The sequence below is a fragment of the Peromyscus maniculatus genome, chromosome 5 (assembly GCF_049852395.1).
Source record: "Peromyscus maniculatus bairdii isolate BWxNUB_F1_BW_parent chromosome 5, HU_Pman_BW_mat_3.1, whole genome shotgun sequence".
NCBI classification, from domain to species: Eukaryota; Metazoa; Chordata; class Mammalia; order Rodentia; family Cricetidae; genus Peromyscus; species Peromyscus maniculatus.
Window position 1 is genome coordinate 33256763 of NC_134856.1, and position 288358 is coordinate 33545120.

At 39.1% G+C, this 288358-nt stretch overlaps 1 long non-coding RNA gene and 3 pseudogenes across 4 annotated transcripts; 2 read left to right on the forward strand and 2 right to left on the reverse strand.

Moving 5' to 3' along the window:
• Positions 1-39569: 39569 nt before the first annotated feature.
• LOC102927410 (nexilin pseudogene) lies at positions 39570-41607 on the reverse strand (annotated as a pseudogene).
• A 74021-nt stretch (positions 41608-115628) lies between these two features.
• LOC143273301 (uncharacterized) lies at positions 115629-221280 on the reverse strand. Of its 4 annotated transcripts, none has more exons than XR_013051261.1 (4): positions 220838-221280; positions 194050-194175; positions 129985-130152; positions 115629-116552 (listed from the first exon to the last, which is right to left on the reverse strand). It is a non-coding gene; the product is annotated as an uncharacterized LOC143273301 (long non-coding RNA). The 4 variants fall into 4 exon arrangements; XR_013051262.1 differs by having other exon boundaries at positions 129980-130152; XR_013051263.1 differs by lacking the exon at positions 220838-221280 and adding an exon at positions 204980-205083.
• On the forward strand, positions 153950-154572 carry LOC102927110 (small ribosomal subunit protein eS8 pseudogene; annotated as a pseudogene).
• LOC102926500 (rab15 effector protein-like) lies at positions 180540-182224 on the forward strand (annotated as a pseudogene).
• Positions 221281-288358: the final 67078 nt, after the last annotated feature.

Sequence of the window (288358 nt, forward strand, 5' to 3'; positions counted from 1 at the left end):
TGACTGCCTCTCATTGGTCCAGGTTATCTCCAGATCATGTCTCAGATGCTGTTGCTAAGGCCCTTAGGCTGACCCAGGTTGGCTCTCAGAAAGTATCTTTTTTACTGGTTTGGGCTCCCACATATCCACCCCTTTTAATGATTTTATAGGACATGCTTGGTGGGAGCTAGGGTGCATTTCCTTCACCTTGTTGACCCCATCTCAGGAGAGATCAGCAAAATGGACTGTGCCTGCCTTAGGTTGGCTTGCCAAACAAGCTCATACCCATCATTGACTACCAGCCCTGAAAGAGCATCAATCCTGGAGAGCTGTCTGTAAGGTGGGCTTTAGGCAGTAGCCTTCTGTATCTCAGTGAACCATGCATGCATTATCTCTCTAGGAGAAATTTGATCTAGGTGTCTCAGAGCCAATAAAACCTGCAGGGTTATCTTTGTGGCTGCCTTCTGTTTGTGAACCTGTTGCAGAAGATATTTGAACAAGAGAAGGATTACTCAAAAATTCAGTCTCAATGACATTTGGTGGGACCCTAGTCATATTTATATGAAATGTGCCAAAGTCTTTCTGGTGATGCATTAACAAGCTTGTAGGGGGTGCATGCCAGTAATGACATGACCTTTATTAATGTCACAGTAGTGGGGCAAATCATACATTACCCTTTGAAGCTTCTTCTTTAGCCAAAGTCTCTTGGTCTATTGCCAGATCACATCTCTGGAGGGTATCTATTTTGATGTGGTGGTGTTCTGGGGAAAAAATGCAAGCATACCTTCACCCTTAGGTTAATAGGGAAACAGAGTATTGCCACTGAAGGGTGATGGGATCCCTCTAATGCACCAACAGCAATGGTGTCTCCTGAGGCAAGTAAATAAGTGTGTTGCCCAATTTGGGCTTGTGTGACAGAGTTAACATATGGTCCTCAGCCCATGAGCATCTCAAGAGAAACAGCAATGTTGTACTGTGTATTAAAACAAGCCTGAGCCTGGGCCTTGTAATCATAGACAGCTCACTGGTTAAAGAAGACTATAGGCTCCAACACAGCCTTCATCAAATAGTACCAATCATAATGTCTGTAAATGCATTGCCCATTGCCATAGGACTTGCTCAACATATTGTGAGTCAGGACTCAATTCATTAGCAGCCTTATGGACCAAAGACAGGTAGCAATAGGGGTAGGTATCCATGGCTTGTTGGCCACGTTGGGACCCACATCAACTGGAAATGCCATGGTGGGCATGTATAACACCATAGGTGGAATAGGCTGGGAGGTATGCAGAGCAGCTGGATGAGCAGGCAGATATCCATGCAAATCAGAAGTTACTGAGTCAGGGGGGTTAGCCACTCAAGGTATGGGGGAGCAGAGAGAGGAGCTGCTGGTGTAAGCTTGGGTGCTGCCATAATCATTTCCTCTCTCTTTCCATGCCTTTACTTGTCAGCAGAGGCAGAAGAAATATCAGTCATGGACAGAATGAAGGTGACAGATAAGTTGATGTTACATGGTTCCTGGCAGGGCTCATCATGGGCCTTAATGACCTCCTCAGTAGAGGAAGACTACACCAGTGATTATAGCTAACAAAATGGGCATAACAAACAATTGGAAGGTTACTCTGAGACCACTTCCCTTTTTCTGGACAGGAACAGAAGTCTCTTCCAAAGATAAGGTTTCCACATGTTCTCTGGAGGAGCAGCAAGCACTCTTAACTGCTGAGCCATCTCTCCAGGCATCATAACCCACAAGCACATGCATGCATGTACAATCACACATACATACACTTACACATACACATACATACAACTAAAAATAGTCAGACTGTGGCTCCATTTCCTGAGGGACCAACTCTTGCATGAAAATGCCAGGTGAGCCTGAACAAAAGTATGTGCCACCCTACTGTGGAGACAAACTCAAAAACATGACAAACAAAAAGAAGAAAGTGGGGGTCCCACCATTTACCTGCAGAAGGGACTGAAAGCATGCAACATAGAGGGGCCTACTCACCAAAATACACCACTCAAGGGGGCTGCTCAACCAGTGCTGTGTGTGAGGAAAGAGAGACAAACAGTCCCTGTTGCCAAGCATCAGATATCCCAGGTTTCAGCACCAGATGTAGCAGGGTCCTGTGCTGTTATTCTCTTTGGGGAAGGGAGACAAATAGGCACAGAGTCAATGACACAGACTCTGAAATAATATCAAAACAACAAGCTCAGTTTTCTTTCTCTGAAAGAGGTAAGCCTTATATACCCTCCACCCCACCCTGGGGGAAGGTCTGATGAATATGTATCTGCTGGTGTGACATGGCTGCCTCTCATTGGTCCAGGTCATTTCCAGATCATGTCTCAGCTGTTGTTGCTAAGGTCCTTAGGCAGACCCAGGTTGGCTCTCAGTAAGTATCTTTTTCATTGGTTTGAGCCTGCTGGCCCTCAAACTTATTAGGGATGAGTCATCCCACATACTACATGACAGATTAAGAGAATGTATTGCTCTTACAGAGGCCCCAAGTTCAATCCCAGCACTCATATAGGGCAACTCACAACCCCCTGTAACTCCAGGGATTCTGAATCCTTCTTCTGGATTCCTGCATGTATGTTCACATAAAAATTGACCCTCAAACATGTAAATAAAAAATAAAATCTAAAAATAAAAATTACTACATGACTAAGAAACCACACTATGTATATTTATCAAGAAGTGAAAGCATGTTCCTGTCCTATACATGAATGTGGCTAGTGGGTCTATTTAAGATTGCTCCAAATTAGAATAAAAGTGATCTCCTTCAGCAGGCAAATTAATAAACCAACAAGTACTACACGTATCACATCAGTTTGTGAACAGGAGCAAGTGTTTAGAGTCACAACTTGAATGAATCTCAAAGGCATTGTATATAAAGTGAATGATGCCAATCTAGAAAGGTCACAGACTGGGTGATTGATTCCACTCATTCTGAAAATGACTAAATGATAGTGACTGTCAAGGGATCAGGAAGAGGGGTTGATTACAAAGCATCATGAGAGAAATGTGAGAAGATGGAGCCATCTGTTGATATTGAGAACCAGTAACACAAATCCATATATGTGTTAAAACTCAGAATCATACACTTTAAAAAGAGGGGTTTAATGTACACAAAACAAAAAGCAAACCAGTAAAATGTGGGTCTTTGCCTATATTCGGTTCCCAGATATAGCTCTTACTGACTGAAACTTTGAGAAAGTTACACACACACACACACACACACACACACACACACACACACACAAAAGAAAACAAACTCTTGTTGACTCAGTTTGCCAATACATAAAACAGCAATCTTTACTACTCATTCTTAAAATTTTTAGAAAACTTAGTTGACAATATCTAAGTAAATCTTGACATGTAAAGTAAATATAGCAAGAAATGTATGTTATTCAATTTAACTCGGTTGTTGCACTGAATGGATTTTCTTTTGGTCTTTGAAGCCTCCTCTCAGGGGTTGGGGATGAGTCATTTTCAATTGATTCAGAACATTGTGTTTCTCATAGCATCTACCTCACCTGCATCAGAGTCAGAGGGCTTTATGAATTTTGTAATTTATCTCACGTGCCCTTCAAATCCTCTGTTCATATCCCAAGTTTCCAAGATTTTTGCCATCTAGTAGTTTAAAATAGTTTATGGTATGACATGAGTGTGCAAAACCAGAGTGCAGCAGTGCAATAAGACTATGTGCTCTAACCCTGCAGAGTTTGAGTTCTTCTCATCTTGTCTTCAATAAAATCATTTTGATGGAGTGAATTGAAATTCTTGACACACAACAACAAAGAGTGTGCAGATTTTTCCTCCCTGGAATTTTCTCAGTGGTTCTTTTTCTTTCCTTTCCTGTGATTCTTGAAATAATCCCTCCTTCATATTAATTCCATGCCCCTGCCTGCAACTTCCCTGCAACCCTGCCATGCTGCACAGCCTCCCAACAACTATGCCATGCTGCACAGCCTCCCCACAATGCTGCCATGCTGCAAAGTGAGACTATGGTCTCTGGTGTGCCATTGGAGTCTCTCCATTTTCCTTCAGAAGCCATCAGTAGCTTTCTTGAGCACATTTCTCACTGGAGATAATTGTAGTGACATGTCCTTGATTCCTTCCTATGGAAAGTGGAGTGCCACCCTATGCTTCTTGAATCTGAACAAAAGGATTTCCTTTCCACTACAGATAGCACAGCCATAGCCATCTGTCTGTTCAATAGTTTGATAACTGTAGCATGAACATTGCTTGTGCCATGCATGATGGGCACAAGCCTGAGTGAGACATGGCTCCAGGGAGTCTGGCAATCCTCAGGTACTACTTGTGGGAGTGTAAATTGAAACAGGCTTGAAAAAGGGTCTGTCCATTAAGATCAAAGTGGAAGATATACCTATGATTCAGCAACTCACTTGTGGATGTATTTCTAAAGAAATTCAGGCTCATATACCCTAAGAACACACATGAAAACATTACCAAAGCACTGTTCAGCAAAGTCTAGCCTTTCAACAACTCAATTGCTCCTCAACCTATGCACAGATGGATACAGGGATATAAATTAACACAGTGGAACAAAAATGAAGATTAATTAAAGAAGCAGCATTGTCTTGCACAGCATTAATGAATTTCAGTGTTGATAAGAAGCTTGACATTGAAGAATATAAAGTACATGCAATATGCAAAGCTCAGAGAGACATAAATGATGCATATTTTTCCATGAGAAAGATCAAGGCTTCTTAAAATTTGTATAGTTGTGACCCCTCTGCCTTGACATATTCTTACATAACTTCAGGTGTATAGGTATTTAAAATAAGTATATATATATATATATATATATATATATATATAGAGAGAGAGAGAGAGAGAGAGAGAGAGAGAGAGAGACACAGAGACAGAGACAGAGAGAGACAGAGAGAGATATAGATATAGATTAGATAGATAGATAGATAGACAGATAGATATAGATATAGATATAAAAATAGGTCAAATAGGTCGACAAAATGAATATTTACAGATAATAATCATAAATGATTTTAAAACATTTTTCTTATATACATATAATTTTATCATTTGTTAATAATGAAGGCAAATATATGTGCCGAGATGGATGTGTTTGTTTATATAGGAGTTAAATCTTTGCTGCATAGTTCACACTGCAGGATGTAAAGTATCCTCAACAATTTTCTGAGCTGATTGCTGTGAGATGTCTTTCTGTATTCTGTGAATATGTGTTTCTCTGATTGGTTGATAAATAAAGCTGCATTGGCCAATGGCAGGGCAGAATGGAGCCAGGCAGAGAAATCCAAGGAAGATAGAGAAAGGAGAAAGGAGAGGCAGGGGAGATGCCATGAAGGCAAATCTTTCTTTGTCTTTTTCTTGTAAGGGGATTTAAAAAAAAGTCTTTTAAATTGATAACTATAAGAGGCCATACCTTAGGTAACAGAGTAGGCAAAGGAATTCTAGATTGTAGAGAGTCCATTGGCTGAATTACTTTGTTAATTACTGTTACCATTGTCCACTTATCAGATTTCTTTTTAATAACAATTATAGGAGAATTCCAAGGGCTGGTTGATTCTTCAATATGCTGAGCATTTAATTGCTCTTGTACCAGCTCTTCTAAAGCCTGGAGTTTCTCTGTTGTTAAAGGCCATTGCTGAACCCATATAGGCTTGTCTGTTAGCCATTTTAAAGGTAGAGCTGTTGGTATCTTTGGAAGATCATCAGTTGTTGTTCCCTGTTCTTGTACAATCTGAATGGCTGGTGACCGCTCATTAGAATAATACCTTCTAATATTTCTCTCAGAAACATGTGTTAGTTTATGATTTGTTTCTGAGGTTAGAGGAATGGTAATTGGAGTATTCCATTGTTTTAATAGATCAGGGCCTCATAAGTTCATAGCTGTATTAGCCACATATGGCTTTAATTTTCCTCTCTGTCCTTCTGGACCTATACATTCAAGCCATCTTGCACTCTGTTTCATTTGAGATAATGTTCCAATCCCTAACAGATAAACATTACCTCCTGAAGAGGCCAATTAGGATGCCAAAATTCTGGTGCAATTATTGTCACATCTGCACCTGTGTCTACTAACTGTCCAAGAAAACATAATTATTCATATTTTTAATTTTAGTCTTTGTTCATTTATAGAAGTTTGCCAAGAAATTTGCTTCATGGTTTCTCCTAAATTTCCTGTTCTCTCTGCTATGGCTGTTCTATCACCCCTAGCAGACTGGTTTATTCTAATAGGCATTTGTTTATTTAATTGCTCTGAGTAGGGGTTTCTTCTATGATGGCAGGAAAAGTTTGAACTGGATTTGCTGTGGGGGCCTGCATGAGCACCTCTGGGAGTTTTCCAAGGACAGAGGCAAAGGATTACCTTGTTTGTCTCTTGTTGATCTACATTCATTGGTCCAATGTTTACCATTACCTTACCTTCTCCATAATCCAGAAGGGAAGGGCATTCTGTTGCCATTGTTCCTTGAATAAACATTCTTTCTAGGAGTGCCCTTTTTACACTCCCCTTTCAAATGACTTTGTTTTCCACACCCAAAACATATGATATTTTCCCTCAAACATTTTGAAATTGCTTCTCCTATCCACATATTATCATGGTCATGAGACACATTAATTGTGTCCCTGATCCAATCCTCCAAGGGTGCAGATCTTGCCTTTAACAGCCTGATTATTCTTTTGCATGCTGAATTTGTGTTCTCAAATCCAAAGATTAAATTTTTATCTGTCTAGCTTCTGAAATTGGTACCATTCTGTTTACTGCTGAAGACAACATTTGTAAGAAATCTGTGAAGGGTTCTATGGGGCCCTGTATGACTTTTGTGAATGATTCAATTTTCTTTCCTGCTTCCTCAATTCTGTCCCATGCATTCATGGCTGCCATGTGGCATAGAATTAAAGTTTAGTTATCATATAAACATTGTCCTTTCATTTCAGCATATTGGCCTTCTCCAAGAAGCTGATCCTGGGAAATTTCCACATCTCTAGCTTTACACTGATTTTCTATTGTCTTAGCCTCATCCTTAGACCAGGTGTACCACTGTAATTGTGCTACAGGTTCCAGGACAGCTGTAACCAATTCTTTCCAGTCCTGAGAAATAATCCTATTACAAGTTGACCACGAGTTTAACATTTGCTTTACAAATGGAGAATGCATGCCATAAGATAATATAAGCTTCTTTAACTTTCCTCAAATCTAACATTTCCACTGGAGTCCAATTAGCTTGTATATCATACCCTTGAGCAGGTAGTTCCTGTATGGCTACTGAATAAATTAAGTTTGACAGTTTGAAAACAGCCTGTCTCTCTGTAACGGTATAAATCAATCCTGAAATAATTTTGCCTTTAAATTTTTCTGTCTGAGTCTGAATTTCTCTATAATTCATTTTAACAGATTTTTTTTAAGCTTTTATCTTGGCACTTAAATTGACCAACATTTTTGTAGTAAAATAAGGATAATTAAACAAATATGTACAATTGATGTTACATACATCCCATTAATTATCCTCTCATGTAATTGTTCCATTTTCAGACTGCCTAATGTGTTATCAAACAAAGACCAATGTCCTTCCATTATAAAGCTATTTCCCTTTTTTAATATGGGAAAAAGTTTTCTCTTTTAACTAATTCTCCCTTTAAGATATCTGATATCTTAATTGACTTACCAAGTCTGTGTAAAACAGTAGAAGTCTGAGGGAATTTCAAAGCAGCTATCTAGTGTGGTTGCAGTCTGAGATGGGAATCGAGAGAGAGAGAGAGAGAGAGAGAGAGAGAGAGAGAGAGAGAGAGAACCTACTACCTATCAGGAGAAGGAAAAAAGCTAAAAGCTAAAGTCCAACCACTTACTCTGGCCTGAGCTGTATTGGGCCTGAGCCAAAGGACTGTAAACCCACAAGCAGTCTGCCCCTTGTAGCTCTGACCATGTGAGTTGGAGATCTGGCTGCAAGCAGTTCCAGCCACATGTAGCCAGATGGCTTGTAGCTCCAACTGGTCTATAACCCCTGGCCTATAAGGCCACCAACAGTTTTTTAATGAATTCTTGCCATGTGGGTGCCAATTGTAGGTGAATTTCTAAACAGTCTTATTAAATAGGAATCACAGAGCCAAATACAGGTGTGAAAGCTGTAGAGATCAGAGAAATAGAAATAGTCACCAGCTAACCTTAGCTCACCACACCACCATAGTTTCCCAGGAGAACCTACATCTTCCTGTCTAACCTGTGCATTAATTGCCTTGCTGTTCTGATTTCTCATTGGCTCTTAGCCCAGCCACATCAGTTCCTCACCACTGCCTATCTACACAGACCTCCAGGTCTCTATGGTTGATACTGGGATTAAACGCATGTGTCACCATGCTTGGCTGTGTCCTTGACCACACAGAGACTCTGCCTGCCATGTGATCAGATTAAGGGCATGTGCTGCCACCACCTGACTTTTGTTTATGGCTGGCTATCTATGTCCTCTGATCTCCAGGCAAACTTTATTTATTAACATACAAATAAAATATCATTACATATAAAATATTACCACATACAGAGGTAGTTCTGAGATGACCAGGGCTACATGGAGAAATCCTCTCTTGGAGAGATCAGGAATGTAAGTAACATACCTAAACATAATAAAGACAATTTATACAAACTGGCAGCCAATATAAAATTTAATAGAGAGAAACTCAAATTGACTACACTAAAATTAGGAACAAGACAAGGTTCTACTCTCTCCAGATTTATTCAATATAGTACTCAAAGTTCTAGCTAGAGCAGTAAGACAACAAAAGAAGATCAAGGGGATACACATTGGAAAGGAAGAAGTCAAACTTTCACTATTTGCAGATGATATGATAGTATACGTAAGTGACACCAAAATTCCGCCAGGGAACTCCTACAGCTGACAAATACTTTCAGTAATGTGGCAAGATACAAGATTAACTAAAAAAAAAATCAGTAGCCATCAAGTCCCACCAGTCCCGGAGCCCACTTATAAAATAAACACACAGACTCTTACATTATTTAAACTGCTTGGCCATTAGCTCAGGCCTATTATTGTCTAGCTCTTACTCTCATATTTAGCCCATTTCTATTAATCTATACTTTGCCACGTGGCTCATGGCTTATCGGTACCTTACATCTTCCTTGTCCTGGCAGAGGCTCTAGCAGTCTGTCCCTCTGCCTTCCTGTTCCCTCAATTCTCCTCTCTGTTAGTCCTGCCTGTACTTCCTGTCTGGCTACTGGCCAATCAGTGTTTATTTATACAGAGCAATATCCACAGCATATACAAATGATAAATGAATTGAAAAAGAAATCAGAGAAACATCACCCTTAACAATAGCCACAAATAATATAAAATACCTTGGGGTAACTCTAACTAAGCAAATGAAGGACCTGTATGACAAGACCGTTAAGTCCTTGAAGAAAGAAACTGAAGAAGATGTCAGAAAATGAAAAGATCTCCCATGCTCATGGATAGGTAGGATTAACATAGTAAAAATGACAATCTTACCAAAAGCAGTCTACAGATTCAATGCAATCCCCATCAAAATCCCAACACAATTTTCCACAGACTACCAAAGAACAATACTCAGCTTTATATGGAAAAACAAAAACCTAGGATAGCTAAAACAATCCTTTATAATAAAGCAATTTCTGGAGGTATCACCTTCCCTGAACTCAAGCTCTACTATAGAGCTATAAAAATAGCTTGGTATTGGCATAAAAACTGACATGTAGACCAATGGAATTGAATTGAAGACCCTGACATTAATCCACATACCTATGAACACTTGATTTTTGACAAAGAAGCAAAAACTATACAATGGGAAAAAAGTATCTTCAACAAATGGTGCTGGCATAACTGGATATCAACATGTAGAAGATTGCAAATAGACCGATATCTATCTTCATGCACAAAACTCAAGTCCAAGTGGATCAAAGTCCTCAACATAAATTCAGCTACACTGAGCCTGTTAAAGGAGAAAGTAGGAAATAGCCTAGAAAGCATTGTCACAGGAGACTACTTCCTAAATATAACACCAGTAGCACAGACACTGAGAGCAACAAATAATAAATGGGACCTCCTGAAATGGAGAAGCTTCTGTAAGGCAAAGGACACAGTAAATATGACAAAACGGCAGTCTACAGAATGGGAAAAAATCTTCACCAACTCTACATCTGACAGAGGGCTTATCTCCAAAATATATAAAGAATTAAAAAAATTAGACATCAAAATACTAAATAATCCAATAAAAATGGGGTACAGATCTAAACAGAGAATTCTTAACAGAAGAATCTCAAAAGACCAAAAGACATTTAAAGAATTGCACAACATCCTTAGTTATCTGGGAAATGCAAATCAAAATGATGCTAACATACCATCTTATACCTGTCAGAATGGCTAAGATCAAAAACACTGATGACAGCTTATGTTAGAAAGGATGTGGAACAAGAGGAACACTCCTTTACTATTGGTAGGAATGCAAATTTGTACAGCACTTTTGAAATCAGTATGGTGGCTTCTCAGAAAATTGCTAATCAATCTACCTCAAGACCCAATAATATCACCCTTGGGCATATAACCAAGGGATGCTCAATCATACCACAAGGACACTTGCTCAACTATGTTCACAGCAGCATTATTCATAATAGCCCTAACCTAGAGACAACAAAAAAAATGGATAAAGAAAATGTGGTACATATACACAGTAAAAAACAATGACATCATTAAATTTGTAAGCAAATGGATGGAACTAGAAAATATCATCCTGTGTGAGGTAACCCAGACTCAGAAAGACAAACCTGGTATATATTCACTCATAAGTGGATACTAGATGTAAAGCAAAGAATAATCAGACTACAACCCACAGCTCCAGAGAAGCTAGGAAACAAGGAGGAACCAAAGAGGGACAAAAACAGATGAGATCTCCATGAGTAAACTGGGGTGGGGAGGAGCAATAGAAAGGAGGGGATGGAGGATGAGATCATAAGGGAACTGGGGGAGATCATAAGTTGAACTGGGGGAGGGACTGAGTGGGAGAGCAATGAAAGAGGTATCTTGATAGAGGGAGACATTATGAGGTAGGGAGAAACTTGGTGCTAGGGAAGTTCCCAAGAGTCCACAAGGATGACCCCAGGTTAGACTACTAGAGATGGTCGAGAGGGTACCTAAACTGGACTACCCCAGTAATCAAATTGGTGAATACCCTAACAGTCATCATAGAACCTTCATCCAGTAACTGATGGAAGCAGATGCAGAGATTCACAGCCAAGCACCAGGCTGAGCTCTAGGAGTCCAGTTGAAGAGAGGGAAGAAGGATTAAATGAGCAAGGGGGGTCAAGATGATGATGAGGAAATCTACAGAGACAACTGAACTAAGCTCATAGGAACTCACAAACTTTAGACCAACAGCTGTGGAACCTGCATGGGACCAGACTAGGCCCTCTGCTTGTCAGAGACAGTTGTGTAGCTTGGTCTATTTGAGGAGTCCCTGGCTGTGTAATTAGGATCTATCTATCCCTGGTACATGAGCTGGCTTTCTTACTCACCCTTGATGCAGGCAAGTGGAGCTTGGACCTGCCTCACCTAAATGCACTAGGCTTTGCTGATGCCCCATGGGAGGCCTTACCCTTTTAGAGGAGGGGATGTGGAGTGGGTCAGTGGGCAAGACTGGGGGGAGAAGGAAGAGGGATAAGAGGGGGATCTGAGGTTCATATATTAAAATGAATAAAAAATTTTAAATAAAAAAACACAGATCCTCCCCCCCAAAAGAAAAACCAAATACAAAATGGCAAAAAAAAAGTAAAAAGAAAAACAAAATAAATAAATAGAAAAAAGAAAAAAATTAAATAGGAGGTGCATAAAAGAATTGAAAGTAAGATGAAGAAAGCAATGACTGAATTTCAAAAGAATCACAAGATGGTATCAATTGGTGAACTCTGAGATGCATTTATAGAAAATAAAACAATCTGAAAACCAGGGAGATAAAAATATTGGAGGAAAATAACCAGGCCCTAAAAGATGTATGGAACTATATAAAACATTTTATATCCATGTCCTTGGAGTCTAAAATCCCAAAGAGAAAGCGTGCACCAGATGGAAATAATTGGAAAATTTGAAATCATCCTTGGTTGAAAAAACAGTTTAAACCTACGAACTGAAGAAGATAAGTGGAGTTCAAACAGAATCCTCACAGACTCCACATACATAATCTCCTCAGGCTGCATACACAGAACCCCTCAGACTGTATACACAGAACCCTTCAGACTTCATACACAGAACCCCTCAGACTGCATACACAGAACCCTTCTGACTGCATATACAGAACCCCTCAGACTGAATACACAGAACCTCTCAGACTGCATACACAGAACCCCTCAGACTGAATACACAGAACCCCTCAGAATGAATACACAGAACCCCTCAGACTGCATACACAGAACCCTTCAGACTTCATACACAGAACCCTGAAAACTGCATTCACAGAACCCCTCAGACTGCATACACAGAACCCCTCAGACTGCATACACAGAACTCCCTCTGACTGCATACATAGAACCCCCTCAGACTGTATACACACAATCTTCTCAGACTCTAACTTCTCAGACTGCATACACAGATTCCTTCAAACTCCATATACAGAATCCCTTCAAACTCAAATAAAGAAACATCATATTCACACTGTAATACATATGACAAAAGAAAAAAAGAAAAGGTGGCCAAGAGAAAAACACTTCCAACAGGGAAATAATAGTTCAAATGATTGTTCTCTTCAGATATCATGGAAACAGAGGTCACAAGAGTAATGTAATATCAGGCCAATAAAAGTTATTGCTTTGTTAGGAATATAGTATAATCATGCATATTTCTATTATATTTATCACTGAAGGAGAATTAATGGTCTTGAGCCCTATAAGCAATGGTCTGTGAATATGATCTACATTTTAAATTACATTTATTTTATTACTTTTTGTTGTTATATTTTGAGACAGGGTTTCTCTGTGGAGCCCTGGCTGTCCTGGAACTCAATCTGTAGACCAGACTTGCCTCGAACTCATAGAGGTCCTTCTGCCTCTGCCTCCCAAGTAATGAGACTAAAGGTATGCACCACCATCACCCAGCATTTAAACACTACATTTTTAAATGAAAAAAATAATTAATCATCTAGAGTGCCAAGTTAAGAGATTCATATCCAGTAATGGATGTGAGAATTAAAGCTAAAATAGCCATTCTTGATGAAGACAAAGAAAATTCCTTTACAGTATATTTGTAAGCAACCCCCTTTAATGAAACTGCTAAGAGAAGCTTCCAAACTTGTAACATAAATAATAAAGAAAGGAGGAAGGCTGGGGGTCGGGGAGAGAGGACAGGGAAATCCGTGGCTGATATGTAAAATTAAATTAATTATAAAATTTTTTAGAAAGAAAAAAAAAGAATAAAGAAAGGGAAGGGAGGCCCAAGTTTAGTCCAGAACTTACACAAAACTCTCCAGGTAAGGTGGTATGCACTTGTAATTTCAGTGCTGGGTAAGTGGAGACAGCCAGATCCCTGGGGCTCACTGGCCAGCAAGTATAGACTAATTAGTAGAATTTAGGCTCATGAGAATCCCTCTCTCAAAGGAAGGCTATGTCACATAAAGAGTGGTACCATTTCTCTCTCTTCTCACTCTCTTCCTCTCTTTCTCTCTCTCTCTCTCTCTCTCTCTCTCTCTCTCTCTCTCTCTCTCTCTTACACACACACACATGTATTTGTTTTTAAAATAGATTGACAAAGATCTGTTGAAGAAATAATGAACAGGATAATTAGTTTGATTTACTCTTACACCAAGGTATATGTGGATCAAAATATTTCATCCTACCTCACAAATATATATGATTCTTTTTTAAATTTTTTTAAATTTTTATTTTTTAAATTACACTCATGATATTCATTAATTACACTCATGATATTAATCACATTTGTGGTATTCATAGATTATATTCGCAGTATTCGTTCAAATATATATATATATAAAATGCCGAATGTCATTTATTGAAGGAGGGAGGAGGTCTTAAATACAGGCTTGCAGCACAATGGGAGAACCTGGGAGGGCAGAAGTTCGCTACTAATGTTTTACAATCTTGCATCTAAGCTCTTAACACACATTATTCAGGATACACAGACAAGGAACTTCCCTTAAGCATTCAGGAGGGTGTAACTTGGCAGGGAATTAGCATAGGGAGGATATCAAGGTCAAGGTCCACAAGCAAGGCAACAGTTACCCAAAATGGGGGCCAGGACCCTACAGGTCCCCGTTTTATTAAAAAAAAATGAGCTTCTGATTTGGGTTGCGTGGGATGTCAGCAGGTCACCTTACCTGTCATGGAGATGCCTGCCCAGGCCACGCAGGTGCTCTGTCTTAGGTTGGTGAGTGCCCCCCAGGCATTACCCATCTCTGAATACTCATTATCACACAGGCTCAATCGTATGTGAGCTGCAGAGCTAACTGCTGCCAAAGATCTCAGAGTGGCACTGGGCTTGCAATCTGTGTGTTCGACACAGAAAAGACCAACAGAGGTCCTATCTCACCCATAGCCAGTAGGCTAAAGGCAACTGAGCCATTTCCTTCCTTAATGAGCTGTACTGCACATTGGAGTACTTGTAAGATAGTATCCCAAAAGCAACTGGAACTTGAGTTTATAAATTTATAATTTTCAAAGCCAATCGAGATGTATATAACTACTGAATTAAATTTATCATGCCCAATAGAATAGAAGATTAACTAACTGTGGTAGCTACTTTTGTTGCCAGAGTCTCCACTGTGCTAGCTATAGTAAGCAATTATGAAATGGTAATCCAAGAAACAGCAGCGGTGGCAGCCATTGCTATAACAGCAACAGCAGCAGCAAGCAGCAATGTCAAATTCTCTTCTGGAGTGTGTGGACATGCACTGGCATGGATACAACTCCAGTAACAGGAACCACCAAGGCCCATTTTTCTTGATCCCAGCATGACTTTAGCTGGCAGCTCTTCTGGAGAATCCAATCTCATGGCTACAGTTCCTAGGCTTACATTAATGCTTGCCAAAGCTGGCAATATTGGGCTCTGAATCTCCATTGGCATCAGAAGAGTAGATTTTTTTCATGAAGACCCATTAGGTCTCTGTCATGTTGGGCTTCAGAAGCAGTCACAGGGCATGTTCAGTGCTCAGGAATCCAAAGAGGAACCTCATTGTCCTGAGGAAAAACATAAACAGAACCCCGGGGCCACACCAACACTAGATCGGGTCTCCTCCACATGCTAGTAGAAAGATCCTTCCATCGCTCCAGAGGGTGATTTGCAACAGGAGCCCTCCAGTGCTTATCTGCATCAAATACTCCAGCAGAATCCACCAATAAAAAATTTAAAATATATAAAACAAGGGAAAGAATAGAAAGTGGAGAGAAATGATGAGTCCCTAGTTCTTCCTTTTTTTACTTTAGTAAAATGTTTGTTTGTTTAGTATTTTAAATTTTTATTTTTATTTTTTATTGTTTAAAATTAATTAATTAATTAATTTTTCTATTATCAGTTTGACACAGTATGTATTCTTATCTTAACAGATGTTTCATTGAGGCTTGCTCAGTAATTGAGTAAAACTGAAATTTATTATAAGCCACAGTTGTCCTAGGGACCTCCATGTTATATATATATATAGCCTCCATGGTTATGTGGGTTGTAGTCTGATTGTTCTTTATTTTATATCTAGAATCCACTTATGAGTGAGAACATACCATGTTTGTCTTTCTGGGTTTGGGTTACCTCACTCAGGATGATTTTTTCTAGTTCCATCCATTTGCCTGCAAATTTCATGCTTTCATTGTTTTTCTCTGCTGAGTAGTACTCCATTGTGTATATGTACCACATTTTCTTCATCCATTCTTCAGTTGACAGGCATCTAAGTTGTTTCCAGGCTCTGGCTATCACAAATAGTGTTGCTATGAACACAGTTGAGCATGTATCTTTATGGTATGAATCAGCATTCCTTGGGTATATGCCCAAGAGTGGTATGGTTGGGTCTTGAGGTAGTTCGATTCCTAATTTTCTGAGAAACCACCATACTGATTTCCACAGTGGTTGTACAAGCTTGCATTCCCACCAACAGTGGAGGAGTGTTCGTTTGTTCCACATCCTCTCCAACATTGACTGTCATTGGTGTTTTTGATCATAGCCATTCTGACAGGTGTTATGATTGTTTCCTGTCAATTAAAAATACAAAATATTTTTAAAAGATAACAAAATAAATAGAAGATATTCCAATAATACAATGGACAATTCTTTCCTACTGAGTTTTGTAGAATATATTTGACAGTTGATAGTAAAAGCATTACATTTTCTGCTGCTATGTTTAATGAACTCAATTCAATATATTAGACAATATAAAGATGAGAAGTTGAAGGGTTACTATGACAGTAAGGCTTCTACATTCTGTGTGACATGATGGAAACCAACCATGAGTGAACAGTGAAAGGTGAGGTACATTCAGCATAATCCCTTTGCTGAAAACTGAAGTTACTGTGAAGGATGTAGTCAAAATCTAAACACATAAATTAAAGCAGAATACTAAGAACATTCAGACAACTCCAAAAGGAGATAAGTGAACAAAAACAAAACAAAAAAAAAAAAAAACAGAAAATGAAAGGTGAAATGGCAAACCTAAATTAAAGGATATCAATAATTAAAATCAATATAAATGGTTCAAAGACAGTAAGTAGGAGAAAGAGATATACAAAATGGATACAAACATATTAGCTGACATCATGTTATATAGAAGAAGCTAACTTTAAGTATAATGATATAAAAGGTTGAAAGAATGGCTCAGTGATTAAGTGGACCCAGCATCCATTTCCTGTAACTCTAGCTCCAAAATATTTGATACCTTCTTCTGGCCTCTGTGTGCACTGCACAGCTGTGCAAAAGTGCACATTCAGATACACACCCATATGCACACCCATATAAATTATATATATTGAGAGGGGGGAGAGAGTTAGAAGGAGTCAGCGGGAGAGAGAGAGAAAGAGTAAAACCAAAGAAAAATTAAAAGTGATTCACTAAGCAAACACTAATAAAAGTAATCTAGAGAGGGTGTATTAGTGGACTTTGGAGCAAAGAAAGCCACCAAAAATAAAGATATATACACAATGATAACACACAATGACAAAGTGATCAATTCAAGAAAGTTATAGTCAAAAATGTATATAGAAGTGGGTTACAAAAGACAGGAAACTGAGAGAATAAAAGAGAGAAAGAGACAAATCTACAACTGTAGTCTGACATTATCAAACTCCACTTGGCAATAAACAGAATGATAAATAGAAATGAACAGTATCAGAGAACTGAACAGACATGCCAGGAACTGCATCTAATGGATATTATAGAACAGTCCATCTAATATCAGAATACAGATGCTTTTCTATGCAAATGAAATGTTAAAATAAGATTCCATTCTCAACCATAAGGCAAACTTTTAACAGGCTAACAAGGATTGAAATCATATGTAGTACAATCTGTGACTATAATGAAAATATACTTCTATGTAGCTATCATGATTCTAAATAATCAACAGATGAAAGATAAAATCTTAAGAGAAGAATACCATGAACTGAATAAGAATATACCAAATTTGTGAGCTGCTGCTAAAATTGTACTTAGAGGAGAAATTTTTGTTTTAAAGGCTGGAAGAGGTGGTTCACTGGTTAAGAGTACTTCCTGCTCTTGTAGCATACCTAAGTTTGATTTCCAGCACCCTTATTAAGTAGTCCACAAACTTCAGCTCCAGAGGTTCTGATTCCCTCTTCTGGCCCTCATGGGTACTTGAATGCATAAGCACACACCCACACATAGATATGCATAAACATAAATCAATAATAAAATAAACCCTTCAAATAAAAGTTAGGAGACTGACAAGATGCCTCAATGTTTAAGGGTACTGGCTACTCTTGTAGAAGATGTGGGTTCCATTCCAAGCTCTCACATGGTGACTCACAACCATCTGTAACTCCATTTTCAGGGGATCTGATGCCCTTTTCTGAGCTTTGGGGGCATCATGCATAGACATAACACACAAACACATAGGCAGGCAACACCCATACACATAAAATAAAAATTATAAGTCTCTTTTAAACTAGAAAATGTTTATTTCAATCAGAGTTTGATATTCCATTTAGTGATAGAGTGTAATTTTCTCCTTCCTTCTCCTTCCTCCCTCCCCATGTTCCTCCTTCCTTTCTTTCCTTCCTTCCTTCTCTTTCAGCGAGAAAGCCTACATAGATTAGGAATTTAGAAATGAGCTGTTTATTTGGCAATTGTAATGAGCTGTTAAAAATAGAGACCATGCAGTGCTGGCATGCATGATGTTGCATGGAGATGCAGGCCACTCTTTAGTACAGGTGTGTTTTTGGATCTGGACCAGGATGCATGCTTTAAGAAACTAGAAAAAATAACAAATAACAAAACAAAACAAAAAACCCTCAAGGCAAGAAGAAGAAACAAAATTAAAGTAGAAACTAGTGAAATTCAAAAGAGAAAAATCAATGAAAACAAAAATACCAATTACAAAAAGAAGACACAAATTATCAACATAAATATAATAGACTATACCACTTCAGACCTTACAGACAGTAAAAGGATAAAATGGGGATATCATAAACACCTTTCTTCACATGAATTTGACTAAGTGGAAGAAATGAACCAGTTCTTTGCAAAACCACAAACTATTCAAATAACTAGCCAGAACAGAAGCATAACTATGAAATTGGTGACTTCAGAGTTTAAGCCTATCAAGGAAGGGAATGTCCACAGATGTGCTTTCACTCACAAGTCTACCCAACCATGTAAGAAATAACTATCGCTGATGCTACCAAATCTCTTACAGAAAATACAGGCAGAGGGGGGACTCTCCAGCTTGTTTTCTGAGCTCAGCATCACTCTGACATAATAAAGAATTGGGAACAGGTGATACAGAAGCAGAACCACACAGTGTACCAATAGTCATGCATGAGCTGAGATGGCCCAAAAAGAGTGTGTCAAATATGAAGAACTGGAAGCCTTTGCTAAGGAGATGGCTCAGTAGCTAGATAATTTATTGTGAAAGCATGAGGACCTGAGTTTAAATCCCATCCCCAGAACTTACATAAAACTAGATGTGGTAATGGATATCTATAATCCTAGCACTCCTATAGTGAGATGGAAGCTGGAGACAGGAGAAGGAATCCTTAGAGGTTTGCAGGACACTGAGGAAAAGAAGAACCTCAAACAAGATGAGAATTGAAATTCAGAATTATCCTCTTGTCTCCACATGCATGTTGTAGTATGTGTGCACCTTAGGGTGTATGTACACACACACATGCACACTCATGTACATACATATTGCATGCACACACATATACACAGAGAGGTTTTTTTTGTTTTTGTTTTTGTTTTTAGACAACTCTGGTGTCTTCATTTATTTTGTGCTTCTAGTAAAAAAAAACATGCTGGATAATTACAACGAATGGAAATTTATATTTCTGGAGCCTGAGTAGTCCACAATTGAGGGGCTGCATGTGATGAGGGCCCCACAAGGCAATAGAAGATGTCAGAGGACAAGAATGGGGAATAACTCTTATAGTGATATGAGCCCATTTATGGCATGGACTCTTCATGATCTGAATACTTCCTATGGGATTTCATCTCTTAGTGCTATTTCATTGGAAATGAAACTTCCAGAACATGAGTTTGAAAGGACACATTCAAATAAACAGCTGGAAACCCACAAAAGGCTGGCAGCCAGGATGGAGTCTGTGAAAGAGATCAGGAAATGGTCAGAGATGAGACTCAAAGAGTAATAGTTCCAAGAAACAACAGAATCTACACTGTCACATGAAGCAGTATGATGCAAGACCAAAAAAGTGCCCAAAACTAATGCTTGATAGGAGTAAAGTTTCCCAAGCTGATCTTGTTGGATTCAAGTCCTGACTTAGCTATCCAATTCAGTTAGACGGTGCTTCCACAATGTGGAAATGATATTTTCCATTTCAAACGTTTCTGTGTATTAAATGAGTGCATGGAGTAAAACAGGTAGATTGGTTACCTGGTACCAGGAAGTTTCCCATAAGTATTAACTGTAAATAGTCTAGTGTCCTTCCTGACAACTTCCCTGGAAAGAATCAGACAGAACAGGCATGAAAGCTAAGTGAGGCAAGAAACTACCTTCACCCCAGCTTACCTTAGTGTTAATGCATGATTCTTGCTCTGACATTGAGCTCTTCCAAATAGAATTAAAAGAAACCTGGTGTTGGTGCAGGAACAATAATCAAATCCCCCTAAAATGATAGGTCTGTCTCTTGATTCTGCCACCAGGAGGTTATGGGAACATGGGTAATTTCACTGACTTCCCTGAGTCTAGGTCCCTCATCAACACCTAAGCTTGTATTTCTTGTATCATGGAGTGGCTATAAGGACTTTATCAGTGAGAGTAGGAATATCTTCCCTGGCTTAACATTGCAAGAAGTACAGTGGCATGCTAGCCTGCATTCTGCCTGGGTGATATTGAAGGTCAGTGGACCGTGAATGACAGACAGACTCTACTAAGTTTCAGACCCCTTTTAAAAACATCTCCAGGGCTAGGTAGAGGGGTAACCGGGTAATGTGCTTGGTAATGTAAGCACAAGGACCTGAATTCAATCTTCAGAAGCCACACAAAAAATCCAGGTATGGTAGTGTACAGTTGTAACCCAGCACTGGGGAAGTAGAGAAAAATGAGTCCCCAGAGTTCCCTAGCCAGCCAGCCTGGCCTAATCACTAGTTTCCAGGCCAGTGTCAATATAAAATAGACATTGACTAAAAAGTAAAATCTGAGGTTGTCCTATGGCCTGCAAACACACTCACACACACAAATGTGAACAAACATGTGCATACAAATGTGCACACACAGAGACAAAAATTACACATACACATTCATACACAAATGTGTACACAGTCACACAAACATACACACAGAAATGTGCACACACAGAGAAATGTACACATACACAAATGTGCACACAATCACACAAAAAATGTGCATACACACATGCAAATGTGCACCCACCTTCACAAAAACAGATACACACACATTCACACATATACAAATATGCATAGATAGTAACACACATAAATATGCACTCAGTCACACACATATACACACACAAATATTCACACACTCACACAAACTACAATGCACATATGTATATTTGTATATATATACATTGTTGCACACACAAATGTCCAGATATATGTGCGTGCATGCACACACACTCACACACACATACACACACACAGACACACACACACAGACACACCCCTTTCAACAGATCCAGAAACCACCCAGCTTCTGTGTTGTTCACAAAGGCTATATGTCCAAAGCCTACTCTACAACTCTTACCATGAAAGAGTTTCCTTCAAGGGCCAGTAAGACAGCTCAGTTGGTTAAAGCACTTGCCACCAACCCTGATGGATGGCCTGAGTAAGACCTACTTGGTAGAAAGAGAGAAGAAACTTCTCAAGTCATTCTCTGAATAGTACATGCTGCCAGCTTCCTCTGACAGCAAATAAACATAATTTTAAAAAACAGCTTCATCTGAGACATGAAAGTAGAGTCACCAGGCCAAGAGTCTGAACCTGGATGTCAATGAATCTTTAAAGCTATCCATTGTGAAATCTTGAAATAACAACTTCCTCTCTATGAGCCTCAGTTTCCTACCCATAAATGAGAGTTTACAAAAAAGTCACTTTCTGTTGTTAGAGCCTTCAGCCTAAAATAAAGGGAAGAGAAGACCAAGTGTTCCTGAATTTCGAAGAGAGCTCCATGATGGGAAGATCACCTCCAAATAAAAAGAGCTACACAGTTAGCCACTTGCTTTCCAGAGTCTATAGGAGCCATGTGGGAAGTGATATAAAAACAAGCCAAGTCTTGCTGTTTTTGAGAGTCCTGTCCCCATCTCCATCTCTCTTGGGATGGCTTTTAATGTTCAAGGGAGGATAGATGTTCAACATCATCTGGCTCAAATGCAGAACAACATGAACCAACCACCCCAAGAGGGATGTATTCACACAACTGCCTCTGGATCAGACCACAGAAGGAATCAGCCTACCATCATTGAGCAATTATTCCTTCTCCTGAAGCTCACTATTTGTGAATTCATAATCAATACATTAAAGTCTGTCAGTTTTATAAAATAACATCAATATTTGTTTTAATAATTCATGTTTTATTACAGAAACAGATACATTCTACAGAAACCTGGTTCTCTAGAGACAACAAAGAAGAGAAAATCTGAGTTGTAGATTCTGGACTTAAAACATCACATGCTCTGGCTCCTGCCTCCAGTTTGTATATTTGAGGGGAATATTGGTGACTGAAGGATGACCCATTTGATTATATCCTTCATGGTGTGTTTGTGGGGGGGACCTGTTCAATTACTCCATAAGCATCCATAATAGATACTTCACAGACACTGCATCATCTAATCCACCTAAGAGCCATAGGCATAAGGCGTCACTTACCCCAGTATACAGATTCAGAAACTGACCCAGAGTCAACAAACACTATGACCAAGTTTTACAGTCAGAAAATACCAGAGCTGGAATTCTGGTTGGGTCATCTGATATTATGCATCTATGCTGTCAATGTATCTTCTATAGCAATGGTCATTATTGTTTATTTGGAAATTTACTGAACACAAGCTTTTCTTAAACATCAGGGATACAGAGGTGAACTAAACAAACAGGAACTCAACCTAGTATTGCCAACATTTAAATGGATTAGATTGTAAACAGGTGAAGATTTCTGAAGAAAAAGAGAAGTCAGAATGTCCACCTGATGCCATCCAATTTGGCCTTGCAACCAGGTTCCTACAGTTCATTTCAGTGGCCAGATTACTGCATGACTTGGCTACCTCTTAGAGCTCATGTGGTCAAGACTGAAAACCTATATAGAGGTCTTGCCTACTAGACTAGACTCCAGGCAAGCTCCTAAACAAGCAAGCAGATGTTTTTGTATTTCCCCTTTGGGATTGGTTCCCAATGCACAGGTGATCGTTCTCATAGGTATTCATGATTTCCCAGTGGGTGTCATCTCCCAGAGGAACTGTTGCTTGCTGTAGGCCTACAACAAGAACTCCCTTGCTATGTACCAAAATTGACTTGAAGCAGGTAAAAACATTTCCTTTGATTCCCACTGTAGAAATAGTAAAAAATATTTTACACACACACACACACACACACACACACACACACACAAAAAAAACCAGGGCTTATTTACCCAGACTTCATTGCCTATTTAGGAAACTGCTACTCCCATGAGTTCATAATTTATCTGGTATTAGATTTCCTTGCCTAGCCCAGTTCTAGGTGCATAGGGAGACACCAAATATTCAATAACTACTAAATGACTACATTTAAAGTTCAAAGCTAGGGTAATTCACTTCCTGTGAAGCCTTGGGCAATGTTCCAAAGCCTGTGTTTCAGTTTCCCATTGTGTAAAATGGAGTACATACTAGTATCCACTAGTATCCACTAGCACATGGAACACTTATAAGAATGCATGGCTCTCCACATACCTAGAATAAATACTACTGCCCTGCCTTTCATTGTGGGAATCTAGTCAGGGACTATTTTCCTGATAAGTGCCAGTTTACCTTGCATTTCCACCCAATGGTTATTTATCCCATCCAATAGGTGTTTCTGTGGATTGTTTTTACTCTAGGTGTGCCTGCCCCCTGCCCCCTGGCATCCAGTAGACATGCTCTCTAGGCATATTTGTGAGTGTTTCTTTTTCTCAAAGTTTCCCTCAGAAACATTTTCTTGAGAGGATATTCCTCTAGAGGATTACACACACTCATATATACACACACTCTCTCTTACACAACACACACAAACACACTCACACACATATACTTTTTCATGGTTACCCAATGGATACTTCTCCCAGTAAATATCTTCACAATGGATGCATGCTTTTTTCCAGAGGATGTTTCTCCATGATGTTTGTCTCCACTAGTTGTTTATTCAAGCAGGCATTATTCTTGTTATATATCTTTCCTTCCAAGGAGCACAGCCACTGTAATTGGCTGAATTCTCTCCCCCAAATTCACATGTTGATGTCCTAATTCCCAATGTGATGCTTGGAAAGAGAGATTTCATAAATTGTTAAGACTGAATCATAAGGATGGGGCTCTGACAAGCTGGCATTTGTCTTTTAAGAAAATATTTGGCTGTGCTTGAAATGCTCACCTTGTGCTCCTTTTATTAAGGACAGAGAGGCTGGAGAGTTGTGAGTTTGAGGTCAACATGTGGTATATCGCAAGGAGAGAGAGAAAGAAAAGGGAAGAGGAGAGGGGAAGAGGAAGAGGGGACAGAGAAGAACACAGAAAATGGCCATCTGCCAGATACATTGAAGGACTTCAGGAGAAAGCACCTGCCAGCACCCTGATCTTGGACTTCTAGCCTCTCAAACTTGGAGATAACAGATTGTTGTTACTTGCACCAGGCAGTCTGGTATTTTGCAATGGAAGCTGAACAAGCAGACTGTTTTGTTCTGGAGCTGCAACAGTGATATCTCTGTCAGACTTCTTTCCACTGGAGACCCACAGGTATCCCCTACTCATCCTATGTAGAACACCAAGGTCTAACTCAACAGACACAGAAAGTCCACACTAACCTATGACTCCTTTTTGTGCTGATAAATGTCCTTGATCCAATTTGTTTCTTAGCCTGCAGCTCTCCATAACTCCAGCCCTTCATGACCAGCTCAATAATGTATGCTATTTCTATTGAAGCAGCCCCAAGGTTGTGCCACAAACAATGGCAGGCATATAAAGACGAGTGCCAGAAAGATGGTGTGAGTCCCTTTGCATGTATTCACACTAGCATGAAGAGGGATATTTCCAGTGTCCTCTATTTCACACTCTTTCCAACATGGTTATTGTGAAGACACACCATGTGTTTGTATTTGTTCAGCTCTATCCACAATGTGGCCTCTAATGTCAGTAAGTATGGTTGCTGAACCACCACATACATAAATATTAGAATCTGGAGAGATTCATTCATCCATGCTATATGAGCATAGAGAGAAGTTGGTCCTCATAGCCTAAAAAAGCCCGAGATCCAGACTGACAATATTAAAAAGAGATACTTCAGGCCCTAGCTTCACTTCTAAGTACCCTCCTCCAACTCCTTCTACCCTAAGGTTTCCTCACTGATGGAATCACTTCTGCACAATTAAGCATTAAGCATCCTTATCCCGATTATATATTTTTCTTCAACAACCAAAATAACCAGAAATTTACTATGAAATTCAAACAAATAAAAGCAACCCTCATTGCTATTGCTTTCCCCCTCCCCATTTTTTCCATTGCACATTCTTTTAAATATCAAAAGCTTAGCTCAATGAAGAACTTCCATATAGAATTTCCAGGATGAGCTGTCTGGAGAGGGATGAGTGACAGGAATTGAGAAAACAGCTATGCCTCTTCCTGTACCTGGGAACTTAGAAGAACAAAACTGCCTTGCATGGCTTTGGACTGGTAACCAGTAAAGATTCTGCAAAGACCAAATAAGATACAAGACATTCTTCCTTCTACCCAGTTTATTGCAAGGTAGTTGTTAGAGAGGCAGCTTCACACACACACACACACACACACACACACACACACACATACACACACACACCACTGCAACACACACATCACAACACACATGCATCCGTGCATGCACAAAATTGATTTTTCCATGTGTAGTAGATAAAATAATATCCCTACCAAGGTGTCCAGTCTGAGAAAATTACTTTGCTAGTAGACATTGTAGGGTTGTTATTTCTCTTTGTGACTTAGGTAAGTCCAACAGAATTGTGGGAGTCTATATAAGAATAAGGCAGATCAGAGTCAGGCAAGAAGCTACAGTGTAAAACTGCTGGTATAGAAGTTGAATCATGATTCCCCAAAATGCATGTAGTTCCATTGGCTGGAAAAGGGAAGGGGCTATATTCTCTATAGGAACTCCCAAAAGGAACACAGCCCTGCCAGTGCTTTCAATTTGCACAGTTAAATTTACTTCAGTTTTCTGACTTCTCCAGCATCTTCTATTGTGTAAGCCAGTTTGTGACTGAGTTAAAACAAGAATTGGAAATGAGTACGCTATTGGCACTGCCCTAAAGCTGCAGGTGCATTTTCAGTTAGTCCAGAATGGCCCTCACACAGCTTATTACATTACAGTGAAAAATTAGTCCTACAAGATCCCTGCCTGGTACTGCCTACACATTCAGCCTCCTCTGCTTCTCTAGGATGAAGGCTCCCAGGCAAAGAGTCTGACATTCACCAAAGTCCCTCTTGCAAAATGCTCTTCCCACCCTACTGCCACTTACTACAAGGTCTCATTGTCATGATTTTAGAGGTATGTAAATAAACTCCAGTGGTGTAGCAGGCCCATGTCCCACAGATGGTACACACTACTTTTATAATCCAACCCATCCTCTCCAGATCTTCACTGCATGTCTGTAGACAAATTTCTAAATGGTCTTATTAAATAAAAAGCACGGAGCCAGATATAGAGGTTAAAGATTGAAAGATCAGATGAATAGGAACAGCCACAAGCTAACCTCACCTCACCGATACCTCAGCTTCCAAATGCAAGTGACTTCCTGTTTACCCGCACCTATATGTCTTGCTGTTCTGCCATCTGATTTGCTCTCTCTGTCCAGCTACATCACTTCTTCTTTCTGTCCAGCTGTCACTTCCTGTCTGTCTGCACAGACCTCCAGACCTCCATGGTTAACTAGTGTTAGAATTTAAAGCACACCTGGCTATTTCCAGTGTGGCCTTGAACTTACAGAGATCCAGACAGATCCCTGTCTGCCAAGTGATAGGATTTAAAGGTGTGTGCTAACATTGCATAACTTTTGTATTTACCTATAATGGCTTGGTTTTTCCTCTGATCTCCAGGCAAGCTTTATTTATTAGAGCACAAATAAAATATCATCACATTTCAGCACAAGTAAAATATCACCACATTTTCCATTTTTGTCTAATAACAAATAAAAATACAATAAAAATTATAACTAATATAAGAAAAACTATATACAATAAGTACAATAACTATATACAATATATACAAGCAATAAATACATAAACAAAGTCTAGTCCATTTGCATTTGACAAATTCAGAGAAAATATTCCATTATCTATCCTATCATGCTGAGTCCAAAATGTACCTAATTCACTTTCTATCCTATCTTGTGTTACCAACAGAAAACTATCTTATGCTGCCTTTCAAACTTACACACTTAACACCTCTTTGGGAGTTTCTTTTCTGAATTTCTTAGTAAGGAAAACTATAACTATAACTGTCTAATCTTCAACTCCCTCAGAGACCCAAGAAGGAAATAATATTACCTAGTAAAACAGGAATTGCAAACAAGTGGCTTCCAAAAAAAAAGTGAGTTATGGACAGAAACAGCAAGCTTCCTGAACAATCACCTGAGGTTTCTCTGCAATGTTGGAGCATCATCTTCAGCCTATAGGCTTAGTGTGTCTGACAGACTCATTTGTGAAGTAGGATATACTCAAGGCCTACAGCTCGACCCCACATTTGGTGTGAGTATTCCATGTACCAGTTAAACTTGAATTCCATCAGAATCATGTCATGATTCAGGAATTTAAATTCTGGAAATTGCTGATGTTTTTGGTATTCGGCTTCCCATTCTTCTTAGCTTATGGGTGGCTTTATCTCCTTTATTAAATGCCAGTCTATCATTGAGAGGCCAGACTCGATCAGCCTAATTACTCTTCCAAGAATGACTGTTCCAGCTACTGTTCCACTGCACACCAGGAGCCATTGGTCCACTTCCTGTTCAGCTGCCTTCGAAGGAAGGGGCACTGTACCTTTTCCAGATTGCCAAGCCACTTCAGTGATGGTGTCATATTGTCCTGGCCTCAGAAGATGCTGTTGCCAAAGCTGGAACCACTTGTCTTGGTAAGGATTGGTAGTCCTTTGTTTTGTGTCCTGTTTGTCCATTTCAGACAGCATACTGTCAGCAGTTGATGCATGGGCACTTTCTTGCCCAGTGGCTAACTTTTGCCACAATGAAAGTTAACTCCTATAGGCTGAAGATGGATGCCCCAACATTGCAGACAAACTTTAGGTGACTATCCAGGCAGCTAGCTGTGTCTGTCACTCTAAATTTTTGGAAGTTGCTTACAACGCTCTTCTTGTTTACTTAGATAATATTGTATCCTTCTGAGGTCTTTGATGTAGTTGAAGACTAGATAGTTGCAATTATAATTTTCTTTGGTTATGATAAAAGATAAATTAGATATGAAATTTTAGATTCACAAATATAGGATAGATAGAATATTTCCTTTAATTTTGCCAAATACAAATAGACTAGATATTATAACTGTAATTCTCACTTGATAACTTTTGTTTTATGTAATTTTACTATGTTAAAGTTAAAACCTTCCTCTTTGATTAGACAGAAATGGGGAAATGCTGTGAGATAATGCTTTTGTAGACTGGTTTAATGAAACACAGATTGGCCAATAGCCAGGCAGGATGTATAGGTGGGACAAGCAGATGAGGAGAATTCTAGGAAGAGGAAGGACAGAGTCAGGAGTTGCCAGCCAGACACAGAGAAAGCAAGATGACAAGGCAGAACTGAGAAAAGGTACCAAGCCACATGGCTAAACATAGATAAGAATTATGGATTACTTTAAGTGTAAGAGCTAGTCACTAATAAGCCTGAGTTAATGGCCAAGCAGTCATAATTAACATAAGCTTCTGAGTGATTACTTTATAAGTGGGCTGTGGGCCTGTGGGCTGGCAGGACCAGAGAAACTTCCAACTACACAAGTCCAGGGCACTTTACCCACACAGGTGTCACTTCTGCTTTGATATTCAGTTTTTATGTCAATTTAAACTGTGCCAAAAAGAGCATGGAATTGGTGCTAGCTGCAACTTAATGTTCCCCACATTTCTCTGGTTTCTAGATGTACAATACATATTGGTTGTTATGTGATATTTTGTTTGTGTTCTGACAAATAAAGCTTGCTTGGAGTTAGAGGGTGGATCTAGCCACTAGTTAACCATAGAGGTATGGAGGTCAGTACAGACAGGAGACAGGAATAATAAGAATGGGCAGAGAGAGGATGTAGCTTTTTTGGTTGGAGGAACCAGAGAGGTAGGACATTATTGTGGCTGCTCCCCTGCTTCTCTAATCTTTCAGGTTTTTACCCTGATATCTGACTCCTGGTTTTTAATTGATAAGATTAAATAGATTTACACATCATCTGGCACCCCACAATGGGCACCATATGTAAATATACATTTCTTTCCTGACTGCCTGGTCCCAAATAACTGACTCAGAGGCTGAATGTGAATTATAAATGCTTGGCTGCTAGCTCAGGCTTGCTACTAGCTAACTCTTACATTTAAATTAACCCATATTTCCATTTATGCTTTTCTTCATGACTCATGGCTTGTTACCTCATTTTTTACATGTCCTGCTCACTCAGAGGCTGGCTAGAGTTTTCTGATTCCTCCCTTCCCCTTCCCATCATCCTTAGTTTGGTTTCCCCACCTATACTTCCTGCCCAGCTACTGGCCAATTAGCACTTATTAAACCAATTCAAGTGACAAATCTTTATAGTATATAAGAGAGTTATTCCATAACAATTGGTAAAGGACGGAGGTGTGAAAATCTCAGGGAAAAGGGAGGGAAAAAAAGATAAGATGGAGAGACACAGGAAGAAAGAAGGAAGAAGGAAAGGAAGAGGGGAGAAAATAGAAGAGAATATACTAAAATGAGATCCTAGAACAAAAGAGATGGGACATTTTCCTCATGTGCTTTCTGTTGCTGTGCCAGAATACTGGCCAAAATCAACCTGGGAAGGAAAGGGTATGTTTCAGCTAACTGGTTATAGACCATCATCTGGTGAAGCCAGGCCATGAGCTTAAGGAAGAAAGCAGGAGGCTAGTTTTCTTATACAGGCCAGGCTCAACTGCCCAGGGATGGCTTTCCCCATAGTGGGCTAGGCCTTCCCACTCAATCAAGAAAATGCCCCACAGATGTACACACAGGACAGGCTAAGGTAGGCAACTTCTCAACTGAGGTTCCCTCTTGGAAGTGTGTCATATTGATAACCAAATTACCCATCAGGATGTGTTATACATTCCCCTCTTTTCTGTGGCAGGATTTCTCTTTCCCAGCTCATCTTATTTCTACTTAGCAGCCCCAGTGCTCTATAATTCACATAGCTAGATATGCTTTTCCCATTTGTGTCCATGGTACAAAGTCCTGGACAGTAGATATGAACAGAAATGACAGAGACTCCCTTAGCCCAGTCTTCTTCATTGTTCCTCTGCTAAACCAAGAGATCTCTGAAGGCTTGTAGAAGAGGGGCAAAAGGGATCTTACTTACTGAGGGATTCCATGGGAGATAGGCCCTCCCCAAATCTATGACAGAAAACATTTCAGTATAATAACCTCCCGGATTAGAAGGGGCAGGGTTTCACAAACCATATTGGGAAATCTGGCCCACTATAATCCTCAATTTTCTGCATTAGTTTAATAAAGTTATTGTGCAATATATACAATGCTATGTCATTAAGATCCTGCAAAGTTCTGATTCTCTTCAGAAGTTATTCGGGGTCTTGGGTGATTTTTTTTAAGGGTAGGAGGTATAGGTATAGTTTATTTGGTAAGGTGCTTTCTGTACAAGCATGAAAATTTGAGCTCAATCCTCCAGAACCCATATAAAAAAGTCAGGTATGGTGATACTCACTTGTAATCCCAGGGCTGGAAAGGTATATCTTTGGGGCTCACTGCCAGCCAGACTAGCCTTATAGATGAACTCAAGGCCAATGAGTGATCCTATCTCAGAAAACAAGCTGGATGATGCTTGAGGAAGTACATCCAAGGTGAGCCTCTGGCCTCCACACACATGCACCCACATGTAAACATGCACACACACACCCACACCAACACACACATACTCACACAAGAATACACACAAAAATGCATTTATCCACCAAGGGGCTCTAAGTTTTATATATGCTACTCTCTGAATAGATTCCCTTCTGATAACAGAAACACAGAGCCATCTGTAACTTGCTCATTCCTGAAACTGGGTTTCAACTGGCTGGTTCCCATAACATTCAGGCCCCATAACATAAAACCAGTCAGTAACAGGCTGAATTTAACTAATTTCCACTTGCCAGGTGGCTCCTAATTTAAACACCTTTTCTGGCACTTTTTTCTCTATCGCCTGGCTCCTTGCCAGATGTACACCAACAGAAAAATGAGTCTCCAACCTCTAGCCCAGCTAGCTCTCTGAGGGACTTTGTGATTTCCTTTACTGGGAAGTTGGAGCTACCCTAGAGAAAACAGCTTTGTGAAGTGATTCTGAGTTTCCATGATGCTGGCTGTAGGGGAGGGGTTCCCCAGGAAGATGGAGGTAAAATGTGGACTCCCTTTGATTGATGAGGATGATTGATCTTCCTGCTGCTTTCCTGCTTGCTCCTCATTGTTTGTTCTCAACAGGAGTCAGGATGAAGAGTCTGCTAAAATACAAGTGAGATCCTGTTCTTGTATGCAACACTGCAAACATTTCTTTCACTTCCAGTAAAAGCTAAAGCTATTACATTTTCTGGTTGAAGCTTTCTCGTATCTTATTACCCTGTCTGTCTCAGGCAGGCATACCACCAAGGCATGGCTAATCAGACTCCTTCCTGCCTCAGGGCTTTTGCATTTGTTAATTCTCTTCTTAGAATACTCTTCCTCAAATATCTTTATCCTTTCATACTTTTTTCAACTTTGTAGCAAGAGTCATACCTAAAATTCTCACTTATAATTACAACTCTCCTCATCAATGACACTACCTATTCTTCCTCAATTTTGTTTTTTTCTCTATAGGCCACTTTATCATATAATAGAAGAATAGAGCCAATACAACCTGTTTATTTTCATGCCTGCTCAGCCCCTCCTGAACATAAGCCACAGGAACATGTGCTATTGATCTGTGTTGTCATATCATCATCACCCCACAGATTTATTGGAAGACAGTACACTCAAAAAAAAGTTTTTAATTGACTTAATAATGTACTTGGTCCTTGTAGTTATCAAATGATCTTGTTAGTTCCTGATATTAAACATAATACATTTTGTACCCTAAACAGGTGCATCATTTCAAACCCCACTCAAGACCTACAGGTTTTGAAGCATGATTGTCCTTGGCATCTTAGTCCATTAAAGTGGATATGACAAAAAGACCATGGGGTGAGTAATTTAAACAATGTTTATCTCTTATAGCTTCACAGAACTAGTAGATTTGGTATTGAATGAAAGATTGAAAGATTGTTTTCTGGTTTATAAACAGAGTCCTGCCAAGTTGTCCTCATATAGTAGAAAATACAAGCAGGCTCCCCTTTTCTGGACCTCTTTTACAAAGGCACTAATCTTATTTATGCAGGCTCCTCTCTCATAACCTAATTACCTCCTAAAAACTCCACCTCCTAATATATCACATTAGGGCTTCAGGACTTCAATGAATAAGTGGATTGCACAAATATTTAATCCATAATACCAATAATCCAAATACTTTACCAACTCAAATTTCAGAACCATTCTTTTAGAGTCAGTGTGATGGACCAACCAACAAAGTACTACCAGAAGAGAATTTTGGAAACTTAGGTCCTATAGTGAGTTCTTTCCTTTGTTTTGTGACACTATTCCTTGGGAGATGTAAACAAATGTCTTCTCAGGCCAGATAGAGAATAAAAAACAGACCAAGTAACAATACCACCAAAGTCCAACTTGGTGAAGCATTGAGTTTATTGGGATTACTTAAAAGAGTATAAATAAGGGATTCTTTACAGTATTATTGTTGTGCCCAGATTTCGAGCCCCAGAGAGACCACTGAAGATGAGCATTCCGGAATGCAAAAGCAAGGCTTTATTCGGGAGCAATACAAACCTAGGCAGGGACCTCATCAAGCACACCTGATGCGGAGGCTGGAGGGGGTGCTCAGCCTGAATTGAACACAGTTTTTAAAGGCAAAAACCACAGGATTACTACAGCAAAGAATTTCAGTATGAGTACATTTCTGATTGACTTGTTTCTAGGGACTTTCCAGAAACTTTATCTTCATCTAGTCAGGGGGGTGGTTGTTTGTCAGCATTTCTTATTGGCTGCCCACATTGGGGACATTCTGTGGTTAAACAGTCACTACCAGATGGTTAACTTGATATCCTGTACTTTGTACTTTCTAGTTCCTGGAATTTGGGTCAACTGTTCCAGGAACTTACACCTAGAATGAAGAGGCTTACAAAATGGAGGCATTATTCTTAAGATGGAGGTGCTTTGGTCTCACATCATGGGTGACTCAAAGACAGCTGCATCACAAAAGCCCACACCGATGTGAATGAGAGCTCATGGAAGCTGGAACCCTGGAGTTCTCTGCAGGACTTACAGGCAGCTCAACAGGTCAAAGAGTCTTCTCCTTATCAGTCCTTATTGCTTTTATTATCTTGAGGAGGGAAGGGCCTTGTACATCTGGTAAGATTTAGAAATTTCCTGAAACAGTTAAGTTGTTTACTTCCTAAGTCTTAAAGAGCTTCCTCCCAGCTAGAATGTCTAGTTCAGAGCAAAGTGTAACACAACATTTCTGAATAACCATATTTTTAATTTTCTTCCTTCTTACAAAACAGTAAGTGAGGAGGGTTGTGAACCAGCATCTGCTCCAACATTCTATACATTACCCATATGTTAGCATGTGCCTGAAACAGCATCATCATAAACATGTATATCCCTCAGAAGCCTAGAGCAGGGAACAGTTTCTTTCATTCACAGATAAATAATCTTTGCTGAGACTCCTTTGTGTGACAAGCACTGTTCATTGATCTGGAATGATCATCTGTGTCTGCCCCAGCTCTGCATTAATGTTCAGTAAGTGTTTCTGAACAAATGATTTAATTCCAAGATTCCTTTAGAGACTAATTAATTCATTGAATACACAGAGGAAGGTGATTTGAAATTATTATTATTATGAGGATTATCACTTTCCAGATTCCTCTTGAGTTCCAGCAGTGTCTGATCTGTGCAGTGAGTCAATTATCATTTGAAGAGTTAGCCTGGATGGACCACATCTGCTGTTCACCTGATGCTTTCTTACAGAGATGTCAGCCACAGGTTATTCTGACCCACTCACGGAAACTGTCTTAAAAATCAAGGTTACTAGATAATTCACCTGCCTGAAAGAACATGAGATAACTTCTATTTTATGGCTAAACTAGGGGATATGGGGGGAGGGTAGCAGAAATAAAAAGCAGCCGTTTCCATAACAACAGAAAAGCACAATTTAAAGAACATAGTGTCTTGCTTAAAATCTATTTATAAAGAATGTGTAGGAAATACAATTAAGGAAACTAACAGCAGATGAAGTACTTTGGTTCTGCCTTCATTTTCTGTGTTCCAACATGTAGCACTCAAGAAAAAATGGGTTGTTAGAGGGTCAAAGGGTCACAAGCAGAGAAGGTCAAATAAAGAGAAGAACACGCATTCTGCTTCACTGAAGAGAGTCTCATTCCTTTGGGGCCCTGTATCCTAGACCCACAGTCCCATCACCAGATATCCAAAGCCACATATAAAATTCTCTATTTGTTTCCAAATCTCTTTACCCTAGCTGGTTCCCTGGGGCCCCAAACTGCATCCACACATAGCTAGAATCTCCTCCTGAAAAACTAATTCTCTCCTATTCCATGTTAGCATCCAGGGTAGACCACATCTTTAAAGCTTACCCACAAATTTTTCCTTTATTGTCTCTTGCATTCTGCCACCCACAAATACCCAGAATAACACAGCATACAAAAAAGCTGGTTGGGCTCCTCATCTGCACAGGTGAGCTTCCTTCCTGGTTTCCATTGCCTCTACTACCACTCTAGTCCTGGGCTCTGGATCATGGGAGGGCCCAAGAGTATACGTCTGTTCAGCTGAAGCTAAACTGTGACCTCATATTTGCTATTCTTCTAGGCCCATATCACATCTGTCCTGATGCTAGAATAGCTATGGGCTGGTACTGGACTTGGGTAGACTCCTTCCCTGGCCACCACACCTCCATCGTGCACTGAGCAGTGCATTCAGTTGTCAATGATGACTGCTGAACTCTAGCTTCTATTTTTACATGTTCACAACCACCAAGAACATTTATTCAATCTGTAGTAAGAAAAAGACTACCCCAAACATTTATGCCTCCCTCCCACAGGAACACATGCAATCAAATTGACTCTTAAATAGAGTAAAATCTGACTTTCCATGTCAGAGTACTAAGCCTTGACCCTCACCTCCAAAACTGTGTTGAAATTTAATTATCATCATGAGGCTGACACTTTTAAGTGGAGCTGCTCTGGCCGATGGGTTGGTAATATTATCACGGGGATAGGCTGGTTATAACAGAAAGGGATTTTGATAGAATAAATTTAGTCTTCTCTCTTGTCCACTCTCCTATTCATCCTCTACTTCTTTCTCTCATTGTGGGATGCTTTCAACAGTAATATGGTGTATTATGAGAGTACTCACCAGATCCAGCCTCTGGATCCAAATATATTTCAGAAAGATAGACAAATAGCTAAATACACATATATTAATATTTTTACCCAGTGTGTGCTTAGCAGCAGAAAGTAGATATGTGGGTTGACAATATCCCACTGAACCCACTGACCTACTAATCCACTGAACCACAAGGAGAAAGTTATACAAAAACACTGAAGTTAACAGTACCTTGCTCATTTTACTCTGTGAACATCTCTGCTTCATTTTTGCAGAACCTACCTTCCTCTCAAAAAGACTGATTCTTTTATTGGAATGACAAAAGCTTGTGGCCACAGGTGCTTCCAGGGAGCCTCACTTTCAGCTCTTGTTCCCTAACTGCATCCTAGCTGTTTCTAGCTCCAGCCTACTCTTTCTCTTCCTCTAACAAACCAGGCAATTCTCTTTGGACTTGCTATTCCCTGTGACTGAGCATTTCTGCGTATACCTCAGCTTATTGGCTTCTGGCTATGCTATGCCTAACTGACGGCAGCCGCACAACCCGCCTTATCTAGATAAGCCCCTTCTTCACAGACAAATCTCAGTATTCCTTTTTTTTCTGGCATTCATCTCAGTTATTTTGTTTACTTTTGTGACCACTCACTTCATTGTTAATTTCTTCCCCAGCATGTGAATTATTTAAATAGTCTGCCTGCATTCTTCTTTTCTATGTTCCCAGGCTCCAAAACAGTACCAGTGCAAAATAGAAGTTCAATAGCTACTCATGGTAGGAATGAATGAATGTTTGATAATACAGCCAGCCCATTGGTAAGAACCATGGACTTCAAAGCCTACCATCATTGAACGCAGATCCTGGGTTGAATGTTTAGTAGTTACCTGCCCTCGGGCAAGTCAGTTAATTCCTCCAGGTCCTTGACCTTTGTAAAATAGGACAAAATATAGCATTTATATTTGAAAATAATTGTAAAAATTCAATGAGATTGTACAGGCTGAGCACTAAACACAGCAGCATATAACCTCTACAGGCAGAAAGTCTAACAATCAATTTTCCCCCATTCTGTAATACTCTTTCTATTGCTGTCAATTAACAAAAGTTAAGTTTATTTTTCTACTTTCCCTAGAAAAGGAAGTCCTCTTGAGAGAACTCTGGTCTGATGGAATTCTCCTTTACTTCCATATTGACATCCCTTCATCTTACAAATTACTGCAGAGTATTTTGTATATATACTCTCAGAATATAATAGGTATGTACTATGCACAGCATTTGATATGAATGATCTCTTCAGCCACATGGGTGGAAAGGAGAAGAGTTACAGATATAAACAACTGTGCCTCTTTAGAGATAGATCTTTACTTGTTTGGGAAAGAGAAGCAAATGGCAGTGGGACTAGGTTGTGCCCAGCTGATAAAAACAAGAAAACAGAAGTTCAGCAGGGATACAGACCTGCATTGAGCCTCTGCATCCTCCATGTGGGAATAGTGTCCAGCTTGACCTACAAGGGTATCTGAAGCCCATATTATTGTGAATAACATGTCCAAGATCACCCATACGGCTGACAAGATACCATCTGGTGTTTGAGTGTAGATATCCTTTTCTCCAGGATATAAGTCTGCCCCATTGATTTGCAGGCTTTCCTCAACTCGGGGCAAAACACATCTCAGAGGGGCTCTTCTCAAACTGTAGGTCGGTAGGAAATTTTCAAGGGTGTCCCTGCAGAAAGACCACCCAGTCTCAGACTTGGGTACCATGAGAGATGTCAAACTGATGGCCCACCGTTCAATTTTTTGTTTCTGCTATTAAAAATGTCTTTTTGGCTCAACCACAAGATACACCCTCCAGAAGACCAGGTAGGCTACCCTTTGACCTTCTCTGTTCTCTTTGCTCCCCTAGACTCAATTCTCAGCATCACCCCTAGTGCTACAACAGAACATCAGCTGCAGCCCTCCCATCCCACCCCACCTCCATGCCATTATACCCTACCCCTACCTCCACCCCTACCCAGTCCAAGCCTCCTGTGGATTCCACAGATCATCCACCCCTTGTCTAACCTCCACTATATCACTGTGACCCAGCTGCTCAACCACACAGGTCATTCCTGCCAATAGACCAGGAAACTCCAACAACTGATAAACACTTTCAGCAAAGTGGCTAGATAGAAGATTAACTTTTAAAAATCAGCAAAAAACTGACTGAAAAAGAAATCAGGGAAACAACACCCTTCACAATAGGCTCAAATAACATAAAATATCTTGGGGTAACTCTAACCAAGCAAATGAAAGATTTATATGACAAAACTTCAAGTCTTTGAAGAAAGAAATTGAAGAAGAGATATCAGAAGATGCAAAGATCTCCCATCCTCATGGATCCTAAGATTAACAAAGTAAAAATGATCATCCTACCAAAAGTAATCTATATATTCAACACAATCCCCATCAAAATTCCAACATAATTCTTTATAGAACTTGAAAGGACAATTCTCAATTTCATATAAAGAAATTCAGGATAGCTAAAAAATAATCCTTAACAATAAAAGAACTATTGGAGGTTTACCATCCCTGATTTTAACCTGTAGAGCTATAGTAATAAAAACTGCATGATATTGGCATTAAAAACAGACACATTGATCAACAGAATTGAATTAAAGATTCAGACATAAATCCACACACATATGGACACCTGATTTTTTTATAAAGAAGCCAGAAATACACAGTGGGGGAAAAAAGCATCTTCAACAAATGGTGCTGGTTAAACTGGATGTCGGCATGTAGAATGCAAATAGATTCATATATATCACCCTGCACAAATCTCAAGTCCAAGTATATCAAAGACTTCACCATAAAACCAGAGACACTGAATGTGATAGTGGAGAAAGTGGGAAATGGTCTTGGATACATTGGCACAGGAGACCACTTCCTGAACAGAACACCAACAACACAGGCACTAAGATTAACAATTAATAAATGGAATGTCATAGAACTGGAAAGCTTCTGTAAGACAAAGGATACCTTCAATTAGACAAAAAGGAAGCCTACTACATGGGGAGTAGGCTTTTACCAACTCCACGTCTTACAGAAGGCTAATATCCAAAATATAATAATAACTCAAGAAATTAGGTATCAGAAAAACCAAGTAATCGAATTAAAGAATAGAGTAATATCTAAATATAATTCTTTTTTTTTTTTTTTTTTTGGTTTTTTGAGACAGGGTTTCTCTGTGTAGCTTTGCGCCTTTCCTGGAACTCACTTGGTAGCCCAGGCTGGCCTCGAACTCACAGAGATCCGCCTGGCTCTGCCTCCCGAGTGCTGGGATTAAAGGCGTGCGCCACCACCGCCTGGCCTAAATATAATTCTTAAAAGAGGAAACTCAAATGGCAGAAAAACGTTTAAAGAAATATTCAATATACTTAGGTATCAGAGAAATGCAAATCAAAACTTCTTTGAAATTCTATTTTACACCTGTCAGAATGGCTAATATGAATAACACAAGTGACAGCTATTGCTGGTGAGGATGGGGAGCAAGAAGAATACTCCTCCATTGCTGATAGGAGTGCAAAATCTTAAAAGCCACTTTGGAAATTAACATGGTGGTTCCTCAAAAATTGGGAATTTATCTACCTCAAGACTCACCTGTACCACTGGGGCATATACACTAAGAATGCTTGATCCTACCACAAGGACACTTGCTCAACTATGTTCATAGCAGCTTTATTCATAATAGCAAGAAACTGGAAACAACCTAGATGTCCCTTAACTGAAGAATGGATAATAAAAATGTGGTACATTTACACAATGGGGTATTACTCAGCTGTTAAGAAAATGACATCATTAATTTTTTAGGCAAATGGATGGAATCAGAAAAAAAAATCATACTGAATGAGGTAACCCAGACACAGAAAGACAAATATGGTATGTATTCACTTTTAAGTGGGTATTAGCTATTAAATAAGTGATAATCTGTAGTAAGCTTTCTTGTTGAACTATCTTTGGATTGCTGGCTCCCAAATAATGACATGGAGACTTCTTTTTTTTTTTTCTTTGCTATTTATTTCCTTAATGAAAGAAAGGGTCAAAAGCCAATTAATTCTTACTTTCAATGGTAAGAATGCAGGTACTTGCTGCAGAGCCTTTATTGTTGACTGCTTTACACATATATTCTCCTCCATCTTCTGGGAAAGTTTCTGGTAAATAGAGGCAGTAAGTTTCACCTCTTTCAATGTACTGGTAGTCTTCTCCGTCCTGCAGCATTTCTCCTTCAAACCACCATGTGATTTCTGGTTTGGGTTCTCCTGTTACTTTAACAGTGAATCTGACTGGCTCACTGTCTACAACTGAGGTATTTCTTAGAGGCTTTTTGAACCATGGAGTTCCTGATCTTGTTTGCTCTTCATCTTCAGTAGTGGAGCTATTAATGATGCTACCTTCTTCTTCTTCCTCATCTTCTCTTTTCTTCTGTAGTGCTGCATCAATTTCTTTCTGTTCAAACTGCATTCGTAGTAACTTCTGTTCTTCTATTCTCCGTTGTTCTTCCTCTTTTCTTGCCTTAGCCATTTGTTCAAATCTGGCTTTCATGTTCACTTTATGAGTAAAGGGGGATTCACTTTTTTTTTTGCAGGCTTTACATCAACATCATCTTCCTCGTGGAAGTTTTCTGCTTCTCGCTATTTAATTTCAAGGTCAATTGCTCTCCTCTTTGCTCGTTCTTCTATCTTTTTCTGTATTTCTTTTTCAGACAACTGTCCAATTTTTTCAAACTTGCTTTTTAGACTTTTAGCTTGAATAGAACCACTTCTTTTTAATTTGATTAATTCTTCGTATTCTCTACTCAATCCAAAAGTTTCATTTTCTTCTTCTTCCTCTCCCATTTCTTGTCTCAGTTGCTCAAATCCCTGTTTCTCCATTTCTAGTTTATGCCTCCGTTCCTCCTCCGTTCGTCGTCTTTCTTCTTCCATTTTTTGTTTTAATAATTCTTCAAAATTAATCTCCAGTTTTCCAGGCATCAAAGATTCTTGAGAAACTGTTTTATATATCTCTGGAGAATCATCATCTAATACCATGCTTCTTGCTTCAGCAAATGCTGCCTTCTCTTCCTCGATTCTCCTTCGGGCCTCCTCCTCTGCTTTTCTTTTTTCATCTTCTCTCCTTTGCCTTTCTATTTCTTCAAAACTCAGTTTGAGTTTTCCAGGGCGATATTCTTTAAAAACTTTTTCTGCATCTTGGTTTTCATCCTCCTCATTTACCATGTGCCTCCTGGCTTCCTCAAAGGCACGCCTCTCTTCCTCTAAGCGCCTTCTCGCTTCTTCTTCAGCTTGCTTCTTGCGATTTTCTTGTCTTTGTCGCTCCAGTTCTTCAAAAGTTAATTTCAATTTTCCAGGAAAATGCGATTCTTTTTTGGCCTCAGTTTCATCATCCATGACTAATGAAAGACACTTTGCTTCCTTGAGAGATCGGCACTCTTCTTCATATCTTCTTTTATCTTCTTCATAATTAAGCCTCTCATTCCCTTGTTCTTTCTCCAGGTCCTCAGGATTCTTTATTTTTCCAGATTTTTTGTATGATTTTGCAGGCACCACTGTTATAAGCAGTGAGTCATCACCTTCCTCTGATGCAGATTCGGTTCCCGTATTGTTTATGTCCTCAATCTGCTCAGCTCTTTTTGCTAATTCACGCTGTATTTTCCTCTTTTCCAACAGATCCTGCTCAAGTCTGCGTTTTCTTTCCTCTTCTGTTCTCTTCCTTTGTTCTTCCTGTCTGTGTTTCTCCATTTCATCAAATTTACCTTTAACTGTCCCTGTTAGCTTTGGGACATAAGCCTTTTCTATTTTAGCAGAAATCTCTTCCTCATCATCAGAAGCAAGCATTTCTTTAATCTCTGCCTTTTGTGAAACGTCATTCATGTTTGCTCTATGTGGTTTGGGGCTGAAGCTTTGTATTTATTTGTACCTCACTGCTATAGGGCTCCTGTTCTAATATAGCTTCTGTAAAATGGTTAACTAATAGGAAGTCCAGCATAACAATTACAAGTATACATTCTTGGTAATAGAGTGTAGAAGTTCCACAGTAATGCTTAGCAATGGTTCTTCTGATCTGTCTCTAGAGTCAGATTCTGTGTCCAGCAGTTGAAACTAGTTAAGTTTAACTAGCCTAGGTGCCTTCAGAAGTCAGTTTTGGAAAAGTTTTTTATTATTAATAGAAATGAGTCATATCCCTAGACATGGAGACTTCTTAATTATAAAATCTTGGCCTTTAGCTTGGGTGTCTCTCAACTAGCTCTTATAACTTAAATTAGCCAATTTATATTAATCTACATTCTGTTACATGGCTTTACCTCTCTTCCATCTTGAACTTCCTGTTTCCTCTCTGTGTCTGTCGGGTGACTCCACCTTTCTTCTTCCCAGAGTCCTCTCTGTCCCTGGAAGTCCCACTTATACCTCCTGACTAGCTAGTGGCCATTCAGCTCTGTATTAAACCAGTCACAGCAGTATATCTTCACATAGTGTACAAATATCCAACAATATTTCTCCCTTTTGTCTAAATAAAAAGGAAAGGTTTTAATTCTAACATAGTAAAACTATATACAAGAAGAATATTTTTCAGGTAAGAATTATATTTACTATGTCCAGTCCATTGGTTTTGACAAATTCAAAGAAAATATTCCATTATCTATCCTATCTCGGTGAGTCCAAAGTTTTGTACCTAATTTAATTTCTGTTCTAACTTCTATTACCAACCCCAAACTACCATTTTAGACCTCAAAATATTTTCTTAGATAAACAACTTAAGCTTTTATGTTTCTCAACCTTATATACTTTATATCTCTTATGTAATTTTATTTTCTAAATTTGGTAACAACAAAAACTGCAACTATAACTATGAGATCAACTTCAACTCCATCAGAGACCTAAGAAAAATATAATATGACCTGAGTAAGCAGGAAGTACAGAGCAAAAACTTTCCAAACTATAGATAGGACCAAAACATCTGGCTACCTGGACAGTCACCTAAGATTCCTCTGCAATGTTGGGGTAGCAATCTTCAGCCTACAGGCCTAGAATATCTGGCAGACTTTTTTTTTGTGAAGCAGGGATTGTCCTACCTGTCTTGGCAAAGTTTAGCAGTCACTTTCTTTTGTGTCCTGCTTGTCCAGATTGGAAAGCACACTGTCAGCAGTTGAGGCAAGGGCAGTTTCTTTGCCCAGTGGCTAACTTTGCCACAAAGAAAGCAAATTCCATGGAGGTTCTTCAATGCCCATGATCCTTCTTTGAAGGAGATTGGTGTTGCCAGGAGCAGATGTGTGTCACTGTCATGAAAAGTCTTATATTATTAAAATATTTTAAATTCCATATTCTGTAGGTCTTTGAAGTATTTTAAGATCATCTATTTAAAATATATTTCTGTTTGACCTTGAAAACATACCTAACATGATTTATAAGCTTGATTGTTACAGATGACTAACTACTAACCTGTCTTTCCTTATTATCCTAAATAGCTTTTAAGGACTGAAACTTCACATTTTTAAATGAGCTGCATAGCTACAATATCTTAAACAAAAGTAGAAATGTATATACACTATAACAAAAATAACCTTGAATTTGTATCAATATACAAAAACTCATACCATTGTAAAATATTTGAGACTAATGGTTGTTCAAAAACAGATTCAAGAATCCACCCTTTTATCCCATCTTTTTATACTATATCCTGCCTTTTCCCTTTCACAAAGAGATCCGTAAATCTAATCTTTTGTTCAGCCTTTTCCCTGACAATGACCAATAATAATTTGTAATCAACTGCACTAAATAATGATAAACATCCATAATCCATTGAATAACCAAAACCCACCATACTACCTCTTGGGAATGTAGATCTTGTAATCTCTATACTGCTTATTACTGTCTGGGGATGACAGCATCTTTAGAGGACCCTGAGAAAATTGGGATAGTGATCCAGCCCTGGGAGAACTAGCTGCATCATTTATTGTTCAGCCTCTGTATAATGGGAAAATGTAAGCCTTATCTGAAGTCTTGGCTGGAGTAGTCTGTGAGGCTGGGCTATCTCAGCTAGCAACTTTAAAATAATTTTGGAAACAGAATTTTGAGTAAACTGCAACAGAAGCATTCTGAGAGGCTGGGTCATCTGGTCTACTTGTCTTCATTGGTGTCTGGACTTTTTTTTTCTTTCTGAAAACACAAATTTAAAATATATATATATATATATATATATATATATATATATATATATATGCATTAACAAAAGTATGGAATGTGTAGTGTGCACAAGTCAGTTAAAAATGATTGTTTTGTTCTATGTTTGAGCAGGTAAAAGGTATCTGCTAACTTTATAAGTCCATTTGGACTGTATAACCAAACCTCTATCCGTGCCATATGAAAGGACAGCATCTAATAATAAGTCATGAGGATTCTCTAGCCAACAAGATTTATCATGCCTCATCAAGTCTCAGAGCTTTTCACATGTCTAGGGATCAGCATAAATACATCACCTGTCGTGTAGTCTTTCTTGGCTTTTTCCCTCACATCTGTAGCCAGGATCCTCAGTTCTCCCTCAATCAAATCTGGTCTTTATTAATTTTGAAGAGAACCATAACATTTTGCTTCCTGTGGAAACAAAGGCATAGCCCCTCCCCCAAAACAATGTATTTTCTGACTTTCATTTTGAAGTTAAGGCATTTTTAAATACATATGTTGATTTAATTTAGCAGTTTCCATAAGCCAATATCTCTCAGCAGCTATTGTTTTTTGTAATAGCATTTAAAATTTTGAAGTTAAAATAAAACTCCATACAAGATCCAGATACACTGTGTATTTCCCATCTTTATGTGGCTTTTTTTAATATTACTTTGCCCTCTCTTTAAAGACTTCATTATTTTTTAAACTATTTTTCTATGATTGTCTATACCCATTTTCTTTTTTTGTTTTCTTTAGCATCTAAGCACATTTTTAAGCATACTATATATGTTTAGAGGTTTTCTTTGGTCTGGACTTGAATTTATTGCATGACGGCAGCATTCTCTGACCATGGTAGACAAACCTTAAACTGCTAGGCTACCATCCCATGGCTCTGGCACCTGGCTCTACCTCTGTCAGTTCCCTGAAAGCCTACCTCATGAGGGAACTGTTGGGAGCCACATTTACTATTCCAGCTCTGGGAAGTTGCTGAATCCAATCAGCAGGCATTTTTACCTAGCACACCAGCTGCTCAAGTGCTCAGCTGCATAGCAGAGCCTCTTAACAGAGCTGTGTCTGTGTATGCAGAGCCTACCCAAGACCATGGTCACCAGAAAGGCACTTTGATAGAACTTTTTTTTAGCTTTCTGGGGCCATATGTGGATATATGTGGTCAGACGTTGGGCGTCATATGTAGCAAACTTTCTTGTTGGACTATCTTTGGATTGCCAGCCTCCAAATAATGGCATGGAGACTTCTTATTAACTATGAAAGCATGGCCTTTAGCCTAGGCTTCTCTCCACTAGCTCTTATAACTTAAATTAACCCATTTATATTAATCTACAGTTTGCCACATGGCATTACCTCTCTTCTATCTTGTACCTTCTGTTTCATCTCCATGTTTGTCTGGCAACCTACCTTTCTTTGTCCCATAATGCTCTCTGTCCCTAGAAGTTCTGTCTATACCTCCTGCCTGGCTAGTGACCATTTATCTCTTTATTAAACCAATCACAGCAATATATCTTCACACAGTGTTCAAATATCCCACAATAATAATCAAGCTACCATCTGCAGACACAGAGGGCACAATGAGGTATAGGGGGAGGTATGTATCTCCCTGGGAAGGGGAGATAGAATAGATTTTGAAGATGGACCCAGGGCAGTGGGGTTAAAAAGGGAGGGATCAGGTAAGGGGAAAGAGTATGGGGAGAGACAGCTGGAATTACAGGGCATTTCTGGGGTGGTATGGAAGCCTAGTGCTGTGGAAACTTCCTGTAATCTATGAGAATGACCCTAGTGAGGACTCCTAATAATGGAGGATATAGAGTCTGAACTGCCCATCTTTTGTAGCCAGGCAAGGCTTCCAGTGGTAGAACTAAATTGCATTCTGTTGAGATGTTGGCTGAGGAGTTCCTTGGAAATCCCTCAACAACCCAGGCTAATGTTCAGACAGAGGTCATTTCTCTGAAAACTCACATCAGGACCTTGTTGCCTAGGATAACATCCACTCAGTTCATTGAATATAGAGAGATTGAGTTGGTGCCTGCATCAAGGTTTCACCCCCAAGTTCTAATCTCTTTGTCATGAGAAGGTACTTTGCAGGCTACAGAAAGAGAAACCTGGATGCCAACTCAGGGACAAAATCTTTGTCCTATAATCTGTCCTGTCTGCAAGATGTGCTGGGGCAATGTTGGTGTAGAACTTGTAGGAGTGGCCAATCCACGCTTGGTTTAACTTGAGGCCCACACCAGGAGAAGGAGCCCATGCTCTCCACTGTCTGGATGGCCAGAAACTAGAAACTGGATAGTCCAGAGACCTAGGGTAGAACCAAACACAATCAGCAAAAGTAAAGTAAAATAAAATAAGTAAAATGACATGATTCCTAATATATTCTACTGTACTCACAGTCATCATTCCAGAGGCTTCCTCCAGAAGCATATGGAAGTGGGTACAGAGACCCACAGCCAGACACTGAGTGGAGAGAAGTCTAAATTGGAGGTCACCATTGGGTCCCTCCCCTTGTAGCTCAGGAAACCCAAGGAAGAATGGGAAGAAAAATTGTAGGAGTCAGAGGGGATGGAGGACACGAGGAGAACATGGTCCATTAAATCAACTAAGCATGGCTCATGTGGGCTCACAGAGACTGAAGCAGCAAGCATGGGCCTGCATGGGTCTGCATGTGTCTGCACCCAGTTCTCTGTATGTATGTTATGCTATTACTTTTTGTTTCTGTGGGACACCTAACAGTGGGATAGGGTGTATCTCTGACTTTTTTGTCTGTTCATGGGACTCTTTTCTTCCTCTTCCTATTGGAGGCCTGCTCTTTTCTAAAGAGGAAACAGAGTAGGGTTGGATCCAGGGGGGAGGGGAGGTAGTGGTTGGGAGAGAAAACTGTGCTCAGGATGTACTTACTATATGAAAGAATATTCTATTTTCATTAAAATTAACTAATTAATTAAAAATATTTTTGATATGACAGCTAAAATTTATCTCTATCATTTTCATGTCATTAATGTGATTGACACCACAGCTCAACCAAGTCCACTCAACCTTTCAAACTTTTGCAGACAGCCCTCAAGATTCCCTAGATCCCCTGTTCTTCCCTTTATTTATAACACAGACAAGGGGATGTACTTGTACCTTCCATGTATTGTGCTAGGCAATGAGACAAATGTGACAGCTGCCATCATGTACCCTGTAATCTGTCTAACAAGGCTCCAAAAAGAAGATATTCATTGGTCACATTCAAATAATTTTTCAAACGTTGTTTTAATTAGCATGCAAAATGGGTTTAAGTATTCTATTTTTTATATTTATTTATTATTATTCTTTGACAGTTTTGTGCAACTAGATGAGTTTTAGTGATTTTCAACCCTGTTACTCTCTCTTATTTGGTATCTATCGCTTATTTTTTTCCCAATAATTTTGCCTCCAACTTTCATTCCTATTTGTGGTGAAAGTAGAGTTGGGGTTGCTTGAGTAGGCATGAAGGAGTGGGTTTTTTGCACATGTGTATCATTATACTTCACTCATATTCATACCTTTTATGCCTTCTCTTGTCTCCCCATTCCTTCTCCTTAGTAATACCCTTTAGGCTTGTATGTATGTATTTCTCATGAATATAATATACACAGTAAATCTAGATTTTACCTTATTCTTGTTTTCTACTTCCTTTTCTCCCCCTAAACAAAACTTTCCACTTTTATGTTATATATTTTAACAACTAGATGCCAAATATCAGAAAAAATAAATAATGTTTATCTCTATGTGTCTGTCTTGTTTGGTTTAACCTGATGACCTCCATATGTATCCAGTTCTCCATTTTGGTCCTCTGTACACTGAGGAAAATTTTCATTGTGCATATACTTTGTTTGTTCTGTCATCTGGTTTTTAATCTCTCTCTCGTCTCTCTCTGTCTCTGTCTCTGTCTCTCTCTCTCTCATGTGTGTGTGTGTGTGTGTGTGTGTGTGTGTGTGTGTGTGTGTGTGTGTACATCAGAGGACAACTTAGGTATCAGTCTTTACTTCCCACCTTGTTTTGAGTCAGAGTCTCTTGTTTGCCAATCTATAGACCAAGCAAGCTGACCAACCAGTTTCTGGTGATTCTCCTGTCTTCACTTCCTATCTTGCCATAGGTACAGTGGTATTAGAGACATGTTAATATAATAACCATGTTTTAGCTATTATAATTAATGTAGCAATAAACATGGATGTGCAAACATCTCTGCTGTATGTTTAGAATTCTTCATGGTTTTACCTAGGTGTGATGGATATACAGTTTTAATTTTCCAAGCACTATTTGTTAAAAATGCTCTTTTTGCATGGATTTATTTCTGGGTCCCCTATTTTGTTCCACTAGTATTCAAAAGTGTTTCTGTGCCTGTACCATACTGTTTGTTTGTTTGTTTGTTTTACTATGGCTCTATAATATAATTTGAAATCAAGTATGATTTTACCTCTAACATTACTCAAGATTGCTGTGGCTATTTTGTGCTGCCAGGTGATTTAAGAAATTGTTTTCTATTTGTATGAAAAATGTTATTAGAATTTTGATAGGGATTGCACTGAACCTTTAGACTACTTTCAGTAGCATAGCTATTTCCACAATATTAATCCTGCCAATCCATGAACATGAGAGCTCATATATATAATCTTCCTGGGTCATCTTCAATTTATTTCTTCAGTTTTTAAAGTTTTCATTCATTGTAGAGGTCTTTTGCCTTTTTGACTAGGTTTGTTCTTCTTGAGGCAAATGTGAGTTGGATATATTTTCTAATTTTCTTCTCAGTCTATTTCAGTATTGATGTGAAGACAAGCTACTAATTTCTGTATATTGGTTTTTATATTCTGGTACTTCGCTAAATATGTTTATAAAATCTAAGAGTTTTTTTTAATATTATGAGACTTTTAAATATAAGATCATAAGAACCACAATTGGGGATAATTTGAGTTCTTTCATGCCTATTCATAGGATTTTTCTTTTCTTTCTTTCTTTCTTTCTTTCTTTCTTTCTTTCTTTCTTTCTTTCTTTCTTTCTTTCTTTCTTTCTTTCTTTCTTTCTTTCTTTTGACTTTTAGCTCTGACTAAGACTCCCAGCACTCTACTGAATGAAATTAGAGAAAGTAGACAGTTTTATTCCTTATTTAAGAGGAAATGTTTTCTATTTTAAGCTATTTGTTCTGATACTGGTCATAGGTTCACTGTAGGTAAATTTTTATGTAAAGTTATGTTTCCTGTATTTCTAGTTTCTTCTGGCTTTTATCATGAAGGGCTGAATGTTGCCAAAGGCCTTTTCTGCATCTAATGAGATGATCATGTGATCTATGTCCTTGGGTCTATTGATGTTCCATATTACATTTACAGTTTTAATCTATTGAACCATCCCTGCATCATCACTAAATGAATGATTGTTGTCTGTCTGTCTGTCTCTTTGCTTGGGACAGGGTTTCCCTCTGTAGCCCAAACTGGCCTAGAATTATGGAACTCAGGCTGGCCTTGAACTCACAACAATCCTTCTACTTCAGATTCTCTAGTCCTGGATTACAAGTGTGAGCCACCACATCTGCATATGGCATATGATCTCTTTAATGTGATGTGAAGGTTGATTTGCAAGCAATTGATGAAGGGTTTTGTAATAATATTCTTTTAATGTTATGTTCTTATCTGGTTTAGGTCTCAGGATAAATTGAATTTATAGACTGACTGTGGTCATTTCCTTCCTCCTATTTTTTATGGATTATTTCTAGGGTTGTTGACATTAGTTCTTTAAAAGTCTCTTAAAATTCATCAGTGAGTCCATCTGGCTGGCCTTGGCCTTTACAACCCTGGCCTTTACTTTTTTGGGAGATTATTTCAGCTTTAATCTCATTACTGGATATAGATAAGTCAGATGTGTCTAGGAACAAATTCATTTGTTCTAGATTTTCTACTTATTAGAATATATTTTGAGGGATTTTCACTTAGAGTTTCATTTTATTTTATGGGTGATTTCCTTAAAAAAAAATTATGTCTGTGTGTCACATGAGTGCCTGTTGCCCATGGAGACCAAAAGAGGGTATAAAATTTCCTGGCTACCATGTGGGTGCTAGAAATCAAACTCTGGTACCCTATAAGACAATAAATGCTCTTGACTGATGAACTATCTCTCCAACCCCTAGAAGTTTTTTTTTTTTTTTTTTAAATATCCCCTAATGATCCTCTTGAGTTCATTGGTGTCTATTTTAAAATCCCCCTTGTAATTTCTAATTTATTAACTCAGTTCATTTCTGCCTTTCTTCTCAGTACTTTGATTAATAGTTTGTTAATGTTGTTAATCATCCCCCCCAAAAAAACAATCTTTCATTTCTACCACAAGGATTCTTACAGTATTCTTATATTTGATTTCCTGATCTTGCTCTGTTATACCCAGATTGTAGGAACCCCAAAAGACTACCATGGAGACAAAATCCCATATCTAAAATTAGAGAGCCTTTATTTTCAAGTTTGGACTCTGTCCAATGCAGCAGTGAGAGCAGAGAACCCTGAGCCCAAGCAGGGTGGGTTTTTTTTTTTAATCATAGCAGAGGTAGGGGTGGGGTGAGGTGATTTCCAAAGTTCAGGGCCCTGATTGGCTGACATTTGTCTAGGGGCATAGGGAATGTTTGGAATGTCAGATATTTCCTCTTAGATCAGGCCTCCATGTGTAGGGTCAACTTAGGGCTTTTCCTGGGTCCAGGTTGCCTGCCAGAAGCTGTGTCTGGCCTTCTAAGTCTGTCATGACAGCTATGTGGTCAAGCTGTTTGCCAACCCCACCACCACCACCACCACCACCACTCTAGAATTCTTGAAAGTGGTGGTAATGTGTATTTTGTGATGTGATGTGATGTGATGTGATGTGATGTGATGTGATGTGATGTGATGTGATGTGATATGTCTCATTGTTCAATTTCTTTCATCCATATTGCTGCTTTCTTAATGAGGTCCTAAATTGATTTTCATTTATCTGCTTAAGTGTATACTTTAAATCATTGATAGTTTTTGCAAGATGCTGTTGTGTCCCTTGTTCAGAATTTTTAAAGGGTATCTTAAGATTTTTGTTGTTGTTTTATATGTAGTTGTGAGTGTCTATATGTCTGTATGTAAAACCACGTGTATAACTGATGACCATGGAAGTCAGAAGAGAGTGTAAAATCCCTGCAACTGGAGTGACAGGCTGCTGTGAGCCACCTTGGAAGTGCTGGGAACACACTCATGCTCTCTGCAAGAGTAGAAAGTGATCTTAACTGTTGAGTCATCCCTCCACCATTTCCCCTCCCACCCTCACAATCCCACACCAAATGGCTGCATTTGAACTGCTTTTGGTTCAGTAATTGAGCTATAGTTTGAGGTGTTCATCTTGCTTTGCCTTTTCTGGTTTTTTTTAAATTTCCACATTGAACTTCGAAGTTCTGTTGGTGAATATCACTTTCACTTTTATTTAAGGATCCTCTTAGTATTCTCTTGGGCACTCAATTAGCTATACCACTTATAGAGGAGGAAACTAACTGCTCTAACAGCTACAATACCAAAACAAACCAGGTAGAGATACATTTGAAATAGAGTAAAGGCAATTACTATGGCACCATTCACCACAGAACAGAAAATAGTAAAATTAATGTGGTATAAGCTATGAAGTTTGAAAGGGTCAAGCCAAAAATAGTCCATGACTCACATAAAGAGGCCAGAAAATGGGGAAAGGAAAAGAGAAGAAAGGTCAGACAGAACAAAGGAAAAAGGACAAATGAAGAAAATGTTAGAAAGAGGGAAAGAAAAGAGCAAGAGATAAAAGTCTGATTGAAAATTAAAGAATAAATACAGAAATAAAATTATACACCCATAAAAAGAGGAATGAAAAGTAAAAACATAAAACTTTTTTAAAAAGTAGTATGAAATGAAAGCAATGCTAAAACTGCAAGATGCTCCAAAAGGAAGTCAGATCCTTAGTGAGCTAATCAAATAATTACAAGAAAAGAAAAAGAAAGAGGTGGGGAGGGGAGTGTAAGAAGAATTGCTAAATGCACTTATTAATAAAAAAAAAACCCAGAGCCAGATATTGGGGTAAAAACTGAGAGATCAGAAAAGCAGAAAGAAGCCAGCCATGTTCTTATCACTTGGAAATCCTCAGCCAAAGAGACCTACTTCCTGTATACCCATGCCTATATGCCTTTCTAGCCCTGCCATCTCATTTCTTTTCCCTTCCCAGCTACAACACTTCTTCTTTCTGCCCAGCTCTGTCACTTCCTGCCTGTCTGTACAAACCTCCAGACCTTTATGGTTAACTAGTGTTGGAATTCAGGGCATGTGCCACCACACCCGGCTCTTTTCCCAGTTGGCCTTGAACTCACAGAGATCCAGATGAATCTTTGCCTCCTGAATGCTAGGATAAAAGGCATGTGCTACCATTGCCTGACTTCTATGTTTAATATAGTGGCTGGCTTTTTCCTCTGATCCTCAGGTAAGCTTTATTAGGGTGCACAATATATTGAGGGACACAATATATCACCACATTTTCCCTTTTTATCTAAAATAAAAAATAAAAAAATTATAACTAATATAAGAAAAACTATATACAATAAGTACAATAACTATATACAATATATACAAACAATAAATAGATCAACAATGTCTAGTCCATTTGCATTTGACAAATTCAGAGAAAATATTTCATTATCTATCCTATTTTTGTGAATCCAAAGATTGCATATAATTTAACTTCTATCCTAATTTGCATAACCAAAACTATCTTTTGATGTCTTTCAAACTTATACACTTTATACCTCTTTAGTGAGTTTCTTTTCTGAATTTCTTAACAAAAAAAACTATAACTATCTAACCTTCAACTTCCTCAGAGACCCAAGAAGGAAGTAATATTACCTAGTAAAACAGAAAGTACAAATAAATGATTTCCAAAAAATATGAGTTATGACAGAAACAGCCAGCTGCCTGGATAGTCACCTGAGGTTTCTCTGCAATATTGGGGTATCATCTTTGGTCTACAGGCTTAGCATATCTGACAGACTCATCTGTGAAGGAGGATTTTCTAAAGAGCCTTCCTACCTTGTCTTGGTAAGGATCAGCAGTCCTTTGTTTTGTGTCCTGTTTGCCCATTTTGGACAACATATTGTCAGCGGTCGATGAGAGGGCACTTTTTTGCCCAGTGGCTAAATTTTGCCACAATTAAACTAAACTCCATAAGGAGTTTCTTTAATGCCCATCATCTTCTCTGAAGTAGATTGGTGCTGCCAGGAACAGACATGTCTCATAGTCATTAAAAAAAGAAAAGAAAAAGAGAAAGAAAAAAATCTGTTACTAAAACATCGTAAATGTCATATTCTGTAGATCTCTGAAGTGTTTTAAGATGAACTGTCTTTCTAAAATATATCTCTGCTTGACCTTGAAAACATACTTAATATAACCACAAGTTCAATTGTAATGACTAACTACTAACTTTCATTTCTTTATATCCTAATTAGTTGGTAATAATAACTTTCAAGGATTAGCAAATTGCATTACATTGTTAAATGAACTGTATAGGTACAATACCTTGAACAAGATTAGAAATATATGTACAACATATTATAACAAAATCAATCTCAAATTTGTATCAATATACATAATTTGTTTACAATATACAAAAATCTAATCCAATGTAAAATATTTAAAACTAGTAGTTGCCCTCTAAAAGTAGATTCAACAATCTACCTTTTTATCTTATCATATCTACATCCTCTTTTTTCTTTTTGTTTTTCTTTTTCTTTTTCAAACAAGAACCTTAAATATAATTTCCTTTGTTTAGCCTTTTTCCTAGCCATTAACAATAATAATTTGTAACCAACCAGGCTAACCAATGAAAATTATCCAAAACCTATTGAAAGACTAAAAACCACCCACCCCACCTCCTGGGAATGTGGGTGTCATGTTCTTAAAATTACTTTCTGCTGTCTGGGGATAAAAGCGTCTTTAGGGGATCCTGAAAAGAAATTTTTGGGGTTAATTGTCAAGTCCTGGGAGAGGTAGCTGTATTGTTTGTTGTCCAGTCTCTGCATAATGCAAAATTGCATGGCTTGTCTCAAGTCCTTACTCCAGTAGTCTGTGAGGCTGGATCACTCAGCTAGCCATCTCAAAATTGTCCTGAGCAGTTTGTAGTCCAAAACCAGTCTTTGGGTGGTGTTTGTCAGCTTAGTGGTATTATTATTATCCATGTAAAATTGTCATTGTGGGGCCCCATTATCTTTTTGGAGACTTCAAAGTTGCTGTTAGGCCTGGTTATGACTCCCTGCAGAAAACTGATAAGGATTCAAACATGAAAACACGTGCAGGCAGCTAGATGAAGCCTTTTTCCTAGAATTAGTTGGTACTCTATGTGACCATTAATATCATGACAAAACTTTAATATATATAAATCTTATAAATTTTGATGTAAATTCATACCTTAAGAAAAGTTTAAAGAATCAAAATAGAACCAAAGACTTGAGATTAGTGGCAATAGAATAGTTCCTTAATTTTGGTTTTTCTTCTGTCCCATATCAGATGGCTCTTCTGACATGATACAGAGATTTTGCATTTTCTTTTTAACAAACATGCTTGGGTTTGGAGAAGGACAGCCACACTCCAACTCCAAAGCCAGCTTTAATTTTTAATTGAACTGAGACTACATAAAGACCATTTGTGTTAAATGTCTGTAGAGAACAGCAGAAACAAACATTTAGGAAGACTTATGAAATTTTACAGGTGATATACCAATAGGCCAATTTAATCCTTTTCTTGGGACATTTTTTCTGAATGATTTGTCTTTTTACTTCAGATATCTCATTTGTCCAGTGTTCTTCAGATTCCTTAGCCTTCATTCTCCTGAAAGACACAAACAAAAGCCCTTCCTTAATCCTAACTTTGGAGAGGTTCCCTTCTGGCAATCATAGCTGACAAAATGAAAAACAATTGCTAGTTGTATAAATTAATTTAAATTAGATAATCTTTATTAGGGTGCACAATATATTGGGGGACACAATATATCACCATAGGAGGGAGAGAGAGAAAGAGAGAGAGAGAGAGAGAGAGAGAGAGAGAAAGAAGAGAGAGAAAGAAAGAGAGAGAGAGAGAGAAAGAAAGAAAGAAAGAAAGAAAGAAAGAAAGAAAGAAAGAAAGAAAGAAAGAGAGAAAGAGAGAAAGAGAGAAAGAGAGAAGAGAGAGAAAGAGAGAAAGAGAGAAAGAAAAAGTTTGAATGGAGATGCCATGGGTGGGTAAATAAAGCTGTTCCCAGAAGCCATAGATTATTAATTGAAAATCCCAGGTGTACCCAGGGTAGGAGGTAATCAGAAAGGCCATTATGACCCCCAAAATAATACAAGTGATTGCTACTGCTATTGGTTATCTACCACAACTAGATGACAGGACCCTATTGGTGAAGATACTACATGTCTTGGTTACAGAACATAGAGAAATCAAGTTGGAACTTGAAGCTTCCTGTCTGCTAGCTAGACTTCCCAGTATGAGAAGGTGCAGGACAGACTGAGGTAGAAGAATTGTCATCAAATATCTTACTCATTTGTGGGTCCTGTGTATAATCTGAAATAACCAGAAAGATGTACCCACTGATACAATAGTAGCAAGTCTGTTGTAGAAATAACCAACTACTTCCTGACCAAATTTGAGGCCAACTCTGCTGGAGGGAATTCATACTACAAACCCAATCAAAAGCCCATGGTGCTGGGGGTCATGGACCTTAGAGGAGGTGCTGCTACAGTTGTTTTTCTCAGTGGATGTGATGCCCCCACCAAATGCCTTCTAAATAATTATGCTTATACCCATAGATGAGTGCTGCTGTCAGCTTTGTCTAAGAAACCTTCTCTTTGCAATAAGTAATGGCAACCATAGAGACTCATAACTGGTCAAAGCAATGAGGCAAAATGGTTGTTGAATATTTGGCCACGAAATGGGCTGAGTTTAAATGTAAGAGTTACTTAATGGAAACCCTGAGCTAATGGTGGAACAGTTTTAATTAATATAAGCCTCTGTGTGTTTACTTGGGTCTGAGTGGCTGCGGGACCATGAGGACATGGAAGCCAGGTGAGTACAGGAAAACTTTCAGCTACAATTGAGCACTTATTGTATGCTGGTGTCAGAGAAAAAAACACTACCAAATCAAGCTAAACATGCAAATAAGCCTTTTCTCAGGAGTATATCAAAGAGTGTGTGAGAGAGTACACTCAGTCTAAGGTCTACATTACAACACAGGATCTTTCAGTCTTAAGAGCTAGGGGGAACACTGGTTACATGTGCTCACTAATTGGCCTTACCATAGAAAAAGTAGACTTCTTTATATCTTGGTGCAGCATTAACGCAAACAATAATAGGTCCAGCCTATATTGTTTGCTTCCAGGGTCTGTGGAAGAGTCTACCAACCAGCTGAGGATTCTAATCTGAGGGATATTCAATGAATCTAAGCACACAGAGTTCGTTAGTCCATTCACTTTATTCTTCTATGGTGATTCTATCTGCACAGTGTCTTTTCTGATCTCTTAGCCCTCTCGGTCCCTCCTGCTCTCAGTCCCTTCTGCTGTTCTCTCATCATTCTACCTAGTTCTTTCCATCTCCATCCTCATCTTTGTTCTTCTCCATCAATCCTCTCAGTTCTCTCAGAGAACCAGTATATACACCCACACAGTAATTCTTTGGCAAAGCAATTCGAGGCTTGAAGTTTTCAGGGTCTCAGAGAGAGGTGATAAGGACCCACACATAAAGCAATTAATTGTCAGCTTCCAATTACAACCCAAAAGGGGAATGACTAAAGGAGAGTTCTCTGGTAGGGTCAACTAAAGGCTAAGATCAATTAGGGAATTTATGTGCTCAAACTATAAGCTAGAAATGGCTAGGTAGAAATGTTAGGGGCCAGTAAGTCACAAGAAAGTAAACTGTCATTGGTGCTGCTTTTCCCACTTGTCCTGACTGCAGCTGCTTTCTGATAGGGAGGGGGACATATGCTAGGTGGCTAAGCAACCTATGTCAAAGCATGTAGTATTTGGTTAGTAAAAGCACTTTCACTCAGAGTAGTTGCTGAGGAGAAAATCTAGGAATAGCACCTGGCTGAGGAGGAATAAAAACTTAATTTGCATGAGAAAGAAGCTTGTCACCTATCACCTGTCTGGCCTTGTAGGAAATCTCCGTGAGTCAGTGAGTCAGTGGGAAGTAACTGCCTTAACTCAGTAACTAGCAAATGGCTAAAACATCATCCCAGGAATGTGAGCAGTAAATCTCTTAAATTAGGGTCTTGTGTAAATAACCCGGGGTGAAGGTAAGGGGTTGAGGATTTAATTGTTAGTGGTTCTTTTCTCTATCTGTGGGTGAGATGAGCTAATGTTTATTTCTCTGCATTTGTCCTTGGAAAAAGGTATCTTTGCTGAAATACTTTTGTCCAGAGAGTGGCCCTGGCCAGATGTATGTTAATGAAAAATAAACACAGCTGGGGACAGTTGTCCAGTTACCCCAAATGTATAGGGAAAGTTGTGCCCAAGATTGAGATACAATTGTGAGATTACATGTACACGTAACATGGAGATGCACGGTAAGTGGGGAGACTCATAGCTGTCATTGCACAAGAAGTTTACAACAAGAGACAGCCAGTTCATTCAAAAGGCAGTAATTCCATAATGCCTTGTGAGATGGTTTCCTCTAACAGAACCCTTAGTTCTGATAGGTTGACCTTCTGAACACTAGTTGTCACCTGCTGTATACTCTCATGGATTTTCGCTACCAGCAGCTCTCAATACGGAATGTTCTATAACATGGAGCAATGTATCTATCAGAAAGGCTCCCACCCTTCCAGAGATCATGACCTGGGTGCAACCTTTTATGATAGGTGTACTTCAAAGGAATTAGTCCCATGTCCTTGGGAGGAGCATTATTGAGCTTCAAGCTGGCAAAAGTTTTCTTAAAAGATTTACATATCAAAGTGTCACAGGAGGAATCTGCAGTTACAACTTGTCTAAAGCTAAAAAAAAAAAAAAAAAAAAAAAAAAAAAAAAAAAAAAAAAGAGACCTAGAGCCAAGAAGAAGCCTGTCAAAAGTCTTTAGTGGAACCAAGGAGAAAGTTAAGATCCTGTCATCCACTGACATGGCCACCATCTCATTTCATAAGCTCTCCTCCTCCAACTCCCCTGAAGAAGACAGTAATACCACTTTCTTTACAGAACAAGGAGACCCTGTTGCCCACAGCTCACCCATTAAGCTACAGCAGCTTTCACATTTCTATTACTTCAGTCATTCATAGTAGGAGCCCAGTGAGTTTATTAAATGAACAGATAATCTTTGCTTTACATCACTCTGGTATATCATTGACCAAATGATGACACTAAGTAAAAGAAGATGCTAAGGTTTCATGAGCTTTTATAAGACCCTGATTAGCATCTTATGGAGCTCTCCTGGAATGCCAAGTATCCAGACAAGCTTCCTGAAGCTGGGAAGAAAAAAATTAATTGCAGCAAGATGTGGAAGAGTAAATACTAAATGTGAGTACAAAATGCTGGAGGAATGTAAAATGACAGAAGGCACCATTAATGTTTTGTGTTTTAGGCAGCCATCTTGCCCATGAGCACCTGTCGGTTAAGCAAGCTGTTACTGTTATATAGCCTGGTCCAATGTAATGGACAGGAAGAAGAACCCTGGATTCAGGCTACCTGATGGTTTCAAAAGGGCCCTGAAGTGGAGTGTATGATTTAGACAAGAAATTTTAATTTCTTACAATGCTGGAAGTCTGGGGTTGTAGTGTCAATATATTTGAGTTCCTCAAATGCCCCTCACCTTGTCTTGCCCTGTGTGGTCACATGGTCTCCCTCTGTGTCTGCATCCCAATCTTTTATAAAGACACCTGCCAGACTAGACTAGGGCTCACCACAATTTCCTCATTTTACCTTAATTATCTCTTTAAAGTTTTCCATATCTACATATTGTCACATTCTAAGATATTAGAGTTCAGGATTCAATGACATATGAAGTTTAACACAGCTCAGCCCATAGGTTTAGCATTGTGAACAAAGATAATAGTGTTAAATATGTTTGTGTGATGCTAGGCACAGTTTGCTTCAAAAGTATTGTTACCAATATCTTTAACTGTGATCAGTTTTATCTCCACATTTTTGTCTGACACAGTGTTCAATATATATTAGCAATTAATTCATTCAAGGACTATGTATTGATCACCCATTATATGTCAGCCACTGTTTTTAAGTCCAGAGAAACCATTATAAATCAGATAGATAGGGCCTGTCCTCATGAGTTTCACTAGTATTATTATTACAGTGGTTGTTATATCTAAAGCATTTTGTTATCTGCCAATCACACAAACTTAATTTTAAAAGAAAGGCTATAAATGCATGTTATCAACAAGTTATTGGGAGTTCATATTATCTACAAGTGATTTGTTTTTTCCAAGTGCCCTTAAGCCATCTGTTTGTTATTCATACTGGGACCTGATGAAGCTAAAGTCAGATTTACTGATTTATCATGTCAAGGGTCCACTTTGTTATAAACTAGAACAGAATATGCCCATATCTGCTCTTCCATTCCTTTGTGACTTTTGATCCTTTCTATAGATGACCAACTTCAGCTCTAAAACGGAGTGGCACTCCCTGTGTCACCCTGGGAATGCAGCGCAGCCCATGAGGATGTAAATGTCAGGTCATCTGCGGCAACAACCAATCTTCTTTGTCAGTAGCACCTACACACTTGCTTGCATTGGACTCAAGTTCCATCTTCCTGCTAAATAGTCACTTAATATGTCCCTATCATAAATTAGGCAAACAGTCTTTTATTTGAGAGCTAAAGAATGCAAATCTAAAATCCAAATTGTAGGAAACACAGCTTAGAATAAGCATTGGAGAAACCAGGGTTGTCAATCATGCAGGCCTATTTTCTACAACAAAAGGAAATGAATGATACCTACTCACCTGGAATGCCAGAGTGAAAGTGGTGAAACAACCTGGTGATCCTTTGCTATTCCACTAGGAGCCAGCCTCTACCTGAATCCCCCCAATATCCTGAGCTTTGTTTAGGCCCTAATCCTGCAGTAAATAGAACACATCCCTATGAATGGGGTCCCATATACTTTGCATCCTCCACCAATAAATCTATCCTTATGCTTATCACAGATCCTTTCTTTAGGCCCTAGCCCCAGAGGTCTGTTTATCACATTACAATAAGAATTCATTATTACTGAAAAGGTCACAGGTCACAAGTTCTACTCTGTTTAAATGTGTAAGAAAAGTAAACCATGAGGTCAGTCTTTGGAAGATTTTTCCCCAGTGCTTGCAAAGGTGGCATTATCTCGAGTCTTATTCTATACTTCTCACAAGAATCATGCCCCAATGGCTGTGAGGCCTGCAGGGGTCCCCAACACCAAACTATCAGGAAAACAAAGCAGATTTGTTGACTAGTTTCCAAGGAACTTGGAAAGATCTGTCAGACATCTGTCTTTAACTCTGTATGTGATTTCTGCTGCATAGTCTTTTGCCTCACCTGAGCTTGCTTGCGATGCTTCCCAGTCTGTCCAGTCTTTCTCCTATGCGCCTGTAACTCCAGCAACTTTCTTCCAAAGTCTCCACTGACTCTGATTCTAATTAGCATTCCAAAACAACTGGATTTTGTAAAATTGTGTTCAAGACTTTGTGAGCTTTAAAGCTGAAAGTAAGTGGTTGCCTGGGAGAAGGGCTAAATTAGGAGATGTTTGTAACTTCACCTTTGGAGCAATGACATTTCTAGTGTGAGACAAGAGGATTAAGTAAAGCCTTCAGGGAGGTGAAAGAAAAAGCAGGAGAAACTAGGCCTCAAGAGCCAAAGGAAGAGGAAGATCTTGCTGAAAACTGCTGTGAGACAAAGCAACATAAGCATTGTCGGATCATTGGATGCAGCAATGTGCAGATCTCTGGAGACCTGCTCATGAGATATTTCAGTAGAGTGCTGGAGATAGATAAGAACAAGAAGAGGACTGTGTGGGAGGTGAGAAAGCAAATGGATATATCTCCTTTAAGGAGTGTGATGGAGTGGAGGAAAAATGTAGTGGGAGCTGCTATTCTAGCCTTCAGCTCAGTGACATAGTCAAGAAACATAGAAACAACATTCAAATATGGCCATGGGGGTGGATAGATGGGTGGAAGAGGACCAGTACTCCAGACCCTTATGAGCCAACTAGTAATGGAAGAACCAGGAAAACCAGCATGGTGTTCATTAGATGAAAAGAATTGCCAAGGGACCTAAAAGAACATCAGAAGTGTAGGTATAGAGTTGAGCAATTCAGAAGCAAATCATGAAAATTATAAAGTTGTGCACTGATAACAATCCACACAAAAATAGATGGCTCCCAAATGAAAACCCCAGCAACAGCAATGGGGATTTATTCAAAGGGATGGAGCAACCAAGTTGAAAAGCCTCTAGTGGCTGAAGCAACATTTATAAACTAAGATTAAATTATGCATCAAAGTATAAAATCTATTTCTTCGATTCCATACTTATATGAAAAAAAAAATGACTGAATGAAATAAATAAGCCAGGGTGGTAGTGGGGAGGCAAATGTACCATGTAGGAAGCTTTGAAGCAATGTGTGGAGATGCTTCACTTTCAAGATAAAATGTACCTTCCCACTAGGTAAGGGTAAGCTCTGAAGAATAACCCTTTTTCAAAGCACATAATATGAAAGCAAGAATAATGTGACAGTGGAAGAATCTGACAAGCACCCAGGTCACCAAGGCAATATTAGTAGATCACACTGATAATATGAACCCTTTTGATGCCATATGATAAAATGGTGCAACTTTCTTATCTTCTCCCAAACCCATAACCCCAGACTTACCATGAAATAAACATCAAAAATAGTAGTTGAGTAATTGTATTGGTCGGGGTCCTCCAAAGGAATAGAGCCATGGAAATAATATATATTTAAATGGGATTTATTACATTGCAAGCCAATCTAATACAGTCTGGGTAGTCCAACAATGGCTGTATTGACACTGGAAAAGTTGATAACCTAGTAGTTTTTCGGTCCATATGGCTCGATATCTTACAATCCAAATTGGATGCTGAAGACCTAAAGGAGAGACACTGGTCTGCAGTCCTCTTTGGAAGCCACAATAAGCTGAGTTCTTGCATCAGCAAAGGAATGCTGTGAATGAACTCACCAAGGAAAGTGAAGAGAAGCAACTAAAAGCAAAGCCCTTCCTTCTACCTCGCTTTATCTGGGCCACACCAGAAAATACCACCCATATCCAGGGTAGATCTTTTCAGTTTGAATAACACAATAATGAACACCCCTTTCAGGTGTGCCCAGTGGTTTGTCTTTAACTGGTTCTAGATCTAGGCAAGTTGATGGCGAAAATTAATCATCACAGCAATATTTAGCCAGTACTTCTCCAAACTGTTGAAGTCATCAAAAATTGGAGAATCTGGAGAAAATATCACGATCAAAAAGTGCCTAAGGAAACAGGATAACTAAATATAATGTGGTATCCCGGATGGGATCCTGAACAGAAACAAGAAATTGGGGAGAAACTCAGAAAATCTATTAACACATGGGCATTAGCTAATAATAGTAACGTTTTATTATGGCTCATTAATTATGACAAATGTTCCAGAATAGCATAAGTTATTAATAATAGGAGAAGCACAATGGGTCATTTATGGGAACTCTGTGTTCTAGCCCCATCATGATTCTGGAGAAGAAAAACTGCTCTAAAATGAAATATTCAGAAAAACCACAAAACAGATGGTCCTCTGTGAAGGGTACTGCAGGGGTCTACATATCCATCTAGACATTCTCTATAGCCACTGAACAGAGTAGTCATAATGCATGTGTTACAAAGGACTACAATGTTTCCTCCTTTATATTTATTTAGAACGTATTATGATTCAACCTTTATATTGATTCTCTAGAAATGTACTTCAAAGATATTTTATTTTCAAGACTCTAAGTTAGACTACCTCTTTCAAGGGCAGGACAGCAATATAGAGTGAACATTCTTATAAATCAATCAATTTGTAATATGATCTTCAGTGATGCTCATAAGAAAGCAGCCAGGGCATTCTCACTAGAGAGCTCTTAATTCTGCTGGGAAAATTATGTGACAGCTACCCTTTCCATGATAATTAATGTCATTATATAGTATAGCATGGTACCAAATAGGTGAAGAAAAATGAACTTTAAAGTTAGATCAACATAGGTTCAAATTCCAGTTTAAAAATTCTAGTTCTATGTGCTTAAACATATGATTCCATCTTTCTTTACTCACCCAAAAAGAAAAAAAAATGTCCATCTGAATAGGCAATATGAAATAATGGATGTCAAGTGCCAGACACACACAACTCTGAAGTTAAATGCTTCCTTTTTCCTTTCATGTCCTTCGTAGGACTCTTTGTACTCATAAAACACAAAGAAGCCCTATAATCCCAGTAAGAAACATCAAAGGTAGAAAGGTATGCCTTATCATGTCTTGACCTCTTGAATTAATAAGACGAAGAATCTGGTCACTTAAAAGAAAGCTAATAGAGGACAGCAATTGGAGTAGAATACTAAGGGAGACTACCCAAATCCTGAGCCTTCTCAGGGTGTTTTAGTGTCTTCCTTGAACCTTCAATGAAGAGACCATGTATTAGTTATTTTTCTGTTGCTGTGATTATTTTAGATCACATTACAGAGAGAGAATCTAATATAGTAGGGAAGGCTTGGTAAAAATATTATGGTAAAGAAAGCATGGTGGCAGAAGCAGGAAGCTGGCTGATTACACTTTTATCCATACACAGAAAACATAAAAAACAAGAAGAAAGGCCAGGTCATACACACTCAAAAGCCATTCCCAGTGGCGTACTTCTACCACCACATTCCCACCACCTACAGATTCTACAATCTTCACCAGTGCTATCAACTGGAGACAAATGTTCAAATTCATGAGCCTTTGGGGAAATTTTCAAGCACACCACCACAGATCCTCATGGGATGTGTTTCTTAGAGTGCTTGCTTCAGTCTCCAGCAAAGTCTACATGAAACATACATGTATACTTGACATTGTTTCAGAGTAAGCCAAGATCTCAATGCTGATTTGGAAATGTTCCAGACCTTCAGGATTAAATGTCATTTAAAAGATGAAAGCACTACTACATATAGAACACAGAGAACAATGCCTCACATATAGTCAATACCTCATGAATCCAGTAAATCATGTTCAACCACAAATGTCAATAGAGTTCTTAATATCAGAGTAGTGTGAGGATGACTGATTCTCATCGCTGTATATTATCCTATAACTTATGAATCTATTACATCCACATATTAACTTGTTAATCTATATTAATTATGTATTAATGATGTTGATGTTTCAACATGTCAATGGGTTGTTATTATTGTAGTAAGAAGATTTCAATTCAAAGGAGTGGGAAAGAGATAGAGACTTGTTTAACTAATGAGTAGAATCTGAAAAGGACCAACAACTAAGGACTTGGAAATGCTGTCTAGAGCAACCTTGTGAAAATTCAGCAACAAAGGCTTTCTAATGGGAGTCCTAGACCACAGGCCAAGGGACTGAAAAACCTGTAAAGCAGGAGTCCAAACTCAGCAGTTTCTCTGGGTAACAATAAAATGAATTAAGCCAAAAAGGCATAAGCAGCAGAGAAACCCTGCAACCAAGTAATACATACCCCATCTAAAAGGTATACCACAAGCAGCTCTTTCTGGTTGTGATGACTCAGTGTTTCTAGACATTGTAATATTTCTAGAGAACTCAGAAATCTAGAATTTCATGTGAAATATTCTACATGTTAAGTGCTGAAGATTAATAAAAATAAAATGTCATGGAGCTATCTTAATATACCTTAATATATATCTTAATATACCATGACAAACATGGAGCTGTTTGTCATGGTATATTAAGAGCTCATCTCTAGCCAGGTATAGTGTCATACACCTACAATTCCAGTACTAGGGAGGCAGAGTAGCAGGATTACCACAAGTAGAAGGTCAGCCTGGTCTACATAGAGAGTTTTAAGTCAACTAGAATTTTAAGTCAACCAGGGTTATATTGTAAGAACTTAGAATAAAATATGAAAAATTACCTCATCTCTATCTTAAAAATAAAGTTTTGTAAGAATTATATTTATGTATCTAGGAGTGTGTGTGTGTGTGTGTGTGTGTGTGTGTGTGTGTGTGTGTGTGTAAAACAACAGTCAATAAAAGAAGAGTCGACAAATTTGAAAGAGAGCAAGGAGGGGTATGTGGTATGTGGGTGGTGTTAGAGGGAGGAAAAGGAAGAGGGAAATAATGTAATTAATTATATTATAATCTCAAGAAATAATTTAAAAATAAAAAGAATCAAAGAAAGTTCATATAAAACTCCAAAGTCAAAAGAAAGATTGATTGAAGAGATGAGCAAATAGAAGCATGGGAAGGGCAAGGGGTTCTGGGTGGCCGTATTATTGCTCTTTTTTTTTTTTTTTTTTTTTTTTTGGAAAGGTTTAATGGTTTATCCACCATCAATCTGATCTTCCTTATTTTGCAGGCATATGCATAATTTTCATGCTTCTGTGAAAAAAGCAGGAAAAATCTGGAGAAGAAGACAGTAGCAGGGACAAGTAACTGCCTAAAGCATGTTTGTGTGTCTCCTCACCTGTTTAATAAGTTTTGATTGATGTCTCCCTTGCTACGCCAACATGAACTGGATAAAGAAGCTTCCAAGGATATATCAGACTGTCTTTCATGGAAATCACAAACTGGGTGGCACCTTCTTTACCAACTGTACCTTCTTTTAGGATGCTTAGAATTCTAGCCTGGGTGACTGGAACAAGATATGGATTTAGAGTTGGTGAAATCCAAGATCAAGATGCCACCATATTCTCTCTTCTTGGTGTTTTCTTATATGATAGATAGGGAGAGAGATAGAGATAGAGAGACAGGGAAAGGGTTTATTTGGCTTACATGTCCATTTCCCTGTTAATCATCGAGGGAAGTTAGGGCAGGAACTCAAAACAGGCAGGAACTTGGAGAGGAAACAATTAAAGACTAGGTATGGAGAACAGGTGATTGACAGGTACAAGCCAGGGGACAGCGTCATGTTGAGCAAAGTGGAGAAATAAATCTGTAGGCAAGTTTTGGTTGACTCCCAAGATGTGGAATCTGCATACAGATGTCAAGGACAGAACATTCCAGTGGTGGTGCCCGAGTCTTATTTAGAACATATCTTCTCCTGCTGCTGTCTGGGAGTGCTCTGCCTCTCACCTCCTTACCATTTCCTTGTACCACTTAATTAACAGGATAATTTATGACTCTTTCATCTGAGGTCCTCCCTCTACCTGAGGAAGCACAGTGGCTGAGTAGTGGAGTGGATTTCTAGAGAGAGAACCCTAAGGAGTCTGGGACATCGAGAAGAGATGGATTTATAGAGATGAGTAGGAAGTCATTCTTCAACCCTGTGTGACTTCCTTCCCTTGAATCTCTCCCACCGTGTTCTCTCTACAGAGACAGCAACACCATCTGTGGGGAAAGACTGGAGGTAGTTCAATAGCCTCACAACGTTGAGTACATTAAAAGAAGCTCAGATGTGTTGAATAGTAAAGGGCCTCCCCACCTCCTATTTCACAGATGAGGAGGTGGAGCATTCCACACTTCCAAAAAGAACCATTTTTCCTTCTCCAAAGCCTTGCTACAGTTAGCTGACTAAAAGTTATATTCTTCACCTTTCTCTTTCAGACTGTGTTGCCTGAAATGGCTAATTCTTAGATGGTTTGATTCATTAAAGTACAAAGAATACTGTCAAGTTCAAGGACACATCAATTTCAGAACTGGAAATAAATTTAAAATCCAGTCAATACATCCCACCCCTGACCCTAAGCAACTACTTGTGTGTCACACACTGAAAAGAGAGCAACAAAGAAGGCAAAAAACCCATGCTTGAACTCCTAGTGGTTATCCTACCTTGGTGTACGCAAGCAAATGAGATCAGAGCCAGAGACCTCTTGCTGGGGCAAGTTTGATTCTTGACAAGGTTCTTTCTGCAAATGAGCATAGCTATGTCTGTGGCCTCTCCCTCCCTCTCTTCCCTGAACTGCTAGTACCCTGAGTTTGGGCATCATAGCATCCCAAAGAGTGAGAAATTCGTTTCTACTTATAATGCTTAGATTTTATTTTAGAGAGGGCTCAACAGATAAGGACCATATTTGGACCAATAGCAGACAGGTCCTGAGCATCTGCCGTCTGCTACAAGAATGTTCTCCAATTACAGTCATTATTTCAGTTCATCCCTGTGAGTCAGGAAGATTAGTTCCTTCACCTTATGTCTTGACCTGAATGAAAATAGACTAACTCCAGGCTTGTCTAGGAGGAAACATCCCCCATTCCATTAGTGTCAGAGGTTACATGCAGGTCTAGGTCCAGTCAAATTCCTAAGCCTTTGCACTGAGCCATTGGAATCTGATGCTACAAAGGGGTTTATCTTAGGATTTCTATTGCTGTATGGAAACACCATGACCAAAAAGCAAGTTGGGGAAGAAAGGGTTTATTTGGCTTACATGTCCATTTCTCTGTTCATCATCAAAGGAAGTTAGGACAAGAACTCAAAATAGGCAGGAACCTGGAGGCAGGAGGTGAAGCAGAGGCCAGGAAAGGGTGCTGCTTACTGGTTTGCATCCCATGGCTTGCTCAGTCTGCTTTCTTATAGAGCCCAGGACCACTAGCTCAGGAATGGGCCGGGCCATCCCCTATCAATAACTAAGAAAATGTCTTATAGCTGAATCTTACAGAGGCATTTTCTCAATTAATGTTCTATCCATTCAGACAACTCTAGTTTGTGTGTCAAGTTGACATAGCCTGGCCAGCACAGAGCTCAATTTCTAGATAAACAAGAATGAGGTACACCTCAACCACACTGAGCTTGCTGTACACAAATGTTTCTTCCTTTGACTATGAGTTTCCAGGAGTCAGTGATGGCCCATTTTGTTTACCACTGTTCTTCTAGTATCTGGACACATCTAACATCAGAACACTCAGTGTTTATAGATGACCAATTAAAAAAAGCACCACCTAGAAGAGATTAAAGGTTCTGCATTCATATCTTCTCTCCCTTCATAGAACTTCCTTCTCTGTCTTTCCACATTTTGACTACTGGGCAGACCACAGAACCTATATATGTATATGTGTATGTGTATGTGTATGTGTATGTGTATGTGTATGTGTATGTGTATGTGTATGTGTATGTGTATGTGTATATGATGTATATGTAGATATAGATGTATATGTAGATGATGTATATGTATATGATATATGTATGTGTATATGTATATGATGTATATATATATATATATCTTTCTGTATCATTTTTACTTCAGCTAAATTGATTTTTACACTTGATATCCTATCTCTCCAAGCCCCTTTTATAGTAACTGTATCATAAGTATCCTTTAAAATCCCACTCAAAGACTCCATCTTTTGAGAAATGACTACTTCATCATGTAATATAAAGACCTACTTCCTTCCTCATTATTCTTCAGGACTTCATTGTTGCTCACAGCTCTGCTCTGGAATTTTTTTGCCTGAATGAAATGAAACCTTTGCCTAATCAGGGGAAATCTGTCTGCTTCTTCAAAGTTCAAGTGACCTAAAGGCAGGAGTACAACTTCCTGTCTCTACCTGAAGTGTCTAGCACAGTGACTGGCAGTGAGGCATACTGAATAAGCAAATGAATGAATAACCAACATATGCATAGGTATTTGATAAATTTACCATTTTGAGTAAGTAGTATTCAGACCTTCAATAGCTATTTCTTAAGTGTCTACATTACACTGGATGGATTTTAAGACCATTGGAGCTAAAGTGTTGGATAAGGCAAAATACACAAGAAGAAACTTTAGAAATAATGAAATAGGATATTTTAGAGAGATAAGTGTGGTGAAGAAAATAATGCAAAAAAAGAGAGAGAGAGAAAGCAGTTGAGTGGGAGCTCTTGTGGATAAGCAGTCAGATTATCTCTCTGAGAAGGGGATAGGTGAGCAGAATCCAAAGTGACCAGAAGCACCAAAAGCAGGAAAGACTTACAAAAATGATCCAGGAAAAATGAATTACCATAAGGACTCTTAGGAGGGACACATTCTGTTGGTTGAAGATACCGCAAGGAACTTAATGAGCCTAGAGTAAAACAGTTGAGATGAGCTCTATAGATGGAGAGTTTTCTCTCTGGGTCCCACCAAGCCCTCGCAGTCTGACAACCCACTTATAAAATAAACACACAGATGCTTATATTATTTAAACTGCTTGGCCTAGTGGCTCAGGCTTCTAGCTATCTAGTTCTTACATCTTAAATTAATCCATTTATATAAATCTATACCTTGCCATGTGGCTCATGGCTTACCAGCATCTTCACATGCTGCTTGTCATGGTGGTGGCTAGCAGGGTCTCCCTCTGCCTTCCTGTTCTCTCAATTCTCCTCTCTGTTAGTCCTGCCTATACTTCCTGCCTGGCTACTGGCCAATCAGTGTTTTATTTATTGACCAATCAGAGCAACACATTTGACATACAGACCATCCCACAGCAGAGCTCAGAGACTATGCCAGTTATCTCAGTTCATCCCTGTGACTGTAGACAGATACCTTAGAATCAGTAAAGTATAAGCAGCAGAGACATATTGCTCATAATTTTGTAGGCTGACTAGTTCAAAATCAAGGTGTCAGTCCATGTAATGTGTGATGAGGACCTTCTCTCTGTTTTGCTGATGGTACCTCTCATGTCCCTTTTATAAGGCATGGATCCCAATCCTGAATGTGGAGCCCTTATGACTTAATCATCTCACAAAGACCTCACCTCTTGGTAGGTTTGCACTGGGGGATAAGTTTCAGCATATGAGTCTGGGTGGGGTAGACATCAAAGTGCAAAACATAACACAAGGGTTCACTGCCTCTGTCGCAACCAGTCACTCATAGACATATATTATTTGGGCCTCATGGGTCTTGGCAAGAATATCAGAAGGTTTTAGGCAGAATGGTGGAATTGTTGCCTTTTTGTTTAAGGAGTTCACTCTAGCTGAGGTTAGAACAGTGAATTTTTGAAACTACTATATCAAGAACAGACACAGGAAAAACAATGAGAGAGCAAATACATTAGTCAAAGTGTGAGTTGGTGGTGGCACATCCAGGAGGTGCTACAGTGATGCTGGGATAGAGATGGGATGAAGAAGGAATTTCAGAAGTGACACCTGCAAAACATACTGGAGTGCTGGGTGCAGACAGTGAATAAAAGCAGGACTCAATGGTAGCAATTGTTTGCCCAGAGTTTCTTTGTAGCACATTTCATTACTGGGAGCCCTGTAGAGAGGCCCTATTTCTACTGCTCTTCTCCACATCCAGAAAGTAGTTAAAACCCAAAACAACCCATTTGCTTTCTTTCTACTCCCCAACCAACCTTCACTCACCTCCTGCATCTTCTCTCTTCAAAATCATTGCTTGACCCTGGAAGCTGAAATTATTGATTTACTCAGAAAAATACAATTTGAGGAAAACTGGTTTACATTTTTTTTTTTTTAGAAAACACCATTTGCACAGATAAACACTACATGAGTGTTTGAGGCTTCCAGCCAAAGCAGTCATCTCTCAGGGAGGGTAGAGCTTTACATTAGCTGACAATGTCAATTATGCAAGAGGAAGGTGTGGGGCAGCAATTTTCCATAAAGCACTTATTTTGGAATAATTTGGTCACTTAGATCAATGTGGCCTGAGTCAGTTCAATTTATTGCTTTGGGTATTTTATATCTATTTTTATTTTATTTTATGTATAAGTGTTTGACTAGATGTATGTCTTTGCAATATGTGCATACAGTGCCTATAGGGTCCAGAAGAGGGTGTTGGATCCACTGGGACTGGAGTTACAGATGGTTGTGGGCCACTCTGTGGGTGCTGGGAGTTGAACCAAAGTTTGCTGGAAGAATAGCAAGTGCTCTTAACAACCAAGCCATCTCTCCAGCAATTCAATTCCTTTTTGCCTTGTAATTGTGGAGCTACTATGGAAGGTTGAGATCCTTATTATTACAAGTCTGCTGCCAGTAGCAGGCTACTAAATCCTAGGCCAGGGTATTTGGCTGATTTCTTGTACTTTAATTTTACTGGTGTGCTGTGCTTTGAATGTATGAAAAATGATCCCTAATGCATCAGTATTTGTGAGGTAGCCTAGTGAAAGTTGATGAAGGGGAAGTAAATGAATTATTTGATTATGGTGTACATGAGTTAACTATCTCAGGAGAGATTTATCTATAAAACAATGAATTCATTCTCATGGGCTCTCTCTCTCACTCACTCACTCACTTACTTCTTTCTTGGCTCTTTTGCTGAGAGAAACAGCATTCCTCTGGGTTCAAGACAACATCATAGAAGTGGATCCTGGTCCCTCAGTAGCTGGAAACTTGATCTTGAACTTCCTAGTCTCCAAAACAGTAAAAAAAAAAATGCACCTCTGTTCTTTTTAGATTATCCAGTCTTTGCTTTTTCTGTTATAGTCCAAAGCAGACCAAGACATGTTTTAGTTGACAGAGAAGTAGCTATTCATTCTGAGCAATTGAACCTAAAGGTGATGTCTTAATTACTTGTCTGTTGCTGTAATAAAATACCTTTAGAAAAGCAACTTAAAGGAGAAAGTGTTTATTTTGGCTTATAAAGAGATACAGACTTTTATGGTAGGAAGGATATGTCTGTAGGCAGAGAAGATGGAACAAGAGGCTGTTTGGGCACTTTGAATCTTCCCTCCAGAAGCAGAGCATGAACAGGAAATGGGGCTGAGCTATAATTCCTAAAGGCCTACCACAAGTGACCCATTTCTTCTAGCAAGGCTCCACCTTGTGAAGACTAAATGTTTAAACATATCAGGTTATGGTTGGGAATTTCACATTCCAAACACAATGATGGATAAAACACCCACCTATGACCCTCATTCTTTCCTCCTCACACTAGTGTGCACTAGGCAGGCTGTTTGGCTCAGCAGGTTATTCAATCAAATTTGCTCACACTGTGTATACAACATCTACTCATTTAATAATTCAAACAAAATTATTGAATGTCTCTAAATGCTCTGGTTATATCTGTGAGCTGGGCAGGAGCAAGGAGCCAGATCCCTTCTGATAGGGACATTTCAGTGGGGAAGGAGAGATGGAAGTATCAATTATACATCAATAACACAGCCAGAGAACAGTGTCATGAATAAAACCTGTCACTATTTATACTGGGTGTCCCCAGAACAGGGTCCAGCAAACATTTACTGTGGGAAGCTAGAATAAACTCTTTTGTTTTGTGAGCAATATGGCATCTGGCACAATAATACAGCCTCCCAGACCTGGTGTAAAAGTACCCATAGATGGATAAGGAGTAAGTCTGGATTTATAGAGAGAAGTGTCAGGCCTATGGACAACAGTCTGACAATTTCTTGCCCTAGGAAATATGGAAAAAAATGCCAAATGGGAAGAATTAAAAAGATGGTAATATTTAAGCTAGGGTCCTAATGCTGAAAAAGGGTAGCCTCATAGACACTGAAGAAAAGGCATTCTAGACAAGGAAGACTATGTGCAAAAAAATTCTTTAAGTCATAAGAACTTCAGCACAGAAATGTAGCCAGATGATTTCTCTGGTCCCACCCGCACCCCCTTCCCCCACCACCACAGTCCAGACAAATCTCTCTCGCCTTCAGTCCTGCAGCCACTCAGACCCAAGTAAACACACAGAGGCTTGTATTATAATAAATTTTATAGCCTATGGCAGGCTTCTTGCTACCTAGCTCTTATAACGTAACCCATTTCTATTTATCTATAAGTTGCCATGAGTTTCATGGCTTACTGGTCTGCTGGTGTGTTGTTCCTTGGACAACAGGTTGGTGTCTCCTCAACTCCACCCTTCTTCCTCTCATCTCCAGTTTGAATGTACCACCTAACCTTATCCTGCCCTGCCATAGGCCAATGCATCTTTATTTATCAACCAATCAGAGCCTCACATATTCACAGTGTGCAGAAAGACATCTCACAGCATAGAAACATCTACCTGTGCCGTGAGACACAGGCTAGAGGAGAGAGGTAGATAGGGATCAGATTGTTTTATGTTCGAGAGCCTTTGACATGGTAGGTGTTCAGAAAGCATTCATTTCAGTAGCTCTAAGTTACTATTCAAATAAATTAAACTCTCCATAATCTTTGCTCAAACCTATGTGAGCCAATTCAAGTCATTCATGCCCGCAATTAACCTTCTGCCTTGATCCATGAATTACATTTCAGCTTTATCTTACATGAAGGGAACTAATCATACCTAAACCCAGCCTCTAGAATGTAGCTTGAAGAATCAGATCTTGTATAAGCAAGCCCTCTCTGATATAAGATAAGGAGCTAAGGGAATCTTGCCTGTGGTCCCTAAAAGGGGAGCTTTAACATTCATGCCCAGCTGATAAAAGGAGGATGCTTGTTACATATAGCATTAGGTATATTGACAAATATTCTAGTGTACTTTTTCCCAAATATATTCCCATATCCCAAAAGTTATGTCAAGTCCATGGCATGTTCTAGTCAAATAATGGCAATCAGATGTAGTGTGTCACCTATGTATAGAGTTGTAAGAGCCACTGTTCTAATCACCAAGTATTTCTTTCTGCCTCCATGAGTGTAAAAGTATTTGTCCAGAGGGAGCCTCCTTATAACCATGTGGGACAGATGACAGTTGCTAAAGTGGTGCAGAGTTGCATTGCATTAGGATTTTGCAGTTATGATTTCCCTGTAACTTACTCTATCCAATGCAGAAACTGCCACTGAAAACCAACTTGCTGTTATGAAATCTATATCATGTTGACCTAACAGTTGACAGGGGTGATTCAGGGTATCCAGGCTGATACTTTGGCAGATTATGTAGGTTCTGTGAAGCTAAAGATTTTTCTGTCTGTTCTCTACTATAGAATAAAACTTCAGCTTTAGGTTCTGTGGATATTTGTTGAATGAATGAATGAATGAATGAATGAGTATTAATGTCCAGAAATTGGGGGATTTTATTTCTAGGAATAAAGGGGATTTTAGGCAAGGCAAAAACTTGACTTCACAATACAAGGATTTGCATTTACCTGGATAATATGGTTATGTCTTGGGTAAGAAGAAGGCTAAGGGAACAAAAGGAGAGGGGTAGAGATCATCCAGGAGAATTCTGGGATGTGCTTTATGAAGACATGCATGTCACATTATGTATAACTATTAGCTTAGAGACCAAGCTATTCAAGGTCAAATACCCAGGATAAGAAAAGAAATGTAAATTGTGAATTAATATGTTAAAACAAAATAATGAGCAGCAAAAATCTGTGCAAGTCAGATTATCCTACTTTGAATGTTAAAAAAATATTGTGATAGGCATGCATATGTCTGAAGGTCACAAGTCAGTTGTAAGGAACAAATTTTTAAAATCCAATGGGTGAGACAATCAGGAACCAGTAAAAATCTCCACAAAGAATATACAAGTCTAGAAGCCATCATTTACCCTTTTGCAACTCTAAAACCTGACAACTGAAGGTTTCCTCATGAGTTGGCACAAGCTAATTTGGTGGTGAACACAGCTGAACCTATAAGTGTCTCTTCACAATCTTTATCCCTCTTCGTGTGAATATTCATGCATGTCACTCCTCCATGTCTGAAATGAGGGTGTTGTCCCGGAGTGCACTACTAAACTACAGAACATGCTGTGTCTGGCATTTCTTAAATCCAAAAGATTCTGAGATTTTCATAAAACTCAAATTTTAGATGAGGAAATACAGACCTCTCCAATGATCAGATTCAAGCTTTAGGAGGAAAACTCTGCTAACAGTTCTAATAATAAACTGGAGAAGTCAGAGAAAGAAGCTCATGAAGAAATCGTGGACAAGCTGGGAATGAAAAATATTGAGTTCTGTAACAAGCTGGAAATGCTGGCAGTGAAGGAGTTTGGGGGATATTTTCCAGCTATATCCACACAAGTCTGTGCCTGATTGAAGGTGGGAGGCAAGAAAGGAAGAAATCTAGGATGCGCTTCATGCTGCTAGCTCAGAAGAATGGACAGATGGTGAAGAGAATCAAGAATAATCATAGTTTAGGAAATCAATTCTAAATGTTGGTTTGACTGTGTACATATGAGGTTCCTCTGAGTATTTTAGTTGAAAACATGGAGAAGGAGTTGGAAATATGGTTTGAAAAGCCCAGAAGAAAATCTGGTGAAGGGGTTACAAATTTGGAAGGTGTAGTGTATTGAGTAGTGTTCCACCAAAATGCATGTCAAGGCTCTATTCCTCAGTCTGAATGTAACCACAATAAAAAGAGATCTTTGAAGATATGTTTACATAGAAGTCTTCACATGAGATAGTCTTAGAGTTAAAGTTGGCTATGAAACCACTGGTTGTTAATTTCACAGGAGAAAGAAGAACACAGAAAAAAAAAGCCAGATGAAGAGATAGATCAAATTCTATTTACAAGTCAGGAATTCCAAGAAGTGCTGGAGCCACACGATCTGGGAGGGTAGCATTAGACAGACTCTCCTGAAAATCTCTAATGGAATCACATACATGAACAACTTGACTTTGGAATTTCTGGACACTACAAAGATGAAATAATAAACCTTTGATAGTATAAGCCATGTAGTAGGTGACAATTTGTTATGGTGATATAGGAGACTAATACAGAATGCTTCAGTCATGGAAGGAATTCTCAGTAGAAAATATTGTGAATGAGGAGAGAGGAACTCAAATGACACTAACATTGAGTAGAAAGTAAAGGACAGAGAAAGGATGGTCAGAGGGGTAAGATGGAAACAGAAAATGGAGAGCTCAGAAAATCATGATCTCCAGGCAGGGAGATATGCTCCTTGGTGTCAAATTTTGCAGAGAAGGCATTTAGAATGTAGTCTTCAGAAAGAATATCAGATTCACAAGGTCATCGGTGGCTTTAGATAGAAGCAGTTTCAGGAATCTAATGAATCAGTAATGCATGGAAAAAGTCAGCAGAATATTCTTTCAGAGATGTTTGACTCACTAGTGACCAGCTAGTTTCCTGGGATCACCAGGATGGCTACCTTGGGAATAGTGATAAAAGGAAAGTAGGCATGTTTTTTGGGTAGGAAGGGCTTTGAATATAGGGTAAATATTTATAGGCTGAGAAGTTTAAGGATCTCTACTGGCTATTTGTAGGTGTTTGTGTTGTGCAAAGTTGTCATCATAGGAGAAATAAAATAAAATGTAAGGACTAGTCCATTTAATAAAGACAGTAAAATATCTATCAGCAGTTGGAGTGGAAAACACAGAGTGTTTCTTTATACAAGACTGTTTCTGTAAAGCAGGGGGAGGTGGAGCTTCTGAGTCTCCCTTGCAGTTAGGTTAAGACATGATCTGTTCACACCAATGGAAGAGATATGGAAGACAGTAGAAATAGGGAAGAGAATCCTCTGAGCCTTGGTGTGGTGGTATTGTGTTCCCCCAAATATTGTGTACTCTAATAAATTTATCTGGGGTCAGAGAACAGACAGCCACTAGATACAAAGGCTAGAAAATGGTGGCACTCACACCTTTAATCCTAGTATTCCAGAGATAGAAATCCCTCTGGATCTCTGTGAGTTCAAGGCCACATTGGAAATAGCCAAGCATGGTGACATGCCTTTAATCCCAGAAAGCCAGCCTTTAATCCCAGGGAGTGGTGGTAGAAAGCAAAAAGATATATAAGGTGTGAGGACCAGAAACTAGAAGATTTTGGCTGGTGAAGCATTCAGGCTTTTGAGCAGTAATTCAGCTGAGACCCATTCCGGATGAGGACTCAGAGGCCTCCAGTCTGAGGAGAAAAGACCAGCTGAGGATCCGGCGAGGTGAGATAGCTGTGGCTTGTTCTGTCTCTCTGATCTACCAGCATGGACCCCAATAACTCGCCTCGGGTTTGAATTTGTTAATAAGAACTTTTAAGATTCCTGCTACACCTTGGGGTATGGCAAATGGGCTTGCCTTCTCCAGTTTTTCTCTCTCCAATGTAAACTGGAAGCAGAGAAGTCATGGTTCTTAGTGATGACAGAAGCACAAAGCTGAAGGAGCCTGGGTTCCTCCCATTAATAAGAACAAATCCACAATGTATTGTTATATTACTGAAAAATAAAAATTATCTTAGTCACTAAAATATGGGTGTTCATTTGTTTTAGCAGCAAGTTTTACTCTCAGATAGTCTGCACATTTTACAGAGCCAAGATTTCAAGCTGATGGGTTCCTGTAACCTGTCATAGAGGTCAACTGGTATCAGTCATGTCACAAATGACCAGCTGACTGTGAGGACCTAGCATCTGTTCCATTCTCATTAAAGGCTTCTTGTTCTTTTAGGACAGCTATTTTAATGCCAGCAATACAAGGGCAGGACTCAGAGAAACAGCCATGCATGTGATGGATCTCTTGTGAAGTTGCTAGATAATCAAAGAAAAAAGTGGAGTGAGGTAACTGTAAAGCTTGTAAACAAGCCTTCTGAGGAAATATGTGCCTGGTGTTTGGGGCACACACTGTGACCAGAAAAAGAGGATGTGCCATCCTAAGAGCAGAGGGAGAGATATAATGTTGAGCTAGATCCTGGAGCACCATGGGAAGGAGTTGGAGCACTGCCCTAAGATATAGAAAGCCAAGAAGCACAACCTGTATCAATTGGAAGAAGAGATGAGTAACTGGTCTCCAAGCTAAGCTGTCCAGTCTCTTGGCCTTAAACCCCAAGGCACATCCTGTGCCTCTCTCCCTCCCATCTCCAGGCCAGCAGCCAGCCAGGAGGTAAGAGTCCTGCATGAAGGCTGTATACCACTTATGCAACCCATTGTACATTGTAACCTACAAGGGTTACTCTGCTTCCCAAACCCACTAAGCCTATCATGCTCCCCATAGACAACCATTTCCCCCCAACATAGCAGCCCCTAGAGATACAAGCACCACCTGTACCAATTGAAAGAAGAGCAGCCTCCTTGAAAACAGTGCTCTGCAGAAACATCAGCAGATCCTATAGGCACAAGGGCCAGCCAAAACATTTAGAAGAACAGACACAGGCAAAACCTATACCAGTTGGAAGAACAGACTCCATAGATACAGGTACAACCCACACTAGTTGGATGAATAGACGCTAAAGGCATAAGTAAAGCCCACACCAGCCAGAATAACTGGACAATATACTAGATCTAGGCACCCAACCCCCCCCCCCCAAAAAAAAAACCTCAGCTGAGACAACCCTACTTGACCTGACAACCAGCCAATCACCAGAACCCTTCACTATCCAGGCTAAAAGACAATAAAGGAAACAGACAATAAAGGAACAAAAGACCTATCCAACAAAGACACCACAAGAATGTGGTGATATTTTATTTGTGCTTTAATAAATAAAGCTTGCCTGGATATCAGAGGAAAAAGCCAATCACAACACAGAAGTCATGCAACATTAGCACATGCCTTTAGTCGTATCACTTGGCAGGCAGGATCTTTGTGTGTTCAAGTCACACTGGAAACAGAGCCAGGTGTGGTGGCACATGCCTTAAATTCCAACACTAGTTAGCCAGGGAGGTCTGGGGGTCTATACAGACAGAGAGGAAGTGACAGAGCTGGGCAGGAAGAGGAAGCAATGGAGCTGAACAGAGAGCAAAGCAGATGTAAGAGCAACAAGGCATATAGGCATGGGTAGACAGGAAGTAAGTCACATTTGGAAGCTGCCAAGTTGGTGAGGTAAGGTTAGCTGTGGCTTTCCCTATTTTCCTGATCTCTCACAGACTTTCACCTCTATATCTGGCTCCATGTCTTTTTATTTAATAAGACCATTTAGAAATTCATCTACACAAGAATCAACAACTGTACCTATAATTATACCAAACCCAAATGGGTAAAAGGCAGTGTAAGAATACACTCAACAACATAACAAGCAATGAGTTCTGGTGGTCCTGGCACTACCAGAACCTCATTGTTCTACAACAGCAAGACCTGAACATCCCAATGCAGATGAAGCAGATGAAAATGACCTTAAAAATAACTTTATAAAGATGATAGAGGCCCTGAAAGAGGAAATTAAAAATTCTCTTAAAAAAATCAAAGAAAACACACACAAGAAATTGGAGGAAATCAATAAATTCCTCAAAGAAAACCAAGAAAAGGCAACCAAACAGGTGAAGGAAACAGTTTAAGACCTGAAAATTGAAATAGAAGCAATAAAGAAAACACAAACCAAGGAAATTCCAGAAATGAAAAATGTCAGAATATAAACAAGAACTCCGTATGTAAGCATAAACAACAGAATACAATAAATGAAAAGAGAATCTCAGGCATTAAAGATATGATAGAGGAGATAGATTCATCAGTCAAAGAAAAGGTTAAATTCAACAAATTCTTACACAAAACATTTAGGAAATCTGGGACACCATGAAAAAAAAAACAAACCTAAGAATAATAGGGATAGAAGAAAGAGAACTCCAGCTCAAAGGCACAGATAATATATTCAACAAGATCATAGACAAAAACTTTCCCAACCTAAAGAAGGATATGTCTAAGAAGATACAAGACACTTAGAGAACACTAAATAGAGTGGACCATAAGAAGAAGAAGAGGAGGAGGAGGAGAAGGAGGAAGTCGCTTAGTTACCTAATAATCAAAACACTTAAAGACACAGAATAACGAAGGAATATTGACAGCTGCAAAGGAAAATGGCCAAGTAATATATAAAGGGAGGCCTATTAGAATTACACCCAACTTTGCAATGGAGACACTGAAAGCTAAAAGGTCCTGGACAGATGTTTTGCAGACATTAAAAGACCATGGATGCCAGCCCAGACGACTATACACAGCAAAACTTTCAATCACGATAGATGGAAAAAACAAGAAATGACATAACAAAACCAGATTTAAACAATACCTATCCATAAATTCAGCCCTACAAAAAGTACTAGAAGGAAAAATCTAACGCAAGGAAGTTAGCTGCAACCACCAAAACACAGGCAATAGATAATCTCACACCAGAAAATCCCAAGGAAGGGAAACACACACACTACCACCACAACCAACAAAACCAAAAAAATAACAAGAATTAACAATGACTGATGATTAATATTTCTTAATATCAATGGACTCAATTCACTTATGAATAGACACAGACTAACAGAAAGGATATGGAAACAGGATCCATTCTTCTGCTGCATACAAGAAACACATCTCAACTTCAAAGACAGACATTACCTTAGAGTAATGAGTCGAGAAAAGATTTTCCAATCAAATAGACCTAAGAAACAAGATGTCATAACTATACTAATATCTAAGAAAATAGACTTTGAACTAAAATTAATCAAAAGAGATGGAGAAGGACATTTCATATTCATTACAAGAAAAAGTCCATCAAGATGAAGTCTCAATTCTGAACATTTATGCCCCAAATAAAAGGGCACCAACATTTGTAAAAGAAACATTATTAAAGCTTAAATCACACATCAAGACTCACACATTAATACTGGGAGACTTTGACATCCCATTTTCACCAATGGACAGGTCTGCAAGGCAGAAACTAAACAGAGAAATAAGGGAACTAACATGTTATGTCTCCAATGGACTGAACAGACATCTATAGGACATTTTACCCAAACACAAAAGAATATACCTTCTTCTCAGGACCTCATGAAATCTTTTATAAATATGATAACATACTCCATCATGAAGAAAATCTCAACAGATACAAAACAAATGGAATAACCCCCTGTATCTTATGGGATCGCCATGACTTAAAGTTAGAATTTAACAACAACACAAATTAGAGACAGTCTACAAACTCATGGAAACTGAACAACACTCAACAGAATCACTACTAAGTCAAGGTAAAAATAAAAAAAGAAATTAAAGATTTTCTAGAATTCAATGAAAATAAATGCACAAAATATTCAAACTTATGGGACACTATGAAAGCAACGCTAAAAGGAAAGTTCATAGCACTAAGTGCCTACATAAAGAATTTGGAGAAATCTCACACTAGTGACTTAACAGCACACCTGAAAGCTCTAGAATAAAAACAAGCAAGATCACCCAGGAGGAGTAGACCACAGGAAGTAATCAAATTGAAGACTGAAATCAATTAAATAGAAACAAAACAAATAATACAAAGAATCAATAAAACAAAGAGTTGGTTCTTTGAGAAATTCAACAAGATACAAAAACCCTTATCCAAACTAACCAAAAAGTAGAGAAAGACTATCCAAATTAACAAAATGAGAAACACCAGACATAACAGACACTGAGAAAATCCAGAGAATCATCAGGTCATACTTCAAAAATCTGTACTCCACAAAATTGGAAAATCTAAAAGAAATGAACAATTTCTGGATAGGTATCACATACCAAAATTAAATCAAGACCAGATAGATAATTTAAATAGACCTATAACACTCAAGGAAATAGAAGCAGTCATTAAAATTCTCCCAACCAAAAAAGTCCAAGTCTAGATGGTTTCAGCACAGAATTCTACCAGAATTTCAAAGAAAAACTAATACCAATACTCCTCAAATTGTTTTTACACAATAGAAACAGAAGGAGCATTGCCAAACTCTTTTTATGAGGCTAAAGTTACCCTAATAACCAAGCCACACAAAGATATGACAAAGAAAGAAAATTACAGACCAATCTCCCTCATGAATACTGATGCAAAAATACTCTATAAAATATGGGAAAACTGAATCTAAGAACACATCAAAAAGTCATCTACCATGATCAAGTAGGCTTCATCTCAGAGATGGAGGGATGGCCCCAAATAGGAAAACCTGTCAATGTAATCTACCATATAAACAAACTGAAAGAAAAGTCCATATGATTATCTCATTAGATACTGAAAAAGCCTTCAACAAAATCCAGCAACTCTTCATGATAAAGGTCTTGGAGAGATCAGGGATACAAAGAACATACTAAGAACAATATACAGCAAGCTGACAGCATACATCAAATTAAATGGAGAGAAATTCAAAGTGATTCCACTAAAATGAGGAACAGAACAAGGCTTTCCACTCTCTCCATGTCTATTCAATATAGTACTCGAAGTTCTAGCTAGAACAATAAGACAACAAAAGGAGATCAAGGGATACAAATTGGAAAGGAAGAAGTAAAATTTTCATTATTTGCAGATGATAAGATAGCATACAAAATGACCCCAAATATTCTATGAGGGAACTCCTACAGCTTATGAACACTTTCAGTAATGTGGCAGCATACAAGACTAACTAAAAAAAAAGTAGCCCTCCTATATACAAATGATAAACAGGCTGAGAAAAAACTCAGGGAAATAACACCCTTTACAATAGTCACAAATAATATAAAATATCTTGGTTTAACTATAACCAAGAAAATGAAAGACCTGTAAGTCTTTGATGAAAGAAATTGGAGAGAATATTAGAAAACAGAAAGATCTCCCATGCTCTTGGATACATAGGATTAATATAGTAAAAATAGCAATCTTACCAAGAGCAATCAACTGCTTCAATAAAATCCCCATCAAAATCTCAATACAATCCTTTACAGACCTCAGAAGAACAATACTCAATTTCATATGGAAAAACAAAAATTGCAGGATAGCTAAAACAATTCTGTACAATAAAGGAACTTTTTGGCCATATTACCATCCCTGACTTCAAGCTCTACTATAGAGGTACAGTATTAAAAACAGGTTGGTATTAGCATAAAAACAGACATGTTGATCAGTGGAACTGAAGACCCTGATGTAAATCTACACAGTTATGAACATCTGATTTTTGACAAAGAAGCCAGAATTGTACAATGGAAATAAGAAAGCAAAAAATGGTGCTGGCACAACTGGATGCCAACATGCACAAAAATGCAAGTAGATCCATATCTATCTCCATGCACAAAACTCAAGTCCAAGTGGGTCAAAGACCTCAACATAAATCCAGCTACACTGAACCTATAGAAGAGAAAGTGGGAAGCAGCCTTGAGTACATTGGCACAGGAGACCATTTCCTAAATATAAAACCAGTAGCAAGACACTGAGAGCAAAAACTAATGAATGAGACTTCCTGAAACTAGAGAGCATCTGTAAGAAAATGACATAATCAATAAGACAAAATGGCCTCCTACAGAATGGGAAATGATCTTCACCAACCCCACATCTGAAAGAAGGCTGATGTCTAAAATACATAAAGAACTCAAGAAACTAGACACCAAAATACCAAATAACTCAATTAAAAAGTGGGGTACAGATCTAAACAGAGAAATTTTAATACAAGAATCTCAAATAACCAAAGACATTTAAGGAATTCTTCAGCACCCTTCGTCATCAGGGAAATACACCTTGCACCTGCCAGAATAGCTAAGATCAAAATCACTAGTAACAGCTTATGTTGGAGAGGATGTTGAGTAAGGGGAACACTCCTCCACTGCTGGTAGAGTGCAAACTTGTACAGCCACTTTGGAAATCAGAAAGTTAGGAATCAATCTAACTCAAGTCCCAGAAATACTACTCTTGTGGATATGCCCAAAGAATGCTCAATCACACCACAAGGACACTTGCTCAACTATGTTCATAGCACCATTATTTGTAATAGCCATAACCTGGAAACAACCTAGACACCCCTCAACCGAAGAATGGATAAAGAAAATTTGGTACATTTATGCAATAAAGTATTACTCAGTGGTTAAAAAAAATCCCATCATCCAATTTGCAGGAAAATGGATGGAGCTAGGAAAAATCATCCTGAGTGAGATAATCCAGATCCATAACAACAAACACAATATGTACTCACTCATAAGTGGATATTAGATGTTGAGCAAAGGATAACCACACTACAATCCACAGCCCCAGAGAAGCTAGGTAACAAGGAGAACCCTAAGAGGGATGCATGAATCACCTGGAGAAGGAGAAATAGATGAGATCTCCTGTGTAAACTGAGGGTTGGTGGGGGGAGATAGAGGGGGATTGGAACATGAAGGATCAGGATGACTGAGTTGGGGGAGGGACAGTAAGGGAGAGAAATGGAAGAGATATCTTGATAGAGGGGGCCATTATGATGTTAGGGAGAAACTCCCAGGAATCCAAAAGAACAAACCCAGCTAATACTCCTAGCAATAAAAGAGAGGGTGCCTGAACTAGTTTTCTCCTGTAATCAGGTTGATAACTATCTTAACTGTCATCCATAGGACCTTCATCCAGTAACTGATGGAAGCAGATGCAAAGATTCACAGCCAAGCACTCTGCTGAGCACAGGAAGTCCAGTTTAGTCAAGGGAGGAGGGCTTATATGAGCAAGGAGGGGTCAGGATCATGATTGGGAAACCCACAGAGACTGCTGACCTGGGCTCTTGGGAGCTTATGGACTCTAGACCAACAACTAGGAAGCCTGCCTGGGACTGACCTAGGCCGTCTGGCATGTGGGTGACAGTTGTGTAGCTCAGTCTATTTGTGTAGCCCTTAGCAGTGGGACCAGATCTGTCCCTGGTGTGTGAGCTGGCTTTTTGGAATCTATTCCCTATGGTGGGATGCCTTGTTCAGTCTTGACGCAGAGGGGAGGAGCTTGGTCCTGCTTCAACCTGATATTTTATACTTTGTTGACTTCAGTGGGAGGCCTTACCCTTTTTGAGGAGTGGATGTGGGGGTGGGAGGTGTAGAAAGGAGGTGGGCAGAGGGAAGGAGTGGAGAGGAGGGAGGAGAAACTGAAGTTGGTATATAAAATAAATTTTAAAAATTAATTTAAAAAAAAAGAAAAGAAAAAGAAGTAGGAAACCCCTGACCTGGCCTAGCCTCTCATGTAGGAAGAACTTTCCAAAGCACCTGTTCCTTTCTTGAAGACCTGCCACCTGCTGGCCTAGGACCCTGCACAAGTCTTTTCATTGTCCCTTTAACTTACTCTGATCTTCCTCTGGACACTTCCCAGGCCAGATGCTTATCCAATTTGCCAAGGAAAAGCAAGGCAAAGAAAATGGCTTTGCTCATGGAGAAGTGAGTCCTCTGCAGAGAAAATAAAGATTGTGGGCTTATCATGGGAGAAGCAGCCCCCATGAGGCACTGAGCACGAAGTCTATATTTGAGCTGAAAACATGCAGGCAGGCGGGCGGGCGGGAACCCAAACACAACTGCTTTTCCTTATGTGATGGCAAGTGAATGATTTTGCCTCCTGAGTTTGAGGAAGTGCCTGCTGCTGTGAATCTGCACCATCCTTGTACTGGAAGGCTGATGAGATACATGGGAGAGCTCCGGGCCTCCGCAGATGGGAACACTTTGAACAGTCACGATAACTCACATTTGCAAACTATACTTCGCTAGCTCCATCTGTGTCGCCCCAGCCTAACATCAATCTAGGGAGGACCGGCCAATTCTATTTTAAACACCAGGAAATTCTGGACCAGAGAAATGAAGTGAGCCTAAGGCCACCAAGATAGTTGCTGCATTATTCTTGTGAAGGAAAGTCCAAAATGTCATTACTAATTGCCCTGTTTAAAATTGTCCATAAGCACTTAAAATTCAAATATTTTCTCATATCCTACAGGGTCTTATACCAAACATCAGAGAAATAGCCCAACTTTATAAAACATTTTATTGGAGACCATCTAGGCCCACTTGTCCACATATCATGTATGACTTTTTTTTTTTTTTTTTGTCAAGACAATGGGAGAATTAAATGGTTGAGAAAGACCTGTATGGGCCACAAAGCTGAAAATATTTACCATCTGGCCTTTTCCAAAACAGGTTTGCCAACTGCTGTGCTCTGAATCAGGCCAGGTACCTTCTCTCCTGCTGTCTCTCCTACTCATTCTTTCCAGGTATTTTGGTTCCTCCCAACACACACACACACACACACACACACACACACACACACACACACCCCACACATTTCAGTTCTCAGAGCATATGCTGACTCTCAGGGAGACCTCCTGTGACCTCCTAGTTAACATGGCCCAAGTCCTAGCATAAACTCAATCTTTTTTTAATTTTTGTATTTGTGGCAATATTACTTTCTTAGTGGTCATATATATATATATGTGTGTGTGTGTGTGTGTGTGTGTGTGTGTGTGTGTGTGTGTGTACTTATTGTTGATGTTACCCATCAGACTATCATCTCCATGGGAACAGGTATCTAGACTGCATTGCTCAGTTCATACTTGCTGGTAGAATGCTGACTGATACATACTGGTCTCTTCATAGTCAAGTGCGAAGCAAATATGCAGATCAAAGAATTATGAGACAACCACAACCCATTCTTGTCAAAGTCAGATCGCTCAACCTTAATGTTATTGACCTTTGGAAATGGAAAATCTGCTGTTTTGTGGGAGTGTTCTGTGTATTATAGTTTTTGTTACACCACCCTTGACCTGCTAGTAGATATCAATAGCTCACCAGCTATGCTATATGAATTGTGACAACCAGAAATATTTTCACACTTTGTAAAATGTCCTCTTTGTCGAGAGATGTGCCCCAGCTGGGAAACACTGGGTTATATGGTTTTAAGATCACCATGGGGGTTGGGGTTTGGGGTGGGGTTGAGAGATGGCTCACTGAGTACATAGTGTTTTATAGTGCTTGCTGTGCAAGTAAGAGAACCTGAGTTCAGATCCCCAGCAGCAGTAGAAAAAGCCACATCTGTACCTGTAGCACTGGGGCTGTGGAGACACACAGGTCAATGGCTTGCTGGCCAGCTAGTTTACCAAGATGATAAACTCCAGGTTCAGGAAGAGATCCTGCTTCAAAATGTAAGGTGAAAGAGACAGAGGCACTTAATGGCAATCTCTGATCTCCACACACATTCCTGAGCTAGTGAGCATCCTTGTGCACACACATTGCCTTAGGCCTTAAAATGTAAGAGCAAGCTTTTACCCAGGACTGCAGGCATTTCAAATTGAGGTTGTACCTATGCATTAGCTTTGCTTTAAGGCCAGCTCCTTGGTAAGCTGATGTAATTGCTCCTTTAAGGAAGCATCCATACTGTTCCGGAAACACAAAGTCCCAAGTTAGAAACCACCTAATCATCTTCAGTGGGGAACGATTAACAACAGGGAGCCAGAATGTATGAAGCTACATGTTATTTCCACTTTCTGCACTGATATAAAGTACAAGTGGTGGGGTGCACTTGAACAGAGAGGCTGAGGGTTCTCTGGGGCATTTGGCCATTTGCAGGGATGAGAAATATTAATGTGAGTTGTTTGGTTAAGTCTTTTTCCATGACAAGAAGAAAAATGGATGGAGCAGAGATGAAGCAAATGCATCGACTGGCAAAGGCTGCATGATCTCTGGGGTAAGCCGATGAAGGCAGGATGCGGGAAGTCACTTAGTGATCTTGTTTTCTATGAGGAAAGTGCTGAGTGCAGGAAACCTGCTGCTGCTGCTGCCTGGACCCTGTGCTGCTCTGATGGAGAGGTGGAGCAATGGATTCTGCTCACTTCCTCGGGATGGATTCTATTTTCATAGCTGCCTTTCCTCCATGGGGTATAGCTCAATGTGCCACCCAGCAGATGCAGCCACATCTTAGAGAAGGATGATTTTCAACAACAGATGACCCACAGAAAAAGACTCTGCTAGGGACAGACTATCCTGACTATAAAGAACATTTTCTGATGACAGTGGGAACTGGGGCGGGGGCAGAGAAACTGGGTAGCATAGCCATCTCAGGGAACTATGTCTGAGCAAGTAAGTAAATTTCCCCCAGGTTCACTCTTCATGGTCCCTGTCCCCTCTGTTACCCTCCAAGGACTAAGTCTGCTTTTTATTCCTCATTACAGCTACCAGGACTTCCTCCATTTCTCAGACTGTACCTACTACTAAAGTGGGGTTTAGATTAGGATGCAGCCCTGATTCTCAACTTCCATTGCAGAGAAGAAACAAATTATTCCTAGGGTTTAAGGGCCAAAAATAGACAGGTTAAGTGAAAACAGTGCAGGAAGGAAAATGAATATACTATAACCAGTTGTTTCCAATTGTCCTGTACTCTTTCTCCCTTCTGATTATGACACTTACATGCTAGGGATATCTTGGAACATTTAGTTCCTTGAATATGAGTTATCCTAACTTTCTCCATGCCAGATTTAGGGAAGACCATAGCACAGGTCTTTGCCAATCGTGTCCCCTCCTCCTTCTCATGAATACAAGTCGAAAACTTAAAGGTGACCCTCACCAATTCTGTCATCATTAGTTAGCAGTTTAGGATGAAGAGTTTGGGATAAGGTATGCTACTGCTACTTGGACTGAAGAGAGAACAAGATGAAGTCACTGCCAGCAGATTCAACAAGGAAAGCAGAACCATTAGCAGCCCAGTATAGCTGCTCCATGGTGACCAGTTGTACTGGGTGGTTTTGTGTGTCAAGTTGACACAAGCTATAGAGTCATCAGAGGAAGGAGCCTCAGCTGAGGAAATGCCTCCTCGAGACCCAGCTGTAAGACATTTTCTCATTTAGTGATCAGTGGAGGAGGGCCCAGCCCATAGTGAGTGGTGCCATACCTAGGCAGCGAATTCTGGGTTCTATAAGAAGGTAGTCTGAGAAAACCATGAGAAGCAAGCCAGCAAGCAGCTCCACTGTTTGGCTTCGACATCAACTTGTGTTTCTGGGATCCTGCCCTGTTTGAGTTCCTGTCCTGAATTCCTCAGTATGAACAGCAATGCTGAAGTGTAAGCCTAACAAAACTTTTCCTCTCTAACTTGCTTTTTGGTCATGGTGTTTCATTACAATAGAAATCCTAACTAAGAAACCAGATAAGCCTTGGTGTACCACCATACCTGAAGTCATGCCTGCTTCTGAGTGTTGACAATGTGTGATATAAATAATGTCAAATAGTTCTTTCAATTTTTTCTCAAGCAACAACAAGATCTTATATTTTAACTGAAAAAGGTCTCAGGGTCTCATAAAGGTCTCAAAGGGAAGGTATATGCCCTTATTTTCTTTTGTTATCTGGGGATCCTAAGCCCCTTTATTAGACAATAGATAGGTAACTGTACCTGATAGTTTTCTTTTTATAATTACAATGCTGAAAGCTACTAAGTATGCATGTATTAAGGACCCAAGCATATTCAAGTCACCACACTCGGCTCTTTTTCTAGGAGTATACCTCTTGTCATAAGGATCTATAGTAATTTTGCCTCCAATTTAAAGACGAATAGACTGAGAATCAGATAACAAAGTAAATTCTGTAATTCACATAGCAGATAAATGGCAGAATGGGCAATCAAACCCTGCTTTCCTTTCTGGGCAGAGAAGCTTTTCTCCCACTGAAGCTTGGAGCTACAATTAGGCAGAGCAACACTCATATCCAGCTTGGCCACTCCATACAACTGCCTACAAGTTATTTTATGTTTTTTTTTTCCAAATCTAGTATACTAATTCATATAATGGAGTTGGTGTTATGAGAAAAATATTGAAGGCAATGAACTTAGCCTGGACTTGTGGGGTGTGTTCAAATGATAGGCATTAATATTGCTGAGGAAGGTGGAATTAGTTACCCAATGCAAGCTACAAAATAGGTGAGAATGCCACACAAAATAGTGACATCAGGGCAGATGATAAGCGGTGGCGGACTGGGGAGGGAGGGTGAGCCAGCATAACTTCCTCCTCAGAGGGCTAAGCTCCCTTAAACTGATAATAAAGAAGCTGAGAATGACTTCTAGCTGTTTTGACTTGAGCTTGAGTGGTTTACAATGACATCTGTTGAGAACAAGATGTCTGAGAGAATGACAGAGTTGGAGGATAAAACTGATAAGTGCCCATATTACACTTGAAAAGTCCACAAGGTGCTGATTTGGACATGAAAGATAGACAGCTTGCCATAGCAGTCTGAAGCAAAGGAAGTCAGGATCAGAAATAGTCATTCTGGAATTTATCACCAAATATATTGTTGGCAAAGGCTTGGGATAGGTGAGATCCCTCAAGGCAAAAAGGAGAAGGGAAAAAAAGCTAGAAAAAAAGCTTGGAGTGAGCCCAGGGGCAGTCAGCTATTTTGAAATCAAGCAAATGAAAAGAAGTTGGCAAAGTACGATGACAGAACTGGGAAGAAAGAAGTCAGACAGGAAGAGCATGGCATTGAGAAGCCAGGAGAAGCTGGCACCTGAATAATGAAGTTAGCCAAGCTTGTCAATCACCCCCTCTAAAAGGACATTAACATTGCAGAGAAAGAGACACACTGATAAAAGGATGCCAAGTTACTAACTATATTATATCAATAACTATATCAGCCACTGAAAAATTTGGTTCATGCAGTAATTTAAGCTATAATTACAGATCATACCTGAGTTAATTTTGAGAGTTTAGTCTGGGAAGCCTTAATCCCAAGAACAGTATAAGAAACCATAAATACTTTATATTATCCCAGAGTCATTAAAGAAAGCTGGAAATAATGCTTGCACTCAGCACTACACAGGAAATGTGCTGCAGGTTCTTACTGAGAAATGTGTAAAGAAACTTACACATCATAGGTTAGGTTTGTTTGTCTTCTAAATGTTTTGGTGACTAAATTTCTCTATGAGTCTTTAGTATTCATTTGGGTTTATTTCATGTTTTTGGGAGGTGTCAGTAGGCTCTACCACTATGTTTGGGGGAAAACAATGAAGAAACAAGGTCTGGAAAAAAGATGGGGGATTTGGAGAGTCAGTTCAATGGTTAAGAACACCTGTTGCTCTTGTAGAGGAGTCAGATTCCAGCACCCACATGGCAGCTCATAAGTATAACTCAAGATCTAGGAGATCTAACTCACTCTTCTGGCCTCCCTGAGCACAAGGCACATTCACAATGTACATATATATGGATATAAATACTCATACACATGAAAAATTGAAAGTTAAAAAAAAACTTTTTCTAAAAGGTGGAACTCAGAAAACCTAGAGAAGATGATGTCACTAGACACAAATCCAAAACTCATGAAAATATCACACAGGAAAGCAGGGTGAAGAGAAAATTGTTCCTCAGGAAGTCAAGAAAATAGTAAGCTTGGAATGGAGCAAATAAATGAATGTCAGGCCACCAAAACTGTTTAGCAGGTAAAGAAGGTTCTTGCCACCAAAGCCTAATGACCTGAGTTCAATTCCTGAAATCTACATGGTAGAAGAAGAGGTCCAAATTTTGCAAGATTTCCTCTGTCCACAATTCATGTGACATGGCACACTTGTGCACACAACTACAAAAGGCTAAATAAATAAATAAATGAATGAATGAATGAATGAATGAATGAATAAATAAATAATACAAGAAGAAAAATATCTACTTTTCTTTGGAGTGGGGATGAGTCAGGAAATAAGAACAGGCAGCAATTTATAGTAGAAGCAGTGAAAGACAATGGTGCAAATGAGAGATTATTAATGATTTCAGATATGAGGGAGGCAAATTTAGCCAACAAAACTATTAAGGTGACTATTCAGTTGACTTCAGATAAACAAAATATGGTTTAGTATAAACATGTCCCAAGTATCACATGAGACATACTTACTCCAAAATTAACAAAGAGGAATTTTTTGAGTAACCATTTCCTAAATTCTGTGTGGGACATGCTTGCTTATCTTGCAAATACATATTTTTAACTTTCAAGAAATTCAAATTTAGTTTTCTGCTGTGCTTCATGTGGCAAACATACCCTATCTCCAATGACTACTTTTTCATGGTCTCTTTTCCTATTGCCTTTTAACATGACTTACTTGGCCAATGAGAAAGAAAAAAAATGGACAGAAATTTGACAAAAGCTTGTGCATAAAACATGGAATGATGCTGACTCTACACAAGGATGCATGGTTTAGCCACTATGAGCATGAAAGGCATCATGGAAAGAGTAAGGGCCCATGAAACCCAGCCAACTGAGGCCAACAGAAACCCTGGTGAGCACAATACAGCCACTCTAATTGCCAGTGGTTCACAGAAATGGGGGGGGGGATGTCACTGTTGTTTTAAGTCATTTCCACTGCTATCTCTGTGGAGGTTCCTGCACTTCTCCCAGAGCTTCTTACATGGCTGGTTGCAATTCCCCAAGGTGGATAGGATCCTCCTCTTGCTCCCATTTTTCTTCAGATAGCAGCCAAAGTGACCTTTGATGAGCACATATAGTCTTTGTGCTTAAAAATCCACAACTGAGTTTTAATGGTGTTCCTTAATATGCTGCATGATATAGTTTACCTTACCTCACTGTTATTCATTTAATGAAGAGTTCTGTAGCACCTACTATGTGCAGGCCCCTGAAAAAGTAGCTGAGCTATAATTTCTAGAGCTCTGTAATCCATCTACATTTGAATCATATAGACCAGTTACTAAAAATCCATACTAATAAACCAGTCCAATGATGTCAGATTCTTTAGTTGATAAGTCAGTAATTTGCATTTGAAACAAGGCTTTCTGGTTATGCTTAATCCTCTCTAGGCTTTGAGGATTACTGGATAAAATGGGCACAAAATCTGTAGACACTGCTGAGCCTACAAGCTATGCAAGCTAGTAGATTGAGGAGTTCACATAGAAATTTGATAGAGTGATTCCACAGTGCCTCAAAGTGGAAGCAGGCTGAACAGGGAACTGGAATTTCTGGGTCTAGGTCTCAGTTAATAACAGCCACCATGTGTTGAACACAACTATTTTTAAGAAAATAAGGTAGAATCTTCTCAGTGAATCTTCAAAGTGGGTATTATAATCACATTTTTATTTTTTATTTTGGTATTACTCATTCAATTTAAATCTTTCCATTGATACCAGGTATTTTCTAAGATATAGATAAACAATACTTTTTTGGTAAAATCTAGAAAAGTCAGTAAAGGAAAATTATGAAGCATAAACCTATATTTAAAGGAAGGGTTATACTCTGACATCCAAAATAGAATAAGAATTAAATGATTTTCTCTGGCTGTCAATTTCTTTTGGAATAAAAATTTCCATAATCCATCATCCCGAAAATTCTTTAAATAACATCACCGATTGTCTGTTAGCCAGTAAAGGAGGCCACGTTGTCATTTCTGTTTTCTTGTATTTTCAAGAGAGAATCTGAGTATTTTATGTTGATTGCTTGGTTGGCTGCAGAGGGACTCTTTAAAAATGCTAAAAGAAAAAAATCAGGAATCCAGTACAAATCGAACATAAGCTGTTATCTACCATGTGCTCGGAGCATTATATGAAGTTTTTTATTTTTTATTTTTATTATTAAGAAATTTTCTATTCATTTTTACATACCAACCACAGATCCCCGTCTCCTCCCTCCTCCCGCTTCCTAGCATTCCCCCCTACCCACAAGCCACCCCACACTCCCACCTCCTCCAAGGCAAGGTCTCCCATGGGGAGTCAGCAGAGCCTGGTACATTCAGTTGAGACATGTCCAAGTCCCTCCCTACTGTACCAAGGCTACACAAGGTGTCCCACCCTAGGCACCGGGCTCCAAAAAGCCTGCTCATGCACCAGGGACAGATCCCAATCCCACTGTTTGTTGCCCCCTGAATAGTTCAAGCTACCACTGTCTTGCTTATCCAGAGGGCCTAGTCCAATCCCAGTGGGCTACACAGCTATTGTTCCACAGTTCATGAATTTCCACTAGTTTGGCTGGCTGGCTGTGTATGTTTTTCCATCATGATCTTGATGTCCCTTACTCATAGAATCCCTCCTCTCTCTCGTTGAGTGGACTCCTGGAGCTCAGCCTGGCCTGGCTGTGGATCTCTGCACCTGCTTCCATCAGTTACTAGATGAAGGCTCGATGATGACAGTTAGGGTATTCACTAATCTGATTATTGGAATAGGCCAGTTTAGGCAGCCTCTTGTCGATTGCTAATAGTCTAAGGCAGGGACATCCTTATGGATTCTTGGGAACTTCCCAGGTACCCTGTTACTCCCTATTCCCATGATGTTTTTATAATCACATTTTTTTTAAAGGGAAAAGAGGTTTAGAGAGGAAAGAGATTTAGAGAGTGGCTGTTGTTTGCCCAAGCACACATAGCTAGGAGTTGCAGAGTAAAGATTTGGCACCCAATTGACTATAGTGTAGGGAGTTTTCATTGCACTGTGGATCCAGCTTGCCCTTCTTGGCTGTCTCTGAGATGGCATAGAGTGCACAGATCATTTCTGTGGCCTGGGGTCAGATCCTCTCCAAGCCTACTCTAGATAATGACTGCACTGGTTAGGGGGGGCTGTGGGGAGTGGTTTGGGGAGAAGGCATCCACCATCTGGAACTGGTTACTAGGCAATCAATCCAGGAGACACCAATTATAAGTCATCTGTCTGTCACCTTCAATAAGTATGGCTCCAAAGACCTTGCTTAGGGGCTGAGGAATGGCTGAGTTGGAAAAGGGCTTTCAGAAGATTCCCAGCACTTGCATTTTAAAAATCTTAGTGTTCTATTTGTAACTCAACACTGGAAAGACAGACAGGCACATTACTGAGGCCCACTGGCCAGTCAGCCTAGCTGAATTGGTGGACAGTGAGAGACCAGTCTCTAAAATAATAATAATAATAATAATAATAATAATAATAAGAAGAAGAAGAAGAAGAAGAAGAAGACACCCAAGGTTGACCTCTGACCTCCACATGCAAGTACAAATTCATGTGCATGTGCATACACGCACACGCACACGCACATGCATATACACATACACATACACACACACAACCTGCTTGTCTCTTGCAAGAGGAATAGGTGGAAGAAGGCAAGCCAGTGCATAGTTGAATGATAGAAGAAGTAGCAAAAAGAATTAAGGAATGAATGATGAAGAAGCAGATGATGGAGGAACTCTGATCACATGACTGCCAGTTCTTCAGTGAAATTAGGAGGAAAATTACCTGCTTGTGAATGTTGATGGTGATCTGAAAAGGGCACCAGAAACCCTGGAGCAGTGACCAGTCTCTATGCGGGGATCGAATACAATAGCTAACCCAAAGTAGTAGATGAGCCACTAATTGATGATGAAATGAACAGGGAGAGATCAGTGCTGAAGGTCAGTGATGACAGTAAGATGCCTGGGTAGTGAAGGGCTGGGAGCATTGGATTCAAAGGCACCACAGGTTAATGTGACGGTCAAAGATATCAGCCCATGCTGAGAGCCCTTAATTCTGCACTAAATTAAGTCAATTCAGATCATTTAATTAACTGTGTTCTGAAGTTTTCTCACTTTGAAGAGGAAAAAAACTTGCATTTCATTTTGATTTCTGAGAAAATGAGACTTCATATGAGCACTTCAAAATTTGTTTTAAAAATACAAGAGGTTGCCATTGGTAACTAAGGAAATCCAGATGGGCAGAAAAGAATCAACATTATTTTTATTTTTTTTCTGTGTATGTATACATGTTCATGCATGTGCACATGTGTGTGGGCATGTACATGTACATGTGAGCTCATGTGTGGAGGTCAGAGGTCAGCATCAGATGTCTTCTTTAGTCACTCTCTGACTCATTTTCTGAGACTGGGTCTCTCTTCATCTGGCAATCATATATTTAGTTAGAATGTCTAGCCAGCAACCCCCAAGCATCCTCCCTAGTGCTGAGGCAGCCACAACACCAGACCTTTTTACAGGAGTTTGGGAGGTGTTTTTCTTTTCTTTTCTTTTCTTTTCTTTCTTTCTTTCTTTTTTTTTTTTTTTTTGGTTTTTTTGAGACAGGGTTTCTCTGTGTAGCTTTGCGCCTTTCCTGGGACTCACTTAGTAGCCCAGGCTGGCCTCGAACCCACAGAGATCCGCCTGGCTCTGCCTCCTGAGTGCTGGGATTAAAGGCGTGCACCACTTAGGTCCTCATGGTTGTGCAGTAAGCATTTTATCAACTGAGCCAACCCCCCAGCCCAAGAATCAACATTTTTATATAATGAAACAAACCCTTTAAGCATATTACACAATGCAATCAGAGATCATCACCCAGGCTGTGCTGGGCTCTTAGTAATGCAGCTGCACTTGAATCACCTGTAGTCCTGTAAGTAACAACTAAACCATATTTATGATGTAATCCCAACAAACTCTAACCCACACATATGGCATAACCCCAACAAACACACTGGTTGTCTAATGTAGACTTGGATGAACTTGTTTTATTGATCTGCCATTGGGGCCCTGTTCTATCTCTTCTGGAAAATCACACAACACTCTCCCTCTCTGTAGACAGTGTATAACTATTCCATGTGCTCACCTCATTCCTGTCTCATGTACCCAACTGTGTTCTCATGAGAATAGAGATTTGACCTACCTGTCTTCTCATCTTACCTCATGGCTTCTCCCCTCTGCATCATCTCACAATACAATACAATTCCCAGAGAAGTATTTGGCATCTGTAATATATTTAAAGCCTTGAAAGCTTTAAATAGTCATCACCTCCAGATCAATGTTTTGGCATTTATATGTCTTCCCATCTTCCATATTTGAGTTCAGTGGGTCAGGAAAATATTGAAATTATAAAGATTCAAAACATCACCTGTAAGAAGGAGACAGCTTTCAAAACAAATGGCACATAACTTTCTGTTTATTGAATAAAATATTGTGATGCAAATAGCTGCCACTTATACCACACTTTACAGCATGCTGGCACTGAATGAACATCTGCTTTATGTTAGCTCATTGATTCTTCACGTTGTCTTCTCCAGGGATGTCACCCAAATGCTGAGGACAGACATATTACAATTGTTCCATAAATATTTACCTGTTCATAAAGGATCATTCCTCTAACAGAATTATTTTTTATATCTCTCTTTTATAGATGTGAATCTAATATCTTAGAAAAACTAAGGAATTTTTGCAGCATGTCCAAACAGGACTCCAGACTGGTACATGCCTACCCCACACCTACTTTCCAGCTGTAATCTGTTCTAGTTCCCAACCTCATTTTGGATCCAAGTCCACTACATTCTCTAATCCTGAAGCATAAAAGCTTAACACGCATCCAATCCTAAGGACTTTCATCTTTATACCTAATACTTCCCTATTCACTTTCCAGATGATTGGATCAGCATGCTGTTCCAGATGGGAGAACAACCTCATAAAGAGACCTTCCTTCAAAATGGCATTTGCCCTTTAAATTTGAAAGTCATATGGCACTGTATTTCTTATATTAGTTCAGGGTTGCTGAGTTTCTAGTTATTTTTTCAGTCAGTAAATGTACAGGGAATACGCATGGGTTAGAAAGTCCAAATTAGTTTTGCAGAGGAATCCAAGGGTGGAAACACTACTTGGTTGGCCTTTTCACCAGATACAGAAGAGTCTCTCAAAAGGCTCAAGCAGTTCAGTAGGCTTCCAGCCTTCACATAAGAACAAGAAGGGTGGGGTAGGGAGAAATCTTGGCAAAGAGTTAAGGGAGAGTCTGAAGCATCCTGTGGAAATAAGCAAATGATAAAAAGCACTCTTTATTGCACAGGGCTGTCATGTAAGCTATGGTGGGAACAGTGTCCCTAGGATTATATGACACAATAGGCTCTAATGCCAAATGCCTTACATAGATTCTCTTAATCCTACCAGCAAACTTTTGTATGAATAGTAGTGCTATATGCAATTTCCAATGAACAATATGAGGCTTGGAGAGTTAAAGTATCTTATCCAAGCCGCACAGCTACTAAAATGAATTTTATCAACATTTACAAAAGTCATGAAACTATAGCAAAATGTTGTGCTCAGGTAAAATGGACTGGACTTCAGGGGACCTCTGTTTTTGTCATGAATTACTCATTTGATACATGTTTATGGGCATGATCAAATCCCTACCCTGCTTTGATACTCACTTTCCTTATCTTTATAGTGAATGTTTGGACTGTATTAGTCAATTTTGTGAAAGTAATTGCGTGTGGATAGTTAGCATTTGGAAGACATGAAACTACAGAAGAAGACATATGTAGCTAGTCACTAGAGATAATGCTTGACTGGAATTTTAGAGGTAAGCAAGAATTTGCTGAATGAAGTGGTGGGTCTGGTAAGTGTCTTGTAAGTATGAACTCATGAACATAGTCCTTAAGACATTGGTGCTTCTAAAGTTAGGAAGACTGAGCATACATTGCAGCTAGGTACTTGTCTAAATAGCTAGTTTAGTTAACTAGTTGTCTTGCTTCACTTATATGTATAAAGTAAAATTGTTTTGTGTTATTGAAAAGACTGAGATGATCCTTGTAGTTCCTGGCCAATATAAGCTTTCAATATTAGTGAGCTGCCCTCTCCATTACTTCTATTATTGTTATTAAATTCTCAAGAAAATGGCAATTTCAGCATTAAATTGTGGATTTATTTACCCATTTAGCAAACATTTATTGACAGCCCAGGTGTAATAGATACACTGTGAACTGATAAAAAAAGGGGGGGTGAGGGTAGAGCAAAGGTAATGAGAGGAAATAAAAATCTAGGTAAAGGAAATAGATCATGGAGAACTAACTTAGCCAAGAAGAGGAAATTAGTATCATCTTGAAACTGCAGCGACTCAAAAAACAAACCAAAACAAAACAAAGCAACAACAAAACAAAAACAGCCAGGCAGTAGTGGCTCACACCTTTAATCCCAGCACTCAGGAGGCAGAGAAAGGTGGATCTCTGTGAATTTGAGGCCAGCCTGCTCTACAGAGCTAGTTCCAGGGTAGCTTGGGCTGTTACATAGAGAAATCCTGTCTGGAAAAACAAAAAAAGAAAGAATGGATGAAAGGAAGGAAGGAAGGAAGGAAGGAAGGAAGGAAGGAAGGAAGGAAGGAAGGAAGGAAGGAAGGAAAAGAAAGAAAGAAACTGCAGAGAAGTCTAGATGGATTTTTTTTTTTAAGCAATGGAACTACATGACCACAATTACACGGTGGTCAAACAAAGGACAGAGGAAGTGATTTTTGATGAAAAGAAAGAAGATCCTACCCTGACCAGGAACAGGATTGAAAGCTCCACATGGAGTCATTGATGATGGCAAGAAAGTAGATATAAAAGATGCTAATGTGATGAAAACTATAATATAAAATTTGATGACTAGTTAGATGTAGATGGAAGGAATTCAGGAAATAAATGGAAGGATGGGCAAGTGGATGGATAGGTACCTGAGGTTAGATGAATGGATTGATGAATGGGTAGATGTGTGGAAGACTGATGAATGGCTCCATACATGAATGGATAGATGCATGGATACAATGATAGATGGTGAAAACAAGCTTAGATATAAAGCTCTTGTAGACATGTATAATTCATGCTTTCTCCTCAGATTCTATGATTATTTATATAACAGCTCATCAATATTCTCCTGAGTTAATGATTCCAATTTTATATAAAAAAATGTTCATAGTATGTATTTTAAAATTATTTATGCTTCATAAATATGTTTATATTATTGTATTTCTGGCCTCTGGGAACCCTTGTGGGATATTGCCAGGAGCCATCCCCGGTGGTGAATGGGTCCTGCAGAGGATGTAAGGAGTCGGCAGGAGAAGGAAGTGAGCCAGGCCATGATGGTCAGGAGAATCTTGCAGCCTGACTGACTAGCAGAGTGTTTCTTTATTTATACAGAATTTAGTTAGCAGGGATACATCCATGATGTTCCAAAACATAGATCATATCATTTTTGGTTTTGGACATGTGTGTCACTTTCTTTTGCTCATCTTTTAGTCATCATTAATAAACTATGACAGAACAGAGTTATCATTTCCAATAATTTCCCCTCAAGTTTTGATATCATTAATAAACAGAGTTATCATTATTACTCATTAACCCCCAAAACCAATTTTTGAAAATCTAGATGCATATGACAGCCTGTGCTTAGGCTGGTTGCATTGGTTGCTTCAAGGACACTAGACCTAAAAAAAAAAATCTTCAAACACCCTGGGCATTTTACCATGTCTCAAGCAATGTATTATTAACTCTTAGTGGTCAGAGTGCCCAGGAAAAATTCTAAGGCTAATACTGCTGTAGTTATTATTCAAATTCTGCCATAATACAATCAATGTTCAAATTTATATCCCTATAGAATTTGTCTATATGTCTAATCCTGGCATTCTGTTGTTCCTTGGTCATATGACATTATAGTGGCTCTACATGAGCTAACTTCTAAGAGAGGGAGGTCTTAACACCTCATACTTTCCTCATCTTTCCACTCCATACTTTGCTCACCAATATGTCTCTATGTAGGGCAGAGTTATATGCCACGTAATTGTCTGAGTGTACAGTGGGAAGATGCTTGTAATCTGAACTGTGGCCAACTCCTCTAGCCCACCAGATCTTGTTGACCTTTTTGAATTTACTTTGTTTTGAATATCTTGTTCCAGTGTAAGTAGAGGAACAGATGTTTCAAGAATGTGTCGTAGCCTCATAAAGAGACCTCTGGCTTCTTCTTCATGTGTTACAACCTCCATGGCATAAGAAAGAGCTCAACTAGATAAGGATATCTCCCTTAAAGTGGGAGGGATAGTATGTTCAGGACTTTCCTGGATAAGCTTAGAAGCAGCATTCCTGGGAGAAGGCATAAATGATTTATAAGGAATTTTTCATCAACCCAATATCCTCAGGTTGTACAAATATTAAAAGTGCCTAAGTATGTAACAAGTGGAAATGAAAACCAAAGGTGACATGGCAGCCATCATGTGGCTCAGCTTTGCTGGATCTTTGTCAAGCAGCTATGCTAGCTTTATGACTTCTGCCATTCTTTCAGATATGGCTGTGCCAGGATACCACTGCTGTTTTTTGTTTTTGTTTTTAAATCTTTGAAATGAGATCATTGAGACAGATTCTCTGAGAATTTCTATCTAGCTCTACTTTTTGGTGGAATTAAATGTCTCCATGATATCATTGAGAACATAAGAAAGAATATTTTATTAAATTTATTTACAGTAAAGACTATGTTGGCCATTAACAAATATGTCTTATTTAATTGGATAACTACCCTTTAAACTTAATGCCTGATTTAAATTATGAGGTTGCCTAGATTTGAGCCCAATCCTACCATTCATAGTTTTGGAGCACTGGACCTTATAACATAGCTTCATTTTGCAATTCTATTATTTGATGATAAAACAGGAAAGCTATTAGGTTGAACTTCATCGTTTTGTAATACTCTCTTCAACCTGCTTTTATGCTCCTAGAAAGATGTCTAGCAAAATAAAAGGATTGTCCTCTCTTTACTAACCTAACTCTCCACCTGGGAACTTTGGATCTGGTAGATACTCAAGACCCAGCAGGCAATCTCTCTTTTAATTGCATGCCACCCATTCATTACAGGTACAGCTGTAACCTACCATAACCTACATGGCATTTTTCATCATTTGTTTTACAAACAGCCTAATTACATCTCAAGATTGAGTCACTATGACAACGTTCAGTCACCATAGGTGGCAAAATTTTAGTCTTTTCTAAAGAAGTTGACTAATTGTAATATCTTATTGCTAGTATACCATAACACCTAAAAGTCTGCTGTAATCATCCACTCTAAGCCTTACTGTAGAGCTAAATACAAAATGTTTTAACAGCTATTGCTCTATCAGTTTCTAGGTTAGAAAGAATAAGCATAAGAGTGAACTTGAGTACAAATGGATCAAGTACAGGAAGGAGATTCAATGAACAATAATTTCTCCTGTGCTACAGTTTTTTTCCCCTGGATCCAGATCGGGCTTAGAAAAGCAGAAAGTTGTGTGTATAGCCTTGAACATCCATCTTGGAATTCTGCTCTTCATAACTTATATGGCTGTAGAAATACAATGTCAAATGGACACAACAATCAATACCTTCATAGAAGAATGTAGCACCAATCATGTGAATAAAAGTCCTTTCTAGTATGTTTCCTATTTCTAGTAGTTTCCAATTTCTGTGGCAATGTAGTAACCAAAATAATCCCCTTAATATAGTGTGAAGCAGGTATCAGATATTTACATTGAACACAGGGAAAAAAAAAGGCTGCGTCTAGAAATGTTTCTTTATCACCTGCTCCAACAGACTGCAAAAGAAAGAAGAATTTTCTGTACAAACCCAACTTGCGCTGTGGCATTCACCCTTCAGATTCTGGAAGCTAAAGATATACTCAGTGTTTTTTCCATGCACAGAAAAGGTGAGCCAGTTAAACATCAACTTGGCTAGGGATAATCCTGAACATTGGAAATAATATTTTTCTCCCAATGTGTTTCAAATTAAAATTGAAATGTGTTTGGGGGCATTCTTTCTTCAAAAGGTCCCACATGCATGCTTCCTTCACAAAGCAATATTCTGCCTCATGCCTTGAAGAACACTGAGGTTCATTTTAATAGTTAATTACTTTGGAGTTAGGCAGATAGAGTTTGGATAATATATGATGCTCATTGATTAGAATTTGATTCTGTCTGTATGAGTTGGCAACATATGAGACATTTTCTGAGTTCTTTCTCTGTGGCAGACACCTCCTCAGCCTCACACTTTCCTCCCACACCTGACTTTATGAGAAACCCAGAAACAAATCCACTTGGAGCTGGTGCTGGAGAATGTGCTGCAAAGGTATATTTTGAGAGGGAAAGTCATGTGGTCATTAAGAACTTCTGATTTGAGAGTTCTGTCAACTTGACCAAATTACTTGACATTTCAGAGACTTATTTTCTTCTCTTATGAAATAGAAATCAGAGAGCTGGTCCAGACTGGCAAACAAATTCTCCCATGCCATCATGCCTCAAAATCACTGACATGGGACCTGGCATGTGTTAAATATAGTATCAGTGCAAGAAACTATGACAAGTGAACTGCAAGGCAGATAAACAGGATAAAGAAGTACTTAGATAAAGGGAGAAGGGGAAGGCTCAGTGGCTGATCATCTCCCTAGTATGTGCATGTTCCTAGGCCCCATCACCAGAATGAGATATACAAAAAAGCAAGGGAGGAGAGAAGAGGAGAAAGAAGAGAAAAGAAGAAAATTGACTCCTGGAATCCCTATGGTAGAAAGAGAGAAATAATACTTGCAAGCTATTCTCTGAACTCTATATGTGCACTGTGGCATGCATTATGCCCCCCTCGCAAATAAATAAATGTAAAACAATATTAAAGTAAAGGAAAAATGGTGCCAGAAGAATGGTGACTGGAGAGAGTCCTTAAGGTTAACATAAGAAAGAAGCCAGTTGACAGAGAAACACTGGAAGCCCATCCCTACTTGTGCTACATACAATAGATGGAACATGCTCCAGAAAGACCCTTCTGGCATATAAATGTTGGAGTGTTGCTGGAGAGCTTCTCTTCAGGTTCCACCAAGCCCCGCAGTCCCACAATCCACGTATAAAATAATCACTCAGACGCTTATATTACTTATAAACTGTATGGCCATGGCAGACTTCTTGCTAACTGTTCTTTTATCTTAAATTAACCCATTTTTATAAATCTATACCTTGCCACGTAGCTGGTGGCTTACCGGCGTCTTTACATGCTGCTTGTCCTGGCAGTGGCTGCAGTGTCTCTCTACCCTTCTTCCTGTTTCCCCAATTCTCCTCTCTCCTTGTCCCACCTATACTTCCTGTCTGGTCACTGGCCATCAGTGTTTTATTTATATAGAGTGTTATCCACAGCATTGGAGAAGTGGGTGTTATGCAAAATAACCCATAAAAGATTGGGGCTGTCTGACCAGGTGTCTTTTGGGTTTTTCTGCCTTAGCTTACTGTCCACTCCCATTCTTTTCCTTTCTTAATAAACTGTCTATGTTTCTATCTCTAACCATGTGTCTCCTGGTCCAGTGTTTTGTCCTGAGACACAAGAGCCTAGAAACTGCAGCAATTGCCCGCTGAACTCAGATCCATGTCAACAACAGCAAAGAAAAGAGAAAAGGAGGAAAGGGGAAGAGAGAAGAGAAGGCATGCCTCCAGCTCTTGGGCCCACTACATGTAGCATACCTGGAGGTTGTGGACACCCTACCCAACACACACACACACACACACACACACACACACACACACACCAAAATACATGGGAATACACATATACGATGCACACACATACACATTAAAAATAAAAATAAATAAAAGAAAAAAATTGCTACTTTTTGAAGCAGTTCATATTGACCAAGGAGAAGTTATAATGTTCAGAATGTTCAATTTTGGATTTGCTTTTTTTTGCTTCTTTATGTTTATTTAAGGAAGTATTACCACTGCTTTCATGTAAATTTATGGTTACATAATTTACTCAGCTGTAAATCCTTTTATAGAGATCATTTGACAAAGAAGATAAAAATATACGCATATCTCTTGCTGTTAAAATTCTCAAACCAGAACCTGGGGTCTTTGGGCTTGTTGATCTGGAGAGCTGAAAGAGCATTGCTTCTAGATTTTAAAACTAGAAGTTGGTAAATAATGTCTAACTTGTACCTACATCTGGATTTTACATGCTCAAACATCCCATTGTTACTGGACCTTCATAACTGACCTTCCACAATCCACCTGATACCTTCTTCCTCTGTCTTCCCTATCTCAGGCAGGGGTCTATCTGAACAATTGCTATTGAGCACAGCAGGTGATGGCACATATATGTTTCTTCCTTTGAGATTTTGTAAGTTTATTCCTCTAGGTCTTGTGAGTTACAATGTATGAAGAAAAGAGTCTGTGCTGAGATTTGCTAGAGCAGCTCGTAAAATATAAATAAGGGCTGAACTTGAACATCCTCTGCCTGCTACTGATATCCAAACACAGCATGTATTACACTTGCCTAAACTCTGTGTGTGTGTGTGTTTGGGAATCTCTCCAGATGTGGGGGGCCTCTACAAATGGGGGGGCTCTCCAGATGTGTGTGGAGGGCCTCTGTAGATGTGTAGGGGGAACCTCTCCAGATGTGGGAGTCAGAGGCTTTGTTTGTTCCCTGATTTTGACAAGCAATGTCCAAGTAAGACCCCTATTCTTTTTGTGTGTATATAAACAACTGAAGCATTTAATTAAACAAATAAAATGTATGAAAAGACAACTCAGTTTCCATTTGGAAAAGAACAATACAGGTGTTGATTTGCCCAGTTTAGTTTATTCTCTCTCTCTCTCTCTCTCTCTCTCTCCCTCCCTCCCTCCCTCCCTCCCTCCCTCCCTCCCTCTCTCTCTCTCTCTCTCTCTCTCTCTCTCTCTCTCTCTCTCTCTCTGTTTTAGACAGTCTTGTGCAACACAAACTTGCCTTGAACTCATGATAAACCAGCCTCAGTCTCTCCAGTATGGGATTATAGGCATGTACTACCACATCCAGTTAAACTGCATACTCTTTTTTTTTTTTTCGAGACAGGGTTTCTCTGCATAGCTTTGCGCCTTTCCTGGAGCTCACTTGGTAGCCCAGGCTGGCCTCGAACTCACAGAGATCCTCCTGGCTCTGCCTCCCGAGTGCTGGGATTAAAGGCGTGCGCCACCACCGCCCGGCTTAAACTGCATACTCTTAAAACACATCTTTAGTCATAAAGTTTCAGATTTTGTTTTGGTTTCTGTTCCTGACTGCTTTGAACTACCCAGATGCACATAAAGTTTCTGTTTTAGAGGGATGTTACGAATATAATAGTAGAGGTAGATTAGAGTAACATAGTTCTTTTTTATTATCAATTAAATTTTTTCATTGATTTTACATCCCTATTGCTGTTTTTCCTTCCTCTTCTCCTCCCATTCCCTCCACACACACCCAGCAACCTCCCCTCTGCCATCCCACATCCACTCCTCCTTTGTTTCTCTTCAGAAATGACAGGCCTCCCACGAGTGTCAACAAGGCATGGCATATAAAATTGAGGTAAGACTAAGCTCCTCCCTTTGTATTGAGGCTGGGTGAGGCAGCCCACTATGAGGAATGGGTTCCCTGTTGGAGCCCACCTAGATTTCCTAGTGGCTTTGCCCAGCAGGTCTGCATAAGAGGATCATTGAACCATGGGCCTGAGTACCAGGTGTCTGAGATGTTCTGCACTTGTCTGTGCTGGGGGGAGGTCTTTTGCTCCACCCCATGGCATTCCTTTAAAAGCCCATTGAAAGAGACAGTCCGGGCTGGTGGAGAAGGATCCAGGTCCACCTGAGGCTATCCTGTTTTTGTATCTGTTTCTCTCCCCTCTGTTTCTATCTAAATCTCTTATTCCTCATTCCTCAAGAGTCCCTGGGGTAAATAAATATGGAATCTGGTCTCCCACAGATGGCACCAGTGAACAGGGACAAAGACAAAAACAGACAAACAAAAAAACCCAAAGACTTGATAAAATGAATGAGGGGGTGTTGCAAGTGTAGGCATACTGATAATAAATTGAAAAGGCAACAGTATTTTATTTTCAGGTGTGTAGGTTAGGCTGTAAAATGCCACATGGCTGCAGCATAGATTTCTATCTAGGTTTTTTTTTCTCTCTCTATCTCTCTTTCTCTCTCTTATTTTCTATCTATAAAAATTAAGGAAAAATTAAGGAAAAAATATAAGGTAGAATATAGGAAAATAGTGTAGAAAGAAATTTCAAGTAAGGTAGAGTAGGAATGTTGTTAAGAAAACTTAGAATAAGATAAGCAGCAAGACATGAACCTATGTCCTTGATTTTACAATTTGGGGCTAGGAATGCAAGCTGGGAAAATTCAGAGGAAAAGAAAAAATGGGCACAAAAAAAGACTTCTATGGGAGCTTTTGGCCTGTGAATGGTTTAATTCAAAGTCCAAAGCAGCAAGGAAATAATTTTCCCTGAGGCAAATTCAGATGAAATAAAACATTTTTGCTTTTGCAAACACTGCCACTGTATGGAAACACCATATGGAATCACCATGACATCAGAATTAGTATCCTCTTGGCCATAAAGTCAAAGTTTAGAGAACAGAAGTCTTGGGGAAACTTGGTGGTCTTTCTCTCTCAAAAATTGAAAGTTTTCTTGGGAAAACTTAATCTCTCTCTAAAAAACTAAAAAGCTTTTCAGGCATTTGCTTCTCAGAGATTCTCTTTCTGTAAAGGCATAATTAGATTCATCTAGTGAATCAGTATGGAACAATCACTTTGTAATGGCTTTAGAAACAACAAATCTCTTGGAATATGGCAAATAATCTCTGTCTAAGTCCTGTCTCTCTAAGCTAGAGAAAAACAATAGCCAGAAGTTCCCTGCAGTTAGAGCCTAGTGAAAAAGTGTAAGCAGAAAGCTAAAGTAGGGACAGCCTCCCCCAAGGTGAAGCTGCAACAGAGGTGGTACTTGGGACCTGGGGAAGGGTCTACTGGCAAGGAGAAGGCAGTAAAACTGAGACTCACCTGCAGCTACACTGCCATGTCAGAGACACTATCTGGGAGAGGAACCAAGCCAGGGCAAAATGGAGAACTATACAGGAGAAAAGCTCACTTTTCTATCAGGGAAAGGGCCTTTCTGAAAACGCTTTGTTTCCAGTGATTTTGTTTTTCCTTCACTGACACAGCAAGGAAAGGGAATGAAGCCCTGAAGGGTTTTTTCCTCTGGCAATAAGCCAAGGTCTGAGTGCAGGTGAACAGATGGACACAACTCACTTGGGGACAGGTGAGGTGAAAGTTCTAATTAGGGAAGTATACCTGTCCTAATGTGAGCTTTGGAAAGACAAAAACCTCCCTTGATAAAAAAGCAGAAGGTTAATTTCAGCATGAACACAAACCACATAGACCCTGTAAACAGAAAAGGAAATGGCATGATCAAAAGGCATTATGGGAAATGTAATCTATAAGGTCATTTGTAACAGCAGGCTGATTTAGAGAAGTGCACTGTGGGAAATGTAGTTTTGCAGCTAAAAATGGTGGTATTGCCCAGAAACTCTATTTTTTTTAACTCAGAATGCAGTTTCTTTTCAAAGCAATGTTAGATTCTTTCTAATATGTTAGTTCTGTTATACAGTAGTCCTAAGAAGATTACAAATCTTTTCTAAGAGATATGGGAAGTAATAACTGTTCAGAGATCTCTTTTAGATGTTAAGGTTTATAAAGTAGTCCTATAGAACATAAAGTTAAATAAGTATAAATACATATAGTAAAGTAAGTCATAAGTTTAGTTTGAAAAATGTAGGTTTGTATATTAGGGTAGGATATAGGTTTTAGGTCTAGGGACACGGTGAGGTTTTAATAAAGGGATTATGTGGTGAAAGTTTAATAAAAAAGTAATTTAGGGTAGTTCCCCCGCCCAGTACAAGTGGAACATGGGATGCAGAAAACAGCGTTCATAGCAGACTACAAACTTGGCAGTCTGAGCGGCTTCAGAAAACAGCAGCAGAGCATGAGCAGCTGCCATAGCCAGGTGTCTGCAACCGAAACCCATGGAGAATCATGGCTTCTCAAGCAGCAGATGCCAAAAGCCAATACAAGCAGCAGCAGCAGCCAGACATCAGCAGCTGAGACCTGTGAGGCATCAGTGCAGTGCAGGTGGCAAATGCCTGAGACAGAGCCTGCAAGCTTTCTTTTGGAATGAAGCCCCAGTGAGGAGCGGAGTGGAAACACAATGCCACAAGAGAGGTAAACAGCAGGTAGCAGCTTAGAAAGCCCAGCAGAGATGCCGCAACCTCAGTAAAGGTGAACAGTAGAGACTGCAGAGACCAGACTGTTTCCAGGGGTGTAGAAGCAGTATCAGTGCCGAATGAGCAGCTGAGATGCATTGGAATCCAGGGAGCTATGGAGGTGAGAGCCATGCTCCAGGCAGAACAGCCAGACCAGGACTGTGTGGGAATTGCTGAGACTGAAGCAGCCTGAGCTCCCAGCAGCAGGGTATGGTCAGAACCATGGAGTTTTCCTGGGGCTACATGTGGCTGTGTAAGGAGGACAGTAGACAAAGGTTTCTGGCAGGACTGCTGGTGAAGCAGGAACAGGACCCAAGGAAGCCACAGCTCATAGTGTATGGGTTTCCTCCTGGACCCTAGGTGCTGAGAGTGAGGGCAGCCTCTTGAGCCCATGTGGCATAGGTGACTGAGAGCCCTCTAGCCTCCAGGCACAAGGGTCCTGAGAACGACCCCATTATGGGAGGCACAGACAGATTGAGACTGTAAACGCTGTAAAAGCCTGAACAGAGCTGGTAGCAAAAGCTTTGCAGTTTCTGTTTGCTGGCTGCACAAAGAGCTTTTTGGAAGACCTCATAGCAGCTCACTTAATATGGCAGTTACTTCACCCTGAGGATAAGTTTCCTGGGAAATACTGCCATAAAATGCTGTTGTAACTGAAAGCGGCTCTGTGCCTGAGAATGAAAGTTGCAGAGATGCTTGTTTGAACTAGAATTGTTAGCTGCAAAAAGTGAGAAATGATTCTTTGTATTTGGAAGACTTGGTACCAGAATTTATTCTTTTGAACTTTTCAGATTTCAAAAAGTGGAATGGACAGTAGTGATTTCATTGCAATGAGACAATTTTAAATTTACTTACTCATGTAGACTCTATCAACTCTGATGAATTATGGAACTGTTTATTTAAAAATGGAACTGCTTATGGAACTAGTTTTGTGTTAAAATTTGAGCTGCTTAAATGAAGAAGTGTGGGGTTTTTTCTAACTAGGCTCAGAATTTAGTTTAAAAAATTATAAAGAAAAGGAAGAGTTAATATTCCTCAGTCTATCTAATTTTAAAATATCTTGTTACATGAATGCGTTAGTGTTATATTTGTATAGTTCTATTAAGAAATTGCTTTTGGATGTTTTACTAAAGTTTTGAAAGTGTTAATGGCTATATTGAGAGTATTGATTTTGAATGTAGGTTTGTAGGAACTATAATTGTGTATCGTAATATTTATGAGTTATTATATTAACCTATTGATATTGATGCACCATGGTTTAGTGGAGCTAAGGAAATATTTAAGTTTGATATTAATGTATCAGAAGTTTATACTATGTTTTGTTAGCAAGAAGTTCAAGTGCTTGTATTAAGAGTTTGCTTTTGGATGTAAGTTTGAGAGAACTGTAATTATGTATAGCAATATTTATGTTCAAATTATGTTAACCAATTAATGATGAAGGTAAGGGAGTCTTTAAGTCTGATGTGGTTGCCTCAAGAGGTTTTTGATTTAGAAAGGGCTTGATGCAGCTAAGACTGCTATAGTCATCTTAGACGAGTTCCAAAAAACGATATTCCATCTATATCACCCTCTACTCCTTCACTGGGAGGTGTGACAGCTATGGATATTGCTGTGAGCTCTTAGTGGGGAGTTGTTATTTATATATATTAAGAAGGAGGAACCTGTTGGAGCACACCTATGTTTTCTAGTAGCTTACCTAGCAAGTCTGCATAAGAGAATCATTGAAACAAAGGCCTGAGTACCAAGTGTCTGAGATGGTCTGCACTTGGCTGTGCTTGGGGGAGGTCCTTGGCATTCTTTAAAAGCCCTTTGGCAGAGACACTTGGGGCTGCTTGATTAGGATCCAGGTCCACCCAAGGATATTCTGTTTTTCTATCTGTTTCTCTCCTCTTTATTTCTATCTAAATCTCTTATCCTTCATTCTTCAAGAGTCCTTGGGGTAAATAAATGTGGAAGCTGGTCTCGCATAGTGTAGCAGGAATACTTTTTTAAAGGCAATTTTGGCTTTATTGGTTGTGTTAAAGTTTATCCTTCAGCAGGAAAGGCAAACTGCATCCTGGGCCAGATGACTTTCTTCCTTCTCACATCTGCAATTTTACAAATTTTACATATAATTTAATTCTACATATCAGCCACAGATTCCGGTTTTCTCCCCCCTTTCGCCCCCTCCTCTTCCTCCCAGCCAACCCCCCAGTCTCATCTCCTCCAGGGCAAAGACTCCCCGGAGGTTTGAGATCAACCTGGTAGACTCAGTCCAGGCAGATCCAGTCCCCTTCTCCCAGGCTGAGCCAAGCGTCCCTGCATAAGCCTCAGGTTTCAAACAGCCAACTCATGCAATGAGCACAGGACCCGGTCCCACTGCCCGGATGCCTCCCAAACAGATCAAGCCAATCAATCAGCTGTCTCACCTATTCAGAGGGCCTGATCCAGCTGGGGGCCCCTCAACCATTGGTTCATAGTTCATGTGTTTCCATTCATTTGGCTATTTGTCCCTGTGCTTTATCCAACCTTGGTCTCAACAATTCTTGCTCATATAAACCCTCCTCTTTCTCGTCAACTGGACTCCCGGAGCTCCACCCAGGAGCCTAGTCTAGCCTAGCCTTGCCGTGGATCTCTGCATCCAGTTCCCTCAGTCATTGGATGGGGTTTCTAGCACGACAATTAGGGTGTTTGGCCATCCTATCACCAGAGTAGGTCAGTCCGGGCTGTCTCTCAACCATTGCCAGTAGTCTATTGTGGGGGCATCTTTGTGGATTTCTGTGGGCCTCTCTAGCACTTTGCTTCTTCCTATTCTCATGAGGTCTTCATTTACCATGGTCCCCTATTCCTTGTTCTCCCTCTCTATTCTTGATCCAGCTGGGATCCCCCGCTCCACCAAGCTCTCTTTCCCTCAACCCTCGCCCTTCATTACCCCCACTCACGTCCAGGCCGTTCATATAGATCTCATCCATTTCTCCGTCATTGGGTGATTCCCGTGTCTTTCTTGGGGTCCTGTTTTCCAAGTAGCCTCCCTGGTGTTGTGAGTAGCAGTCCAGTCATCCTTGTTCCACACCTAGTATTCTCCTATGAGTGAGTACATACCATGTTTGTCTTTCTGAGTTTGGGTTACCTCACTCAGGATTTTTCTAGATCCATCCATTTGCCTGAAAACCTCAGGATGTCATTATTTTTCTCTGCTTAGTAGTATTCCATTGTGTATATGTACCACATTTTATTTATCCATTCTTCAGTTGAAGGGCATCTAGGTTGTTTCCAGGTTCTGGCTATTACAAACAATGCTGATATGAACATAGTTGAACAAGTGCCCTTGTGGTATGATTGAGCATTCTTGGGTATATGACCAAGAGTGGTATAGCTGGATCTTGGGGGAGATTAGTTCCCAATTTTCTAAGAAAGTGCCATATTGATTTCCAAAGTGGTTGTACAAGCTTGCATTCCCACCAGCAGTGGAGGAGAGTTCCCCTAGCTCCACATCCTCTCCAGCATAAGGTATCTTCAGTGTTTTTGATCTTAGCCATTCTGACAGGCATAAGGTGATATCTCAGAGTTGTTTTGATTTGCATTTCCCTGATGATTAGGGATGTTGAGCAATTCCTTAAATGTCTTTCAGCCATTTGAGTTTCCTCTGTTGAGAAGTCTGTGTTTAGTTCTATAGCCCATTTCTTAATTGGACTGTTGGGCATTTTGATGTCTAATTTCTTGAGTTCCTTATATATTCTGGATATCAGTCCTCTGTCAGATGTGGAGTTGGTGAAGACCTTTTCCCATTCTGTAGACTGTTGCTTTGCCTTGTTGACCATATCCTTTGCTCTACAAAAGCTTCTCAGTTTCAAAAGGTCCCATTGATTTATTGTTTCTCTCAGTGTCTGTGCTACTGGTTTTATATTTAGGAAGTGATCTCCTATGCCAGTGCATTCAAGACTACTTCCTACTTTCTCTTCTAGCAGGTTCAGAGTAGCTGGATTTATGTTGAGGTCCTTGATCCACTTGGACTTAAGTTTTGTGCATGGTGACAGATATGGATCTATTTGCAGCCTTCTACATGTTGATATCCAGTTATGCCAGCACCATTTGTTGAAGATGCTTTCTTTTTTCCATTGTACCCTTTTGGCTTCTTTGTCAAAAATTATATGTTCATAGGTGTGCGGGTTAATGTCAGGATCTTCAATTCAATTCCATTGGTCCACATGTCAGCTTTTATGCCAATACCAAGCTGTTTTTATTACTGTAGCGCTATAGTAGAGCTAGAAGTCAGGGATTGTGATGCCTCCAGAGGTTGTTTTATTATACAGGATTCTTTTGGCTATCCTGGTTTTTTGTTTTGTTTTGTTTTTCTATATGAAGTTGAGTATTATTCTTTCCAGGTCTGTGAAGAATTGTGTTGGTATTTTGATGGGGATTGCATTGAATCTGTAGATTGCCTTTGGTAAAATTGCCATTTTTACTATGTTAGTCCTGCCTATCAATGAGCATGGGAGATCTTTCCATTTTCTGACATCTTCTTCAATTTCTTTTCTCAGGGACTGAAAGTTCTTGTCATATAGGTCCTTCCCTTGCGTGGTTAGTGTTACCCCAAGGTATTTTATATCATTTGTGGCTATTGTAAAGGGTGATGTATCACTGATTTCCTTCTCAGCCTGTTTGTCAATTGTATATGGGAGGGATACTGACTTTATTTTTGAGTTGATCTCGTATCCTGCTTTGTTGCTGAAGGTGTATCAGTTCCTTGGTTGAATCTTTGGGGTCACTCAAGTATACTATCATGTCATCTGCGAATAGGGAAAGCTTGACTTCTTTCATTCCAATTTGTATCCCCTTAATCTCCTTATGCTGTCTTATTGCTCTGGCTAGAACTTCAAGTACTATATTGAATAAGTATGGGGAGAGCAGACAGCCTTGCCTCATTCCTGATTTCAGTGGAATCACTTTGAGTTTCTCACCATTTAATTTGATGTTGGCTGTTGGCTTGCTATAAATTGCCTTTATTATGTTTAGGTATGTCCCTGTATTCCTGATTGCTCCAAGACCTTTATCATGAAGGGGTGTTGGATTTTGTCAAAAGCTTTTTCAGCATCTAATGAGATGATCATGTTGGGTTTTTTTCCTTTTAGTTTGTTTATATGGTATATTATTTTGACAGATTTTCATATGTTGAACTACCCCTTCATCTCTAGGATGAAGTCTACTTGATCATGGTGGATGTTCTTTTTGATGTATTCTTAGATTCAGTTTGCCAGTATTTTATTGAGTATTTTTGTATCAATTCTTATGAGGAAAATTGGTCAGTAGTTCTCTTTCTTTATTGAGTCTCTGTGTGGTGTGGCCATCAGGGTAACTGTAGCCTCAAAAAGAGAAACTGGCAGTGTTCCATCTGTTTCTATCATGTGAAATAATTTGAGGAGTATTGATATTAACTCTTCTTTGGAATTATGGTAGAATTCTGCACTGAAACCACTGGACCTGGCTGTTTTTTGCTTGGGAGAATTTTAATGATCACTTCTATTTCCTTAGGGGTTATGGGTATTTTTAAATTGTTTATCTGGTTCTGATTTAATTTTGGTACATGGTACCTATTCAGATTATTTTTCATTTCATTTAGATTTTCCAGTTTTGTGGAGTACAGGTTTGTGAAGTATGACCTAATGATTCTCTGGATTTCCTCAGTGTCTATTGTTATGTCCCGCTTTTCATTTCTGACTTTGTTAATTTGGATATTCTCTCTCTCTCTCTCTCTCTCTCTCTCTCTCTCTGTCTCTCTCTCTCTCTCTCTCTCTCTCTCTCTCTGTCTCTCTCTCTCTCTGCTTTTTGATTAGTTTCGATAAGGTTTTGTTTATCTTGTTGATTTTCTGAAAGAACCAATTCTTGGTTTCATTGATTCTTTGTATTGTTCTTTTTGTTTCTATTTTATTGATCTCATTCCTGTATTTGATAAATCCCTGCCATCAACACCTCATGGGTGAGCTTGCTTGTTCTTGTTCTAGAGCTTTCAAGAGTGCTGTTAAGTCACTAGTGTGAGATTTCTCTAAATTCCTTATGTAGGCACTTAGTACTATGAACTTTCCTCTTTGCACTACTTTTATTGTGTCCCATAAGTTTGGGTATGTTTGTGCATTCATTTTCATTGAATTCTAGGAAATCTTTTTTTGTTTATTTCTTCCTTGAGCCATTGATAACTCGATGGAGAATTGTTCAGTTTCCATGAGTTTGTAGACTCTCTGTCATTTGTGTTGTTGTTGAACTCTAACTTTCAGCCATGGTGCTCTGATAACATACAGGGGCTTATTCTCTTTTGTTGTTGTTGTTGAGATTTCTTTTGTGACCAAGTATGTTATCAATTTTAGAAAGGTTCCATGAGGTGCTAAGAAGAAGGTATATGCTTTTGTGTTTGGGTGAAATGTTCTAAAGATGTCTGTTAAGCCCATTTGAGCCTTAACATGTTAGTTCCCTTATTTCCCTGTTTACTTTCTCTTTGGCAGACGTGTCCACTGTTGATAGTGTGGTATTGAAGTCTCCCACTGTTACTGGTTGGGGTTTGATGTGTGTTTTATGCTTTAGTAATGTTTCTTTTACAAATGTAGGTGCCCTTGTATTTTGGCACAAATGTTCAGAATCAAGACTTCATCTTGATGGATTTTTCATTTGATGAATAATATGAAATATCCTTCTCCATCTCTTTTGATTAATTTTAGTTTGAAGTTTATTTTCTTACATATTAGTATGGCTACACCAGCTTGCTTCTTAGGTCCATTTGATTGGAAATCTTTTCCCAACTGTTGTTCAAAACTTAGATGGTCTTTTAATTTAAAAAAAAAAAGTAACCCAGAGCCAGATATCAGGGTGAAAGCTGAAAGGTCAGAGAAGCAAACAGCCAGCAACTTGTTCTTACCTCTAAAAAATCTTCAGCCTAAAGAGAGTGAGTTCCTCTTTCCTCATGCCATATATGCCTTTCTCTGCACTGCCTTATTACTTCCTGGGATTAGAGCCATGTGTGCTCACCAAGCAAAGGCCTGAGATCTCAAGTGCTGGGATTAAAGGTTGTGCCACCACTACCTAACCTCTGTGTCTAATTTAGTGGCTTGCTCTGTCCTCTGGTCCTCAGGCAAGTTTATTAGGATATACAATAGACCACCACATTTCCCCCTTTTTGTCTAAAATAATAAAATAAGTTTATGACTAATATAAGAAAAACTATATACAGCAAATACAATAAGTGTATTCAATATATGCAGTCAATAATTACATTAACAATATACAGTCCATTAACATTTGACAAATTCAGACAAAAAACTCAATTATTTATCCTATTTTGGTGAGTCCAAAATGTTTTACCTAATTCACTTTCTAGCCTAATTTATATTACCAACCAAAAACTATCTTTTAATGTCTTTGAAACTTATACACATTACACCTATTTAGTGAGTTTCTTTTCTGAATTTGTTAACAAGAAAAACTGTAACTACCTAAGTTGTAATTCCACTCCCTCAAAGACCCAAGAAGGAAATAGTACTACCTAAATAAACAGGAAGTACAAACAAGTAAGTTCCAAAAAATGTGAGAAATGACAGAAACAGCTGGCTGCCTGGACCAAGATTTCTCTGCAATGTTGGGACATCCATGTTCTGCCTAGCATATCTGACAGACTCATCTGTGAAGCAGGATTTCTAAAGGGCCTTACTACCTTGTCTTGGCAAGGTTCAGCAGTCCTTTCTTTTGGGTGCTACTTGTCCATTTTGGACATCATACTGTCAGCAGTCAAGGCAAGGGCATTTTCTTGCCCAGTGGCTAACTTTCCATAATGAAAGTAAGCTTCATATGGAGTTTCTACAATGCTCATCATCTTCTCTGAAGTAGGTTGGTGCTGCCAGGAGCAGACATGTCTCATTGTCATGAGAACAGAATCTGTGTTATTAGAATATCTTAAATGCCATGTTATGTAAATCTCTGAAGTATTTGAACATGACCTGTCTATCTAGAATATATCTGTTTGACCTTAAAAAAATACCTAACCTGATTACATCTTCGATTATAATAGGTGACTCAATACTAACTTGCATTTTTTTTTATATCCTAGTTAGTTGATAATAACTTTCAAGGATTAGCAATTTGCATTACATTGTTAAATGAGCTGTATAGGTACAATACAATTATGAGATTAGTGGCAACAAAACAGTCCCTTAATTGTGGTTTTTCTTCTGTGCCATATCAGGTGGCTCTTCTAACATGGTATAGATTTTGCATTTTCTTTTAAGAAGCATGCTTGGGTTTAGAGAAGAAGAGAGCCACACTCCAACTCCAAAGCCGGCTTTAATTTTTAATTGAACTAGGACTACACAAAGACCATTTGTATTATGTAACAATAGAGAACAGCACAAACATATATGAAGACATGAAATTTTATCCTCTTAGATATGTGATATACCAATAGGCCAATTTACTCTTTTTCTTGGGACATTTTTTCTGGATGATTTGTCCTTTTTCTTCAGATGTTTCATGCTTCCAGTCCAGTGTTCAGATTCCTTAGCCTTCATTCTGCTGTAAGACAAAATCAAAACCCTTCACCAACTCTAACTTTGGGAGGTTCCAAACCTAATATTTATCAATTTTGATTTATAATTTCTCCTGATTTTTTATTCTCTTCTATAGCTGTTCTATCATCCAGAGCAATATGTTTTTTTTACAATAGACATTAGGTTATTTAATTGCTCTAGGAAGGGGTTTCTTCCATTGTTACTTCTCTGATATGCTCCACTAGGGAGTTTCTCAGCAGATTCTGCTTCACTCCTGTCAAAGAAAGTCTTCACCCAAAACTCATTCAAGGGATTTATTGGGAGGGAGGAATCCAGGAGAGTGGATGCCTCTGCCAGGGTGGAAAAAGGCAGCTCCCAACTGACCAGGCACAGGGCTTATGTAGGGCTTCGTAGGGATGGAGCTTTTCCAGGGGAAGATTTTCAGTGTGGGAATTGATCAGATTTTAATTCTTGAGCTCACAGGTTGGCTGAATTTTATGCTCAGGGATTGGTTGGTTTTGGTGCTGAGTTGTTCAGGGGCAGAGTGTATTTCTTTAGCTCTGGTTTCAGGGTTAGGGTGTTTCTTTGGCTGGCTATGGTTCCAGGTTTAGGGTGTGTTTCTTTGGCTGGCCCTGTTATCCTAAATGATGATTGAAAGTATTGCTGGATATAGTAGTCTGGGCTGGCATTTTGGTCTCTTAGTGTCTGTAACACATCTAGTTACGCCCTTCTGGCTTTTAGAGTCTCCATTGAGAAGTTGGGTTAATTCTGAAATGTATGCATTTATATGTTACTTGGCTTTTTCCTTTGAAGCTCTTAATACTCTTTATTTATCCTCTGTGTTTAGTATTCTGATAGGTGGTGAGGGGACTCTGTTTTTTGGTTCAGTCAGTTTGGTGTTCTGTAAGCTTCTTATACTTTTATAGGCATGTCCTTCTTTAGGTTGGGAAAGTTTTCTTTTATGATTTTGATATATTTTCTGTGCCTTGCTGTGGGATGTCTTTCTGTATGCTATGAATATGTGTGGCTCCCATTGGATACTGAATAAAGCTGTTTTGACCTATGGCAAGAAAGCTTATAGCCCGGTGGGAAATCCAAGCAGAGATACAGAGAAAAAAAGAGCAGAGTCAGGGGAGCTGCCAGCCCACCACTGAAGGAGCAAGAAGATGAGTAGACTGGTAATGAGATGGCCATGTGACAACATATAGATTAATAGGAATGGGTTAATTTAAGATGAAATAGCTAGCTAGCAAGAAGCTGAAGCCATAGGATATACAGTTTGTAATTAATATAAGCCTCTGAATGATTATTTTATTAGTGGCTGCAGGACCATGGGAAAGAGAGATTTGTCTGGACCTTGGGGCCAGGTGGGATCAGAGAACTTCTGTCTACAGTGCCTTTGAGCCAAAAACCTTTATTCTTAACGTCACCTCACCAAAAAATACATGGGTCCAAAGAGTGATACCAAATGTAACTGACTGATAGTGTCTCCTGGATAATTTAATCTTAAGGACAAATTCCTAGCACTGCAGAGATAAGCACTTGTTTCTCTTGCAGAGAATACAAACTCGTTCCCAGCACCCACATGGCAGCTTATGGCCATCTGTAACTCCAGGTCCAGGGTCTCTGATGCCATTTTATGGCTTCTGCAGGAATAAAGCATGTATGTGGTATGCACATACATGAAAGCAAACACTCATACACATAAAATAAAACTAAGAAGATATAAAGTTATTTGTGTTTCTAGTTCTTATTTTGTCATGGTTTTGTTTGTTTGTTTGTTTGTTTGTTTGTTTGTTTTAGTGGTAGATAAGTGCATTTACTTAAAGTGCAAAATTTAATATGAAACTCTATAGCTTCCATTCTAAATACCAAACTATATGAAAGTTCATTGGGTTGTATAGACTTTGGGTCTTTTTAATCTTTGTGTGTGATATATTTAATTATTTGAAAGTTTTTTAGAATAAAATTTTGGGGATTTGTTGTTGTTGTTTTGTTTGTTTATCTGAACCAGGTTCCTCTGTGTTAACCCTGTTATCCTGGAATTTGCTCTCTACACAAGGCTGGCCTCAAACTCAGAAATCCACCTGACTCTGCCTCCCAACTACTAGAATTAAAGGCAAGTACCACCACTGCCTAAAGTTTCTAAAAAATAAGTAAATAAATCTTAAATACAAATTCCTAAACTTTTTCCAGTCCTGCTGGATTGGACTAACCAAATCCGAAATGTTATTTTTTTAAGGTTTCCCCTTTAGATGCTTTATATGCTGCTTGTAAGCATATAAATTATTACATATACTATGAAAATCTTAAATGAAAAATAGAACTACCATGTGACCCAGCTGTACCATGCCTAAACATACCTGAAGGAATTGAAGTCGGCTTACTGCATGGATATGTGTCTACCCATGTAAATTGTAAATTGCATCACTATTTACAACATCAAAGATATGCAGTTAGCCTAGGTACCCACCAAAATGCATAAAGTATGATAAATGAATATCACTGAGATGAATAAAGATGTCATTTGTAAGAAATTGTATAGAGCCATCATTGTATTAAAACAAACTAGGAAGAAATTATTGTGTATTATTTCTCATAATTGAAATCTACAAGAAAAAAAACCCTCAAAAGTAAAAGGGGGACTATTTGTGATGAAATGTGATGGAGAAGGGAAGGGAAAAAAGATGGTAGGAAGAGCAAATATGATCAAAGTGTTTCAAATACATGTATGAAGATGTCACAATAAAATTCATTATTTATACAATTAATATAAATTAAGTATGTTTTAAAAGTAAGCAAACAAGAAAACCTTCTCTATTATATCTAATAACCAGTCATGTTGGGAGCCACTGACCTAAGGAAAGTTATGGTCAAAGATATTAGGCAATTGTATTTCAGTCAATGAATGAGTTTTTCACACAATAAATGCCAATAAAGATTCAACTAAATAATTTAAAAATTATTAATTTAATTAAAAGTGGACGAAAGACCTAAATAGACATATAGCCAAAGAAGATTTGCAAATGATCACAGTAAAAACATGAAAAAAGATCAACCTGATTCATGATCAGGTATTTGCAAATTAACACACAATAATATCCTACCCCCTACCCACCAGGATGGCTTCAACTGAGAACACAGATGATAATCAGTGCTGGTGATAATGGGAGAAACTAACACCCCCATAATCTGATGCATTCATAAATGGGACAGTAACCATTGAAAACAGTTTGATAGTCTTCCAAACAAAGTGATTAAGAAAAAGCTATGCTATGACAACATAATTCTGCTCCTAAAGATGTACAAGAAAAAATAAAATATTTTACATAAATTCTTATAGTAGCATTGCTACTAATGGAAGGTTGATATAACATAATATTGGGCAACAGTAAGAAAAATGTTGTACAGACAATGCTACATCATGAATGGACCCTAAAATTTGTACTACTTTTTTAAAAAGCCAGTTACAAGTGACCATGTATTATATGATCCCATTAGTGTTTTCACACTAGAGACTGAGAGCACATTAGTAGTTCCTGAGATGCTCAGGGAGAAGGGCTGGAAAGTGAGGAGTGATGATTGATAGGTATAGAATTTCTCTGTGAGGACTATAAAATGTTCTAAAATTGACTGTGGTGACAGTTGAAAACTGAGTTTGCAAAAACAAATGGATCATACACTCTACAAATAGATGAGTTGTGTGAGGTATGAGTTGTATTTTAATAATTTGGGCTTTTAATCAGACAAGACAATCAGCTGGTCCACTCAGTTATCAGGATTTCATCATTGATATGGACACACACACACACTTCTACCACATGATTTTTGCTCAGCCTTTTCTTATTTATTTTTACTTTTATTGAAAATGGATTTTTTTCTCACTTATATCCTGATTATGGTTTCCCCTTCCTCTATTCCTCCCAGCTTCTCCCCACCTCTCCTCCATTCCAGTTCTGCCCCCATTTCCATATCTCATTAGGAAATAAATGGGCTTCTATGGGATAATAATAAAATATAAAATATAAAACAAAAACTAACATATCAGATTTGGACAAAACAAATAATCAGAAGGAAAACAACCAAAGAGAAGGCTCAATAAACAGTAATTCATTTGTGATCTCAAGAATTCCATAAAAGCACTACATTGGAAAACATAAAATATACACCAAGGACCTGTAGAGTGTATATATATATATGAGAGAGAGAGAGAGAGAGAGAGAGAGAGAGAGAATGGAAGTGCCCTAACACAATATTCTGAGACAAAGTACCTCTAAAGATGCTGTTGAGTTCATTTTCTGTTGGCTTTCTAGTGCTGGGAATGCAGCCTGCCCTTGAGAGTAGTTTGTTTCCCCAGTGAGACACTTTTGGAGAAATGTAAATTTTCTTTTTCAAGTGGTTATCATTTGGAGATTGCTTTTGGGATAAGGATGAAAGCATGTGTCCACTTCTTTCAGCTTTAGGACCCCAGTGGGTACAGACTCATGTAGGCCCTGTGCATGCTGCCTCAGTCTCTGTGTACTGATCATGTTGATTTAGAGGGCTTTGTGTTCTTGGTTCCCCCATCTCCTCTGGCTCTTATATTCTTTTGTCATGCTTTTCTGCAGGGTTCCTTGATTACAGAGGGGATGGATTTCATGGAGACATTGCTTTTAGGACTGAATGTTCCAAGGTCTCTCACTCTTTCCGAAAATGTATGGCTGTGGATCTCTATATTTGTTTCCATCTGCTACAGGAGGAAGCTTCCCTGATGGTGGCTGAGCAAGGCACTGATCTTATGATTATAGCAGAATATATTTAACAGTCACTTTATTGTTACAATTTTGTATGTGTTTTTTGGAACAGTAGTATTTAATTTTACTCTAGGTTCCTGGGCTATCTAATCTCAGGTTATTTGTCACCCAAGCAGTAAGGTATGAGTTCAGTCTCATTAAGCTGGCCTTCAGGCAAACCAGACATTGTTTAGTGTGATGGCTATTCTTGGTTGTCAACTTGACTATATCTGGAATGAACTACAATACAGAAATGGAGGGCACACTTGTGGTCTAAATCTTGAGGCAGGAAGACTACATGTCTGTGATTCAGATGGTGAGGCTGGAAGACACAGGCTTTTGATCTAGATCCTGAGGCAGAATGACACAAGCCTTTAATCTAGATATTGAAGCGGGAAGGCACACCTTTAATCTGGGACACACCTTCTGCTGGAAGCCTATATAAGAACAATGGAAGAAGGAATTTGTCATTCATTTTTTGCTGGTTTACCTTCACCTTGCCAGCTGAGACACTCAGCCTCATAAAACTGAAAAGCTGCTAAATTCTTGGACTTTCCATTCACAACTACTATTTTTGGACTGCAGCCTGTAAGTCATTCCAATATATATGGAGAGAGAGAGAGAGAGAGAGAGAGAGAGAGAGAGAGAGAGAGAGAGAGAGAGAGAGAGAGAGAGATTCATTCCACAAGTTCTGTGACTCTAGGGAACCTCGACAAATACAGTTGGTTACTTCTACAAGCTTTGTGATGCCATTGCCCTAGCATACATTGCAAGCAGGACAGGATCCCATTGTAGATCAAAAGGTTTATAGCTGAAGCTGGGCGGTGGTGGCACACGCCTTTAATCCCAGCACTCGGGAGGCAGAGGCAGGTGGATCTCTGTGAGTTCGAGGCCAGCCTGGGCTACCAAGTGAGTTCCAGGAAAGGCGCAAAGCTACACAGAGGAACCCTGTCTCAAAAAAACCAAAAAAAAAAAAAAAAGGGTTTACAGCTGAGTTTGTGTTTCTCTTTTGGTAGTGTGCAGAGCATGTTCCTTTATCAGAGATGCTAGAATGTAGGAATGAAGATTCAATGTAGGTAGGCACCAGCTCAACTTTTCCATGTTCAATGAATTGTATATCTGTTATCTTCAGCAATCAGGCCTTCCAGTCAGTTTATGGAGATCAACCTATAGTCTTAGCAATAGCCTGGCTTGTTTGGGGGTTTCCATGGGACCCCTTTGGCCAAAACCTCAATTAGATTTAACCTAACCATGATATTGGAAGGTTCTTTTGGGGACGAGATGGCCAGTTAGGGTTCTGTCTACTCGCTTATTTGACAATTTTATTTATATCACTTTCATAGATGTATATATTTTAAGGAGCTTCTACTGTATTAGGTTTCCATACCACTCTTCAAAAGCCTTTAATTTTATGTTTATCCCTATATTCCCTCCCTTGCCCAGCTGTTCTATCCCCTTCCCCACTTGATCCTCATGTTTCAGCCCCAAATTCATCCATAACTTTCTATTCTATTCTTCCTTCCTAATGAGATCTACTTCCCCCCCCCATATAGTCCCTTACTCAATACCTACCCTTTGTGGTTGTACAGATTATAGCTTGATTATCTTTGACAGAACAGCTAGTATCTACACATAAGCAAATACATGCCATATTTGGCACTCTGGATCAGGGTGACCTCACTCAAAATGATTTTTTTTTTCTAGTTCCATCCATTTACCTGTGAACTTTATAATTTATTTTTTAATGGCCAAGTAGTACTCCATTGCATAAATGTACCACATTTTCTTTATTCATCTTTCTACTGAGTGACATCTAGGTTGTTTCCAGTTTCTGGCTGAGTAGAGCATGAATGAACATGGTTAAACAATTTTCTCTGTGGTAGGATGAAATAACCTTTGGATATATGCCCAGGAGTGATATATCCGGATCTTAAGATAGATCAATTCCCATACTCCTGAGCAATGGCCAGACTGATTTCCATAGTGGCTATGCAAGTTTACATTCCACCAGCAGTGGATGAATGTTACCCTTGTTCTATATCCTTCCTCGCCAGTATGAAAAGTTATTTATTTTATTGATCTTAGGCATTCTGATAATATGAAATGAAATTTCAAGTAGTTTTGATTTGAATTTCCCTGATAACTAAGAATGCAGAACATATCTTGAAATATTTGTCATCCATTTCCTCTTTTGAGAATACTATGCTTAGATTTGAACCTTATTTTTTAATCTTATTATTGTTTTCTTGATATCTTGTTTTTAGAATACTTTATATATTTTGGATATTAGCCCTCTATCTATGAGCATATGAGTTCTTTCCATCTTCTGATTCTTAAATTTCTTTCTTCAATGACTTGAATTTTTTTTTTTTTTTTTTTTTTTTGGTTTTTCGAGACAGGGTTTCTCTTGTGTAGCTTTGCGCCTTTCCTGGAACTCACTTGGTAGCCCAGGCTGGCCTCGAACTCACAGAGATCCACCTGCCTCTGCCTCCCGAGTGCTGGGATTAAAGGCGTGTGCCACCACTGCCCAGCAACTTGAATTTTTTATCATACAATTCTGTGGTGATGTTTTATTTGTACTCTAATAAAGCTTGCCTGGTTATTAGAGGAAAAAGCTAGCCATTATAAGTAAACATAAAAGTCACGCAATGTTAGCACAAACTTTTAATTCTATCACTTGGAAGGCAGGGATTTTTCTGGATCTATGTGAGTTCAAGGCCACACTAGGAACAGAGCCAGGTGTGGTGGCACATGCCTTAAATTCCAACACTAGTTAACCATGGAAGTCTGGAGGTCTATACAGACAAATAAGAAGTGACAGAGCTGGGCAGGAAGAGGAAGTGATGTAGCTGGACAGAGAGAGCAAATCAGATGGCAGAACAGCAAGGCATATAGGAGTGGGTAGACAGAAAGTATATGCTTTTGGAAGCTGCAAAGTTGGTGAAGTGAGGTTGGATGATAGCTCTTTCTATTCCTCTGATCTCTCTCATGTTTTCACCCCTATATGTGGCTCTGTGTTTTCTATTAATAAGACAGTTTAGAAATTCATCTACAATTGGCACCCAACATGGCAAAGAATTCATTAAAAAGCTGTTTGTGGCCTTACAGGACAGGGTTACAGGCCTCCCAGCTCAGCCAAAGCTGCGTGCTGCCAGATCTCTACCATGTGTGGCCAAAGTCTCTGGCTTTCTTTCTCTGGGTGGATGGTGAATTCTCTCTGGATTCCATCTTGGACTGCCACCACACTAGGTAGCTGCTTTGAAAATCCCTCGGACTTGTACTATTCTATGCAATTGACAGATTTAGTAAGTCAATTAAGATATCTTAAAGGGATGTTAAAAGGAAATTTTTTTCCACATTAAAAAATGGGAAACATTTTTACAATGGAAGGAATTTGGTCTCTGTTTGATAACATATTAGGCAGTCTGAAAATGGAACAATTAAATGAGAGGATAATTAATGTTGATGGAATGTATATAACATCAATTATGAATATTATTTGCTTGATCTTTTTATTTTAACAATAAGAAGGTCAATTTGAATGCCAAGATAAAAGCTTTAGAAAAAGCTGTTAAAATGAATTATAGAGAAATTCAGATCCAGACAGAAGAATTTAAAGGTGAACCTAGTTCAGAATTGAATTATATGGTTACAGAGAAACAGCCTCAGTTTATCAGACAACAAACTTTAATCTACCCCAATAACCTTTCAGGAACTGCCAAATGCTCAAGGGCATTCACAAGCTAACTGGATTCCAGTGTAAATGTTATATTTAAGGAGATTTAAAGAAGCTATAGAATCATATGGCATGCATTCTCCATTTGTAAAGCAGATGTTAAACTCATGGTCAACTTGTAATAGAATTATCCCTCAGGACTGGAAAGAATTAATTACAGCTATCCTAGAAGCTAGTCCACAAATATAGAGGAGAACATGGTTTAAGGAGAATGTTAAGACTATAGGACAACAATGTAGGACTAACGGTGTGGAAATTTCCCAGGATCAGCTTTTTGGAGAAGGCGATTACACTAATATACAAAGACAATGTTAATACGATAATCAAACCCTAATTCTATTCTGCATGGCAGCCATGAATGTGTGGGACAGAATTGAGGAAGCAGGGAAGAAAATTGAATCATTTACTAAAGTTATTCAAGGCCTGAGAGAAACCTTCATGAATTTCTTACAAAGGCTGTCTTTAGCAGTAAATAGAATGATACCAAATTCAGAAGCTAGATAGATAATAATTGAATATTTGTCTTTTGAGAGCATTAATGAAGTATTACAAGAGGGTGATTAGACCATTAAATGTCAGATCAGCACCTTTGGAGGATTGGATCAGAGACACAATTAATATTGAGTCTCATGACCATGATGATATGTTGATAGGAGAGGTGATATCAAAAGCTTTGAGGAAAAATAATAATGTCAAATGTTTTAATTGTGATAAACAAGGTCACCTAAAAAGGGAGTGTAAGCAGATGGGTTGAATGTATAGGGCCAGAAGGACAGAGAGGAAAATTAAAACCATATGTGGTTAATATAGCTATGAGTTTATGAGGCTATGATCTATTACAACAATGGAATACCAAGATTAACATTCCTCCAACCTCAGAAACAAATTATAAACTAACACATGTTTCTGAGAGAAATATTAGGAGGTATTATTGAAAAGAACAGCCACTGGTCATCCAAATGGTACAAGAACAAGGCACAGCAACTGCTGATCTTTCAAAGACACCAAAAGCTCTACCTTTAAAATGGTTAAAACCGACAAGCCTGTATGGATTCAGCAACAGCCTTTAACAACAGAGAAACTGCAGGCCTTAGAAGAGCTGGTACAAGAGCAGTTAAATGCTCAGCATATTGAAAACTCAACCCGCCCTTGCAATTCTCTTGTATTTGTTATAAAAAGGAAATCTGGTAAATGAAGAATGGTAGCAGACCTAAGAGTAATTAACATGCCAATTCAGCCAATGAGTTCTTTGCAATCTGGAATTCCTCTGCATACTCTGTTACCTAAAGGATGGCCTCTTATAGTTATCAATTTAAAAGTCTATTTATTCTCAATACCCTTACAAGAAAAAGACAGAGAAAGATTTGCCTTCACAGTGCCTACATATAATAATTCTCAGCCAGTTAAGAGATATGAGTGGAGGATTCTCCCACAGTCAATGTTAAATAGCTCAACCCTGTGCCAGTATTTTGTATGACAGCCATTAGAAGTAATACATACACAATTCCCTAAATCTATAATTTATCATTACATGGATGATATTATACTAGCTGATTCAATACAGATAACTTTGAATGTTTGAAGAAGTAAAGAAAATTTTGCCTTGTTGGGGATTACAAATTGCTCTTGAAAAGATACAAAGAAGAGACTTCTATTAATTATTTAGCATATAAAATAGGTCTACAAAAATTAGACCCAAAAAGGTGCAAATTAAAAGAGATCGATTATGGACTCTTAATGTCTTTCAAAGATTATTTGGAGACACTTTGCATCTAGGAATTGTTGGGGTAAAAAAATGATGAACTGAGTAATTTGTTTAAAACCTTAGAAGGTGATAAAAAATTAAATCATCCAAGAGAATTCTCAGCTGAAGCTGAGAGATAATTGTCTGTGGTGAAAAAGAAAATACAGAAAGGACATGTGGATTGTGTGGATCCAAAGCTTGATTGCATTTTGGTTGTTTCACCCTCTAAGCATTCTCCTACATGACCAGGCCTAATAGCAAATTTGAAGTCTCCAAAAAGATGATGGGGCCCTACAACAACAATTCCTCAGGGACAATAATAATACCACTAAGCTGACAAATATTACCCAAAGTTCAGCTTTGGACTACAAACTGCTCAGGACAATTTTGAGATGGCTATCTGGAATGATCCAGTGTCACAGTCTATTCAAGCAAGGATTACTTGAGATAAGCCCTGCATTTTGCATTTTGCAGAGACTGGACAACAAATAATACAGCTACCTCTCCAAGAACTTGACAATTAACCCTAATTTTTTTGTTTCAGGATCCCCTAAAGATGTTTTTGCCCATAAAGAGCAGGAAGCAATTTTAAGAACATGAAACCCACATTCCCAAGAGGTGGGGTGGATGGTTTTTGTTCTTTCAATGGGTTTTAGATAATTGTCATTGTCTAGGATGATTATTTACAAGTTATTATTGTTAATAGTCAGGAAAAAGACTAAACAAAGGAGACTGTATTTAAAGTTCTTGTTTGAAAAAAAAGGAAAAGAAAAAGAAAAAAGAGGATATAGATAAGAGGTAAATTATTGAATCTACTCTGAAAAAAAGATATAGAAATGATAGAATAAAGGGTCATTTATTGAATCTACTGTGAAAAGAAAAAAGAGAGGATATAAATATGATATAGATAAAAAGGTAGATTATTGAATCTACTTTTGAAAGGCAATTACTAGTTTTAAATATTTTACTTTGGATTGGATTTTTGTATATTGTGTACAAATTATATATTTGAGATTGATTTTGTTAGAAAATGCTGTATATATATTTCTAATCTTGTTCAGGATATTTTACCTATACAGTTCATTTGACAATGTAATGTGAATTGCTAATCCTTGAAAGTTATTATTACCAATCATTAGGATATAAAGAAATGAAAGTTAGTAGTTATACATTACAGTTAAATTGTAGGCATATTAGCTATGTTTCAAAGGTCAAGAAGAGATATATTTTAGATAGATCAGTCTTCAAACACTTCAGAGATCTACAGAATATGGCATTTAAGATACTTTAATAACATAGTTTTTTTTTTCTTTTTTTTATGACTATGAGACATGTGTACTCCTGGCAGCACCAATCTACTTCAGAGAAGATATGGGCATTGAAGGACCTCTGCTGGGGATGTCTTTCTGTATGCTGTGAATTTGTTGCTCTGATTGATTGATAAATATAATGCTGATTGGCCAGTAGCTAGGCAGGAAGTATAGTATAGGCAGAATAAGCAGAGAGGAGAAGGCTGGGAAGTACAAGGCTAAGTCAGGAGACACTGCCAGTCACTGCCACCATGAGAAACAAGATGTAAAGTACTGGTAAGCCACAAGCCACATGGCAAGGTATAAATTAATAGAAATGAGTTAATTTAAGATGTAAGAACTAGATAGCAAGAAGCCTGCCGTGGCCCTACAGCTATGTTTACTTGGGTCTGAGCAGCTGCAGGAGCTGGGTGGACACAGGCAAACTTCAACTACAAACCTCCATATGGATTTACTTTCCCTGTGGCAAAAGTTAGCCACTGGGCAAGAAAGTGGTCTTGCATCAAAATGGACAAGAAGGACATAATGCAAAGGACTACTGATCCTTGCCAAGGCAAGTGTGGTTGAAGCTTTGGCAACAGGCATTCTGAGGCCAGGACAATTATGGCATAATTACTGAAGTGGCTTTGCTATCTGGAAAAGGTACAGTGCCCCTTCCTCCGAAGGTAGCTGAGCAGGCAGAGGGTTGATGGTTCCTGATGTGCAGTGGAACAGTAGCTGGAACAGTTATTCTTGGAGGAGTAACTATGCTGACAGAGTCTTGCCTCTCAATGATAGACTGGCATTTAATAAAGGAAATGAAGCCACCAACAATCTGAGAAGAATGGTATGATGAAAGAAGCCACCCACAAGCCAAGAAGAATGGGAAACTGAATTCAAAAAATACCAGTAATTTCCAGAATTTAAAATCTGGAATCATGACTTGAAACTGGCGGAATTCAAATTTATCTGGTACATGGAATACTCACACCAAATGTGGGGTCGAGCTGTAGGCTTTGCATACATCCTGCTTCACAATGAGTCTGTCAGATATGCTAAGCCTGTAGGCCAAAGATGATTCCCCAATATTGCAGAGAAACCTCAGGTGACCGTCCAGAAAGCAGGCTGTTTCTATCATAACTCACACTTGTTTGCACTTCCTGTTTTACTAGGTAATATTATTTCCTTCTCAGGTCTCCGTGGGAGTTGAAGATTAGATAATTATAGTTATGGCTTTCCTTATTAAGAAAATCAGAAAAGCATCTCACCAACAGGTGTTAAGTGTGTAAAATTGAAAGACATCATAAGATTGTTTTCTGTTGGTAATACAAGATAGGATAGAAAGTGAATTAGGTATATTTTGGACTCACCAAAATAGGACAGATAATGGAATATTTTCACTGGGTTTGTTAAATGCAAATGGACTAGACATTGTTGATGTATTCATTGTTTGTATATATTGTATATAGTTATTGCACTTATTGTATATAGTTTTTCTTATATTAGTTATAACTTTTTTAAATTTTTATTAGACAAAAAATGGGAGGAATATGGTGATATTTTATTTGTGCTCTAATAAATAAAGCTTTCCTGGAGATCAGAGGAAAAACAAAGCCATTATAGGTAAACACAAAAGTCATGCAATGTTAGCACACACTTTTAATCCTATCACTTGGGAGGCAGAGATCTGTCTGGATCTATGTGAGTTCGAGGCTACCCTGGAAATAGAGCTAGGCATAATGGCACACAACTTAAATTCCAATACTAGTTAACCTTGGAAGTCTGGAGGTCTGTACAGACAGACAGGAAGTGACAGAGCTGGGCAGGAAGAGGAAGTGATGTAGCTGGACAGAGAGAGCAAATCAGATGGCAGAACAGCAAGGCATATAGGCATGGGTAGACAGGAAGTACCTTACTTTTGGAAGCTTCCGAGTTGGTCAGGCGAGGTTGGCTAGTGGCTCTTCCTATTCCTCTGATCTCTCTCAGGTTTTCCCCCCTATATCTGTGTTTCTTGGATCCTAGTGGCTCCCTTGGGGGAGGGAGTGAGAATGCGCGGCGACATCAATAACTCAGAATCCAGGAATCTGTTGAAAGCAAATAATGAACTCATTTATTCAATAACAGGGTAGGCCTTATATACCTCCTCCCAGTGCCCAGTCTGTGTGGTCATCCCTCATTGGCTGGGCATGATCAGGAACTCTGACAGTTCCTGTTGCTAGGCCCTCAGGCAGACTCAAGGTTGGCTTTTAAGGAGTACATTATGTGCATGACTTGGCTACTGGTCTGAGCCAATTTCCTTGACCCTATTGGCCTGTCCTACTATATATCTGGTTCTGTGTTTTCTATTGATGATTGTTTAGAAATTCATCTACACATGTCTTTAGCTTGATTAGAGTTATCTCAAGATAGTTTATCTTAGTTGAGACTATTGCAAAAGGTGTTGTTTGCCTGATTTTATTCAGTCATTGTATATAGATGGGCTACTGATTTGTGTGTATAAGAGTGAGTATCCAGATGCTTTGCTCAAAGTATTTATCAGCTATTGGAGTTTCCCAGAGGAATTTTTAGGATGAATTACATATACTGCCCTATCATCTGCAAATAAAGATACTTTGACTCCTTCCTTTCCCATTTGTATCACCTTGATTTCCTTCAGTTGTCTTATTGCTGTAGCTAAGACTTCAAGTACTTATATTGAATAGATGTAGAAAAAGTAGATCTGTCTTATTGCTGATTTTAGTGGAATTGCTTTGAGTTTCTCTCCATTTAAGTTGATGCTGTCTATGGGCTTCCTGTAAGCTGCCTTTCTTATGTTAAGTTATGCCCCTTGTATCCATAATCACTCCAGGACTTTTATCATGAAGGAGTGTTAGATTTTGTCAATGGTGTTTTCTACATCTAATGAGACAATCATGTGGTTTTCATTTTCCAATTTGTTTATATGATAGATTACAATCATCAATTTACAAATGTTGAATCATGCCTGCATCTCTGTGATGGAGCCTAATGGGTAATAGTAGCTGAAATTTTGATGTGCTCTTGGACTAAGTTTAAATATTTTATTGATAATTTTTGCTTCTATGTATGTAGGGACAATTGGTCTATAATTCTCTGTCTTTGTTTGATCTTTATATAGTTTGGATATCAGGGTAACTGTGCTGCATAAAATCAATTGGGCAATATTTTATGGAATAATTTGAGGAATGTTGGCATTTTTTAAAATTCTGTTGGAATTCTTGCTAAAATCATCTGGATCTGTGCTATTTTGGTTTAAATACTTTTAATTACTGCTTCTATTTCATTATAGGCTATGGGTCTTTTTAAATTGCTTATATGTTCTCTTAGAACCACCATCATAGTGTCCCTTAAGTTTGAATATGATGTGTATTCACATTTTCATTCAATTCTATAAAATCTTTTCATTTCTTTCTTAATTTCTGTCTTGACTTGTTTTTCATTTAATAGTAAGTTGTTCATTTTCTCAAGTTTGTAAGCTTTTTGTTGTTTCTGTTGTTCTTGATATCTCACTTTAATCTGTGGTGATCAGATATGATTCAAGGTGTTTGTCTTCGTCAGGGTTACTATTGCATGAAATACCATGACCCACGGGGTGGAAAGGGTTTTATTTTGCTTCAGTTCCAGAGTATTGTCCATCATGAGAGGAAGTCAGAACAGGAAGTGAAACAGGGCAGTATACTGGAGACAGGATCTGATGAAGAGGCTACTAACTGGCTTGCTCCATATGGCTTGCTCAGCCTGCTTTCTTATAAAACCCAGGATCGTTGGCCCAGAGATAGCACTATCTACAATAGACTAGGACTTCTCACCTCAAGCAATAACTAAGAAAATGCTTTACAGACCTGCCTACAACCCAGGATTATGGAGGCATTTTAATAATTGAAGTTCCCTCCTCTCAGATGACATTAGTGTGTGTCAAGTTAACATAGAACTATTCAACACAGTGTTATTTTAATTTTCTTGTATCTGTTGAGACTTGCTTTGTGTTCTAGTATGTGTCCATTCTGAAGAAAGTTCCATGAACTGCTGAGAAGGTCTATTCTTTTGCATTTTAGTGAAATGATTGGGAAATATCTGTAAAGTCCATCTGGTTTATACCATCAATTAGCTCCAGAATTTCTGTGTTTACTTTTTGTCTGTATGACCTGTCTATTGATGAGAGTGGGATATTGAAGTCTCACACTTATCAGTGTGTAAGGGTCAATATGTGATGGAAGCTTTAATAGTGTTACTTTTACAAACTAGTTGCCCTTGTGTTTGATGCACAAATGTTAAGAACTGTAATGTCTTTTGGTGGATTTTCCCTTTGAATATGTTGTGTTCTCCCCTATCTCTTCTGATTAGTTTTGGGTTTGAACTCTATTTTGACATATATTAAAATGGCTACACCAACTTGCTTCTTAGATCCATTTGCTTGGAATGTCTTTTCCTATCTTTTTACCTCAATGTGAGGTAACATCCTTGATGTTAAGATATGTTTCTTTTATGCAGCAGGAGGATGGATTCTGTTTTTATATCCGTTCTGTTAGTCTGTGTCACTTTATTATAGAATTGAGATCATTGATGTTGAGAGATATCAATGAGCAGTGTTTTTGTATTTCTGTTCTTTTGTTGTAGTGTGTGTGCATGTGTGTGTGTGTGTGTGTATGTGTGTGTGTGTTTGGTATATTGTGTACCCCAAAAAACTTATCTAGCATCTAGGTATCTGGGTTTAGGAAGATTATAATTCTAGGTGTTGATATCTGGCCTTGTCTTTGTTGATTGGCTGTTTTGCTCTTTGGTTTCTGTTACCTTCTCTGGTTCTTAGAAGAATGTGGTAGCTGTACGTTTCCTGATAGGAAATTATGGGGTTCTGATCATTGTGGCTACTGGGGGTTCCAGGTAAATTGTGTTCCTAGGCATTGGTAGCTGTCACTTAATAATGTAGGTGAGCTAGGATATGTGGCTGGAGGGGTCCACAAGAGGGAGTCGAGCAGGGTGTTCTACCAGGATCTGCTTAGTCTCCTGGTAATGGGGGCAGAGAGTGACAAGAGTTTGTAGCAGATAGTCTGCTACAGATCTAGGGCTGAGACTGGAGCATGGTACTTGGAATAATGGAGGAAGATCTGAAATTAGCCTTTCTGTTTTGCTAGTCAGAGTGGTCTGGGTGTTTCCAAGGACAACAGGTTAGAGTTGGGAGCTTGGACAAAGCAATGAGTGGGGGGAAAGCAGTTTGCAGTTATAGGGTAGTAGACCTGTGTGATCCAGTCTAGATGGGGCTAGGGGTGGAAAGGAAGACTCTCTAGGTGGTCTTTTAGAGAGACAGCTGAGGATAAGACTGGGGAACTGGATTTTGAGGAGCTGAAGGGGAGGTGAATCTCTGCAATTGGCCTATCTGCTTCACTGTCTGTAGTCAATCCTTTTTTAAATTATTTATTTATTTACCTATTTATTTACTTATTTATTTGCGTGTGTGTGTGTGTGTGTGTGTGTGTGTGTGTGTGTGTGTGTGTGTATACCACTCTACCTCCCACCCCTATTCCCTACTCCTACTGCATGTGAGGGCCCTTTTGTGCTGTGCACTTATGGAGAGTCAGTTTTTTCTATCTAACATGTGGATCCTAAGGGTTGAGCTCAGCTTGTCAGACTTAGTGGAAAGTGCCTTTCCCCTCCTGAGCCATCTCTCTAGGCCAATAAGTGTGATTAGTTATTTTATAAAGGGGCTCAATGTTGAATGGAATGCTGTCTCACCTCCTCTTTACATCTGCCATGAGAGATCAGTGCCATCCTCCTAAAGAATGCAACAACCATACACCATCTTGTATGCAAGAAATGGCCCTTATCAGACACCAGTTCTGCTAGCATCTCAAACTTATATTTAACCTTTCACCTCCTCACACCCCCAAAATAGGACATAAAGTTCTAAGGCTTATGAATTCCTCACTAATTTTGCTATAACAGCTGAAATGGACTGAGAAGCCATATGATCTTTTCAAAGCTACTAAATACATTTGGGAATATAAATAGAATGCATAGATCCTTTGCTAGACAAAATATCTAGACAAAATACACTCTGTTGCCTATTTTTAAATTTTTTCCTGAAAACTAAGAAAAGAAACTCTCTTTAGTTGTCAAATGTAGCTGAAGTTTTTCTGGTCCTGCCCAGCTTCCATGGCCCTGTGGCTGCTTGGACCCAAGTAAACACACAGAGGCTTATATTAATTAAAACTGCTCGGCCATTAGCTCAGGCTTACTATTGACTAGCTCTTACACTTAAATTAGCCCATAATTCTTATTTATGTTTAGCCACGTGGCTTGGTACCTTTTCTCAGTTCTGCCTTCACATCTTGCTTCCTCTGTGTCTGGCTAGCAATTCCTGACTCAGTCTTCCTGTTTCCAGAATTCTCCTCTCTGTTTATCCCACTTATACTATACTTCCTGCCTGGTAACTGGCCAATAAGAATTTTATTTATCAACCAAATCAGAGCAACACACATTCACAGCATACAGAAAGACATCCCCAGCACTTGCCCTTTTCTTTTTTCAAAAAGGAAGGTTGTAACTCTAATTAGCAAAATTACATATAACAAAACAATTATCAAGCAAGAATTATAGTTATAATATCTAGTCTATTTGTATTTGGCAAAATTAAAGAAGATATCCTATCTATCCTATATTTGTGAGTCTAAGGTTCCATATCTAATTTACCTTTCATCATAAATAAGGAAATTATAACTATCTAGTCTTCAACTACATCAAGGACCTCAGAAGGATTATTACCTAAGTAATTAGGAAGTGCATTATAAATAAGCAACTTTCAAAAATCTAGAGTGACAGAGACAGATGGCTGCCTAGACAATCATCCAAAGTTCCTCTGTAAAGTTGGGGCATCTGTCTTCAGCCCACAAGCCTAGAGTCTCTCAGTCACTTCTTTCTGTGTTCTGTAGAATGTCTGGCAGTTTCTTTTGTGAAGCAGGAGCCTGAAGGACCATTTTGTCTTGCAAATTTCAGTGGTCACCTTCCTATGGGTCCTGCATTTCCAGTCAATGCAACATTTTGTCAGGCAGTCCAGGCAAGAACAGTTTCTTTCCCAAATGCTATTTTTTCCAAGAAGAAGATAAACTTCATATGGAGTGTCTTTGATACCCATCCTCCTCTCTGAAGTAAATCAGTCCTGCCAGGAGAAGATGTGTTTCACTGTCGAGAGAGTCTAAGTTTTTAAAACATTTTAAATGCCATATTCTGTAGGTCTTTGACATGTTTGAAGATTACCTACCTAATTGAATTATATCTATGTATACCTAGAAAACTTAACATAACTATAAGTTTGACTGTCATATCTATATTTTTAATGGCACATTACAATTTTAAATGAGTTGTATACACATAACACCTTAAACAAGAGTAGAAATATACATACAGCATAACAAAATTAACTTTAAATTTATATCAATAAGCTAAAATCCACACCAATATAAAACATTTTAAATAAGTTGTTGCTCTTTAAAAGTAGGTTCAATAATCTACCCTTTCATTCTATCATATCTATATCCTATATTTCTATATCATAGCCTCCTTCCTTTTTTTTAGAAAGAAATTGATGTTGAGGAGAAACCTCGGGTGTCTGTCCAGGCAGCTGGCTGTTTTTGTCAACTCACATTTTTTTGGAAGTCACTTGTTTGCACTTCTTGTTTTACTGGGTAATATTATTTCCTTTTTGGGTCTCTGAGAGAGTTGAAGATTAGATAGTGATAGTTACAGTTAGTTGAAGACTAGATAGTAATAGTTTTCCTTGTTACGAATTTCAGAAAAGAAACTCACTAAAGAGGTGTACAGTGTATAAATTTGAAAGACATTATAAGGTAGTTGTCTGTTGGCAATACAAGTTAGGATAAAAAGTGAGTCAGGTACATTTTGGACTTACCAAAATAGGATAGATAATGGAATATTTTCTCTGAGTTTGTCAAATGCCAATGGACTAGACATTGTTGAGATATTTATTGCTTGTATATATTGTATATAGTTATTGTACTTATTGTATCTAGTTTTTCTTATATTAGTTATAACTTTTTTATTCTTTTTTATTTTTATTAGAATGTGGTAATATTATGCTGAAATATGATATTTTATTTGTATGTTGATAAAAAAGTTTGCCTGGAGATCAAAGGTCATAATGAGCCATAAATAGAAATCAGGTGGTGGTAGCACATGCCCTTAATCTGATCACATGGCAGGCAGAGTCTCTGTGTGATCAAGGACACAGCCAAATGTGAAACAAACCTTTAATCCCAGTACCAAACATAGAGACCTGGAGGTCTGTATAGACAGGCAGTGATGAGGAAGTGATGTGGCTGGGCTTAGAGACAATGAGAAGGCAGAACAGGAAGGCAATAAAACGCAGGTTAGACAGGAAGAAGCTCTCTCTGGGGAAGCTATGGTGTGGTGGTAAGCTAAGGAAATAGCCATGACTAGCCTTAGATTTGCTGTTTTTCGGATCTCTTCAGCTATTACCCCTGTATTTGGCTCTGTGTTTCTTATTTAATAAGACTGTTTAGAAATTTGTCTACAATTAAAGGGAAGCTATTCTTCACATTATAATAGTGACATTTGAATGCTTTTTTTTTTTTTTTTACAAAATCATAAATAAAGCAAGGGTACCTATTTGTCACCACTCTGTTAAACACTGTATGACATAGTAGCCTTTGCAAGAAGGCAAGCTAAATAAATAAAAGGCATAATAAGTTGAAACAAAGTCAATAAGAAATAAAACTTTTTTTATTTTGTTTCTTTGCATATGTCATGGTTATTTACATACAAAAACAAAGGAACTGACAAAGTAGCTACCAAAACTAGTAAGTTTAATAAAGTTGCAAGGTTTGAGATCAATATTATAAATATTAGCATGCAGTTGGAAAATTAAATTTTAAAGTTCTATTTATATGTTTAAAAATATGACTAAATTAACCCATGTCAAGATACATACACTGAAATTTATAAAACATTGTTAATATAAACCAACTATGTAGAAATATAAGCCACAAGCAAATGCTGGTCATTAGTTAGACATATACATTTCATGCATAGTTTATCATTTGCATCTCTCACTAGAGTGTAAGCTGTTTCAGGGAATGAATTTTTTCTGTTTCACATTCTGATGATTCTTCAGTGTCTATTAATGTCTGGGTTTGGGAAGATTGTATGCAATTCTAGGTGCTAATATCTGCCCTTGTCTTTATTGGGTGGGTGTTTTGTTTTTTGGGTTCTGTTGACCTCTGTGGTTCTTAGGAGAATGTGGTGGCTGTGTGTTGCCTGGTAGGAAATTTTTCTGGCATCCTGATAATCGTGGCCACCGGGAGCTCCAGGTAAAATTTGTTTCTAAGTATTGGGAGCTGACATTTAGTAATGGGGATGGTCTGAGGGATTGGGGATCCATAGGAGGAATAAGAGCAGTGTGCTCCACCAGGATCTGCTTCTTTCAGAGATAGAGGCAAAGAGTGAAGAGAGACTACAATAGCTAGTCTGCTATAGAGCTGGGGTTGAGACTAGAGGATTGGATAGAGTCAAGAGGAAGAATAAGAGGAGGAATAATGAAGATTTGAAATTCACATATTTGCTTCACTGGCTTACTTGCATCTCTGTCAGGCTTGGGTGGCCTGTTCCCACAGAAAGTCTGCTGGAGCTGGGGGCTGGGATAACAGGATGAGTGGGGAACAAGGTGTGAGAGGCTCCATGTAATCCACTGGAGATGAAGAGTAAAGAGGAGGTAGGGAGGCCCTAGCAGATAGTCTGCTGCAGAGCTGAAGATGAGACTACAGATTTAGAGGAATGAAGAAAATGGTGAAAATCTGCAGTTAACCTTACTGCTTCCCTGGTTGCAATGCTAGCTTTTTTTCTTTATCTAGCTATATCAACCATTCCAAAACACATGTCTTAAAATACAAAGATTTATTTAGCTCATAAATCTGTAGATCCACAGTGTAGTATATCTGTATGAGGCTGAATTTGGTTTTATATATATACACATACATACATACTCATATATCTAGAGTCAGCTGGAACTATTTTGGGAATTGGTGGTCTAGTACTGTGGAAATCATTTGGGAGCTGGGTGGTCTAGGATTGTAGCAGCTGGCAGGATCCATCTTGAAATCATGTAATGTCCTTTCCATGGGTTATTCTGGCTGTGTTCACATGATAATTGTAAAGTTCTCGGAGAATTAATGGAGGAAGTCTTCCAGGCTGATGGGCCCTTGGTTGAAATCAGGAAAAGATTAAAGCAGGCCACAAATACACTCAAAATCCAAGGGTAAGGCATGTGGAAGTCTGTGAACACATTGCAATAGGCAAAGATACCTAAAGATGTAAAAGATTGATAACATGTTCTTAATCAGCCTATTACAAACTCAGTGAATCTGGTTTTTAAATCTCATATTATCCAGTCTTTGTAGGTATCTTCACCCACCATTTGTTGCTTCTTATAAAAAGCTAAGACACCTGACCTTCAATCATATTTCTTAGTTGAAATTAGATTTACACTACTTATTTCACAAAAAAAAAATAATTTGAGGTTAAATACAAAGAGACTATTTGTATTTATTAGCTGCAAGTATTTTTACTATTTATAGATGTAAGTAAAATGAAGTTCAAATTATTTCATACTGGAGAGTCCAGAAGATTCTGAAAATTTAAAACCTATTTTGACAAGACCTGTCTTAAAATAAAAGCAGAGTATAGAAAATGCTTAGACATCCAGTGTGATTCATCTATTTAATGTGTTATGTCTCAGTATAAGATGCAGTGCGATACTCAATACTCCTTGTAAGTGAGCATAAAGAAAAAGACTACATCCTAGAGTCAGAATATGAGACAATTAAAGAAGGATGGGTAGTGGACAACAGTAAATGCTTTTGAGAAGACAAGAGTTACTTCATCAACAGTAAGGAGGCTTCATTGGGTGTGGCAGTCCCCATTTATTTTTGTAAATATGAGTTTGAGAAGTTGCAAGTTGAGAGACACTTCACTGAATTCTGAAACACAGAATTATTCCTAATCTCAAAGAATGGGCATTTTAGAGAAAGAGAGCAGCCATCAAACACTAGCAATAAAGTGGGAAAAAATGTTTTGCTGGAGGATATTGGTGTCCTTAGGATGCTGGCTTTCCATGAAAAGAACAGACGAAAATAAGAGTTCTGCAGGTTTGATAGTGAGTAGAAGATGAAAACAGCCTGGCTAAAGAAATGGAAAACTGGGGCACAACTTGAGAAAGCATTGTTTCCTTTTAATATTTGGTTTTAGTTTTATGTGAAAACAACCAAAGTGTGTTTGATGGAAGCATACAGACAAACATAGGAAAGAAGAAGAGAACACAGTCTCCTGAAGGAATGTTGAATGCAAGACATGAAAGGATGGTTTGTTTTCCAATTGAGTAGAGACTGCTTCTTTCTCTAAGGCATAAAGGAAAACTTGGCCAAATGGTCACATTCTTAAACCAAATATCTGAAAATAAAGCAGTTGGTACCATGGGGTCTAAAAAAGGAAATCCAGAGAGATTTGTTGTGTTAAAAGATGCATTTCTAGGAAGTGTGTGTGTGTGTGTGTGTGTGTGTGTGTGTGTGTGTGTGTGTGTTAATGTTGAAGACTATGTGGAGGCCAAAGGAGGATATCAGGTAGACTGATCCATCACTTTATCACTTTCCACCTTCCTCTTTGAGACAGGATTTCTGGAAGCCAGAAAGCCCCAGTGATCCTCTAGTCCACGGTGACAGCATTGGGGGTTACAGATGTGCACAGCCATGCAGGCTTCAGTGTTGGTGCTGGGAATTTAAACTCAGGTAGTCATGCTTGCACAGTAAATGTTCTTACCCACTGAGTCATCTCCTCAGCTCTATTTCCAGAGAGTCCCAAGGAGAGTTATAGAAATTTCCACTGGCAAAATAGGACAAAATTATTAAGATTGGGAGTTTCCAAAAGAGCTTTGCCATGGCCTCCATTACTGGTGGGACCAAAAAAAAAAGATCTCTCTTGAGACCAAGCAGGACTGGACAAGGGTAGAGCACTAGGGAGAGAAACAATGGCTGAGCAACTGACAAGAAAATAGGGAAAGTCACTAACCATCAATCAGATCCCATATTATTTAGAGCTACTGCAGAGGGATGTCTTCAAGGGGAGATGCTTAAGAGGTCATGCTGGTTTATAGGAAGCTTAATTAGGAAAGTTAATCAGATGCAAAATTATCCCAATGAATTCCATACATTCCCAGGCTGACATGTTACGATTTGAGGGTTGCCTGCTGCTGTGGGTTTGTAGGCTGCCAACTCCTCTCTATTACTACAGATAACTGTGTCAGCTGCACAGTGTCTCTATAAATAAATGTGCAGGGTGTGTCTCACTTTTCTTGGGTCCCACTTGTTTCTGGGCCAGGTCTTTACTTTTAAAACAGCAATTGTTCTTGAGGTTGTGCCTGAAGGAGGACAGTTCTGTCAGACAGTAAGCCATCATATTTCCTGACATTGACTGAGTGACAAATTGTACCACCCTCATTCCTGGAAAAAAAAAGTGCTTTCCATCACCCGAATATCCACAACAATGCATCTGATTACCACTCCCTCTTCCTTTGCTAGGAGTATAAATGGGAAAGTTGGGAGCTGAGAGAGTTGACAATTTTTTTCTTTCTTAACAGTGAAATTTTAAATAACTGCACTGAAAAAGAATTGAGACTACATTTAATCATAGTTTTGTAGTTTTTTGAAAATGCAGTTCAAACTTGGAAGTCAGACAGTTCTAGACTTAGAAAATTAGAGCTGTTATTTAGGATCTAATGACTTCTCTGAGTTTTAGTTTGTCTTCTAGATGACTGGGTTAATGACATGTGTGAGTGTGTGTGTGTGTGTGTGTGTGTGTGTGTGTGTGTGTGTCCATGCCAATGAACAATACAACCTCTCTGACTGATAAAGATATATTGGCTGAAAGATGAGTAATAGAAATGATGATGATAATGATGAAGATGGATGTGTTCATGGAAATAAATAGATAAACATACAAAGTAGTAGAGAAGAAGGCAAAGCAAAACAGAAGGAAGGAGGAAGGATAGCAGAAAGGAAGAAAAAAGCACACGTCATTCAAGGACTACTAATTAAGAGCACAGCCTCTGGAGTGAGGCTGCCTATATGACATCTAAGATGTTTCCATTACTGGCTGTGTAGGCAAAGCCTGCCTCAGAGGATGGACGTGAAGATTAAGTTCAATCATCCTATAAAAATCCCCAGCACACAACTAAATTAACAGCAAATAGTTACTGCATATCATGTCAGCTACCAAGCTAAGCACTTTATGTGTGTTAACTGATCTACTCAATATAGCCACAGGGAAGATACTGTCCCTGTTTTTAAGTAAGAGGATAAAGCTTCAAGTAAGCCTCTGCAGCCAGGAGGCCCATGTGTTGCCTGACCACAGGACAGCAATTCACAAGATCTGGACAGAGTTGTGGCTTTATGAAAACTAACTTGCCCAATATTACACAGGCAGCAAAGAGCAAATCAATCCCTTTAATCCAGGTATGTCTGACACCTGACTGTGCTATTAACTTCTAAACACATTTTACCATGGGGCTTATTATTACATTAGCCAAATGAGGCTACTTGAAAAATCAGTTTAATGCTCAGATAGGTAAAAAAGAAAAAAGATTATCTTGACATGTCCCCATTCATCTCTGTCTTCTCCATCTGGAGAACTGCACAGATTCCATGAGCAAACCTGGAAAGCCAGCTTACATGGGATTTAAAATTCTTTTGCAATTAAGCTCCAGATACTCCCTCCTCCTGGTTAACTTGGTATGGTTTGTCCTTTACCAATACACCAGCAATGACCCTTACAGTCTACCCAGTGTACTGCTGCCACTCTTACCCCTCTGCCCATGACTGTTTGCTGAGGAAACAAATGTCAATTTTAATACTAGCCGTAGGAACTCTTCATCTGGAAGCAAGCATGCTGTTCTATTCCTTCGACTGCTGACTGCCTGGCCTCAGCACAGGAGAGGCATCAACCTTAGATAGTCCTTCCTGGAAGTGACACTGAAGACACCAAGTGCTGGGTCAGACTCATTCAGGAACTTTGAGCATCTCACCTGATACTGCCCTCCCATCAGTGACTTCAGCTCAGTTTCCCTGTCTTCATACCACCTACAGATTGGCCTTAAATCTAGCATTAAAAATAATTGCCAGAGGACCCATGTGTCCATGGCTAGGAAAACTTAAAACCTTTACTACATCTTCCTTCCTCTCCTTAGTGAAGGTGGTTCCTGCCTGGTCACATGGGGAATGCACAGGCAAGTGAAAGTGGAAGTGGATTGGTAGAGGAAGGGAATGGCAGAGACATAAAGAAACTGAGTGGCAGAGACACAGGTGGTAAGAAGGGACCAGACCATAACATTGAAGAAGACAAATTGGGAGAAAAAAGACCACTCACATCCTTTAAAAATAACTCTGTGTACTGGGTGATTTTGTGTGTCAACTTGACACAAGCTAAAGTCATCAAAGAAAGGAGCCTCAACTGAGGAAATACCTCCTTGAGATCCAGGTGTAAGATATTTTCTCATTTAGTAATCAATGGGGGAGGGCCCAGCCCATGGTAGGTGGTGCCATCACTGGGTTGTTGTTCCAGAAGGTGGGCTGAGCAAGCAATGGAAAGCAAGCCAATAAGCAGATCATCTCCATGGCCTCTGCATCGGATCCTGCCTCCAGGATCCTGCCCTGTTCAAGTTCCTGTCCTGACTTCCTTCAGTGATGAACAGCAATGCTGAAGTGTAAGCTAAATAAACCCTTTCCCCCACAACTTGCTCTTTTGTCCATGGTGTTTTGTTGCAGGAACAGAAACCCTAACTAAGACACTGTGTTCCTCAGATATGGCTTCTAGTCTCAGAACATATGGTTTATAAATATCCAACATACAAGCACACAGACACACAGTGTGAACCATCCTTCTCACTCTACTGAATGAGGCATGAATCCTTTCTAGTGTAATGATGTTATCATAGGCTATCCAATACTGCAGCTGGAATCTTAAAAACAGCCTCCAATCAGCCCAACGTACAAAGGTTAGGTTCAACCATTTACTAGCATAGCCGTGCCACAGGCCATGCCCTAAGCTTTTGGAAGTGAGTCTCTTTCTTTTTCTTTTCCAATGATCTAAACAGATTAGAAAATAAATATATCTGTCCCAAATAAGTAAATGAGGATGAAATCAGGTAAATAAATGATCACAGAACAACAACAACAAAATGACTGCCTTAGTCAGACTATAAGAGTGTCCAGGAGCCACAAGGAGAGGAATCTTCTTAGAAAACAACACGATTGTTACCATAAAGGGTATGTGTAGGCAGGCTTTCAAGAGGTGAGGAGGGAAGGTTGACTAAGGGTAGCAAGTATTCCAGGAACAATGGAAAAGCATGGCTTGCTGGGAGAGATACAACAAACTAAATACTGGTGAAAAGTTCATGTGAAGGAAGGAATCAGGATCATAGTGGCAGAAGCCTCTCAGGCACTCTCCTCTTACACATGGATGCTTATACATTTGGCTATGTGGACCCAGAACTCAGTAGTTCCAGTCTGAAGACACAGACTTGAGATTTGTCAGCAAATACAGGCCATGAAAGAGTTCATCAAAGGAAACTGTTTTGAGAAAAGATCCCTCTGTGTAAATCAAGGAATTCCTCAGGATTGCCTCTCATGATTAATCTCATGAACATGTCTGAGAAGGCAAAGCTGAGTGTTGTAGACACACTATTTTGTGTGCTGACAATATTTACATATGAATGTAAAACATCCTGTTATTGAAAGATAAATAGTTTTTATACATTTCAATATGTGATAAGTTTCTAATTTTTAGCTTTCAATTGATATATTTAATCACAATGCAGCAGTTTCATTAATGTCAATATTTATAATTCATGGCAAAATACATGCTTAGAAATTATTTGAGGTCAAGATGAAGTTTTTATTTTAAGTCAATTTAAGTACTTTTGAAAGGACATGTTATTTTCCAAAATCCTTTTCAGATATAATAATTCAAAGCATACAACTGCTATCTTGCAGTTAACAAAGAAGAGATACATTAGAGAAAAGATACAACATGTTTAAGTACATTCCTGCTGTGGATATTGCTTTGTGTAAATAAAATGCTGATTGGCCAGTAGCCAGGTAGGAAATATAGGTGGGACAAGCAAAGAAGAGAATTCTGGGAACAGGAAGGCTGAGTCAGGAGACGCCAGCCTGCCATCCAGGGAGCAGCATGTAAAGGCAACAGGTAAAGCCACAGAACATGTGGTGACATATAGATTAACAAAAATGGGCTTAGTTTAAGTATAAGACCTAGTCAATTGTAGGCCTGAGCTAATGGCTGAGCAGTTTAATTAATATTAAGCTTCTGAGTGATTATTTTATAAGCAGTTGTGGGGTCCATGGGGCTGGGCAAGACTGGAGAAAACTCCAGCTACACATTCCTTTTAAATTAGCTTAACTTTGAGTAGCTTCTCCATGCTAGCAATGAAGAGAAACTAAATTCCAGCTCATTTACAGCCCAGGAATACAGTAGTAATGAAGGTACTACATAGAAACCCAATATGAATTATAGGGGCACAACCAGAGTGATGCCTAAGTTTTTGTGGTAATTTCCTCCCTCCTTTTTACCTTTTCTACATTCCATTCCCTTCTGAACACTCCCTTCCAACATCAAGTTAGATGATCTGTGAGAAGGTAATGATTAAAAGAATTTGCCTCATGGAATCACTAATTAAAATACCTACTTCTAGTCTATATTCCAGGCATAGTGGTAAGCTCACAGTGGAAAGGAAGCTTCTTTGTGAGAGACAGTTGAGCCAAGTTTTAAAGGGCTCTAAGGAACCACTGTTTGGAAGACTCAGAAAAAAAAATGCAGTCAGGATGGATAGTAAAAACAAAAGTTGGAAAGCCAAAATTGATTGTAGGGTTGTTGACCAACAGAAAGACCAGCATGGCTAAATAAGTAAAAGAGAAAGAAATATGACATAGAGAGGAGGAAAAACACAGAGGTGTCGTGCAGTGAGGAGTCCACATTAAACTCAAGAAGTTACAGAAGCCACATATTTAGTCTGTGAAATGTCTTCCCAGTGCCTATATGACAATTACAGGGAATATGAGTAAACAAAGTAAGCTTTACACACACCCATATACATGCACATAGTTATGGAAACACACATGCACACACACAGAAACACACACCCACATAAAAACATACATCAGTGCATACATTTTCAGCCTGTTAGATGCAGAAAACGCCAGGTTTTATCCTGTTCTTCAAATTTTGTAATACCATTCATATCTTCTCGAAGGGCCATTTTAGAGGGAAATAAGGTAGAAAGGTACAAAGAGGTTTTAATGTTTTTAGTTCATAAGACGTCACATTCAGACAATAAGAATTATAGATGAAACAACATGGTCAACAACAACAAAGGTCTGATAAGAAATCAAAGGGAAAGTTTAAAAATATGTCACAACAAACTAGAAGGGAACTTCATTACTAAAAATCTCCCTCTGCTACATTCCAAAGTAATTACCACCTACAGTAAAGAAAAAGAAAGATCTCAGCCTAACATTGCATCTTAAGAAATTAGAGAAAAGAGACAACCAAGATTAGCAGAATGAAGAAAACAATAAACACTGGAAAGGAAAACCATCAACTAGAGAACAAAAAAAAATTTAAATCAACAAAGTGAAGTCAGTCAGCTTTTTGAAACTTTAAAGAAAACAACAAACCTTAGCCAGACTATGGAGAGAGAGAGAGAGAGAGAGAGAGAGAGAGAGAGAGAGAGAGAGAGAGAGGAGAGAGAGAGAGATTTATGTAAATAAAATCAGAAATGAAATTGAATATGTTATAACAGAGGCATCAGAAGTTATTAAAGGAACACAAAGAACTACAGTGAACAATGATATGCCTTCACATTGTATAAAACAGGAAAAATAGATAAATTCTTAGAAATACACAACCCATAAAGATTGAATCCAGAAGATTCAATAGCTTGAAGAGACAAATGGCCAATATAATAAAGGAATGGTCTTCCCCTATGAATAAGGGGAGACTACTCTCTATATAATAGTATATTGTTTGTATCCATCCTGAAAGAAGATCCTGTCACTTGAGATAATATAGAAGATACCAAGATAAATGAAATTAGACAATACAGAAGAAAAATGTTACATGAGTAAAGCATCTCAAACACATTGAAATCAAGAGTAAAATGGTAGTTACTGAAAAATTTTTGGATAGGTACCACATACCAAAATTAAATCAAGATCAGATAAACAATTTAAATAGACCTATAACACCCAAGGAAATGGAAGCACTCAACAGAAATCTCCCAACCAAAAAAAAAAAAAAAAAAAAAAAAAAGCCCAGGGCCAGATGGTTTTAGCTCAGAATTCTACCAGAATTTCAAAGAAGAGCTAATACCAATACTCCTGAAATTATTCTGAACAATAGAAACAGAAGGAATATTGCCAAACTCTTTTTATGAGGCTACAATTAACCTGATACCCAAACCACATAAAGGCACAACTAGGAAAGAGAATTACAGACCAATCTCCCTTATGAACATTGATGCAAAAATTCTCAATAAAATACTAGCAAACAAAATCTAAGAACACGTCAAAAAAAAAATCATCTACCATGATCAGGTAGGCTTCATCCCAGGGGTGCAAGGATGGTTCAACATATGAAAATCTGTCAGTGTAATAAACCATGTAAAACACATGATCATCTCATTGGATGATGAAAAAAGCCTTTGACAAAATCCAACATTCCTACATGATAAAGGTTCTAGAGAGATCAGTAATACAGGGAACATAACTAAACATAATAAAGGCAATATAACAGCAAGCCAACAGCCAACATCAAACTAAATGGCAAGAAACTCAAAGCAATTCCACTAAAATCAGGAACAAGACAAGGCTGTCCACTCTCCCCATACCTATTCAGTATAGTACTCAAAGTTCTAGCTAGAGAAATAAGACAATAAAAGGAGATCAAAGGGATAAATTTGGAAAAGAAGAAGTCAAACTTTTGCTATTTGTAGATGAAATGATAGTCTACATAAGTGACCCCAAAAATTCTGCCAGGGAACTCTTACAGCTGATGAACACCTTCAGTAATGTGGCAGAAAACAAGATTAACTAAAAAAATCAGTAGCCCTCCTATATACAAATGATAAATAGGCTGAGAAAGAAATTAGAGAAATATCACCCTGTACAATAGATACAAATAACATAAAATATCTTAGGGTAACTCTAACCAAACAAGTGAAAGACCTATATGACATGAACTTTAAGTCCTTGAAGAAAGAAACTGAAGAAGATATCAGAAAATTAAAAGATCTCCCATGCTCATGAATAGGTAGGATTAACAGTAAAAATGGCAATCTTACCAAAAGCAATCTACAGATGAAATGCAATCCCCATCAAAATCCCAACACAATTCTCCACAGACCTCCAAGGAACAATACTCAACTTCATATGGAAAAAAAACTAGGATAACTAAAACAATCCTTTACAATAAAGCAATTTCTGGAGGCATCACTTTCCCTGAACTCAAAGTCTACTACAGAGCTATAGTAAAAAAGCAGATTGGTACTGGCATAAAAAATGACATGTGGGCCAATGGAATTGAATTGAAGACCTTGACATTAATCTGAATACCTATGAACACCTGATTTTTGACCAAAAAAAAAAAGCCAAAATTATACAATGGAAAAAAGAAAGCATCTTCAACAAATGGTGCTGGCATAACTTGATATCTACATGTAAAGAATAAAAATAAATCCATATATATCACCATGTACAAAACTCAAGTCCAAATGGATCAAAGACCATAACATAAATCCAGTTACACTGTATCTCACAGAAGAGAAAGTGGGAAATAGTCTTGAACACCTTGGCACAGGAGATCACTTGCTTAATATCACACCAGTAGCACAGACACTGAGAGCAACAATTAAGAAATGGGACCTCTTGAAACTGAGAAGCTTCTGTAAGGGTGAAGAACACTGTCAGTAAAACAAAAAGGCAACCTACAGAATGGGAAAAGATCTTTACCAACCCCACATCAGATAGAGGGCTGATTTCTAAAATATATAAATAACTCAAGAAAGTAGACAGCAAAATATCAAATAATCCAATTAAAAAATGGGCTACAGAGCTAAACAAAGAATTCTCAACAGAAGAATCTCAAATGGCCAAAAGACATTTAAAGAAATATTCAGCATCCTTAGCCATCAAGGAAATGCTAATCAAAACAAGTCTGAGATACCGTCTTATGCCTGTCAGAATGGCTAAGATAAAAAAAAAAATACAAATGACAGCTTATGTTGGAAAAGATATGAGAAAAGTAGGAACCCCTCCCCCCCACTGGTGGTGGGAATGCAATCCTATAAGCCACTCTGGAAATCAGTATGGCGATATCTTAGAAAATTGGGAATCCACCTACTTCAAGACCCAGCAATACCATTCCTGGGCATATACCCAAAATTTGTTCAGCCACACCACAAGGACATCTCCTCAACCATGTTCATAGCAGCATTATTTGTAATAGCCAGAACCTGGAAACAACCTAGATGCCCTTCAACAGAAGAATGGATAAAGAAAATGTCGTACATTTTTACAATGCAGTATTATGCAGCAGTAAAAACAATGTCATGAAATTTGTAGGCAAATGGATGGAACTAGAAAAAATCATCCTGAGTAAGGTAACCCAGATCCCAAAAGACAAACATGGTATATACTCACTCATAAGTGAATGTCAGAAGCAAAGCAAAGTATAACCGGGCTACAATCCACAACCCCAGAGAAGCTAGATAAAGAGGAGGACACTAAGATGATACACATGGATCGCCCTAGAAAGGGGAAAGGGTTAAGATCTCCTGAGCAAACTGAGAGGGGGGAATGGAGGGGATGAGATGGGATGGGATGGGAGGTGGAAACATGTGGGAGAGATGGGGAGGGAGAGCAATGAAACAGATATCTTGACAGAGTGTACCATTAAGGGGATGGAGAAAAATGTGCAGCTAGGGAAAACCCTAGTAACTCACAAGATTGTCCCAAGCTAAGACTCATAGCAATGGTGGAGAGGGTTCTTGAACTAGCCTTCCCCTGTACTCAGATTGGTATCTACCCTAATTGTCATCATAAAACATATATACAGTGACTGATGGAAGCAGATGCAGAGGCTCACAGACAAGCACTTGGCCAAAATCCTGGAGTTCAGTTGAATAGAGAGAGGAAGGATTATAAGAGCAAGAGGGGTCAGAATCATGATGGGAAAAACCACAGAAATATCTGACCCAAGCTAATGGGAGCTCATAGACTCTGAACTGTGATAGCTGAGGAGCCCACATGGGACTGAACTAGGCCCTCTGAATGTGGGTGAAACTTGCATGGCTTCATGTGTTTGTGGGTCCCCTGGCAATGGGACCAAAACATTCCCTGAGTATACAAACTGGCTTTTTTAGACCCCATTCCTTGTGGTTGCAATAGCTTACTCAGCCTTCATGCAGGAAGGAGAGGCTAGGTCTAGTCCCAACATGGTATAACTGCCTATGATGACTACCCAAGGGATGTCTTACTCTCTATGAGGAGGAGATGGGGGTGGGATTACAGGTAGGTGGGGGGAGTAGGAAAAGAGGAGGGAGAACAGTTTGGTATGTAAAAGGAAAAAAAGTCTTTTTTGAATAAAATATTATATAAAAAGGGTAAAATGGTAGTTATGAGAGGTAGATATAAAAGGTATGGATTGAGCAATGCAGGTCAACAGAGAAACATTTTGCAGTAATGGAGGGTGAATAAATCTAGAGATTCAATGAATTACTTACCTGTAATAACTATCTTACCATGTAGATGCATATCAAAGTAACATGTGGTATTCCTTAAATTTGTACAGTAAAAAATTAATGTTTTAAAATTATGAATATCATCAAGGTTACATAAAGTCATGATTATATTACAATATATGCATCTCCATTTGGTAATTACATTTAAAATTTTTCAGGTTCTGGGAACAACGGAACAAAGATGATGGAAGGCACAAAAATAAATCAAGAATATGCAAATAGAGCATAATTTTCCTGATTTGAAAATTTAAAAAACATCCAATGCAATGAATGAAAATAAACCCAAGTCAAGTGGTATTCAGAACACTAAGGATGCAGAGATATAACTCATGAGATAAGGAAGAAAAGGGAGTCATTCATACAGCAAGCAGTCAAAAACATTCCAAATTTCTTAATAACAATATGAAAAGATAGTGGGCAGGGGATATCTTTGAAGCAGAAAGAACTTTATTTCCAAACTACAGCTCTATGCCTAGCTAAAACATCAATCAAGAATCTGTATACTTAATGATTTTTCAGATATGCAAAGACTTTTTAAAAACATTTTATGACTTCTTTCTCAGAAAGTAATGAGAGACATGGGAACAACAGGTAGAAATAAACCCAGAATAACTGATAAGGATTATGCTCCTAGCATAAGGGGTCTTTTAATCCAAGATTGATCTCATCTAACAGCTCAGAAGATCATTCAATATATCAGTTAAATATAAAATACATGATCTATGGAAATTAAGCAAAAAAAATATGTTTTGAAAACTGGAAAAGGCTTTGGGATGATTTGCTGATTAAAAAAAATAGCAATCTAAGCAGAAGGAAAAATTAGTAATAGCCTCAGGGAGAACAAAGTTGTACACAAAGGGAAAAGTAATTATAAGTTATAAATTGCTCAGCCATGAATAACATTTGCATAGTCATGATAATGTAACACAGGTATTGATCAAACTAAAGTTGTTTTGTTTAGGAAAACTTGAAAGTTGAGATAATGGCACAGGTATGAAAATCAACCAATTCTTAGATAATGTTTAAAACTGAAAACAAAACAAGTAACACTGTATACTGTTAATTCAATATTAGTAAGTAAATATTGAAATGATCAATAAAAAGATATTAAAGGTTTGTAAATGTAGCTCAGTTGGCAGAGTAGTTGTGTAGTATGAATGAGTCCCTGTGTTCAATTCCCCAGCACAACATATACCAGGTGTGGTGATGCATACCTATAATCCTAGCACTTGGGTGGGTGTGGAAGTAGGAGGATCAGAAGCTCAATGTCATTGCTGGCTACATAGCAAATCCAGAGTAAAAAAGAGAGGAAGTGGGTTAAATTATTGCTTTGGGAAAAAAGCTGAGTAAAACGTGAATATTTGTTACTTTTATGTCACTGGCCATAATGCCTGAAATGGTTTCAAAGGGTTTTTCAGTCACTCATTGTGGGGATGGCATTGACAGAGCAGCTCAGTTCATTGCAGAGGGATTGTGAGTTGGAGACTATTCACATCAGCAGAGAGTGAGACAGAAACCAGTGGTAGGGTATAACCTTCAAAGGCCTAAGATCTAAGATCTTCCTTTCCACCTCCTGAAAGTTCCTAGTATCCCAAGACAAAAATCACCAACTGGGGAATCAGTCATCAAAACAAGAGCCCATGGAGAACTTCTAGGGGCTCCTATAATGCTCATAGTCCATGACAACATCTTCTTGGTGATATTTTGCAACAGTTTGTAGAAATGCAATGATCTGAGCAAGGCTGAGGATGTCAGCTTCCAAGTCCCTCAGCTAGTACCCAACAGCCAACAGACAATTAGAGGAACATTCCCTTTGAGGCCTTCAGTAAACCCTAAAGTATCCAATCAGATTGTTTTGGGGTTTCCTCTATGAAGATCAGAGAACTACAGTTATTTGGTACCAAATGAGAGATGAAAATATATTCTCTTTTCTAGGAGGATCTTAGAGATGGCAAAAAGTCCATGTCTGTTTTGCATTATAGGAATTTCTCACATACCTATATCAACCACATTTCATACTTCCCTTAAAAAAATTAAAATGCATTATGAGCAAGTCAAGTTTCTGTGCTGAGAAAAATTACACAGGGAAGTAGCTACAGTAGCAATTTCTACAGATGAAAATGTTAGACACGAGTTCATTTGCAAAATAAGTCTATCAGCCAATGGTCAGGAATGTAGCATTGTCTTTGTTAAGCTGTTCTGGTTCTCCAGGGTTTGTTATTGCCTACCAACATGTTTAAGTGGATACTGAAGATGCTTGGGCCTATCCTCCTCCTACTTTTCTAATGCAATATCTCAAAACTTCTCTGTGTATGCTCTGTGTTTTCACCAAATCAATGTACATATCACACATGCCTTTTGTTGTTTCAAATATACCCTTAGCTTGGCTATCCAGTCCTGCCATCCCATCAAAACTAAGATAATATTTCACTTTATTTTTTCTATTTCATAGTGTTGAAGGACTCCTCATTTCCAGATACTCTATCCTGAGATTTTATTTAACCTCCACAGGAGTTCTTTGAAGCTCAAGTAGGAGTGGGCTAAAGAACCAAAGTCGACCAGAAGAGAGTGCTCTGAGCAGCAGCAACAAAAACAACAATAATATGTACAGACACCAAGAATGATGGAATCTCAGAGTGCTCATGGGACTGTGAGTTGTTCTATGTCATCAGAGAGATGCACATTCCTTTCTTCTGACATCTTAATTATGGTCTCTCCCTTGTGCTTTTATTCACTTTATCCCAGGGGAGGCAGAGTTTAGTTGGTTCTAAAACTTAGAAAGAATAAAATAGACTTCCTTTCATTTCCTTGGGATAAAAATCACATGCAAGAAGCAGAGGTTCTGTAAATGTACATGCCGTATATTACACACTTGCTGATTTAAGATTATCTGGCCCTGCATTGTCTGTGGCTGCGTAGGCATCTGGCCTAGTTCAAGGACTTCAGCTACCATCTCCACAGTACTCACACTTTGCTAACTAACTGAGCTCCTATCAGTTCAAGAGTAGGTATTTTGGTATTCTGATTCTTTGATTATTTCCCTCAACTTGTTAAAAAACCTAAAGAGGAAGGATAATACTGTTTGGTCTTCTCAGATGGCAAATGGATCTCAGGCAGCAAGTAGGAAACATAGACAGATACAAAACTGGGGTGGGAAATGGAGGAAATGGAATAGAAGTGCTAAGATCTTTGCTGTGCAGTGCTGGTTTTCTCCTAGTACAATGGAAACCACTTAAAGAGTTAAAGAAGGGAGGCAACATAGCTATACTAGCATTATAGAAAAAGAGCTTCATACAGGAGGATACACTAAAGTGTAAGGTGGGAACAAATAGATGGGCTGAGACTAGGAAAAGGAAATTAGTTAGATGTTAATAGATACATGTCATGGTCTGTCCATTAGCCAGACAGAGGGAAGTGGAGACAGAGAGATAATGTTATCAAGGGAAGCAGCCCAATAAGAATGCAAATCTTGAATCCCAATGCCCAATTAGGTGATGTTACAAAATGATGTCTTTGGAAGGTAGCTAAGTACTGGCAGCAGAGTCTCCTATAACTACCACACTGGGAATTTAGCTCTCATGTATCAGTTTAGAAAAACATCAATACCATAGTGGTATGAAGTCTAGAAATGCTAGAGGAGTTCTTTAGGTGACTCTATAAACCCTCCTATCCCAACTCCAGCCCAGCAACCAACCACCTTTTCTCTCCAGAATGCTATCACCCTTAACCCTTATTATCTCCCATAGTCTTTACCATATTTAGCAGTCATTGGCTAGCTATCTGCCACATTTCACCTACCCTGCTTCTTAGTGACTAGAACTTTGATTCACCTTTAATTCTTCTCACTGACCCTGCTGAGAGTTAGGCATAAATAAAGAAATTTAGAAACCCAGTTGATCTTTGTAGGCTAAGCAAGAGGAATGCTGGTGAAATGAATGAAAACTGAAAAAAGAGCTCTTTCCAGCCAGCGCCAAGCGATGGGCATCTCTCGAGACAACTGGCACAAGAGCCGCAAGACTGGGGGCAAGAGAAAGCCCTACCACAAGAAGCAGAAGTATGAGCTGGGACGGCCTGCTGCCAACACAAAGATTGGCCCTCATCGTATACACACAGTCTGAGTCCGAGGAGGCAATAAGAAGTACCGTGCCCTAAGATTGGAAGTGGGGAATTTTCCTGGGGCTCTGAGTGTTGTACTTGGAAAACAAGGATAATTGATGTTATCAATGCATCCAATAACGAGCTGGTCCACACCAAGACCCTGGTGAAGAACTGCATTGTGCTTATTGACAGCACACCATACCGACAGTGGTATGAGTCTCACTATGCGCTGCCCCTGGGCCGCAAGAAGGGGGCCAAGCTGACTCCTGAAAAGGAAGAAATATTAAACAAAAAATGATCAAATAAAATCCAAAAGAAATGTGATGAAAGGAAAAAGAACGCCAAAATCAGCAGTCTTCTGGAGGAGCAGTTCCAGCAGGGCAAGCTTTTTGCCTGTATTGCCTCAAGACCAGGCCAGTGTGGCCAAGCAGACGGCTATGTGCTAGAAGGCGAGGAGCTGGAGTTCTATCTGAGGAACATCAAAGCCCAGAAAAGCAAATAAAGCATCATTCATAGCTCATGTAATAAAGGTGTTTATTGTTCTATAAAAAAAAAAGAAAAAAAAACTGAAAAAAGAGCTGTAGCAGCTAGTTTTTGCTGCATAACAAACCAGTTTCAAAACTGTGTGACTTATAATTTATTATTGATCACAAATATATAGTGTAAGTTTTCTAGGACCCAGGCTCTGTCACACAGCCAATCCCCGGAAACCCCCACCCAACTCTGCCCCAGTTGCCAGCCAGCAGGGAAAACTCCTGCAGGAAGCCACACAAACACCAAAACCCCCCATTGGACTCTGAAATCTACAAGTTCCATGCCCTGCCCCAATACCCATCTGCCTGTGACCCGAGGAACTTCCTGAGACATGGAAACCAAACCATCAGCTCTCATTGGACCAAGAGGTAAGTGACTCTTCTCCCACCCAGAGAGTCCTGCCTCTAGAATCCAGGCCCTGGGACACAGCCGGTCCCCGGGAACACCCACCCAACTCTGCCCCAGTTGCCAGCCAGCAAAGAAAACCCCTGCAGGAAGCCTCCCCCCAACCAAAACCCCTCCATCAGACCCTGCAATCTACAAGTTCCGCACCTTGCCCCAATACCCATCTTCCTGTGACCCTAGTAATTTCCTGAGACATGGAAACCTAACTGCCAGCTCCCATTGTACCAAGATTAACTTCCTGAAACAGGGAATCTGCTAGCCCTATTTGGACCAAGAGTGGCTCCTTGAGTCACAGAATCAGCTAGCTTGGATTGGACCAAGAGCAGCTCTTTGAGCCACAGAATCAGCTAGCTTGGATTGAGCCAAGAGCAGCTCCCTGAGATACAGAATCTGCCAGCTCCAATTAGACCAAGAGCTAAGACTGAATTCAGAGGGGCCCCCTGAGACACAGACACAACAAGCACAGAGTGGACCAATAGCAATTCACTCAGACACAGGCACCTTTTACATCTATTAGCGGAGGAGATGGGCAGATGTCAATGCAAAAAATACATACAACAATAAAAGAGCAATATGGCATCACCAGAACCTAGCCCTCCTCTAACAGCAAGACCTGAATATCACAATGTAGAAGAAGCAGAAAAAAAGTGACCTTAAAAATAGCTTCATGAAGATGCTAGAGGCCTTTCCAGAAAAAGGGGGAAATTCCCTTAAAGAAATTGAGGAAAAGACAAACAAAAAATTGGAAGAAATCAATAAATCCCTTAAAGAAAGCTAAGAAAACCATGAAAAAGCAATTAAACATGTGAGGGAAACAGTTCAAGACCTGAAAAGTGAAATAGAAACAATGAAGAAGACGCAAAGAGAGGGAATGCTGTAAATAGAAAATCTGAGTAAATGAACAGGAAACACAGAAGCAAGCATAACCAACAGAATAAAAGAGATGGAAGACAGAATCTCTGGCATTGGAGATACAATAGAGGAAATAGATTTCTCAGTAAAAGAAAATGCCAAAGCCAAAAAGTCATAACACAAAAAGTCCAGGAAATCTAGTACACCATTTAGAGGCTAAACCTAAGAATAATAGGGACTGAAGAAGGAGAAGAAGAAGACCAACTCAAAGACACAGAAAATATATTCAACAAGATCATAGAAGAAAACTTTCCCAATTTAAAGAAGGAAATAACTATGAAGATACAAGAAGCCTATAGAACATCAAACAGACTAGACCCCTCAAAAAAGTCCCCTTGCCACATAATAATTAAACAACTAAACATAGAGAATAAAGAAAGAATATTAGGAGCAGCAAAGGAAAAAGGCCAAGTGACTTATAAAGGCAGACCCATCAGAATAATACCTGACTTCTCAATGGAGACTTTGAAAGCAAGAAGGAACTGGACAGATATAATGCAGACACTAAGAGACCATGGATGCCATCCTAGACTAATATACCCAGCAAAACGTTCAGTCACCATAGATGGAGTGAACAAAATATTCCAAGACAAAACCAGATTTAAACAATACCTATCTACAAATCCAGTCCTACAGAAAGCACTAGAAGGAAAATTCCAACCTAAAGAAGTCTGATATACCCAGGAAAACACAGGCAATAGATAACCCCACTACAGTAAATCCCAAAGAAGAGAAATACACACACACTACCACCAAAAAATAACATGAATTAACAATCACTTGTCATTAATATCTGTTAATATCAATGGACTTAATTCACCTATAAAAAGACACAGGATAACAGAATGGATACAAAAGTAGGACCCATCTTTCTGCTGCATACAAGAAACACACCTCAACTTCAAAGATAGACAGTACCTCAGAGTAAAAGGCTGGGAAAAGTCTTTCCAATCAAATAGTCTTAAGAAACAAGCTGTGTAGCCATCCTAATATCCAACAAAATAAACTTTAAACTAAAATCTATCAAAAGAGATTGAGAAGGACATTACATACTCATCATAAGAAAGATCCACCAAGATGAAGTTTCAGTTCTGAACATTTATGCCCCAAACACAAGGGCACCCACATATGCAAAAGAAACATTACTAAAGCTTAAATCACACATCAAACTCCACACGTTAATACTGGGAGACTTTAACACCCTACTCCTACCACTGGACAGATATGCCAGATTGAAACTTAACCGAGAAACAAGCAACTTAACAGATGTTATGACTCAAGCCGGGCAGTGGTGGCGCACGCCTTTAATCCCAGCACTCGGGAGGCAGAGGCAGGCGGATCTTTGTGAGTTCGAGGCCAGCCTGGGCTACCAAGTGAGTTCCAGGAAAGGCACAAAGCTACACAGAGAAACTCTGTCTCGAAAAAACAAAAAACAAACAAAAAAAAAACAGATGTTATGACTCAAATGGACTTAATCAATATCTACAAAGCATTCCTCCCTAACAAAAAAGAATATACCTTCTTCTCAGCACCCCATGGAACTTTCTCTAAATCAACCACATACTTGGTCACAAAGCAAATCTCAACAGATACAAAAAAAATTGAAATAACCTCCTGTATTCTATCAGACCACCATTGTTTAAAGTTAGATTTCAACAACAACAAAAATTACAGAAAGCCTATAATCTCATGGAAACTAAATAATGCTCAACTTAATCAGCAATGGGTCAAGGAAGAAATAAAGAAAAAAAATTATGACTTTCTAGAGTTCAATGAAAATGAATGTACTACATACCCAAACTTATGGGACACTATGAAAGCAGTGCCAAGAGGAAAATTCATAGCACTAAATGCCCACATAAAGAAGTTGGAGAAATCTCACACTAGTGACTTAACAGTACACCTGAAAGCTCTAGAACAAGAAGAAGCAAAGTCACCCAGTAAGAATAGATACCAGGAAATAATCAAATTGAGAGCTGAAATCAATAAAATAGAAACAAAGAGAACAATACAAAGAATCAATAAAACAGAGTTGGTTCTGAGAAAATCAATAAAATAGATAAGCCCTTATCCAGACTAACCAAAAGACAGAGAGAGAGAGAGAATACAAATTAATGAAATAAGAAATGAAAAGGGAGACATAACAACTGACAATGAGGAAATCCAGAGAACCCTCAGGTCATACTTTAAAAACCTGCGCTCCACAAAATTGGAAAATCTAAAAGAAATGGACAATTTTCTGGATAGGTAACACAAACCAAAGTTAAATCAAGATGGGATAAACTGTTTAAATAGACCAACAACCCCTAAGGAAATAGAAACAGTCATTAAAAGTCTCCCAACCAAAAAAAGCCCAGGATCACATGTTTTCAGCACAGAACTCTACCAGATTTTTAAAGAAGAGCTAATTCTGATACTCTTCAAATTGTTCCACACAATAGAAACAGAAGAAACATCACTAAACTCTTCATTAGACTACAGTTACCCTGATACCCAAACCACACAAAGACGCAACAAAGAAAGAGAATTACAGACCAATCTCCCTCATGAACATAGATGCAAAAATACTCAATAAAATATTGGCAAACCAAATCCAAGAACACATCAAAAATAAAAAAAAATCATCCACCATGACCAAGTAGGCTTCATCCCAGGGATGCAAGGTTGGGTCAACATATGAAAGTCTGTCAATGTAATCCACCATATAAACAAACTGAAAGAAAAAAACCACATGATCATTTCATTAGATGCTGAAAAGGCCTTTGAAAAAAATCCAACACCCCTTCCTGACAAAGGTCTTGGAGAAATTAGGAATACAGGAAATATACCTAAACATAATAAAGGCAATTTACAGCAAGCCAACAGCCAACATCAAATTAAATAGAGAGAAACTAAGAGAGATTTCTCTAAAATCAGGAACAAGACAAGGTTGTCCACTCTCCCCATATTTATTCAAAATATTATTTGAAGTTCTCGCTAGAGCAATAAGACAACAAAAGGAGATCAAGGGGAGAGGATACAAATTGAAAAGGAAGAAGTCAAACTTTCACTATTTGAAGATTGTATGATAATACACAAAAATGACCCAAAAAATTCTACCAGAAAGTTCCTACAGCTGATAAACTCATTCATTGGTGTGGCTAGATACAAGATTATCTTTAAAAACATCAGTAGTGGCGAAGATTCAAGATGGCGGAGACAAGCAGAAGCAGGTAGGCCTGTGGCAACGGCCCGCGGAGGTAGCAGGGCCCAGCGGCAGCCGACAGGGACATTTAGGCCCGGCGGTAGCTGGCGGGAGACATTCAGGCCCAGCGGCGGCCCACAGAGGTGGACAGGCCCTGCAGCAGAGATAAGCAGACGGAGGTGGACGGGCCCGCCGCCAACGGCGGCGGCGGCCGACAGAGACATTCAGGCCCGGCGGCGGTCCACAGAAGTAGGCAGGCCACTCGGCGAAGACAGGTAGACGCAGGTCGGCGACCTGTGGAGGTGGACGGCCCGGTGGCGGCCCACAGAGGTGGATGGGCCTGGCAGTGATGACAAGCAGAGGTAGGTAGGCCTGCAGTGGCAGCCTGCAGGGACATATAGGCCCGTTGGCGGCCTGCAGAGGAGGACAGACCCAGCGGCAGCTGACGGGGACATACAGGCCCCCCGGGGGAGACAGGCAGAGACAAGCCGACGCAGGTGGGCCTGTGGCGGCGGGCCATAGGGGTGGACAGCCATGGGGACGGAGAGAGGTGGACGCAGCTTGAAACGGGGACACCCCTAGCCCCAACACCTGGGGAAGAGGCTGTCTACGTGGGTCAGAACCAGGGCGAGTCTGGGCACTCCATCTGGGGACAACCCAGGGCCCAACTGCTGATCCTGTGAAACCCAACAACTTGGAGGTGTTGGTGAGACTACCCTGCTCAGCTGAAACCCATCTGGGAGAGGATTCAGATGCCTACAGTTTGAAGTCTGAAGAAACAAGATCAGCTGAGGAGTTGACAAATGAACAAAACGTGACCTGGGAACACAAAAGAAGGCGCTACCCAGCCACTAAACCAGATCACCAGAATCATAAGTATATAATTCACCGACTGAAATCAGCTTTCCCTGAAGAAACAGCCCAATAGCACCAATTTAACCAAGAACCCCTACTAAACCAAGACTAAAAATTAGAACAAGAGAGGCACTCTCAGACACAGACACCACCTGCACCGCACAGAGGAAAAGATGAGTAGACGCCAGTGCAAAAATACAGGCAACAACATAAAGACCTATATGGCAACATCAGAACCTAGTGATTCTACACCTGCAAGACCTAAACATACCATGACAGAAGAAATAGAAGAAATCAACCCTAAAAATGACTTTAAGAAGATGATAGAGGCCCTTAAAGAAGAAATAAAACATTCCCTCAATGAGGAAATAAAAACTTTCCTTAAAGTGGAAATGAAAAACTACCTTAAAGAGGAAATAAAACTTTCCTTAAAGAGGAAATGAAAAACTCTCTTAAAGAGGAAATAAAAACTTCCCTTAAAGAGGAAATGAAAAACTCCCTTAAAGAGGAAATAAAAAACTCCCTTAAAGAAATGGAAGAAAAAACGAACAAAAAATGGGAAGAAATCAAATCAAGCCAAGAAAAAGCAATTAAACAGATGAAAGAAACATTCCAAGATCTGAAAAATGAATTTGAGACAATAAAGAAAACACATGCTGAGGGAATGCTGGAAATAGAAATCCTGACAAAACGAACAGGAACTACAGAAACAAGCATAACCAACGGATTGCAAGAGATGGAACAGAGAATCTCTGACACTGAAGACACGATAGAGAAAATAGATTCGTCAGTCAAAGAAAACACTAAAGACAAAAAAGTCATAACACAAAACATCCAGGAAATTTGGGACACCATGAAAAGACTAAACCTAAGAATAATAGGGATAGAAGAAGGAGAAGAATACCAACTCAAAGGCACAGAAAATATATTCAACAAAATCATAGAAGAAAACTTTCCTAACCTAAAGAAAGAAATACCTATGAAGATACAAGAAGCTTACATAACACCAAATAGGCTGGATCCAAAAAAAAAGTCCCCTCGCCACATAATAATCAAAACACTAAACACACAGAACAAAGAAAAAATATTAAGAGCCGCAAAGGAAAAAGACCAAGTAACATATAAAGATAAACCCATCAGAATAACACCAGACTACTCAATAGAGACTATGAAAGCTAGAAGATCCTGGACAAATCTCATGCAGACACTAAGAGACCACGGATGCCAACCCAGACTATTATACCCAGCAAAACTCTTAATCACCATAGGCGGAGTAAACAAAATATTCCAGGATAAAACCAGATTTAATCAATACCTGTCTACAAACCCAGCCCTACAGAAAGCACTAGAAGGGAAAATTCAACCCAAAGAAGCTAAACACATCCATGAAAAATCAAGCAATAGATAATCCCACACCAACATACACCACAGAAGGACAACACAACACAACCACAAAAAATAACAGGAATTAACAATCACTGGTCATTAATATCCATCAATATCAATAGTCTCAACTCACCTATAAAAAGACATAGGCTAACAGAATGGATAAGAAAACAGAACCCATCCATCTGCTGCATACAAGAAACACATCTTAACTTCAAAGATAGACACTACCTCCAAGTAAAGGGCTGGGAAAAGGCTTTCTAAGCAAATGGACCTAAGAAACAAGCTGGTGTAGCTATCCTAATATCTAGAGAAAAGGATGTTTCAAAAGAGACGAAGTCTTGTGGCAATGCCTCAGTGGTCCAGGTAACTACCAGATCTCGGAAATCTGCGACGGAGACTAAGGCAGCAGAGATCTAGAGTGGAGTGCTGAGTTCTGGCAAACAGCTGCATCTTTCTTCCAGTAAGTACCTGAACAGGGCTGATGAGAATTATGTACAGTCCAGATTTTAAGAATCATACTCTCTCAGGGATCTCCACAAACTAGTGGGTGTCCTCCCTCACTGCCCCTGTGAGACAGTCTCTGTACAGGAGAGGCCTCACGCTACTTTGTCTCTGGTGTTCCTCTAGGGACACCTGTATGAGAAACTGTATGCTCCAGAACCAGCTCTCGTGTCCTTTGGCCAATGCCGGAGTGTGAAATAGTCCAATGTGGGAAACAAAAGATGATCCCAATCAGGAATCGTGACATTTTTTTTTTTATGATGGTCATGTTCTGTTTTGAAATAACCTCTGTGTATTTCATTTATTTTCTTTTACCTGGCGATCTCTGAGCAGGCTTCAGATTTTGATAATTGATGAAAGATATGACAAGCATTAATGTGTGGGTGAAAAGCTTGGTGAAATTCTGAGTGAAGTTTTAGTTAAAGTTGGTTGAACTTGGGATTGACTGGGAGACCAAAGATTTAAAAAGCAGAAGATTCTCTCAAGACACAAGTTGTGTGATAATAGTGTGTTTTGTGTGTGTGAATGAGAATTTGTAAATGTTGAATTCTAGGCTTTGACAATCATTGTCAGTGCAGATCAAGCTGCAAGTATTTATGTTTTAAAACTTAAATTATAAAGCTAGTTACGTCTTTCTAACAACTAGTTTTAATGTTTCAGAGCATATTTTACCTGCAATACCTTTTCAGGATGTTGAGAAAGATGCATCACAAGCAGACTGGAGGCTGGGGGCTAGATGGTTTTGAGGAAGAGGTCTTGGTGGACTCTTTCATAGAGCAAAGGGAAGCAATGCCTTCTGGGAAATGAGCTAAGTTTTAATCTAGTCTTTAAGATTAGAAGTCAAAAACAAAAATATTAAGGAAAGGAAAACCTAATTGATCTTTGAAGTATTGTTATGTGGAATTGAGTGGGACTTTTGAGGCCTTTCTTCCAGAAAACAAGGACTTGGTTGTCAGGCCTGTATTAGGCCTACACCTTGGTGCCATGTAGTTGTACTTAAATCATTTCAATGGAAAGTGTCTTAGTGATTGGAACTTCTAGTGCAGTTTGGAGTTCTTCCATTTGAAAAATGTGATATTTGCATGGGATTGTTTGAATCTTGTTTTCTAGTCCCTCCCCATCACCACCCTCATAGTCTGAAGGTAGATTTTTCTCTTGATAAAGGAACAAAAAAAGTGAACACCTTTTTTATAAATAGGTATCTAGTAACTAGCGGTAAACTTGAAATGGTAGAATTCTTTAAAGCCTAATTCTAGGTAGCCTTAAGAAAATGTATCTTAATTATTTTTGAACCTGTATTCACCTTGTTTTTCAAATATCTTAGGTTATATTTTCTTTTTCAGAGTTGCTTCTTATTTGGGGCTACTTTTTTTTTTTTAAATTGAGGCGTAATTCATAAAAGGGTATATTGTTTTGATGAGACTTTTTACAACTGTGGCTGGATGTCTTTCTTTAGTCTTCCAAGAAGGGCCATTTTACTTTTTTAGAGTTACTTTTTAAAGTCATGAGGTCAACAACTTGGACTACTATGCATGTAAGTGCTAATGCAAATTAAAGCCCAAGTTGACCTCCAGCAGCAGTTCATTCTATGTTGACAGTGAGAGAACACTTTCCCTGTTAGGATACTGTTACTCGTGGACTGAAATGCTGAAGAAACCCCTCCCCCTATTTTGTTTTTTGCAAAAATCAAGGTATATTCTAGGGTTTCCTGGTTGACCTCAACAGATAAACTGAGATGATAGTCTTAGTTCAGAAATGATCTGAATGTAGATTTACAGTCTACGTGTACAGCTGGCTAAGTGAGATCGCTTTCACAGTTCTGCATGTATCCCATCGGCTCCCCATTAGTCACTGAACTCTTAAAACTGGTATTGTAACATTATCATAATGTTTTGCGCCAATTTTATAAACTTTACAGTGCAATATGTGTTCCTTTTCTGAGGCAAACCAAAGGTATATTTCTCAAGGTTCTGCTGCTATTAGCAGCGTTGATGGAGGATTTTTTTATACATTTGTAATAGATAGAAATAAACCAGAAAAAAAGAAGAAAAAAAAAAGTGGTGGAGGAAAAGGTGAACACTGCAAGAATACTCAAAAGGGCTGAGAGTTGCAAACGCCAAGAATGGCTTTGCATAGTAAATGAAATAGAACAGCTCTGAACTATAGCTTACCTTTCCTGGTTTGGTCTGACAGAATGATTGAATGCTTTTGTACAAAAATCAGAGCCTTAAAAACAAGGATTTGGTGAGATTGTAAAATGGTGTGCCACTTTGGCAAAACAGTTTGGTGGTTGGTCAAAATGCAAAACATTGTTATTCTGTTACTCAACAATTCTACCCTTAGGAATATATCCTCAAACTACTGAAAATGTGCACCTATGAAACATGTACATGAAAGTTTACAGCAGTGTATTGCTAATAATAAAAAAGTTAAAACAACTCAAATAGCTATCAAATACTGGAGAGAAATAAAATGTGGCTTATTCATACAATAGAATATTATTAAGACATAAAAATGAATGAGAAACTGACAGATTAAATGACTTTGGTGAACCGTCATAATTTCATTTGTAGATATTTCCAATTCTAATTTATAAATACATTTGGGGTTATAAATTATAAATGTACTGCCTCCTGTCAACATTGTGTACTTCTATTTGATGATTTCTGTGTCAAACATTATATGGAAATGTTTCCAAGTATTTTCTGTATTAACTGTGAATGAATAGATCAAAATAAATTGCCTGTGATGGAAAAAAAAATCAGTAGCAAATATAAATACAAGTATTAGTATTTGTATTAATTATTATTAATACAAATTATTGTTAAATAATTTGTAAATAAATAATTAGCATTATTATAATAAATTATCATAATAAAATTATTATAAATAATATATAAATATTTAAATTTATAATATATAAATAATATAATATAATAATTATATATAATTATATATTAAATATATTTAATAATTAAATATAATATGATAAAATATGTAAATATATAAATAATAAAATATATAAGTATATAAATATATACTATTAAATATATTTAATTTATAATATAAATTATAATTAATTTATTAATATAAATTATAAATTTCTAATTTTAATTATTTGTATTAATTATTAAATACAAATGAAAAATGGGCTGAGAAAGAAATAGGGAATCAACACCCTTTACAATAGGCACAAATAATATAAAATATCTTGAGTTAACTTTAACCAAGCAAGTGAAAAACCTTTATGACAAGAACTGTAAGTCTTTGAAGAAAGACACTGAAGAAGATATCAGAAAATGGAAAGATCTCCCATATCTAGGATAGGTAGGATAAACATAGTAAAAACTGAAATCCTACCAAAAGCAATCTACTGATTCGGTGAATTCTCTATGAAAATCCCAACAAAATTCTTCACAGATTTTGAGAGAACAATACTGAACTTCATATGGAAAAACAAAAAATTCCAGGAGAGCTAAAACAGCCCTGTACAATAAAGGAACTTCCAGAAGTATCACCATCCCTGACTTCAAGGCCTACTATAGAGTTATAGTAATAAAAACAGCTGGGTATTGGCATAAAAACAGACACACGAATCAATAGAATCAAATCAAACACCCTGACATAAATCCATACACATATGAACATCTGATTTTTGACAAAGAAGCCAAAATTGTACAATGGAATAAAGAAAGTATCTTCATCAAATGGTGCTGGCATAACTGGTGTCAATATGTACAAGATTGCAAATAGATCCATATCAGTTGCCATGCACAAAACTCAAGTCCAAGTGGATAAAAAACCTCAACATAAATCCAGATTTAACTGAACCTGTAAAAGAACTCTGTAGAAGAGTAAGTGGAAAGTAGCCTTGAACACATTAGCACAGGAGACTACTTTCTAAATATAATGCCAGTAGCACAGATACTGAGAGCAACAATTAAGAAATGGGACCTTCTGAAACTGAAAAGTTTCTGAAAGGCAAAGGACAAAGTCAATAAGACAAACGTCAGCCTACCAAATGGGAAAAGATTATCACCAACCCCACATCTGACAGAGAGCTGATCTCCAAAATATATAAAGAATTCAAGAAACTAGACAGCAAAATACTAAATAATCCAAGATCTAAAGAGAATTCTCAACAGAAGAATCTTAGGGCCGAAAGACATATAAAGAATTGCTCTACATCCTTAGTCATCAGGGAAATGCAAATTAAATCAACTCTGAGATACCATCTTATACCAGTCAGAATGGCTAAGAGCAAAAACAGTGATGACAGTTTATATTAGAGAGGATGTGGAGTAAGGGGAACATTCCTTCACTGCTGGTGAGAATGTGAACTTGTACAGCCACTTTGGAAATCAGTATGGTGGTTTCTCAGAAAATTGGGAATCAATCTACCTCCAGTCCCAGAGATACCACTCTTGGGCATATACCCAAAGAATGCTCAAACACACCATAAGGACACTTGCTCAACTATGTTCATAGCAGCATTATTTGTAATAGTCATAACCTTGAGACAACCAAAATTTCCCTCAACTGAAGAATGGATAAAGAAAATGTGGTACATTTACACAATGGAGTATTACTCAGTGGTTTAAAAAAAAAAAAGACATCATGTGCAGGCAAATGGATGGAACTAGAAAATAATCATCCTGGGTGAGGAAAGACAAACCCAGAAAGACAAACATGTTATGTACTCACTCATAACTGGCTATTAGATGTAAAGCAAAGGATAACCAGACTACAATCCATAGCCCCAGAGAAGCTAGGTAACAAGGAGGACCCTAACAGGGATGAATATATCACTCTGGGAAGGGGAAATAGACATGATCTCCTATGTAAACTGGGACTGGGGAGCAATGGAGGGGAGGGATTAGAGGGGAGGGGAGGGGGAAGGGGGACATGAGAAATCAGGATAGTAGAGTTGGAGAAGGATAGAGAGGGAGAGCAATGAAAGAGATATCTTGATAGAGGGAGTCATTATGGTGCCAGGGAAATTCCCAGGAATCCACATGGTTAACCCCAGCTAATACTCCTAGCAATAGCAGAGAGGGTGCCTGAACTGGCCTTCTCCTGTAATCAGACATTGTAATTGGTGACTACTCTATTTGTCATCATAGAACCTTCATCCAGTAATTGACAGAAGCAGATGCAGAGATCCATAGCCAAGCACTGGGCCAAGTACCAGGAGTCCAGCTGAAGAGAGGGAGGGGAGATTATATGAGCAAGGGAGGTCAAGATCATGATGGGAAAACCCATACAGACAGCTGACCCAAGCTCATGGGAGCTCATGGACTCTAGACCAACAGCTAGGGAGCCTGCATGGGACCAACCTAGGCCCTCTGCATGTGGGTGATAGTTGTGTAGCTTGGTCTGTTTGTGGGTCCTTAGCAGTGGGACCAGGATCTGTCCCTGATGTGTGAGCTGGCTTTTTGGAACCTATTCCCTATGGTGGGATGCACTGCTCAGCCTTGATGCAGGGGAGAGGAGCTTGGTCCTGCCTGATATGCCATGCTTTGTTGACTCACATGGGAGGCCTTACCCTTTCCGAGGAGTATATGCAGGGGTTGGAGGGGGAGAGGAACAAGAGGAGAGGAGGGAGTGGAAACAGAGGTTGGTAAGGAAAATAAATTTTAAAGATTTTATAAAAAGAAAGACACTTTGACCAAGTTAGCTTACAAAAGAAAGCATCAAACTGGATGGTCACAGTTCCATGGAGTTCAAGACCATCATGGCAGGGAGTGTGGCAACAGGCAGGCATAGTACCAGAGCAGTAGTTGAGAATTTTCATATTTTTCCACAAGCACAAGTCAGAGAAAGCTAATTGGGAATTAAATGGGCTTCTGAAACCTCACACCCATTCTCAGTGACACACCTCCTCTAATAAGGCCACACTTCCTAATCCTTTCCAAACAGTTTCACCAAATGAGGATCAAGTATTCAAACATATGAGCATATCATGGCCATTCCTTTTTTTTCCTTTCATTTTTCTTTATTAAGAAATTTTCTACTCACTCCACATACCACCCACAGATTCCCCCCTCCTTCCACCTCCCATCCCCCAGCCCTCTCTCCCAAGCCACTCCACATCCCCACATCCCCCAAATCGAAGTCTCCCATGGGGAGTCAGCAGAGCCCAGCTCACTGAGCCTAGGCAGGTCCAAGCCCCTTCCCACAGCACCAAGGCTGTGCAAGGCATCACACCAAAAGGCACCGGATTCCCAGAAGCCTGCCCATGCACCCTGCCCATGCACCAGGGACAGATCCTGATCCCCCTGCCTAGGTGCCCCCCAAACAGTTCAAGCCAAACAACCATCTTCCATATCCAGTTCCATGGGGCCTCCACAGCTACCAGTCCATAGTTCATGGGCTTCCACTAGTGTGGCCAGTCATCTCTGCACGTCTTCCCATCATGATCTCGATGTCCACCGCCTACAGAATCCCTCCTCTCTCTCATCAATTGGATTCCTGGAACTCAGCCTGGTGCCTGGCCATGGATCTCTGCATCTGCCTCCATCAGTCACTGAACAAAGGCTCTATGATGACAGCTAGGTTATTCACTAGACTGGTCACCAGAATAGACCAATCCAGGCACCCTCTGGACTACTGCCTGCAGATCATCCTTGTGGATTCCTGAGAACCTCTCCAGCACCCTGCCTATTCCTATTCCCATGATGTCCTCATCTATCTATTGATGGTATCTATTATGGTATCTTCCTCCCTGCCCTCCCACTCTGTCCCTGTTCCAGCTTGACCTTCCCATTTCCCTATGTTCTCATCTCCCACTCCTCGCCCTCTGCCACCACCCCCCCACACACAGCCTGCTCATGTAGATCTCATCCACTTCTCCTTCACAGGGTCATCCTATCATGGCCATTCTTAATCACACTACTATACCAAGACAACTTATAGAAGGAAGAGTTAGGATTATAGTTCCAGAGAGATGAAAGTCGATTGTGGCAGGGATGTATGACAACAAGTGGCCAATATGCGGCAGGATCAGGAAGCTCAGTTCTCACCTCTTCAAACAAACAAAAGAAACAAAGAGGGAAAATTGGAAGTGGTGTGGGGTATTTAAATTCTTAAAGCCTTCCTCTAGTGGTGTACTTCATCCCACAGGGCTACATCTCCAAAACATCTCCAAACAGTGTCACCAACTGGGGACTGAGTGTATAAAAGTCTGATTCCTTGGGAAACATTCACATTCAAACAATTACAATACCAATGGTGATAATAGTGGTGTAGTGATAACCGTACAAACAAAACATACTGCCAAATATATCGTGTCTTTTTTTCACATGAATCTGTGACCATATATTCATGCACTTTCCATTTTACAATTATGGAAATCCAGTCTTTAAGTAGAGAAATACTTTAATCAAGGTCATCTTATACCTAAAGTATAACAACACAAAAACAGAAGCACACATGCCACTTGAAATGCGGGACAGGCTAGCTTGAAATCCAGTTGCTGAGAAAATTATCCAGAACATTCTTTACTTTGCTGGGAACTGCCAAAAAAATCGTTTTATCTTTTCATGGTTTTTTTTTCGATTGAATCTTCTGTCTCTTTTCATCCCTCCTGATTATCCCTTTCCCTGTGAACTCAGTTTTTCAGATTTAGTCTGCAATGTTTTATAATAAGACACTTTCCCCCCTCTGCTTTATAGAGACATGGAGAGGATTAACAGTTAATTTAATGTTTTCAAAATGCCTTAAGCACCTTGGAATTAAATATGTTGTGTACAAATAAATAAATAAAGGCTTTAGAGCACAGAAGCATCAGTATTCTCTAAATCACATGCTCAGAGTATCTAAATGCATGCAAACACACAGCCTGCTGAAAATCTATGGATCCCACCAGGCAGGCATCAAGCAACCCTGGAATTTGCACTTTCATGTGTTATATTACAAAGAAAAGATGAAAGGCAAAATTCCATCACCCACCACATTTTCTCTCGATAGATAGATAGATAGATAGATAGATAGATAGATAGATAGATAGATAGATAGATAGATAGATAGATAGACAGATAGATAGACCAAAGAGATAATGCAATACAAATGCCTTCCTTAAGTACATCAACAAAATCTCCCCTATCCACAGCACACACAAATACCTTTCCTATACTTTTTGACCTTTCTTCCCATTCCTAACATCTCACTAAGAATACTTTTCCAGGATTCTGTTCACTAGAGCATAAGCAGGGAAGGGTAAAGGCAGGACGGATCTTCTTTTAGAGCCAGAAAGACAGCAAGAAACTTGAAGCTTCTGTGAAAGCAATATCTCCATTTTTATGTTGGTAACCCATGTGTCGGTACTGCCATTCCTGACTGCTGCAAACAGAACCTCTATTATTGCCACCTAGCCTTCACCTCCAAAATCTCAGCTTATATCTCCTGAGACCTCAGCATTCGTGGTAACTTGAGGTTCAGAAATACTCTAGAACTTGTAACCTGGCTAAAATCCATGCAAACTTGGAGATTAACCCGAAACCATTTAGATCATCTTTGGGAGGGGCAGGTTACTACAGAATCATTTTATGTAATAAACAACTGATACATGAATGGATGTTTAAGATATAACTGTGGTTGCCAAGGTAATGTGAATTTAATATCAAAGGAAAAAAAAACCCTAGTATCCAGGCTCACTCCACCAGCCTCATGATGCATGCTTTTATTAATTGTTTTCCTTTCCTTGTGTGTGTGTGTGTGTGTGTGTGTGTGTGTGTGTGTGTGTGTGTGTGTAAGTTCTGTGTGTGCATGTGTGTATGCATGTGCATGCATGCATGAGGAAGCCAGAGGTTAGTGTTGAGTATTTTTCTCAAGTATTCTCCACTATGTTTACTGAGGTAAGATCTCTCACTAAACCCAGAGCTCTCTGATTCTGCTAGTCTAGCCAACCAGTTTGCTCAGGGATCTGCTGCCTCTGCCTTCTAAATGGATTATAGGCAGGTGGCCATATCCACTCAGCTTGTCTGGACTCTGGGGATCCAAACTCTAGCCTTCATGCTTTCACAGCAGGTGTACCTGCTGAGCCATCTTTCCAGCCCTGAGCTGTTTCTTTCAAAGGCCACCCTTGATTTTCATCTTGAATAGATTGTAATAGTTGATAGGACAGCATGGGACATGAGTGTCCCTAGCCTCCATCATCTAGGAGAAAATCAAAGGGGCAATGAATGGAATGTCCTCATTGGCCCTGGGCACACACTGGGTAAGCGTAGTTCTTCTGCATTGTCTCATGTAGTCACCCATACTTGGAAAAATATAAAAAGATGGAAATATTAAGCATAGCTCTTCTGCCTTGTCTTGTGTATTCACCCATTGTTGGAAAAATATAAAAAGCTAGAAATGTGATTGTTCACATTTTATTCATGAAATCAGTGAACATCAATGTCTTGAACTATGTCACTCCTGAATCTTTATCAACTGTGACCTCCATGAAGGTGGTATCTCACTCATTGTGTCTCTCAGAAGACATTGCAGAAAACAGGTACTTGGTCCACACCACTTACTGAAGAAAAATGAAAAGAATAGACAAGAGGAAATGAAATGCATTCCTGTCAGCCTCCAAAATCTGTGCATCTTAACCAGAATCCAACTATACTAGCCACATGTGAGAGGCCAGAGTTCCTGATCTTGCTTTAGGAAATGCCCCAAACTCAGCATGTGTTGTGGTCACATTCTTCTTCCTGAAAACAAAGCATCCCATGGTGCTTCTTTGACATTGCAGGTATTTCTCATTCTTATTTGTTTGTGGTTTCCTTTGCCTTTCCTATTTCCAGAGATGGGCTTTGAGGTGGGGCAACACCCAACAGATTCTTCCATATCTCTTATGGAGTGACATTTGAGTGAGACCTTGGTGTTCCTAACAAAGTCCCCTCTTAAATTTGAGTACCACCTGTAGATGGGAACTTATTTTATTTAAAAGCTTTGGATCCTGCCTTGAGGCACCACTCAGACCTGAGTTCCTACTCTATATTTCCTAACCATAGAGCTCCAGTCCAAGTGGCCTCCTGGCTCTTGAGTAAACAAACTTAAAATGATGCTACCACCACAAAGCCTTTGCACTAACTCTTTCCACAGCCTCTTCCTGAAAAACTATTTCACTTATCACCCTCTCTCTGTGTGTCTCTCTACCTCCCTCCTCCCCCCTCTTTCTCTCACACACACAAACACACACACACTCTACAAGTTACTGCTTAAATGTCACCTTATCAAGAAGCCATTCTTAACTACATGATCTGAAATACACTTCTCACTATACCATTTTCTGTGCCTTTGGCTTGATTGTTCATTGTCACAACTTCACTACCACCTGCCATGTTAGAGATGGGTTTATTTAATTTCTCTCTTACTAAGGTAGTATCTTTCCTTTGTTACCTGTGAAGGTCAAGACTTGAATTTACAGGCTCCATCTTAGAAAAAGGGCCACCATCTCAGACCACCTGCTGTACTCAGTTCCAGGGAGGACCTCAGGAATGTGCCATGACAACTATAATGGATACAGAGCAGTATCCTCCTACAGACATCCTGTCTGCAGTTTATGGCCCTTGAAGATATCTAGATAATCCTGCTGAGAAGTCCAGATAATCCTGTTCATCTGGTTGTGGTTCCCTGCCAAAAGTCTAACCCAATGGTTTCAAATGTGGTTTCGTGCCCAAAGTCTAGACCAATAGTTTCCAAAAAAAAAATCCCACTTTACCTTCTACCCAATCCCAAGAATGTAATTCCCAGCTTGTAGTTTTTCCCTATAAAAACTCTCTCCACCTGGGCTCCTGGCCACTGTCACATTTCCTTCCATCTGCCATGCGGTGGCACAGGTGGAACCTGAATAAAAGGACCTTTATGTGCTTGCATTGGAAACCAGCTCCTTGGTGGTCTCTGGGGGTTTCTCGAAATGAGTACAACAATACCCATTCTGTCTTCAGTGCCTGTAACTTATTGTATACTCAACCATTTATGTATGAATAAAACCATAAGTAAATGGCATTTCCACATATAAAGGACAAACATTTCTACATATAAAGGACAAACATACATGTCTTCACTACTTTCTTTGATATCCATCTCCAACCTCACTCATGCATTACAGGAGTCACCCTACAGAGCCCAGGCAGAGCATACAAATTCTTTCCCCACTGCATCCAATAACTACTGATGTCAGTGCTTACAATGAAAACCAATTGACCTGCTAAGGCTAGTGCAATTTCTACACTCATGAGCTGAGGAGGCCACATATAAGACAGGGAGACCTTCACTTGTCACTCTAGATTGAGGACAAGACTACATCCTAGCAATTGGCTTATTCTTTCATGTCATTGTTTCTACCAGGACTTCAACCTACTTCCTTTCATTAGGCCTACAGTTGTGCAGGTGCAGGCTTGGACCAACTCACAACAGCAGATCATGTCCATCTCCTGGCTGCATTCAGCATCTTCAGGTTGGTAGCTTGGAATTCACCTAGTGAGAGTATTGACATTGGGGGAATTGGTGTGTAATTTTCTGACCATGTTAACTCTAGTAGTTAAGGAAAATATGGCAGAAAAAAAAAAAAGAACAAGTTCAGAGGGAATATTTTTTTCTCACCAAGAACTGAGGAAATTGGAGCTACTTCTGGGGTCATTGTCCCATGGCCATTGTCCCTACCTTGTTTCTATTTGGCTTTAGAAGACAGGTAGAGGAAAGAGGAGAAGAGCCACCTAAACAGAAAGCAGCATGATTACACTCAATAGATAAATAGAAATGCCAAGTTGTGCTATTTGTGAAGTAGTATAGTCTCCTTGATCCTCCCATGAGAACTCCCATTATACTTCCAGAAGCCCATGATGAGACCCCCTTGCAATGGGGAAAGTAAGACAGAGAGAGTTCAGAATGGCAGATACTCTAGTTAACCATGCATGTCCAAATGTGCTTGCTATAGTTCCTACAGCAAAACAGTGGAAGATACTGTTAACATTTCCATAACTCTAGTACTAACCCACCTGTACTGATCAACTCTGAAAATGGGATTTAGAAAAACACACTACAGTGAACATAATAAAATGACTCCTAGGAGCTCCAGTGACTCAGGCAAGCTAGCATACATCAGACTCATTTAGAGAGGTCATATGAAATGTACCAGACAAGCCTCATAATGAGATTCTGAGCATAGGTCTGGTGAAAGACCTTGCAATCTATGGTCTAATAAAACTTTCTAAGTGATTTTGATGATGATCCAAGTTAAACTTCATAATCAACTTACATTTCTCTTTTGTGTTTTGTTTTGTTTTTGTTTTTTAACTGTATGAATTCTTTTTTTAAATGCCTGACAGGAATTTTAAAAATAGGCCTTATCTTAGTGAAAAATAAGGGAACCTTCATTAGATGAGCACCACTAGGGAGCTAAGGAGATGGATTCATAAGTAATAGTGCTTGCGTCACAAGCATGGGGACCTGAGTTCAGATCCCTATCACCCATGTAAACAGCCAGACATTTTATCACACATTAGTAACCCCCAAAGGGTTGTTGGAGTTTTCTTGTCACCAGCCTAGCTGAAAAATGATGAACTTGTCTCAAGGGAATAAAATGATGGAGGAAGACATAACCCATTCTCCTCTGGGCTCTGCCCACACACTAATTGGTATATATTTCGGCACATACATATGTACACACACTGCCACCACCCATATACCCCACAGCCAACACATGAAAATACCAAATATATAACAGAGAGGAAGTGGAATATAGTATGCCACTATGGAATATTTAATATGTGCAGGCATTGCCTTGAAATCTTTTGCTTAAATTATTGCATGTAAGCCACAAGCAATCAGTAAGTAGAATTCTTTTTTTGTTTGTTTGTTTGGTTGGTTGGTTGGTTGTTTGGTTGGTTGGTTGGTTGGTTGGTTTTTTGAGACAGGGTTTCTCTGTAGCTTTGGAGCCTGTCCTGGAACTTTCTCTGTAGACCAGGCTGGCCTTGAACTCACAATAAGTAGAATTCTTAAGGCACTGAGAGATGCTGTTAACATGCCCATTTTATAGATGAGGAGCCTGATACCTGGAAAGCCAGAGCACTAATAAAATGCAAAGCCTAAATTTATACCTGAGCATGCCATGCTTCATCAAGAAGCTTATTACCTCCTGAAGACTTCCAGAGGTAAGACACCCTATCATTTAAATCTCACTGAACAAAGGGAATTTTGTACACTAATTTTAGGCATTTTTCAAAAGGGTCAAATTGCACTTTTCTGGATTTTCTCCTATAGAAGTCAGAGCTTGTTGAGAAGAATAATATGGATGGAATGCAATCAGAGTAATTGGTTTGCATCAAGCAAAAGAACCAACAAATTACCTTGTACATGACCTTTTGGAGGCAGCCTTCTACTTGGCTCCTATTCTCTGGCCCCAAATTGTTTCTTGTTAATTGGTAGTTTGTTGTCTAGTCTGGCTGCCTGTTTCTGACACTGGATAATGTATTATGAGATAATCTACTTTCTGTGACTTCACAGGGTTCCCATGGCAACCTTCAATGCCACTTCCCTGTAGAACGGCTGCTTCGTTTGTTCCAAATGTGTTACAGAAATGTAAACATCCTCAATAAAAATGTTCACCAAAATGACAGTCCAAGCAGAGGATGGCATTTATATAATTACCACAAGGAAGTAATCTATAATTATTTCAACCTCTCTCCTGAGAGTAAAATAGGAAAGGTGTAGGGGGTTTGGTGTTTTTGAGATTTTTTTTTTAACCTACTCAGTTTAGGCAAAGAAAATAAAGGAAAGGTTTGCTTAACAAGACATAATTTAAGATACATAGCACTCCTGTTAAAACACATCATTCATTAAAACTATAGTTCATTAGCATTAAGGCAACCACACTCCTGGAAGAGAACATCTATGCTTATCAGCCCAGCAACCACAGACACAGGGCAGGTGCTCCCTGTAATGCCACCTCAGGTGACCAAGCCATCCTGACATTCAAAACTAAATCCAGGATTATCTGGTTGTGAGAGAGATGTTTTTCTTTTTCATTCTTGTTGGCTTTGCCCTGTCCCTTCTAAGTGAGCTCCCAGGAGATTACTCATCTGAGGGTACAGCCTCCAGGTACAGAGAGACAAGAAAACCTGAATCCTTTCCACAGCTTTATTGAGATACCATGAACACGAAACCCCTGTATATGCAGTGTATGTGAGTTGTTGAGTTTAGGCAGAACATGTAGGTCCTGAAAGTGTTTATACCTCATTATCCCCTACTTCTTTGCACCCTCTGCTCCTTCTGTGTGGCATGGAATTCTCACCTTCTGTGTCAGTTTATTCTAGTTCTCCTTTGAAACCAAGTTTGAGAATCATATCCTTTATCCAGCTGTATTAGGTAAAATTCTAAAATGACCCCAAGGATCCTGACTCCTGGTGCATGAGCCTTGTTCAATTTCCTCCTCTTGTACCTATGATGGAATCATGAGTGCAATGGTCCTATCATGCTCTGAAGACACTGTTTCTCTCAGGTCCTACCCACCTTTGGCTCTTACAATCTTTCCACCCCATTTTCCATGCACACCATGCTATTTAATTTAAAGGATATAAGCTTCTGTGGATTCTGGAATCTGGATCCTACTTCACATGGATAAAAAGAGACTACCTTTCTCCTATGATGTTGTTTTCACTATTTTTGTTTTACCGTTTGGCTTGGTCTCCAGTGTTGCCCATTTCCTTGAAGTCCTGACTTATATGATTACTTTTCTTTCCCTTTAATGGGAAAGTGGAAGGGTTGAAGCCTATGACTATATGAGCAGCACAAGCAAGCTGGGCTTCCTTGTTAACATACAAGCTTACACTAATGGCTTATTTGCTCCAACTCCTACCACCTAAGTCAATACTGTATTTAACCTTCATGGAAAAAATGATAACCCAAAGACAATACAAAAAGATCTGATGGAAGAAAACAATCTACAGAACCACACTGGAAGATGACTCAAGTGTCAGATTTAACTGACAGAGAATTTAAAATATACTAAGGGATATGATAGAAGAAGTAGAAGACATTCAGATGAGCAATGTAAGCAAGGATGCAAGACACTATGAAATAAAGGCTAAAACTGAAAACATTGCCTCAAGGGCTCAGTAGACACAACAAAGCCACAAAAATTATCAGCAAGCTTAAAGATACATCAATAGAAATCCCCCAAGTGAAGTTCAAAGCAAAAAAGACAAAGCAAAACAAAATATCCCATTGAGAACCATGAGGCAACATCAAATGGGGCAACACATGGATGACTGGGTTAGTACACAAAGAAAGAAAAGTGGAAGAAACAAGTAAAATAAGAATTGATAAAAACTTTCTAGATTTAATAACACAGAGGCACTGGAAAGGCTAAATAAAGCAAAACAGGACATCTAGAAATAGTATATTACAGCTACAAAAAAGACAAAGGAAAATTTCAGTAGGTACTAAAAGAAAAATATACTTCACATAGGGAATACCAGTGGTGGAAAGCATAGGGATCATGGGAAATGCTGTTTATGTCAGAAATCATGCACACAGAAGAGAGTGATGGGAAATGTATAAAGAGTAAAAAGAATAACATCTTAGCAATATAGAAATTTTTATCAAGAAACTGGAAAATGGCTCAGCAGTAAAGAGTACTTGTGTAAATGAAGATTGGAATTCAAATCCCGGCACCCACATGACAAGCCAGGCTTCATGGGAACACTTCAATCATGGGGCAGAGACAGGAAGATTACCAAGGCTTTCTGGCTTATACCCTAACCAAGAAAGCACAAGCACTGAGTTCAGAAAGAGAGAGAGACCCTGCGTCAAAGGAATAAGCAAGAAGTAATAGAAGAGGAAATCTAATGTTCCTTCTAGCCTCTGTACATGTGCACAAGCATGTGCACTTGCACACACACACACAAGGACATATATCACAAGACACATACAGTCTAGTGAAATAGCTCAGTAGGTAGGAGAACTTGCCACCAAGCCTGGCAATTTGAGTTTGAACCCTGGGATCCACATCATAGGAGAGAATCAACTCTCACAAGTTGTTCTCTGACCTCCACATGAATGTTGTTGCACATGTATGCCCACAAATGTACATGTGCTCGCACATAATATGTGTGTGTGTGTGTGTGTGTGTGTAATTTTAAAATATTTAAAGACACATACACAAAAACATGTTTCTTAAAATAGTTCAAATTAACAAAAAAACATAAATTAATATTCAGCAGAAATATCCTTCCAAGTGAAGAACTAAACACTCTCAGACAAAATTAGAGGGGATTAATCACTAAGAGACCTTTCTTATAATAAATGTTACAAGAACCTTCAGGCAGAGGGAAAACTGAGACAAAATATTGGATACATATAGAAAAAAGCAGAATATAGTGGTAACTTAGCAAGTGACTAAGGCATAGAATGGGTGAAATAATAATAATATCACAAGGGCTAGAAGTAAGGACTTGGGAAACTGCTCAGAACCTATGAGGTGGTATACTTTGGAAGTGAATTTTAATTAACTACAAATGCATATTACAACTCTTCCAGGTGTCATTCTATGTAGGAACTTGAAAGAGGTGAAGCTATTCAGAAAAAAAGTACAATTTTCTTATCATCAGACATCAGAATTGTATATATAGACTTTAGTTAATAATTTATTGATATTGGTTTATTCATTGTGATTAATGCAGCACATTATGTTAGGCAGTGTTCTGTGGCTGTAACAAAATACTTGAGATAAACAACTTAATAGAGAAATGATTAATTTTTGGCTTGTGGTTTCAGTCTATGTTCAACTGGCTCCATTGTTTTCAAGCTTGTAGTGGGTCAGAGAATCATGTCAGAAAGACGTGGAGGGGGAAAGGCTGTGCACTTCGTGGTTCATTGCAGCCACAAAGGAGGTGGGGGGAGGACAAAGAATGTCCTTGAAGGACACATAATGACCTACTTCTTTCAAGAATGCCCCACCTCTTAATAGTCCATTCAGCTTGGAATTCATTAGTGAATCAATCAATGGAGGTTATCACTCTCATGATACTCATGACACTATCATCTCTTACTAGCACCACTATGTGGGAACCAAGCCTTCAAACACATGTGCCTGGGAGACATGTTATATCCAAGCAAAATGGACCAATGTAAATTAATATATGATGTTTATGATAGGTGTATGCGGAAAATCGTAATTGGCAATACACACACACACACACACACACACACACACACACACACACACACACGCACAGAGAAGAACCCTCTGTGCTGTTTTATAACTCTTTCATGAATTTAAAACTGCACTTAAAAGTTTACCTGGTGATAAATAAATAAATAGAATTAAAAGATGCTCAGGGATCATCTTACTAGTCTCAATAGAAGAAATCAATGACCACATCTTGAGCTACCTGCTGAGATGGGCAGTCATTGGGTGCTTGAGAGTCCACTGATCTTTCATCACACAGAACTGAATTCTGCCAACAACCAAAATGAGCTTGGAAGAGGACTCCAAGCTCCAGATGAACCACAGCATGGCCAACCCCTTGGTAGTAGGCATCTGAGACCACAGCAGAGAATTTCTCTAAGCTGTGCCTAAATCTCTAACCCTCAGAAGTTAGAAGAGAATAAGTATATGCCTCAAGCTACTAATTTTATTTATTTATTTATTTTGCAGTTGGGGGTGGGAGTGGGGTGACAATTAAAATTGTGATAGGTAAGTGTTTTAAATTTGACATGTTAAAGTCATTTGAGAGAAGGGAACCTCAATTGGAAAAAATACTTCCATCCAGTAGGCTTGTAGGTAAGCCCGTGGAGTTTAGATAAAGAAAATAAAATTATCTTGAATAAAGATTGATGTGGAAGAGCTCAGTTCATTATGAATGCTGCTTCTACTAGGCATGTGGTCCTGGTGTGTATTAGAAAACAAACTAAGCAAGCCAAGAGGAGCAAGCCAGTAAGTAGCCTCTGCTTCAGTTCCTACCTTCATGTTCCTGCCTTGAGTTTCTGCCCTGGCATCCCACAGTGACAGAATGTGGCCAGTGAAGTATAAATGAAATAAATCCTTTCCCCTCCAAATTTCTCTTGACCATGGTGTTTTATCATGGGAATAGAAATCTTAAGATATTAGTTATGCATGAACAGAACACTAATACAAATATTCCTGGATTGTTATAGCCTATATGTAGATGTTTTCCCACCAACAATGTGTCAGTTCCCTTCTCACCACAGTCACACCACCATTCATTATCTTTTGGTTTTGGATAATAGCCATCTTAATTTCAAAAGGATGAAAGGTCCATCATTTGTGACCTTATGGATGAGTCTGGAAAATGTTGTGTTAAATGAAATAAGCCACTTACACACACACGCGCACGCACGCACGCACGAGTGAACCTATAAAAGTGCGGTGGGGGCAGTTTTGGAAGAGCTGGAGTCTGGAGGCCGCCATCCCATTACTAGGGCTGGAGGAGTGGCTGGAAGCTTCTGTGAGGGCCCCTGGGAGCAAGGTGAGAATACAGGCACTGACCGAGTAGAGGCTGAAATGGCAGAGGGAGGTCAAGCGGATTTCTCTGTGTAGCTTTGGAGCCTGTCCTGGAACACCCTCTGTAGACCAGGCTGGCCTTGAACTCAGAGAGATTCACCTGCCTCTGCCTCCTGAGTGCTGGGATTAAAGGTATGCGTCACCACCACCTAGCTACTGTTCTTTATTTCTAACAGTGAGTCCTTTGAATGCTCCCATTCATGATTTGATGACTATATTAGCTTCTTCCTGTATTGGGGTTTTAGTTAAATATGAATAAATATCACCATTTGAAAAGCTCAATTTGATATTAGAATCTGGTTGAAAATATGAGCAGACTGTTAACAGATGCCAAATATTCTTTATTAAGGACAATGTAACAACTGATGATATGTGATAAAGTTAAAAACTTTTGATTATATATTTTATTTACAAAAGTATTATGCACTGTTGGCATTACTTTATGAAAGGAAATAAAGTCAATTGATAATTGCCTTGTGTTTTAAATTGTCATTATTTGATGTTACTTTGTTCAGAATAACAAAGCCTTGGTTTCTGGTAGAAAAACAGGCTCTTGTATGTAAACTTGCATATGTTTGTTTGAGTTGAGTTCACAGCATGAATCACAAACAAACTGAGATCTCTCCTTAAGTATGTATAAAAGGAAACATGAGAAACATACTTGGGGGATGAAGTCAGGCAGAAGTGACTTGCAAACTTGGAGACACTGTGTGGAGTAAAAGGCTGCACGACTCCAGCCTGCACACTCACATACTGTTTTCTGGACAAAGGAACCACATCTAGGAAGAGTTTATCAAAGATCAGAAGTAGCTTGTCCATAACCTGGAGAGGAACAGGTGTTCTGTGTGAAATTGTCCTCTGTCACTTGACAGGCAGCAGGAATCTGTTTGAGCACCACACACCCAGTTAACAAACAGGAAGCCCTCCCTCACATGTTTGTCCAACCAGGTCTGTTGGCTAGCCACACCAAAGAAGCTGTGACATTAGGAAGCTGGTGACAGTCTTAACAGACTTGGCTTCAATGAAGGATATCTCCTCTGAAAAAGAAGCAATTCCCGGCGACAATCACATGTCTGATGGCTAAGAGAAGCATCTACTGGTGCAGGGGGACATGGGACAAAAGGTCTCGCAGCAGTGGCTGCTCCAAAGGACAGCCAGGATGTTCTCGCCATGTGTGAGGTGGTCAGCGCAGCTGTTGCCCACGCAGCACAGAAGGTGAAGGAGTACCTGGGGTTTGAATATCCACTGAGCAGACTCGGCCTTGCAGCAAGTACACTGAGTGAAATCTTCCTTGTCCACTTCATCGCTTTCTGCCAGGAAAGGGGGTCTGATGAGTGGCTCACCACCACCAAGATGACCAAGCACCAGGCCTTGCTGTTTGGAGCAGACTGGGTTTGGACCTTCTGGGGACCCAAGAAGCAAATATGGCTTCAGGTGGCAGTGCAGACCTTGAGGATGGCTTCTCCTCTTCCTCTGAGGGACCCCAAGTCCTGTGTGTCAAGGCGAGAGGCGTCTTGGAAAAAAGGCAGATTTGATAAGCTGGCAGAGTTCTGTAACTTGGTAGGAGAGGACTGTTTGGGCCTGTTTATCGTCTTCAGTGTGCCTGGAAAGCCTAAAGCCATCAGAGGTGTTGTTCTGGAAAGTGTCACAAATGGGATGGTGGAGAGCCATCTGTCAGGACGCAGGGCTGTGGAACAGTTTGAGCTGGAGACAGAAGATTGTGTCTCCATGAAGGAGCTGCTGGGAAACTGTCTGAGTAAAAGAGATGGGCTGAGTGACATGGGCAAGGTTTATATTAGCATTCTCTAAACTGGACATATTGTTGTGACTGGTATGTAAGATAAAACAGAAAAATAATCCACAGGATGGGGTTAACCCCCCAACATTGACTAAAAGTGATTACTTGGGTCAAAACTTGGTAGTGTCACAATTATGAAAAGGAAAAAAAAAACTCTCCAGCTGTGTTTGGGGGAAACTTAGTCTTTGTTTATTCAAAAATAAAAAATTGGGGGAGAAAATGAGAAAGTTATACATAAATTTTGATTTGCAAAACAAAAAAATGGGGAGGGCAGTTATAAGAGTCTAGGAGGGTATGAATGAGCAGAGGTGAGAAAGAAGAATACATTCTGGTGATCTGCATAGAAAGATGCATAACAATAATGAATAAAAGATGAATAACAATAATGTATTATATATTTCAAAATAGCCAGAAGAGAGGATTTTGAATGTCCCCACCTGTGGTGAATTGAATGAAAATGGCCCCCATAGGCACACAGGGAGTGGCACTATTAGGAGGTGTGTCCTTGTCGGAGTAAATGTGGCGTTGTTAGAGGAAGTGTGTCACTGGGGTGAGCTTTGAGGTTTCAAATTCCAAAACAGGCCCAGTGTCACTCTCTATCCTGCTGCCTACTGATCCACATATAGAACTCTCAGCTCCTTCTTCTGTACCATGATGATAATAAACTAAACCTCTAAACCTTTAAGCCAGCCCCAATTAAATGCTTTCTTTTATAAGAGTTGTCATGGTCCTGGTGTCTCTTCATAGCAATAGAAAGCCTAAGACATTGCCACACAAAATGATGAATGTTAAAGAGATAGATATGTTAATTAACATGATTTGATGAATCACAGCATAATATTGTACTGCATAAATACATACAATTATGATGTGTCAATCAAAGCAAAAAAAGGAAGAAAGAAAATTTATACAGAAAAAATTTCAGTGGGAAAAGGGACCTACCATCCACAGTGACAGACACTAAGTTTAGAATGTGGAATAAAATCAAGTTCTTACCTTCTTGGAGCTTAGAGTGCAGTGAAAGGCATAAAATATAGATTTTAATTTACAAAATGTGACTAGTTCTATAAAGAGAAAAATGGGGTGTACTAAGAGAAGAAATCTTTAAGTACTGAAGGACCAACAAGATCTCAATTGGGGGAAATAATAATTAATCAAGCTAAATGAATTAATTGGCTAAACAGCATGTGCTAAGGTCCCTCAAAAGAAATGAGCAGCAAAATCTTTGGAGACTTGACAAGTTCTACATGATAGAAGCCTGAAGACAAAGAGAACATCTAGGAAGAAGCCAGGGGAAAATATCAGTCTTATTGCTGGCTGTGCATAGACATGGAGAAGAGGCATGAAGGACAGGAAGACAGGTGGGCAGATGTTGTTGCAATAAGGTTCTCAAGACAATGGCACAGTGGCTAGAGCTCATGTTCAGAACCACAGGGAAGCATTGAAGGGCTTAGTAGTAAAGTCCTCATATTACTTGTACAGAAGTTCACTCTGGATGATGAGCATAGGTCAGAGGGAGGCAAGTAGGGATTAGAATAAGATAGTTATAAGACGACTCCAGAATAGTGTTACTGGTGATCAGGGTCTAGTCAAGATTTTCTAGGTTCATGGACTCTTCTTCAAGGAACTGAAAGAAAGACATACACATGTTTAAAAAGTAATAGGAACTCATTTAGAATAAAGTAAAAGCACAGATCAGAGAGAAATGTGCTCTGAAGAGTGACAGCAGGCTACATGAGTGACAGTGTACTCGAGGGCCTCGGGTATAGCCTGAAGCTTCTTTTATGGGGTCCACAAAAGGAGTTTAGTTACTTAGGTGTATAGTTTGAGTGGTTCTGTATTTTTTGTATTAGCATATCCACTTAGATGTTAATATAAAATGTTTAAAATGTAGTAATCTATTTAATATCAAATATATGATTTGAGTTGTTTTTCATAGGTGGGCATATTAATAAATTTAAATCAACTTTTAGTATGAAACAGTCTTTTTTCATGTTTTCCTTTCCTCCTTTTTTTATTTTTTATTGATTTAATTTGTGGATTTCACATCATGTACCCCAACCCCACTCATCTCACTGTTCCTTCGTAACTGCTCTCTGTCCTTGCAAGCCCTCAAAATAAAATAAAATTAAAAAAAAAATCTTATCATCAAGGCTGTAGTGTGTCACAGTGAGTAACACAGTATACCCTTTAGTACATATATCTTTACTTGCAAGTGTTCGTTGCAATGAGTCATCGGTCTCATTCAAGGCCTCTGACTTCTACTACACTATAAATATTGGATCCTCACTGAGACTCCTCTTGAATATCCTATTGTTGCCCTGTGTCATAGAGATTCTGTAGCTTTGGATCTTCTCTACCAGCCCTTTCACTTGCTCCAGCAATTCATAGATGGGGTTGATGTTAAGGTGAGCCCTGCATCTGGACCTAGGTGGTAGCTGAGTTGGTCAGCCTGCCAGTCCTCCAGCATCCTCAACACCAGAGAGAGCTCTCTAGCACTGCCCCAGTGAGCTCACCTAATGCAGTAGGCAGCAAAGAGAGGGTCCAGTTCTCCAGCTTTCATGCCCTCAGGGCCTGCTCATCCACATCCACTCCACCAGGACCAGCTCTGCTGTGCTTCCCAGGTGAATTGCAGGGGCCACTCTCCCGAGTGCTGCATCTAGTAAGGGGCAGAGACAACTCTCCTATTCTCTAAGACCAGATCTCCTACCTTCTACAGGTGGCAAAGGGCAAGGAGAGGTATGAAAGCATCTCTTTCTTGCCCATGCTACCACATGACAGACAAGAAGTGGGGCCAGCTCCCTCATACTCATGCCCTCACTGGCTCACCCACACCCTGCCAACAGGGTCATCTCTACTATTCTGCCCAGGTGGCTCTGTGTTTTTATTGACACACTTAGGCTACATATATAGGGAAAAATGTCAGCTCACTTCCAGATTTTAAAAACCCACCAAGTGCTGAGCTCAAAATCCCACCAAACCCTGAGCTTGCTTTGAAGTCCCTCCAATACTTACCCTGGAAATCTCCACTCTGGAAAACGTTACCACCAAGAAACCATATATAAAGCCTGCCTCCTGCTCAGTTCTTTGGTCCTTCTCTACTTAGCAGAGGCAGCCACTCTCATATCTTTTTCAATAAATCTCTTGTGTGGGGTCTATTGTACAGTGTAATTTTGTAGTATTCCTTGGGTCCCAACTGCCAGGATACCTTTCCCTTCAGATCTGTAACATTTGCACTGGGGAAACCTTTCCCCTCAGAGCTGTAACACTTAGAACACTATATGTGTCTGTTCCTATAATGCATTTGATTTTAATCATATTCATTCTTCATTATACATAAGCATGTGGTGATAAGTAGGGTATGTTCTCTAAAAGTTCACTTAAAGGGCACCGTTTGCCTTATCAGGCATGTTCCAGAACCAGTCCAAGCTGTATCAGCAAAGCCTACCCCATGAAATCTACCACTGCTACCCTTGTACTCAGACACAACTAGAGTATGATTGGACAGAATCTTGTCTATGCTTGATGATCATTACAGGGAAAAGGAACATATTCTACCACTCATAGAGAAGTGTGCATGCAACTCAGTACAGGTCCTAGGTGGTTAGGTGTATTGTTAGGAGAGTGGTACTATAAGCAAGTGTTGAGTGGCAATTTCTCCCAAAATTAAAGCCTTTCATCTTGGAGGGAAACTCATTAACACACAGATGTTAAATGAGAGTTGACACAACAGGATAATTTAAGGCAGAATGTTTGCTGGGAAGTGAAACAATAGGATAATCTAAGGCAGAGGTTCTCAACCTTCCTAACTCTGTGACCCATTAAAACAATTCCTCATATTGTGGTAACCTCTAACCATAAAATTATTCCATTGCTACTTCATAACTGTAATTTTGCTTCTGTTATGAAATGTAATGTAAATATCTGATATCCAGGCTCTATCTGACATGTGACCCTTGTGAAAAAATCCTTCAACACCAAAGGAGTTGCAACCCACAGGTTGAGAACCACTGTTTTAAGGAGATATGAAATGTTCCATCCTGCATGGAAACCCCTTAAGCTCAAGGAGTGAACAACTCAAAATAGCTTCAGGAAGGACCTGAAACTGATGAGATTCACTAGGTCTCTCCCTTCCCCAAGTACATAATAGCAGTTTAGAATTCATAAGAGAAGCTCTCAGACCTGCTGAGTTACCTGAAAGAGGTTCAGACCAAATTAGCTACCTGGAAAGGAGACTTTCTCTTCAATCTGTTTAGCTGCCTGCAGGTTGTATAGTGTGTTCCAGTTTTCCAGCTTCTTTGAGCTTCTAGAATACAACTAATCTGCTAATGTGTTAAATCTATAATGGATGACAACACATGCTAGAGTGGACTTTGGTGATGCAACTATCTTTTGAGTAATTTCTGCTCCTGTTAATAACATCTTGCTCATATTTTTGAAAGTAGCCCCAGTAAAACCCATTGGCTCACCAATTTGTACTTTGGTGGTATCCTTACTTTGGTCTGTCCTAATTTCCTTAACTGGGAATTTCTTCGCATCTCTCAAGGAATAGTGTCACACAACAGCATAGAAAATGTAAAGTTAAGGATGCCAAGAGCATTACTAGGAAGGTGTATGTACAGTCCAAGACAAGTAGAACCCCAGGTTATTAAACTATTCTTATGCTTACAGGAAAGCAGCTAAGTGAGAATGATTGTTGTAGATGTGAAAAGGGGCAAATCCTGAGGGCTTCTGGAGAGTGTGAATTAACATAAAATGAGCTGAGAAAGAATATACAGGAAGTCTCAGCACAAAGAAAGTGGATAAGACTTAGGCAAGTGTCCACTGTCATCCTGCATGTGTACAAATTTCTATCAATGTCCCCTCAACCTCCTGTATCCCTCCCAGCCATCTTATCCTACCAAATACCTACTGTCCCTTCATAACCTGACTTGAGTTTACTTCTTCCATGAATCAGTCACTGACCACTCATGTCTTCTGTTGTCTCTAAGCATTTGAGTATCCATCCTTCTTTATGAGAGAATGCTCTGTGGAGGTTTTGTCCTTATACTGCCAGGTCCCACACAGTGAAGAGTTGCTTCAGGAAAGCACTGTCCTTCAAAACTCCATTCTCATCAAAAACATATTCATTATAAAGTAAGAGTATGTTTCATGATCAGGGAAACAGCAGGAGAAATACCCCACTATGGGAATCCCTACCCCTCATGGCAGCAAATGCCTCTAAGTGCACTGGTATAGCTGACAACCTGTACACCAAGATAAACACAATGATTCCTAACTAATATCAGACACAAAAGAAGTCTGACATAACTAGCTTGTTAATCCATAACTGAAGGAGACCTTTTAAACAGTAGGGGGGCTTCCTCCAGAACCCTGGGTGAAACACAAACAAGAAATACCTGTTTTCACAGAGAGATCCTTTTTTAAGCAGGGAAGAAAAGTTAAAGTGACTGTTTCTGGCAGAAAATTGCAGCAAATGACCTTCTGGATGTAATTTCTATGAGATGGAAAAGGGGAGATCTGTGTCAGAATGGGTGGGATATGGTGGTAAAGGAGATAGGGGACAGGGAAAAGGAGAAAAGGGCAAAGGAAATATCTCTTCCAAGTACTTGTCCTGGAGGGACAAAGGACTGCCTCTGAATAGAGAAAAGAAGTGGTACATGGCAAATGGCGGTTTATAAAGATAAAGAGGGGTCCTGTGTTAGGATGAGGTGTTTAACTTTAATTAGGCATGTTAATTAGGTGAACCAAATGGGGCTTTTGATTGTTGGACTTTGGTAGTCATTCTGATGAATGATTCTGGCATAAGAAAATAACCAAATAAATAGACCTTGGTTGTTAGCTTTAGGGATGTAATCTAATGGTTTTCAGCAAGGCAGAGAGAATGGGGGAGGAGGAAGAAGGGCAACACCTGTCAGAATCACATATTTGAATGGCCTAGTGTCTCTTCAATAACAAACTAGATGAAATTTAAAGGAGTCATCACCCTAACAATGAGAGACAGAGCAGAAAAAGAAAATGCACTTTGTTGGTAACATTGGGGTATATTGCTATTAAAAAAAAGAAAACAAAAACAAAACAGCAGTGAATGAGCTTCAGATCTAGTCTGTAACAACATAATTATTGCAATTTTAAAACAAGGAAATTGCAGCCATGGCCACCTGCATAGTGCTGTCCACATACCAGTTTCATTCATCTTCTCAACTAAAGTATGAGGAATTAGAGAAATTAAGAATCTTACTTATAAAGTATAAATTAAAATTTTATATGGTATGAGGAGAGTGAAACATGAAATAGACAAGGACCCCTGGTGTCTTCAAGTATGCTGGTGATGATAGGATAAGAGGTAGTACCCAGAATGTTGTTCTTCTCATGTGAAAACTATACTCTGAATATTCATTTTTATGTGTGAGCTTATAATATCACAATTTTGAAGACACAACCTGATTGCTTAGGGTTAAAAAATTAATCTGTAGCAGAATTGGCTGGCACTTCAATTCAGTCTTGCTGATTCTAAATCTGGTATCCCTCTCATTATTCTTTGTTGTCCTCATTACATAGCAGATGATACCTTGAGTGATGTCATGATTCCATGAAACTAGCATCTGTATCTCACAAGGTAACCAGCAGGAACACATGAGTATCTTCATTGACTAGTGCTCCCAAGTTCAACCCTGATGATGCCATTTATTATTACTGTTGCTATAACAGCCCATGCAATCTATCAACTGTACATGGCTATGTCTGAATTTTTATGTCAAATTATTCAATCACATTGCAATTGTCCTTTAAGACAAGTCTCATTGTTCTCACCATGCAGAAGGAAAGATTAAGATGAGGCAGCTCACTAACTAGATAGGATCAAATTTATTTCTGTGTGACTCCATGATTTTGTTCTATTCACTGGCTTCTCCTTGTAGGAGTCCCATCTGTCAATCATGTGTTTTAAGTATAAATACAAAGTTGTACAAGACTTCTTAGGTCCTAGCTAAGTGACCACCAACCCCCACCACTGGTTACACAAGAACAAATGTATAAGATTGTTAAGGTCGCCTTTCATCTTAGTTTACTTTCCTGTTGCTGTGACAGACATCATTACCAAAACAACTTGAGAAAGAAAGGGTATATTTCATCTTACATATTCTAGTCCATCATTTAAGGAAGCCAAGGATGAACCTGGAGACCTGACTGAAGCAGAAACCATGGAGAATCACTGCTTACTGCCTGGTTCCAAAGCTTATATTCAACCACCTTTCTCATACAGCACTGATCCTCCTGCCTAGAGATGGTACTATCCACAGTGGGTTAAGGCCTCCTATATCAAATAGCAAGTAAGAAAATGGCCTACAGATATCCCCAAAGGGCAATCAATAATGACAATTATTCAACTGAAGTTCCTTCTTTCTAAGTATGTCAATGATGACCAAAATTAGTCATCACAACTTCATCCAGAGCATTGCACATGCTGGATGCATCACATTGCAGCACTCACAAGAGATGCCAAGCATATATGCTTACATATTCCATTGTCTTCTAATTATTGTTATGAACATGCTTGAACAAGAAGGCAACAAGAAAGATAGACAGATTAAGAGAGAGAACTCTTCACAAAGGGACTTTGACCTCACCTGTCCACACAGCCATCTAGATAGGGTAAGATATGATTTTCCTCCAAAGATATATTGTTAAAAGCTAGGTATAGAAACATTGGGAAGCAGTGGAAACTTTCTACCTCTAAATCTGTACCTAGCCTCAGATCTTTTATTATAAAATAGATGAAGATAGTGGGCATGTTAGGGTTTATGCCCATGTTGTCATAGTAGCTGGATGGCCTGAACCTCAAGCAATCAAATTAGTAATTACACACACCATATTACCTGGAGGTGATGCAGGAGCTGAAATTCTCTGCTTGTATAAGAAATGGTGCTTTTTATCTATAGATCCACCTGCCTCTGCCTCTCATATGCTGGAATTAAAGGCATACACCATCATGCCTGGCTGAGAGGGTGCTTGCTTACACAGGAGCTAGCCGACATTTTGCATTTTATCTCCAGTGCTAGACTTATAGACTTTTCTCTGCTTCATTTTCATATGAATTATTTTCCTGTAACAATTCTTGTTGAATTAAGAGTGCAGCTTCTCGCTAGCAAATACAATGAACACACACACACACACACATACACACACACCACATGACAAGTGAGCACCATACTCATGTAGTGGGTGGCTGTTCCAGCTTTGACCGTGAAGTACTACCACTAGTAAAGCAGCAGGTAACTGCTACACCTACCTATGACCTGCCCCTGGGGCATGGCCTCTTGGAATCCTTAAGATGGGAGATGCATATGTGCTGACTCTCTTGGCTACCTTGTGATCCTGGATGTTGGATTGCAGACCAAGTCAGAGTTCTCTAGAGAACCTGCACCTCACCTCTCCTGCATCCTGTAACCGATCCCTTTACTGATTGTAAGTCGTCCCAAAATAAACCTTTCAACTATCAGATAAACTACATGGAATTGCCTTGTTAATTGCTACTTTATCTGGTGCCCAATGTGGGGCACAAAGCCACGACCCTGAGATTTCTTCCAGGCTAATATGATTTGATCAGCCAAGACCACCCCTAAAAGTCTCCAGATGATCTAACATCCAGAACAGCTTCAAGGCAACTGGCTCAGAGAATGCAGCATCACCGACTGCTCCAGTCAGGACTTGACCATAATCCTAAAATTTTCTTTGTGTTCCCATAAGACTATCAGCACCCTCAATCAGCAGAAAGTAGTATGAGAAGCTATGCCCAAATTCTCAAAATATTGTTTATAAATGTTTATTTTATTTAAAGGGTTTTGATTGTAAATGCAATCTCTTTATAAAGAAGATAAGGGGATATTATAGATATGATAGGATAAAGAGTAACAACCTGTTTATAATGTTTTACATAGCTATGAATTTTAGTTAAATACAAATTTAAAGTTAATTTTGTTATACTGTATGTGTATTTCTACTCTTGTTTAAGGTATGTTTGTGCATCTCATTTGAAATTGTAATGTATAATTAAGAAATACAGATTGATAATTAGTCATCCATGATAATCATACTTATAGTCATGTTAGTTTTGTAGGTATACTTAGATATAATTCAATTAGGTAGGTAGTCTTCAAATACTTCAAAGACCTACAGAATATGGCAATTAAAATGTTTTAAAAACTTAGTTTTTCTGAATAGTGAGACATGTCTGCTCCTGGAAGCACCAATTTACTTCAAAGAAAAAGAGGGGCATTAAAGACACTCTATATGTTTATCTTCTTCTCGGCAAAAATAGCCATTTGGGCAAGAAACTGCTCTTGCCTGGACTCCTGATAATATGTTATATGAACTGGACATGCAGGACCCAGAGGAAAATGACCACTGATTTTGCCAAAACAAGGTAAAATGGTCCTTCAGGTACTTACTTCACAGATGAGACTGTAGATGAATTTCTAAACAATCTTATTAAATAAGAAACACAGAGCCAAATACAGAGTTAAAGCCTAAGAGATTAGAGCAAGAGCCACGACTCCCTTTAGCTTACCACTTGCTGTTGTCCTTCCCCTGGGAAAGAGAGAGACCTTCTTCCTGTGTGTTTTGTGTTTTATTGCTTTCCTGTTCTGCCTTCTCATTGGCACTAAGCCCATTTCCTTATCACTGCCTGTCTATATAGACCTCCTGGTCTCTATGGTTGGTACTGAGATTAAAGGTTCAAGGGTCATCAGCTTGGCTGTGTCCTTTGTGGTGGTAATCTAATTGTACTGAAATGTGATTTTGATTGTATGTTAGTAAATAAAGTTGTCCAGGGGTCAGAGCTATTAGAGCCATAGCAAGAGTGTGGCAGTGGTGGCACATGCCTTTAATCCCATAGATCTCTGTGTGTTCAGGGATATAGCCAGCATTGGAGACATATGCCTTTAAGACCTAGGGGGCTGTACATTCAGACAGTGACGAGGCAGTCACGTGTTTGGGTTTACAACCAATGAGAAGGCAGAATGACTGGAAAATCGATTTACAGACAGGAAGTAGCTCTCTTTCGGGAAGCTGGGACACTGCAGGCGTAAGGGTGAGATTTTAGCTCTGAGCTCTGACCTCTCGGCTTTCTCCTTTACATTGTTTCTGTGTTTCTTATTTAATAAGACGGTTGGTTACATCAATAGTCCTTGACCACACAGAGACTCTGCCTGCCATGTGATCGGGTCAAGGATGTGGGCTACTACCACCTGACTTCTGTTCCTGGCTCACTAATGACCTCTGATATCCAGGCAAACTTTATTTATTAACATACAAATAAAATTACATTCCAGCACAATTAAAATATCACCACAGGAGACTGCCAAATATTCTACAGGACACAGGAAGAAGTGACTAAAACACTCTAGGCCTACTGGCTGAAGATGGATGCCCCAACATTATAGAAGAACTTTGGATGACTGTCCAGGCAGCCAGCTGTATCTGCCATTCTAGATTTTTGGAAGTTACTTACAATGTTCTTCCTGTTTACTTAAGTAATATTATATCCTTCTGAGGTCTTTGATATAGTTGAAGACTAGATAGTTATAATTATAGTTTTCCTTAGTCATGATAAAAGATAAATTAGATATGAAACTTTAGACTTACAATTATAGGATAGATGCAATATTTTATTTAATTTTGCCAAATACAAAGACTAGATATTGTAACTGTAATTCTTGCTTGATAACTATTCTATTATATATTTAATTTTTACTATGTTAAAGTTATAACCTTCCTTTTTGATTAGACAGAAAAGGTGAAGTGCTGTGAGATTTCTTTCTGTATGCTGTGAATATGTGTTGCTCTGATTGGTTGATAAATAAAGCTGCATTGGCCTATGGCAGGGCATAATGGAGTCAGGCAGAAAAACCTAAGAGAGATAGTGGGAGAAGAAAGGAGAGTGGGGCAGACACTGCTAGCCACATCCCAGAGAAGCAAGATGTAAAAGTACTGGTAAGCCACAAGCCATATGGCAAAGAAAAGATTTAGAGAAATGGGTTAATTTAAGATATAACAGCTAGCTAATGAGAAGCCTAAGTTTGAAAATAATATAAGCCTCTGTGTGTTTATTTGGGACAAAGTGGCTGCAGGATGTAGGTGAGAGAGATTCATCTTGACTGCAGGGACCAGGCAGGACACAGGAAGACTTCCAACTACATACTCATGTACTCACTGGGACGCACAACACCTCTCTTAGCCATATATTTAAATATAAAAACTTAGAGTAATCTGTATCCTCAAAAGTAGAACTCATAAGAGCAATTGTGCAGAATGCAGAAAATTTCAAGAGCCCTGGCAAATCTTACATTGACTACATGTTTCTCATTCCATTTATGAATAGTAAGCTGGTTTTCAGTCTATAAAATGCCCCCTCTTATCCACTCTATGCCATGAACAATTTTTATAATGTTTACTTCAGCATAGAATAGATGCTAGCACTTATCCACAGCCATGCCCTCCTTTTAAAACATTTTGTCATCTACTTATTAGTGTCACTGAGTCTCTCTCCTAATGGCACTCTAACAAGTATTCTGTAAGGCCAGGGCTTTTGTTTGTTGTGTAAATGCCATCTCTTATGTTCCAGGGACTCACATACTCAGTTCTTAACAAATATTTGTTGCTTGATGGAAGAAATTATGAAAGAATATCAGAAGAGAACTTGTTTTAACTTTTCAAATAGAAATCAACATTTGGAAGTGCTTTCCCCAAAAAATTTATATTAAATGAAGTCAAGTCAGACATAATTCCTTATCAAATTCCTAGATGAGATTGCTCTGTTCCCAAGGATATTACTTCCTGGTAGCTAATGTTAGATACCATAATGAAGACATACCAGAAGCTAACTTACCCTTGAACTTCCATTTTGGCCAAAGCTAGTCAGAGTTCAGTTTTCATTACTTGTGGCCAAGATTGATGACCTATATTGCAGGGTTTTGAGGGTAGAGAGCCACCAATCTTGCTCAACAAAATCCTGCTAGAGAAAGATTATAAACAAAGATGTTAATGAATGTCTATACCATTCTGTTATGTGTCAATAGTGCTGTTCTATGAGCCTCATATACACACAGGCCCTCCAAACCCATGGATTGCACATCTGTAGATTCTCCAACACAGATAAGAAATACTCACAAAAACAATGCATCTGTACTTAATCTGTAATGATATTTTTGTCATCATTCCCAAAACAATACAGAGCTATAACATTTGCATGTTGTTAGGCATTATAATAAATCTATAGATGAGGAAGATATACATAACAGCATATAGAAGCTAGGCCATTTTCTATAAAGGGCTTGAGCATCTATGGGTTTGTATACCTTAGAGAGTCTTGGAATCAATAGCACCGAAGATGGCTATATATGAACTCATGAATTCTCACAATGGCTTTATAGGAAAAGACTAAGGAAAACTGAGGCAAAGACAATTAATGAACTGCATGAGGCACACAGCTGGTGAGTATTAGAACTTGGGAAGAACCCTCAAACTATCTTGCTTCAGCAACCACATGATGCTTCTCTGCATGCAACTATGTAAAGTACTTGTGCGAGAATCAGAGTACTACAAGAAAGACCATGAAAAGATGCTGAATTTGCCTTTTTCTATGCCCTGTAAGATATTTGGAGGCTCAAGAATGATACTGCAGGTAACAGGCCAGTGGAAAATTACCCTGCTGTGGCCTGCTACTGAACCCTGAGACTTGGAAATCCCTGCCTTCATGACTCAGCATTATCAATATTTTATAGCAATGAAATACAACAGTGTTTCAAAGTTGGCACCAGACAATGCTTCCAGCTGTGCTGTACTTTTCCACTAGCTTACTGGGCATACTTGAAAGACCCCAATAAAAGCCTACCCTCCACTGAGCCCTCTGCTGTCCATTCTGTTCTTCCCTCCAATAAACCTCTTGTATGAGGTTTGCTGCTTGGTGTAACTTTGTGGTACTCTTGACTAACTTGAAAACTAGATGATGGGATTTCATGAGTGCAACATCTCTGTGTGTACAGAAGACAGTTTTCATAGCAGTTTTTCCCATCCTCATAACCTTAATTCCCTATCTTCAGCAATACTCCCTGAGTCTTGGAGGCAAGGAGGTATGATATTGTTGCCCCATTTGGGGCTGAGCACTCTAGAGATACTTGTTCTTTGAACTTCAACATGCTGTGAGTCTATATTAACCACCACTCACTGGGAAAAAAAACTTATGATGAGGACTAGAATTTGTCTAATCTTTCAGTATGAAGATATGAATTTAGAAGATAGTTTGTCAATTTTACAAAATAATAGGTTCTTCCTTAGTGCCTATAATCTCCTAGGCATGGATTCTGGGCTAGATTAGCAGTTCCAGGTATAAGTTTCTTCCAGTGGGGTGGGCTACCACCATGGACTCCTGAAACTCCAACCCTTGTCTCTCTGCCTCATCAATATCACCATGTAGCTCAACCAGAACAATGCCTCTGTGAGGGAAGCCCAGACCATTGCTTACCTCCCTTGAGAAATGATGGTTCTGCCTGCTGCCCAATATCTGCAAACACTTCATAGATATTGTCTTGTTTTGTGGCTTATACTGAGACAGGAAGTCTGATCACCATTATTCTTAAAAATTTTGAAACTATTTTTAAAACAAAATTCTCTTTTTGAACTAAATCTGTCACAGGAACACAATACAGCAGAAGGACAAATGTGAGAATTTCAAGATTTTGCTGCATTTAAACTCATGTTACTGGACAAAATTCTTTTATCATTTGTGACATCTCTATGGCTCCTACATAGACATCAAGTTTCAAATCACTGTCTGAATCAGTCTCTATATATCTAGACCAGAAAAAGCAGTAAAAATATATTAGAATTATAGTACATTTAAATATTTTAGGGATCTGGAGAGAAGGTGCAGCAGTTAAGAGCACTTGTTGCTCGAAGAAGATGAAAGTTTAATTTCTATAACCTACATGCAGGCTCACAACCATCTATAACTCTAGTTCCAGAGGACCAGATATCCTCTTCTGTCCTCCATGGGCACAGCATAAGTATGGTGCACAGACATACATAAAGGCAAAATATCCAAACACATAAAATAAGAACAATAAATCTTTAAAAATTAAAATACATGTAGGTTAAAGTATGTGTTTTGTTATTTCCCCTAATAAAAGAACATGTCTTAATAGCTTGATGACCTCCATACTAGATCTGAGGTTAGCAAACATATCCTGTAAAGAGTAACAACCCTATTCCTCTCTCTCTCTCTCTCTCTCTCTCTCTCTCTCTCTCTCTCTCTCTCTCTCTCTCTCTCTCTCTTTACCAGCCACTATGTATGTCATAATGATCTGCCTTGTCATAGGCCCATAATCAATGGATGGCACCAAGTAAGGAATGTCTAAAAGCTGTAACTGCTAAAATAACTCATCTAATTTCTCACTGAGAACATAAGGAAGATCTGTAGACAGTGATGGGAGGATGCGGTAGTTTAAATATAATTGCCCCCCATGATCTCAAAGGGAGTGGCACTATTAGGAATTAGGGCTTTGTTGGAGTGGGTATGGCCTTGTGGAGGAAGTGTGTAACTGTGTGGGCGGGCCTTGAGGTTTCTTATGCTCAGGATACTGCCCAGTGTCTCAGTCAACGTCCTGTTGCCTAAAAGATGTAGAACTCTCAGTTACTTTTCCAGTACCACATCTGCCTGCTCTCTGCCATGCTCACCACTATGATAATGGACTGAACCTCTGAAACTGTAAGTGAGCCACCCTAATTAAATGGTTTCCCTAGCCGGGCAGTGGTGGCACACATCTTTAATCCCAGCACTCAGGAGGCAGAGGCAGGAAGATCTCTGTGAGTTCGAGGCCAGCCTGGTCTACAGAGTGAGTTCCAAGAAAGGTGCAAAGCTACACAGAGAAACCCTGTCTCGAAAAACCAAAAAAAAAAAAAAAAAAAAAAAATGGTTTCCTTATAAGAGTTGCTGTTTTCATAGTGTCACTTCACAGCAATAAAAACCTTAACTAAGACAGAGAACTTATCTACAATATTTGTATGCAGATCATCAGGAAGGTTTTGAATTACATTAATATGAATTAATTAGTTGTTCTTTAAGATATAAATGTGGAAAAAATATACAATGAAGAGAAAATAGTATAATTAAAAAGAAATCATTCTTACTCTTCTAGACACAAAAAAAATGAGAATCCTATAGCATTGTTCAAAACTAAATTGATAAGAGATGTTTGAGTCATGGTGGAGAAAATCTATGAAAGAAATGAGAAAGTCAATGTGGGCAAATTTCAAACCTTGCTTATGCTTGCATAACTCAAGAGAAGTACTGAAGTAAAATATCATGGAACCCATGAAGGTGGAAAAACCTTTGTGTTTCATTCTTTCCTTAAGAATACATTAAACCACACATTGGAAGCAAACCATAATAGTATAAGGAATGTAGGAAAGATTTCCATTTTCTGACTTCTGTCTAGGAACCCTTTGGAGACTCCCACAGAAGAGAAGCTCTATAAAGGCAGGCAATGTTTCAAAGCCTTCAGTCATTCATTTTGGGGGAGGGCGTGTGTGAAGATTTACAATGGGAAAGCAAACTATGAGTTTTCTGAAATGTGGTGAAGGCTTTAATATCTCTTCATACCTCAAAGAACATGAAGACATACATGGTAAAGATTAAACTTAGGAATTAAGGAATGTGGGAAGGCTTTGACTTCTACCTATGACTTCAAAATACATGAGGATTCACACTATAGAGTCACCATATGATTGTATAAAGTGTGGGAAGGCCTTCATTGCACCTTCAAAACCTACTTTAATGTGAGAAAACATATGGACTCCAAGAAAGCTTACAGTTGTCTGTCTTTTTAAATACCTATGAGAAAACACCAACGTGAAGTCCTATGAATGTTTGCTACATGTAAGAGCTCTACAACCCCTTCCCTGAGTATACACATGAAAAAAAAAAAAACCAAGCATAGAGAAACACTATGGCATAAGGAGTTTAGGAATTCCTACATATGTCCCTAATCTTTTAATACACTGTGAGGGAGCATGCTGAAAAAAAATATTGTGATTGAAGGAGTGGAGGGTAGCTTCTAGCTCTTCTTCATCTTTCATTGCATATATAAGAACTCATAGAGAGGCTTTGGAGGTATCCCAGTGATAGTGTGCTTGCTCAGTGTGCATAGGGTCCTAGGCTCAGTCCTCAGTACAAAAACAAAGCAAAAAAACAAACAAAAAAAAACAAGCAAACACACACACACACACACACACACACACACACACACACAACCAGACATAATGGGTGAAAGAAACCCTATGAATGGAAGAAATATGGGAAAGCCTGTATTTGTTATTATCAGCCCTCTATATCCACATAAGAACACACACTGAGAGAAATTCCCATTGGATGTAAGAAATGTGGGAAGGTATTTTGGCATATACTCCCACTGGATGTAAGGAATGTAGAAAGGTATAAGATGAAGTGCTAAATGGTCTTATTTATAAAACAACAACAACAACAAAACCCACATCCAGATATTGGGGTGAAAGCTGAAAGATCAGAGAGACAGAACAAGCAACAGCCAACCTCACCTCGCCATCTCCTCAGCTGATCTTGTTTCCTTAGACTGAAAGCTTTGAGTTCTCGCCCAAATGGATCTCAGCTGAACTGCTGCTAAAAGTCTCTGGTTCCTGGTCCTCATGCCTTATATACCTTTCTGCTTCCTGACATCACTTCCTGGGATTAAAGGTATGTGTCCTTCCCAAGCAAAGGCATGAGATCTCAAGTGCTGGGATTAAAGGTGTGTGCCACCATGCCTGGCTCTGTTCCCAGTGTGGCCTTGAACTCACAGACATCCAGACAGATCTCTGCCTCCCAAGTGATAGGATTAAAGGCGTGTGTGCCACCACTGTCTGGCCTCTGTGTCTAATCTAGTGGCTATTCTGTTCTCTGACCTCTGGCTAAGTTTATTAGGGTACACAATATATCAACCACAGAAAAAGCATTTTGGAATACTTTAATATATATACAAAAATGTACACTGGAGAAAACACTTTTGAATATCTGTAGTGTGGAAAAATTTTCAGTTGCTCTTCATTTTTTCAAGGACATGTGAGAATCCACATTGAAGAAAAAATCCTATGAATACAGAGTATGCAGTATAGCCATCATTCATTTTTGTTCCTTTCAAAGGCATATGAGGATTTGCAGTAGAAAAAACACGTAAGTGCAAAGAACATGAGACATCTGGAAAACTTCCTCTAATCTTAGACAGCTTCTAAGAGCTCATACTAAGGATCTACCCTGTAGTTGTGGTAGAGTAGGAGATTATCACTCACTCATTTAAAGACATGTAGAAACCTAAGTGAAACTATGTGTGTGCAATGCAAGTTGTAAAGTTGTCTAGTATACCATATCACTTACTATTTATCAGAAAACTCACACTAGAAATAAAATCAACATCTTACCATTTTAAATAAAAATATATAAATATTTTAGGTTTGATGGTCATAGTGTCTCTGTCAATATTAATACACTAGCTTTTGTAATATGAAAATAATCATGTTCCAACAAAATTGTATTTACAGAGACAAGCAACAGGCTGACTTTGACCCACTAGCATAGTCTATTAAACCCTGGTCTAGATGACCTTGAAAGACATTTTAGTAAGAAGATATTCCATTCAACCTCATTCTATAAATGACAAAAGAGTTTAGTGTAACTATCTCTGCCTGATATCTATTCTTCAGGGTTTTCTGATGGGTAACTTAATTGTCAACTTGACTCAAGCTAAAATCATATGAGAAGAACTTCAGTGAAAGATTGTCTACATTGGGTGAGCCTGTAGGCATGTCTATTCTGTATTAATTAAGTTAATTGATGTCCAAAGACCTAGCCCAGTTTGGGGAGCACCATTCCCTAGGGGTCCTGAACTGTATAAGACCAGAGAAATCAAGTTAAGCACAAGCAAGCAAGCATGTATACACTCATTCCTCTCTGCTCCTGACTATGGATGTGACATGTCTAGCTGTTTGAAGTACCTGACTTGACTTCCCCATGGTGATGGACCATAACCTGGAATTATAAGGCAAATAAACCCTTCCTCTCCTAAGTTACTTTTTGTAATCAGAAAGGAAACTAGAACAGGGTTCATATAATTTGTGCTTCTTAATCCTAACCTTCCTCCCATACATACACATCCCTTCTTTAACAGGAATCAAATACACAGCAAAAAAATAAAGCACCTATTCAAAAGTCGGAGTGGTTAAAACTCAGGCACTGCAATAAAATGGATACAAATCTTAGTTTCACTGTGGAGAGGCAGGTTCTGTTTTATTACTTCTCTGGTCTTCTATATCTATCATGTGTCAAGCAGGGACTCTATCAGCTATTTAGCATCAAACTTGACACATGGTCTGTGCTTTTAAATGTTGACTCATTCTTAGAATTTCCTCTCTGGGTTCTTTTCCTTTCCAAAGCAAAAGCTGAAAGAACAAGGAGAAAAAGAAAAATGATGAAGGAGGGGTAGAAAGGGGGGAGGACAAGGAGGAGAATAAGAGAGAGAAGGATACAGTGTGTGTGTGTGTGTGTGTGTGTGTGTGTGTGTGTGTGTGTGTGTGTGTGTGTGTGTTTGGTATATTGTGTACCCCAAAAAACTTATCTGGGGGTCAGAGAACAGAACATCCACTATATTAAACATAGGTTTAGGCAGTGGTAGCACATGCCTTTAATCCTATCATTCAGGAGGCTTATATCCATCTGTATCTCTGTGAGTTCAAAGCCACACTGGAAACAGCCAGGCATGGTGAAACACACCTTTAACCCCAGGAAGTGATGGCAGGAAGCAGAAAGATATATAAGCATGAGGACTAGGAACTAGACCTTTTTTAAACTTTTAGCTTTTGAGCAGCAGTTCAGCTGAGATCCATTCGGATGAGGACACAGAGGCTTCCAGTTTGAAAAAACAAGATCAAACTGAGGAATTGGCGAGGTCAGGTTAGTTGTGGCCTGTTTTTCTCTGATCTTTCAGTGTTCACCCCAATACCTGGCTCCGGGTTTGTTTTTATTAATAAGACCCTTTAAGATTCATACTGTGTGTGTGTGTGTGTGTGTGTGTGTGTGTGTGTGTGTGTGTGTGTGTGTACGCATGCGTAGCTGAGAACATAAAGCTCAGAAGAGTTAAGAAACTTATCTAATATCACCAGCTAAATAGTGGGAAAAATGAGAGAATCCCTCCCAGATCTGTGTAACTTCTCAACCTAAACTTCTTTATGTACAAAATCAATTTAATATTCACACCTCTCAGGGCCTCGCGGAGGAATAAATGAGATCATATCTAAATGGTACCTGGTTTAAGAGAGGAACACAGGCCCCATCAGTTCCCCATAGAGGCAACCATGGTGTCCTGGAGGAGGTATGGTTTGGAAAAGACAGATCAGACTCAGGTCACTGTGAGCCCAAAGCCATTAGATGTGTTTCTATGTAAAATATGGTCCTCACAAAACAGCCATCATATTCATTGGATCAGCTGTACCTGCTTGCAAGAGATCATCAGGCTTATTGGCTGTTAGTAGTCCTTCATAGAAAGGAGGAGCAGGGAGGCCCATTGGGTCTGACCTGAGATTCCAGCTGTTTCATCCAGCCATTTAAATGCATTTCTGCCCTGAATGCTAATCGCTTTGGGGTTTCTAATGCCAAAGTACACAGGCCTGGGAAAGTTAACAGAAAGGGGTTTTGCCTGCATGGCTATGGGGAAACCGATCATCCTTGCTGGGTGACAACTTTCCATTGCAGCTGCTTTGGGGTCACATATGCTCCTTCAGGCAGTGCCTCACACATGTTCTGTGAGTAATTCCAATAAACTCATTGGTTTCCAAAGCAAATTTAGGTGGGATGGTATTTTGGTTTGTCACTGCATTCTTTTATTTTTAATTAAGAGATTTTCTATTCATTTTACATACCAACCACAGATTACCTTGTCCTCCCTTCTCCTGCCCCGCCCCAGCCCTCACCCCCAACCCACCCCCCATTCCCTTCCTCCAAGGCAAGGTCTCCCATGGGGAGTCAGCAGAGCCTGGTACATTCAGTTGAGGCAGGTCCAGGCCCCTTCTCCCTGCACCAAGGCTGAGCAAAGTGTCTCACCATAGGCACTAGGCTACAAAAAGCTGGCTCATGTACTAGGGACAGGTCCCAATCCCACTGCTTGGAGGACCCCTATACAGTTCAAGCTGAACAACTGTCTTGCTTATCCAGAGGGCCTAGCCATGGGGGCTCCTCAGCTATTGGTCCACAGTTCATGTGTTTCCACTAGTTTGGCTGTCCTTTTTCCAGTCATGGTTTCAATATCCCTTGCTCATAGAATCCCTCCTCTCTCTCATCGATTGGACACCTAGGACCTGGCCGAGGATCTCTGCATTGCTTCCATCAGTCACTGGATGAGGTTTCTATGATCATAGTTAGGGTATTCAGCCATCTGATCACCAGAGTCACTGCATTCTTATGATGGGGAGATAGGTGTTTACATCTTCTCAGGGCAGGAATTCTCAGAATATTACAGTATCTCTCTGTGCAAGATTCTGCAGGGCATCATGAATTATTATGAACTCTATGGCCTTAGAAACTGTAATGCACCCTCCTCCTTCTCCAGTGTCACCCACTGGGGAAAGAAGCATGTGTTTCTACTCTCAGAGGAAATAGTCAGGGCTGTGCACATGCTGGGTGCCCTGACTACTCTGCTACACACAATTGCCTCATAAACAGACAGCAGTATCATTGTGGAGAAGTCATAAGCACTTTTCTGCTTGAATTGACAGAGAAATATTTATCCAGAGTTGTGAAAAATTCTCCAAAAGACATTACATTTAAAAAAAAAGAAAGAGAAAGAGAAAAGAAGGAAGGGAGGAGGAAGAGAGAGAGAGAAAGAGAGAGAGAGAGAGAGAGAGAGAGAGAGAGAGAGAGAGAGAGAGAGAGAGAGAGAGAATACTTGCTGTACTGGAGAATCAGTGCTTCCCTTTTGACATTTCATAAGGCATAAATTTGATAGCAACAGAGGACCCAGAGACACACTGTTAGCAAAGCTGTAGGTAAAGGAAAGTGTAGAAGCCCATGAGCCACATGTCCCTGCCTTTGTTATCTTGAGCACACTCTTGTTTATAGGATCTCCTGAATGCCTGTCTCCTCCAGAGTTAGTCCACAAGAAACTGCAGCTTCAAATTACACTGTTGAAAAGACTGTTTTAATACCTACTCTTGCTCCTTTCCCTCTAAGAAAACATCCTGCCAGGCAGTATCACTGGTGGCTGAATTAAGAAATGTATGGGGAGTGTCCCTGTATACAGGGACACATGGCTCAGCCTGGGAGGAGGGGACTGAACCTGCCTGGACTGAATCTACCAGGTTGAACTCAATCCTCAGGGGAGTCTTTGCCCTGGAGGAGATGGGAATGGGGGGTGAGCTGGGGGGGAAGGCGGGGGTGGGGGTGGGAGGGGGGAGAACAAGGGAATCCGTGGCTGATATGTAAAATTAAATTTAATAAATAAATTTAAAAAATGAAAAAAAAGGAAAAGAAATGTATGGGGAAGACTCTCTGGCATCTTAAAATACCTTATTTCTGACTGGCTTTTGAAAGTCACCCATTGCTCCTTTCAGATTGGGGTAACCCTGGGACCAAGGGTGCTTTAGTCAGGGGCTCACTAATTACAGTGCTACAAACAACCAACAGCAGGTTTCAGTGAGGTGCTTGATGTGACAGCTTAGAAATTTAAAATAACACGTAAGTGGAATTTAGAATGTAGTCCTCTCAAGGTGAATTTCAGGATCTCAATTTTTTAGAGCATGCTGATGTTCTACAATCTTCAAGCTGTAGTTACACACAATTGACCTTCTTGTTTTATTTAAAAAACAGATTTGGGGTGGAAGAAAAGACTAAGTCAGTATACTGTGTGATGTGCAAGCATGAGGAACTGAGTTTGATCCCTAAAACAAACACTCAAAAAAAAGCAGGGCTCAGTGGCACATGTTTGTTACCTCAGAACTGGGCCTTTGGAGACAGGTGGTTCTTAGGGCTTGCTGTCTAAGCTCCTGGGGGTGGGGGTGGGGGCTTGTTTGTCAGTAGCTTCTAGTTCAGTAAAAGTCTCTGCCTCAAAAAAAAAAAAAGCAAGGTGGAAGGCTTCTGAGAAAGAACACTCAAGATTGTTCTCTGGCTTCCATAGACACATGCGTACATGTACATGTGTACCTGCACACATATGCACTCACTCACTGAATGCATACACTCATAATAAAGATTAAAATAAAGGGCAGATTCATCACCATCATTCACAAAAGTGACTTTATAGTGGAGTTCATAACTGCATCTAAAAGTTGTAGGTGTGCCTTCTGACTCCAATAATTACATAGTTCTATACACAGAGGAAGGACACAGTCAGGCAGCAGCCTCCAGCTATTTCAAATCACCTCTGGTTTTGTTCCTTGCTTTGTAACTTTGAGCATGTGGCCTAACCTCTCTTGGCTTTGCTTTCCTGTAGCTTTTCAATTGAGTATAATCCTTCAGGTGTCAAAGAGTAGCCTCTGACCTATATTTGGACATGAGGTGGGTGCAGTGGATTCATTTTGCTCAACAAATACCAGTTGTTCAGCAAAAAAGTAGAGAGTTTGCATAAGTTTCCCAATGCAATTAGGTTCATTCACTTAACAAATGTTTTAAAAGCCTCTACTGTGTTCCAGGCCCTGTGTGAGATGCTAGGGAACCCCCTGTGAACATGCATGGCAAACTAGGGACACTGGCATTCTTCACTGACCTGTGAGGCAAGTTAATGAGAAACAGCTGAGCAGACAGCCGTGTTCAGCCCATGCTGGTCAAAGAAAAAGGGAAACTGCTGTCTTGGGTGCAGAGTCACAGTTTGGCAGCTCTGAAATGAAAAAGACTGGGATCAGGTGAATTCAAAGCACCTGCCTGTGATAAATAGCCAAATGATGGTAATATGATATTTAAGCACTGGCCGCAGACATCTTATCAGCTGTGCTGGCTTGGAAGGAGGAAGATGTCACAATGGAAAGGCCGTGAATGAACCTTTACATAGGATCATAGAAACAGGACCAGCTAGGTTTCCTCTAAATATGCTCTGCAAGCCACTGGAACTCACTGAAAACTCGGGACGTGTATATAGCCAGCCCTATCCTACACCTCTGCATAGGAAGCTTGCTCCAGATAAGGCTGAGAATGGCTTCCACATGCTACATCCAATTACATGCAGTTTCCACAGTATAGATTGCCCCTTCCTCAGGGGTAGGAGTGGTAATAAAATGTATAATTGACAATATTTCTTGAGTACTTTATAAAAGAATTGTCCAGGCACTTTAAATGTATCATTTATTTTGTTCCCCAAATAACTGTATAGTGGTTCAGTTACCCCTTTCAGAGACAGAGAAACAGGTTTAGAATGTTAATGACAAGCTCCTGGTCATATTCATAAGGACTGCATCCAAGATTCAGACTCACACCTATAGACCACACACCAAGGATTTATATTCTTACAAAAACAAAATAAAAAGAAGATGCCAATGGCAACTATTTCTGTTCATGCAAATAAACAGGAGCTTAGCTTCTGCCACTGTCAATATAATTTCTTTTGTATACTGTGAAAATGTGTCATTCTGATTGGTTTAATAAAAAGCAAAACAGCTAATAGCTAGGCCGGATTTTTAGGCACACAGGATGCTGGGAAGAAGAAGTGGGGAGGGTTGAGAGCCAGATGAAGAGGGAACAAGATATGCAGGAGGACAGGTAAAAGCCATGAGTCAAGTGGCAAAATGTAGACAAATAGAAATGGGTTAATTTAAGCTATAAGAACTAGTGGGACAAGCCTAAGCTATTGGCCAAACTTTCATAATTGATAATAAGTCTCCATGTCATGAATTGGGAACTGACTGGGAAGACAGATAAATTCACCCAATGGCACCCAATGTCCAGTGACATATATCAACATAAGATGAAAGCTTATAAAGAGGTCTGAACACACAAAAATGGAGCCAAACTTGGCTTCCAAGCCTTATGTCTCTCATGCTGGCTTCAGTACACAGACACATCTCCTGGCAGCCTGCTTGAGCTGCCAGTGTGCCATGAGATAAGCCATGTGGCAGGTTTAAGGTTTTACTCATGCAGACAGAAAAAAGATACACAGTAAAGCAGGTTCACACAGAAAATAATTCTGAACAGGTTACAGTGTGTTTAACAATGTGCCTAGGCTTAAGGAAAAAAAATGGGTCATAGAAAAATAGTTTAAAAATAATAAAGTCTTTAAAGAGAGAGTAAAGTAATAAAAAAAAATAACCTAAGGATGGAAAATACACAGGGAGTTTGGATTCTATATGGCGTCTTGTTAACTTTGAATTTTTTAAATGTTAATGTACAAAAAATAATAGCTGCTGAGAGACATTGGATTATGGAAACTGCTAAATTAAACCAACCTATATATTTTTAAAATATTTTAACTTAAAAATGGAAGTCAGACAATGTGTTGCATTGGAGGAGAGGTTATGCTGTTGTTTCCACAGGAAATGAAAGGCTGTGGATTACTTCCAGACTAATAGAGATCAGATTTGACTAGGGAAGACCTTCTGAGTACCTTGGCTGAAGATATGGGGGGAACCAAAAAAGACTACACAGGTGATGTGTAAGCTGATCTCTTGACATAGGAACAGTGCTGAGATGAGATGAGACATGTTAAATCTTGTTAGCTACAGAGTCCTCATGACTTATTATTATATGCCATACTTTCATATGGATGGATAGAGATTTATATTAAAGTTTGATTATTGAGTCCAGATGGACTTATAAGGTTGGCAGATGCCTTTACCTGCTCAAACATAAAACAAAAGTAATCTTTGACTTGTGCACACTGCATATTCCAGACTTGTGTTAATGAAGATATATATGTTACCTTTGAAAGTATATGTGTTTTCAGAGCAAGGGGCCCAGACACTGATGAAAACAGGTGGAAGAGGTGATCCAGCCTCCCAGCATGCCTCTGTTGCAGTTTCCTCAGAGTTCAGAGAACAGCTTGAAGGCTGCTGGCTGAGATGGCAGAGCCTCACAGACTACTCCAGCCAGGATTTCAGATAAGCCTTGCACTTTCCCATTGCACAGGGACAGGACAACAAATAATAGAGCTAACTCCACCAGGACTTGACCATTATCCTAATTTTCCCAGGGTCTCCTAAAGATGTCAGTGCCCCCAACCAACAGGAAGCAGTCTAGAGAACACAATGTTAATATTCCCAAGAAGTGAGGTGGATGGCTTATGGTCACTTGATGGGTTATAGATGTTTGTCATTGTTTAGGGGGGCTGGTTACAAGTTGTTATTGGTAATTGTCAGGAAAAAAGCTGAACAAAGGTGATTAGATTCAGGGATCTTCTGAAAAGAAAAAAGGGGAGATTTAGAAATGATTGAATAAAAAGGTAGATTATTGAATCTACTTTTAAACTAAAAAAGCAACTACTCATCTTAAATATTTTATTTTACATTGGTATGGATTTTTGTATATTGATACAAATTTGTTTATTTTTTATACTGTATGTATGTTTTTAGTCTTGTTTAAGGTATTATATCTATGCAGCTCAATTAAAAGGGTATGTAATGTTTTAGTTTTGAAAGCTATTTAGGATAATAAATAGAAGTTAATAGTTGCTCATCTATAACTATCAGATTTATAGTTATGTTAGGTATGTTTTCAAACACTTCAAAGACCTACAGAATATGGTATTAAAAATGTTTTCATAACATAAGGCTTTTCACGACAGTGACACACATCTGTAGATGTAACCAATCGTATTATTAAAATAAGAAACACAGAGCCAATGTAAAAGAGAAAGCCGAGAGGTCAGAGCTCAGAGATAAAATCTTACCTCCTGCAGTGCTCCTAGCTTCCCCGAGAGAGGGAGGTACTTCCTGTGTCCCTGTTTAAATAATCTTTCTGTTCTGCCTTCTCATTGGTTGTAAACCCAACCACATGACTGCCTCATCACTGCCTGTAAGTACCGCCCTCCAAGTCTTAAAGGCGTATGTCTCCAATACTGGCTGTATCCCTGAACACACAGAAATCTACCTAGCTCTTCTAACCACCACACTCTTACTATGGCTCTAATAGCTCTGACCCCAGGGCAACTTTATTTATTAACATAAAATTAAAATAACATTTCAGTACAAATAAAATATCACCACATTTCCCCTTTTCTATTTTAATAAAAAGAAAAAAGGCAAAAGGTTATAACTAACAAAAGAAAAACTATATACAAAAGTACAATAACTATATACAATATATACAAGTAACAAATACCTAAACGATGTCTAGTCCATTTGTATTTGACAAATCAGAGAAAATAATTCCCTTATCTATCCTATTTTAGTAAGTCCAAAATGTATCTAATTCACTTTCTATCCTAATTAATCTTCAACTATAACTAACTAATCTTCAACTCCCTCAGAGACCCAAGAAGGAAATAATATTAGCTAACAAAAATAAAAACAGGAAGTGCACAAAAGCAACTTCCAAAAATTTTGTGAGTTGACAGAAACAGCCAGCTGCCTGGACAGTCACCTGAGGTTTCTCCACAGTGTTGGGGCATCATCTTCAGCCTATAGGCTTAGCGTATCTGACAGACTCATTTGTGAAGTAGGTTGTACACAAGGTCAACAGTTCAACCTCACACTGGGTGAGAGCAGTCCATGTACCAGAAACACCTGAATTCCACTAGTGTCATGTCATGATTCAGGATTTTAAATTCTGGAAATTGTTGATGGTTTTTTGAATTCAGCTGTCCATTCTTCTTGGCTATGTATATATGGCTTCATCTAAGCATGCCCTTCTCCACATCCCTCTATTAAATGCCAGTCTACTATTGAGAGGCGTGAGCTTTCAGTTGCTGTTCCATTGCACAACAGAAGCCATCGGCCCACTGCCTGTTCAGCTGCCTTCGAAGAAAAGGACACTGTACCTTTTCCAGATTGTGAAGGCGACTTCAGGGATGGTGCCATATTGTCCTGGCCTCAGAAGATGCCTTTTGATAAAGCCATAACCACACTTATTTTGGCAGGAATTGGTAGTCCTTTGTTTCGTGTTCTGTCTGTCCATTTTTTCTGTTGATTTGAGGATACTTTGTTGTCCAGTGGCTAACTTTTGCCACAATGAAAATTAATTCCATATGCAGTTTCTTCAATGCCCATATTTTCTCTGAAGTACATTGGTACTGCCAGGAGCCGACATGTCTCAAAAAAGAAAAATTTCTAAGTTATTAAAACATTTTAAATGCCATATTCTGTAGATCTCTGAAGGGTTTGAAGATGACCTGTCTAAAATACATCTGCTCAATTTTTAAAACATATCTAATATGACTACAATTTCTATTGTAATGTCTAACTACTAACTTTCATTTCTTTATATCCTAATAGTTGGTAATAATGTAAAGTATTTAAAACTAGTAATTGTCTTTTTCTTTTCTTTCTTTTTTTTTTTTTTTTAAACAAGAACCTTAAATCTAATCTCCTTTGCTTATCCTTTTTCCTAACCCTTGACAACAACTTGTAACCAACCCCCCTAAACAATTGAAAATTATCCCAGACCCAAAACCCATTAAAAGAACCAAAAAACCACCCGCCTCACACCACTTCTTTGGCAATGTGGGTGTCATATTCTTAAAATTGCTTCCTGCTGGGTATGGGTGAAGTTATCTTTATCCTGAAAGAAAAATTTAGGTTAATTGTCAAATTCTAGGAAAGGTAACTATATCCTTCATTATTATCCAGTCTGTGTATAAAGCCAAAGTTCAGGGTTTATCTCAAGTCCTTATTCAAGTAGTCTTTGAGACTGGATCATCTCAGCTAGTCATCTCAAAATTGTTCTGAGCACCTTGTAGTTCAAAGCTGATCTGTAGATGATGTTTGTCAGCTTATTGATATTATTATTGTCCACGTGGAATTGTTGTTGTTGTTGTTGTTGTGGGGCCCCATCTTCTTTCCGGAGACTTCAGTTGATGTTAGGCCTGGCCGTGATTTCCTGCAGAAAACTGATAAGAGACTCGAACACAAAGACATATATATGTAGCTAATTGAAGCCTTTTTTCTAGAATTAGTTAGTACTCTATATGACCATTCATATCTTAACAAAGTTTAAAATGTATATATATATATATATATATATATATATATATATATATATATCAATCTTGTAAATTTTGATATAAAATTTATACTTTAAGAAAAGTTTAAAGAATCAGAATAGAATCAAAGAGTTGAGATTAGTAATAGAATAGTCCCTTAATTAATTTGGCTTTTGTCCTGTCCCATAGCAGAAAATGGCTCTTTTATTCTGTCATGATACAGGGAGTTTGTATTTTCATTTTAACAACATGCTTGAGTTTAAAGAAGGAGAGAGCCATTCTCCAACTCCAAAGTCAGCTTTAAATTTTAATTGAACTGGGACTATTAGAAAACCAATAGTGTTAAATCTTTAGAGAAAAGCAGAAACAAACATTTAAGAAGACATAAAATTTTTTAGATAATATATACCCATATGCCATATACTCCAATATACTCTGTTTCCTGGGATAGATGATTTGTCCCTTTTCTTCAGTTGTCTCATTTGTCTTGTGTCCTTCAGATTCCTTAACCTTCATTCTCCTAAAAGACAAAAACAAAAACCTTCCCCCAAGACTAATTTTGGGGATGTTCCTTTTTGGCAAGTTATTATCTGATTAAATGAAAAGACATGTGTTACAGGTACAAGTTAGTTTAAATTGGATGTTCATGCTGATTGATGAACTATCACCTCCTGTAATTAAGAGGTTTTTCTTGTTCAAATCGAACCTTTATCAATTTTGATGGTATCCACAGCTTATCTTCTCCTGTAGAAACAAAAGCAAAACCTCGTCCCCAACGTAATACACACCCTGGTTTCCATTCTGAGGTCAGCACATCCTTAAAGTATATAGGCTGATTTAATTCTGTAGTTTTTTCTATTATCCAATGTCTCTCTGCAGCTGTTGTTCCCTTCTCATTGGCATTCAGAAAATTCAAAGTTAATAGAGCATTATGCAGTCTATTTCTGGGGGTTTTTGTTACTCCTTTCTGTTTATTTAGCATATCCTTTAGAGTTCTGTTTGACCTTTCTATAACTGCTTGACCTGTAGGATTACGTGGTATACCTGTAATATGCTTTATATTGTAATAAGCAAAAAACTGTTTCATTTTAACAGAGACATATGATGGAGCATTGTCAGTTTTGATTTGTGCAGGTATACCCATAATGGCCATAACTTCTAGCAAATGAGTGATTACAGAATCAGCTTTTTCAGAACTCAGAGCAGTTGCCCATTGAAATCCTGAATAAGTATCGATAGTGTGGTGTACATATTTCAGTTTTCCAAATTCTGCAAAGTGAAACACATCCATCTGCCAGATTTCATTTCTCTGAGTACCCTTTGGGTTACATCCTGCTGGTAATGGCGTTTGATTATAGAAGGAACAAGTAGGACATTTCTTTACTATTTCTTTGGCTTGTTGCCAGGTTATGGAAAAATCTTTTTTTAAACCTTTACTATTGACATGATGTTTTTTATGAAATTCTGAGGCCTCCAGCACATTTCCTATCAATAATTTATCAATCTCGTCATTGCCTTGTGCTAAAGGGCCTGGCAGACCAGTATGAGATCGGATGTGAGTTATATATAAAGGATGACTCCTTTTCCTGATTGTATCTTGTAATTGAATAAATAGTGAAGTTAATTCTGAAGCATCAGGGATAAATTCTGCAGTCTCAATATGTAATACCACTCTTTCAGCATACTGAGAGTCAGTTACTATGTTGAGAGGTTCTGAAAAATCCATTAATACCAACAGAATAGCATACAATTCTGATTTTTGCACTGAATTATAAGGACTTTGTACCACTTAAATTTTCTGATTTGTAACCTGCCTTTCCTTGTTTGTTGGCATCTGTATAAAATGTACGAACTCCAGATATGGGTTTTTGCCGTACAATTCGAGGCAAGATCCAATCAGCTCTCTTTATAAAATCAATTCTGTTGCTTTTGGGATATTTGCTGTTAATTTCTCCCAAAAAATTACTGCAAGCTCTTTGCCAAGGTTCACTTTCTGTCCATAATTTTTCAATGTCCTCCTTAGTTAAAGGTATGACAATTTCTCCTGGGTCTATTCCTGCTAATTGACGAAGTCTCAATTTTCCTTTCCAAATCAAGTCAGAGATTTTTTCCCCATAAGTTTTTAATTTTTTATTTGGTTTATTTGGTAAAAATATCCATTCCAATATAATATCTTCCCTCTGCATTAATATTCCAGTAGGGGAATGCCTAGAGGGTAAAATAACCAAAATGCAATCCAGCTTTGGATCAATACGATCCACGTGCCCTTCATGTACTTTCTTTTCTACCAAGGCCAATTCTTTCTCAGCTTCAGGTGATAATTCTCTTGGACTATTTAAGTCCTTGTCACCTTCTAAGGTTTTGAACAAATTAGTCAGTTCATCATTTTTTACCCCAACAATAGTTCGTAGATGAGAAATATCTCCAAATAATCTTTGAAAGTCATTAAGAGTCTGTAGTCTATCTCTCCTAATTTGCACCTTTTGGGGTCTAATTTTTTGTAGCTCTATTTTATATCCTAAATAATTAATAGAATCTCCTCTTTGTATTTTTTCAGGAGCAATTTGTAATCCCCAGCAAGGCAAAATTTTCTTTACTTCTTCAAACATTCTTTCTAAAGTATCTGCATTTGAGTCAGCTAGTAAAATATCATCCATATAATGATAAATTATAGATTTAGGAAATTTTTTACGTATCACTTCCAATGGCTGTTGTACAAAATATTGGCACAGAGTTGGGCTATTTAACATTCCCTGTGGGAGGACCCTCCATTGAAATCTTTTAACCGGTTGAGAATTATTATAAGTAGGCACTGTGAAAGCAAATCTTTCTCTGTCTTTTTCTTGTAAGGGTATTGAAAAGAAACAGTCTTTTAAATCAATAACTATGAGAGGCCATCCTTTTGGTAACAGAGTAGGCAAAGGAATTCCAGATTGTAGAGAGCCCATCAGCTGAATTACTTTGTTAATTGCTCTAAGGTCTGTTACCATTCTCCATTTACCAGATTTCTTTTTAATAACAAATACAGGAGAATTCCAAGGGCTGGTTGACTGTTCAATATGCTGAGCATTTAACTGTTCTTCTACCAGCTCTTCTAAAGCCTGGAGTTTCTCTGTTGTTAAAGGCCATTGCTGGACCCATACAGGCTTGTCTGTTAACCATTTTAAAGGTAGAGCTGTTGGTATTTTTGGAAGATTATCAGTTGTTGTGCCCTGTTCTTGTATAATATGGATGGCTGGTGACCACTCAAAATAATGCCTTCTAATATTTCTCTCAGAAACATGTGCTAGTTTATGATTTGTTTCTGAGATTGGAGGGATTTTAATCTGAGTATTCCATTGTTGCAACAAGTCTCGACCCCACAGGTTCATAGCTATGTTAGCGACATATGGTTTTAATTTTCCTCTCTGTCCTTCTGGACCTATACATTCCAGCCATCTTGCACTCTGTTTCACTCCAGATAATGTCCCAATTCCTAACAGTTGAACGTTTACCTCCTGAAGAGGCCAAGCTGGATGCCAAAATTCTGGTGCAATTATGGTAATGTCCGCACCTGTGTCTACCAGACCAGACAACAAAACACCATTTATTTTTATCGTTAATTTTGGTCTCTGTTCATTAATAGAAGTTTGCCAAAAAATTTTCTTTATGTTTTCTCCTGAATTTTCTATTCTCTCTTTTTCATCATCCTGACCAGCCTGATTTATTCCAATAGTCATTTGGTTATTTAATCGCTCAGAGCAGGGATTTCCTCTACAGCTGCAGGAAAGGTTTGAACTGGTTTTGCTATGGGGGCCTGCATGAGGCCCCTCCGGGAGTTTCCCGAAAACTGAGGCAAAGGATTACCCTGTCTGTCCTTTGTTGATCTACATTCGTTGGTCCAGTGTTTTCCCTTACCACACCTTCTGCATACTCCAGAAGGAAGGGGCATTCTGTTGCCATTGTTCCTTGAAGAAACATTGCTTCTAGGATTGACCTGTTTACAGTCCCTTTTAAAATGTCCTTGCTTTCCACACCCAAAACATCTAACACTCCTCAAACCTTTTGAAATTACTTCTCCTACCCACGTATCATGCTCATCAACCTCAACATTAATTGTTTCTCTAATCCAATCTTCCAAAGGTGCAGATCTTGCCCTTAACGGCCTGATTATTCTTTTGCATGCTGCATTCGCATTCTCAAATGCCAAAGCTTCAATTATTGCCTTACTAGCTTCTGATCCTGAGACCATTCTGTTTACTGCTGAAGCCAGTCTTTCTAAAAAATCTGTGAAAGATTCTTTAGGGCCTTGCATAACCTTTGTGAATGACTCATGTTTTTTTCCTGGTTCATCAACTCTGTCCCATGCATTCAAGGCTGCCATTCGACATAAAATTACGGTTTGAACATCATATAAACATTGTGTTTGTATTGAAGCATATTGGCCTTCTCCAATAAGCTGATCCTGACAAACTTGTATTCCTTTATCCCTCCATTGTGTTTCTACGTTTCTAGCTTCCTCCTTAAACCAAGTCAGAAATTGAATTCTCTGGCTGGGTTCCAGAACAGCTTGTGCAAGGTCCCGCCAGTCCTGTGGTATAATCCTATTATATGTTGACCAAGAGTTTAACATTTGCTTTACATATGGGGAATGCATGCCATAAGATACTATTGCCTCCTTAAACCTTTTAAAATCCATCAGTTCAATTGGAGCCCAGATATTTTGTGTAGCCATTTGATCAGGCATCTGCTGTACGGTTACAGGATAAATTAAGGATGATTGTGTGAAAACAGGCTTTCTTTCTGTAACCTTATGATCCAAACTTGAACCAACTTCACTGTTAAAATTAACAGGTTTTTCTAAAGCTGTTATCCTGGCACTTAAATCGACTATCTTTTTAAATAGTAAAATGAGAATAAGCATGGTGATTAACTGCATAATTCCCATAATACTAATCTTTTCATATAGTTGTTCCATTGTCAGACTGCCTAAAATTTCAAAAACCCAATTTTCTTCCAATGTACACAGAAAACCCATTTTTTTTTAAATGTGGAAAAAATTTGTCTTTTAAATAGTTTCCTTTATGACTTACCAAATCTGCGTAGAACAGTAGAAATCTGAGCGAATTTCAAAACAGCCACCTAGAGTCCTAGGTGTAAATCCAGAGAGAGAGAGAGAGAGAGAGAGAGAGAGAGAGAGAAACAGAGAGACAGAGAGAAAGCAAGAGAGAAAGCAAAAGCGAAAGCGAAAGTGAAAGTGAAAGTGAAAGCGAAAGCGAAGGGGTAGCCGGCTAAAGCTTAAAGCCAGCCACTTGTTCCCTCTTGAGCCGAGTCAAGGCTTGGCTTTACAGGCAGGGGCCCTGTTTAGCAGGGCAGGCCTGAGCTGTTTGTAGCACTGGCTTTAAGCAAGCAGCTCACAGTCCGGCCTGAGCCCAAGCAGACCTGGGCTGGGGCTAGGGAGCGGGCTGCTCCGGCTAGGGAGCCGGCCCCAAGCAGTTTTTAATGGATTCTTGTCACGTTGGGCGCCAGATGTAGATGTAACCAATCGTATTATTAAAATAAGAAACACAGAGCCAATGTAAAAGAGAAAGCCGAGAGGTCAGAGCTCAGAGATAAAATCTTACCTCCTGCAGTGCTCCTAGCTTCCCCGAGAGAGGGAGGTACTTCCTGTGTCCCTGTTTAAATAATCTTTCTGTTCTGCCTTCTCATTGGTTGTAAACCCAACCACATGACTGCCTCATCACTGCCTGTAAGTACCGCCCTCCAGGTCTTAAAGGCGTATGTCTCCAATACTGGCTGTATCCCTGAACACACAGAAATCTACCTAGCTCTTCTAACCACCACACTCTTACTATGGCTCTAATAGCTCTGACCCCAGGGCAACTTTATTTATTAACATAAAATTAAAATAACATTTCAGTACAAATAAAATATCACCACACACATCTGCTCCTGGCCCAACAATTTACTTCAAAAAAGGATGATGGACATCAAAGAACCTCTATATGGAGTTTGCTTTCTCTATGGCAAAAACTAGCCATTTGGACAAGAAATTGCCTTTGCCTCAACTTCTGACAGTATGTTGTCCAAACTGGACTGGCAGGACACAAAGAAAAGTGACTGCTGGACTTTGCCAAGATAGGGTAGAACAGTGCTTCAAAAATTCCTGCTTCACGGGAAAGTCTGTCAGATATTCTAGGCCTGTAGGCCAAAGATGGATGCCCCAACATTGCAGAGGAAACTTGGGTGACTGTCCAGGCAACCAGTTGTTTCTGCTATTTCTTTTAGTTTTAGAAGTGCTTGCTTTGTACTTCCTGTTTACTAAAGTAATATTATATCTTTCTTGAGTCTTTGATGAGGCTGAAGACTAGATATAGTCATAGTTATAGATTTCCTTAGATGTGATAGAAGATAAATTAGGTATAGAACTTTGAAATTACCAAGATAAGATAAATAATAAAGTGTTTTCTCCAAAATTGCCAAATACAAATGGACTAAACATTGTAAATGTAACTCTTACCTGATAATTGTTCCTATTATATATAGCTTTACTGTGTTAGAGTTAAACCCTTTCCTTTTTATTTAGACAAAAATGGGGGAAATGTTGTGGGATAATCTTTTTGTACACTGTGAAGATGTGCCATTCTGATTGGTTTAATAAAAAGCTGAACAGCCAATAGCTAGGCAGGATTTTCAGGCACACAGGAAGCTGGGTAGAAGAGAGAGTTGTGAGCCAGATGGGCAGGGAGCAAGACATGCAGGACAGGTAAATGCCACAAGTTATATGGCAACACATAGATGAATAGAAATGGGTTAATTTAAGCCATAAGAGCTAGTGGGACAAGCCTAAGCTATGGCTAAGCTTTCATAATTAATAATGTCTCCATGTCATGATTTGAGAGCTAGCTGGCAGAAAAGAAAAATCTGCCTACATGCCACTGTATATTAAACATTTTACAATTAACATGCAATTATGTTTGGTATGAGACCTAGTTTTTATTGTTTATTCTGCATTTATTTACCACATGAATTCAGGCACACAAACATCTACAGGCTCCAGATTCTCATTGGTAAAATGGGTGTAACAATTATTATTGTCAGGGTAAATGAAAATAGTCCCCATTAAGCATATAACATAATATAGTTATATAAGCTGGTACCTAAAGTTCCCTTTTCTCACTTCTCTTCCCATTGAAAAGGCATCAGTGTTGTATGTCACAAATGACTAGAGTTGTAGCTGCATAATGAAGTCTAGAGTTTTCCTGCCTCAGGTAAGGTTCTGAACAACAGCACTAGCATCTTCTGGGAGTTGGTAAAGTGCAGGTTCTGGCCCAGCCTCCTTGACACCCATGGTAACTGACTATGGGTAAGATATCCTGGTGATTCTCATGGAGCTGGAGAACAATCTCCAGAGCAGGGGTTACTGGGGGAAGGAAGATGTGATCTAGCTACAACAAGAAAAGTTAGACCTTCCACTTATATTTTTGTTTAAGAATCATTTTGAATGTTTGATATTTTTCTATGGTTTAGAGTTAATTGTTAACAAGTACACACACACACACACACACACACACACACACACACACACACACACAAATTCAGCAAAAGTGTAAACAATGTCCTGAATAAGAAATGGTATCAGAGTCTCAAAAACCCATCTAGAAGTCCCTTTCTGTTCTGCAAGACTGTGAAAACAAACTTCCAAAGCCCTAATGGAGAGGTAATGATGCCCCTTCCCCAATATAGCATCTTTTGAGAATTATCCATGTGTGTAGTGCATCTATCATTTGCCCTTTTTGGGAGGGAACAATGACTTCAGCAAGTGGGAAATTAGTGACTCAACCCAGGTTCCATCCTGTATCTCACTGTGTGCCCCTCTACCAGTGTGTTTCAATCCCTAAGGACATCCAGAGTTGCTTCTTTTCATGTTCTATACCCTGGCCTACCTATCCTCCATTACTCTCACTCTATTTCTCTGACTAAACAGAAACCCTGGTCCACTTCAGCTGAACTCACCCAGTGCCTGCCTCAGGGAGTTGAATCAGACTGGAAAACACAAAAACAAGATGATGATGGGTAAGTAAGGGTGGAGATATGGCTCAGCAGTATCTACTGCTCTTGCAGAGGAACCAGGTTCAATTCCCAGCACCCATATGGTAGCTAACAACTATATATAACTCCATTTCCAGGGAATCTGATGCCTTTGTGTGGTGCACTTACATGCATGCATGCATGCAAAACATTCAGACACATAAAATTAAATAATTTAATAAATGTTTAAAAGATTATATACATGAATTTTCATCCACAAGCCTCATTCTAATGGACCTAGTTCACCGGGCCATCCCATTATCTTCCCCTCCACTCCTCCTTTTTATTCTTCAAATCTCCAAAATGCCCCCTTCATTCTCAGTCCTCAGCTCAAAAAATATTTTGATTTCTGCAAAGATGCCTGTCCTCGGCCAAGGCTTAATGGCTTGGATTTCATGTTTTGATACTTCAGTCCCTGTAATGGAATCAGATCATCTCTCATTCTAAGCTTCTTCCAGCACATGCAGGACTGCTGGCTCCCTGTCAATGTTAAATCCAAGCACTGCCTTTTTAGAAACTGTCCTTTCTCCAAACACCTTATTAATTTTCAAAGCATCTGTGAGCTTTAAAAAAAAATGTTGCTAGTGACATAGGACATGTGAGACCAGCTGTGGCTCCCATTTTCCAGACAGGGAAAATTGGGACACTCCTGAGTTCCTGGTTCAAAAGCCCATTGTGAGCCTAGGCAGAGATCAAAGGCTTTATTCCCTCCCTGCAGTCTGCTGTGTCTTTGGAACTGTATTCTAACAATAAGGGAGGCTCAAAAGATGCAACACATAGCCTTCTTCTCAGCCTCTGAAGATCTGAGTATTACAGCTTGTGGTCCACATGGCCCAGAATCCAGGATGGGAGCTGGGGATTTGGATAGAAGTCAGTGGTTTTTCCTTAGTAAGATCTTAAGAAGGTACAAAAATGCCCTAGATGTGGTCTTCCACAAAAAGCTTTCAGTATCTCAGAAGCTCTAGCACATCATCCAGATGGTATCAGGCTGACTACAATTACCAAAATATAGAGAAAAAAAACATATTTCTATGTCTGCACCCACCCCACTCAATCTTTGGGTCTAAGGCTGGATGTGAAATATATTTTAATGCTGCTTCTAAACTTTGTTAGACTTAGGAACCCTTGAATCATTGTAATTATGAACCTATTTAAGTCCTCAAATCACAATGCTGGCAGAAGCTTAGGGATGCTTTAGCCCACCATATCATTTTAACTTTTTCTTTTTCTTTTCAGAGCTGAGGACCAAATCCATGGCCTCGCACTTGCTAGGCAATTGTTATACCACTGTGCTACATCTCCAAACCTACCTCATCATTTACAGAAAAGAAAGCAGATGCCACCTGTCCATGTTCTCGGGCCTAAGACCAGCTGTGGCCCGTATCATGTGGAGTTACAGCCTCAAATCTCTCAGGATCAAATCTGCCCTGCTGAAATTCACTTGAACATTAACTTATCAATGGATGAAAAGCAGAGCCAGACTTCTCATTCATATTCTTCTCTCCAACAAAGCAAGTAATCTAAGCCCCAAGAATAGCCATCCTCACACTCCACAAGACTCAATAAAGTAATTTCCACCTTGAACAGGGACAGAGTGGGAAGTGCATCCCAAGATCCTTGTGATGCCCCAGTACTGGTTTTTTAGCATTCAGTAGGGTTAGTTCTAAATCAAGTCTCAGGCTTCAGGAAGGTTTTGTTCTCCATCACATAGTCCCTCTCTGTGGAATCCTGTAGCTATCTTGAGTCTCCTAAGCCCTTCAGAGTCAGATGTAGCCTATAATGAAACCCTGGGAGCTGCACATCTGCAGCAAACAAAACACAAATGCATTCTGGGCTTGCCTTCTCCAGGTGGCAAGGTTTGCACACAGAGGACAGAACACTGGTGACATCTTTTAAAGAATGTTCCAGCCTTGGTCCAGGAAACAGAATTGCTGATAGAATAAATATGCCATATGTGGGTGTGAATGTTGAGAAAATAGTCCTAGTTGTTCTTACTTATAAGTCCCTGGCCATGTCTCTCCTGCTAAACATTTATCCCTGTAACTTTTCTTGATGTTTGGATGTGTGGCTTGTTATGCCACTGCAAGTCAACTGAGTGCCTCTGCACCTATCTGCCTCCTTAGAGATAGAAGCACCTGGAAGCCTCCAAACCAGCACATTACCAAGCACTTGAGCATTCACATGAGTATTAGTTGAGCCTTTGAATTCAAGTTTACCCTTTCTGGTATCCATATTTTTTAGTCAGCTTTCAATTTAATAGCTAAAGCCAATGTAAATTCTGTCAAATGTTTGTCCAGCGAGGTTGAATGCCTGCTATTTACTATAGCTGCATCAAAGTCAGGGAAATAGGGAAGGCTGCAAAATAAGGAAGAATGCATGCTCACTCTTGTCATCCCCACTTGCAAAAGCAGCTTGTGATAGGGAACTCACAGAGGTGTGGAGGAGAATCAGCATCCTGGGAAGAATCTTTGCTGCCTTGCCTCTGTCTCCAAAGCCCTTCTCAACCCATTGCTCATTGTTGCCCACTTTCTCTTCCCTTCACTGGATAGTGAATTCCTTGATGACGGGGACCTTTTCTCTGCTCACCGATCTGGCCCAGCATCTTGAATAGCTCCCAACACATAGTAGGTGATTCTTTTTTAGTGATCTTGGAATTGGAGTCTGAATTCCAGTCATCTTTCTTCTGACTATTGGTATGATTTATAACAACTGTAATGTTAGCTTCAGGCTCCTCCTCTGTGAATTGGGAATAATAGCAGTTGTAAAAAATTCAGCTTTCTAGGAGGAAAATAAATGCATCCATAGATAACAATATTAAACTAAAGAAGCCAGTCTCAGAAAGACAAATGTATATTTTTCTCTCATTCCTGGATTTTATGTAATATATAAAACCATGTGTATCTATAGCTTTAAATGAAACTGTCTAGAGAAACAAAGCATTAATAAAGAAGATGCATGAGAAAGAGTGTGGCTGGAGGTGTGCAGGGAGAACACTCACTTACAAGATATGCTTGTATTAAAATGTCCTCTTGTAACAATACAGTGAATGTATACAATGAAAAACTTTTAAAACATATAGGGAACTATTATACCAGTGAACATAAAACCAGAACTAAGGTTTGTAAAACAAGTTGGTTTTTAGCTGATAGCATTCATCTCACTGTGCATAGCATATTACCTTAGTGTTAGCATTTTTAAAGATGCAAGATTTGGGAAGGAGGACATTAATTATAAGAAGCACACTGACTTTACCTTTGAAATATCTATTATGTTGCTTTTAGTCATGAGTGTAAGGAAACCCAGTCTACAGGAGCTTTAAACAAATAGATATTTGTTTCTTGTTTTGTTTTTGTTTTCTCATACGACAAGAAATCTGAATGTGGCTCCATAGTCCACTTTCTGATTGATAACTACAATCCTCTGGGTCATGAATGGATAAACTATAATGGCTATGGTTTGAGTGGTTTGGCTGTGTTGTCCTCTCTTTGATCCCTGAGAGACTCAGATGCTGAAGATCTGGTCCTCAGTGTGGTATTGGGAGGTTGTAGAATTTTATGAAGTGCAGTCTAGTGGAAGGGCCTTAGGTTAATTGAATGTATTTCACAGAGGGAATGGAGAGATTCCAGTCTCTTTCTAGCTTCTTGTTTCAAGATCGTGATTGTTACACTGATCATGATCTGTTCCCTGAGGCTCTGGAAAGTACTACCCTACTCTCCTGTGGTATTGTATTAGCAACCAGAAAAAAGGGGAAGGCATTGGATAGGGACTGACAATTTACCATGATTCATTTGTTTGAGATAGTGAGGGGGTGGATGTGAATGTCAAGTCCATGCAAAACACCAACCATACTCTTGGGAAAATGTAAAAGGCTTCCTGGAAAAATTAGAATATTAGACCTGGAATTTGTAGAATGAAATTGGCTTTGCTAGGCAGTGATAGGTAGTGTGGGGTGAGATGTGCTGGAGGGCATTCCAGCCTGAGGGAGAGGAAAGTGAAAGTATTAGTGGGGGAAGAGAGGACAGGCTGAAGAGGAAGTTTCTACCCAGACTCACTGCCTTGTTCTACCAGGTAAAGACAGGTCCAGACATACTCATTATCTTAGTCACTATTCTATTGCTGTGAAGAGACACCATGACCATAGCAACTCTTGTAAAGGACAGCATTTAATTAGGGATTTGCTTAGAGTTTCAGAAACTTGGCTCATTGCCATCATGGCAAAGAACATTGTGGCAGGAGTAGCAGCCATGGTGCTGGAAGAGGAGTTGAGAGCTACATCCTGATCTGCAGTCAGAGAAGGAGAGAGCCTGGGCCTGGCATGGGATTTTGAAACCTCAAAACCCTCCCCCAGTGACATACTTCCTTCAACAAGGCCACACCTCTTAATTCTTCTAATCCTTTCAAAGAGTTCCACTCCGTGATGACGGAACATTTAAACATTTGATTCTAACAGGGGCTATTCTTATTAATACCACCAAACTCATCATCTTTCCATTTCCCAGACCCACTATGTACTGCCCCATCATGAGACTGTCTACACATCTCCCCTAATTGAGGCCTTTCAACATTACCATCTCCCCTACTTTGGATTCTAGAAAGACTATTGAATAATTCCTCCAGGGAAATGTCTCCAATCCCTCCTCCCACTGACTGAGCTCTTCTTCTTTTGTGCTCTAAAATGCAATGATAATAGTAAAGTAGTAGCAGTCTAAACATTTATTGAAAACTTACTATCCATCTGACACCATGTTAACCACTTTGTATAAATTAGGTTATTTGAACTCCATGACCACCTTATTAAGTAAAACTTCTATCCCATTTCATATAGCCAAGGTTAAGACTCTGCACTGAAAAAAGGAAGGAACTGTGAGGCTGTAAGGTATTGTCATAAAGAAAAAAAAAAGGATGCTTTATAGAGACCAGAGAGCATGGTGCTTCCTTAAAGCAGGTAATTCTCCAACAGTAGAGACTTGGGCTGGGGTGAGACCCAGGGAAATATGAGAATGGAGAAAAAAGAAAAGTCAATTTAAGAAAGAACCTGCACACTACACAAAGATATATGGGTTTCATTTTGCAAAAAAAAAAAATTGGAAGACATAGAAAGAATCTACACCCCTAAATCCTCATTTTGGAGGCAAAATAACATTTAGAAGTCTACTCCATTCATCTGGAGAGAAGACATCAATTTGGGGACAAAGGATGGGAGCAACAGTCACAAAGATTCATGAGACTGTGAAACTATGGGGTCAATAACACCACGCCTTGGGTCAGAAAGTGAAGGCCACAACATAGCTGCACCACTCATCTCATTTGATGCTACTTCCTCTTCTAGTAGGTGCCAGCCTTTCTTCCCCTGTGGTGACAACAAGCCCTGGACAGGATTAATGACCTGGTCAAGGTCAAACCAAGTACCTCATAAAGACAGAGCATCCATCTGGTCTTTCCAAAGCCCAATCCCAAACCTAACTTTCCTCTGACCTTAAACCTTAAAGTAAACTTCTGTTGTCAGCATTCGTTGTTTGTCAAGAATGAAATACAAGATAAGTCACTGAGATAGGATTTAAATTCTTTCCCAACTTGCAAAGGTTTTGCAGCCTCAGCTCTTCTTTTGATTTTTGTTTTATTCCCTTCTGGATTGATACTGTGTTATAGATGCCTAACAGTATTTTCATTTTATACATACTCATACATTTAAGGGAAAGTTTCTTAACACCCCTGACCTCTGACCTTGAGCACCACCTCTTCTGCATCCATCACCCCCCATTCATCTCCCAGTGCCTAGGTCTGCTCTGAAGCTGCAAAAGTTTCTCAAGCAGAATGGAAGAGTACCTACTTTATACTTTGGGCAGGATGAAATTCTATCTCAAAAATAAGACCAAATTAAATGAATTAGTGTTGAGCTCAAATATGACTTCTGTCATTTCTTAACTGGCTTTTTCAATCTGCTGAAGAATGTGACCCTTCCCACTCACATATGTTTAGTGCTTTCTGGGTAGAGCCTGAGTCTGTCCCATGTTTATGTCCTCAAAGACAACCTCATCCTAAGCTTATAGACAGTCCCTTAGGAAGAAATGTGGCATCAGAGAAAGTCCTTGAACAAATAATTCATGTTACCTAAAGTCCAGTTTTTCCACCCCACAATGGAGTAATGATGTCTGCCTAGTAAGGTGGAAGTCACTGAATAAAATAAGCAAGTGCCCAGCGAATAGGATCTTGAACTGTCATTTCCTTTGTTGTTAAAGGAACACTGGAGATTTTAAATATGATAAAGATAGCTTTATAAATTAGTTGACTCATCTGTGTGTTGCATAAGGCTAGTGGATTTTTTTCAGAAGGCAATTTATACTGATTTTACTTTAATCTCTAAGATTTTATTTACATAGCACAACTTATTGCTGGGAGTGGAGAGAGATAGAGAGACAGCTGCAGATGGAAAAGAAGGCTATTGAAAAATAATTCATTCTGGGGCACTGTTGAGTACTGAGTTCCTAACTCTCAATATCGCAGAATGTGACTGTATTTGGCAATAGAGCATTTATAGAGGTAATTAAAGCAAAATCAAGTCAAGCAGGTAAGCCCTACTCCAATATGACTGGTGCCCTTACAAGAAGAGGAAATTAAGAAGAATACATCCACAGACAAAAACCAGGTAAAGCCACTTGCAAGCCATGAACAAAAGCCTTAGAAAAAAACAAAACTGAGATCATGGATTTCAAGCTTCCAGACCAATGGGTGACAATTTTTTCATTGTTGTTTAGGCCATCTAATCTGTGGTCTGTTGTTATAAAAGCTATCATCCTTGATGCTTTATATATTAATTCATCCATTTAACAAATATTTACAGTATAGCTACAGTGTGTCTGGTGGACCCTGCTCTCATAGAACTTCCCATGGAATACATGATATTTCACTTAGACTTCACAACAGCTTCATATGATACCAAGGCTTCAATGTAAAATCTCCCCTGCAGATTCAGATGTGGACCCCAAGATAATGGCACTCTTTTAAAAGGTGGTGAAAACCTTAAGAGATTGGACCTAGAAAGAAGAAGTAGGTCCAAGGGGACATGATTTTGAATGTTTTGTCTGGTTTCTGGTCCCATTCTTGCTCTCTGCTTTCTCTTCAAACAGAACAGCCCACTCTGTCCACATGTTCACAACATCATGATGATCTGCCTCATTGTGGGCTCAGAGTCAGTGGAGCCAAGAACTGTGAAATCTCTGAAAGCATAAGCCAGCCTAAGTCCTTTCTCCCATAGATTGCTTCTGTCAGGTATGTGTGATCATAGAAATGAAAAATTCATTCATATTTATGATAAACATCACTATCATCTTCATTGTACACACAGAGAAACAGAATCTAACAAGCCAGCTGGATGGTATGATACATAATACTGTGGTGATACTGTGTTCCCCAAAATATCGTGCACCCTAATAAACTTATCTGGGGTAAGAGAATAGAACAGCCACAATATTAAAAATAGAGGTTAGGCAGTGGTAGCACATGCCTTTAATCCTATCACTTCGGAGGCAGAGATCCATTTGGATCTCTGTGAGTTCAAAGCCACACTAGAAACAGCCAGGCATGGTGACTCATGCCTTTAATCCCAGGAAGTGATGGCAGAAAGCAGAAAGGTATATAAGGCATGAAAACCAGGAGCTAGAGCTGGTTAAGCTTTTAGGCTTTTGAGCAACAGTTCAGCTGAGATTCATTCTGGATGAGGACTCAGAGGCTTCCAGTCTGAGGAAACAGGATCAGCTGAGGCAAGGTAAGGTGGCTGTGGCTTGTTCTTCTTTGATCTTCTAGCATTTACCCCAATACCTTGCTCCAGGTTTATTTTCATTAATAGGACCTGTTAAGATTTCTGCAACATAATAAAAAAAATTTCCCAGGATACCAGTTTCAGTATTGGAAATGGCTCAATCACTAAGTAGAAGATGGTAGTAAAATTCAGAACTTGAAAAATGACCAGCTTTTCAAGACTGAAAAATTATACTCACAATATAATTTAATTTGGTATGGAAGCCAGTGAAGAGTCCACCTTTATAGGAGCATTAGAACAAAGTCAATCCCTTCCATTGAAAGGGATTGACTAACTTAGTATTTGACTCATAAAATGCCTAATTGTAGTTTCCTTTGAGCAAATACCCACTGTGAGAATGAGAAAACAGCATGAATCATCTAACATTTACAATATCCCAGTAAGACAAGAACTAGCATTCTCTGCATTTTGTTTAAGGAAATGTGTACAGGGCAAGTTTATTAGCTTGTACAGAATTCTACAGTCAATACCAAGCAAGGCATGGTGAAATGTTGGCTGTGTCCAACTCTACATTCTTATACTCAACTACTATGCTCTACAACTTCCCAGATTAAGGGATGAGGCACACCCTGGAGAGGTGAGAGTCCAGAAAAGACTGAACTTGCCAAGGAATCCATAGCCTTTTGATTTCCCACTACCCTTTTCTCCAACTCAGCAGGTGGCTTTCAGTTTAGGTAATGTTTTATAAAAATTGGAACAAGAGCTAAGATCAACTATACAGCTCTGCATACTGCTCTAACCTTCAGCTTTGTAACTATGACATAAGTATGAAAGAAATTACATATATAGCAAGAATAAAAATCAACAGAAAACAACTGGATCAGAAGAATCTGGGAGAAAGAAGCAAATAGGACCAGAATGATAGAGTGAAACATGGACTAAAAACATCTGCAGTACTTCAGAGGTTCTGGAACCTTGGAAGTGTCCAAGATTATAAGTGATACACATAAGACACAGAAAGGGCTCTTAAACAAACATCAAGGTGTCTCAAGAAAACATCAAGGTTATTGGTTGGAAAATCCTATAATTTAAGCATCCAGAAAACTCTGTCTATTCTATATTCTCTTGGGATACATGGACAGGGGACATACCTCCTTGCCTCTACTTAAGTAAGAATTATGCATCATTTGGCCAAACTGTTTTGACTGAGGGCTAGCATCAAGATAATACTAATGGAGAAAGGACAACTTTGGACTAGTAAAGGACTTCCTTGAACCATGTTCTACTCCTCCCCAACTGTTAGAGACTAATGGAAACAAACAGAAACTACAGACAGACTTGCCTGGAAACATGTCTCCTAGGTGATTCCAGTTCCTATCAAATTGAATATTAACATGGATCATCATGTGGTCCTAACTCCTGATATCTGTGGCTATGAACTTATTTGGAAATAGAGCCTTAGCAGACATGATCAAGATGAATTTAGATGGGAACAGTGTAGACTCTAGTATACCAGTGGGGTTCTAATATAAAGAGGAAATATGAAATATGGACACAGAGATAGTCTCACTTCTGGAGGAATAAAACACATAGTGGGAGAGGCAGTAGCTAGGAGACATTCAAAATCCAGTCAAGGAACATAAAACACCAGAAGCAATTTAAGAAGCTAGGGAGAGATAAGCCCACCCTGCACTGATTGGGAACAGGTAAGGCCCCATCTCCAGATTGGGCAGACCAGGTCCCTAGCCACTAGGCCATGCAGGTGCATTCTCATGTCCTTCTCTTAAGCCATTGGAGCCCCGGGGACCAGGCAGCTGTATCTTCCCCTGCACCCTTGCCAAGAAAACATTCCCCTGTGACACCAGCGAAAACCAGAGTCATAAGCCCACCCTGAACTGATTGGGAACAAGTAAGGCCCCATCTCCAGACTGGGCAAACCAGGTCCCTAGCCACTAGGCCTCTGGGGCACATTCTGCACACATCTCCCAAGCCATTGAAGCCCCAGGGAACAGGCAGCTGCCTCTTCCCCTGCCCCCTTTCAAAATAAAAACAGCCCCCTGTGACACCAGTGAAAACCAGAGTCATAAACCCACCCTGCACCAATTGGGAATAGCTACTCCATTAGACAGAGACCACTAATGCCTATTGGACTAAGAGCTGATCCCTGAGACACAGAATCCATCAGCACAGATTGGACCAAGAGCCTTTAATAGACCAAGAGCTCTCATTACACCAAGAGTATCAATTGCACCAAGAGAGGCTCCCTCAGACACAGACACCACTTGCACAGAGTGGAGGAAGACATGGGTGGACACCAATGGAAAAATACAGTCAACAACATAAAGACCATCAGAACCTAGTGGTTCTACATCAGTAAGACCTGAACATCCCAATGCAGAAGACGCAGAAATCAACCTTAAAAATGCTACAGAGTCCTTTAAATAGGAAATGAAAAATTTCTTTAAAGAAATGAAAGAAAAGACAAACAAAAATGGAAGAAATCAGTAAATCCCCTAAAGAAACCCAAGAGAAAGCAATTAAACAGGTGAAGGAAACAATCCAATATTTGAAAACTAAAATAGAGGCAATAAAGAAGACACAAACTGAGGGAATGCTGGAAATGAAAAATCTGAGGAAATGAACAGGAACTACAGATGCAAGCATAACAAACAGAATGCAAGAGATGGAAGAGAGAATTTCTGGCATTAAAGATATAATAGAGGAAATAGATTCATCAGTCAAAGAAAACACTAAAGCCAAAAAAAAAAAATCATAACACAAAACGTCCAGTAAATTTGGGACACCATGAAAAGACCAAACCTAAGAATAACATGGATAGAAGAAGGAGAAGAATACAAACTCAAAGGCACAGAAAATATATTCAACAAAATCATAGAAGAAAACTTTCCCAACCTAAAGAAGGAAATGCCTATGAAGATACAAGAAGCTTACAGAACACCAAATGGACTTAATCAAAAAAAAAAGTCCCCTCACCACATAATAATCAAACCACTAAACATACATAATAAAGAAAAAATACTAAGACCTGCAAAGGAAAAAGGCCAAGTAAAATATAAAGGCAGAACCATCAGAATACCACCTGACTTCTCAATGGAGATCTGAAAGCCAGAAGGTCCTAGACAGACATTATGCAGACACTAAAAGACTGCCATGGATGCCACCCCAGACTATTATATCCACCAAAACTCTCAATCACAATAGACAGAGTAAACAAAATATTCTATGATAAACCCAGATTTAAATAATACCTATCCACAAATCCAGCCCTACAGAAAGCACTGAAAGGAAAAATCCAACCTAAGGAAGTTAGATATACCCATGAAAACATGGGAAATAGATAAGTCTACACAAACAAATACCAAAGAAGAGAAACATACAACACTACCACCAAAAACTAACAGGAATTAACAATCACTGATGATTAATATTCATTATTATCACTGGTTTTAATTCACCTATAAAAAGACACAGGATAACAGAATGGATATGAAAACAGGATCCATCCTTCTGCTGCATACAAAAAACACACCTCAACTTCAAACACAAACACTTCCTCAGAGTAAAAGGCTGGGAAAAGACTTTCTAATCAAATGGACTTAAAAAGCAAGCTGGTGTAGCTATCCTAATAGACTTCAAACTAAAATCAATTGAAAGAGATTGGGAAGGACATTACATATTTGTCACAGGGAAAATACATCAAGATGAAGTCTTAATTCTGAACATTTATGCCCCCAACACAAGGGCACCCACATTTGTAAAAGAAACATTACTAAGTTTAAATCCCACATCAAACCACACACACTAGTAGTGGAAGATTTCAACACCCCACTATCACTGGATAGATCTGCCAGATGGAAGCTTAACAGAGAAATAAGGGACATAACAGAAGTTATGACTTAAATAAACTTAACAGATACTTACAGAACATTCCACTCTAACACAAAAGAATATACCTTCTTCTCAGCACCCCATGGAACCTTTTCTAAAATTGACCACATGCTCAGGCACAAAGCAAATCTCAACAGATACAAAAAAATTGCAATAATCTTCTATATTTTATTGGACCACCATGGATTAAAGTTAGATTTCAACAACAACAAAAAATACAGAAAGCCTACAATCTCATGGAAACTGAATAATGCCCAAATGAATCAGCAATGGGTCAAGAAGGAAATAAAGAAAATAGTTAAAGATTTCCTAGAATTCAATGAAAATGAAAGTACAACATGCTCAAACTTGTGAAACACTATGAAAGCAGTACCAAGATGAAAATTCATAGCACTAAATGCCCACATAAAGAAGTTGCAGAAATCTCACACTAGTGAATTAACAGAACACCTGAAAGCTCTAAAACAAAAAGAAGCAAACTCACCCAGGTGGAACAGACACCAGGCAATAATCAAATTGAGGGCTGAAATCAATGAAATAGAAACAAAGAGAACAATACAAAGAATCAATGAAACAAAGAGTTGGTTCTTTGAAAAAAATCAACAAGATAGATATGCCCTTACCCAAACTAACCAAAAGGCTGAGAGAGAGCATCCAAATTAGCAAAATCAGAAATGAAAAGGGAGGGATAACAACAGACAATGAGGAAATCCAGAGAATCATCAGTTTATTCTTCAAAAACATGTACTCCAGAAAATTGGAAAATCTGAAAGAAATGAAAAATTTTCTGGATAGGTACCATATATCAAATTTAAATCAAGACCAGATAAACTATTTAAATAGACCAATAACGCCCAAGGAAATAAAAACGGTCATTAAAAGTCTCCCAACCAAAAAAAAAAAAAAAAAGCCCAGGACCAAATGATTTCAGTGGAGAACTCTACCAGATTTTCAAAGAAAAGCTAATACCAATACTTTTCAAATTGCTCCACACAAAAGAAACAGAATGAATATTACCAAACTCTTTATTAGACTACAGTTACCCTGATACCCAAATGACACAAAGATGCAACAGAGAAAGAGAATTACAGACCAATCTCCCTCATGAACTTTGATGCAAAAATACTTAATAAAATATTGGCAAACCAAATCCAAGAACACATCAAAAATAAAAAATCATCCACCATGACCAAGTAGGCTTCATCCATCCCAGGGATGCATAGATGGTTCAACATATGAAAAACTGTCAAGGTAATACACTATATAAACAAACTAAAAGAACAAAAAAATCACATGATCATCTCATTAGATGCTGAAAAAGTCTTTGACAAAATCCAACACCCCTTCATGATATAGGTCCTAAAGAGATCAGGAATACAAGGAACATACCTAAACATAATAAAGGCAATTTACAGCAAATTAAATGGAGAGAAATTCAAAAATAGGGAACAAAACAAGGCTGTCTGCTCTCCCCATATTTATTCAATATAGTACTTGAAGTGCTAGCTAGAGCAATAAGACAACAAAAGGAGATCAAAGGGATAGAAATTAGAAAGGAAGAATTCAAACTTTCACTATTTGCAGATGATATGATAGTGTACATAAGTATCCCAAAAAATTCAACCAGGGAACTCCATCAGTACTGTGGCAGGATACGAGATTAACTCAAAAAGATCAATAGCCCTCTTATATACAAATGATAAAAAGGCTGAGAAAGAAATCAGAGAAACATCACCCTTTATAATAGCCACAAATAATACAAAATACCTTGGGGTAACTCTAAGCAAATGAAGGACCTGTATGATAAGAAGTTAAGTCTCTAAAGAAAGAAATTGAAGAAGATATCAGAAAATGGAAAGATCTCCCATGCTCATGAATAGGTAGGATTAACATAGTAAAAATGGCAATCTTACCAAAAGCAATCTCCAGATTCAGTGCAGTCACCATCAAAATCCCAACACAATTCTTTAACTACTTGGAAATAACATTACTCAACTTCATATGGAAAAACAAAAAACCCAGGATAGCTAAAAGAATCCTGTACAATAAAGCAACCTCTGGAGGCATCATGATCTCTGACTTCAAACTCTACTATAGGGCTATAGTAATAAAAGCAGATTGGTACTGGCATAAAAACCAACATGTGAACCAATGGAATCGAATTGAAGACCCTGACATTAATCACCACATGTATGAACACCTGATTTTTGACAAAGAAGCCAAAACTGTACAATGGAAAAAAGAACACATCTTCAACAAATGGTGCTGGCATAACTGGACGTCAACATGTACAAGACTGCAAATAGATCCATATCAGTCACCATGCACAAAACTCAAGTCCAAGTGGATCAAAAACTTCAACATAAATCCAGTTACACTGAACCTCATAGAAGAGAAAGTAGGAAGTAGTCTTGAACACAATGGCACAGGAGACCCCTTCCTAAATATAACACTAGTAGCACAGACCCTGAGAGCAATAATTAAGAAATGGGACCTCTTAAAATTGAAAAGCTTTTGTAGGACAAAGGACACAGTCAATAAGACAAAACAACAGCCTACAGAATGGGAAAAGATCTTCACCAACCCCACATCTGACAGAGGGCTGATCTCCAAAATATATAAAGAACTCAAGAAACTAGGGATCTAAACACCTAACAATCCAATTGAAACATGGACTACAGAGCGAAACAGAGAATTCTCAACAGAAGAATCTCAAATGGCTGAAAGACATTTAAGGAATTGCTCAACATCCTTAGTCATCTGGGAAATGCAAATCAAAATGATCCTGAGATACCACCTTACACCTGTCAGAATGGCTAAGATCAAAAACACTGAAGACAGCTTATGTTGGAGAGTATATGGACCAAGGGGAACACTCCTACACTGTTGGTGAGAGTGCAAACTTGTACAGCCACTTTGGAATTTAGTATGGCAGTTTCTCAGAGAATTGGGAATCAATCTTCCTCAATCAATCTTTACCACTCTTGGGCATATACCCAAGGAATACTCAATCATAACACAAGGACATATGCTCAACTATGTTCATAGTAGCATTGCTTGTAATAGCCAGGACCTGTAAACAACTGAGATGCCCCTCAACTAGAGAATAGATCAAGAAAATGTGGTACATATACACAATGGAGTACTACTCAGAAGAAAAAACAATGGCATCATGAAATTTGCAGGCAAATGGATGGAACTAGAAAATATTATCCTGAGTGAGGTAACCCAGACTCAGAAAGATAAACAGGGTATATACTCACTCAGAAGTGGCTATTAGATGTAAAGCAAAGGATAACCAGACTGCTACTCCACAGACTCTAGGGAGTCTATCTTGCAGGGAGGATCCTAGAAAGGATGTATGGATCACCCAGCCAAGGAGATAAGATCTACATTAGCAAACTGGGGGTGAGAGGGGTAATTGAGGGCAGGGGTTGAGGGATGAGAACATAGGGGAATGGGAGGTTCGAGCTGGAACAAGGACAGAATGGGAGAGCAAGGAAAGATATACCATGATGAATAAAGACATCATGGGAATAGAGAGAAACAGAATGCTAGGGAATTTCCCAGGAGTCCACAAGGATGACCCCACCTTAGACTACTGACAATAGTTGAGAGGGTGCCTGAACTGGCTTACTCTGGTGATCAGATAGCTGAATATCCTAAATGTCCTCATAGAGCCCTTACCCAGTGACTGATGGAAGCAGATGTAGAGATCCATGGCCAGGTACCAGGCCAATCTCCAGGAGTCCAATAGATGAGAGAAAGGAGGGATTCTATAAGCAAGGGACATCAAGATCATGATGGAAAAATGTGCAGAAACAACCAGCCAAACTAGTGGAAATGTGGACCAATAGCTGAGGAGCCTCCATGGTACTAGACTAGGCCCTCTGGATAGGCGAGACAGTTGTTTAGCTTGAACTGTTTAGGAGGCCCCCAGGGAGTGGGATCAGGACCTGTCCTTGGTGCATGAGACAGCTTTTTGGACCCTAGTGCTTATGGTGGGACACTTTTCGCAGCCTTGGTGCAGGGAGGATGGGCCTGGACCTGCCTCAACTGAATGTACCAGGCTCTGCTGACTCCCCATGGGAGATCTTGCCTTGGAGGAGGTGGGAATGGGGGATGGGTTGGGGGAGAACGCTGGGAAGCAGGAGGAGGAAGGAAAGGGGAATCTGTGGTTGGTATGTAAAATGAATAGAGAATCTCTTAATAATAAAAAAGGGAAATAAAGAAACTAGAAAGAGGTGAGAACGGATCTTTCTTACAATTACATAATAGTATCATGCTTAGCAAAGAAGCTAAAGACGCATACATTGCAAACTACAAAACATTTTGAAAGAAGTTAAAATAGATATGACTATAATATAAGGGTATATCATGTTTTGCATGATATGAAAATACCCATTTTGTCCACAGTGATTTCCGAGCCTACTGCTGCCTCTATCAAAATCTCAGGGGCTTTTTTTCATAAAGGTAGGGGGATTATAAAATTCAGAACTATAAAAGGTCCCAAATAGCCAGCACTATCTTAAGAAAGAACAAAGTTGGAGACCTCATACTATCTAACTTCATAGCATATTTCAATGTCAAAGGCAACCTACTAGGTGAGATAAAAATGTTTGCAAACTATTTGTCTCATAAAGAGTTAATACCCAAAATATATAAAGAAATAACTTGATAGAAAAATACATAAATAACCTGATCCTTAATGGCTAAAGGATTTGAATAGAGTTCTTCAAGGAAGATATGTAAATGAACAAGAATATAAAAGGATGCTCAACATCATTAATCATCAGGGAAATGCAAATCAAAGTCAAAATGAGATACTACCTTACACTGATTAAAATGGCAATTATCAGGTACAAAACAGACAACATTGAGTGATGGATATGTTCACTGTTGTATTTGTATGATGTTGTAGGGGAAGTGAAGTGGTGTACCACTGCAAAAATAATGTAAGATTTTCTTAGAAAAATAAAGACAGAACCACTAGAGATCCATCAATTCCAAATCTGGGTATTTATTCGGGCTATTGATTCCAGATGTCAAAGAGAGAATTGATCTCCTATGTTCCCCAAGAGGTGGAAAGAAACTTGGATGTCAATCAAAGATAATAGATAAAGAAAATATGCTATATGCACACCATAAAGTCCTAGCCTTAAAAAAAGGGGAAATTCTGTCCTATATTGCAATACTGAATAAATTTAAGGACTTTATGCTAAATAACATGAGCACTCCTTTGCTAAAATTCTTTCCCTGAAGGAGATGTGAAAAGTGTCTACTCACTCCTCTTAAGTTTCTAACGACAAATCAAAATACAGTTTCATCAGATTCATCCTGAGGAATCAATGAATTCACTGGACTTCATTACAGAGCTAGAATGAGGGATTAGTAACAGAAACATGTGACCCAAGGCAACCACACTGGAAAGACTTCACTCAGAAAGGATGATGGATTCCCCATAGCCACATAGGTGGAGCTCTCCTCTTCTAGCCTATATACCCTGGGCCCTTCCTGAGACCTGAGCCAATGTGAAACTAGGGCATAACTACATACAAATGGTTGGCCAGACAATTAGGTGAGGGTCCAACAACTGGACTCCATTTCCTTCTAGGAGAGAATGTCGATAGTTAAGAGGTCCAATCCTGATAAAGTCTCACAAATAAACACAGTTAATATCATGACACTGGTGTCAGTTTGCTTTGGAGGATAACATCTACTACACAGTCACAAGAGGACAAATATTACATACCTCTACTTATATTAAGTATAAAATGTAGTCAAGATAATAGAACCAACAAATAGAATAGTCATTGCCAGGATCTGGGAGAGGACATAAGAAGTTGATGGGTGAGCGCAGAGCTTTAGTTCATAAGATGAAAAAGTTTGACAGGCAGTAGTAGCACAGACCTTTAATCCCATCACCTGGGAGACAGAGTTAGGTATATCTCTGTGAGTTAGAGGCCAGCCTGGTCTATAGAATGAGTTCTAGGACAGCCAGGGCTACACAGAGAATCACTGTCTCATAAAAAAAAGAAAGAAAGAAAGAAAGAAAGAAAGAAAGAAAGAAAGAAAGAAAGAAAGAAAGAAAGAAAGAAAGAAAGAAAGAAAGGAAGGAAGGAAGGAAGGAAGGAAGGAAGGAAGGAAGGAAGGAAGGAAGGAAGGAAGGAAGAAAGAAAGAAAGAAAGAAAGAAAGAAAGAAAGAAAGAAAGAAAGAAAGAAAGAAAGAAAGAAAGAAAGAAAGAAAGCTCTTTCCTGCTGTCCAGCAGCATGTGTTTAGTTAGCCCTTAAAATCTGGTAAATTCTACGTTCGGTGCTTTTTGCTATGAAAAAAGGAAGAAAGAAAAACTTCCCTGGAGCTTTAAACAGTATAACTCCATTGATATCTTAATTTCAGACACTGAGACTCCAGAGATGTCAGAGAATAAATTTCTGCTGTTTTACAACTCAGGTTGTAATCACATGTTACAACCTTTCTGCCATGGTTTCCCATCCTAGGGAAGAGAGTATAAAGAAAAACACAAAGACTGACAAATGAAATAATAATTCCCCAAAGAAGTACAAGAAAGAAAAAGAAAATGTAAAAAGGCTTTCATATAACAGAAAAGAAAATATTTTCTTATGCACAAACATGACCATGAAGGAACAGACTCTTAAGACAGAAGGGGCAAGTAGATTTGTGGAAAATGTAATCCTCGAAATCAAGACATTTGGTGGTTTGAGGAACATGGAGAATAAAGTGAGAAACTGAGAGCCTAGGAATCCTCCCAGAATGATGTGCAAAGATAGAAGGGGATACTAAGATATAGAAATAATTTAAAATGCCAATACTTTGAAATAAAAACTCTAGAAGAGAAAACATATGGAAAATAATAACTAAACAAGTAAGAAATCTGCCAGAAATAAAGGAGGACATGGGCTTCATATTCAAAACACACATGAGCGCTAAGCAATTGGGATAATGTGGGCAATATTTAGATCTTATGAATGTGGGTACCTCATCAATGAGCTACTTGAGATAAGCAGGCTTTCAACTCTTACCTGTATGTTTGATGTAAGATACATCACTATATTGAGAGAACCTTCAATGAAATATAAAAGCATCAGTTCAGAATCCATCCCTGGTTTGAAGTCAATGTTTGTGGCATATGGAAGTGGAAGTGTCCATTTCAGGAGCATGTGGTGTATTTGGAGTTAATTGGTGACAGTCGTGTGAGTTTTTGCAGAGTTCATCCTGTTTGACACAGCCTTGGCCTGGAACAAATTCTTGCCAAATCAGAGGGGAAATCCAATAAGAAAACATCTTGAAATCTTTTTTTAATTGCACATGAAACACACAAAATGATTTTTAAAATATCATGTAGCAATCTGCTTGGATAAATATTACTGGAAATGTGTACATTTATGTGAGAAAAATTATTGTTCATAAAAATGAAGTCGAGTGAGGATTATAAAAAAATATCTGACCAGATAGCAAAAACTACAGAAATCAGTAGATTTTTAAAACTAAAACTGTATTCATCTGAGATGAGAAATATCAATCTTGTAAGAATGATTCAAGGCTGGCATTTGGTGACATATATCTCTTGGGAAGTAAACAGTTCCTAGGATTATTTTGTTAATCAACTCTTAGGAGAAGGATTAGACAAAAACCATTTTCCTTAGTAAATGAAACATATTTAATTTTGTGTCTAATTCCATGTGAGTTTGTTGTTAAAGCAACTCGTATCAAGAGTTATAAAAACAGCTTTCTGTCAATAATGGTTTGACAGTTATGATGCTACTGGGTACGCCTTTCAATTTTATAATTAGGCAAACTCAGTAGATGAAACATGGATCAATAACACAGTCAATTTTCTGTTATAGAAATAAATTGATATTTCCACTGTAAAAACATTTCTTTCGATGTCTCAGAACAACGCTATTTATTTCCAGAAAGAAGACAACTAAGAGTAGGTTTAAACATTAGAGAAATTACAGTAGTACTTAATGGTTTCTTCAACTTCTAGGTGATTTCAGGCTTGTTAGATCCCAAAGTTTAGGGTCTCGAGTGGGTGCCCCAAGAACCCAGACTCTAGTACAGTTGATGCAACAGCACGAGGTGTTTATTGAAGAAGCGGTTGTACAGTCAGGCTAACTCAGCTCCAAAGAGCAATAGTCATGCCTATTGCAATCGCATGGGTACTTTTAAAGGAAAAACCCACAAAGGCCATAAGATTACAATTCCCATACAATTTCGTTTCACAAGATCATGGTCTGATCACAGAGTGGGTACAGTCACGTCCACATGTACATTCTTCCGGAAACCTCAAGGGGGGGGTATCAGGGCAGGAGTGGAGTTTACACAAAGGTCACAGTGGTGCTTCCAGGAACACTTGCAAATATCCCAGTCACAACTGAGCACATCTCTTAACAGAAATCTCTTTACATTGTTACATTGTGGCAGGGATGGTTGAATAATGGCTGATTCAGGTTGCCCTTGGAACTAGTTTTCTTTTTAGTTCCTTATTCTCCTGGGGCTTGGAGGGTGTAAGTTAGGGTCTTTCAAGGCTCACTTAGCAACTCCCTCAAAGTGAGTATCTTCTCAGATTTCTGCACTGATTTAGAAGTGGGTCCAATTTTTTTTATACTCTTTAGCCCCACCACGTTCAACTACTGACAATGGCATTGGTATAACACAAATGAAAGAGCATAGATTTAGAAACCAGACAGAATTGTATATAAGTCTTGGCTTTGAAATTGTAGATATTCTTAACTAATCCTGAACTTCATTTCTCCCAACTACAAGTTTGAATCAGCTCAATCTAGGATCAAATTCCTGAACCTTGTAGTGGTTTGAATTAGAAATTTCACCCATAGTCACAGGAACTAGAACACTTTCTCTCTATTCAGTAGCACTATTTGAGCAGTTTTTGGTGGTGTAGCCTCTCCAGAAGAAGTATGTTTCTAATGGTAGGCATTGTGCCATTTCCCTTCACTCTGTTTTGTGCTTGCAGTTTAAGAAGCAAGCTCTAGAGGGTCATACAGGCCCCGCAGCGGCTGGCAGAGACAGACAGGCCCGGTGGCGGCACACAGAGGTAGACAGGCACGGCAGCGGCAACAAGCAGAGGCAGGTAGGCTGGCGGCAGCAGCTGGCAGAGGTAGACTGGCCCTGTGCAGAGGCAGGCAGGTCCAGCAGGTGGCTACCGAAACACAGTCCCAATAAAGACCAGAAACTGAGCTATTACCCGCTGAAGAGCTAGTGAAAACAAACTCTTAATCAAAAGCTTGGAACAGGGATGCCTCTAACCCCAACACCCAGGGAAGAAGCTATCTCCGTGGGACGGAACCAGAACGAATCTGAACACTCCATCTGAGGCCAACCCAGGGCCCAGCTGCTGATCCTGCAAAACTGCTCAGCTAAAATCCATCCGGGAGAGGATTCAGATCCCTACAGTTTGAAGTCTGAAGAAACAAGATCAGCTGAGGGGTTGACGAATGAACAAAATGTGACCTGGGAACAAAGAAGGTGCTGCCCAGCCACCAAACCAGATCACCAGAATCATAAGTATATAATTCACCGACTGAGATTAGCTGCTCCTGAAGAAACAGCCCAATAGCACCAATTTAACCAAGAACTCCTAGTGAACCAAGACTAAAATTTAGAACAAGACAGGTACTCTCAGATACAGACTTCAGCTGCATCGAGCAGAGGAAGAGATGAGTAGACACCAGTGCAAAAATACAGGCAACAACATAAAGACCTAAATGGCAACCTCAGAACCTAGTGATTCTACACCTGCAAGACCTGAACATACCAAGATAGAAGAAACAGAAGCAATCAATCATAAAAATGACTTTAAGAAGATGATAGAGGCCCTTAAAGAAGAAATAAAACATTCCCTTAAAGAGGAAATAAAAAATTCCCTTAAAGAGGAAATGAAAAACTCCATTAAAGAGGAAATAAAAACTTCCCTTAAATAGGAAATGAAAAACTCCATTAAAGAGGAAATAAAAAACTCCCTTAAAGAAATGGAAGAAAAAACAAACAAAAAATGGGAAGAAATCAAACAAAACCAAGAAAAAGGAATTAAACAGATGAAAGAAACATTCCAAGATCTGAAAAATGAATGTGAGACAATAAAGAAAACACATGCTGAGGGAATGCTGAAAATAGAAATCCTGACTATACGAACAGGAACTACAGAAACAAGCATAACCAACTGATTGCAAGAGATAGAACAGAGAATCTCTGACACTGAAGACACAATAGAAAAAATAGATTCGTCAGTCAAAGAAAACACTAAAGACAAAAAAGTCATAACACAAAACATCAAAGAAATTTGGAACACCATGAAAAGACCAAACCTAAGAATAATAGGGATAGAAGAAGGAGAAGAATACCAACTCAAAGGCACAGAAAATATATTCAACAAAATCATAGAAGAAAACTTTGCTAACCTAAAGAAAGAAATACCTATGAAGATACAAGAAGCTTGCAGAACACCGAATAGGCTGGATCAAAAAAAAAAAAAAAGTCACCTCACCACATAATAATCAAAACACTAAACACACAGAACAAAGAAAAAATGTTAAGAGCCACAAAGGAAAAAGACCAAGTAACATATAAAGGCAAACCCATCAGAATAACACCAGACTTCTCAATAGAGACTATGAAAGCTAGAAGATCATGGACAAATCTTATGCAGACACTAAGAGACCACGGATGCCAACCCAGACTATTATACCCAGCAAAACTCTTAATCACCATAGGCGGAGTAAACAAAATATTCCAGGATAAAACCAGATTTAATCAATACCTGTCTACAAACCCAGCCCTACAGAAAGCACTAGAAGGGAAAATCTAACCCAAAGAAGCTAAACACATCCATAAAAAAAATCAAGCAATAGATAATCCCACACCAACATACACCAAAGAAGGACAACACAACACAACCACAAAAAATAACAGGAATTAACAATCACTGGTAATTGATATCCATCAATATCAATGGTCTCAACTCATCTATAAAAAGACACAGGCTAACAGAATGGTTAAGAAAACAGGACCCATCCATCTGCTGCATACAAGAAACACACCTTAACTTCAAAGACAGACACTACCTCCAAGTAAAGGGCTGGGAAAAGGCTTTCCAAGCAAATGGACCTAAGAAACAAGCTGGGGTAGCTCTCCTAATATCTAATAAAATAGACTTCAAACTAAAATCAATCAAAAGAGATCAGGATGAACATTACATATTTATCACAGGAAAAATCCACCAAGATGAAGTCTCGATTCTAAACATTTATGCTCCAAATCTACAGAGTGAGATCCAGGAAAGGCACAAAGCTACACAGAGAAACCCTGTCTCAAAAAAAAAAAAAAAAAAAAAAAAAAAAAGCACCCACATTCATAAAAGAAACACTACTAAAGTTTAAAACACACATCAAACCCCACATATTAGTAGTGGGAGTTTTTTTTTTTTTCCATGCAGGCAATTTATTTTGTTCTATTCATTCACAGTTAATACAGAAAATACTTGGAAACATTTCCATATAATGTTTGACACAGAAATCATCAAATAGAAGTATACAATGTTGACAGGAGGCAGTACATTTATAATTTATAACCCCAAATGTATTTATAAATTAGAAATGGAAAGATCTACAAATGAAATTATGAAGGTTCACCAAAGTCATTTAATCTGTCAGTTTCTCATTCATTTTTATGTCCTAATAATATTCTATTGTATGAATAAGCCACATTTTATTTCTCTCCAGTATTTGATAGCTATTTGAGTTGTTTTAACTTTTTTACTATTAGCAACACACTGCTGTAAACCTTCATGTACATGTTTCATAGGTGCGCATTTTCAGTAGTTTGAGGATTTATTCCTAAGGGTAGAATTGTTGAGTAACAGAGTAACAATGTTTTGCATTTTGACCAACCACCAAACTGTTTTGCCAAAGTGGCACACCATTTTACAATCTCACCAAATCCTTGTTTTTAAGGCTCTGATTTTTGTACAAAAGCATTCAATCATTCTGTCAGACCAAACCAGGAAAAGTTAGCTATAGTTCAGAACTGTTCTATTCCATTTACTATGCAAAGCCATTCTTGGCGTTTGTAACTCTCAACCCTTTTGAGTATTCTTGCAGTGTTCACCTTTTCCTCCACCACTTTTTTTTTCTTCTTTTTTTCTGGTTTATTTCTATCTATTACAAATGTATAAAAAACCCTCCATCAACGCTGCTGATAGCAGCAGAACCTTGAGAAATATACCTTTGGTTTGCCTCAGAAAAGGAACACATATTGCACTGTAAAGTTTATAAAATTGGCGCAAAACATTGTGTTAATGTTACAATACCAGTTTTAAGAGTTCAGTGACTAATGGGGAGCCGATGGGATACATGCAGAACTGTGAAAGCGATCTCACTTAGCCAGCTGTACACGTAGACTGTAAATCTACATTCAGATCATTTCTGAACTAAGACTATCATCTCAGTTTATCTGTTGAGGTCAACCAGGAAACCCTAGAATATACCTTGATTTTTGCAAAAAACAAAATAGGGGGAGGGGTTTCTTCAGCATTTCAGTCCACGAGTAACAGTATCCTAACAGGGAAAGTGTTCTCTCACTGTCAACATAGAATGAACTGCTGCTGGAGGTCAACTTGGGCTTTAATTTGCATTAGCACTTACATGCATAGTAGTCCAAGTTGTTGACCTCATGACTTTAAAAAGTAACTCTAAAAAAGTAAAATGGCCCTTCTTGGAAGACTAAAGAAAGACATCCAGCCACAGTTGTAAAAAGTCTCATCAAAACAATATACCCTTTTATGAATTACGCCTAAATTAAAAAAAAGGTAGCCCCAAATAAGAAGCAGCTCTGAAAAAGAAAATATAACTTAAGATATTTGAAAAAAACAAGGTGAATACAGGTTCAAAAATAATTAAGATACATTTTCTTAAGGCTACCTAGAATTAGGCTTTAAAGAATTCTACCATTTCAAGTTTACCACTAGTTACTAGATACCTATTTACAAACAAGGTGTTCACCTTTTTTGTTTCTTTATCAAGAGAAAAATCTACCTTCAGACTATGAGGGTGATGATGGGGAGGGACTAGAAAACAAGATTCAAACAATCCCATGCAAATATCACATTTTTCAAATGGAAGAACTCCAAACTGCACTAGAAGTTCCAATCACTAAGACACTTTCCATTGAAATGATTTAAGTACAACTACATGGCACCAAGGTTTAGGCCTAATATAGGCCTGAAAACCAAGTCCTTGTTTTCTGGAAGAAAGGCCTCAAAAGTCCCACTCAATTCCACATAACAATACTTCAAAGATCGGTAAGGTTTTCCTTTCCTTAATATTTTTGTTTTTGACTTCTAATCTTAAAGACTAGATTAAAACTTAGCTCATTTCCCAGAAGGCATTGCTTCCCTTTGCTCTATGAAAGAGTCCACCAAGACCTCTTTCTCAAAACCATCTACCCCAGCCTCCAGTCTGCTTGTGATGCATCTTTCTCAACATCCTGAAAAGGTAATGTAGGTAAAATATGCTCATAAACATTAAAACTAGTTGTTAGAAAGATGTAACTAGCTTTATAATTTAAGTTTTAGAACATAAATACTTGCAGCTTAATCTGCACTGACAATGATTGTCGAAGCCTAGAATTCAACATTTACAAATTCTCATTCACACACACAAAACACACTATTATCACACAACTCGTATCTTGAGAGAATCTTCTGCTTTTTAAATCTTTGTCAGTCAATCCAGTCAATCCAGTCAATCCAATCCCAAGTTCAACCAACTTTTCCAAGTTCTGGTAGTTACCTGGTCCACTGAGCATTGCCACAAGACTTCTTCTCTTTTGAAACATCCTTTTTCTCTAGATATTAGGATAGCTACATCAGCTTGTTTTTTCTGTGGTGTATGTTGGTGTGGGATTATCTATTGCTTCATTTTTCATGGATGTGTTTAGCTTCTTTGGGTTGAATTTTCCCTTCTAGTGCTTTCTGTAGGGCTGGGTTTGTAGACAGGTATTGATTAAATCTAGTTTTATCCTGGAATATTTTGTTTACTCCGCCTATGGTGATTAAGAGTTTTGCTGGGTATAATAGTCTGGGTTGGCATCCGTGGTCTCTTAGTGTCTGCATGAGATTTGTCCATGATCTTCTAGCTTTCATAGTCTCTATTGAGAAGTCTGGTGTTATTCTGATGGGTTTATCTTTATATGATACTTGGTCTTTTTCCTTTGCGGCTCTTAATATTTTTTCTTTGTTCTGTGTGTTTAGTGTTTTGATTATTATGTGGCGAGGGGACTTTTTTTTTTTTGGATCCAGCCTATTCGGTGTTCTGCAAGCTTCTTGTATCTTCATAGGTATTTCTTTCTTTAGGTTAGGAAACTTTTCTTCTATGGTTTTGTTGAATATATTTTCTGTGCCTTTGAGTTGGTATTCTTCTCCTTCTTCTATCCCTATTATTCTTAGGTTTAGTCTTTTAATGGTGTCCCAAATTTCCTGGATGTTTTGTGTTATGACTTTTTTGTCTTTAGTGTTTTCTTTGACTGACGAATCTATTTTCTCTATCGTGTCTTCAGTGTCAGAAATTCTCTGTTCCATCTCTTGCAATCCGTTGGTTATTTTTGTTTCTGTAGTTCCTGTTCGTTTTGTCAGGATTTCTATTTCCAGCATTCCCTCAGCATGTGTTTTCTTTATTGTCTCAAATTCATTTTTCAGATCTTGGAATGTTTCTTTCATCTGTTTAATTGCTTTTTCTTGGCTTGATTTGATTTCTTCCAATTTTTTGTTCGTTTTTTCTTCCATTTCTTTAAGGGAGTTTTTTATTTCCTCTTTAAGGGAAGTTTTTATTTCCTCTTTAAGAGAGTTTTTCATTTCCTCTTTAAGGAAAGTTTTTATTTCCTCTTTAAGGTAGTTTTTCATTTCCTCTTTAAGGAAAGTTTTTATTTCCTCATTGAGGGAATGTTTTATTTCTTCTTTAAGGGCCTCTATCATCTTCTTAAAGTCATTTTTAGGGTGGATATCTTCTGTTTCTTCTGTCATGGTATGTTTAGGTCTTGCAGGTGTAGAATCACTAGGTTCTGATGTTGCCATATAGGTCTTTATGTTGTTACCTGTATTTTTGCACTGGCATCTACTCATCTCTTCCTCTGTGTAGTGCAGGTGGTGTCTATGTCTGAGAGTGCCTCTCTTGTTCTAATTTTTAGTCTTGGTTTAGTAGAGGTTCTTGGTTAAATTGGTGCTATTGGGCTGTTTCTTCAGGGACAGCTGATTTCAGTCAGTGAATTATATACTTATGATTCTGGTGATCTGGTTTAGTGGCTGGGTAGCACCTTCTTCTGTGTTCCCAGGTCACGTTTTGTTAATTTGTCAACTCCTCAGCTGATCTTGTTTCTTCAGACTTCAAACTGTAGGCATCTGAATCCTCTCCCAGATGGGTTTCAGCTGAGCAGGGTAGTCTCACCAACACCTCCAAGTTGTTGGGTTTCACAGGATCAGCAGTTGGGCCCTGGGTTGTCCCAAGATGGAGTGCCCAGACTCGCCCTGGTTCTGACCAATGGAGATAGCCTCTTCCCCAGGTGTTGGGGCCAGGGGCGTCCCCGTTCCAAGCTGCGTCTTCCCTTCTCTGTCCCTGGGCCTGTCCACCCCTGTGGCCCGCCGCCACAGGCCCACTTGTGTCCGCTTGTCTCCGCTGCCGGGCCTGTATGTCCCTGTCAGCTGCCGCTGGGTCTGTCTGCCTCTGCGGGCGGCCAACAGGCCTGTATGTCTCTGCATGCTGCCACTGCGGGCCTACCTACCTCCGTCTGTCACCGCTGCCGGGCCCATCCACCTCTGTGAACTGCCACTGGGCCTGTATGTCTCTGCCGGTTGCCACCGCGGGCCTGTATGTCCCTGTCGGCTGCTGCCACCGGGCCCTTCCACCTCCGCAAGTCGCCGACCTGCGTCCGCCTGTCTCCGCCGCGTGGCCTGTCTACTTCTGTGGGCCGCCGCCGGGCCTGAATGTCTCTGTCAGCCACCTCCGATGGGCCCGTCCACCTCCGTCTGCTTATCTTCGCCGCAGGGCCTGTCCACCTCTGTGGACCACCGCTGGGCCTGAATGTCTCCGCCAGCTGCCGCCGGGCCTAAATGTCCCTGTTGTCCCTGTCGGCTGCTGCCGCCAGACTCGTCTACCTCTGCAGGCCGCTGCCACAGGCCTACCTGCGTCTGCTTGTCTCCGCCATCTTCTACACCGTAGTGGGAGATTTTAACACACCACTCTCACCAAAAGACAGATCTACCAGACTGAAACTTAATAAAGAAATAAAGGACCTAACAGATGTTATGACTCAAATGGACTTAATAGATATCTACAGAACATTCCATCCTAACACAAAAGAATATACCTTCTTCTCAGCACCCCATGGAACCTTCTCAAAAATTGACCACATGCTTGGCCACAAAACAAATCTCAATAGATACAAAAAAATTGGAATAGCCTCCTGTATCTTATCAGACCACCATGCCTTAAAGTTAGACCTCAACAACAACAAAAATTATAGAAAACCCACAAACTCATGGAAACTGAATAATGCCCACCTGAAACATCAATGAGTCAAGGAAGAAATAAAAAAATAAATACAAGATTTCCTAGAATTCAATGAAAATGAAAGTACAACATACCCAAATTTATGGGACACTATGAAAGCAGTGCTAAGAGGAAAATTCATAGCTCTAAATGCACACATAAAGAAGATGGAGCAATCCCATACCAATGAATTAACAGCACACCTGAAAGCTCTAGAACAAGAAGAAGCAAAGCCTCCCAGGAAGAATAGACGCCAGGAAATTATCAAAGTGAGAGGTGAAATTAATAAATTAGAAACTAAGAGAATAATACAAAAAATTAATGAAACAAAGAGTTGGTTCTTTGAGAAAATCAACAAGATAGACAAGCCCTTATCCAAACTAACCAAAAGACAGAGAGAGAGAATCCAAATCAACAAAATCAGAAATGAAAAGGGGGACATAACAACAGACATTGAGGAAATCAAGAGAATCATAAGGTCATATTTCAAAAACCTCTACTCCACAAAACTGGAAAACCTAAAAGAAATGGACATTTTTCTGGATAGGTACCACATACCTAAGTTAAATCAAGACCAGATAAACTGTTTAAAAAGTCCAATAACCCCTAAGGAAATAGAAACAGTCATTAAAAGTCTCCCAACCAAAAAAAGCCCAGGACCAGATGGTTTCAGCACAGATTTCTATCAGATCTTCAAAGAAGAGTTAATACCAATACTCTCTAAATTGTTCCACATAACAGAAACAGAAGGAACATTACCAAACTCCTTCTATGAGGCTACAATTACCCTGATTCTTAAACCAAACAAGGATGCAACAAAGAAAGAGAACTACAGACTGATCTCCCTTATGAACATTGATGCAAAAATACTCAATAAAATACTGGCAAACAGACTCCAAGAACACATCAGAACAATTATCCATCATGATTAAGTAGGCTTCATCCCAGGGATGCAAGGGTGGTTCAACATATGAAAGTCCATCAATGTAATACACCATATAAACAAAGTCAAAGAAAAAAGCCACATGATCATCTCACTAGATGCAGAAAAGGCATTTGACAAAATCCAGCACCCCTTCATGATAAAAGTCTTGGAGCGATCAAGAATACAGGGAACACACCTAAACATAATAAAGGCAATTTACAGCAAGCCAGCAGCCAACATCAAATTAAATGGAGAGAAACTCAAAGCAATTCCACTAAAATCAGGAACGAGGCAAGGCTGTCCACTCTCCCCATACTTATTCAATATAGTACTTGAAGTTCTAGCCAGAGCAATAAGACAACATAAGGAGATTAAGGGGATACAAATTGGAAAGGGAGAAGTCAAGCTTTCCCTATTTGCAGATGACATGATAGTATACTTGAGTGACCCCAAAGATTCCACCCAGGAACTGATAAAGCTTATAAACACCTTCAGCAACATAGCAGGATACAAGATCAACTCAAAAAAATCAATAGCCCTCCTATGGACAATGGACAAAGAAGCTGAGAAGGCAATTAGAGATACATCACCCTTTACAATAGCCAAAAATGACATAAAATACCTTGGGGTAACACTAACCAAGCAAGTGAAGGACCTATATGACAAGAACTTTAAGTCCCTGAAAAAAGAAATTGAAGAAGATGTCAGAAAATGGAAAGATCTCCCATGCTCATGGATAGGGAGGGTTAACATAGTAAAAATGGCAATCTTACCAAAAGCAATCTACAGATTCAATGCAATCCCCATCAAAATCCCCACACAATTCTTCACAGACCTGGAAAGAACAATACTCAACTTCATATGGAAAAACAAAAAACCCAGGATAGCCAAAAGAATCCTGTACAATAAAACAACCTCTGGAGGCATCACAATCCCTGGCTTCAAGCTCTACTATAGAGCTACAGTAATAAAAACAGCTTGGTATTGGCATAAAAACCGACATGTGGACCAATGGAATCGAATTGAAGACCCTGACGTTAACCCACACACCTATGAACATATAATTTTTGACAAAGAAGCCAAAATGGTACAGTGGAAAAAAGAAAGCATCTTCAACAAATGGTGCTGGCATAACTGGATATCAACGTGTAGAAGGCTGCAAATAGATCCATATCTGTCACCGTGCACAAAACTTAAGTCCAAGTGGATCAAGGACCTCAACATAAATCCAGCTACTCTGAACCTGCTAGAAGAGAAAGTAGGAAGGAGTCTTGAATGCATTGGCATAGGAGATCACTTCCTAAATATAACACCAGTAGCACAGACACTGAGACAAACAATCAATCAATGGGACCTCTTGAAACTGAGAAGCTTTTGTAGAGCAAAGGATACGGTCAACAAGGCAAAGCAACAGCCTACAGAATGGGAAAAGATATTCACCAACCCCACATCTGACAGAGGACTGATATCCAGAATATATAAGGAACTCAAAAAATTAGACATCAAAATGACCAACAGTCCACTTGCAAAATGGGCTTTAGAACTAAACAGAATTCTCAACAGAGGAAACTCAAATGGCTGAAAGACATTTAAGAAATTGCTCAACATCCCTAATCATCAGGGAAATGCAAATCAAAACAACTCTGAGATACCACCTTATGCCTGTCAGAATGGCTAAGATCAAAAACACTGAAGACACTTTATGCTGGAGAGGATGTGGAAATAGGGGATCTCTCCTCCACTGCTGGTGGGAATGCAAGCTTGTACAACCACTTTGGAAATCAATATGGCGCTTTCTTAGAAAATTGGGAATCAATCTCCCCCAAGATCCAGCTATACCACTTTTGGGCATATACCCAAGAAATGCTCAATCATACCACAAGAGCACTTGCTCAGCTATGTTCATATCAGCATTGTTTGTAATAGCCAAAACGTGGAAACAACCTAGATGCCCTTCAACTGAAGAATGGATAAATAAATTGTGGCACATATACACAATGGAATACTACTCAGCAGAGAAAAACAATGACATCATGAGGTTTGCAGGCAAATGGATGGATCTAGAAAACATCATCCTGAGTGAGGTAACCCAGACTCAGAAAGATAAATATGGTATGTACTCACTCATAGGAGGATGCTAGATGTAGAACAAGAATGACTGGACTGCTACTCACATCACCAGTGAGGCTACCTGGAAAGTGGGACACCAAGAAAGACACAGAGAAGTGGATGAGATCTACATGGACAGCATGGACATCAGGGGGAGCAATGAAGGGCGAGGGTCGAGGGAAAGAGAGCGGGAGATCCTAGCTCGATCAAGAAAAGAGAGGGAGAACAAGGAATGGGAGACCATGGTAGATGAAGACCACATGAGAAAAGGAAGAAACAAAGCGCTGGAGAGACCCACAGAAATCCACAGAGATACCCCCACAAAGGACTGCTGGCAATGGTCGAGAGACAGCCTGAACTGACCTACTCTGGTGATGGGATGGCCAAACACCCTAATAGTTGTGCCATAAACCCATCCAAGGACTGAGGAATCTGAATGCAGACATCCACGGTTAGGCCCCGGGTGGAGCGCTGGGAGTCTAGTTAGTGAGAAAGAGGAGGGTTTATATGAGCGAGAATTGTTGAAGCCAGGGTTGGATAAAGCACAGGGACAAAAAACCAAATGAATGGAAACACATGAACTATGAACCAAGGGCTGAGGGGCCCCCAACTGGATCAGGCCCTCTGAATAGGTGAGACAGTCGATTGGCTTGATCTGTTTGGAGGGCATCTGGGCAGTGGTGCCAGGTCCTGGGCTCGTTGCATGAGTTAGCTGTTTGAAACCTGGGACTTGTGCAGGGACGCTTGGCTCAATCTGGGAGGAGGGGACTGGACCTGCCTGGACTGAGTCTATCAAGTCGATCCCGGTCCTCGGGGGAGACCTTGATCTGGGGAAGGTAGGAGTGGGGGGTGGGCTGGGGGGCGGGAGGCGGGAGAACGGGGGAATCTGTGGCTATTGTGTGGACCTGAGTGGTATTGTAAAATAAAAAAAATAAAATATAAAAAAAAAATCTCTAAAGAAAGAAATTGAAGAAGATATCAGAAAATGGAAGGATCTCCCATGCTCATGGATAGGTAGGATTAACATAGTAAAAATGGCAATCTTACCAAAAGCAATCTACAGATTCAATGCAATCCCCATCAAAATCCCAACACAATTCTTCACATACTTGGAAAGAAAAGTACTCAACTTCATATGGAAAAACAAAAGACCCAGGATAGCTAAAAGAATCCTATACGATAAAGCAACCTTTGGAGGCATCACCATCCCTGACCTCAAACTCTACTATAGAGCTATAGTAATAAAAACAGCTTGGTACTGGTATAAAAACCGACATATGGACCAATGGAATCGAATTGAAGACCCTGACATTAAGCCATACACATATGTACACCTGGTTTTTGACAAAGGAGCCAAAACCATATAATGGAAAAAAGAAAGTATCTTCAACAAATGGTGCTGGCATAACTGGATCTCAATATGTAAAAGATTACAAATAGATCCATATCTGTCACCATGCATAAAACTCAAGTCCAAGTGGATCAAAGACCTGAACATAAATCCAGTTACACTAAACTTAATAGAAAAGAAAGTAGGAAGCACTCCTGAACGCATTGGCACCAGAGACCATTTCCTAAATAAAACACCAACAGCACAGACCCTAGGCACAACAATTAATAAATGGGACCTCTCAAAACTGAGAAGCTTTTGCAGGGCAAAAGACACAGTCAATAAGACAAAAAGACAGCCAACAGAATGAGAAAAGATGTTCACCAACCCCACATCTGACAGAGGATTGATCTCCACAGTATATAAAGAACTCAAGAAACTAGACATCAAAATACTGAATAGTCCAATTAAAAAATGGGCTAAAGAACTAAACAGAGAATTCACAAAACAAGAATCACAAATGGCTGAAAGACATTTAAAGAAATGCTCAACATCCTTAATCATCAGAGAAATGCAAATCAAAACGACTCTGAGATACCACCTTACACCTGTCAGAATGGCTACGATCAAAAATACCAATGACAGCCAATGTTGGAGAGGATGTGGAGCAAAGGGAACACTCCTCCACTGTTGGTGGGAATGTAAACTTGTACAACTACTGTGGAAATCAGTATGGCGGTTTCTCAGAAAATTAGGAATCGAACTACCTCAAGACCCAGCCATCCCACTCTTGGGCATATACCCAAGGAATGCTGATTCATACCATAAAGATACATGCTGAGCTATATTCATAGCAGCACTATTTGTAATATCCATAACCTGGAGACAACCTAGATGCCCGTCAATGGAAAAATGGATGAAAAAAAAAATGTGGTACATATACACAATGGAGTACTACTCAGCAGAGAAAAACAATGAAAGCATGAAATTTGCAAGCAAATGGATAGAACTAGAAAAAATCATCCTGAGTGAGGTAACCCAAACCCAGAAAGACAGTCATGGTATGTACTCACTCATAAGTGGATTCTAGATATAAAATAAAGAACAATCAGACCACAACCCATAGAACCATGGAGGCTATATATATATATATATATATATATATATATATATATATATATATATATATATATAGCATGGAGGTCCCTAGGACGACTGTGGCTTATAATAAATTTCCGTTTTACTCAATTATTGAAAAGAATAGCCAAACCAATGGAAACACATGAACTATGAACTAAAGGCTGAGGGGCCCCCAGCTGGATCAGGCCCTCTGAATAGGTGAGACAGTTGATTGGCTTGATCTGTTTGGGAGACAACTAGGCAGTGGGACCGAGTCCTGTGCTCATTGCATGAGTTGGCTGTTTGAAACCTGGAGCTTATGCAGGGACACTTGGCTCAGTCTGGGAGGAGGGAACTGGACCTGCCTGGATTGAGTCTACCAGGTTGATCGCAGTCCTAGGGGGAGGCTTTGCCCTGGAGGAGGTAAGAATGGGGGATGGGCTGGGGGGGAAGGGGAGAGGGTGGGAGGGGGGAGAACAGGGGAACCCATGGCTGATATGTAGAACTGAATGGTATTGTAAAATTAAAAAAAGGAAAAAAAGAATTTGAAAAAAAAAAGAAGAAGAAGAAGCGAGCTCTAGCACCATACATGTTATTTGCTTCTCTGCCTCCATTCCCCCATAATGGAACTGTACACAAAAATAAAATATTTCTTCTGCAAGTTGCTTTGGTCATGGTGTTTGATCACAGCAACAGAATGGTGATTAATACACCCTCCTACATACTTGTTAGGTTTACTTTTACCACTTCTCCTTTCATGGCTCTGAATTCTTAGTGAGCTACCATGTCAAGGCAATGATTTGATGTACACTAAGGGCAATTGTTCTCCTTTCCCTCTTACCCTTCCCCATGATACATTTTCTTGGAGAATGTAGAAGCAATGCATCAGACTGAAGAAAGTTGTGATACACTTGTGAAGTAATCAATCCTTTTAGAGCTCATTCTTCTAATAAGGTAATCTGCTAAAATACCTGTTTTACATCATCCATGCTTATGGAATTTATATGATCAAATCAATCTCATATTTGTTGTAATAAATTTTACTCAAATCATGAAAGTAAATGATAATGGTCGTTATAACTGCCTGCTTCCAGATGTTTAAAACCAGTTGGAATGTTTCTACCCAAGTCACAAATAAGCCTGGTCACAACCATGATGTTATTGACTCTCAAGGAGAGCCCAGGCCTTCAGGATCTCATAATTCTCCATTATTCCTAACCTCTGGTGAAATATCCCAAAGAACATTGTATCTAAGGTTCTAGGTTGTCAAGAGGTGGGAGTAGTTCAGTCCTGTTTTCTTACCAATAGGGTTGCCATTTCCACCTGAACATGTTAACTTTAGATGCTGTCTGCTTCCTTTAATTGTAGCTATTTGATTTTTGGAAGATGCTTAGAAGCATGGTAAAATTTTGCCATTTTCTTAGCACCCAGGCCTTAGGAACTATCTCAAGATAACCAAGATGGACAGTGAAACTAGAGAACAGAAGCAGAGATTGGGAAGTTTTGATGAAAAGCTATAAATGTTGTTTACCTATGTGGTTACATCAAATTTAACAAAGATAATATACAAGAATTCCTGTTCCTTATCTCCAATGTGATATCAACATTCCTCCACCTACAGGCAACATCTTTGTAGCCCAGACTGACTTCAACCTCATGATCTTCTTGCCTCAGCTTCCCAGTGATGAAATTTCAAACATACACAACCATACCAGGATGTAGATTGGATTTAAATCTTAGAACTTGCTTTTAATTAGCATGATGCAACAGGATCAACTATGACTTTCAACACTAGTTTACAAAAGGCCAAACACTAATATCTGCTTGGCCTGGAATGTTTATGTGGGAGCATTTTCTTAAATGGCAATCATACCGTAAGAAGGTTCTACCATAAGGAAAGACCACTTACATATACTTCATTATCAGGCTCTGCTGTCTCTGAATACCTAGGACAACAAAATAATATGTGTGTGGTGGTATTGTGTTCCCCAAAATATTGTGCATGCTAATAAATTTATCTGGGGTCAGAGACAGAACAGCCACAATATTAAACATAGAGGATAGGCAATGGTAGCACACGCCTTTAATCCTAGCATTCCAGAGGCAGAAATCCATGTGTTCAAGGATACAGCCAAGCATGGTGACTCATGCCATTAATCCTAGAAAGCGAGCCTTTAATCCCAGGGAGTGGTGGTAGAAAGCAGAAAGGTATATAAGGTGTGAGGACCATAAATTAGAAACTTTTGGCTGGTTAAGCATTTGGCTGGTTAAGCTTTTAGGTTTTAAGCAGCACAGTTCAGCTGAGAGACATTCAGATATGAGGACCCAGAGGCTTCCAGTCTGAGGAAACAAGATCAGCTGAGAAGTTGGCCAGGTGAGGTTAGCTGTGGCTTGTTCTATCTCTCTGATCTTCCAGTGTTCACACCAATACTTGGCTCTGCGTTTGTTTTATTAATAAAGACTCTTTAAGATTCATGCTACATATGTGGGTGAAGGAGTCTTCACATAACAACAGGTCATACATTTTTAAGTCTTAATAGTCTTCTGAGTATCCTCAAGCAAAGCCCTAGATATTATAAAACAAAGACTCACCCCATTCCCTGCCTGAATTTCTGACCTACACACTGTAGGCTGTGAGCTTAACAAAGTAGTGGTTGTTTTATACCACTCAGTATGGTGGTTTTTTATATAACAACATTAGTGGCTAGGACACATACCAAAGGCCTAACACGTTAGCATACACAGCTACAACATTCACATTCATACACACACACACACACACACACACACACACACACACACACACATTCAACCTCACTGTGGTAGAGAGTGAGGAAAAGGTTGAAAAAGAAAGATAACTCCCTGATATTCTATGCCTCAGACTCTCTGGCCATCAGGAGGTAGGGAGGTGGAATGATATGTTCCCAAAGGTACCTCCAGCTCTGACATTCTGTCCTTCCTTCTCTCTAGGTAAAGCTGAGGCTGAGGTCTTTCATTTTCTCTGAAGTGTATACATCACTGATGACTTCCAAAGACTATTTACATTTTAGACAAAAGCCAAGTCTAAAAGGAAGGGAACAAAGCTTTTATGCAGAATTTCAGAGTCAACGAATTACTTTTCTTCCTTCCTTCCTTCCTTCTTCCTTCCTTCCTTCCTTTCTTTCTTTCTTTCTTTTTTCCTTTTTTTTCAGGGCAGAGGAGAAAGTGGTTATCTTAAAAGTCTTGAAGTAAAAGTTTCAGTACATTCTAATTATAAAAATGAATTCTGTTACATATAGTAATAATTGTTTTACATGGAACATTCCTATGTATTGATGCTCAGTTTGAACTAAATATTCTTCCAGGCACTGCTATACATTGTTCTGTTTACACATTTTTTTTTTTTTTTGGTTTTTTCGAGACAGGGTTTCTCTGCGTAGCTTTGCGCCTTTCCTGGAGCTCACTTGGTAGCCCAGGCTGGCCTCGAACTCACAGAGATCCGCCTGGCTCTGCCTCCCGAGTGCTGGGATTAAAGGCGTGCGCCACCACCGCCCGGCCACATTGTTCTGTTTAATCTTCACTTCCAGATGCCATAAAAATATGCAGCAGATGAAAACTGATGTTCAGAAGGTCAACCCACCCTCTCTGAGGGAGGAACCTCATCAAGCAAGGCTTACAGGGCCACAGATTATGAATGCTGTCTGCTTCTGTTTGTAATTTTCTTGTTTTATTACAACTCTTCCTCAAACAGCTATGGGGTTAAGATATAATTCCCTATAGAAATTCTTTAGCAATTAACTTTAACTTTCTGCATGAACTCCCAATCTCAGTTTATGATACCAGACTCAAGATTCAGCTAACTAACTGTTTATTGTCTAAGTCCTGAAATTTACATGGGTGACAAAACAGCAATTAGTCAATTAATCAAGTCCAGAGAGAAACAACTTTACATCCAGCTAAACTACTGGGGAAAGTTTTTACAATTAGCCAGGACTGCTAAGGATGATATAACTTCATAGCCTTGAATAAAGAGTTACAAGCTTACTTTCTTGTGATGTGGAGTTGCACATAGGATAGAAGAATATATTTTTTTGGTTTGGGACACTTTTAATGTCACTGTCTTTCTGGGAAATGTAGAGCACAATGGCCCCAAATTTGCTTTACAGCCTGTACACCAGGAAGCCTGGCTGACAGCCTAGCATTGCCATAATTACTCACTCCCAGCCATGCCGGGATGTAATGTGACCCTCATATGTAATATTTTATTGCCTTCCATGGAATGTATATAAGGGGATGCAGAACAAATAGAATGGGGAATTGGAACTTGAGAGAAATAGAGAATGACCCTCTCAGTACATGTGTGTCTTATTCTCTCAGATAGATAAAAATTATTCCTGAGTCCTGCTACTCTGGAGGCATTCTTACTATTACCCTGGGTGCAGTCCTGGTAGCTGCAGACCAGGCTGCAATACTTCACATAAAGAAATTCCCAACAAGAGTGGCACATACCCAGACACCAGGTTAGGCAAACAAAGAGATTTATCTCATGGAGCCATGAATAGACCTGAGAAATCTCCACTAAACATTAATGTTCACACCTCACTCCAAGGAACACTTTTTGTACTCTGAATCAAGGTATTATCCTGAAAATAAAACCTGAATAATACTACTAAAAAATTCTTAATTTTCAAGGAAACTATGTTAATACAGAGGATTTTCAGTTTTTGTCCCATAATTTGTGTTCAAAATTATTGATGTTTGTTACTGCCTGATGACTAAAAAAGTCAGTAGCTCTTAGATACACAAATGGGTTCTAAGATGAACAGAACAATTTGTCACTCATAGCTGGGTAACCATGGGCAAGTCACCTAACTCTTCTAACCTGTCCTCTGAGAAACAAAGGTAAGTATGGATTTTCTCAGGTGATTTCTTTAGTATTCAAAGGCATTATATACTTGGCACAATGTGCAACCTGTAAATTGTTAAATCATTGATAGAAGTTTGTTACCTTTATCAATAACCCATTTCTATATCATTGTAGATAAGTTCAAGACAGAGTGCAATTTTCCAAGTGGTCTTAATGTACTAGCAGAAGTCCTCAAAAGAAAAGGAAAGTTGTGTGTGTGCACACATAGACATCTGAGTTTTGAAGATGAGGTAATGTCTCACAAGAACGTCTCTAGATTAGCTGTTTAACTTTTCAGTTTTCTTTTCTAATGTAAAAGTAGTGAAAAGTAATATAGTTATCAGGAAAAGTAGGAGAGCAAGAATAGATTCCAATCCTGGGTAAGTTGTTTATCTTCTTTGAAACTTGATGCAAACACATATAAAGTTCTCAATAAATATTTATAGGACAAAATTCTAAAAATTATTGTATGAATATTCACCCTTTTTGAAGGGATTAAATGAGATATGACGTGAAAGTGCTTAGCTCATGGTTAACACTTGGCAAATGTTAGTTTTCTTTATCCATGCACATTTTAAAGTGCTAGACATATTTTTATTAAGAAATTCCAAATTTGATCAGTTCCTTTCATTTTAATAGAGTTTAATTCTTATGTTCATCACATGGATAAGCATAGCTTTAGGTACTGAGCCAGCTTTACCAAATAGTCTTCTTCACTCTATCTTAGATACTCTCTGAAAACACAATTACCAACTCTGCCTTAGAGGCTTTCTGACAATATCTTACCAGCTATGTGGCTAAAGAAATGGTGTTTCTCGCTGGAAATGAAGAGCACACACAGATACTAACTACATTCCCTATGATGAAAGTGAGAAATACACTTTTTTAAAGAAATGTAAAAAGTAGCTAAGTTTGCTCTTCTTAACACACACACACACACACACACACACACACACGAGGCCCATGCACAATATAGTATGTCCTTATAACCTTGAATTGGTGAAGGATTGCCTCACTGGAATCCCTTGTACTGGAAGTAATTTTAGATACCTATGCCTTCCTGAAAGTCATTTGTTAAATATTTAAAATCAAGGAATGGGGGCTGGGGTTCTAGTTTAGTAGTTTCTCCTCTTCCACTTAGAGAAATAAAATTCATAGCACACAATTTGCCTTCCTGCCATAAATCTGGTGATCAATCTAAAAGCCCTGTCTGCAGGCCATTTCCGAGATAATGAACCCCACATGGCCTTAATGGACAACCCATAACAGAGAAATCAGAAAGAGTAAGGAAAGGGAGGGGGAAACACACATAACTCTCATTTTGTACTTTTTTTCTCAATATGTTTAAATAATTTAAAACACCATCAAGAAACTAATCTATAGACACAGCAATATGTAAAGTATAAAAGCATTTACTCAGGGCTTTCCTTCTCCTAGAAGAAATGTCTTCAGTCTTCGCCAGGAAGTTAGTTCTTAGGCCAGATTTTGTTGAGTGAGTGGGTCATAAATGGACATGAGCTAAGTTCTGGCAGCAGTAGGACCTCTAAGTTTCCTTCTCAGAGGGAAACATCAAGAACTGCCTCTAAGGAACACATAGTAGCTGATGTTTAGTCCTCAAGGAACTGTGACAGTTCAAGCATCCATCTGAAACTCAGCCATCAGGGAAGTCTAGGAGCAACACATAACAACTGCATGGCCTTTGAGGAAAGATAGACAAGTATTCTGAGTCCCTTTATTAAACTGCAAAATTAAAAATCAGTTGTTTCTAGTGACTGATGGTTTGGATTGGGTAAGGTAGATAAAGCACTCAGCATAATGGTATCCATAGAGTAACAGCAAAGATTAGAAAGAAATAAAGAAATGAATGATAATATTCTCATATTTAAGTACTTACTGTCAGTCACCAAGCCAAGATATTTATGCACATTAAAAATACTATAGCAAGAACTGGAGATGGTTGAGTGTTTAAGAGCACTGGCTGCTCTTCCAGAAAGCCCTGATTCTATTCCCAGAATATACACAGTAGTTCAAAACCATCTGTAACTTAAGTCCCAGGGATCCAATGTCTTCTGCTGGCCTCTGTAGGCACTGCACAGACATACCTTGAGACAAAACACTCATACACAAAAAATAAAAATAAAAAAATTAAAAATGAAATTTTATAGCCCGACTAGGGCAAGACCAGATGTAGAGTATTTGCTTTGCATTCATGAGAACATGAGTTCATGCCAGAAACCATGTTTTAAAAAGAAATCACATATGGTCGCACTTGTTTACAATTGTAGCACAGGAGAGGCAGAGGCAGAGGCATATGGGTATCTCTGGAACTAGCTGTCCAACCAGCCTGCTAAGCAAGTTTCAAGCCAATGAGAAAGCCTATCTTAAAACTAAGATGGACTGTACCTGAGGAATAACATTCAAGATCTTCCTCTGACTGCCAAACACATCCGTGTACACACACACCCTCCACATACACACAAACATACACATATATACCTGCACATGCACACATAGCACACATACCATACACACACACACACACACATACACACACACACACCATACACACACCACATACACACACTCTATGCACACATACCACATACACACACACACAAACATGCACATGTGAACACAAAACACACATACCATACATATCACATTCATAAAGCACATATACACACACCATACAAACACACCATGTACACACACACACACACACACACACACACACACACACACACACACACACACGAACTACAGAAATGAAGAGTTGAATATTTCTAAACTGAAAGGAGAACTTTAGCTCAGGTATACCAGAGTTAATGAGATACTGAAAGAGTGGGTTGGAAAACCGGTAAAGGTTTGGGAAACCTCTAGAAGATAAAAGGGACCTCAAGAAGGTAACTCTGCAGGAATAGCACTCATCAGTGCTGCTGGCATGAACATGACCTCCAACTGACTAGCTCCAAACTCAATAGCCTTGTATCATTGGACCACTAGTGTAACGTCAAAGTCCGTGAATGGGACTGCTATGTCTCTCATGAGCAGCTGCTGGCTATGCCAGCATAAAAAAGATCTCTTCAGCCATGATCATGCTGTGGTCACATGTAAGAGTAATTGGGGACTGGGGATGTAGCTCAGCAGTAGAATATAAACTTGGCTTTAGCAAGGACCTAGGTACAACCTCCAGTACTACAAAATAAAATAATAACAATAACAATAATAATAATGCTAATAAAATTTTTCCTGATAGGATAATCAGGTAGCAATGGCTTGTTCTGACAGCAATAATGAGAACAAAGAACAAAATTCAACAAAATATATATCTCAAGCCTGGCACATTGCTGGCACTCAAAACTAGAAGCTCTTGATATTTGATGTTCAAAATATTAACTCTGGAACCAAACACACTTCCTTTGGCCACTGTTCTATTCCTGGCCTTATGCTAAGCTGAGGAATGACTAATGATATTGTAGGCTAATGTGCTATTCCATCTGCTCATGATGATATCACAGTGTACTGGAGGACGCAGAGAAGGGAAGAATGATAATCATTCGAAATAGCTGAAAAAAAAGACCTTATGATCTGGACTCTGGAGGGGAAGGAGCTATTCATTGCATCTCAGATGACTGGAAGAAGGAGAAAGAAGAGGAATTTTTCAATGAAAGGGTGGCATCTGCATCTGAGAGACATTCTCCTCTCTGTCTATTCTGATTCGTTCATTTCAAGGTGCAGATTGCTTCCCAATTTGCAATGCAGATGGCAGGATTTGAAGAGAAAAGAATGAAATCCTGCAGGTGGGCAAGAGGTTGCCAAGGAAAAGAATTCTTGTTCATTTCTTTCTTCATGTTGTTTCCATTTCCATCCCTTTCTCAAGCCCAAGGGAGTACTTTCTAGCCATAATTAATGGTCTCCCATAAAGTAAAGTTACTGATTTAATTTACAGACTTCTTATTTCAATAGATGACCAGTGTTTATTGAGGAGGTGGCTTGTGTGGAAGTTCTTGGTGGTTAAGCACCTGGGAACTAGTAGATCAGATGGATGCCTCCCTAAGTGGTCTCAGGGGACTCATGGAAGCTGTTAACCCCATGGGAACTAGGGATGAACCTAGTAAACATGATCACAGATTTGGTGTGCTATCATGCAAATACCTGAGAAAGGTGCTCACATGTCAGCCATATTATTCCTCTAAGTGGCATATGAGATTAAGTGCCCTCCACTGTCAAAGGAAGATAAACTGGGAAATTCAAAAGCCTTTGTCAAAGACCAGCAGGAACAAGAAGGAAATAAGGAAAATTCAGGAAGTGCAAGCGTTTAAGGAAAGGTTTGTCGTCCTTTTATGATTTGCCTGTTCTGTTTCATTGTTTCATCAGAACTGTGTGGGCACTAAAAAGAGGTTCTATAAGTATAGAGTTCAAAATAGTAACTCTCAGTCAGGCAGTGGTGGCATACACCTTTAATCCCAGCACTTGCGAGGCAGAGACAGGTTGATCTCTGAGTTCCAGGCCACCTGGTCTACAGAGTGAGTTCCAGGACAGTCAGAACTGTTACACAAAAAAAGCCTGTCTTGAGAAACAGAAGAAAAAAAAATTCTCAAGCTTATCTAGACTTTGGAATCGTATGAATATCATGAAAAAAATCTAATATCTAGTTCTCATCCTGAGGTTATTATTTTGTTGATCTGAAGTATGGTCTGTACAATGGGACTTTTTATGCTTTTGGGAGGTTAACATCCAGAAATGTAACAATTCTCCAAGGTGTCGCATTCATCTGGGTGAGTTTTGAGCCCTGGATTGTGTGACAGCATAGTATTACAAGCCAACTCTATGTTCTCTAAAAATATACAGTAGTGAACATGGGTATGGCAGCCAATGGTGATGGTTTATTGTGACAAGAGGCAGAGAATTGAGATTTGGATATATCCAGCTGGAACTTTGGGCAAACCTCTTCTTTCAAGGATACAGTACTGGGCAACTTACATTGGTCAATTCAAAATTCAATGAATGGCACAGGCCTGTCATCCCAGGACTAGGAAGGTGAAGGCAGAAGGATCTGGAGTTCAAGATCATCCTTGGCTACAAAGCAAGTTTAGTCTGTAGACCAAAAGCATTTGGTAGCCTGATTTTGCAAATAAAGTTTTATTGGAATATGATCCCATTCATCCCTTCATACATTGTCTACGGCTATTTTCACACTACATCATTGTGTTGGGTAGCTACAACAAAGAGCTTATTACCTATAAAACCTGAAACCCTCTACCTTCACAGAAAAAGATTATTTTCTGTAGTCTACTTACCAATTACATATATTCTATATAGTGTTTATGACAATGAAGACCTACTAATTTTTGCAAGTTTATTAAGGTTTTATGTTCTTTGTAGCTGTGCCTTCTTCTATAGTTTTTCTTTAACAATACTGTTTCACATTCTCTTCCTGCTTTCCAAAGAATTTTGATGTTCAATAATTTCCTAGATTCCAGTGTAATGTCGAGAAAACAAAGGACACTCAAAACACATTTGACTCATTGATTGCATTTGTCTGATATATTTCAAGTTCTAAGCAATTGGGCCACTGGTTATTTTTGTAGCTGAGGTGAAAGTCATGAAGACCATCACAAATCCCTCTACCAAATGGGAACAGACTATTTCAAACCATTGTACAAAATGTTTTTTGTTTTGTTTTTTTTTTAACATTTCTGGTTGTCACTGGTTTCCATCCAAATCCTTTATATGAGCATTATGCAAGTTTTCCCATAAGAGACAGTGTGGTTGGTGTTGAAAAGAACAATGTTTATAGTCAGTTTTGAGTTAAAACCTCAGCTTGCCCACTTCCTAGCTTTGAGGCTTGATTATATGGTTCATATTCAGAATCCTTTAGAATCAAGACAAGTTGGTAACATGTTCTTTTCCCTTGAAAATTTACCTAAGTGTTACATTCTACCTATCAGCAGCATAGAAATAATGGCTTGGAGTGCATCTCTTCCTGGAAATGACATTGTATGAATCACCTCTTAGTGTGGTAGGTGAGATTTGGACCAGTCTGAAGCCAGGTAAGTTTTCTAAGAAAAATACAATCATGTGAAGCAAATGTTTAAGACAGAAAATTAGAAGATTGTGGAGACATGTGAAGTGATGTGACATTTCTTGTCATTGACCTGACTTCCTTGGAGCTCCTTGTGTAATGAATAAATGGCAACACTCTCAATCCTACTACATATTTTATTTCATCCCAATATACAGTTAATTTTAATGATGCTTCCCAGTCATTTTGTGCTTCTTATCATTTGAACCAGGGGTATGTCTTTTTTTGTTAAATAATTGAATTGACCAGGGAGATTTCATTGCAGGCTCAAGCTGAACATGTTCTGACTACTCAATGCTGTGGTTTACAGTAAACCGATGTTGAGATTTTTCAAGTGGGAGATTTATATCTGCCGTTAGTTTATATGAATTGTGTCTATATTCCAGATATTAGATGTTTCTTTGGTGGATTTTTATTTTGTGCTCTGCTTTGGTAAACATGTGGTTAATTTATAGAAGAGACTGTGACTGGGACTATGGAATTGGAATTGACAACCAAGAGTGACATTAAAGAAAAGAAGTTGGGAGTCCCAGTGACCCAGCAGTGGCATCAAATTCCCCCCATCCCAAACAACCATATCCCACTGGATCAGCAACCACTGGAGCCACAGTCCCCACCTGCCCCCACTGGCGGTGAGGTGAATATCTGAGAGCCCTGTTGGACATCCCTGCCCTCTAGGTCCTAGGCCCCAGGGGCACATCCTGCACCCCTAACCCACCCACCTTTAGTTCCAGTAACCAGGCAACAGCATCATCCCCAGACAACCATCCCTACCACATCAACAACCATCTGAGCTACAGTCTCCATTTGCATCCGATGGGCAAAAGAGGTAAGTGTCTGAGTGCTAGCTGGACAGCCCTGCTCTCTAAATCCTAGCCCTGGGGGCATATCCCATGCCCTATATTTACCCACCTCAGTCCCAGGGTCGCAGAAGAGTGACCAGCAGAGCCACAGACCCCAACTGTACTGATTGGAGGAAGAACAACCACTGGAGCCACAGGCCTAACCTGCACCAATTAGAGGAAGAGGAACACCAGCCCACACAAGGGACAGACTTTATCTGCACCAATTGGAGGAAGAGATAGGTAGACCACAGTGTATGAATACATTCAACAACATAAAGAGCAATATGGAACCACCAGAAACTAGTGGTTCTACAACAGGAAGACCTGAACATCCCAATGCAGATGAAGCAGATGAAAATGACCTTAAAAAATAACTTTATGAAGATGATACAGGTCCTGAAAGAGGAAATGAAAAATTACCTTAAAGAAATTGAAGAAAAGACAAACAAAAATTGGAAGAAATTAACAATTAAACAGGTGAAGAAAACAGTTCAAGACTTGAAAATTGAAATAGAGGCAATAAAGAAAACACAAATGAAGGGAATTCAGGAAAAGGAAAATCTAAGTAAACAAACAGGAACTATTGAAGCAAGCATAATCAATAGAATACAAAAGATGGAAGAAAGAATCTCAGGCATTGAAAATACAATACAGGAAATAGATTCATTGGTCAAAGAAAATGTTAAATCCAATGATTTCTTAACACAAAACATCCAGGAAATCTGGGACATCATGAAAAGACAAAACCTAAGAAAAATAGGGAAAGAAAAAGGAAAAGAACAAAATCATAGAGGAAAACTTTCCCAGTCTGAAGAAGGATGTGCCTAGGAAGATACAAGAAGCTTAAAGAACACCAAATAGACTGCCCCCCCCCAAAAAAAAAAAGAATACCCTGGCCACACTAAACATACAGAATAAAAAAAGAATATTAAGAGCTGTAAAAAAAAAAAGTAAAGTAATATATAAAGGCAGATGTATCAGAATTATACCCAACTTCTCAATGGTTCTAGACAGATGTTTTGCAGATACTAAGTGACCACAGATTCCAGCCCAGACTACCATACCCAGCAAAACTTTTAATCACCATAGATGGAGAGAACAAAATATTCCATGACAAAACCAGGTTTAAACAATACCTATCCACAAATCCAGCCCTATGAAAAGTAATAGAAGGAAAACTCCAACCCTTGGAAGATAGCTGCACCCATGAAAACACAGGCAATAGGTAACCTCATACCAGCAAAGTCCAAAGAAGGAAAACATATAACACTACCACCACCACTAACAAAATAAAAAATAACAGAAATTAACAATCGCTGGTCACTGATATCTCAATATCAATGGTCTCAATTTGCATATAAAAAGACACATACTAACAGAATAGGTTTGAAAACAGGACCCATCCTTCTGCTGCATACAAGAAACACACCTCAACCTCAAAGACAGACATTACCTGAGAGTAAAGGGTTGAGAAAACATTTTCCAATCAAATGAACCTAAGAAACAAACTATCATGGTTATGCTAATATCTAATAAAATAGACTTCAAATTAAAATCAATCAAAAGAGATGAAAAAGGATATTTCATATTCATCACAGGAAAAATCCATCAAGATGAACATTCTGAACATCTATGCCCCAAATACAAAGGCACGCACATTTGTAAAAGAAACATTGCTAAAGCTTAAATCACACATCAAACCTCACACATTAATAGTGGGAGACTTTAACACTCAATTGTCAACAATGGACAGGTCTGCCAGACAGAAACTTAACAGAGAAATAAGGGAACTAACAGATGTTATGACTCAAATGGACTGAACAGACATCTATAGAACATTTCACCCAAACACAAAAAAATGTACCTTCTTCTCAGCACCTCATGGAATCTTCTCTAAAATTGATAACATGCTCCATCACAAAGAAAATCTCAACAGATACAAAAAATTGAAATAGCTGCATGTATCTTATGGGATCACCAGGGCTTAAAGTTAGAATTCAACAACAACACAAATTACAGAAAGGCTATAAACTCATGGAAACTGAACAACATTCAACTGAATCACTGGGTCAATGTAAAAATAAAGAAAGAAATTAAAGTCTTCCTAGAATTCAATGAAAATGAATGCACAACATACCCAAACTTATGGGACACTAGGAAAGCAGTACTAAGAGGAAAGTTCATAGTGCTAAACGCCTACATAAAGAAGTTGGAGAAATCTTATGCTAGTGACTTAACAGCACACCTGAAAGCTCTAGATAAAAACAAGCAAACACTCAGGAGGAGCAGACTACAGGAAATAATCAAAATGAGGACTGAAATCAACAAAATAGAAACAAAGAGAAAAATACAAAGAATCAATGAAACAAAGAGTTGGTTCTTTAAGAAAATCAACAAGGATGCTAGATTCTCCCTTCTTGGCTTCAGAAAGCCAGAGGCCAGGCAACATGTGGTAGAGAAGGAGTTTCTGCAAGAAGGTTATAAGAGGGAGGCTAGTGAGTGAAGCTGTGATGGTGAAACCTGGGTTATAGTGCAGGCCCCAAGATACTGGAAATCCCAAAGCTGTGAGATATGTGCCAAGGAGAACACTGCAGACAAACATCTGTGTTGCAGGCAGCAATGCTGGAGGACAGCCAACTAATCCCTCTGAAACCAGACCTAAGAGAGTGGGCATGGTGCTGCAGGGTTTGGTGTCTCATGCTGGCTTTTGTCTTTCTTTGTTCAGTATCTCCTCACTATTCCCACCATCCTTCCTTTTGGAATGGGAATGTGTATTCTGTGCCATTGTGTGTTGGAAGTGTGTAACTGGTCTCTTGATTAACAGTGGGACACAAGAGACTGCACTGAGTGTTAGAAGAGACTTTGGATTTCAGAACAATAACAACTATGGGAACTTTTGATATTGGATTAACTGCATTTTGTATTACATGGCTATGGGTGTAAAGGCATCATGGGAAGAATGTGGAAGAGTGATAAAAAAAATAAATAAATAACCCCCATAGACTTATGTATTTGAACAGTTGGTCCCCAGTCAGTGGAACTTTTAGGAAAAGAAGTCTTACTGGGGGAATTACATCACCAGGGGCAGTTAATGACCTCACCCTACTTCGGGCTTACTTTCTGCTTTTTGTGTATGGTGGAGATGTGATCTTAGCTTCCTGCTCTTGCTACCATGCCTTCTCACTAGGATGGGCATCTAGTCCTATGGAACTAAAAACCCATATAAACTCTTGTGGAAGTTGGACCTCTAGAAGAGCAGCCAGTACTATTAACCTCTAAGCCATCTCTCAAGCCCCTTGCCTTAATTATTTTTTTAACAATTTAATACTTTGAAAAAACAAAATTAATTGTCCATCCTTCCAAAATCTGCTTCAAAGTGCAATAGGAAAACCCAGCCTCATCTCCTCTGCTGTGGCTTTTTCCCTCTAGGTTGCTGGAGGGGCAGGAATGTGGAGTCTGCCTTCTACTCTATATGGAAAAGCTTTGAAAATGTACAAGGGCTCTTCTAGCAAATGGAAGAATTGCATTGCAGTGCTGAGCTGGCTCCTGCAAATGCATGGTGGTGACTCCATCTACACATTTTACTGATAGCTGCTTTGTAGTAATGAAGGAGTTCGAGTCTCATCCAGAGGCACAGATGTCTTAGAGCAGAGCAAGGTTTTTACATTATCTAGGTTAGAGAAAAACAGCTGTGAAGTTCTGGGTTTAGATTAACATTTACACTGAATTTAAAACAAAAAGACCTTAAATCATAAAATGAATGTCATTTTCCTGTTTTTAATGAAATGATTTTAAGCGTAACCAAACAAAGTTTATTGAGAAGAAAAAAGTAGCGCCCTATAACTGGGGGGGCAGGGGTTAAAACTGAATTTTCTTTAAATAAAATGGTTTTATACAGATAAAAAAAAAGAAAATCAACAAGATGGACAAACCCTTATCCAATCTAACCAAAAGGCAGAGAGAGAATATACAAATTAACAAAATCAGAAATGAAAAGGGAGACATAACAGATACTGAGGAAAACCAGAGAATCATTAGGTCATACGTCAAAAACCTGTACTCCACAATGTAACACAAATTTTAAAAGGTCTTATTAAATAAAAAAACATGGGAGCCAAATATTGGGGTGAATGCTGAAAGATCAGAGAAGCAGAACAAGCCACAGCTCACCTCACCAACTTCTCAGCCGGTCCTGTTTCCTCAAACAGCCTCTGAGTCCTCACCCAAATAGATCTTAGCTGAACTGCTGCTGCAAAAAGCCTAAAAGCTTAAAGGCCTCTAGTTCCTGGTTTTCATGCCTTATATACTTTTCTGCTTCCTGACATCACTTCCTGGGATTAAAGGAGAGTGCTACCATGCCTGGCTCAATTTCCAGTGTGGCCTTGAAATCACAGAGATCTGGATGGATCTTTGCCTCCAGAATGCTAGGATTAAAGGTGTGTGTGCCACCATTTTCTGGCCTCTATGTCTATCTAGTGGTTGTTCAGTTCTCTGACCCCAGATAAGTTTATTAGGGTGCACAATATATTGGGGGACACAATATCATACCACAAAATTGGAAAATCTTAAAGAAATGGATTTCTACAAGCCGCAAAAATATGTAAAGTAGAATTTCAGCTGATTATAACAAAGCCAAGGGCCTTCCAGAGCTCAAGTTGATGCTCAAGGAGCCATGGTGATATTTGGCATTTAATTATTAGCTGTTTCCTGCTATGAGTTTCTCATGTGATATTGTAACTTTTCCATCATTTATTGGGCACCATTTCCCCTCTACTAATGGAATATTCAGATAAATTTCTGTGCTGACAGCTATGCACAGCCACAACCCCAGTTCAAGCCTCCCTGTAAATACTGTCATTAGCACCATCTGGCCAGGATCACCACCACCAGCCCCCTCCCACCCCAGGGATGAAAGTGTGGGCGCCATGGGCCCTGGCCCCCGACTGTGAGTGGCTGCAGCCTTGCTTGCTGACCTTGATCAGATGTCCTCCCTATTCAGATTCCCTGCCGGTATCCACCCTTCTGAATGCTTAAGGGAAGTTCCTTGTTTGTGTATCCTGCATTTTGGGCATTAACAACTTAGATGCAAGAATGTAGAACGTTGGGTCTGGAACGTGGACCATTGATAGCAAACTTCTGCCCTCCGGGGGTTCCTCCATTTGTGCTGTAAGCCTGTATTTAAGGTTTCTTCCCTCTTTCAATAAACGGCATTCGACATCCAATCGTACGAATGACCCGCTGTCTCTTGTCTCTATTTTTAATCCGCAGCCCTTCGCTCAGACATGGTAAACGGGTATCGGTAATGCGGACGTTACTGCTACAAATGGAGGTTCCTACCGAGATCTGAGAAAGAAGGACCCAGCTGACAGACACTCTTGGAAGGCCGGCTGGCATTTTAAAGGTAAGAGTGAATTGAAATGGGTGCAACTAGCTCACAGTCAGTTAATTGGACTGTTGAAGCAGGAAGGCACCAAAGTTAAGAAAGGGCAAGACAGCTAAAGATTTTAAATAAAAAGGGAAATCTTCCCAATAGAGAAGAGGGAAGGAAAGGAAATTTCCCGTTAGAAAAGGGAGGAAAAATTTTAATCAAGAAAAAAGAATTTTCCCGGTAAAAAGGGGAAAATTTTTTGAAACTAGGCCTAAAGATTGGGGCCTTGTAGAGGAAGGATGAAGGAAAGAGAGAAGCCTCTTCCCAGTGGTAATGGAAAATGTAAAGACTTTTTCCAGTTGTAGAGTTTTCAGGATAGCTGAAACTCTGAGCTCTTTCTTCCCGCCGGTGCAGAGCGGCAGCATCTGAATTACAAAGAATCGGCAGGTAGGCCTCATTGCTGCTGGCTGAACAGCAAGCGAGCCCAGAGCTTAAAGTTTTGCTGTCTGTTTGCTTAATTTTGGCTCAAATGTTTTCTATTTTTCTCTCAGAGTGGGAATAATTCAATATTTAGGATCCCTTCGTGGGAAATGTTTTTCTGTTTTTCCCTTATGGTGGGAATAACTCGTTATTAGGTAGTCCCTTCATGGGAGTAGGAAGTTTAAAAGTAAATTTATGTGTGCGGGGTGCGCCCAGTGGCTGTGGTGGACAAAGGCGTGCACGAGATAGCCCGAAGCAGCAGGCGGACAGGTACACGCCGGTGGGAGGCAGAGCCGTGATGGAGTGCGGCCCAGGTAGGCGCTGGCAATAGAGCCTGAGCACTGGGCAGAGTCAGCGAGCTGAGGCTGGGAAGGGACTAGCACTAAACGTTTAAACGGGCCTAACTTCTGGTGAAAAATGGTTTCGGTCAGGACATTGAATGCTAAGTCAATGCTGTTTGAATAAAGGATGTTCTGTTCTTTTGATTGTCTTGATAAATGTTTGGATGAATGTTTGATCCTCATGGTAGATAAACTAAAGAAACAGGATTCATAATTTTGAACTATATATTAGGTGTGCTCTTGTCTGTTGATCATTACTGAAAATTTGGCTCTGCAATTTAAGTTGCTTTCTAGGAATTCTTGGTTTAATTCTATAAAAATATAACACCTGAAATGGTTTGGGTTGTTAGCTTATTAAATAATGTTGCTAAGATAAACCCATAAATAATAATCTCTTACTGATAAAGAGGTTACAAAATTATTTTTACAGTAAATAAAATACAGGTAAATTGTTTGGTCCACATTGTTAATAATTGGCTATTTATGCTAATGTGTTATTTGGGATCTATAAAAAAGAATCCTCTTTTTAAGATTTTATAAAATACTACTAAAGAGTATTACCTAAAGTTTACCTTTTCAAATCCTATAGAGATTGTATTTAATGCTTTTATAATTGGCATATGTAAAAAAGACCAAGGAAACAAGCTGGTGATAGAATTGCTCAATTATTATTGCTTTCATATTTTAAATTCAAAATGGTGCCGATATATAGAACTGGAGGCTTTGGAAGTACAGAAAAAAAAGGTGTTTTGACAAACAGTTATCAATGATAAACAGCCTAAATTAAAAATAAAATTATATGGGATTGAGATTGGAAGATTATTGGATTCTGGTGCTGGATATATCTATAATTTCACAAGAATCCTGAGATCCCAATTGGCCCCTTAAAAATTCTACCTCTAATCAAAAGGTATTGGCACAGCTCAGACGCCATTACAGAGCAAGCTACTTTTAAATTGGAAGGATGAGGAAGGTCATGCAGGAACTTTTCAACCATTTGTGCTTCCTGACATTCCAGTGAACTTGAGGGGATGGGATGTGTTAAATGGTATGAGAACAGTGCTTACTACACAGCCTGTACAACAGATGCTAAAGAGTCAGGGCTACTGCCCAGGCAAAGGCTTAGAGAATATGTTGCAAGGAGACCCGCTCCCTGCGGCAGACAAAAACTGTGTCACTAGAGGTCCTGGGGATACTAGAGGATTAGGGTCTTTTCCATAGAGGTCACTGCACAGCAGCCTTCAATAATACAACCGATAAAAATCACTTGGAAAAGTGATGACCCTGTATGGGTGGAGCAGTGGCCCCTTACTAAGGAAAAATTGAAGGCTACGTATGCATTGGTTAAGGAGCAGTTAGATGCTGGACATATCATTCCTTCCACTTCACCTTGGAACTCACCTATATTTGTTATTAAAAAGAAATCAGGAAAATGGAGGCTATTACAGGATCTTAGAGCTGTAAATAAAACCATGCTTCTCATGGGAGCAACACAGCCTGGCTTGCCTGCCCCTGTGGCAATTCCTAAGCATTGGCATTTAATTGTGGTTGACTTGAGGGATTGTTTCTTCACCATTCCTTTGCATCCCGAGGACAGTCCTCGCTTTGCTTTCAGTGTTCCTTCAGAAAATCTTAAGGAACCTTATCAGAGATATCAGTGGGTGGTATTGCCTCAAGGAATGGCCAATAGCCCACTATATGTCAAATTTATGTGTCTTTGGCCCTAGCTCCAGTTCGAAAAGCTTTTCTAGGTGTTTATATAATTCACTATATGGATGATATATTAATGGCTGCTAAAGATAAAAAACTTGTTTTTGATGCCTTTTCTTATTTACAAGAGGTTCTTAGCTTGGCTAATTTACAGATAGCCCCAGAAAAGGTACAGGTATCTTTTCCCTATCATTATTTAGGTCATAAATTGTTACACACGGGCATACGCCCACAAAAGATTACTCTGCGTATGGATCAGCTATGCACACTTAATAATTTCCAAACCTTTCTGGGAGATATTCAATGGCTTCGGCCCACTTTAAAAATTCCAACGGGTCAGCTTCGCCCCTTGTATGATGTCTTAAAGGGCGACCCTGACCCTTCATCTCCCCGTAAATTAACAGTTGAAGGACGTGTAGCCCTACAACGTGTGCAAGAGGCCCTGGAACAGGCTCACGTACAGTATATAGATCTTAATTCTCCCTTATTGTATTTGATATTTTGTTTTACTCATTCACCTTCTGGAGTGTTTTGGCAAACAGGTCCTATTTTATGGGTACATTCCCCAGCTTCTCCAGCAAAAATCATCACTCCTTATCCACAGGCTGTCGCTCAGATTATATTTAAGGGAATCAAGATCAGTGTTCAAACTTTTGTTAAGGAGCCAGATATTGTGGTGACCCCATACACCCAGTCTCAAGTAGCATGGTTGCAAGCTAATGATAATGATTGGACCATATTGACATGCTCCATGCAGGGTCAGTTTGATACTCACTACCCCTCCAATGATGTGTGTCAATTTTTTAAATTGCATCCTGTTATATTTCCCAAGATAGTACAAATGACTCCTATTCCTCAGGCCCGTGTAGTATTAACTGATGGCACTTCATGTGTTTTTGCTGTGGTGGTTTCTGGTAACATAGTAAAGAGAATAAAAGTCCAGGGCACTTCTGCCCAGGTGGCAGAGGTACAGGCGCTGTTGCTTGCTTTACAAATGTTTTCTGATGAGAGTGTAAATATTTATACCGATCGTCAATATGTGGCACATGCCATTATGCCTTTGGAAACAACAGCCTACATACCATCCATTTCTTCCATTCATGAATACTTATTGCAAGTGCAAGGACTTATATGGTCTCGCTCACATAACCTTTATGTGGGCCATATTAGAGCTCATACTCAATTGCCTGGACCTCTAAGTGAAGGTAATCAGAGGGCTGACGCCATTACTCGTATGGCTGTCACATTAGTCTGTTCTGCCTTTGATAAGGCTACTCAGTTGCATCAGCGTTATCATCTTAATGCTGGATCTCTCCGTTATCATACAGGCATAACCCGGGAACAAGCCATCCAGATAGTTAAATCATGCCCTATTTGTGTGGAATTTTTACCTGTTCCTCCTTTGGGAGTTAATCCTCGAGGACTTTTACCTAATCATGTGTGGCAGATGGACGTCACACATGTGCCTTCCTTTGGAAAATTACAATATGTCCATGTGTCTATTGATACATATTCTTCTCTAATTTTTGCTTCTGTCCATTCAGGGGAAAAAGTTAAGGATGTAAAGAATCATTGTCTTCATGCTTTTGCTTACATGGGAGTGCCAAAATGCATAAAGACTGATAATGGTCCCGCCTACACTAGTACGGGATTTTCAAAATTCTGCCAAGATTTTTCTATTGTTAATAAGACTGGTATTCCTTATAATCCTCAAGGGCAGGCTATAGTAGAACGCTGCCATCGTACCTTAAAAACTTATATTGCTAAAGTAAAAAAGGGGGAGTTAGGGGCTCATCTCTCCTCTCCACATTCTATTCTTTCCCTTGTTTTATATATTTTAAATTTTTTATTGGTGGATTCTGCTGGAGTATCTGCTGCAGATAAGCACTGGAGGGCTCCTGTTGCAAATCATCCTCTGGTGCGATGGAAAGATCTTTCTACTGGCACTTGGAGGGGAACCGATCCAGTGCTGGTGTGGGCCCAGGGATCTGTTTGTGTCTTTCCACAGGACAATGAAGTTCCTCTTTGGGTTCCTGAATGCTGTGTGCGCCCTGTGGCTGCTGCTGAATCCCAACATGGCAGAGACCTATTGGGCCTTTGTAAAAAACTCTCCCCTTCTGATGCCAATGGGGATTGAGAGCCCAATACGGCCAGCCTTGGCAAACATTATTGTAAGCCTAAGAACTGTAGCCATGTGGTTGGATTCCTCAGAAGGTAATGTATGGTAACTTTTTTCAAAAAACATTGAGAATGTACCACACCTTGGAGATTAAGGATAACTCTAAAGGTCAATGAACTTCATTTGCTAACAGTAGCATGCCAGCTAAGCCTTTTTCGCATTTTGCAACCCCCCTCAAGCTGGTGTAGTACCTACTTTTCAGGAATGGCTCTGTGCAACATTTATTTGCCTCCTGAAATTTATCTAGCCTTTTTAAAGATACCTCAAAATTTGTGAGCCTGAATGTAGCCATTATTGAGGCCATTAGTTCTGCTCCTTGTTTGCTGTTGTTGTTTTCTGTTTTCTTTATGTTTCTCAGTTGTTCTCTTGCAGACCTGCCAGCCTAAGTAGTGCTGGGATCAAGAAAAATGGGCCTTGGTGGTTCGTGTTCCTGGAGCCGTGTCCATGCCAGTGGACCGTGGCAGCTAGACACAGATGATGCTCATATGCTCCAGAAGAGACTCTGACATCGCTGTTGCCGTTGTTGCTGTTATAGCAGTGGTGGCCACTGCTGCTATTGTTTCTGGGATTGCTATTTCATAATTGGTTACTACAACTAACACAATGGAGACCCTGGCCGCAAAAGTAGCTACCACAGTTAGTTAATCTTTCTTCTTATTGGGCATGATAAATTTAATTCCACTTCTATACATTATAATTGGCTTTGTAAGTTGTAAAAAATTATTGAAACTCAAGTTCCATTTGCTTATGGGATACCACCTTACAAGGACTCCAATTTGCAGTAAGGCTCGTTTAAGAAGGGAATGGTTCAATTGCCTTTAGCCTCCTGGCTATGGGTGGGTTAGGACTTCTGTTGGTCTTTTCTGTGTCGCACAGATTGCAAGCCCAGTGCTACTTTGAGATCTTTGGCAGCAGTCACTCTACAGCTCACATGGTTGAGTCTGTATGATAATGAGTATTCAGAGACGGGTAATGCTTGGGGGGCTGCCATCAACCTAAGACAGAGCACTTGTGTGGCCTGGGCAGGTGTCTCTATGACGGGTAAGGTGGTCTGCTGGTCCCACGCAACCTAAGACAGAAGCTCTTTTAATAAAAAGGGGGGACCTGTGGGCGCCATGGGCCCTGGCCCCCGACTGTGAGTGGCTGCGGCCTTGCTTGCTGACCTTGATCAGATGTCCTCCCTATTCAGATTCCCTGCCGGTATCCACCCTTCTGAATGCTTAAGGGAAGTTCCTTGTTTGTGTATCCTGCATTTTGGGCGTTAACAACTTAGATGCTAGAATGTAGAACGTTGGGTCTGGAACGTGGACCATTGATGACGAACTTCTGCCCTCCGGGGGTTCCTCCATTTGTGCTGTAAGCCTGTATTTAAGGTTTCTTCCCTCTTTCAATAAACGGCATTCGACATCCAATCGTACGAATGACCCGCTGTCTCTTGTCTCTATTTTTAATCCGCAGCCCTTCGCTCAGACATGGTAAATGGGTATTGGTAATGCGGGCGTTACCGCTACATGAAAGTATCTTATCAGAGATACCTCTGCACTCTCTAAGAACAGAATTAAGCATCCAAGGCCAAAAAAAACCAAAAAAACAAAACAAAACAAAATGAAACAAAAACAGTACCTGTCTCCTAGGTCAGGGGATAGCTTTTTTTCTTGTGCAATTTACTGTGAGACCCTTCTTTCTTATACAGCCTTACTAACATTATAGACTAACTTCTTACCTAACCTCTTCTAGGAATGTAGATTGAGCACATAAATTCCCTTTTTGATGTACTAACTCATATTAGCTGTCATTTGACCTCCTTCTTTAACCACTCTCTTTTTGGGTTGTAAAAGAAAGCCTGACAGTCACTGCCTGAGGAAAATTCTTACCTGCTTTTATGACCCCATATGAATTCATCGTGACCTTACTCTGCCAGAGGATCACTATTGCTTGGGTTTATGACTGGATACCTCAGGGACAGGAGTAGGACTTAGAGGTATAAGGAGATGGAAAGGAAGATAGGGGTGGAGAACTTGGGGATGAGGTGAGAAATAAGGAAGAGCCAGATGGGAAAGTACTAGATAGAATAAGATGAGAAGAACCTAGATGAGACAGAACTAAGATGAGAGAATTAAGATAGAACTTAGAAGGGGCAGCAGATAAAGGAAGAGACAAATCGAGGAAGAAAGGAACTAGGTTTGAGTACCTTTTATTGATAGGATAGGATTTTATCCCAGAGGAATAAAATAGATGGACAAAAAAATTAGTGTACTTAGATTCTTTTCCTGAAAATAGTTCTCACCATTCCTAGTTTCTCTTCTGAGCCCCTGGGAATTATATTATTATGGCTAGTCCTATAATAATATACAAGAATGGACAATTTTCTGGATAGGTACCACATATCAAAATTAAATCAAGACCAGATAAACAATTTAAATAGACCTATAACTCCTAAGGAAATAGAAGCAGTCATCAAAAGTCTCCCAACCAAAAAAAAAAAAAAAAAAGCCCAGGGCCAGATGGTTTCAGTGCAAAATTCACCACACTTTCAAAGAAACTAATGATAATACTTCTCAAATTGTTCCACACAATAGGAGAAGGCACATTACCAAACTATTTTTATGAGGCTACAGTTACCCTGATGCCCAAGCCACACAAAGCCACAATTAAGAAAGAGAATTACAGACCAATCTCCCTCATAAACATTGATACAAAATTCCTCAATAAAATACTGACAAACTGAATCCAAGAACTTAATACCTGACCAAGTAGACTTCAAACCAAAACTAATCAGAAGAGATAGGGAAGGACACTAGATACTCAAAGGAAAAATCCACCAGGAGGGCATTACAATTCTTAAAATCTACACTCTAAACATGAGGACACTCAAGTTCATAAAAGAAATATTACTACAACTTCAATCACATGTTGGCCCTCACACATTAAAAGGGGGAGACTTCAGAACCCATGCTTACCAATAGACAGGTCATTCTGACAAAAACTAAACAGGGAAATGCTGCGAGTTAACTGATGCTATAAAAAAAATAATGAGTGTAACATATTTACCAAACATTTTATTTAAACACACAAAAAATTTTTTTCCTTTGTAGCTGAAAATTTTCCTGGTCCCACCCAGCTCCTGTGGCCCTGCAGTCCCGCAGCTACTCAGACCCAAATGAACAGACAGAGGCTTATATTATTTTTAACCCATGGCCATGGCAGGCTTTTCACTAGCTAGTTCTTACATCTTAAATTAACTAATTTCTATAAATCTATACTTTGCCACGTGGCTCATGGCTTACCAGTATCTTTACATCTTGCTTCTCCTGGTGGTAGCTGGCAGTGTCTCCTCTGATCTGTCTTTCTCTGTCCTTTCTCTCTAGTTGGAATGTCCCACTTAACCTTCTTTTGCCGCACCATGGGCCAAACAGCTTTATTTATCAACCAATCAAAGCAATACATATTTACAGCATACAGAAGGAAGGACATCACCCCTTAGACAGAAAAGGGGAAGTGCTATGGAATATCATTCTGTATGCTGTGAATGTGTGTTGCTCTGATTGATTGTGAAATAAAATGCTGATTGGCCAGTAGCCAGGCAGGAAGTATTGGCAGGATAAGCAGACAAGGAAAATTCTGAGAAAAGGAAGGCAGAGTCAGGGGTCACCATCCAGACACAGAGGAAGCAAGATGACAAGGCAGAACTGAAGAAAGGCACCAAGCCACCTGGCTAAACATAGATAAGAATTAAGGGTTAATTTAAGTGTAAGAGCCAATAAGGAATAAGACTAAGCTAATGGCCAAGCACTTATACTTAATATAAACTTCTGAGTAATTATTTTATAAGCCAGACATGGAACTCTACAGGCCAGGTGGACCAAAGAAATCTTCCAACTACAAACCTTCTTCTTATCAGCTTATGAAACTTTCTCCAAACTTGACCACATACTCAGACACAAAGCAAGTCCCAACAGATATAAGAAAATTGATATAACACTCTGCATTCTATCTGACCAGCATGAATTAAGGCTGGGTATCAACAACAACAGAAAGCTTATAAAGTCATGGAAACTGAACAACTCACTATTGAATGAAAAAAAAATGGGTTGAGAAAGAACTTAAAGGCTTTCCAAAACTGAATGAAAATGAACATATGACATACACAAACTAATGGGACACAATGAAGATAGTTTGAAGAGGTGAGTTTATAACACTAAATGCCCATGTAAAAAAATTGGAAAGATGTCAAATTAGTAATTTAACAACACACCTGAAAGCTCTAGAACTGCTGTGGGATGTCTCTCTGTAAATTGTGAATATATGTTGTTCCCACTGGTTAATAAATAAGCTGCTCTGGCCTATGGCAAGGCAGCTTGGAGGAAGGCAGAATATCCAAAGAGAAATAAAAGAAAGAGAAAGACAGAATCTAGAGAACACCAGCACTGCCAGGAGAAGCAAGATGCCAGCAGACTGGTAATGCCACAGCCACGTGGCAACTTATACATAAATAGAAATGGGCTAAGTTATAAGAGCTAGCTAGCGAGAGGCCTGCCATAGACCATACAGTTTGTAAATAATATTAAGCCTCTAAGTGATTATTTTGTAAGCGGCTGTGGAACTGGGTGGGACCAAAGAAAACTTACAGCTACAGAGAAAAAAAAGGAAGAAATCATATCAAAAAGGAGTAGAAGATTAGAAAAAGTCAAATTCAGAGCAGAAATCAATAAAATAGAAACAAACAAAATCTGAGTGGTATTGGCCTATGCCTTTAATCCCAGCACTAGAGAGACAGAGGCAGGCAATCCCTATGATTTTGAGGCCAGCCTGCTTTACAGAGTGAATTCCAGGACAGCCAGGGCTACACAGGGAAACCCTGTCTTGAAAAAAAAAAGAAGTAGAAGAAGAAAATTTTTTAAAAAAGTACAATTCAAAGAATCAATGAAACAAAGATTTGGTTATTGAGAAAATCAATAATATTGACAATCCCATATTGTCAATCTCATACTCCTGAGCAGAGTCAGGAGTCACCAGCCAGACACAGAGGAAGCAAGATGTGAAGGCAGAACTGAAAATAGTGGCTGCAGGACTGGCGGGTGAGAAAGATTTGTCCTGACCACAGGCCAGGTGGGACACAGGAAAACTTCAGCTACAAATGGCGCCCAACAGCTCGAATTTTCACCTAAGTTCTTGCTTCATGTCTCATGTGGGTGGCAAAATGCTGCAACATGTGGGCTTGGGCTATTCTATGGTAGGTTTGCGGCATGTGTACTAAAGCTACTCCATGGCACATTCCCGCCAAGTTATATAGAGATTTCAACAAGCTGTGCAACATGGTGCATGGTGGATATAGTTTTGCTACTTAAAAAAAATAATGATAAAAGAGGTTTCTGGGCTACATGCTGCTTTGATAGAAGCATAGACCCACTGCTTCTGAGAGTTGATGGTACACATGGCTCCAGAACCAGAGCTGGTGGTAAACATACCACCACCATCTTGGGAAGCTGAGATGGGTGAAGAATGATGCATTTTAAAGCAATAGATTCACAATAAGACAGATTCAGATGGAATAGTTTACAATGTGTGTAAAAATTTACATAGGCTTGGAAGAGAGAGAAAAAGTAATATATGCAGTCATATAAAAATAGTTTTAAAAAATAAAGTCTTTAAAGAGAAAGTAAAAGTAATATAAAAATAAGCCATGTAAAGATGGATATCACACAGAGAGTCTGGATTATATTGTCTTTGGAATTTTTAACTGCAGAAAGACATTTGATTGTAAAGGCTGCTCATTTGTATATATATATATATATATATATATATATATATATATATATATATATGTGTGTGTGTGTGTGTGTGTGTGTGTGTATACATATATATATGGTATTTTGACTTCAAAATTTGGATCTAAGGATATGTTGCTTTGGAAAGGAGGATCTGCTTTTGTTTCCACAGGAAGCAAGAACCTAAGTGTTTGTTCCAGATTAAGATACATCAGGTTTGATGAGCCAAGACCGCCTGAAAGATCTCTGATGACACCATGGCCCAGATGATGGGATATCCAGAATGGCTTCAAGGCAACTAGCTCAGACAATGCAGCCTCACAGACTATTCCAGTCAGAACTTAACTATAATTCTTAATTTTCTGAGGATCCCCATAAGACTACCAGCGCCCCCTATCAACAGGAAGTAGCCTAGAAAGCTATGACCACATTCCCCAAAAATGGATTATGGATGTTTGTCTCTGTTTATGTTGTTGGTTACAAATTGTTATTGGTCATAGTAAATATATTTCTAAAAGAAAAAGGGGGGATATGATATAGAAAAATAGGACATAGATATGATAGGATAAGGTAGACTATTGAATCTACTATTTAAAAATGTTTTACATTGGTATAGATTTTAGTTTATTGATACAAATTTAAAGTTAATTTTGTTATACTGTATGTATATTTCTACTCTTTTTAAGGTATTAAGTTTATGTAACTCATTTAGATTGTAATGGATAATTAAGAAATACAGATTAATAATTGGTCTTCTATGGTAGTCAAACTTATAGTCATGTTAAGTTTTCTAGATGTACCTAGGTATAATTCAATTAGGTAGGTAACCTTCAAACACTTCAAAGACCTACAGAATATGGCATTTAAAATGTTTTAAAAATTTAGACTTTCTGGATAGTGAGACACATCTGTCTGTTCCTAGTAGCACCAATTTACTTCAAAAAGAAAAATGGGTGTTGAAGACCCTCCATATGGAGTTTATCTTCTTTTTTGGCAAAAACAGCCATTTGGGCAAGAAACTGTTCTTGCCTGGACTGCTTGACAAAATGTCTAAACTGGACATGAAAGACCCATAGGAAAGTGGCCATTAAACTTTGCAAGGCAAGATGGTCCTTCAGGTTCCTGCTTCACAGAAGAAACTGCCAGACATTCTACAGAACACAGAGAAGTGACTGAGAGACTCTAGACCTATAGGCTAAAGATGGATGCCCCAACGTTGCAGAAGAACTTTGGGTAACTGTCCAGATAGCCAGATGTTATTGGTGAAATTATTAAGGCCACTCTACTTAGTTAAAAGGAAGATTTATTTAGTGGGTAACTTACACAAAGGGAAAGGTAGGTTGCAGGGTCTGGGGAAGGTGTATTGCAGTCCAGCGGTGTTCTCTGGAGCTCTGCTCGGTCCACCTCCACCGTTCAGGGTCCCGGAACAGAGAGAGCAGTCACCCATCTCAGGTCTCTAGGTGCCTCCCTTGGCCCCACCTCATAGGCGTGACAGTTGCCAGAGTCTCAATGAGGGTTGGAACTTCCAGATCCAAGCTGGAATGGCTACACACTACAAGATATCTCTGTCATTCTAGATTTTTGGAAGTTGCTTACAATGCTTTTCCTGTTTACTTAGATAATATTATATCCTTCTGAGGTCTTTGATGTAGTTGAAGACTAGATAGTTATAATTTTCCTTAGTTATTATAAAAGGTAAATTAGATATGAAGCTTTAGGCTCACAAATATAGAATAGATGGTAGAATATTTCCTTTAATTTCTGCCAAATACAAATAGAATAGATATTGTAACTGTAATTCTTGCTTGATAACTGTTTTGTTATATATAATTTTACTATGTTAAAGTTAAAACTTTCCTTTTTAATTAAACAGAAAAGGGGAAGTGCTTTGGTATACTGGTTTAATAAAAAAAAATGATTGGCCAGTAGCCAGGCAGGAAGTATGGTGGGGTGAGCTGACAAGGAGAAGAGGAAGAACAGAGTCAGGAGTTGCCAGCCAGACACAGAGGAAGCAAGATGTGAAGGCAGAACTGAAAAAAGCAGCTGCAGGACTAGCAGGTGAGAAAGATTTGTCCTGACTACAGGCCAGGTGGGACACAGGAAAACTTCAGCTACTCAGACCTATAACTTCTAATGAAATAGAAGCAGTAATTAAAAGTCTCCTAGCAAAAAGAAAAACAAAAAAAAAGAAAGAAGGAAAGAAAGAAAGGAAAGGAGGGAGAGAGGGAGGGAGGGAGGGAGGGAGGGAGGAAGGAAGGAAGGAAGGAAGGAAGGAAGGAAGGAAGGAAAGAAAGAAGAAAAGCCAAGGCCAGATGGTTTTAGCAAGACTTCTAGCAGACTTTCAAAGACTTGATATTGCCAATACTCCTCAACTTATTGCACAAACAGAAATAGAAGGAGCACTGCCCAATTTTTTTTAATGAGGCCACAGTTATCCTGAACCTAAACTACATAAAGACCCAAAAAGAAAAGAGAATTGCAGACCAATTTCCCTTATGAACATATAGATACAAAAATCCTAAATAAAATACTTCCAAACAAAATTCAAGAGTACATGAAAAAGATCATTCACCATAATGGAGTAAGCTTCATTCCAGAGATACAGGGGTGGTTTAACATGCATAAAATATTAATATAATCTACCATATAAACAAACTGGAAGATAAAAACCACAAGATCATCTCATTAAATGCAGAAAGACCTGTGACAAAATCTAATACTCCTTCATGATAAAAGTCCTGGAAAGATTAGGGATATTAGGGACATACCCCAATATAATAAAGGCAATTTACATAAAGCCCATAGCCAATATCAACTTAAATGGAAACTCAAAGCAATTCCATTAAAATCAGGAATAAGACAAGGTTGTCCACTCTCTCCATACTTATTCAATATAGTATTTAAGTCTTACTTAAAGCTATAAGACAACTGAAGGAAATCAAGAGGATACAAATTAGAAGGGTATAAATCAAAGTATATTTATTTGTGCATGATATGATAGTGGCCTTAAAAACTCCATCAGGAAGCTTCTTCAGCTGATAAACACTTTCAGTAAAGTAGGTAAGTATAACTTTAACTCACAAAATTCAGTAGCTCTCCTACTACACACAAATGACAAATAGAATGAAGTCAGAGACATAACACAGTAGCTTGAAATAATATAAAATATCTTGGGGCAATTCTAACCAAACAAGTGAAAGACTTGTATGATAAAAATGTCAAAGCAGTTAGTTCTTCACAGATACTGAAAATTTTGAGCTTTGTATGGAAATAGACAAAAAACTAGGATAGCTGAAACAATCCTGAACAATAAAGTAATGGCTGGAGGTTCTACCATCCCAAATTTCAAGTTGTACTACAAAGCTTTAATAATAAAAACTGCATAGTATCAGCACAAAGATAGACATGTTGATTGATGAAATTGAATACCCAGATTTAAATTCACACACCTATGGACACCTAGCTTTTGATAAAGAAGCCAACCATAAATACAAACTGGAAAAATACAGCATCTTCAACAAATGGTGCTAGTCATACTGGACAGCTGCATGTAGAAGAATCTAAATAAGTCCATACTTGCCACACTGCACAGAAATCAACTACAAATGGATCCAAGACCTCAACATAAAACCAAACCTGACAGGAGAAAAGTGGGGAATAGCCTTGAAATAACTGACACAAGAAAAGATCTTCTGAACAGAATACCATTAGCACAGGTACTAAGATCAACAATAGGACCTTGTAAAAATGAAACACTTCTGAAAAGCAAAGGACATAATCATTCACATAAAGCAGGAGCCTACAGAACTGGAAAAGATTTTTTAGCAACTACACATCTGATAAAGGGCTAAACTCCAAAATACATAAAGAACTCAAAAAGTAGATATAAAAAATAACCAAATTAAAAAATGGGGTAAATTTGTAAACAGAGAATTCTCAAAAGAAGAAACTCAAATGGCTGAGAAGCACTTAAAGAAATGTTCAACACCTTCAGTCATCAGGAAAATGCAAATCAAAACTACTTTGAGATTTCGTCTTATACCCATCAGAATGGCTAAGATCAATAAAACAAGTGACAGCTCATGCTAGTGAGGATATAGAATAAGGGGAACACTCATTCATTGCTAGTGGAAGTGTAAACTTATACTACTATGAAAATCAGTATAGGAGCTCCTCAGGAAAATGGGGATACCACTTTTGGGTACATACCTAACAGATGCTTCATCCTACCACAGAGACACTTACTCAACCATGTTCATTGTTGCCCTATTCATAATAGCCAGAAGATGAAAACAACCTAGATGTCCCTCAGCAGAAGAATAGATAAAGAAAATATGGTGCATTTACACAATGAAGTATTACTCAGCCTTTAAAAAAATGACTTGATGAAATTTGGTGGTAAATAGATGGATCTAGGGGGGGAAATCATCCTGAGTAAAATAACTCAGACCCAGAAAGAAAAATATGGTATGTATTCACTTGTATGTGGATATTAGCTGTTAAGTTAATGAAAACCAAGTTACAATTCATAGAACTACAGAGGGTAGGTATTGATTAAGGGACTATATGGGGGCAGGTAGACCTCATTAGGAAAGAGAAATAGAATAGAAAATTATGGATGGATTGGGAGCTGGAATGCAAGGATCAAGTGGGGAAAGGGAAAAAAGCAGGAAGAGGGAAGGAATATAGGATGAGACAGATAAAATTAAGGGCCTTTGAGGCATAGAATGGCAATCTAATACAGAAGAAGCTCCCTAAAGTATATATATATATATATATATATATATATATATATATATATATATATATATATATATGAAAATTACCTAAATGAAATTGTCAAATAAAGGGGTAAACAGAGCTCAAACTGGCCATCTCTGTTCACCAAATGAAGCTTCCTTTACCAGGGCTTGGTTATATCTAATTGAGTTTTTGCCCAGAAGGGCCATATAGAAACCCCAAAACAAACCAGGCTGTTGCCAAGACTATAGATTGATCTCCACAAATTGACTACAAGGCCACATTGCTAAAGACAACAAGTATACTATTCATTGAACATGGAGAAATTGAGCTGGTGCCTTCATCCAGACATTCTAGCATCTGTGGTAAAGGAAGGTACTCTCCACACTACCAAAAGATAAACACCAACCGAGCTACAAACCTTTTGATCTACAAGGGGATCCTGCCTGCAAGAAACTCTAGTGCAATGGTGACACAAAGCTTGGAGAAGTAACCAATTAATATCTCATTTAAGGCCCACTCCATGAGATGGAACTCATACCTGACACTGCTTGGGTGACCAAGAACATGAGACTAGATAGCCCATGAACCTAAAGGAAAACAAAATACTACCATTCTTTTTAAAAGGAAAAAAAAGCAATAAAATTACTCCTAATGACATTCTACTATATTCATAGATCAGTGTCTTGCTCCATCATCAGAGAAGCTTACTCATGAAATAGATGAGAACAAATACAGAGAACCAGAGACAGATACTATGCAAAGTGAGAGACCTTAAAACACTCAGCCCTAGCTGGGCAGTGGTGGTGCATGCCTTTTATCCCAGCACTTAGGAGGCAAAGCCAGGAGGATGTCTGTGAGTTCAAAGCCAGCCTGGCCTACAGAGCAAGATCCTAGACAGGCATCAAAACTACACAGAGAAACCCTGTCTCGAAATGCCCCCCCCCCCCCGCAAAAAAAAAAAATTAGCCCTAAATGGGATGTCTCTATCAAATCAGGATGTTGCTTAGAGAACCATGTTGCAGAGGCAGAAGGCATATAAGATCCAGTGGGGATAGAGGAAACCAAGAAATGAAGGGATTGTAAATCAACATGACCAAAGCATATATGCACTCACATAGACTGAGGCAGCATGCACAGAACCTACAAGGGTCTGTAGCAGGTCCTTTGCCTATATATTATGACTTCCAATTTTGTTTTCATAGGATTCCTGAGTATGTAAATAAGTGGGTCTTTGTTTCTTGTGCCTTTTCTTTTTATTCATTTTCTTTCCCTTCCTTCACTTCTTTTTTTTGTCCTATTCCAATGTGTTAGTTTTGTTTCATCTTATTTTATTTTACTTTTTTTTATTATTACATCTTAGAAGCCTTTTTGTTTTTATGAGAGACATTTAGGGATACTAAAGAGAAAGGATTCAGATGAGAGGGAAGGTTGGGAGGAACTGGTAGGAGTAGAGGGAGGGGAAAGTATACTCAAGATACATCATATGTGAAAAAATATTTTCAATAAAAGAGAAATAAAGTATTAATCCCATTCACAAAAATAGAATCCTCAGAACTAGAAACCTCTCAGATGTTACAATTTTTATTATAGTTTTATTGGGGATTAAGCTTTAATACTAAGTTTGTCTAAAGCATCATCATTCAAACCATTACATATGGCCTTCTCATTCCACCTGCTGAATTTCCCAGGCCACGTGAGTGGCATTAATTCCTTTATGAAAAGGCACAACATTGAAGAGTGCTCTGTCTTGCCATCTAGTAATATGGGTTGTATTTAACTAAAATAGTACAGGTACATAAAAGTCATAAAATAAACCTTTAAAGAACAACTAATGGAAATAAGAATAATGGGATGTGCTGTTTGGCCCAGAATAGTCAAGGAATGTCTCTGTTAAGAGATGGCAACTGAGTAGGGACCTAATCGAGTATGGGAGAAGGATATGCAAAAGCATAAAGAAATTGCCATTCTGGATATCATATGGGAGAAGATGGATTGGAGGTGATGACTAGGCGCTAGTTATATAAGCTACTGGTAACCAAGTGTAAGGGCTTGTGAGTTTAGAACTATAGAATGCCATTAGTGGGTTGTAAGTGAAAGCACACTATGATCAGAGGTATGGCTTTAAATTATCTAGCTGTTGTAGAGAGTTGAATGCAAATGGTAAGAATGGAATGGAAAGACTAGTTGATTGTACCACAAGGAACTACTGTATGCTGGTAGAGAATGATAATTGATGAATAGTAAAAACATGACCCAGTTAGAGGTAGTTTTGAAAGTTTGGTTACTGTTAGTTTAAGGAGAAGTTAGAATACAAAAAGTAGCCCTGGATTTTATAGCCTGAGCAACTCTGTACTTTAGAGTACTGAGGATACAGGAGAAAAGTAGAAGTGAGAACAAAAAGAAATTTAGACTTTACCTCTTTAGATGGGCCCAGTATTGTTGCTGATCAAAGAGAGATGCTTGGATATACAATTCCAAAGCTGAGGAGAGAGATAAGAACAAAGGAAGAAAAAAAAATCCGAGGGTTACAAATTTAATTTTACATGTCTAGATAAGTTCACAGAGGAAATAAGGACAAATAGAACTGTTTACTTGATGTGATGGCCAGTTTGTTGAATGCCAACTTGACACAAGCTACAGTCATCTTAGAAGAAGAAACCTTAATTGAGAAAATTCCTCTACCAAATTTTTTGTAGTCAAGTCTGTGGGGTGTATTTTCTTGATTAATGACTGGTGTGGGAATTCCCAGATCACTGAAGTTGAAATCACCCCCAGGCATGTGGTCCTGGCATTTATACAAAAGTAAACTGAACAAACCAAGAGGAGCAAGCCAATAAGCAGCATTCCTCCATGGCCTCTGCTTCAGTTTCTGGCCAGACATCCCTCCATGATGGACTATAATCTCTAAAAGGAAATAAACCCTTTCCTTTTGCTTTTGATCATTGTCTTTATCTCAGCAATAGAAAGCAGACTAACACACGGGGTAATTCCAACACACATGGAATCAGGAAGAGAAAAAGTCAGAAGATAACAAAACTATAGTTATAACTATTGCCAAGTGAAGCAATAGTTTGGAAAAGGAGTGATCTCTTGCTGTGGGATAGTCTTCATGTATGCTGTGAATATGTGTTACTACTGTTGGTTAATAAAGAAGCTTTTTTGACCTATGGCAACATAGTATATAGCCAGGCAGGAAATCCAAGACAGATATAGGGAGATGATGCAAGCCACCAGGGGAGCAAGATGTAATATAACACAGGTAAGGCCATGAGACATGTGGTGATACATAGACTAATAGACATGGATTCATTTCAGATGTAATAGCCAGCTAGCAATAAGGATGAGCCATAGACCAAAAGTATGTAATTAATATTAAGCTTCTGAGTGATTATTTTATAAAAAATGGCTGCTGCTCAGGTGGGACCAGCCGGGACTGAGAAACTTCAGTCTATAATCCCTTTCATCCAATGTTCCTGAGAGGCCAAGGGAAATGAAGATAAAAAACTTATTACAGAGCCAATGCAGTCATGACCTCAGAGCAACTGTCTGCTTGCAGTGGTCTATAGAAGACTTGAAGAGGGAAGGCCCAACTCTTCCCTGCTGAACTCGGGGCTACTGAAGGATTCTGAGGGAGGGGTGGATGTTTTCATTTGTATACCCACTGAGGAGTCTATCAGAGTCCAGATAGTTCTAAACACAGGGTCATTCAAATGATCCTAGTTAAACTCGGTAGATCTCAAAATAAAATTAATTGCTAGAATAAAATCTCGTGTACCAACAGTTAACATTGTTAAACTATGTCTTCATGAAAATAATAT